Source organism: Cynocephalus volans, chromosome 17, assembly GCF_027409185.1.
Source record: "Cynocephalus volans isolate mCynVol1 chromosome 17, mCynVol1.pri, whole genome shotgun sequence".
NCBI classification, from domain to species: domain Eukaryota; kingdom Metazoa; phylum Chordata; class Mammalia; order Dermoptera; family Cynocephalidae; genus Cynocephalus; species Cynocephalus volans.
Window position 1 is genome coordinate 34,405,940 of NC_084476.1, and position 288,358 is coordinate 34,694,297.

The 288,358-nt window shown below is 39.0% G+C and overlaps 1 protein-coding gene and 1 pseudogene across 1 annotated transcript; both read right to left on the minus strand.

The window, feature by feature from the left end:
• Positions 1–6,642: 6,642 nt before the first annotated feature.
• On the minus strand, positions 6,643–133,022 carry PLPPR1 (phospholipid phosphatase related 1). Its single transcript, XM_063082599.1, has 7 exons — positions 132,960–133,022; positions 53,043–53,231; positions 35,563–35,695; positions 19,570–19,820; positions 15,202–15,378; positions 11,662–11,793; positions 6,643–6,692 (listed from the first exon to the last, which is right to left on the minus strand). The coding sequence occupies exons 1-7, from the start codon at positions 133,020–133,022 to the stop codon at positions 6,660–6,662; spliced, it is 978 nt and encodes a 325-aa protein (XP_062938669.1). The 3' UTR covers positions 6,643–6,659.
• A 27,589-nt stretch (positions 133,023–160,611) lies between these two features.
• LOC134366036 (14-3-3 protein zeta/delta-like) lies at positions 160,612–161,406 on the minus strand (annotated as a pseudogene).
• Between the last annotated feature and the right edge of the window lie 126,952 nt (positions 161,407–288,358).

The following is a 288,358-nucleotide window of genomic DNA, read 5'->3' on the forward strand; positions in this document are numbered from 1 at the left end:
AGCATTTGGCTCTCCCTCCCTTCTGCCTTGTGAGGATGCAGCAACACGCAAGGTCTTGGAAGCAAAGAGTGCAGCCCTCACAGACACCAAACCTGCAGGGGCCTTGATGTTGGACTTCCCAGACACCGTAACTGTGAGAAAGGCATCTCTGTTCTTTATAAATTATCCATTCTCAGGTTTTCAGTTGTGACAACACAGATGAACTAAGACAGTCTATTTTCAGCTTTAGGACTTTTGCTTCTTTTAATTACCTGACCATGTATTTCACCCTTTCCATTTTTTCTTTTCCTTCCTCTGGAACATCTGTTCAGAGGATTTTGGAGATTCTGGATGTATCCTTCATGAATATGAATTTTTTTTCGTACTTTTTTCCCCCTGCATTTTTGGAGAACTCCACAGTTTAGCTTGTTTTCCAGCTGTGTTCAATCTGCTATTTAGCTCATCTCTTGGGTTTTATTTTGATGATTTTTAATTTCTATGATCTTTAATTGGATCTGTTTCCTTAAGATGTTCTCAGTTTATAGACAGATCATCCCTTTCTTATTTCTCCACCTGTAGCTTTCATGAACACATCCAGATTCTGTGCAGAACACTGTCATAGTATTAGGGAAAACAAAACAACAAAAAATCAGCATCCCTTCATTAGGATTCAAAAAATCCACTTATCTCAGCATCAACCAGATCATACTTTTCAGGGATCTGATTTCAGCAAAAAAAAAAAAAAAAAAAAAAAAAAAAAAAAAAAAAACGGGTCTTCTTCACAAGTCTTTCCTGAGATCTCAGCTCCCAGTGCCACCACTTAGTCTGTGCTTGATTCTACCAATGCACAAAAACCTGGTTTTAAGGTTGTTATGCTTAATTCAAATCCCCCAAGTGCTGAATTAATTCGCAGCTGGTGACTATTTGGTTAATTAGCCATATGTGTGGACCTCACTGGGCTCAAGGCTCCAAACAGAGCCTCAGCAGACGACAGGCAGCTGGAATGGAACTGCGCTTGCCTGCCTTCATACTTAAACCCTGAGGCTAGTGTAGAACAGATTAGAAGAAAAGCCCAAATAAGAAAATACCTGAGTGCATGGCCCCTACAAAGGCAGAAACTGTTGTCTGGAAAGAGAGAGAATGAGAAGGGGACATAAATACTTTATACAGAATTGTATGATAAGTATGTGTAACTTCAGTGAGCTTGGATCTACCTAATTCTGAAATACAAAAGACCATCATTTGAAATCTAAAAATTGATTTGTAGGACAATTTAATGGAGAGATGACCTTATGTAACAGTACTAAACATTATTATATCAAGGGAAGAATTATTCTCTGTTCCAAAGTATTTGAGATAAATTGACAGATGGAAGTTCTATTACATTTATAGGGGAAAGTAAGTACATCTTTCCTTTAAAGAGAAAGTCTCTGAGGAAAAGAGTTTCACCTTCACCCTCCCCTCCCCTCTTCACACAGATTTACTTGGCCTGGTGAGAAGACCATAGAATATAACCTTTTATATTAATATAACCTTTATATTAGATGCTGACACACAGGATGCCAAAATGAATAAGCCAGGCTGAGCATAGAGGAACCAACCTTAGGTGCTGTAAAAGCTGATTTTCCTGGCAAAGTCCTTTCTAACCTTAGAAGTGTGTATGGAATTCCCTGGGTTCCCTTGAGAAGTGGAGCTGTTAGGGACCAGTGGGCTCAAGAGTAGATCCAAACTTGATTTCTTTTTCTTTTCAGCTTTTTGTCCATCACCAGGCTCCTGTGAGTCAGGGGAGTTAGATTTGGAGAAGTGTTGTCTAGGAAAATGTGACTGAAAGATGTCCACATCCAGCTCCAAACACTGAGTCTACCTCCTCGTGATTTTTCATATCTTTCCAACCTGCTTTGTCTTTATCATTACTCCCACAACTCTAGTTCACATCATAACCATGTTTTGTGCAACACAATAGCCTCTTAACTGATCATCTCACTTCTGTTCTTGATTCCTCTCAACCCATTGTATACACATTGCAGCCCAGAAGGATTCTTTAAAAATACTCATCCAACTGTGCCATTCTTCTGCTTACTGAGGGTTTCCTGTCTACTGAGGTCTTCCTTTCAGATCAGGATAAATTCTAAAGTCTATAACAAGGCCTCCAAAATGTCTGGCATGCTCTCTAGCATCATCAAATGTCTCACTACCATTCACTCACTGTGCTCCAGCCACACTGGCCTTCTTTCAGTTCTTTACATGTATAAAGCTCTTTCCTGCCCCAGGGCCTTTGCACATGCTGCTCCTTTGGCCTCATATGGTTTTCCTCCTGCTTCCTGTCTAGTCACCTCCTACTCATTCTAAATAGCTCAACATATGTGTCTCTTCTTATAGAAGCCATTCCTGATAACTCTGTTTTCCCCATCTAAATCAGGTTTCCCTTCACACCACTAATTATATATTAAATGTTTATGGTTGGTTTTCCTTTTCTTTCACTTAACTCTTAGTTCCATGAGGGTAAGAAGCAGGTCTATTTATTTTGCTGCATATCCCCACTTCTTAGCATGATTCTTAGCACATAATAGATGCTCATTAAATACTTATTAAATGAATGTAGCAATCCTGGGACATTCTGGATTAACCATTAGGATGTGAAGTTGTTTGGTGTTTATTACAAAATCTCCACAGTAGTACATGGGATGATAGTAAGTGACACTCTGCAAGAGCTCTTCAAAAAGTTCATAGAAGGATTGGTATTATCTTTTAACTCCATTTGTTCCATGAACTTTTTGAAGTACCCTTGAAGTTCCTTTTTTCTCTTTATTTTTATAGCAGATTTTAGTTTTACAGTGAAATTGAGCAGAAAGTAAATATAGTTTTCATACCCTCCTCCCACCCACAAATAGTTTCTCCTATTACTGACATGTTACATTAGTGTGGTACATTTGTTACAATTATGAATCAATATTGATATATTGTTAATTTTATATTAGGGTTCCTTCTTTGTATTGTACAGTTCAATGGGTTTTGCCTAATGCATAATATCATGTATTAACCATTATAGTTTCATACAGAACAGTTTTGCTGCTCTAAAAATCCTCTTGCTCCACATATTCCTCCTTTCCTCCTTCTCTTATCCCCTGCAATCCTGGCAACTACTGATTTTCTTTTCATTCCCTCAAACATTTCACATTTCTTTGTGTTGGAAACATTCAAAATCCTCTTCTAGCTAATTGAAATTTTACAGTGAGTTATTAATCATAGTCACCCTACAGTGCAGTAGAACACTGGGTATTATTCCTCCTGTCTAGCTGTAGTACATATCTTGAATTCAGCAGGGCAGGAAAAGTATTGCAGTCTTAATCTACTCCTTAAAACAAAGTTGGGCAATCTGGTATTTGATGTGTCTTCCTCCAAGATATTTAACACCCTTGAGAGGTCCTGGTAGTTGCATATAATAGGGAGTCAAGCCAATTTTTTTGAAACAAAAATACAGCTCATGGTTCCTCTACTCTTTAAATCATCCCAATCATACCCACTCCCTCTCCTTTTGAGTATAAGATTATGCCTGTTTGCATTCTCTGATTCCCTAGAGCTGAATGGCCCTTCTGTCTATCACAACCTAGTAGGGAGATCTTTAGAATCCATTAAATGAAGCACGCACATGTTGATGACTGCCAAGTGCAGTTTCTTCACCATTATCATTCCTGTATCTCAATGTATTCATCTTTCAGTTACCATCAGGCCCTATTAAAAGTCTCTCTATTTCCACATGAGTCAGTCTCCATCCAAATTAGAAAGAAGTCTTGTGTTCACCTGTTGGACAAACTTTAAGTATTTCCTCTGTGTCAGACCCTGTTCTGGGCAGGAAATCAAAGAAATGAGAGATGGCATAGATAATCACAGAGGTAACAGCTCATGAGGTTGCTTATGCCAACACACTTTATCAGCCTTTCTTTTGTTTCTTCCTACTTCTCTGTCATGGTGAGTCACACTTCAGGCTCCTCTGGGCTCTCCTTAAAAAGAAGAAAAGTTCACTGCAAAATTCATTCTGTCTGAGGCTACAGTGACCACTTTTCCTATTTGGACAGGAGATTCATCCTTGGCAGAAGAAGACTCAAGTAGAAGGGTCTCTAGCCCAGAGAAATAAATCTCAAATGGCAGACTTAAAAGATCAGTGTGAGGCCTGTGATGTGTCTTGGAGCTAGATAGCAGATAATGCTAAGGTGGCCATGGCATAATGGAATGGAATCAGACTAGCTCAGGGATCCAAGGAGTGTCAGCCCAGAGACAGCCCTTAGTTCCAAGTGGGCCACGATAGTGTCCTCTGGTGCATGGCTCAGACATGCAACAATACCTCCCAAGTCCAAGGCTAAGAAAATGAAATCTGCAGCCAGAGTTCTTGGAACACTACAGATATGTCCTTCCAGAATCAAAACCAGAAGGAAGCATAGAAAGATAACATGACTCACTTTGTCAGCTTGACTTACATTCTTATAAAAACATCTGGTGGCCAGATATTTAAATGACTTCTCACAGGGAATAATTGCAGTTTGTGTTATGGGCATGCAGATAGTATTGACCTGGGCATCACATCTTGGGCACAAGTTGTGACGGTCAGCTTTGTACCTCATGAATGTGCATAATCAATCAATAAAAAAAAAGTCATTTAGCCTGCCAACATTTTCAGAATGTCTTATGAACAATGAAATAAAATTTGAGCATTCATTGCTTTTTAAAAAATTCTAAAATATGTTTAGAAAAAGAAAATGAATTATTATGAAATTGGGTAACATTACACTTAGGTAGCTTATACAAGATGGGCGAGCTCAGAGCTTGCAAATAATTCCTTCTCATAATTTCCTTTTTTCTCCAGCACCATCTGCTGAACCACCCAAGTAAGTACATTACACTGAAAAACACATGAAAAGATGTGGATTTGATTCAAAGACATCTTGATGTAGTGGAAAGTGTAAAATTTGTATTACAAAACAAAACAAACAAACTCTAGCTTCTGATATTGATGCTGACATGTATAGTGTTACATTAGGATTGTCACAGCTTCCTTGGGCTCATTGTTTGGAGAACAACCAGATTATGTATGGGAAAACACATGGGTTAGCATCTGGGATGAATAGAGCCTCAAATACTCTTTCATTCCTTGTTTCTCTCCCCAACTTTAGTCAGACATCACTCAGAAGATGTATGTATGTGTGTGTAGGTGAATTTAGACCAGAATGAGATGGTGGATTAGGGAAAGTTTTAGCAGAGGTAATTTTTGTTCCAAAAACAACTGTCTGACTTTTTATTGACAATTCAGAAGTATATATGGGCAGGCTGAAGACAGAGGTAGCATGCTAGGCATCCAGAATGTATTCCTGAGTAACAGTAATTAAAAGAATTTTATTTTGCGCACGCGCACACACACACACACACACACACACACACACACACACACACACACACACACACACGTGACCTCTCAGTCAGTCATGCTCCGATTAGGATTCATCTCAGCAAATGTGGAACTGAAAAGTATACAAACATTAGTTGAGGTCACTCCATCAAATAACTTTGCCCAGTGGATGAAACTTAAAACAAAGGACATGAGTCATAATACATTTTGTGATAACTTTTTCTTCTCTTTAGAAAAAAAAATATGTACAAAAAAAGCGGAGAGAGCCAACATGGAAGTGTCAAGAAAACATACAGACAAAGGAGCTCCTCTCAAAGGAGTTACACATCAGTTATCACCATGCTAGAAAAATGAGATGCGATTAAAATTCTAGAACAATTAAAAGCCGCAAAGTGAAGCTGTTGCTCTGGGGCTCTACGCTGTAGATGCTCTGATTCCCTTTCTGTAAAATAATACTGTGCAAACTGTAAAATATTCATTTTCATATAAAGTCCATACAATATGATATACAAAACTGTTGAGTTGACAGGGGAGGCTGGTGTTGGCTGTCTTTGAAAGGAAGACTGCAGTGTCACGTGTATGCCCAGAAACATCTTGAGCTTCTTAGGTGGGCAATGCCATTATCTAAGAAAAAATCATATAACCTCAACTTCCCACCCCCACTCCGATCCAGGATTCCCTGACAATTGTTTGTGTAACTCGGTGACTTCACTAATATATTTAATTTCAAATGGAACAACCTGTTAAGAAATCAGAACGCAAAGTTCTTTTCAAAGGTAATATTTTTTTTCCCACAATTGATTTTGAGATTTATCATTAACCAACATTATCCTTCCTGTAACTCAAAAGTTTAACTTTCATTAAAATTCAAAAATTCTGGAGAAGGCAGCAACTGTGGTAATAAAAGTTTGAAGTGAATTTTTATATTTATTTCTGTGTCTATAAAACTGAGAAAAGAAGGTTTGTGTACAAATATCACAAAACAACATCAACCATTGAATAAATGTGGTTCTTAAATGCACACTTGAACAAGAAGAAACTTTTGTTGGTTTTAAAATTCTGGCATAAATATTTTAAAGCTGACCCCCCTTCCACCCCCCCCCAAAAAAAAAATCAGGGCAAGCTACATCACTTCCTTATACAAAAAATGTACAAAACATTAGCCTCTAACTAGATAAACATAATACTTGTCTTCACAGTTTGAAATTGAGTAACTGTGTGTTTTGAAGTATCGAATTGGAAGGTGATTTAAAAAACAGCTTGTGATGCATCAGCAGTTTCAGGTAACTTCGGTCATGGAGGCTGAGTGATTCTGCAGAGCAAACACAGCAGATAAAATCTTAGAGGTGGCTCACTCTCACCTGTCCCTGTATGTTCCCAGGCTTTTCATCTCGAGCTTACACAGGCTGTTCTTCCTCTCAATTGTGCTCTTCCCAAGTTCCTCAAATCCCATAACCTCTTCTGTTCAATCTTCCCTGACTTTTCAACCAAAATAGGATCATCTCTTCATCTAAATTTGTTCTCTATAATTCTGTCTTATACTGAACTATTTTCTAATATGAGCATTTAAGGATCTCCAAGTAACTTTAGCAGCATCCTACATATTTTTTAAACGTACTGCTTGTGATATTGAACAGTTCTGATTGTTAAACATTTTCCATATGATTTATTTTTTGTCACGAGTTATGTAGGAGTTCAATATTTTCAAATGTATAGGGTTTTTTTTATGATTTGTGTTGACTTTTATATTTTTTTTCTAGAAAACGTGATCTGCATGATACAGATCCACTAAAATGTCCTGAGACTGACTTTATGGTCTTGGACATGATCTATTTTCATGTTTCATGTGTTTAAAGAAAGATTATATGTAATACATATTAGACCAACCTTATCGATCATGTATAATCTTACCATATTTTGTTTACTTATTAATTACTGAAATGTGTTAAGACTAGTGTGATTGAGGGTTCATCCATTTCCCTTGTAATTATATCAATTAAAAGAAATATATATATATAAACCCCCACCTCTTGCAGGCCCAAGGCTTTGTCTTTTATTTGAATTTAAAACCCAATGTTCTGGGTCCATGGAATTGGCAAATACTTTAAGAAACTGTGGCTTTAATCTAATTGATTATTATGGGTTTCCTAAATTTTAGGACACTGGGAATTTGCATTATATTCTTAAAAGCTCAGCTATGTATTCTAGAAACTGAGAATTTTGTATATTTCAAGTAGTTTGTCTGCCGTCTTTGTGAAAACTGAGGTTTGATGCATTTTCTTTAATGCTTTTACCTTTATAATATACTTTCCTTTTATAATTTTTTTTGGTCAATAGTATGGTCATTTATGTAAGTTCCCATCTAAGAGTAAGTGGTTAAGATAGAGCAATTCAATGTACTAAGATAATTAGATGGGTGACTTTGGGCAGGTATATTTAACTCTCCAAATTTTTTTTTAAATTTATAATATGAAGTCAATAATATCACTAGTTCTGAATAAGGGACCATCAGAATCCTCTGGGAGTACTTTGTTAGATTTAATTTTTTTTCATCCCACACCTGCTGAAACAGAACCTTCTGGGGTGAGGGTCAAGACATCGGTGGTCTCATCACAGATTAGATTCTTCTTTTGTGTTAAGGAAAAAATATCTTCTTTTCTTCCAAGTGGGAGACACGGGAGACTATACCACATCCAGGGTCAGTTAATACAATTGCTTCACTTCTAATTTAATGTCTTTGTTAATAGAAACTGACCTTGTTGACAAGCACACAATTGCTCAACACTAAACCTGATTGCTTAGGTGAATATAAACACTGGGGTATAGAAGGCACAAAGCTAAAAGCTGATCTCTTTGCGATCACAATAACTCTATAGGACAATAAAATGATGCTTTAGAAACTTGACTTGATTGAATGTTTTGATTATTTACTTTTTGGTAAATTATTTACTCTTTAGTACTTGGGAAAGGTTTCAGAAAACGCACCCTGTCTCAATCAACTATACTAAGGAGAATCACAGAAGGCAAACATTAAAATTTGAGTTAATGTTTGACAGAGAAAGAACATGGTAGCTGTGGGGGCTCCATGTGGCAAAGAGAAAATGTCTCAGGAGGAAGAAAAGGAGGGGGACTGGGTCCCTCCTCATCCAGACAATCTTCTCTTCAGGTATTTTGAATGCTGGGATGAATTTCATGTGTTTGAATGGATGCTCAGAAGAGAGGTTCAAATCTCTCAGATCCCAAAAGTTTCTCTTCCTAGGGAGATGATTTTATTCCAGAAATCACAAAGAGGTAATTTCTGATAGCAACCATGGCTACTGGAGTTGCACAAGAAGTTATTGCCTACAGGGGAAAACACGGGGGATATTTATTCCGAGAGAACTGTAACTCAGGTCGAACACCAGCCCCTGTACCGTATTCCCATATTTGATGGGGAGAGTTGGAGATTTCAAAAATTTTTCTTGAATAAAATCTCAGCCTGTATGTTGTAGTAGAAAGGCACAAGCAGTGCCTTTCGAATTAGGTGGGTCTGTGTTTAATTTTGACTGGCTGACCTTGGACATGTTACCTAAACTGCTTGTGCCTTACATTCCTCGTAGATAAAAGACAATAGTAATACCAGCTGCAGGATTACTGTGAGGATTAGATGAGTTGGCTGTCAATAAGTGCTAGTTGTCTTCACCAAAAAATAAAGGATGCATCTTCCTCTCTCTGTGGAAACATTTGACACTAAAAGCAGACGCTGGGTTGCTTGAATCTTCCACACTCGGGACGGATAGCACCACTTGTGAGGCGGTACTTCCTGTTGAGAAGCCTGCAGACGTCCTGCTCATCAGACATCTGTTTCCATGGAGATTTAGACAGTGACCGTGGTCCCGCTGGAGGTTCTTTGTTTTGGCTAAAGTGTCTAATTCAGGTTTTGGTTCCAGTTTGGATCCATCCATCCATCTACCCATCCAACGCTTATATCACACCCAGTGAATGCTAAGAAATATTGGGAGTAAGTCATAGTTTATGGGGTCTTAACTTTCAAAAATCCCTATCTCCTTGAGGGGGGGCAGATATGAGGGGACACTATGGCTTTAATTGAGAGAGGAAACCACATGAGATGGGGCCCTGAGGGTCCTTTGGCCCAAGCCTGGTATTCACGAAAGGCCTCAAATTGTATCCAGATGAGGGGACATCCATAGTGACAAATATACATTGACAAGTTTGAAAGAAGTTCAGCTACTGCCTGTAGTTGGAAACTATGAATTAATATCTATATGTATTTTAAAGAATGCTTCATCTATCTTGTGGATGGCCACTTTTGAACCCCTGTTTGGCACCTCATTTTTCAATATATGTAGAATCCCCCCAGATATGGCCAGGATGCTTCTAGGCTTGGTCAACTGCTACTGTTCCTAAGGGAAAGGAGAGAAAGAAGTCTGGGGAAGGCTTCGGAGAGGGTAGTGCTTGAGCAGTGTTGGGCAGGAGGAGGGGGTGCAGAGGGGGCATTCTTAGTCCAGGTGATTGAGAGGACAACATTCACGAGGACACAGCTTGGTTAGAGTGTGGTGCTGTAACACTAAAGTCAACAGTTTAGATCCCCGTAACGGCCAGCTGCCAAAAACAAAACAAAACAAAACACAGACTGCTATGTTTGTGGAACTCAGCAAATATTTTCAATTTCCTCTTTAAATTCACCTTTGCCTTCAGTTACTATACCTCAAAAATAGTTAACCATGCTGATCTCACTAGGCACGAAAACATAATTAGATCGGTAAGAAAAGCTGGAGATTCTATTTCACCATTTCATTATGAGGTATTGTTATTTGGCTAATTTGTCATTCAACCTGCAACAACAGGCTGTATATAAATAAACCAGAAATAATTTTTTCAGTATTTTTTTTTATCTAATTAGACCAAGTCAAAATGTTCACCTTAATACAAGTTAAGGGAAAACATACAAACAAAAATACTTGGCACTGGGTGTCATGGAGAACCTGAAGTATTTTTCCCCATATGGAAATAGCTTTATTGTTGTCTTTTCTCTGGTTCATTAGTAAAATTAGAAAAACCTCATTAAAGAGGAAAAGACATAGGGTAGCTTATCTCTAACATTTTATATATATTTTATATATTTTATAACATTTTATATATAATTAAGTGAAAAAATATTATACTGCACTGAAATGAAGTGCATGATAGTACAAATCACCTCCCACTGGATTTATAAAAAATGGTTTAGTAAGAAAATGCCAAAAACAAACAAGATTAAGATAAACAAACTATTACAAAAAATAAACATTTTAGCAGGACTCAGCTACCTGAAAAAAGCGACATGCTACTTAAAAACACTTTTATTTGTTGTCCTTTTCACTTAAAGATCTCCTACCCATTCCAGTTGCCCACTTGCTAGCTGTGCAACGTTGGGCAAATAATTCATTGCTGTTTTCAGTATTCTTTATCTGTGAAGTGGGAATTATAGTGTGTATTCAATAGGGTGGTTTCTCAAATGATATGTTTGTAAAACATGTAGCAATTGTCCTAGGCAAAAGTAAGTGCTTGATAGGGTCTTTCCAGGTGCCTTTCAGTTGGCAGGTCTTCTCTGTGGCTTTCCCTGTCTTCTCAACCAGAGGGTTTTTTAATTTTGTTTTGATTTGTTTTGTGTCCCTTCACTAGTATTCACACAGCACTTTGTGGACCTCTGATTTAGCCCGGCATATTACAGTTACTCATTCATATCCACTTTCCTGGTCATCTGTGAGTTCCTGAGAGCAAGGACTGTGTGTCTAATTATTTCTCATATTCTTGGCATGATACAAGGTCTTATTGTGGAATAACTGATCAGGAAGTATTGTTGCATTAGATTTTTGGCACCAAAAGAAATCCAAAGGACATTTAGTTAGTGGCCTTTATAATATGCCTCTAGCTTACATTACCAGATGTAAAAAAATCTTTTTATTTCTAAATATTGTCCTAGTTACTAAGTCAAATTGGCCTCCCACATGATTAGTCCAAATTTCCTAAATGCGGTATTGAAGCAGCTGTGGTTTAAGTTAGACATTACTAAGAACTTCCTGAGGATGCATGATTGACAACCCCCACAATGAATACAGGACTAATTGAGGGAAGCTGTGATGACTCCTTTCTTGAGGGCCTTACAATGAGGGAATCAGATTTTTATTGATGCTGGGTAGATTCAGTGGTGTCTTATCTCCAGTAGGGGAATAAATTGACCTTCCAAGGTAACGGGTTTGAGCCTGTTGGTTTCATTTGCTAAAACCACTTTACTATACCTGTGCACTTAAGGTTTCCAAAGGGCTTTCTATCCTTGGGAAAGCCATTAGGGGTACTCCACGGGGATCCTCGGGTTTGGGTTTGGAAGGAGATCCTTGCGTTCCTTTAAAGTTATGGACCACACACATTCCCTGCAGGATGAGGGGAAAAAAAGACTGTGGTCAGACTGCAGCCATCAATTCCTGTCCCTCTGGAATGTGCAGGCTGTTCCCCTTGAATATCATCACAGAGTGACTTTTTTCCTTTGAAGGAGGGGATAAGGACCATAGGAAGACCTGAGGCATGGCCCAGGGTGTCTGCTGATCATGGCAGTGATAATCAATTCACCCTCTTGGGCCTGTTTTCTCACCTGCGAAATGGGAATAATGATACCTACTTCATAGATTTGTGATGAGTAAAGACAGACACAATGAACGTAAATCATCTCATAATAACAGCTAACATTTATCAAGGTGTGTCTGGCACTGTTCTGAGGATTTTGCCTTGTTTAACCCACCCAACAATTATATAAGGGAAGTGCTCTTATCTGCAGCTTAGATAAGGAGGCACAGAGAAGTTAGATAACTTGCCTAAGGTTACATAGAGATTTAAACTCCAGATTTCCTCAATCACACCACTATGCTATTTTACCTCTTAACAAGTGCCAAACATGTAGCAAGTACTGTCAATGTTAGCTAGTCTTTAACTCCTACCTTAGATGATCATCCTCAAATTACGTGACTACTCTTTGCTTGAGATTAAATAACTCATTAGTAGCAGTTTTATTGCTTCCATTTATTGCTTAAAAACTTTCCCTATAAATTACTACCCACTTTTCTTTATTACTGAGGCTCCTTCACAACTGACTCTGTTTTTACCATCACCTCTTGCTCCTTTTGCCCAGGTAGAGTTTTTCTGCTTCCTGTACTTTTTCTTTCATTATTCTGCATCTTTGATTCTACATCCAGTGTCTGTCAATCCTTCCTGCCACTCTTCAAACCCTGCAGGACACTTACATAAATAATCTCTACCTGGCTCACCTCCGTCTCTCTCTCCAGTTCTGCTTACATTTCCTCCATTCAGAAAATGGGAGAAGGGGAGGGTGTAGGAGCTCTGGGGTTGAGAGACTGAGAACAGATCCATGACTTATTGGTCAGGTGGCTACTGGGCAAGTTACTCATCTTTGAGCCTCACTTTCCCCATCTATATAATGAGGATATAAGTATTGTTAGGATTGCCCTAGGAACACATGATTTGATGTATGTAAAGTATAGGGCATGTAGTAAATGCTCAACTAATGATCTCCTTTTCCCTTCCCCCACCTTTTTCCTCATGGGAAACACAAACATGTAAAACGATGTTGAACATAAGCAGCAAGTATGCTGTCGATCCGTTTTTGCTCTTCTCTCCCTGTCTGTCTCCTCTCCAACTCTCTGCTTGGGAATGCCTCCAGTCTCCTCCATGGCATTCTTCCCTTCCCATGTCCCAGATTCATCTGTGTCCATGAAGTGTGTACACGTGCTTGTGCACATGTCAACAGTGTTCTCTCTCATGCCAGAGCAATTCAGCAGCAGATCTGGGTCTTTGATAAAGGGATTTGTGGAAAACAAATTTTGACATCAATTGGGAAATCACTTTAAAGCAACAGCGGATCAAATAGTAACTGAGCAGTATGAAACAGGGCTGCATGTTATGGAAAGAAAACAAGTTTAATGTTACAGCAGAATGTGTATATGGGGCTTCAGCAAACACCAGAGCTATCATAGATATCACCCACGAAAGCACCATGAAATTGCTGGGGACAGGCAGAATTCCTCTTCTAACTGGGGGTGGCTGGCCCTAGGACCAAGGGACAGCAAAACTTTGGCTTTTCTTTGGAGCTCAAGCCTTCATTTATGTCACTGATCCCTCTTTGACACCCCTCTCTTCTCTCCAAGCCACCTGTATTCTTTCCCTCTTTCCAAAAGCATTCCTCAGGAAATATCCCTTATGAGATATCAACATCCCAGGATCATCTCAGCGCTACTTTTCCTGCGACTTCATCCAGAGAATTTGCATCTCAGTTCTTCATCTTTCACTATAGACAAAAAAGCCCAGGTCTATTCAAAATAATTTTGAATTAGAATGGAGGTTCCCAGTCAGTGTTCCGAGTGAACATGAGCATTTTTGTGTGTGTATCTTGGAAGGTAAAAAAGTTGGGAAACTGAGGTACAGGTAGGAGAGGCATATATGTATTTTGTATGTTGAGGGCAGGGAGGACAGAGAGGAAAAGGAGTTAAGTCATATGACTGAAATCCATCTCTGTGCAACACCAGTCTTAACAGTCTTGGACCAGAAAGGGTGGAATAGGAGAGGTCCTTTGAGACTGTGATGACTTCTTTCTCCTTGTGGAGCCTTCCTGAATATTGCTGGAGGATTTATTTGATGCACAATATATGAGTCTCCAGGCCTGGTGACTCACTGTAAATCCTTCTGGGCTTATTTTAAATCCTTGAAGATAGTAAATGTCTGCACCTCTGTGGTATGCCCACAGAATGGAATATTATACAGCAATAAAAAGGGAAGGAATTATTCATTCTATAACATGAATGCATCTCAAAATAATTATGCTGGTTGAAAGACATGAGGAAAAAAATACATACTATATGAATTCATTTATATGAACTCCTAGAAAAGGCAAACTAATATGAAATGATAGAAGACTAGTGTTTGGGGATGAGGGGAAAGAAAGAGTGGAAGAGAAGGCTGTATTTCAAAACCTATTAAATTGTACACTTCATGTGCTATTTACTGTATGCCTGATATACCCCAAAACTAAAAAAATAAAAACCTCTTATTTTCCAACCCAACTCAGATTAAGGGATTTTCTAGCTGAGCAGGTGGCCAGGCCCCCATCTGTTTGAGAAACTAAAACATCAGAAATGTAAAGATGTGGAAACATTGTATTAACCAAAACTCTGCTCCAGGATGGTGATATGTGATTGAGAAGCCAGTTGTCATGGAAATAAGATGCCCAAGTGGCATGTTCAGATAATAACAAGAGGCCTTCCGAAAGGCGGGTGTGTGGTTAGCTGCAGGGTTCTCGTACTTCTGAGCAGAAAGTGCAGCATTTCTTGGGATGCTTGAGCAGAGGCTGCCTGCTGCTACCAGTGCTCTTCATTCTCTCTTCTTCACCAGGCAACACTTAGCCTCTGCTCCCAATACATTGAGAACAAATATTTTAAAGACATTTGTTTGAAGGTAAGCCAAATTATTATTCTGCCTGGCCCCAATCCCAAGCCCAGCATTGAAAGAAATAGAGCAAGCTGTCCTTCTTGGGGCATTCCTCTTCCTGACCCCCAGAAGGAATATGGCCAATCATATTACTGAAAGAAAGGGTGCTTTGAAATCATTCTTGCAGGAAAAGGATGCATAGTACCTGGAGAATAACTGCAACTCACAAGGTTAGGACAAGGGAAAACGGACTTAGATTGTGATGTCTGAGAAACTTGACTTGCCATGATCTTAAGCAGCCATTCAGAGGGCACAAGAGGAAAAAAGGCAGAGGGGAGTTAACCTACCAGAAACAGGGCCACAGCAGTGCCCAGGATGAAGCCTGCAATCACGTCTGAGCAGTGGTTCCGATACTCAGAGACCCGGTTGAGGCCCGTCAGGAAGGCTGTGCAGAGGGTCCCGAGGCACAGCACCGGCTTGGCCAGTCGACTGCTCTTCGTTTTGATTGTGCTTGTGATGTACATCTGGAATAGGACAGAGGCCAGGGCATGGCCAGGCAGCCTCCTTGCACTGGCACATACACACCCATGGGCACACCAGCACACACACAGAGGGGCCTGTCCAAAGTAACCACACCGACTAGTTTTCCTTGAACAACTCCACTAGTAAAAAAAATTTAGGTAGAAAACTAATGCAGCAAGAACAGTGAACAGATGCACATTAATCGGTCTTTTGTATTCTAGTGGGCACACGTACAGAAGTTATAGTGATGTAAAGAATGACTGAATGATAATGATCAGATTCAGAACATGTAGTTTTTATGCAACAAATTAGAGAATCATTTTGGGTATTAGGAAACCCATTAAAAAAAAACTCAGATACTAAACAAATCTTCTGAGAATGAATCTTCTGGTGGAGAAGACCAGGTAGGGGAGCAACTGTACACTTGTGTCCCCTGTAGTCCTGGCTGCTTCCTCACACTTTCAGGTAATCGGTACAAACATGTTGACTGATTTGTTGATTGATTAGGAATTTCCCAGCCACTGTGTCACACAAATATTGTGCTGGGAAACTGATTCTCACATTCCTTGGGAACACTGCGATCAGCCTTATCCATTCATTGACTCCAGTGTATTCTAAAATATTAAACTTATTGTATGCCACAGCATATAAAGGTTGGGAAGACCTGAATTAAAGGATGTGCAGGATAATGCAACTTATGACACCTGAGATAAGGGCTGTTATTTCATTGCAAATAGCTGGGTAAGACTCTTAAGTTTCATAAGCTTAGTTATCAAATGTGTGCTTTCTGGTCTGGAGTTAGGAAGACATGGCTCTGAAATAAGTAAACACTTTATATTAGAGCACCTTTGATAATGCTTACAAGAAACCACTAGAGGGCACTACTGATCTATCATTTCTCAACAAATGGGCTGAATGAATTTAGCAAACTTAAACGATATGCTGCTATTTAAATTAGTCTGTAATATATTGTATGCTCTGAGTACATATAAGATCAAATAGATGTATTTTGTAATATTATAATGTAAATTGTTCATTTCTTAGAATGATGCTTCAACACTAGTGTGAATACCAAAAGACGGGAACCTCTAGTCTATGTAACAGATGCCCTACAAAACTGTGGTTAGATCAAAGTTACATAAACTATAGCATATTATTACACTATTCTGAGGCTGTGTGGAAAATTTTACTTAATCTGTACTGTATATATTTAGTTTTCTAATGTGTCTATATTGTTTTCTAATTACATTCTTTATAAATCTTTCCTATAAGACTCTGAAGTATTAAGAGCAAGTGCCTATGGTTAGTATTCTTCATGATATTAACTAGTACTTAGGAAATACTTGAGTAATTTCTGAAAGCAGTTAACATGTAATAGAAACATTAGTACAATTGGAATCTTATATCAGGGTTTATCTGATTTTAGTCTGAGGTATGATTTTAATTAGATTATATCTGAATCCTTGAAAACATGTGCTTATAGCAGTGTCTATTCTTTGTGAGCTGACTAGATTTACTTCTTTCTCCCCAAAAGAAGTTTACATCTCATCTAATGGTGAGACAGTAGCTTATTACGAGTAACAGGTTTATTTTTATTATGGTATTATCAAAATTTCACACAGCAGTACCATGAGTCTGAAAACACAGGAAAAAGCACAAGAGGACATTGCTTTATACAACTTTCTGAAAATTGGAAAATATGCTGAATGCCTCAGAAGGCTTTCTTTGTTCAATAAATACTTGGCATAGATTTTTAAGTTTTTCTTTTTCTTTTTTTTTTTTTTTTTTTGGTAAAGCAAAATTGATCTGTTTTGTAAATTGAGGCTCCTGTATTATTTGCTTTCATGTTCCCTTAGTGTGTGGGGGGGCAGTTGAAATCACTTGTATCACATATTAAAGAATAGATCCATTTGTATGTCTTCCTTTGAGAAATGTCTATTTAGTTCTTTTGCCCATTTTTTAATCGGATTATTTGTTTTTGCACTGTAAGATGTTTGTATTCCTTGTATATTCTGCCTATTAATCCCTTGTCAGATGTATAGTTTGTAAATATTTTCTCCCATTCTGTAGGTTGTCTTTTTACTCAACAGGTACATGAAGAAATACTCAACATCATCAACATCAGGGAAATACAAATCAAAACCACACTGAGATATTCTCGCCCCAGTTAGACTGGCTATTATCAGAAAGACAGACTAACAAATGCTGGCAAGGATGCAGATAAGAGAACCCTTCCACATTTGTTGGTGGGAGTGTAAATTAGTACACTCACTATGAAAAACAGTGTGGAGGTTTCTCAAACAACTACAGATAGAACTACTATACAATCTGGCAATCCTTCTACTGGGTATATACCCAAAGGAATGGAAGGCACCATGTCAAGTGGATCCCTGCACCCCCATTTTCATCGCAGCTCTATTTACAATAGCCAAGATATGGAATTAATCTAAATGTCCATCAACAAATGACTGGAAAAGGAAAATGCACAATGGAATACTATTCAGCCATAAGAAAGAATGAAATTCTGCCATTCACAGTAACATGGATGAGCTTGGAGAAAATAATGTTAAGTGAAATCAGCCAGGCACAGGAAGAGAAATACCACACGTCCTCATTCATAAGTGGGAGCTAAAAAATAAATTTAAAAAGATATAACAATCACAATACACTGAACCTTTAAAAAGAGAGCAGAACTGTGGTTACTAGAGGTAGGAAAAAAGGGAAATTGGATGTGAAATTAGCAAAAAATTGGCTAATGGACACAAAGAATGATTTCATTTTGTAATGATAAGTATACTAATTATCTTGATTCGATCATATATTGTACACAGGCATTGATATTCAACTCTTTACCCCCACAAATATGTATAATCAATTGTTTCAATAAAAAAATTAAAAAGTAAGTCTAAAAGAAATAACTAGGAAGACATATTGGATAGTTGATAGTTGATGAATTTGTCTACAGATGCAATCCTGTAAATGGAATGCAAAGGCACTATCTGCTCTTGGTTAAAGAGTATTCAGCAAATTGTTTTAAACCCTACTAAACAGACCAGACCTGTAGTCAGAGACTGTTTTCCACCCTGGGGGCGAGGGCAAGGACACTCTTCCCTCAGAGGCAGAAGGTGCCTCCTGCAGTGACTCAGTGGGGGATGGGAGCATGCGGGGTGGAAAGCGGGTGCAGCTGAGGTGCAGTCGGAATATCTGGGACAAATGGAGCGGACAATTGGAAAGGGTTCTTTCCTCTGCCTTCTCCCTTTCCCACCTTTCTTTAAGGCTCACTAGACAGTCCCATCCTGAATATACAATAAGTTAAAATAAGGAAAAGGGGTGTCTCTGACCAACAGTCACACCTCCGCTGGTATGTGCATGCTGTCCAGCAGTGACATTGTCAGCATGTGGAGCCTTGGAGCAGATCCCTGTACTTCTGTGTTCTGGTTCTAAGGAAGCATAGGCCAGAGAAAGGTGAGAGGTGGTCATTTCCTAAATGGATGTAGTTAGAGGGACACCACTGTTTCTTCTTCAAGATGTGGTATACACTTTGGATTTTCTCTGTGATGATTGAAAGAGAACATTTTACCCTAGTGGGACAGTGGAAGGCTGTGTGATTTGGGGAGCAGTGAGAAGTGAACTTTTGGGTGCTGGGGTTCTCTAGATGGCCCATCTCTGCCAGCAAAGTGATGGAGCATCAAAAGAGCAAAGGAGAGCTGTGTATTTATCATGGGCCTGCACATAGTGGGGGCAGTCATTCACATGAGGCTCACACCAGAAAATTTGTAGGCAGGTATGAGAAAAGTGTGCTGTTTGGGAGCTAACCAAAACTTTGGCAAATGGTGCTGTTGTGAGCAGAGAGAGAATCCCAGACATGGTGCCAGGAGCGTGAGTCCCAGCTCTGTGTCCTTAACTATTCTCTGGGCCCCAGTTGCTGCATCTGTAAAATCAGAGTATGTAACTAGGTGATTATCAAAGTTCTTTCCAGAAGTAATACCCTATGGCAGGTCAGGATATTATACTGGGAGGCTGGGAGTGAGGTGGAGTGGGCGTGCTATTATATCAACAGCATGAAGGAGAAACATGTTGTACAAGCCTTTAAAAATCACTGTAAGTGACAGCGATGAAAGAACGGGAGTGGCGAGGGCAGAAAGGCAACCGTCCCAGCAAAAACTCGACATGAGACAGGAAGACTCACTCACCGTGGCATATAAGGCGGAGTAAATGCTCAGAGCAGCGTGTTTGGAGGGAAAAGATCGCCGAGCCTTTTCTATCACTTCCAGGTCTCCAGTGCAAATGTTCCCGTTGTTTATGAACTGGTGGTGGGCTCGGCAGTCTGCACTGGTGTAATTCGGCTTGCACACGGTCAGGAAGTATGGCGTTAGGTGCCCAGTGACCACTTGTCCGGCGTTTACAAAAATATCAGTAGCAAAAAGTCCAAATGCAAACACTCCTGTAAGGAGATTTACAATAATCAGGGATGGTGACATACCATGTTGTTTGGTTTTACCCCAAGAGGAAACAGATCAGTGAGAGTCCACAGTGACCTCTCAAAAAGATCCTAAATACTCCCAGAGTCAAATTGTCCCCTCACCTTTATCTGTCCAGGGAGTGGTGACTGTTTCCCAAATCACCATTTCTTCCAAACTGATGCAGACATCCTACTGTTAGTAGAAAATACATTTTCTTGTTGTGTATGAGGAATTAGAAGCAGCATAGTCCAATGAAAAGAATTTGAATTTTGGAGTCACGTAGACCTGAGCTCCAGCCTCACTGTTGGTGACTCATTCAAAGCATAAGTTATTTACCTTCTTTGAACCTTGGTACTCTCAGTAGCCAAATGGAGGGGGGCGTAGTTTGGAAAGATAAAATAAGATGTACAAAATACCCACTATGGTGTCCAGCTTTCAGTAATTACTCAACATCAGTTCTCTTTACTTCTACAGAAAACATGTTTTCTCTGGTCCTATTTGGAAATAGAAATACTAGGAGGAGTTAGCTATAGTATAATGACAGGTGAGAAGTCTCTTTTAAAAAAGAAAAGATCATTCCAGAAACCATGATTGAATTGGACGTTTCATTTGACATTGGAAACAGAAAATGAGAATAAAGGGTGTCAAGGACAAATGTTATTGACTGTATTAGTTTCCTATTGCTGCTGTAACAAAGTGCCAGAAACTGAGCAGTTTAAAGCAACACAAATGCATCCTCTTAAAGTTCTACTCTTCAGAAATCCAAAATAGGTTTCATTAGGCAAAACTCAAGGTGGTTACAGGGCTGTGTTCCTCCTGAAAGCTCCAGGGTAGAATTCATTCCTTGCCTTTCCCAGCTTCTAGAAGCTGTCTTCATTCCCTGTTTTATGGTTCCTTTCTTCAGCAATTGCATCATTCCGACTTGTACTTCCATTGTCACATCTCTTTCCCTGACTCTGATCTTCCTGTCTGTCTCTTATAAAGACCCTTGTGATTTTATTTAGTACATCTGAATAATCCAGAACAATCGCCATCTCCCCATCTTAAGATCTTTAATTTAATCATAACTGCAATTCTCTTTTGTTATGTAAGGCAACATATTCACAGTTTCAAGGGACATGGCCACCTTTTTGTTGGGGAGTAGGGACATTATTCTGACTGCTGTTTGGCTGAGAACCCTGAGGGTAGGCTATACTTCCTGGATCTTATCTGTTTAATGGTAAATTCCACGGGATTAGCCCCAACAAGCTTAAATGTGGATAGGCAGAATTCATTATAGGAAGCTTTGCTGTGAATTATTTCAAAGTCTGTACATTGCATCTATAGATTATCTTTTAGATATATTAAGAGAGGATATACAGAGCCCAAAGTACAAGTCATTGAAAGGATGAAGATGACTTTTCAAATGCAACTCAAGGAGAGGTTGGCAAGTGTGAGAGGCTTCCTATAATGCTTTAACCCTTATAAATGCCAAGGGTTAGTTTCAATTAAATTTCTACCAATTTTGACTCTCATATTCAAAGTCCTAAATCTGCAAATTGTGCTGATTTCAGCACCCAATATTTAATCCATTATATGAGAAGTAAAGACAAGTTTGGCTGAAACCTTCATTCAATTTTCATTTTGATCTGTATTGATTGCTATAATTTTCCTTTTTGTGGCTTTGCCAGAATGTGTTTTGTCACATGAGAACTGGCTCTTTTAATAGTGTCAGCCTACTCACACAGTGTCTGACCTCTGAAAGCAGGCATTCATTGATCATTCACAGCAGTTCTTACCCCAGGTTCTAGATGTCTGAATGATTTGAAATTTTTTTTACATCTTCAAGCAAGATTCCCAAAGACCAGGTCTCTGGCTTTTTCAAGGGGCAATGTCTGTCTAGATATGCTTTTCCAGGAAACTAGGGTAATTTATGATTTGAAACAGGAAAAGTGACAGCCCTTTCCTCTGGCATTTTATTTTAGTGCTTCCGACGTGGGCGGGTTTGTTCTTTCTGAGGATTTCTAGGCTCCTCAGATCAGTGTCTGTAAGTGCCAGCTCTGTGGACACAGTGATTCTGTAACTGTCAGCTCTCCACTTTTGTGTCCTGTATGTCATTGCTAAAAGTTGCTTTTCCCTCTGCCTCCTCTGGGTTATTTCTGCTTCTCCTGATGGCTTAACAAGCATCTGCTTTCCAAACACACTTTCCAAATGCACAGATCATTCTGGTGCATGTGATCTAGCTTTGAAGGGTACCGTGTCAGCCTGGGGAGTCCACCTGCCTGGTGCAGGCCACACGAAGAAAGGGCGGTAGAACCTGCAGCAGTGATTCACAGACAACATCAGATCTCACAGGGCTTTCGTAAAGAAACTCAAGCCATCCCTCTGTTACTTAACCCCGAGCTCCTAGTGTGTATTTTTACAAGCCTCAGAAGCTAAAAGTAGCTACTTTTTGCCCTTAGAATGGGGTGAAGCACCATTTATGGTCTCCTGTATTTCAAGGTATAATTTGAAGGAGATGTTTCAAAAGTATACTATGTATCCTAACTTGGTGTCTAAAATTCTTCAAATGAGATATTTTTGAAATTTTAATAGACACATCTTTCATTTCTGTAACCTCCCAAGCTGGAGGTTCTTTTTATCTTATTGCTCTGTTCCATCAATAGTGTTTTTTGCTTCAGGGGAGCTGATTACATTTCTGAATGAGTTTTTGAATTTACAGTGGAAACAAAAGTCTAAAAAGTACTTTTGACTTGCCAGAGCTATGCGCTCAAGTCATTTGTTGTTATTGTTGCATTGTTCAGAATTCTGAAAAGTCTTGGTTTGGAAGATCAAGATCCACCAGCCATGCTTGGAGGATGAGACAACTGAGTTTCTAAAATCAACCATAGAGCAATAGAGGATGCGGATGTCACACAACGAGCAGATGAAACCCTGCTCGGTCTGGCTGAAGGACTGAAGGGGCACCTTGCCTCTTGCAGGTGTCAAACCTCAGAGGCTGGGCAAGAGAAATCTCCAGAATGATTTTTTGGAAAAAAAAATCACCTGTGCCTCTCAGGGTGTAGCTCAGGAACCATGCAAACCTCTAAGAAGTTTCATATCCCTCTTGGCACAAGAATGACAAGGCAACTGCATTAGCAATGGCTGAGGGAGGGTCAAACTGGTTGAAAAGAGCCCTGGAATTAAAACAAAGAGGTTGGCAGCTGCTGCTGATGTCCATGGTCTTGTCATGGTGACATGAGTTGTCTAAGGAAACTGGAACCTGCCTCCTCTTTGTGGCTGCAAACAATTTAACTGATACATGCTGAGCAAGCCAAAGGATGAAGAAAGAAGAAGATGAAAGTATTAAAGTCCCTCATTTTTTTTTTCCCTCAGGATTTTGCCTGGAACCCATCTAATCTCAGATGTCTTTGGACAAGTTAGGATCTTTGATTACTAGTAGTTTAGGACATGGAGTAAAATTCTATGACCTGGTTCCTGTTATGAAATCCATGCAGGGCTCCAGCCCTTTTACTCTACCAAGAATGCAGTAGAAACAGTGATATCACCCGGAGATGGGCATGACGAGGGTCTTTGAGGTCACAGGTAATGGTCTCCTGGCAAACATAATGGGTTTCAAACGGGATACCCTCAAAATTTGGCAAAATACATAACCAGATGGCTCAGTGCTGAGGACTCTGTTGCTTTCCACACAGCAGACCAAACCTTCATTGGGAAGCCTAGGCCCAGGTAATAGAGTAATAATTCACAGGGGCTGGTGCGGTGAGCGAAGGAAAGAGCAACTTCCTTTTAAGTCCAAAGAGCCTGTGACCTGAGATAGAGCCTTCACACTGAAGGCCACATTTTTTTTTAACCAAATTATAAATGTAATTTTCCAGTTAAAAATAGCACCTTGCTGACAGCCTCTGATGGAACACTTCTCAATTGTCCACTAAAGTATACATGACAGCAGCAAAAAAGATGGAAACTTGTAATGACACTGAGAGCTAGGACTGATGCCAACTCATGGAATCAGTGAGAGGTTTCCACTGTCGATAACCTACATATGGAGTATGTTTAATCTGTCTCTCTCTCACACACACATATAGTCTCACCTCATGGAAAACTCAAGCTCTTCTTCAGAAGACAGAGACCACAGCAGAAAATCTAGGGAAAGATTGCCTTTCTCCCCTACTGCCTGGCCCCTGATGCTGAGATCCAGGTTTTAGACTTTTCAGAGAGTAGGATGAGTTCCACTCTTTGAATTTGCCCACGATGGTCTCTTCTCCTACCTCAATTTTCTGAATGTATTTAGAGACACACTCCTGGACAAGAAAGAGGCAGGGGAACAGACATCTGCATCCTGCACCCCAAGAGCACGAGAGCCGTGTGCTCTGGAGAGCAGCTCATGCTGGGTTCTGCGTCTTTGGGTGCACTTTGTCCTGAGAGAGCATCAGAGAACCAAGCAGTGAGGACAGAAGATGCCGTTCTGGAAGCTGAGGGGCTCAGTAGAAAGCCTGCTAACTAGGCACTGGACTCTGTGCTGTGCACACCAACCTCCTCTCAAGCTATAACTCTGAAGAGTGGGCCAAGAGCAAATCTCAGTTCTATCTGTTGGTGAACACTGAGTGTGTATTGATTTTGCCCCACTTAAGAGTGAATAGGGAGAAATAAACAATCACATAGCACATGGGGGTTTTGGAAAAATACTCTTGTTTTAGATTTGTATGTTACCATTATTCTGTTTCATATTCCTTGCTCAGTAGGAATTTTACATCGATGTGAATTAGTCAATAGTGTCCATCTCTCACAGTAGGACTGTAGAATATATGAGCTTTATAAGAGCAAGGAACACATTTACTTTTGTTCATCATTATATTCCCAGCACCTAATATCAAACTTGGCACAAAGTAAACATTTAATAGATATTTGTGGAATCAATGAATTGAAGAGACTTGAGAGAAGATTAACAGAGAATCAGCAGCCTGATTCTATAGAACACAGGGTTGACATCAAACTATATAGCATGTCCCTTTTTCATAAACTTTTCATAAACCATGTCTCTTTTTCATAAACTTAAAAAAATCCAGTATAGTGCTGCACACCTAGGAAATGAAGAGGATAATTGAAAACTGAGACTTTTAAAGTGTTCTATGAATCATAATTTGGAAATCAAAGCATCTTTTATTTTCAATGCAGCAAGAATTGAAAAAAGAACCTTAAATTGAAGTATGAAGATCCATGCCATACACAGGAAAGATGACTTATTGAAGACATTTGTAAAGCACAAGGAACCTAGAAGTCATGATGAACTTAGGAAGGACTCATGGATACGTTTTACTTAGGTGTGCGCATCTTAGAAATGTCCTCATTTCTAATTCTGAGAAGCTGCAGTGGCTGTCAGCTTAAATATTAATACACAGTTACATGACAGCAGAGCTCCTACACTTTTTCACTTGGGGAAACACATGGAACTTAAGAAAAGAATAGTGAAAAAGACATAAAAGCAAGTTACTGGGTTAAGCTGGTAACAATACTCTGCATCTATATGGAAAGGGCAGGGAGTGGATGTTCCCACACTGGGTGGCCTCAGCTGCTCTGTGGATAGCTGCTCAGTCTGACCTGCAGTTTTGCCACCCCCACCCCACTCCTTCCTCAACATTCGTTCTCAACCTCTTATCAAAAATTGTTAAGAGGATTGTTCTTTTGTCTCTGTGTAGTAAAATGATGCAGTGAAAAAGAATTAAAGCATTATGTTCTGTGATACTGAGAACATTTTGTCATTCTCAAAATTTAACCAGCTTTGTGAATCTTTTTGTAGTAGCTTTTCTACCATGATGTTCATAAAACAAGGAAACTTGCCCTCAAATAAGTTTCCAGCCTTTGCTTTTGTGGGAAAAAGGATGGAAAATCTTATTCCACACAAACAGGTACAAGCAAGTGCATGGATTTGCCAGTGCAGTTTTCAACAGTGGAAAGGAAACACATAAGGAGTTCTTAGGCTCGGTTTCCTCAACTACACTCTGATCCAACCATGATCGTATCTAGATCGTATCTTTCATGAAATTACTGTTATAAATAGAATACTGGATATGAAGAAATGAGTACAGTTCCTTCTTGCTTTTTCTTTTTCCACATCAAGATTCTCAGGAGGAAAATCTCAATGGAAAAAAGTTATTCAGTTCTTGCCCATGTGTCCTTAATTCAGCTGTGAAGACCATTCCTTCAGGAAACAACTCTTTCTTTAGGAAAAGAAAAGATGGAGAAATGTTTTCTCCTTAACATGCTTTATTCAAACAAAGTTTTCTAATGAGGATAATTTACCTTCAGTCATCCTGTATATCTCATTTCTTTGTAAGGATGTACTGAGCTGATGAGATGTTTTAATTAGACTGCCATAGATAGTAGGTAATAATAATCATCCCAGTAAAGATAATTATAACTAATGTGCTTAACATGTACTAGTATTTCTCAACCTTAGTTCACCTAATCTTCACCACAACTCCATAAAGGAGACACTATTATTATCTCCACATTGCACAGAAAAGGAAACTGAGGCACAGAGAGGTCAACTAACTTGACCAAGGTCACACAGCTAGTAAGTAAGGAAGTGTGGGTTAGAAACTAAACAATACAGCTCCAGAGTCCATCCTCTTTATCATAATCCTCTAAGCTCATTTTTCATGTACTTTAAAAATTATACAGGTAGGCATCAGGCAATGAAAAAAGCACATTAGCTGTGTATGCTTGGTGGCATTCACACACACATGCATGCATGCACACATGCACAAGCACTGAGAAAAGGTGAGGATTTATAGCATGTTCCCCAATGAGATAGTATTGCACTTGCCTTGACAGAACAAGATTTCCTCAATTTTGTAGTCGATTTTCCAACAAGAACATGATGGAATATCTATAACACGTCGTCATTGCATAAGGCACTTTTCTCATCACCTTGGCAATGAATCTGACTCTTTTTCTAATACATGATACAATCACTTGATGTAAGTTGATACATGTACATTAAATACCTTCTTAGGCTTCAAAAAAAATTTCTGACAAAATTGAATACCAGGTCCTTGATGGTAAATTTCAGGTGTTTACAGAACAAGAATTCTTGTGGTCTCTGCAAACACCAAAGACTGACAACAGTCTTGTCTTGATGTGGTTTTAATCATAAACATAGATTGTTTAAATCAATTAATCCAAACCTCATTTACTTCATCTGTAAAATAGGCTTTAAATAGTCCCTACATCATGAGGTAGTTATTCAAATAATAGAAAATAATTGTAAAAATTCTTTATAAATTGTGAGCTTTGTAAATATGAGTTATTATAATTGAGGGAAGTAATTATAAATTGATTATAAAATTATTTTTTAAACAGAAGAAAGTGATAAGAAGGCTATAATTCTAACAATCTAAAACAAAAAGTATTCAACTCTATGTGTATTCATCCTTTGCATTAACAGAGCACCTTTCACAATGCGATGAGCTCACCAGCTCAGGGTTTTTTAAAAACACCCTGCCTTTGTCATTATTGTGACTACTCATGATAAGTAAAGATGAAGGACAGTTACTTAATAAAGATGATGAGTAATCAACTAGGAACCCACCCCATATATTTTTACAAATAGAAGAAAAAACTAGAAAATGCATTTCTACCTCCCCAAAGCATAAATTTCATGACTTCTTGACAACATGGTTTTATCTCAACAAGAGTGTCTTTCTCAGGACAGCTCCTCAGTGCTTCATCTCTCACATGTCTGCCCCCTTTCTCACCCTGCTAACCTCTAACTATCTGCTACTCAGCCCCGCTAGGCAGTGTGGATCCAAATCCTGATTGATAGAGACTAAAACTCCCAAAGTTTGCCAGAGGCAATAATTTTAAAATGAAATGGATGGAAGATGTGGACACAGATAAGGCTAGAGAGTATGCCTCAGATACAAACTCATGTGAGAGGGGGATGTGTGTCTACCGAGGTGACCAAACACAGGGATGGCGAAGCCTGAGTTTTCAGAGGACTATCAGAATTCAAATTCTGCCCTTTGTGTTATAAGTTTCTAAAGCTGGAGCTGATGACCTGAATCCACTCGCACTCCCACCACCGCACCAGCATCAAGCCCCCATGCGCAGCTGCCAGCCCGGGGGGATGAACAGATGCTGATGCGGTGCTGCTGCCCTCTGATGGATGCACTCCCTACTCACTTTTATTGTGTTCGAACGTGATAATTCAGATTGTTTCCATAACACACCTTACTTTCTTTTTTATTATAGAAAGCTTTCAAAGAGTTCTTTACTAAGTGTTGGGAGTCATTTTATATGTCCAGATAATATTTTTCTACCTCACTGTGCCTAACTTTGCTATGCGATATCTTACATAGCAAAAATATATTACTTTTAAAAAGTCTGTGAAATATGCTTCCTCCCCCCCAACTGAGGGTGATCCTGCCCCAGGGGACATTGGACAATGTTTGGGGACATTTTTAATTGTCACTAATGGAGGAAAGGGTGCTACTGGCATCTAATGGGGAGAGGCTAGGGGTGCTACTAAATATCCCACAATGCATACAGTACATAGAGTACCCTATTTCTATACAAAAAATAATTATCTGGCCCAAAATCTTAACAGTTCTGAGGGTCAGAAACACTGCTTTACAGTTTACTGAAAAGTCACGAATTTGCATTGGCTAACCTGAAAAGTGCTAGAGAAAGCAGTTCTCTGCTCAGTCCTTTTATTGGAGTCCAGACTCTAAACACTGGTGCTGGGGAGGCCCTCAGAGGACAATTGCTAGAGTCTCATATGACTCAATAACTTTTGATAATTAGGGTAACCTATAGAGCTCTGGGCTAACAGTCTTGTTCAGGTCTATAATATTCTGATGACATTGAAAGGGAAGTAGATTCATTTTCCGTACTGAGAATAGCAACCCAAAGCAACCTCATCACAAGTTCTTGAGACCTGGGCAGAGTTTGCTCCCCAGCTGTGTCTTTTAGGTGAACCATGGTCCCAGCTTCAGCATCCTTCCTCCCCCTGCCTCCTTGAACTCCACCCATGGGGCCAATCCTGATCCCTACTAGAAGTACCAGACATCTTAGTCTCAAGGTTTGGTGGCTTGGCTGCTCATGGGGTCCAGAAACAGGGGTTCCATTTTTTTTCTTAATATCCATCCGGGTTCTCTTCTTCTGACCAATGTACTTGAGCCTCAACTCTGGTTCCTCTTGTGTTCTAGAAATTTCTTCATTTGCTTATAGGCTCATGTCCTGCCTTACTCTTGACGTTTTTTGTGTCAAGACTGATGACTCAGAAATAAAGTTGGGTGCCTGAGCACCATGACTTCTTGCTAGACTACCTGGGCAGGTTGAACCTCCTTGGTTAGCACATGGAGCTGGTTCCCTGGGATTGTACCTGTCTTGATTGCTTTGTCCTGTGATGAAGTTATTACCAACTCTAGACAATTCTCACTCTATGACAGCCTCTCCTCTCCATTTAAAATTGCATGCCTGACTTGTCAAACTCTGTATTTCCTTTCCTTAGTTATTTTTCTCTGTAGCACTTATCTTACAACAAACACTATAATGTACTTATTTTGTTTAATGTTTGGCTTCCCTCATTAGAATATAAACTCAATGAGGGCATATTTCTTTCTATTTGGTTCACTAATATGTCCTCAACACCTTAATTAGAGCCTAGTATATAGTAGGTACTCAATAAATTATTTGTTTAAGGTTGAATGAACATGACCAACCCCCCACCTATAATTTAATTATAAATACTGAATGCTACTAGAAATGGACTGATTGAATGAAATAAAGTCTCTTCAGATACAGCACATTTACATAACTTTCAAAATTGAGAAGGATTTTCTAGTTCTTGAAAAGGCTGACATTAAGCTCGTCTCAGGGTATCAACTCCTACAACCGTAAAACACCATGACCTTTGAAACTGCATTTAAAATATTCATGCTTCATTTAGCTCACACTTAATTTATGGCAATTAATGTTACATGAATAACTGTTTACCATGGCACTTTCTATTCTGTCCAGTGCTACCTAATCCTTGGATCTGACCTAAATGGCAGAAGGCCTGCTTGGTATTTAATTAAATTTTTATTAGAAATAATAATGGAACAACTATGTGATCTCAAATGAAAGACTGTAATAAATAGCTTCTGGATGACAGGCTTTTTTAGGTGCTAATAGGCAGTCTAATCTTAGCATATTTGGATCAGTTATTTTTATTTTTTATTTTTTTTAAAAGATGACTGGTAAGGGGATCTTAACCCTTGAGTTGGTGTTATTAGCACCACGCTCACCCAGTGAGCCAACCAGCCATCCCTATATGGGATCCGAACCCGTGGCCTTGGTGTTCTCAGCACCACACTCTCCCGAGTGAGCCACGGGCCGGCCCCTGGATCAGTTATTTTTATTAACTCAAAAGAAAGTAGATATCCAGGAAGGCAAAGTTAAATTAGTTTTCCTTCCATACAGCAAATAAACCAAAAACCCTCATCAAATTCTAATACCTTTACTTTTCAGTATTAAATTAAAAAGTTCCTATTGAATAATTGATATTTACCAGAATATTTACTCAAGCATATTTGTGAATGAAATTTAGTTGAACTTATCTTTATGAATTTTGGGGAAAATGTGACTTTATTTAGTCTTTTTTTGCTGAGAAAGGAATGTGGGGGTTTATCTCTCTTGAGAACTTAAATCTGTGTATTGTTGCAATGCAATGTAATGTAACACCAAAGGAAATGCAACAAGAAGGGAAAGGTATAGAGAGAGGAAAAGAATAAGAAAAGGGAGAAGTTTAAATACGTGTTACTAATTTGACTACATTTGTTTTTATGAAATGTTGCTTAAATTTGTTAGCCAGTTCCTTTCCTCCCTTCCCATATCATGTAAATAGAACTTGAGAAATTGAACAATGGCTCAGAAACAGGTAGTATTAATATTTAACTCTGTACCCCACAGATATGTAAAATCAACTGTTAAAATAAAAAATAAATAAAAAGAAAGGGGTAGAGGAGGTTAGTTATGAAGGTTTATACTTAAAACCTGGGAGATTAGGCATCCTTTTTATAATGAGAACCTGGGGAAAAATATTTATTGTTGGACTGGTGAATCAGAGGAATTCAGTTCCCTCTGTCAAGGTCAACACAATTAGCATTTACTAAATGAAGAGATTAATTTGAGTGTTTTTCTCTTTGACTTCACTATTTCAGCCATTTTCTCATTTAAAATTTAATTTGGGTCTGTGGGGTGGGACTGGGAATTATCCCTCCAAGTCTATGCCACTCAGACTGGAGAAGGCAAAGAATCAGAGAGCCAAGGTGCCACTTTCAGCTCTCCTTTCTACATTGAGACCATGATCTGGATAGCCTTCATTTTGCCGCCCACCCTTTAAAAAAAAATTTTTTTTAAAAAAGGTCTTTACCTCTTTCTCATTTCAAAATTATACATATTCATAATAAAAAAACCCTAGAAATTACAGAATAGAAAGCAAAAGAAAGTAAAATTATTCACCTGTAATCTTATAACTCAGAAGTGACAAAATTAACTTCTATTGTATCTCCCTTCAGTGTCTTTTCAATGGTTCACACACAAACATCTACATTTATTTAATATATCCTTTTTATTAAAAAGATCTTTCGCTCTTTTCCCGATTTTAAAATTATGCATATTCATGATAAAAAACTAGAAATTACAGAACAATTGAAAGCAGAAGAAAATAAAGTTATTCACCCATCATCCTACAACTCAGTGACAACAGCTAATTTTCAGAGTATTTCCCTTTAGTGTCTTTTCAATGGGTTACACATACATGTATGTTTATATAATATATACTTTTTATTTAGAAATAATTATAGATTCATATGTTTAACCTTTTTATGTAACATCGTGAATATTCTCCCTTCATTAAAAATTTTTACAAATAACATTTTCTGTGGTTGCAACTTACAGTGGCAGCATTATTTAAAAAAGAAAATTACTAAATACCTCTATATTATAAAGTAATTTTAGTTCCTAAAATTAATTTATATCTCTGATCATTTTCTTAGGATAGACTCTTTGATGTAAAATTTTGGGTTAAAAAGAACACTTATTTTTGAAATAAATATATGTTTTTTATATATAGCACTGAAATAAATACTGTCAAATTTCAGTGCAGAAAGAGCATATAAATTTAATCTCACCAGAAATGTATAAGAATCCCAAGTTTTTCTCATCCTTAACAGCATAAAGCATTATTTTCTTAAAAAAATTTTTGCGACTTCATTGGCCTTTTCTGCACTGTGAAGCTGATGGTATTTGTTAGGAAATACTATCTGTAATGGGTTCTAGAATAATTACATAAACTGCAAAAGAAAAATTATGCCATTTCAGCTTAATTAGAATAGTTAGCTGAAACAGCTGCCATTTTCCAATGCCAATTGCATATTACTTAGGTGGCTACTGGGCTAGAAAAAAAGACTTAAGCTCCTCACAATGACGTTTCTAATACATTTTCATCACTACTTTATTTCACTTTAATTTTTTTTTCAAAGGAAACATTTCCGTTTAAACGGTTTTTATTCCAAGCAGTACGTCTTCTTTCTCTTATGAAAAAAATTAATTTACAGATGCTCAGAAAAAGTTAGTCACCCTTCTCAAGATAGACTCCTCCCTCCTATATAAAATGTCAGAATAGACTTCTCCAGCTTTCTCTTAAAAATTGCATTATTTATGCTCTTTAATTTCCTAGAACTAAACTGAAGAGTGGTAATAAAGTTAATTATATAAGAGGCAAATGACTTTATGAAAATAGTTTGAGGCAAATCTGTGATTTAACAAAGTTTATTTTGCTCTTATCAAAAAACAAAGTAAAAAAGCAACCATTTATTGAAAACCCATGTGCCAGGCAGTTTGCAATATGCTATTGACATAGAATGAAAAAGATAGTCTCTACTCTCCAAGGGATCACAAATTGGTAGGCATAACAGACTTAAGAAATCATAGTAATACGGTAAGTGCTTATAAAAGATGTAGGTGCAAGGCTCAGGAAGACAAGGCAGCTAATTGTCTAGATTGGTAAACAGGTAATGTTTAACAGCATTGGGAAGAATGAGTAGGATCTGGCCAGCTTTTACGGTGAAGGGATTGGCAATGGAATATTCTGGGCAGAAGGAGCAGCGCATAAACAGGAACTGAGGTGAGGCATTGCACCGTCCTTCTGAGGGCTTGTAAAGCAGTTTAGCGTAGTGGGAGAAGAGGTTCTCAGGTGGGCTTGGCATTGGGGAATGCACCTCCGACTGTAAGGGGCTCTGGAAGCTATGTATTAAGAACGCTAGGACGCTATTGAAAGTTTTTAAGCAGAGAAATAACTTGTTCGTATTTTTGCTTCAGAAAGATCAATGACTGCAAAATGGTTAGTAGATGGTATTTTCATGGGGCTGGAATGAATGAAACTAAGTTGCAAGACAGGATGTTGGGAGACCACTTAAAGGGGCACAGAATTTTAAGGGCCTTAAGCCAGTGGTTCCCAAACAGCGTGCATCAGAATCACCTGGATGACTTGTTAAAACACAGATTATTAGGCTTGATCCCCAGACTTTCCAATTGGAAATGAGGCCTATGAATTTGCATTTCTAACAAGTTCTCAGATGGCTTAGGGTATCTCCCAGGGTTTTGACTCGAGCACCTGGGAAGATTCTGGTGTCATGAAACTGAAGAGGGAAAACATGAAGTGCTTTTTTTACCCAGCAATTCCCCTTGCCTTTCAATGCTGTTTCCTCTAATTCTCCAAGGTTTACCTGTCAACTGCTGGTTGTCTCTTTACTCAAGCATCTCTTCCTTATAAGCAGCATCCCATGAGGCTGAATTCTAACTGGCCTCATTTGAATGTCTCTGGCTTATGCTACCAGGACCCAGCTCTCTTATTAGCTTACAATAAACCCAAATAGACTAATGTGTCATTGATTATGAATGTGGGGATTTGATGCTTCTCCGGGGTGACAAATTTCTTCTTTAACAGTAGTCTTCCTGAAACCATGACTCAGCCCCACTGTATGTCTCAAGTGAGAAGTTCAGACTCTACAACAGGCAACGGGGAGGATTTGTTCCTAGATGGTGGGGGTTTTCTGACATCCCTCAATGATCAAAGACTGGCTCTGCCAATGCGTAGAGGCCTATATAAGTCACAAATTCCTGTTAAAATTTCTGTTCTTGAATCCTACCCCAGCTGGGGTGGGCCACAAATTGGTATGACTTAATTTTGCCAAGGAAAAATAACAGTGACTTTTAAAGATTTTTCTATTTACTTGTAATATAATAATCCTCTGCTCTGAATAACTGATTTTAATTATATGTACAGGAAGCAGATTAGATGGTGGCCATAAAATCTCCCTGAATCAAATTATGTACATGAATGTGCATATATGCACATATATACTCCTTAAGAAAAGTTACTTTACCCCTCTTTCCATCGGATTTTCATCTGTACAATTAGGACTGCAAAAAGCCTTGCAAAAGTGGGGTGAATTGAATGAAATAATGTATGTAAAGTGTCTAGTTCTGTGTTCTGTATAGTAAATATTCTCTCTGTCCTTCTCTTTTCCCCTTGATGATTTGTTATCTAGCCACTCTGGTGGAAAATGATCAAACTCTGGACATCTTTGAAAGGACCATTGTTTGGAATGAATGAAGTAGACGGTGATATCATATTGATCAGTGTATACCCAATGATCCAACTGCAGATGTCCATAGTCTGTAAACTTTTATTTTGCAAATACCATCAGTAAATGTGTAAGACTATTTTAATGTTAAGGGTTGCTTCATTTAAATTAGATTTTCTTAGGCTTCTCACTCTACTACTTCCCACATTCCCCCTCCAATCATAGAAGTTACTGTATATTTGATTTTGATGTGGTTATGTTCTCACGGCTTGAGGAAATTTAACCCTTTCCTACAACAGGGGAAAAAAAGTATTAAGCATTACCAAAAAGGTTGAGACATGCTGTGTTCTGGTCCTTACTTTCTCAGTTATAAGTTTTATATGTTCTAAATGGCAACATGGCTTGTTTTAATACTAGCCATGTTCACACTTTGGGAGTTTTATCATGGCTCCCATGAAGATTCGATCAGTAGGTATTTGCAGGATCTCATTAGAATGCTTTAGATCTCCCATTCTTTGTTAAATTCTTTGCATAAAAAATACTGGAAGAGAAATCTTTTGTCAGGAAATTTGATTATTTCTAAATTCATTTTATCGATGTCCCCAGTTGCCCCCAACCCTTGGCTGACTCAGCTAAAGGGTATATGGCAATATCCAATCAATACTAAAATATATGTCCGGGGCAAATCTCTGATAAATGTTGCATAGGGAAAAAAATCAAAGTTACAATCATAAGACAATAAGTACCACTTCACTTCAAGGGTCAAAAAGTTGACTTGGGGCCCAGCCCATGGCGCACTCGGAAGAGTGCAGCGCTGGGAGTGCAGCGACGCTCCCGCTGCAGGTTCGGATCCTATATAGGAATGGCCGGTACACTCACTGGCTGAGTACCGGTCACGAAAAAGACAAAAAAAAAAAAAAAAATGTTGACTTGGCCCTAAGATCAGGCTCAATTTCTGTTCTTCCTAGAAACTTTCCAAAGCAGCCCTTGCTTTTAAAGTTGATAGTTCCATAGCTTAGTTTATTTTATCAAGTGTGTTTACCTTGAGTAAGTTTAATAAGTTTTATCTTTGTGAGGGCTTAGTTCAGCATGCTCTTGTACTCACCTATGAATCTTATGATCCTTCGGAGTAAGGGGTTCAGGTAACAGCATTCTCCAGTCAGAATTGTTTTCTCCTGGGCAATCAGGGATTCTCTTGTTGATTTTATGAAATACATGGATATCTCACCAATAAAAATCTGGGGAAGAAATGTTTTTAAAATGTCACGTTGAAGAGTTGTTTGATAAGAGACCAGTGGCTTTAAAAGAACCCCCCCTCAAAAAAAAACCCCAAAAACAAACTTTTGAAGATCCACAATCCTTTTAAAACATATCATGTTGGAGATATGGAGAGTTATATAGTAGCTTTCATTGAACACTTCAAAAGAATTAGAGAGAGCAATAATTGATAATTTCAGATAGCATTCAGGCTGTAATATTAAATTTTTTATTTTATTTTAACTTCTCAGTATACATTGTAGTTGATTTTCGTGTCCCTTTACCCATTCCTCTTTCCCCCCTCCCTCTCTCGCCAACCCCCCCACTACATCATATCTGTTCACTTGTCTTAACAAGTTCAAGGAATTGTTGTAATTGTTGTGTCTTCTTCCCCCCGCCTACCCTTTGTTTGTTGTAATACTAAATTCTAAAGTCATATAAAACATAACTTGAAATACTAATAGAATTTATGATAAAGCTCACGCTGGGACTGAAGTTTTTTTTTAAGTCAGAGTTCAATGATAAAGAATGATTCAGACAGCCAATGTGCCCAAGAAGGCATTATAAATACACATTACAATAAATTATTACTTTATTATGCAGCAACATTTCCCCAGAAAAATGTGATTTTATAGATGGTCTTTTTACTATACATAGATCTATGATTTTAGAAAAATTTTATCAATGGTTTAAGAATTCTCATACCTTATATTCCTCCTGTCATTGTGGAATATCTGTTTAGATGGATAAAGATGATAATATCATGAAAGGCACATGGGTAATGGAAATTAAAGTATAAAATTTTAAAACTGGAATCACTTATAACTGTTTTTTTATTCCCTTTATGGGTAAGAAAAGTAAGAATCTCAGGAACTTGGCGACCCACAGCCACAGAGTCTAAAGCAGCTCTAGAATGTAGCCTGTAGTTCTATTTCCACTACATCATTCTATCTCATACTTTAACATCATAAGCATCTTTCAGTGTTTAAAACAGATTGCATTTAACCCGGTTTGTTTCCTGGGTCCTCAATATTAAGTACAAATTCAACAGATTTTTTTTTTTGAGTCACTGCTATGAACAAGTGTAGTGGTTAAAAGAGGAAGGACAGTGAAGCCAGGTTTTCTCGGCTTCAGAGCAGGTGTTGGTAACTTATTATCTCTAATGACCTTGAACAAATTATTTAACCCTTCCATGCCTCAGTTGTCTTATCTGTACAATCAGGATAACGGTGTCTATTTGTAGGTTTAATCAAATATATACATGCACATATGCACGCACGTGTGTATATATGTATCTGTGTGTGTTTATATATGAATTGCTTAGAACATATTATATAGCAACATAATATGTGCTATATAAGAGGCTGAAGTTGTTATCATTGATGATTTAACAAGAATAACTACATCAATATTTTCATCATCATTATTACTTCTATTATATTATCATGAAGCACTTTGCTAGATCACTAGGGAGGCAGATTCTGAGATGAATAAAATGCCTCTATCCTCTGTGAGAACATAATCTATTAAGGAACACACACACAGAGATCCTGTAAAACTAAACAGGTTGTGTCTTATATACACTACAAGAGAAAAGTGCTAAGAAGCCAAGGTTCCTGGGTAGATTAAGGGGATTTCTCTCCTCTAGGCAAGCTGGGTTTGCTGTAGTCAGTTTTCATTCTTAATGCCAAATGTACCTCATGGCTAGGAGACTCTGCTGCTTGTTGTATATTTATAATCTGTCATCTTTATTTACAGGAGGGCCTTTTGCCTCCTCTGCCAAGAGCACTTGATCCAGACCACTATTATGGTTCTTACCCCATCACATGGAAAATGTCAATCTATCCCTCAAGACTCTGAGCTCCTCCAGTTGAGGGCCATTAATGTTTCTGTTATTGCTCATACTCCCTGCCCAGAACCTGGAGCGTGATTAGTTCTTTAAAAAAAAAAAAAAAAAAAGCTTTAATTTGAATTTTATTTAAAAGGAAGGAAGACTGAACATTTTATGTAGCCTGGAGGAGGCTTGCTGTCTTACAGGCAACCAGGCCCCTGAAATCCCCGTAGCTCAGCAAAGCCTTAGAGTTCTCTCCTTGATTCATGACCCACCTCCCTGGAGACATCCTAAATCTGGATAGTGTGATCTTGAAATAAACAGCTCTGGTTCGCATTGACATTAGAGAAAATATGGGGAAGGGAGAGAAAGAACCATTTGAAAGTAGAAAAGTCATTATTACAGGCTAAGATGATTGTAATAGTCACAACCCAGTTTAATTATTTTGAGAAAATGCTACTTTAAAAATTTTAGTAGTCACATTTAGTCTAACAAACTTATTATGACTACATCTTAGCCAGAATGTTTTTAACAGCACAAAATTATCCTTAGCCTTTAGATCTGAAGACCCTGCTTTACAGCTCGGTCACACTCTAAAAAGTGATGAAACTCCCTTGAGGTTGGAGGACGCTGTTCAGCTCCAGCAGAGATGGGGCAGATGTGTAGAATGACATGGTACCGTGGGGGCTAAATGATAGAGAAATCCACCAGGAAGAGCCAGTGAGGTCCACCTAGAGGTGTGGCCTAGGTGCGTTGCAGGTGGGATAGTGGCTCAGTATTGGTACCAAGGGATCTGAACAAGTCAGAACCAGGGTGGGAAGTAGATGGAAATAGAATTCGGGGTAAGAGAAATGATGACCCAGCATAGATCACCTTGGCAGGCAATGTCCAGGTGTGGTTGTGTAGATTTACAAATATTTTGTACCTACCATCCCTTGGAATTAATGATGAATTGATGCTCTGCCATGTGAACATATTTGAATAGCTTCAAGAACTCAGCCCTCTCTTTTTCCTCAAAAGTCCTATCTGTGCCAAAATAAAGTGCCAACAAGCTTTGTTTTTCTCTAATGTGTATAATGGAACTTCATTACTATTCTTTATCTTAGTGAACAGATGAGGATAAATTCATGCATGCTTGGATAAATGAAATAGTATCATTTGATACTACTGAAAGCTTAACGCTTGAGGGAGCTTTTCCTATAGACTAGATTAGGTATTCCTATTGTACATGAATCTGTTCTATTATTTCTCTTTTCTAGTTCTTATCACAAATATTTTTATTGGTTTTCTTAGTTATGGGATGTCCTGCTTATCTTATTCTAAGTTGTACTCCTAGAACCTAGCCCCGTGAAAGATATATAGCAGTTTCTCATTGTTGAATGAATTAAGCATATCAGATTAATGAGGGTCCTTTAGAATACAAGTTTAACAAAGCAGACTAAAAGAAGAAAAAATGATTTCTTTCATGTGTCTTTCAAGATGCAGTGAAAATGTCACTGCCTTAGGTGAAGCATTTCCATGTCCCCTCAAGAAAATGGAGACCCTCTTATTGTTGCTGCCACAGCACAATATACAGATTTCTACCCATACCTACCTAATTAATTGCAATTATTGTCTATATGTCCCCCTCCATTTGAGTCCTTGAGGGAATAACATTTGACTTTCCTTGTACAGTGCCTAGGGCAGAGCCTGGAATATAGTAGGCTCAATTAATATTTGTTAAATGAATAAGAGATTGAATCCTTGAAGGACTTACTAACGGATAGAACTCTCCAAGTGTAATTTCCCTGAAGATGAACATTTGAGGAAATCCCCAATATGTACCAGAAGTCACAGAATTCTTGTTGTATTGCTTAAGAATAAATAAAGCCAGAAATTAAATAATGTAAAGTGAACTATCTCTTTTATTCTAAATTTACTTATTTACTCATTTAGCACTCAACAGCTCTTGGGAGGAGAGGACACTCTCTGTGCCTGGTGTTGTTCTAGCAGTGCAGACACAGAAGTGAACAGATATATAGTGGGGGAATATAAACCAATAAATGAATATCTCATATAATGTGTGATTGTGATACAATAAGAAATACAATGGCCTCTGGATCATATGGTAGTTCTATTTTTAACTTTTTGAGGAACCTCCATACTCTTTTCTATAATAGCTGTACTGATTTCCACTCCCACCAACAGTGTGCAAAGGTGCCCTTTACACCATATTCTCAGCAATACTTATGTTTTGTCTGTTTGATAATAGCCATTCTAACAGGTGTGAGGTGATACTTCATTGTGATTTTTAATTCGCATTTTCCTGATGATTAGCGATGATGAGCATTTTTTTGATATACCTGTTGGCCGTTTTTATGTCATCATAGGAAATGTCTATTCAGGTAGTTTGTCCATTTGTTAAATTGAGTTGTTTTCTTGGTATTGAGCTGAGTTCCTTATATATTTTGGATATTAACCCCTTATCAGATATATGATTTGCAAATATTTTCTTTCATACTATAGGTTGTCTCTTCACTCTATTGTTTTCTTTGCTATGCACAAGATTTTTAGTTTGATGTAATCCCATTTGCTTATTTTTGTAGCCTATGCTTTTGGGGTCACAACCATTGCCCAGTCCTAGGTCATGAAGGTTTTCCCCTATGCTTTCTTCTGGTAGTTACATAGTTTTAGGTCTTAGATTTGAGTTGGTTTTTGTATACAATGTGAGATAAGGGTCTAATTTCATATTTCTGCTTGTGGATATCCAGTTTTCCCAACACCATTTATTGAAAAGAGACTGTTCTTTCTCCATTGTGTATTCTTGGAAACTTGGTCAAAAATAGGTTGGTTGAAAAATGTGTGAATTTATTTCTGGGCTCTCTACACTGTTCCATTGGTCTCTGTGTCTGTTTTTATGCTAGTGCCCTGCTGTTTGGTTTACTATAGCTTTATTGTATATTTTGAGGTCAGATAGTGTCATACCTCCAGCTGTACTCTTTTTGTTCAAGATTTCTTTGGCCATCTGGGGTCATTTGTAGTTCCATACAAATTTTAAAATTGTTTTTTCTATTTCTGTGAAGAATGTCATTGGTGTCTTGAATAGAGATTGTATTGATCTGTAGATTGCTTTGGGTAGTATGGACATTTTAACATCATTAATTCTTTCAATCCATAAACATGGGAAATCTTTCCATTTAATTGTGTCTTCTGCAATTTCTTTCATCAATGTTTTACAGTTTTCATTGTGCAGGTCTTGTACCTCCTTGGTTAAATTTATTCTTTAAAAAAATTTTTTGTTTAGTTACTGTATATTATTGGGATTGTTTTCTTGATTTCTTTCAGATAGTTTGTTGTTAATGTACAGAAATACTACTGATTTTTATACATAGATTTTGTATCCTGCAACTTTACTGAATTATTAGCTTTAACAGTTTTTTGGTGGAATGTCTAGGGTTTTCTACATATAAGATAATGTCATTTGTAAGCAGGGACAATTTAACTTCTTCCTATACAATTTGGACGCCTTTTATTTCTTTCTCTTGCCTATTTGCTCTGGCTAGGACTTCTAGTACTATGTTGAATAGAAGTGAGAGAGTGGGTGGGCAACCTTGTCTTGTTACAAATCTTAGAGGGAAAACTTTCAAGTTTCCCCTGTTGAGTATGACGTTAGCTGTGGGTTTGTCATATATGGCCTTTATTGTGTTGAGATACATTCCTTCCATACCTAATTTATTGAGTTTTTTTTTTAATCATGAAAGGATGTTGAGCCATCCTGTATCCCTGGGATTAATCCCACTTGATTATGATTAATGATCTTTTCAAGGTGCTATTGAATTTGGTTTACTAGAATTATGTTGAGGATTTTTGCATCTATGTTCACCAGGGATATTGTTTAGTTTCTTTTTCTTTTTCTTTCTTTTTATTTTTTTATTATTTTTTTTTTTTTTGTGGTGTCCTTGTCTGGCTTTGGTATCAGAGTAATGCTGGCAAAATGAGTTTGGAAGTATTCCCTGCTCTTTGATTTATCGAAAGAATTTGAGAATAACTGATATTAGTTCTTCTTTTAACGGTTTGGTAGAATTTAGCAATGAAGCTATCAACTTCTGGGATTTTTGTGTGTGTGTGTGTGTGGTGATTTTTTTCAACCTTGTCTATAATTTCCATAGTGCTTGAATTATTTTTATGAAAGCATAATCAGTTAAAAAATAAATCTATGTTTTTCATTTTGGGGGAAAATAATGTACTCAGTTACTTTTCCTTTTTTCCAGAAAAAAGTTCCATTTTATACCCAGTAGGAAGACTGAATTATAAAAAACAAATTTTTTTATTGGTTATGAATATTCATGTGATACAAAGCTGATTGTCACCCCTCGTGCCCAAGATGTGGTAATGGGCATCCTGCCAGTATGGATCTGGCTTTCACATCCTGGCCTTTTATTTGATGGCAGAGTTTTTATTACTGATTCAATCTTTCTTTTTGTTATTGGTCTGTTCAAATTTTCTGTTTCTTCATAATGCAGTCTTGGTGCATTGTATATATCAAAGAATTTATCCATTTCTTTTGGGTTATCCAATTCATTGGCATATAATCGTTTATGACAGTCTCTTAGAATCCTTTATATTTCTGTTGTATCAGTTATAATGTTTCCTTTTCATTTCTGATTTTATTTGAGTCTTCTATTTTCTTAGTCTAGCTAAAGGTTTATTGATTTTGGTTATCTTTTCTAGTGATTTTGTAGTCCTTATTTCATTTATTTATGCTCTGATCTTTATTATTTCCTTCCTTATACTAACTTTGGGCTTAGTTTGTTCTTTTTCTAGTTCCTTGAGGTGCAACATTAGGTGGTTTGAGATCTTTGTTTTTTGATGTAGACATTTATTGCTACAAATTTCTCTCTTTGAAATGCTTTTGTTGTATTCCATAAGTTTTGGTATGTTGTGTTTCCATTAATTTCCCTTTTAATTTCTACATTGACCTGTTGGTTGTTCAGGATAATGTTTCCATGTGTCTGTGAATTTTCCAAAGTTCCTCTGGTTATTGATATCTAGTGTTATACCATTGTGGTCAGAGAAGATACTTGATATGATTTAAATCTTCTTTAAATTTTTTAAGACTTTTTTGTAGCCCAATGTATAATCTATCCCTGTTCCATATATATTTGAAAAGAATGTGTATTTTCCAGCTCTTAAATGTAATGTTCTGAATATATCTGTTAGGCCCATTTATCTAGGATATAGTTGAAGTTTGTTTCCTTACGGATTTTCTGTCTGGATGATCTGTCCATTTCTGAAAGTGGGGTTTTAGCGTCTCCTATTATTATTGTATTGCATTCTATCTCTCCCTTCAGATCTACTAATATTTGCTTTATGTATTTAGGTGCTCTGATGTGGGGTGCATATATATTTTCAGTTATGTCCTCTTGATGAATTAAGCCCTTTATCATTAAATAAGGGCCTTCTTTGTCTCTTGAGACAGTTTTTGCTTAAAGTCTATTTTATCAGTTTCCATTTGCATAAAGTACTTGTTTTCCTTTCCTTCACGTTCAGTCTATGTATGTTTTTACAGGTGAAGTGAGTCTGTCAAAGGCAGCATATAGTTGGGTCTTGCTTTCTTATTCATTCAGCCACTCTATGTCTTTTGACTGGAGGATTTAATCCATATATATTCAATGTAATTATTGATAGGTAAGGACTTACTACTGTCTTTTTGTTAATTGTTCTCTGGTTGTTTTGTAGATCCTTTCTTCCTTTCCTCCTCTCTTGCTGTCTTCCTTGGTGTTTAATTGATTTTCTCTTTGGGTATGTTTTCCTTGCTTTTTACTTTTGGTGCATCTATTAGAGCTTTTTATTTTGTGCTTACTATGAGGTTTACAATAAACATCTTATAGTTATAACAGGTTGCTTTAAGCTGATAACAACTTAACTTTGATCACAAAACAAAATAAAACTCTATACTTTTACTTCACCTCCCCTCTACATTTTGAATTTTTGATTGCACAATTTACATCCTTTTATACTGCATATTTCTTAAGTTATTGTAGCTATTATTTTTAATAGTTTTGTCTTTTAACTTTTATACTAAAGCTATAAGTGATTTACATACTACCATTACAATATTAGAATATTCTGAATTTGTGCAGTTATTTTATTATTGAGTTTTATACTTTCAGATGTTTTTGTGTTACTCATTAGCATCCTTTTCTTTCAGCTTGAAGAACTCCCTCTAGCATTTCTTGTAAGCCAGTTGTGGTGATGAACTTCCTCAGCTGGGAACATCTTCATCTCTCCATTTCTTAAGGAAAGTTTGTTGGGTACCATGTTCCTGATTGGTAGTTTTTTCCTTCAGCACTTTATCATCCCACTCTCTCCTGGTCTGTAAGGTTTCTGTTGAGAAATATGCTGCTAGTCATATTGGAACTCCTTTATATGCTGTTCACTTCTTTTTTCTTGCATCTTTCAGGATCCTCTCTTTGTCTTAGATTTTTGACCGTTTGATAAATATGTCTTGGGGTAGTCTTATTTAGATGGAATCTGATTAGAGACGTTTTACCTTCCTATGCCTGGATATTTACATCTTTCTCCAGATTTGAAAAGCTTTATGCTGTTATTTCTTTAAATAAGATTTTTACTCCTTTCTCTTCTTCTTCTTAAAACTGTATGACTCAAATTTGCTCTGTTGTTGCTGTCCCATAAATCTTGTAAGCTTTCTTCATTTCTTTTTATTCTTTTTTCTTCCCTGACAGTATATTTTCAAGTAATCTGTTATAACTTCACAGATTCTTTCTTGTGCTTGATCAATTCTACTGTAAATGGTCTCTATTGCATTTTTTAAAATTTTATTCAATATATTTTTCAGGTCCAAAACTCTGTTTGATGTGTTTTTGTTATTTTAATATCTCTGTTAAATGTCTTGTTCTGGTCACTTATTGTTTTCTTCATTTCATTGAATTGTTCCTCTGTATTTTCATGAAGTTTGCTGACCTTCCTTAAAACAGTTATTTTGAATACTTTGTCAGGCAGTTCATGCATCTCTGTTTCTTTAGGATTTGTCACTGGCACTTTATTTTATCCCTTTGTTTCTCTTATTGTTCTTGATCCTTAATGTCTGTGCATTTGAAGCATAGGAATTTGTTTCAGTTTTCTGAGATTGGCTTTGTTTGGGAAATCCCTTTGACAGTCAGCCTGTCCAGAGATTTTGGGAAGGTTGTCTGGCATAGTTCTGAAGCCAAAAACCACCGCAGCTGATATGTGGCTGGGGTGTGCCTTAAGCTCAGAGCCACTGAGGCCTGTCTGGATCCCAGGGTTGCTGACGTCAACCTGGTGGTGGTGCAAACCAGAGATCAAGTCTGCCTCACAGGCCTGAAGTCTGGGGCTATGGGGTCCTACCTGGAACTGGGGTGGGTCTAGAGGCTTAGTCTATGGGGGTCTGTGCCTGGTGCTGGGTTTTACTATAGCAGGTCCAGTGTTAGGATCCAAGGCAATGTTCTGTCTCACTTCCATATCTTTTTCCCAAGTGGCTGATGTCTCTCTCCTTGTTTTGCTGCCTGGAGTTGGGGAAGAGTTGATATGGGTAATGAAAAACTGTTCTTCCTGTACTCTTCAATGTGTCTTTTCTTATTATTGTACTACAACCACATACTGTCATCTCTCAGCTGATTTCCTCAGCTCTTGTGAAAGGTATTCTTGTGCATGGATAGTTGTTCAAACTGATGTTTATGTGGGGGAAGGATCACTGGAGAATCTTATTCTGCCATCTTGTGCCACCCCTCCCCTTCACAAATGTTTTACAGGAGATATGGTAAATGATAAATAACTGATATAAATGCAAAAAACTTAGGGGACCGATTTTAGGTTTCAAAATATAAACAGATTGTGTAAAAAAAAAAAAAACAACGTAGTCACTGGAAGATGTATTATAATTTCATATTGTAAGGGGATTTCACTGCATGTTATATGTAGTTGCCATTGAAAACGACATCTAGAATTCCTGCAATATATATTTTGAGTTCATCCATATGCTAGTGTGGCTATGGTACTTGACAATATCAAAATTGTTCCTATTTCCTGAATGCAGGCTTTGGAGTTGAAATCTCAGCTCTCTCATTTCTTGATCTGTGACTTTGGGCAAGTAATTAGAACTTTTTGAGCTTCAGGCTTTTTGTTGTTGTTGTTGTTACTTGAACATAAGGTAATGACTACATTAGAAATTTGTTTAGAAGATTAAAAATATACATAAAAGCATCTATAGATGTTCAATAAATGTTTGATATCTTCAGTTCCTGGTCTATCTAGGCAGGAGTTTGTGTTGAAATAGATGAAAAAAATCATTGTGCCTAGTCTCAGAGTAAGAAAACATGGTGTGATTCTAGCTCAACTCTGCCCCTAACCAGGTGTTTAATCTTGGAATAATTACTTGACCCCTTTTGGCATCATTTTCTCATCTTTCAATTGAAGAAGTTGGACTAGAAGACCCCTAAGGTGATTTCTCAGCTTCAACATCTTTGCCTTTTTGATAGAAGCTGACAAGAGAAGGCTTATTAAGGGAAACTGAAATCACATAATTGGGCTTCAATCTCAGTTCAGTCAGTTAAGCTCTCCCAGGGCTAGTGTGATTTCTTGCAGTGCTTCTTCCTTCAGCCGTCATTCACTTCTGTAATCTCATGGGACCTCACCATGTAACCTACCTGAAAGCAAAGTGGATATAACCTACCCCAGAGTCATCACATCTGTTGATATCTCTGCCACTTCGCGTTCGTAAAGGACAGGAGAGGCTAGTGACCCGATCTTGCCCACTCTCTGGGTATTTTATTTCTGACAGTCTGAGAAAAAGGAGAGAGTTCTTTATATACCCACCAACATGAGTGTCTAAGTAGTTTCAGAGTTCTCAGCCTCAAGGATTTTTAGATGCTTACAAGATCCTCTTTGGGAGGCTTCTGTAGTCATGAGTATTTCCAAGAAAGTCAGATGTGGTTTTTGTTGCAGATTTTGTTTGAAAGTAATGCAGGAGATTCTAAACATAAAGATTCTGCTGCCAGCCCTGACTGCCAATGTCTTCATGCTTTTCTTTTATCTTTCTTAATGAGTACCCTTGGCATCCCATATCTGCAGAGAGGTTCTGGTCCCCTTAGTTCCTGAGCTTTTGTTGGTTCAAGAGTTCTTGATTTCTGCTCTATTATACATAGATGTAAATAACAGATTTTATAGCTCTAGACATGTCCTGTGCCTGTCAAAGCTCAAGGCTTAAATCAAACTGATGCCATTTGGATGATGACATTTTGAAAATCACTCAGTAACTGGGATAATAAGTATTTTGTAAACTGAAGCCTCCCTACTGGTCTTACTCCAGAGGCCACATCCACCCCACTCAGAAGGCTCTCTTTAGTTGAGATTTGATATAAAAGCACCAAAGTGGCACTGTACTTTTCCAAAGCATAGTGTTCTCTTATGCATTTTTTTTCTTTTCCTCTGGACAGTGGGTATAACAGAAATGGAAATTTTAAATAAGTTTGCTAAAATATCAGTCTTGGTAAAAAGTAAAATGTATTGTGATCATCAAGTAAATTAATCATCACATATTTGTAGGCAAACAGTATTCTTTTCAAGAAACAAATGATCAAGCTCCTTAACACAATCATCTAGTCACCAATGACTGAAAGACACATCTCCAAGGTGTGATGCACGTCTCTCTGTGGAACAGTGTCCGGGGAAGCAACCTCTAAAGGAGATTTGGGGCACTCATTTGAAGTACAGGCAGAAAATGAGCAATTGGATTTTTTCTTCAAGTTTTTTCTCTACTCAACAACAATGAATGGGGGTATGTATAAATCTTTGCCAGAAAATGTAAATTGTAAAGAGTATATTAGCAATGAAAAAAATGTGCTCATGGTAAAAAAAAATTTTTTTTTAAAAGGAAGCCATGTAACAATGTACAAAAGAGAAAAAGATGTGAATTATAAAACGTAAAAAAGGAGTTGCAACAGATGAGATTGTTCAGAGCCTGCAAGAGGCAGATGAGGGAGTACAAGGCCGTATAATGTCTCCTTTGCTTTAGCAGCTGCGTCCCTCGTCAGCTAGCCAACAGACTTGCATTATTGAGAGCCCACTTTGTGATATGTACTGTGCTCCAGGCTTTTACATTTGCTCTAAGAGCTTATAGCCCAGAAACCCCAAAATGAAGATTCACAATTTCTTTCAAATTGTGTTTGTCCCTTCCCTTCCTAGGAAATTTTAGATGAATCTTATACATATGCAAGCATGCATTCTTGCATGCAAACTACAAGCTATTTCAATTCTCTTGGGCTGGGAGTCAGATGTTCCGTTGATTCAGTACTAAATGCTCCCCTGTCACTTCATTGGGAGGCCAAGAAAAAGGGTTTAATAGCCATTTTCTCATGCCTTGTACCACTGGGGCTGAGATAAAATAAGGGTAAATCAGATTCTCTGCCGAACAAATCCTTTTATCCAAACAGACTCTCTTCCTTTGACTCTGGTTATATGAGTTTATTCAGAAGGCCTGAGGCAATAGTTACCCAGGGTCTTCAGGTGGTCAGAATACACCTGAAGATTATTTGAAGCAAGGGCCCCTACTTTTGGCTAAATGGTTCTCCCATGGTCCAACCTTTCCTAAAGATCTAGGACAGCCATGGCCTTGGCCCTGTGCAGTTTATCCCATGTGGCCTTATCTCAATATGATGCTGATATTTTTTGACAGCAAAGAACAAAAGAAGAAATAGAAAATGACAGGTCAAACACGCAGCACAGTCTTTTCCTGTGCGACCCTGGAGTTGTGAAGGGTTATTAATGCGCATCTGCAGAGACACGGACAACAGTGTAGGGTGCTATGTTCTTCCATGATTAATGTGCTTGAGGATGCAAAGAAAGCCAAGGACAAGTCCAGGTTGCACTACATTTTTGAAACTTGCCATTAGTTAGTGTCACACAAATCACTCAAGAGGAGTCCTGCCTTCATTATACTCCAGAGAGCATAGGAAATGGTTTTAAGGAAGAATTTTTAAATCTGTGCGGTTCTGTAGGACACTTGACCAGGCACAGAGGTACAAAATTGAACTCCCAAAAGGAAGTTGGGAGTTGGGTGTCTAACATTTGGAGCCTTCCAATCAGAATGTTCCCTTTTTCGGTTCTCGTGGAATCTGAAAATTGGAAGGATTTTGGAAATCATTTAGCCTAACCTTTTCTTTTATGTACAGATGAGAAACTTACGACGAAACTTACGACAAGTCACACAATTACTGGGGGCAGAGTGATGACTGAGCCCCTGCCTTTCTTGGCAGGCCAACCCTGAGGAAAGATGAGTACATTGTGAGGAGAATGAAGGATGCACACTCAGCAGGGTTGTGCTTAGGTAGGCACTTGGGGTCTGTGACTCAGTGGCTCAACAAAGGCTGCTCTTGGACAAGCCATACCTCACTAAGATGGGGCAGAAGTGAACACAGCTCCTATGACATTCCCTTGAGCATCAGAATAGTCGTTCTTTCTGTGCTGCACCTACTCACTTATTTTTAGTTCTTGAGGAAAGATCAAACACCATCAGCAGGGTTGCAAGGGCATACTACTTTCTGCCATCAGACAGTCAGCTGTAATCAGCCCTGGTCCCCAGCAATGTCCCTCATTTGGAGGAATATAAAAATAGAACCAAATGGGTGGCTGGTTGTCCAATCATATACAGAACTAGCTGGAACCTTCAGCAAATCATTTAACCTAGTCGAGTATCAATGTGGGACCACGCACTTTCTCTGTGTTCTTTTGGGTGTCCCTTTTCTATTTCACTGGGCTGTTGTGAGGATTGGAAAGGCTGAATCAGAATTTCATAATACACAGCTGAGTAGAGCTGCAGATTCTTAATGCTTGGATCACTGTCCTCTGACCATATCGCCTTGACTTCCCACTGGGGCATTTGACCCACATTTCAATTTGTGTCATTTCGGGGAAATGAATCAATGGAAAAGAGATGGTTAAAATCCATAGCCTGGAGAAGAGTTTCTGATGTAAATCTTAGAATGAAAGAGCTACTATCATTTTTTCCGAAGAGAAAGTTCTGTTTTTTAGCTGTGTTTTTGTTTATTAGAATTGCCATTTTCAAGTCTTATTAAAGTTTGGTAATTTCATGATTATTGCCAGAAGAATCAAAGTATACAATTGGTTTTAAAAACACATCTTTTGATATCACAATAATATACATTCATGTAGAATGGGGAAGAAATGTATAAAAATATAAAAAGAAAAAAATAACACTAGCATTCAGAGATAATAGCTGAAAACATTTAGTTTCTTTCTAGTCTTCTTATGTAAGTATAAATTTGGATTATACTTGTAACACCTGCAAGGTATCTTCTTAGGATCTATTAAATATTCAGGTCCACAGAAACTACATACACATCAGAGGATGCAGAAGTCACCCTGGCTTCAAAGCCACATGCCCTATAGGAGTCAATATGTGGTGTAGCCACTCCATAGCCATAGTTTCCAGGGTCCCTGCAGTTGCAAGTCATCTTATGGCACTCCCTGAGTAATAATAGTTCGGAGAACAGACACAGTTCACCAATCGGGTCAATTTTCCCTAGTGATATAGTAAATACATATCATTTTTTGGCTTAAAAAAAATCTTAACATTAATCACAAGCACATTACATCACTATTAAAATTATTGCTGAGATGACCATCCCTATACACAAGTCTTGGTATTTGTATAAAACTCTAACACATTCCTTAACATAAATCCCAGGAAAGAAACTGAGTGGGTCTGAAGTTTATAAAGCTCTTTGACAAATTGCCCTTCAGGAAGAAAATATCAGTTTACACTTTGACTTGAATTGTATGAATGTACTTTCAACAACATGGACTATGTTCCTTTAAAACATTTGCCAGTTCTATAGAGGGGAACATGCTGTATCTTTTAAAATTATTTTTCTTTGATTACTGAAGTTTAGAAATGTTTAGTACACAGTCTTTATTGTTTTGTTAATTGTCTATTCTCTCATTCTTATTTTAGGAAGCTCATCTTTTTAAGTATTAAGAATATGCTGCAGACTTTTTTTGCAGTCTTTGTTTTTCGTACGCATTAAAAACCACCATGAGATATCAGCTCACTCCAATTAGAATTGCTATTGTCAACAAGACAGAAAATAGCAAAATGCTGATGAGGATGTGGAAAAAAAGGAATTGTCCTACACTGGTGGAGGGAGGATAAATTGGTACAGCCATTGTGGAAAACAGATCTATTTTTAGTTCTCTGAGGACCCTCCATACTACCTTTCAACCCAGCTATACCACTACTGGGTATATACCCAAAGGAAATGAAATCAATATATCAAAGACACCTGCATTCCCACATTCATTGCAATACAATAGCCAAGACATGGCTAAATGCCCAACAACAGAAGAATGGGTGCAGCAATTGGGGTATACATACACAATGGAATACTATTCAGCTATAAAAAGAAATGATATCTTTTCATTTGCAGCAAAATGGATGAAACTGGAAACCATCATGTTAACTGAAGTCAGGCACAAAAAGACAAATACCACATGATCTCACTCACTCTTAAAAAAAAAAAAAAGTGGCTGTCATAGAAGTAGAGAGTAGAATAATGGTTTCCAGAGTATGGGAGGGAGAAGGAAGAAAAGTGGTGGACTAATAGCTACAAAACTATGCTATTTACCATGAATGAATCATTGTGCAGTATACGCATGTATTGAAACAGCATACTGTACTCCACAAATATGTACAAGTAAATGTTAAGATACATTTTTATTTTTAGACAAATCTACCAATTTTTTTTATATGCTCATATTAACACTCCTAAGTGAAATTGTTGTTCTTATTGAGGGTGCTTTTGTGGGTACTTATACGAATTTTCTTTCCAAGTCTTTGAAATCCATATTTTTCTTGTTTTATAATATGCATTGAAATGTTTTTCATTTATTTGTAGGTGCTGGAATATTTTATATACTTGGGGATTTTTTATTCCTTGAACGTTTGAAGAACCTTATTCTATAGCTGTATGTCCCCAATACTCTAGGTAAATTTTAGACATGTTGAAAATTTTATTCTGTTAATGTCTTCAGCTTTGTTCATCTTTAAGGTATTGTTAGTAAATTATCTTTTCATAGACTTATCAATTTTATTGAAATGTAAGCAGACTTTTAATGGTTTATGTATTTTTGCTTACATTCTTTTTAAGGAATCAAAAAACTTCTGTTTTATATTAGACTAACATTTTAGTTTTCAAAAACTAACTCCATATTTTATTTACCAATTCTATTGTTCTAATTTTATGTTCATAACTTCTGTTAATCTGTTTCAATGGGAAAATCTCTATAATTACAAAAAGCAGTTATAGGAGAACCTAGACAATGATAAATATTTCCTGGGACTGTGAAGAAGAGAGGAAAATATGTTAGTCAATGGATTGCTCAGAGATGCATGTCTGAAAACATATGAAGATTTTTTGCTTAGAGAGAGGAAGAAACCAGGATCTGAGTCCAGACTGAGCCCACTGCCTCCTGATTTTATCTGGGGAGTAGAGGCACACAGGAGTGTATCTTTTGTGCTTTATTTTATTCCCCAGGCTGGAAAGAACAGGTAAAGGGAAAGGTAAGTGGGATGCAGAGATCAGCCTTCCTCTGGGGGTGGGCACACCTAGAACCCAGCTGCCAGTTATCCTCATTTTGTGTGAGAGGGAACAGTAAGGTGATTTGCCCAAAGTCACACTGCCAGGATGTGAATCCAGGGGTATCGGGCTGCATAGTCTTAAGGGGGAGCTTTGTACTAACTCATTATGTCCATATCGTTTCTCCTCACAATTCTATTCCATTTCTCATCTTAAAGCAAGCAAAACATTGGCATAGAAACATTTGAACTGAATACCTGACCAATCAGTATATTCCTCAGCGTGCTAGACAGTATTTTTATTACTGTCCAAAAAAGTAGAGGGCAGGTAATGGGGAGGAAGAGTTGGAGAGGCAGCTACTAGAAGAGAAAGGTGGGAAGGAAACTGACTCTGTAGTATGTTTAGACACAGAAAAGTTGCGATTTAATTGAATGTGATGGAACGTGAACGGAGCCAGAGCCAACAAGAATGAATCACAGAAATCTTTGGGTCAAGTGATTTCTCTCATTTCTGTCCTCTCTGGAAGTTCAATCAGAACAGCAGGAGATACCGGCCCTGGGGAATCTATTCTACTCTGATCTGAGTCTTTATGTCGATGCCAGCACTTACATTCAGGTTATTTTTTTTCTAGAGCATAGTTGCTGTTCTTAATACATTAGCCAATTGTGACTGTTGATTTCAGACATTCATCCACACTTCAAAAGATAAGACCTATTTTAATGAGCTTTTAGGCAGCATTCCACTTACACTGTCTTGGCTGAAACAGGATACCACTGAGAAGGCTGCTGGTGAGTGCCCAGGAAGAGAGGAAGGAGGAAAAAAATGCAGACAGGAAATATTATTTACTATCTGACAATAAAGAAGGAAGTCTATTTCTGTACTTACAATAGCAGTCGGGGTGGCAGCCAGCACACAGTAGAGCACCAGAGGCGTGATGAAGCTTTCCTCCTCTGTCCCCGGGTAAGGCTTCATCAAGTCTCCATCCTGACAGAAGAATCCTTGGATATGCACCTGAAAAGTGTCAGTGCATTCGAAGTAGTAGGCAAGCAGCACTGTCCCAGCCATGATGACAAGCTGAAAATACAGCATGGCCACACAGAGACATTAGCAGGGCTTCGGAGCAGAGCTCGCCCCACAGAGCACACTCCCTCCATCACCCCAGCCTGTGGCTCTCCTGGTATTGGCGTGTGTGTGCGTGCCTGGCTCAGCGTGCTCTGGCTCTGGGAGCGTGTGCTTGTTTGTCTGCCTCGTAACATCTGTTATAAAATCTTCCAGCAAATAATGAACAGCTCTCATCTGAAAGGCAGACTACAGCCAGGCTTGGAGAGAGCCCCAACTCCTGCTGCCACCCTCTGAGTAAGCATGGGAACCAAGGCAGTATTCCCAGTCAGGACAGAGGTGTCCTGGGAAAAGTCAAAGGACCATGGCATAAGAGTTGGCTAGATGTGAGTTCTGTTCATGAGAAAGTTCATAAAATGTTAGAGGTAGGTGAATCGTGAATGAATGAATGAACTCAAAGGAAAGCTAAAGCCTAGTTTTCAGAACGACATCCTAAATTTCTGTCAGGTATTCTACATGAGTCAGAACTTTTACCCTTTTCCAAAATGGTTTTGCCTGTATTCCCAAATGCTTTCCACCAGTAAAGCAAGGAATTTGCTGATCACCATATCTTATTATAGACATATATCTTTCATAAGATTTAGATGTAAAAAGAGACACAATAATCCTTTCATTTTGACTCAGAAATGTCCTAGGTGCTCACCACGGTTTAAGATACAGCTTTCAATAGGTATGTGGAATTGAAGGGATATGGAAATGTACCATCATCTTTCTCATTTATATTTGGTAAATACCAAAATACCAAGATAAGAGGGTCATTAAGGTTATGAACTTATAGAAACAGGCTGGAAGAGATCTTAAAGTTCTTCCAGTCTAACACCTTTATTTCACAAATGAGAAAACTGAGGCCCAGAAAGGGGAACTGACCACTGTTTGATTATTCAACAGGTAAACTAAACGTGTGCTTAGAATGCACATTAACAACTCAGGGAAACTTAAATGGAGAAAAAATATCTTTAAAGAAATCAACATTTAAAAATATCAAAGTATACACTTATGGCTTAAAGTTGTTTTTATTTGGAAGTGCATAAAAGTCAGTAAGGGGGAAATCCTCTTTTCAGAGCTTAGGAAGTCTAAAGTTCTTATTACGGCCCTGTCGTGACTAACTCAAGGTCATATAGCTGGTTAGTGTGAAAGCCAGGATTAGAAATCTGATCTCTAGGAAAAAAACCAGAAAACAGTCTGTATCAGGGTATCAAAAGGGTGGAGGACTGTGGGGGAGGCACCATAGCTCAACTTCAGCGCAGAGAGGCACTGTTTGGCATTCTTATCCATTTTCCTATCTGTCACGTTAGCCACAACAATGAAGCTTTACACCCTGACTCACTCCAACCCACTCTGGAACCAGCACAGCCGCCTCACCATAGCAGAAGGCACCATTTTCTTTATAGTCATTTGGATTTAGGAATACTCCCCGTCCTTCCAATCTTCCCTCTTTCAACATCTTTCCATCTCCCAGTTGTAGTGTGTCTCAAGTACAAACTCCTAACCATCTGCTATAAAGGTCTTTACCTTTTGGTCACATCCATCCCCACCTTTCTTTTTATTCCAAGTAGGTCACAAATCATACTCTTCATTCTCTACCCCTTATGCATGATTTGTTCCTGGATCTACAAGGATTATATTCTAGCATTTGGCATTTTCTACCCAGTGGATCTCCTGTCACAGCTTCTGGCCATCCAGTAATCTCTGAACACTCCCGTGTATTTCTCCACACCTGAAGTTGTGAAGTACTATGGGTAAGGCGCCAGCCTTCATACTAGCCATATCTGCTGATTCAGGCATTTGGTTTTTTCTTATAGCAACAGAGAAGAGACCTGGATAAGAATGCTTCCTATAAGACTGAGAGATAGGTACTACAAAGCTGTTCCTGCTAGTGGGCACTCTTGTCTGCAGCTAGTTTACAAAGTCAAAGCCATGAAGTTTCTATTTCTTTGTGCTTGACTGATCAACTGAGTTGACCTGATGGGAAGGAGCTTATCCAGCTGACTTCAATGTTTTGAAGGATTCTGTTGGAATCCTGGTGGTATTATACCTAGGCTCTGCCTCTGCAGCTTTCTCTGTCTCCTGCACAGGGCTCATCTGGAATTTTTGTGTATCTCGTCCATGTGGCTGAAAACATCTCTCTCGGCTTGCTCTACCGAGAAAGAGTGTTGTATTTTACTGGGTGCTTTTGTGCTACCACTCCTTTGAGAAAAGGGAAAGGTGAAAGTGAAGTAAACAAAAGCAAGAATATAGATGTAGGAAAAGGACTCCATGTATAATCAAATAATACAAACTTTTTAAACATAGAACTGTTTTAACAAATACATCAAAATCAACAACAGAACAGTCAACATCATATACATAAATTTGAAATCTACAGAACAAATCTTGAATAGTTGCCTGATTGGCTTAATCCTAGAAGCAGCATTCAGAGAACCAAATCAATCAGTAAATTGCAGGACATACAATAAAGAAGAGAGAATCTTGGAGACTCAAAGGGTAGTGGAGGTAGGTGGAAGCTTCAGCAGTTTATGCCACAGAACTGACCCACCAGCGTGAATCATCCTGCTGTGGCTCTTCCCCTGAGCAGCCAGAAACTCCTCCCTGTCATTTTCAAGCAATCCTCAAACTCCCTGGAGAGTTCCCCAATAATGCCATTTAGAGAAGCAGAGCAAAAATAGAATAATTCAGATCTTGATTTCTTGTTTTCTTTTCTATTGCACCTTCTCTTGTGACCACATATTAAAAAGAAGCTGATGCATTTGCTGCAGGAACAGAAACTCCACCCGTTGATTCTGCTTCCACAAGCAGAGGTCCGCTTGCTGCATGATTAGCCATTGGCACACTCCCTTGTTCCTCCCTGTCTGGGGCCATGATTCATCAGTCTAGGCTTGTGTCACTGATGCCAGCTGGCACACTTGCCATCCCCATCACCTTCTCCAACCCCATTTAGGGATGCATGGAGGGAGGCCATAATGTTGGTGTCACATAAGCAGATGGCGAGGCCATATGGGCCCAAGAACTGGTGGAAGGGTTGAAGATGTCAGTGTGAAGGAAGCAATTATGCCTGTGGGAAGATAACAAGGTGTGAGGAGCTCACATGCCAGGGACTTTCCTCACTGGTCACTTCCCAAGAACGACCATTTAATACAAGAAAATGCATTAAATGCTGATCATTCCGCAAGCTTATCTAAAATCCAGCCTCTCATTGAGAACACTGTGCTTCTAACCAGGCTCTCTGCTGATTAGAGAAAAGCAAATATCACAAAGAGTGATAACTGAGAAGGTCACCAAGCTGAGAGAAGAGGCTGAAAGGACAAGAGCACTTTTCTGCAGGTTGTAATGTCTGGAGCAATTGTGGAACACTAATTTATAGGACCTGCTACAAGCTGGGGGAACAGAGGACCAGGTAATGATGGTATGAGTCGTGTGTGTGTCAAGGGGGCTAGGGCAGAGACATGAGGCTGGACTAAGAGGACTGATATCTGGTCTGGAGTGTAAGGGGCATATTTCAAACTGGAGAATCTCAGTGCTAGGTGATCTCCCTCCCAGTTTTCCCAGGACTGAGTGGCTGCCTGAGGGAATGGGACTCTTAGTGCTGAAATCAGGACGATCCTGAACAAACTGGGGTACTCGGTCATTCAACCTGAGACAATGAATGTTTCCCTCCTCAGATTTCTTATTCTGATTTATCCATGATAAATGGATAGCAATGCTAATTAATAATTTGTGCTCCAGTTGGGGAGAGTTCACCAGCACAGGGAACAGACAGTGATCTGTAGGAGGTCGTCAGCTGACCTCAAGTGGGATTCACCCATTGTTGTAATGTGTCTGGTGAGCTGGTAGGGAGGGGAGGTTGACAGGAGAACAAGGGAAGGTGGGGGATGGGATGGAGAGTGCAGCCCCATGGAGGTATGTCTAATTTCACAGAGCTAGGGGACAAAGGCACCTCAGATTAGAAGGAGCACCAGGTCAGAGTGTAGGTGATAAGAACTGTCATTGTTGTGACGCAAAAGCAACTTCTTAGTGAGGACTCCAGGGCATAGCACACCTTGAGGACCTATGTTTTTCAGTATTGAGAAAGAGCATCCAAGTCACAAGTGTCAGTGGCTGCACATAGAAGGGCTGAGGTGGGAAACCAGTGCAGTAGGCCAGAGGGGGAGCACATGAGAAAACTGATAGTGAACCCTCTAAGCCTTTACTTGGGATGTGTAGAAATAAGTCTGACCCTTTGAGAGGGGCTGGACGAGGGTCTCCATAAACCACACAGGCAAGAGCCTGGGGAGGAGATGGTAATGGCATACTATGCCTGTGTCTCAGCAACTGTTCTCATTTCACATAAATTAACTCTTAATCTTCCCAGTGAGAAGTTAGAACAGAAGGAAAAAGGAAATAAATACGGTGACAGAAAATGGAGATAGGAATTACACCTTTGAGTATGTATTGTCTAACAGTCAACACAATAAAATGCTGGTCAGTTACATATTTCACAGTTTCTATAAGATGAAAAACTAACCACTGGCTAAGGATAAGTAATCAGACAGGAGTTCTTCCTTTGGGTTCTTACAGAGGGAATGACAGAATAGACAATGATTCAGTGGCAAGTACGATGGTGCTATTCTTTATGAGACCTCATTTCAACTCAATATAGGCTTAGTATAAGCAAAATTCATAAAAACAACACTGCGGAATAGAATGGAGGCAGTGGGCACTCTGATTCAGTCGAGGTGGAACTTGAGAACACAATGAAAGGGTAAGAGTGTAGGCCAAACTGCCTCAGTTGGACACCAGTTCTGCTGCTTATTAAGTGTTGTGACCTAAATTCTTGTGTTTTAGTTTCTTCATGTGTAAAATGGGGCAATAATACTGTAGTACTTGCCTCTATAGGTTATCATGAAGATTAAATGAAGATTGGGTATCAAGTACTTAGAACACTGTCTGCCTCATAACACTAAGCATTTTCAGGAAGGAGGGAGTGGACGATGTGTCTTTCAAGACTCCTCGTATGGTCTGAATGTTCATCCTCTCCAAAGCTTCTGTGGGAGCTTGATTCCCAATGTGGCAGTGTTTTAAGGTGGGGCCTTTAAGAGATGATTGGATCATGACTATATTCTCTTGAATGGATTAATCCATTCATGGAATAATGAAGGATGTGGAAAAAATGCTCTTACTTAGCCCTCACTATGGGATACCCTGTATTGCCCCAGGACTCTGTTGAAAGTCCCCACCAGGAAATCCCTCACCAGATGTGGCCACTGGATCTTGCAGTTCCCAGCCTTCAAAACTGTAAGAAAGAAATTTCATGTCTTTATAAATTACCCAGTGTGTTAGTCTGTTTCTGTTGCTTATAACCTCAGTTTTGGGTATTCTGTTATAAGCAACAGAAACAGACTAACACACTGAGAATGGGCTAAGCAAGAGTGAGCCATCCCTCTCACTTGCTCTCCCTTTAAAGCCATCAGAACCATGCCCATTACTCCATGAAAAGGGCACAGTCCTCACAATGTAATCACCTCTGAAAGGCCCCACCTTTCAAACACTGTAATTGGATTTCCCACTCTCTTAACATTCTTACAATGGAAACCAAGTTTCTAATACATAAACTTTTGGGGGCCAGATTTGATCCATAACACTCGGTTTCAAGTATTTTATTTCATTATAAACAGAAAACTGACTAATACAACTCCCTCCTACTTATGGTTTCTCTTGGCTTAGGTTTTGAAAACTATTGGACATCAGTGAATTAGAGACTGTCTTCTAGCAAGCACCTGGCTAGTTAAATACTGATCTGTATCTTTTGATTAACAGGTAATTAAGCTGTGGTTAAGAATGACTCCTCTTGTGAAACTTGGAAACCTAAAATGGTCCGGTGTGTGTATCAGAATTTAACCTCTCTTCCTTAAGGAGAACAAAAGGGTACACACAGGCAAGGATATATGGGTGGAATGAGATCTTTTGGTCATTATACTAATATTAATTGAGAGCCTACTACATATTCAGTTATTAACAAAACTGTTAAAACAGACCCATGGGAGCATTCTGTGGGTGAGACAGATATAAAAGCAAGCCCAAAGAAATGATTATAATGATTCTCATTGATTGGCCATATAACCACTGTAACTTTAAATGCATTATCTTATATGATGCTTACATTGCCCTGTGAGGTGTAATGAGTTACCTTAATCTCAAAAAGAGAAAACTTATCCAAGTTTACAGAACTAGTGGGTAGCAGAGCCAGGATTTGAACCTCTAGTGCCATATAACTAGTCTTTTATACTTAAAACCTGCAGTTAGCATAATGAAATGATATATACAAAATGCGTAGTGCATGCCTGGTACTTGGTAAGTGCTGAGTTCTTTCTCTTCCTTTTTAATTGGTATTTGCTTTTCCCTTTCATTGCTTTTTTTTAAAAACATAACTTCGGGGTGCAAGTAGAGGTTGACCGAGGTACCCCCTCCCTTCTTAGCTACTTAAACTATTTTCTCCTATGACCATTTTTTCCTCAGCCTGGTCTGTAAATGTTGGTGCTGTCTAAGGGTCTATCCTCAACCCCCTTTTCTTTCTGTGGCTTCCATCATTATATTGATGCTCCTATCACCATTCTCAGCTCTGTGCTCTCTCCTGACCACCCATGCAGTGTTCCATACACACCCCAACTGCCACATTTCTTGAGTTTTCTATCCTAGTAAATCCAACCAACATCCTCTTAGAGTCTTCCTCCGGCTTTCTCACTGCTCTTCAGGTCATACCTGGTCAGTTGCCATGCTTTCCTTACTGCAGTGCCCCCTTGTATTTGTCTCATGTTTCTTATGTCAGCTGCCACTGCCTTGTTCAGACCTTCACCTTCTCTCACCTACACCTTTGTAATTTTGTCCTACCTGCTCTTGCTGCCTCTGGGATCTCAACCCCTCCACGCACCACTTACCCTGCTGCTAAAGAGTTACCATCCTAAGGCATAGCCATGATTATCCTCTTTATACTCCTCCAAAACCGTCAGTGTTTGCTTGCTATGGACTGAATGTTTGTGTTCCCCCAAAATTCATATGTTGAAGCCTAAATCCCCAATGGGATTTGGAGGGGGGGGCCTTCGGGAGGTAATTAGGTTATGAGGATGAAACCCTCATGGATAGCATTAGTGCCCTTATAAGAAGAGACAGGAGAGAGAATCTCTCTCTGCCATGTGAGGATATAGCAAGAGGGTCCTCACAAGACACCGAATCTGTGGGCAACTAGATCTTGGACTTCCCAGCCTCTAGAACACTGAGAAATAAACGTTTGTTGTTTAAGCACCCAGGCTATTGTAATTTGTAATAGCAGCCCAAACTAAGACATAGCTATTTCAGGTAAATCAAGCAATTTTCTCAGTTGTGAACACATTGGGCTTTGTCCTTCCCATATTTTTGGTAATGGAGAGAACAAGCCAGGAGATTCCACCAGGCACCACTCTTGTAGCTCTCTGTCCAGGCTGCCTACATTTTCCTACTCAGCCACTCCTCAAAGAACAAATGCAAACACCACATCGTTGTCTTTATTTAGCATTTCCTTCCTCCAGCATCATGTAGAAATGTAGACTGTATAATACTATTAGGTAGACTTACAACTCCATCAAGAAAGGGATAAATATTGGGTATGTTACATCCAGTTGGGCCACAAGTTTTTTTTAAAGATTCAATGACATGCATGAATACATAGAAGGGATGTTAAATGTATAGTGACATAAAACTGGCAGGCATAGCTAATATCAGAGAAAGCAGAATAAAAATTCAAAATGATTTTGACATTTGGGAATTTTCCTTAGGGACAATGTAATGTCCTACAGCAAGGCTCAATAGTCAATAATTGCAGGAGCTAGCAGAGCAAAAGGCATAGCACTCTGGTCACAGAGGCTCACAGCTCTGCTCTTCCCCAGGGCTGCCTCAGGCACAGAGCTGGGAAAGGCCAGAGCTCAATACACATTACATGCATGAGAAAATAAGAGCGGTGAGAGGATAAGTCAGGAGAAGTCTGAAAACAAGGTCCTAGGTGACTTGATGTGCATTTTACCCACTTACTGGAGATAGGTAAGGAAGAGGGGAAAGGGGTGGAAGCAATCCATCAAGGATCTCTGTCTAAAACGCCATCATCCTACCACATCTTTTGCTAAACAAATTATGTTGATTTAGGTGCTAACCTGAGATCTCTCAGGAGAAGCATTAGAAGTCATCAAACTACTGCTAAAAACTGTGCCAAGCCCCTCAGCTGGTTGGTAGAAATATAAAGATGAAGGAGCTCTTAGTTTTTCAAGGACGTGAGCATGTGACCAAACTGGTGTCATAACACAATTGGTTGTTATAATTGGAAAGATGGATGTATAAATGAGTAAATGGAAAGAAGGACAGATATTGTGATGACATCAAGAAGAGAGTATTAACTATAAGAGACACATGAGAGACAGAAGGGTTGTGTTGGCAGTGACACTTAAGCTGGATTTCATGGTGTAATGGAAATTTACGGCCTTTGGAGCTTAAAGACCCAGATGCAGTAATAGATGGACCGTTTACTACCTGTACAGTCTTAGGCACTTTACAAAATCTTTCTGAATCTTAGCTTCTTCAAATATAAAAAGGGAATAATATCCACAGCACTGACTTTTGAAAATTCCGTGTGAGATAAATTTTTATAGTTTTAAGTTATTAAATTTGTGACAATTTGTTACCTAGCATAGAAAACTAATACACTATGTAAGGGGAGAAGCTCTCATGATTTTTACAAATAGGGCAGTAGAATCACAGATTTTGTGCTTTCGTTAAATCTTCCTCCTATGCAGCAGGACCTGGAGATGTCTTTCCTCTGCTGAGACTGAGGTTCCTGAGCTTTTCAGCACTGAGGTCCCCTTTTATTATTTTCCTTCTACTGTCCCCAAACTTTGAAACCTATTGTTTACTTAACAGCATCTACTTACTTTGGAATAATTAATTTGATTTTGTATTTTGTTAAATAACTACTTTAAAATTAATTATAGATACAGAGATTCTGACTGGCACGGGATAAGAGTAATCAAACCAACTTATGATTTTTTTTTTTTTTTTTTTTTTTTTTACCTCAAATCAGTCAAAGAAATCTGATATTTTCCTTATTCTTTGTGGGTCTAACGTGAATATTTTGCTTCTAATCACACTTTTTGAAAGATAGAAAATAGCCCATTGATCTTAGTAGTTGACTCACTTGAGATGTTCACCCAGACCTTGATTGCCCTTCTCTGAGAACTGCACACTTAAACCCATAGTCAAGCTTTTACTGCAAGTTGTTTCCCCTGGCTGCAGCCAACTTGACTAAGGGTAGATACCCGGCCTAAGTTAGGCCCATGAGATACTCTCTGTCAGAAATTTGAAGCAAGATTCACAGACCTCATGTGTCTTTGTTGATCATTTGAACTCAGGACATATAAACCCTGGAGCTACAGAGCTGCCTTGAGTTGCATCTGAACCTGTAAGAAAAAGCTGTGAGAACTAATGGATGGGCACATGGAAAGAAAAATGAAATAGACATACAAAGTGAAGAGATCATAAGGCCTGGAGAGAAAAAAATAATTTTGATTCCGATGATGTTTCAGTTTCTCATTTCACTTTATGGTGAGGCCAGTCTGTGCTTCGTGGATTTTATGAAATTCACTTTTATCCTTATTGAGAAAATATTTTTGGCTTCACATAATGCAATTGATTTTTTGTACATTTATTCAAAGAGCCATGGCCAAAACAACTCATCCTACACTTAGAGGAGTTAGAGCATTTAGGGATCTGGACTGAAACTTCTGCTCTAAACCCAAAAGCACTCTTGAATTTGACTGAGAAAGAAGCTTTTGATGGTCCATCTACTGCAGCCAAAAACACTGAAGAAAAAAAAAAAATCCTTGAAAATGTGATGGTCCAGACATCCAGAATAGTTTACCCTATTCAAAGGATTTAAGACTTGTGCCATTTCTGACAAGATATATGCAACAGATTTATTAAGTAAATAAGTAGGACCAAGGAGGTTTGGGTGGGAGTAGGGGATGATAAAGTTTGGATGTGTTGTCTCCACCAAAACTCATATGGAAATTTGATCTCCAATGTGGCAGTGTTGGAAACTGATTGAGTCCTGGGGGCGGATCCCTCATGAATGGATTAATCCTCTCTCTGGGGGAGGAGGGATTAATAAGAGAGTTCTCACTCTATTAGTTCCCACAAGAGCTTGTTGTTTAAAAAGGCCCCGGCACCTTCTCTCTCTCTTGCTTCCTCTCACCACATGATCTGCTTGTACCCGCTGGCTGGCTGGCTGCCTGTCACTTTTCTGCCATGAGTAGAAGCAGTCTGAGGCTCATGCCAGATGCAGCTGTCCCAGAATCGTAAGCCAAATAAACCTCTGTTCTTTATAAATTACCCAGTCTCAGGTATTTGTTATAGCAACACAAAACGGACTAACACAGGGGCAAAGTCTCATCAATGAGGAAGAAGCCTTCTCAATTTTTAAAGAGCTAGTTGGAAAAATACTACACTTATAATTTCTAAAGGAAATGTAGTTTTCTTGCCATCTTTAAAATTTCTTTCATTAATAATTGAAAGAAGTTTTCAGTAAAAGAGATATGGACTTAATCAGCAGGCACAGCCACTGTGTGAGCAAAACCTGACATCACAGGTGAATGCACGAGCCCAGTATTTGAATCATTAGAATCATTATTACTGCAGAATTTGCTTCCTAACCATGCACTAGATTGGCTTTGGGAAGACTGGTTTGACTTTCTGCCTAAAGTATGGCTTTCTAGCCTCCCACTCATCCTAACAAATCATTGTGAGTCTTGTGCTTAGATGGAAAAAAAAAAAAAGAGAGAGACTTTATTATTACTTCTTTTAGCCTGTTAATGCTTCAGTAATATTCACATTAAAATCCTAATGTGTGATGTTGCAAGTCCCAACTAAAGGTAACCTACTAAAGGACTTAAACATCATCAACTTAATCTAAGGAAAATATAATAGAAAAGGATTTTAGCCCATCAAAAGAAATTTGCCTAGTCATATGGGTTGGCTATAGTGGGATTAAGCTGTATGGGGCTTCATGGTATATTTGATTCTGTACTTCTCTTTACTTGGGGGTGGGAGTATGTAATGTGTTTTCCATCATTAGGAATATTCTAGTATAGAACACTAGGTGTTAAAAACCCAGAAGTATGAACACTGGCCTCGATAAACACTAAAGCTCCAGAAATTGCTGCAAAGTTCTCCTTGACCAACTTCACAGTGTGATGTTGTAGTAGTCTGTTTCCTATTGCTTATCATAAAATATCCAAAACTGGGTAATTTATAAGAAAACAAAGTTTGTTTCTTACAGTTTGGGATGCTGGGATGCCCAAGACCAGGGAAGACATCTGGTCTTCCAGAGGGCCTTCTTTGGGGTGGGAACTCTACAGAGTCCCGTGGTGACACAGACTATCACATGGTGAGGATGGCATAAACCAGACAAACCTCACTTGCTCATCTTATAAAGCCATCAGAACCATGTCCATAATAACCCATTAAAGCATCAACCCATTACTCCATGAAAGGATCCGTGCATTCATGAGGGCACAGTACTCGCAATCCAGTCATCTCTTCAAAGGCCCCACCTTTCATCCTTGTTACAATGGGAATCAAGCTTCAATGAGTTTTGGGGGGACTTTCCCTCCACAGCAGATGTGATGGCTCACTCTGTGCTCTCCTAACATGATCTCTGCCCTTATGGCGTTAGGTAGCAATCCCCAGTTTGTCCATCTCTCTCCACAATGCTGTGAGGCCCTGAGGAAAATGACCCCTCAAATCTCTAACTCCAGCTTAGCACAGGTACATAGCAAGCATTCAAAAGATATCGATTGAATAAATGGATGAGATTCTATGTTTGTGTTTACTAATAGCAACTCTACCATCTGTTCAAGGAATATGACCTGAAACTAATTGGGGCATCTTATTATATTGGTTAGAACTAAACTATTGGTTTAATATAAACTAGCACGTTCTGAACAGTATTCTCCAATATGCAAGATGTTAATAAGTACTTTTTGGGGGGAGGTGGGGGAGAGGGGAAATATCTGTGGCCAAAAATAGTTTATAAAATTCTGTGTTAAATTTAACAGGTTTGTTACTGGAAGATTCTCGGGGCATATTGGTACTATGGAATTCCCAGAAGCGCATAGTCCACAGAGTCTTTTAAAACTTATTTGAACATGAAAGCACCCTTTCCCCCTTTCTTCCCATGGTGCACTTATCACGGAACTGAGAAATGCAGGCACAGTTTCTGAATAAGGAGGGCAAGGGAGAGAGGAGAAAAAGAATAACATATGAATGTTTAGTTGTATGGGGGGGAAGTGTTAGTGACAATCTGCTTCAAAGTGCCAAATAAAGAAATAAAGGCTTTATATCGCTAAAGTCTTCAACTCTACCAAGATGAATATATACGAGAGTACTTCAAATAGTTCACGGAAAGATTCATGTTATCTTTTCATTCTATTCTTCCACAACCTTTTTGAAGTACCCTTGTACTGTCAGTTCTTAAACACTGAACCATTGCCCACAATCGTGGTTACAAAACAGGAATATTTTGCTTGCACCAATTTGAGGATCTCAGATACAGATGCCATTTCACAGTTCAGGAATACGGACCCTGAATTGGATTCTTTGGTACACTATCATCCATATGTCATGCCAGTCCAAGAGAGGAGAGTTAAAAAATGTGATAAACAATAACAGCGGCCACAATAACATGTTAGGCACTGAGCACCACCCATGGAATTTTGGTGATTACAACTATCCCTCTGGGGTCTCTGGACAGCTGATGAGCGATTCTGGTGAAGCCACCAGCACTGCAGTGGAAGTTCGCTCATGAAACACCCCTCTTCCCTCCAGAATAGCATGGAGCTCCTTCACTCCTCCAAGGCTAACCTGGGTGCAGTTATGTGTGATCACACTATTCAATGAAATTGTGAGCAAGGATCTGCATAATCTTTAAGTTTCTATAAATTATATAAAGTGTGTATCCTATTTTGAACCTAACAAAGCTATATGGAGGAATAGTTTTAAGAGACGACATTAATTTTGGATGGGGTTCAAACAGTTGGGTCAGAGAAGAATGATGGGGGTTGGAGGGCATTTCTAAAGAAGCACAAGGAGAAACAGGAGAGGAAATAAAGGTGTGCATGGTCAGGTGAATGGTTTAGCAATAGAACACAGGACCTGGATCCACCACTGCTATAACATAACCTCAAGTTATCTGATCTTTGGGCAGCTTTCTCAAACAGACCAGACAAAATTCCTAAGATGCTAGTATGCTTTGTGATGTTACAAGGAATTATTAATTTACCTCTTCTAGCTTGTATAGTTCAAAACTATGAAATCACAAAGAAAATGCCATATTGCTCTCTGAGGGCAATTCAAATCTTTTATCATTTGCATAGACGCAATGTTGGGAAAAATTGTTTTGCTCTGTAAAGACATCTAAATAGTTGAAAATGTAGCAGCGAAAAGCACATTCTGTATTGTATTGCCATTATTGTATGTCTTTTTTCTTGCCACTAAACTGCAAGTTACTCAGGAATTCGTCTTTGAATCCCATGTAGCAAGAATGGAACCGGATGGTTGTTCAATAAATATGGATAAACACACTTGGAGTGTGATGCATTTCTTACATGAGGCCCCAAAAGCAAAAGAAAACAAAGGAAAAATGTAGAAAGATTTGATTACATCCAAATTCAAGGCATTCTGTTCACTGAAATAACCCTTCAACAAACTTAACAGAAGGGTGACAGACTGGGAGAAATTATTTGCAATACTCAAAACATGGATATGGTTAACATCTAGTATATATGAGAAACTTCTGTAAACCAACAAGATAAAGTCAGGAAACCAAATAGAAACATGGGCAAAAGTTATAAATAGGCAATTTACAGAAGGGGAAATACAACGGTGTGCTGGAGCAGGGCTGTACCATCTGTAAGAGCTAATTGTTAAATTTTCAGGAATTTTGTGAGCTAGGTGCTAAACAGTTGGTAGCTTGAAATTGGCCACACTGCAGCATTTATGACATGGAGATCAGCAAATGCTATACACATCAGCCTCTCTTCTCTGTCACTACTCTCCTCTCCCCACAAAGCCAGGGGAGTTAAACATGTACCAGCCTAACACTAGGGAAATCCAAATGACTAACATTCATATACATAAGCTCATTAATAGAGAAATACAAGTCAAAACAATAGTGGCATGTCATATTTATGTCTATCAAATTGGCTAAAATGTGAAAGTTGGATAATATCAAGTGTTGATGAGAATATAGGAAAATAGAAATACCATGCACTGCCAAGAGTTTAAATTGGTGCAGATTTTTTGGAGTGCAATCTGGCAGTGCATGCAAAAATCAAGTGTGCTTATGCCCTATAATCCAGTAATCCCACTTATGAGTATATATCCTATAGATCTATGCAAGGAAATACATAAGGATGTCAATACAATATCATTTTTGGTTAAAAATAAGAGTTGGAGGTAACATGGGAAAATAAATAAAATGAGATATGCAATAGAAATAGCAGTAGATTTTCATAAATAAAAAACACTTTGTGGCTCTTATTGTCAAATACTTTTCTAAGTGCTTTGCATATGTTGATTCATTTAATCCTCACAATTCCACAAAGTGAACATTATTACTGACTCTGTTTAGCAGATAAGGAACACGAGGATCAGAGAGTTTAAGTGGTGAGCTTAAGGTCACACAGCATGTAAGTGGAAGAGCAAGCGTTCATCCATGTAGTCTGGTCCAGATTCTTCACATTTAATCACTATGTTCTACTGATTAAAGCTTAAAAGCATTAAGTTAAAAACAGAAAAGAAACAGAAAGATCTATAGTACAATAACATTTATCTAAATTAAAAACACACACCAAAAATGCTATATATTTTTCAGGATATACACACACGTTTAAGGACATATAATAAATTCATTAGAATCGGGATTTGGCATGGTGAGGACAAATAATCAAATAACTATTCCACACAACCCGGTAAGCCCAAAGGCCAGATACAAACAAGAGCCAATGAATGAATGAGTATTTAGCTTCCTAGACTTAGGAGTTGTCTGTTTTGAATGGAATACTGCATTTGATAATTGACCTAAAATACTGTCTTTTTCAATTTGTGGTTGTAATAAATCTGACTTGTTGAAAGAGAAACAGAATGAATAGAAAGTAAGGGCCATGCTTCATGCTAGTGCATTCTTGGTCCTTTATTAAAAAACAAAAAGACATTTGACTGCTGTGACTCTTGTACAAAAATTCACAACCATCAAATAAACTCCTGCTCTCCACTGTAATTAATAACAGGTATCAATGTAATTATTTTGCTCTAAAAAATAAGGAATTTTTTATGGACCAACTGTTTCATCGTTTTAAAAGATCAGAAATGTAACAGTTCTATTTAAACCATACCTATATCTTTAAAAAATGAGAGTTTTTTACAATAGGAATTATTTTCCCATCATGAGCTTTTAAATTACGGATCTATTTAGAAAAAAAGGCACTGAAAAATAATTTTATGACTCCACATTAGAATGAAAACATAAAACACTGAATATTTTGTATGCCACGTGGAGCAAAATGTTAAAGATTACAACTGAAAAAGAAAGGTGAGAAACCAAAGTAGAGCTTCCTATGTTTGCATTAAGATAGTTTTAAATAGAAGTACTTATGATACCATTTTAATTTCCCTGCCAGGAGGGAACATGATTCTTCTTTCTCCATATGCATTGCTAAGTTACTTGGGAATTAAACAAATGAGAAAGAAAAACGTTCTCTCTCCAAATCAACCAGTTTGTTTTTCTAATTAAAACAGGTAAATCTCAACAAACATTGCACAAAACTTAGATGTTGTAATTTTCCTTTAAAAATTACTAGGTAAGGATTTTTCTTATTTCCCTTTACAGTTACTCAGTATTTTGCCTCTAAAATAGTACCTCTCCCAAACACATTAGAAGATCCTGCATAAATGAACATAGATTGGGACCTCACTCAAACTCTTGGTGGCTGTCAGATCACAGGTGCTCAGGCCTGCACCTGTGTCATTCTGGCTGCATCTAAATGAAGCCAATTATCCTAGAAAAAGCAATCAGGTGAACATCCAGGTTTATCTAGCTCAACAGGTGTTTTGCATTGTGGGAATAATACTTTGCATTAATGGAAATGTTTTATATCTGTGCTCTCAATGTGGCAGCCACTAGCGACAGGTAACTATCAAGCACTTGACATGTGGCTAGTGCAACTTAGGAACAGAATTTTTATTTCATTTTAATTGATTTAAACTGAAATGACCAATGGGGCTGGTGGCTACATACTGGACAGTATGTGATGGCCTTGCATCAGCAGGTACCATGAACTAAGCATAAATGTGAAACTTTTCAAATTTTAAAATATTCAAATACATAGCATATAAGTTGAAAATAAACCATAAGAATTTTACTCACTAAAGGTTAATAATAATCACTGTTATTAACATTTGTTGTACATTTATTCTTCCAGAAATTTTTTTCTCACCAGGCTTATAAACACACAACCATAGGTAGATTTTAAGATCTACAAGATGAATATAGATGCAAAAATCCTCACTAAAATACTAGCAAACAGAATACAGCAACACATACGAAAAATTATTCATCACGATCAAATGGGATTCATCCCAGGGATGCAAGGTTGGTTCAACATACGCAAATCAATAAATGTGATACACCATATTAATAAACTCAAACACAAGGACCATATGATCATCTCTACAGATGGTAAAAAAGCATTTGATAAAGTTCAGCACTCATTCATGACAAAGACCCTCTATAAGTTAGGTAGAGAGGGAAAGTATCTCAACATAATTAAAGCCATATATGCCAAACCCACTGCCAATATCATCCTGAATGGGGAAAAGCTGAAAGCTTTTCCTTTAAGAACAGGAACTAGACAAGGATGCCCACTCTCACCACTCCTATTCAACATAGTGTTGGAAGTACTAGCCAGAGCAATCAGAGAAGAGAAGGAAATAAAGGGCATCCAGATCGGAAAAGATGAAGTCAAACTGTCCCTGTTTGCAGATGACATGATCCTATATATCGAAGAGCCTAAAACCTCTACAAAAAAACTGTTGGAATTGATAAATGATTTCAGCACAGTAGCAGGATACAAAATCAACACACAAAAATCAGTAGCATTTCTTTTCTCCAATAATGAACATGCAGAAGGAGAAATCAAGAAAGCCTGCCCATTTACAATAGCCACCAAAAAAATAAAATACTTAGGAATTGAGTTAACCAAGGAGGTGAAAAATCTCTATAATGAGAACTACAAACCACTGCTGAGAGAAATTAGAGAGGATACAAGAAGACGGAAAGATATTCCATGCTCTTGGATTGGAAGAATCAACATAGTGAAAATGTCCATACTACCCAAAGTGATATACAAATTCAATGCAATCCTCATCAAAATTCCAAAGACATTTTTCTCAGAAATGGAAAAAACTATTCAGACATTTATATGGAACAATAAAAGACCACACATAGCCAAAGCAATGCTGAGCAAAAAAAATAAAGCTGGAGGCATAACACTACCTGACTTTAAGCTATACTACAAAGCTATAATAACCAAAACAGTATGGTACTGGCATAAAAACAGACACACTGACCAATGGAATAGAATAGAGAATCCAGAAATCAACCCACACACTTACTGCCATCTGATCTTTGACAAAGGCACCAAGCCTATTCACTGGGGAAGGGACTGCCTCTTCAGCAAATGGTGCTGGGATAATTGGATATCCATATGCAGGAGAATGAAACTAGATCCATACCTCTCACCGTATACTAAAATCAACTCAAAATGGATTAAGGATTTAAATATACACCCTGAAACAATAAAACTTCTTAAAGAAAACATAGGAGAAACACTTCAGGAAATAGGACTGGGCACAGACTTCATGAATACGACACCAAAAGCACGGGCAACCAAAGGAAAAATAAACAAATGGGATTATATCAAACTAAAAAGCTTCTGCACAGCAAAAGAAACAATAAAAGAGTTAAAAGACAACCAACAGAGTGGGAGAAAATATTTGCAAAATATACATCTGACAAAGGATTAATATCCAGAATATATAAGGAACTCAAACAACTTTACAAGAAGAAAACAAGCAACCCAATTAAAAAATGGGCAAAAGAGCTAAGTAGGCATTTCTCTAAGGAAGATATACAAATGGCCAACAGACATATGAAAAAATGCTCAACATCACTCAGCATCCGGGAAATGCAAATCAAAACCACATTGAGATACCATCTAACCCCAGTTAGGATGGCTAAAATCCAAAAGACTCTGAACGATAAATGCTGGCGAGGCTGCGGAGAAAAAGGAACTCTCATACATTGTTGGTGGGACTGCAAAATGGTGCAGCCTCTATGGAAAATGGTATGGAGGTTCCTCAAACAATTGCAGATAGATCTACCATACGACCCAGCTATCCCACTGTTGGGAATATACCCAGAGGAATGGAAATCATCAAGTCGAAGGTATACCTGTTCCCCAATGTTTATCGCAGCACTCTTTACAATAGCCAAGAGTTGGAACCAGCCCAAATGCCCATCATCAGATGAGTGGATATGGAAAATGTGGTACATCTACACAATGGAATACTACTCAGCTATAAAAACGAATGAAATACTGCCATTTGCAACAACATGGATGGACCTTGAGAGAATTATATTAAGTGAAACAAGTCAGGCACAGAAAGAGAAATACCACATGTTCTCACTGATTGGTGGGAGCTAAAAATTAATATATAAATTCACACACACACACACACACACACACACACACACACACACACACACACACAAAACCGGGGGAGGGGGGAAGAAGATATAACAACCACAATTATTTGAAGTTGATACGACAAGCAAACAGAAAGGACATTGTTGGGGGGGAGGGGGGGAGGGAGAAGGGAGGGAGGTCTTGGTGATGGGGAGCAATAATCAGCTACAATGTATATCGACAAAATAAAATTTAAGAAAAATAAAATAATTTTAAAAAATAATTTAAAAAAAAAATAGAACCACACTATACATGCTGTTTTACAGCTAGTTTTTCTCTTAACAATACATTCTCACTGTCTGTGTTAGCACAGAGAGAAATTAACAGCTACTTGAGCCAATACGGTCCCCCCTTTGTGCTAAGCCAATTTCATTTCTGTCATTTCCATCTAAGGAGTTCCGATGAACACAAGTGTGTTCAGGAACCAGCATCACCATCAGGGTTACTATGTTGCATGTATTGAGGGCTCTATCTCAGGGTGAAGGAAGAGGAGTAGGTGAAAACTCAAAAGAGGAGCACTTTGGATGTAGGTAGAGCAAGTTACATTTATATACTCCAAAGGAAACCAACAAAGGATTTTGAGCAGGTATGTGGCACAATGAGACCTGTCACTGAAAAGGATGGCCCTGGCAGTAATCAGGTGAACATCCAGGCTTATCTAGCTTGACAGCTGCTATACTGTAGCAAAGACCCAAGGCAGAGAAATCAGATTTGGTACAAAGGTTAGTTTATAGATCAGTTACCAATTACTCAGAATACCTCTAATACTGCTGTGCTAGTACATTTCCAGAACAAGCTCACAAAATCCTATTTTTGAAAAATGCTACTCTCTCACCACAGAGAAATAAAATATTGTGCTTTGTAACAGTTTAGCGTTCAAGTATTATTGTAAAAATACAAAATATTGTATAAAATATTGCAAAGATATAAAATCATTCATTAAACTTTTATTTTACCACATGCCAGGCAGTAGGAAAATAATAATGCATAAAATGAAGTCTCTGTCCACATGGGAGAGGCTGTAAAAGTAGATTTGGTGGCTGGGGAAAATAAGAAGTTTATTTTTTAACACAAATTTTGAGATGTGTTAAAGACATCCAAGCAAGATGTCAAGGAGGCAGATGTGTGAGTTGAAAAAAGTTTTGGGTTAGAGATATATTTGGAGAATCATCAGAGTATGTGATCACCGAGTTAGTGAACATATATAGAATAAAGAGGGATCCGGCAGATAAGACTGAAGAAGGTGATGACAAGAACAGAGTTGGAGAGAAAGTTACAAGGGGCCACAGACTAAAATCTCTGAAGAATGGGGCAGTGGTGGTCTAGGATGGAGTGTAAGTGCACCAAGGAGGCGGACTGAGTGGCACTGACTGACGGCCCGAGTTTCCAAGTTGAGTGATTTTAAGGAGGAGAGTATGGGAGAAGCAATGAGGAGCAAGGACAACACCTTCCTGTCTCCAATTTCAGCAGCATAAGAGGTGGGAGAAAGAACACATGGCCACTTGGGAGGGCTCCAGGGAAGCAACATGACAAAGAAGTGCCAAGTTCATAGTAAGAAGGGGAAGGGACTGTTCAGACAATGTTAAGAAGACAGACAGACAAGTGAGTCTGGAGTACACAGGGCAGCAATTCAGGAGTTGAGGAGAGTGGGAGATAAAATCAATTAGAGGTGCACAGAGCTGTGCGGGCACAAGAGACCACAGTGCGAGAGAAGACCTTCAGTGTTGTGATTAATACAGATAGGGGCAAAAGAATTTGTCGCAATGTTCTTCAAGGCAGATTGGTGGGGCTGTATTGAGAAGGGAGGAAGACAGAGCTCTTCTTTGTTGTGCTATTAATTAAAATAATAATAATAATAAATAATAATAATAATAAAGGCTTTGGGTACTAATGTAGGAATGCAACAATTTAAGAAATGTTATGGTGAAATGTTTCCTACATTGTGGTAATCTAGCATGAGGCAGCATGTATTCAACACTTATCACACAAAAAATTTTACTGCACACCTATTTCAGTAGGTACAGATAGTGATGTAGAGAAAGGAAAGCAGACAACTCCAGAAAGCATAAGTTCTCAAATACAGCTGTACCTATTGTCCAGGAAGTGATGAGAAGAGACTTGGCAGCTTCAAAACTTTTTCTTGCTCTTTGGGATTCCAGGAGGTGCATCTTCTCCTCTGTCTCCAGAGCAGAAGGGGCCAGCTGTCCACTTCTCCTAGTGCTCCTGTCTTGGATATTGATAGCTCAGAAATGCCTGTACCATTTTATAACAAGCACCTAATAAACTATCAGAGAATGACACAGATGTTAGAGCATCTTCACTGTTGAAAATGTGGAGGACCTAAGCCTACCTCCAACACCCAACCAGGTTTCCTTTCCCCCTGCATTTTTAAAGAAGTGTGAAAATGTGAGAAAAAACAGTAGTTTGATATCAACAGAACTAGAAATGACAAAAACATGCCAGCTATGCCCTCTTCTCCATCCATAATTATGGCAGATGCACCAATAATTCTTGGGACTCTTTCCTGTTGATAATTTTCCAGTTGCTATTCCAGGCAGTTATTACCAATTGATTCGAATTGGGCCACCCCTGATGACACAAGTGATACCACTTTTTCAAGTGTATGAAGTGGGTTCTGAAATGGGATAGACTATCAAGGAGTTTTAGATACATGCCTGAATGATTTCTGTGCTCATTCAAAGTACTCCAAGTTCCTGAGGCAAGAATACTCTGGTTCCAAAGTATCTTCTCCAGAGAAGAGGCACAGAAGAGACAATCTAGCAAGGGGTCTTGCCAGACATTTGCTCATCAATGGCTTGTTTTAATTTTGGAGGAAGCCAGGTGGGCTTCAGTGAAGAGGGGTACCTCTTCCCACAGGTCAGTCTCCAAATCAGTCAGCTGACAGTGCTGGTGTTTGGCATGGAAACTAGTGCAATCATGATGATTCCACTAAATTTGAGTATTGAAGGGAGCAAAGGTTGTGAAGTTTGTTTGTTCTGTTTTTTTAATCTCTAATCTTAGGTTAAGTTGTCCCCAAATATGTGCTGTTAGGAAGATGCTTATTATAACCTCCCCCTCCCTGCCCAGCTCTTTGGTCAACCACATAAGTTCAGAGCTTGGAGTCATTTGAACAGTTTCACTTAGAGAAATATACACTGAGGATATACAGCGTTTTTGTTGTTATGTTCTTTCTAAATTGAAATAACATAAAAACAGGCATTAAACTGCTTAGAGATTTGAATTAGAGAAACAATTATTCTAATGCACTTGATAGGGGAAAGGCTGCCAGAGCCCATAATCTCCTGATTCTTATGAAAAACTGTCTCTCTGGATGTCCATGCTTCACTGGAGGTTATGCAAAGTAATCTAAGCCTTCTTTTCTCACTTTTATCCTCTTAGATTGATTTTTGTTCCTTTTGAAAGTGTTTTACTTTAAAACTTTTGGAACGTGGCACAATGCATAATCTGTATCGTTTGGCACTCTAAATGCTCTGCCATTCTACTAGGGTTCTTAGGACTGAGCATTCCTTGTCAATGGAAACTTATCCAATGAAATGTGAAATTACTTGAGAAGACACATTTAGAGCATTTGGCTTAGGCCTAGCATGTTGAGCTGAATAGGTTCAGGAAGTAATGTTCTTGGGTAGTTAATAATTGTTTATCATGGGGTAACTTTTTGTTGACTGCTGCTTCTGCCTTCTGACCTCTCCCAGCAGCCACCAGAGGGTAGGGAACTCAGTGTGTGAAAGATCATTTCAATGCTGTCTTCAAATGTTCCTGACATCCTTAACATCAGAACTGTCATACTAGGGTATGCGGTCAGGGTGCTGGTCCGAGTGCTGCACCTGACACCTTACACCTCACATCATCACCCTGTACAGTCTCTAGAAAGGGATCCTAAGAACTGTTAGTACTGCTGTATGAGCTCACCCAGGCTTGGGCCACAGTCTGTTTCATTTTCTGTGAAAGAGGATAGGTACTCTGTTCCCTGAGAATCCAAAAAAAATGCTTTTCGTTGCAATATTAAGAGGAGGTTATAGTCACTCAGCATGTTTGGAGACTGAGGAGCCTTAGGAGACAGAACAGCTATAATCAGGCCACTTTAATCTCTACAGATATTCTGAGGAGCACCCTGGGCCTGGAAGACACATCCTTCTTACCTGGGAGCCAGTGAAAAATCAGTGCTCCGGACTGAGCGGTCCCCAGGGATTGCCAACCCAGCACAGTTGTGTTTCCAGGGCCTGGTATGTGGGAGCTGCTCCACGAGTGCTTGTTCAGTAAATAAATGGAGGTCAGAGAATTGCAAGATCTAGACATGGGTGGCGAGGTGGGTGCCAATATACAGACCACCACACCTACAGCCAGTGTTCTCTAAAGACGCCCGTTAACAAAAAGGAATACTCTGCTCTGTAGGTTGCCATGGGGTAAATCTAAACCCCATTAGAAACTGAAAACACTTTTCCTTGCAAATATCTCTTTGGACTCCTTTCCTTTCCCTGTGATGGCTGTAAAAATCCTCCTCTTAAAGGTTAAAGGTGAAGTTGATGCCAGTACATTTAGGTAATCTAGAAGCCTCAGGAGGGGAGGCACCGGAGAGAGCCCGAGTTGCCTTTGTGTTGCCTCTCCTCTGTGTGTTTCTCTTCTCTGGAGTCCACATTTCTGAATCCAGTGTCTTAAGGGCCTGGTTCCAGATGACATGTTGTTGGGCCTCACTCCTTCCAGGAGCTGCTGCCCATGGCTTCAGGGAAGAGACTTGTCACTGCAGCAAAATCTCCTTTGGGCACCTCTTAGCATGGATATTGGGGTAAATTAATGGTGTTCAAGGCCCTCCCTGCACATGTGCCCTTTAACTTGTAGTTTCTCTCACAAAAGAAGAAGAGTGACTTATTTTGGTCCACGGGGTATACACTGATGTGACACAAGCAGAGGCATTGGCATTTGTGTGTTTACATTTGTTCTTGCAGCTCCACCTTCGCAGGAGAACATGCATGGGCTAGCCCGCTAGGGGGATGCAAAAGATACACGAGGAAAGCCATGTCACCCCAGGTGACAACAACCTAACTCCCAGATGTGTAGCTGGGCAACTCTCAGACCTACAAGTGAGTGCAGCCAAGACCAGAACTGCCCAGTCTAAACAGCCAACTCACAAACTTGTAAGCTAAATATATGCTCACTATTATATGCCACTGAGATTTGGAGTGGTTTGTTATGCAGTATTATTGCAGCAGTAGACAGGTGATACAGCTACTTTCAATTACTATGGAGGGGTCGTACAGTTTGGTGATTAAGAGACCAGACCCTGGAAGCAGAGAGCTGGGTTCAAATCCTGCCTCTGCCACTCACTAACTGTAACCAGGGAAAGTCACTTAAACTCTCTATACCTCAGTTTTTCATCTATAAAATGGAGATAATAGTATTTACCAGCAGGGGTTAATGTGAGATTAAGTAGGCTAATTGTATCTGAAGAACTTAGAACAGTCTCTGGCAGACAGTAAGCACCATAAATGTGCTGTTATTATTTGCTGTTATGTTGATTTGCATTGGTGAAAAGCGGGTCCAGTGGTTTGGTCCTGTATGTCCCACACCCTGACCCTGTTCTCCTAATAGGGAATGTTAGTGAGGTTTTCTCAAGGACTTTTTTTATTTCAGAGCTACTACTGCCTTTCTCAGGGTGGGCAAGAAGTTTAGTTGGCCTCAGTGTCTTCTATTTATGAGTTGATCTGTGCCATATCTGTGGATATTTGTTGAGACTTTTTCATCATTTGAATATCATTTTCCCCTAGTTTTCAGTGTTCATGCAAACTTTTCCTTATTTTTACATTGTTTTTAAAATATTGAAAAGGATATAAGAGAGGTAATTAGGAGGCTTGTGGTCAAATAGCTATTTGACCCAGAGGTTAAATGATATAGTTTTGATTAATCTAATACAACCTTGTTTACTTAGTCTTTCCTTATTTGTATTTTCCGTTTGTGTAGAATAACTTGGCAGATAATGTTCTTTGCCCATTCCCCCATATTTTGAGTCTTTGTCAATGTGTTATTTGAAAGGTAATTGGGGAAGTTATTTGATTTACATACTGTGATATTTCTCTGCATCGTGGGATTACAGACTCTTGGAACTGGAAGGCACTTTATTTATTTATTTATTTTTTTGACCGTTAAGGGGATCGCAACCCTCGGCACGGTGTCATCCGTACCACGCTCAGCCAGTGAGCGCACCGGCCACCCCTATGTAGGATCCGAACCCGCAGCCTCGGCGCTACCAGCACCGCACTCTTCCGAGAGAGCCACCGGGCCGGCCCTGGAAGGCACTTTAGAGAATATCTAGTCTTCCCTGTTACAGATAAGGGAACTGAGGCTCAGACAAGGAACTTGAGGTTCCAGAAAAAGCTAGCAAAAGAACCAGGATAAGAATACAGAGCTCTCCCAAGTCCAGTGGGTTATTTTTTTACTATTTAATATTTGATATGCATAAAAAATGTAAGTAGTGTATGTGTAAGTTAGACACATAATAATAAAATAAAATAAATACCTAGACACATCACCCAGTTTTAGAAGTAGGACATCATCCACAGCATAGAAGCTTCTTGTGTATGTAGCTCTAATCTTAGCCTCCTGTATTCTGATGCATCCCCCAAAGTCACCATTTTCCTGAATTTTATATTTATCTTTCTTTGCACATTATATGTTTACCTAATTATACTTTTTAAAAATAAAAATTGTATCATATTACAGTCTTGCTTTTTACCTCAACATTATGTTTCAATATTCATCCACATTTTTGTGTAACCGAGGTTCATTTATTTTCACTGTTTGACTTTTTTTTCTTTTTTCTTTTGCTATAAGGTAAGATGCTATTAATAATCTTAATATGTCTTAATGTCTACTAAGGCATGTATAAAGTTCATAAAGTATCTCTAGGGTAAGTGCTTATGAGTGGAATGTCCAGGTCATAGGATAACATGCACGTTCAAATTTTTAAGATAATACCAAATTGTTTCCAAAGTGGATTTTCCATTTTCCATGCTTATCATCAGTGTTTGAGGATTCTCTCTTCTCACAGGATCATCAGTGCTTGGTGTAGTTAGACTTTCAGTCTAGTAAATATACCACTAGTAGGTATATTCAGTCTTAACTTACTCTTCCCTAATGACTAATAAGGTTGAACATCTTTTCATATATTTACTTATCCTTTGTGTTTCTTCTTCTATGACTTCTATTTATGTCTATTTTGTATTTTTTTCTATATTTTTCTTTTAATTGACTTGAAATAGTTTTTAATAAATTCTGGACACTAATCTTTTATCAAATACATAGATGGCAAATAAATTTTCCTAGGTATTAACTGACAACTTTTTACTTTCTTTATAGCATCTTTTAATGAATACAAATTCTCGGTTTTAAGATTGTCTTTCAGTATGATTTTTACTACATCAAAGATGTATTTTATCGTATGTCAACACAGAAAAGAGACTATCTCCAAAGTATAGGGATTTGATATGTGCAAATAAGGTACTATTCTAGTCAATTTTACTCATATATCTGGAATAAAAGACTAAATTTAAAGAAATTTCATAGAGATAAAAATAAAAAAATTTTAAAAAAAACAGAAACCCTAACATTTGGGTCTAAAAGAATCAGTTGCTCAGATACCTGGTGCTGGTGATGAGAGGGGCCTACATGTAATCTATGGAGCAGCAGTACCTAAGGAAATAGGACTCAGGGATAAACATCTGTTCATTCTAAGCTGTTAACTACTTTATCTTTCTTGGAATCTCTCTCCATTCATTATTTTCCCTCTCTCTGAATCTTGAACCTCTCCATTTTCACCACTTCTGAACATGTCTCAAACGTTTAAACCAAAATAAAACACAAAATATAAACTAAACCCTCCCTTTACTTAATTACTGCCTTTAGCTACCACCCAAACTGTGTACTTTCCTACACTGCAAAGACACTCAGGGGTTAACTTCATTTGCTCCCTCCACTCTTCTCAAATTGGTTTCATTAAAGTCATCATTGACCTTCTAATTGAAAAATTCATTAAGCACTTTTCAGTCCTAAGCTTATTTGACGTCCCTGCAGCATTTGACACTCCTGGCTGCTCCTGCTCTCTTGAATTTCTTTCTTCCCTTGGCACCCTTTCTTGTGTGGCTGTTTTCCTAGCTCTCAGAATTCCATCTCAAGTCTCTTTTGTCAACTCTCCTCATGTGCACACTTCAAGTGCTGGTGTTTTCCAGGGTCCTACCATCAACTCTGTACTCCTTCCCACTGTTCGTGCTGGGAGGATCTCATGGACTCGCAGGGTTTCAAGTGTCCCTTATATGCTGAAGCCTTCATTTCTTATATATGCCCCCTTTCTAAGTTCTACCCCTCACTTTCTACTGAGTTTCTCCATTGGCTTCAACTACCACCATACTTTGATGATTTGCAGATCAATAACTCTAGCCCAGACCCCGCTCTTGAAATCCAAACCCTTATGTCTAGATTCACACTCACCACCTGCCCCTAGAAGTGTCTTAGAAACCTCATACTCAAGATTTTCCAGTCTGATTCATAGCATCCCCTCCCTCCCTCCATCTCTGGAAACTTCCTCCTGCAGTACTTCCTTCGCTGAAAATTGCACCAACACCAATACAATTATTTAACCCAGAAAATGAAGGGTCATCCTTGAGTCCTTCTTTTTTCTTTTTTCTACCCCACATTCAGCCAGACTCCAAGTCTGAATGATTCCATCTCCTTAACATTACTCAAAGCTGTTCCTCTTCATATCTGCCGCTCTTTAATCCAGCTCCTCATCGCTTCTTTCCAGCACTAGCCTCTTAGCTAAATTCCTAACTTTTGGTCTTACTCTTAGCAAAAGATTCCATTTTCCACACTGCCACTAAAGCACCTTTAAAAAAAAAAACACACATCCATCGATGTCCTTTTTCTAGAGGATAAAAATTCCAGTTCCCTAGTAAGCATCCAAGATCCTGATGAGCTGGGTTCTACCTTTATAACCTTATCTTGTAGCTCACCCCTGCAAATATTCAACTGACAAATCACACATTTCTGTTTAGGATAATGTTACCTACATGTGGCTTGCTTTGTTATACCTCTATGCCTATTCGTATACTCTTCCTTCTGCTTCCATTGTTCTTCCATTTCTTTGCCTGATGAATTTCCTTAAGTCTTAATTCAGGTGTTTACTGGCACTGTGAAGCCTCCTTATTGTCTCAAGCAACATTAGAAACTTTCTCTTATGTATTTACCTAGAGCCTTATTTTCCTATTTAGTGCATAACACAGAGCAGTAATTACTTGTTTGCATGACAATCTTCACCACAAACTGTAAGCTCCTCAAGGAAAGTGACCAAGTTTTATTTATCTTTGCAGCCCTAGTACTTACAGCTCCTGGCACACAGTGAGCACTTAATTAATGTTCATAGAATAGATGAACTCAATGTGCATGAATACTGCAGCATCGCTTTCACAAAAGCATGTGTTTCCCTGGCTCTACAAGCAGTGCTACAACCTATAGAAAGTGATAGTTCTATTTATTTTCTGGGATGATCAGTCCACATTTAGAATATTCTGCTCTGATATGATGCTGCTTTAGATTAAGGCAAATATAAACTGGAAAACTTTAAAGGGGAAGCAATCATGACCCCAAAATCATGTCAAAGAGCAATGACTGAAGAAATGGGAATTATTTTCATGAAGCACCATGTATCAAAACTGAAATTAACAGTATCAATTGTAATAGTATTGAGAGCAAGCTCTTTTTCTAATAAAACACAATGATGCTAGATTAAAGATGATAAAAATTCTTTGTTGCTTCTCCCACTGGGAAGTGGAGTCTATTTCTTCTCCCCTTGAAGGTGGTTTGCTTGACTGTAGCATGGGATTAAAGGGATACTGCAAGACTTCTAAGACTAGGTCAGAAAAAACCTTCCGGCTTCTGCCTTGTTTTCTTTGAATGATTCTTCTTGGGGTGCCCACACTCCAAACCAAGTCACCGTACTGTGAGGAGCCCAAGGTTCACAAAGAAGCCACATGTAGGTGCCCCATTAGATGATGCCAGTGAACTCCTGGCTGACAGCCAGCCTCAACTGCCAGTGACTTGTGAACCATTCTGGATACCTAGCCTAGTAAAGCCTTCAGATAACTGCAGTCCCTACCAACATCTAAGTGCAACCACATAAAAATCCTAAGCAAGAGCCAGACAGCCAGATACTTTTTGAATTCCTGATTCATAAATTTGAGTGCAAAATAAAACGTTAAAAAAATAATAAAATAAAAAGCTTCCAGGAAGAAAAAGAAAAAAAAACCCTTTAATTTGGAGGTTTGCAATGATTAAAATGGGGTGGTTTTTATCCAGCAATAGATAGCTAAAACAACTACAAATGTTGATTGATTGAAGAGTGATTTAGTAATAATAAACCATTGTGGCAAAAACTGAGATGTACTGCTCAGTTCTACCTTCAAGAATGGTTTTGCTGCCTGGTTGCAAGGAATATAGTTAGCTGGCAGCCTCAAACTGTTAGCTCCTTCCGGGTTAACCTCATATCCAAGCTGTGAGCTTGCTCTTTTCCGGTAAGGCTCCAGCCAATGACCTGAGAAAGATAATGGTAGCCAAAGCCACATGCTTCTTGGAATATTCCACGTCAATGACTAAACAAGATGGGATACGAAGTTCTAGCCATTTGTGTACAACTAAGGACTCCTTGAACGAGCAGTCTTTGCTCTAGAGATTCCCATCAGACTGCCAAGACATTATCAGTCTACATGACAGGCTGCTGTCTCCACCTGCTCAATACTGCCCCTTTCTCTTTTCACAGGTGATACTCCCCAGTAAACCATTTACACACCTATTCCATCTCAGTGTCTGCTTCCTAGAGAATACAACACGTACAATCATTTTACATTATCTTAAGAAAATTATAATAGCAAAGAGCAACTTTCAAGACGTGGCGGCCAAACAAGCCCATCAATACGAATGTGGCTATTGGTTCTAGTTACTAATAATGGCTTAAAGTCATTGATTGTTTTACAATGGTTAAAGTAAAGAATTGGAATGGCCTTTGTTATTGGTTACCTAGACACTCAGCAAAACTAGAACTGCAGATAAAAGGAGGGGATGAGCAGGTCACACAGAGAGCATCGGGATCTTGATTTCTAGATCTGCCTGAGAAGGCAGGACTCTCAACGGAATGCTGAGCATCTCACAAAGATCCCATTGGCCACTTGCTGATTTTAAGAAGACCTCAGTCCACTAGTTTTCAGCCTTGTCAGAAATCCTCATCTGACACTGCTTAATTAAGAAAATGTGAGCTAAGCAGGAAGGTCTAATAACAATTTCCAGGCATTTATGAGACAGTCCTGAGATTGGATCTTTTGGGGAACATTACAATATCCCAGAAGCTGAATTTGACTACTGCTTCCTTTACTAAGTTCAAAGATGGTAATTTTGTGATAACCATGGAGACAGAGAGAGAGAGAGAGAGAGAGAGAGAGTGTGTGTGTGTGTGTGTGTGTGTGTGTGTGTGAGAGAGAGAGAGTGTGTGTGTGTGAGAGAGAGTGTGTGTGTGTGTGAGAGAGAGAGTGTGTGTGTGTGTGTGAGAGTGAGAGAGAGAGTGTGTGTGTGTGTGTGAGAGAGAGAGAGAGAGACAGACAGACAGACAGACAGACAGAAACTAACAATTAGTCCATCATTTGAAAATAGGAATTTTATAACCTACTGGTGTTCTGTCCTTTGGTCTCCCATTCATAGAAATATTTGTATTTTCTCTGACAGTTGACATTACTCTTCCTGGGGTAGAGAAGAATACTAGGAGAAGGGTATGATTCCTCTGTTCAAATATTTGAAGAATTAAGAGGAATTAGATTTGTTATAGCAAAAGTTGTTATAACAGCCAAAGAGTAGAAATTGACCCGATTTCTAAAGCTAATTGGAAAAAATTTTGCATGAACTTTTTTTGGCATTGTTCCAAGATGCACTGGGTTGCTCTGATAGGCGGTGTGTTCTGCATTGCTAGGGAAACCAAGCACAGTCCTGACAATTACCTGACAGAGGTGGCATTAGAGGGGATTCAAGTAAAACTGGAACAACAGGCTTTAAGGGCTCTATACCGAAAATTCTATAAATACTGAAGAAACAGGAAGACAAATATGAAAGTATTTTGAGGGACTTTTCCCCCTTAAGTATAAATATAATGTAACAGAAATTACATTACCATAATCAAATGTTAGTTCTGGTTCCTATTTTGTCAGGTATAAAACTCTGCTGATACCTTTAAAATTATTTTTCTAATAAAGCCAGCCAAGCATGAAATAACTTCATTTCTGCTTTACTAAAGACTAATAGAAGAAATTACACTAATGAGAGGCTAATAAGGCAGACTAAGTTGACCCTAGAAGCCCATGTCTTCTTTAGATGAGGCTGGTGAATACTGTGCCTGTTGTGAGGGGTTTTATTTTCTCATTTTCTAAGGAAAGGTTTCGGGAAATTTATCAGTAGGGGGCATTGGTGTTCTATCAGCAGGAAAAGCCGACCCAGTGAATAAGTGTTTTTAATAATTCTGAGCATTTAAAAATGATCAACAAGTCAAAGCAGACAGAAAACTATTTTTCTTAGAAAAATCCACAAAGAAATGTCATCTCTTCTAAATGAAACTTTAGGAAATGAAAGTACAGCATGTACATATTTGGTTTTCCCAAAATAAATAAAAGATGCTAGAGGCTTTAAAAACACTTTCTTTGAGAGAGAGACTAATATTGCAGCAGCTGTAGATTCAGCACTTCCCATCCTAGGGACTGAAAAGAGAGCAGAGTTTGCATCGTGGTGAACTAGCTTCACTAATGCTTACAGCTCCCATTTAACTGTAATGAGAGTGCAATTAAACAGTTCTCTCTGCATTAGGAACTTCTCCAATACAAAAAATACTGTCTGTTTTTTCTTTCTCCCCTTCTACCCACATAGGCAAAGTCATGCAATCATAAAAGGAATGGGGAAAAAAGGAAAATACGCAGATTTGGAATATATGGTGTATGAGATAAAGAGCTACATTTCTTCATCTTAAAACACATGCAAGCCCTGCAATTTGTCATGGGTAGAAAGGTTATTAAACAGCAATAAAAATAAGTGTAATATTTTCCACATCTACCATGACGTAAATAATAGATATAATTACTCATGAATTATTACACTTTGTAGAAACCCCAGCTTTCTTGATCTCTATCATCAAGAATATTTTAGTTATACATCTGAGAAGTTAGAATTCTGAGACTTCATAAAATTTAGAATCTTAAGGAAGAGCAGAAAAGAAGGAAGACATTAAAACACATCCACACATGTATAGGTTTCTCTAATTCAAATGTATTTGAAGCACGAGAAGGCCAAGTAATTTCTACCCACTTTTAAGACTCATCCAAATTTTTACGCTCATTCATTTAACACACATCAGTGAAGCCCCTTCTAAGTAAGTAGCAGACATAGTCTAGGTCCTTCTCTCTAAAATTTGCCTCAACCTCTGGGGCTGAACTCTGAACTCCTGGAACAGAAGTTTCTAGTTGAGTTTTATATATGTACGTATAAACATACCTCAACTTAGTATGTCCTTATAGTATTTATCTATAGGTAAAGAACTTTCATTTGTCTTTAAAGAAAAATACACTTGGAGAGACGGTGAAACTCCAAGGGCATGGTAGTAACCAAGGTAATAAAAGAGAGGGCTAAGGGGCTCTGCATTTTTAATAAATTATAAATTTGGAAATAGGGGGAAAGAGGAAGAGAAGAGGTGGGAAGCCAATGAGATGTTTCCTTGGGGATGAAGTAACCAGTAAAAACTTTCCAGACAATGGGAAGACTACTTAGAACTGGAATGTCTAATATTAAATTTGAAATTATTTGCATTATTGCAAGGTAAACTTGCTCCCTTCTCCCCATGCTTTCTACAAACAACTGCCTTGTGAGTAGGTATGTATATGTATAAAACGGTGAAAAACAAACCAACCCAGGTTCCATGTTGGTGTTATAAGGAAAAGAATGAGAACTTGAATGACAGACGTAAAGAGAATTCACACACAAACTAAGCTGAATATGCAGAAACAGGAGCATGAAACTAGAGGAGACCATGAGAATGTAAATCTCCTCCCAATCACTGCCTGCCGCCACTCACCACCTCCAAGAATATACAGAAATCTTGAGTAGGGCTCTGAACTTCTGCAGGTATGGAATGGAGAGTTCAGTCAATATTATAATGATTTTAAGGGGTGAAATAGCCTTAGCTGACTTTGGAATCACATGTGGGGAAGCCCAAAAATGATCTCCAAGCCACTTTTACATGGTAGTCTTGTCTCCCTCACACCCTCCAATGCAAAGTTGTTCTGGCCCATACCTGAATAACTGAGGTCCCGAGATTCTGGTCTCTACTCCTGTCTTAGGCTGTTTTGTGCTGCTATAACAGAATACTTGAAAATGGGCAACTTATAATGAACAGAAGTTCATTGGCTTGTAGTTCTGAAGGCTGGGGAAATCCAGTATTAAGGTGCCAGCATCTGGAGAGGGCATTCCTGTTATGTCATCACATGGTGGAAGTCGAGATGGCAGGCGTAGCAAGAGGAGGCAGACTTGCCCTTCCATAATGGCACCAATCCCACCCATGAGCGTGGAAGCCTCAGGGCCTAATTACCTCTTAAAGATCTCATTTCTTAATACTGTTACAATGGCAATTAAATTTCAACAAGAGTTTTGGATGGACAAACATGCCAATCATAGCAACTCCCATCCATGTCTGGTCATTCTGGCAGGACCCAAGGTGCAAAGTACCATCACTACCACCATCAACCCTCCTAATGTGATCATGTGATCATTTTTAAGTTTATCATTCAAACCTTTTTTATCCCATTAATTCATTTCCCCCAATTACAAAGTAATCTTTTAATCATTATAAATGAAAAAGGGCCCTAAAATCACACACTTACATCCAGTTTGGCATGTCTACGTTTAGAGAATCAAGCCATAGTAATAAAATTTAGTGCAGCCACCTGTTGGTAAATGAAATATTTGATTGAGTTGCAGTTGCATTTCAGCTCAGAGAAAGATTCTGGGCTTAATCTAAATGTGCTTTGAAAGCTACTTCGGGTCTATTTGGAAAGATTAGTCATATACATGAGATGTATCTTCCAATACAGGGTAGATTCTAACTGTTTGGATGCTGATCAGAATAGGGAGGCTCCGTGGTTGAATCAGGTAAGGAAGCTGCTCAGTATAGGATCAGACACATGTATATTTCAGCTGGGGTCAAATAAACTAATAGAAAGTAAACGAGATAAGGGGAAATCTCTAGGTTCCTATGAACAACTGGGCATTTTCTTTATAACCACCTTATAAGGTTAGGTGCCTTTATCATTTAAGATTGAGAAAATTGAGGCCCAAAGAGAAAAGACAACTTGCCCAAGACCTCACAACTAGGATGAGATGGTGATGGGGTTGAAATGCTGGTGTAATTCTAATCTCTACATGAAACCACAGATGCAGTTCAGCAGCCAGACAATTAGCTAAGTGAGTATATAGGCCCAAGACTACTTTGATACCCAGAACAGCTCTGAGCAGTGTAAAGAGCACAGCTCTGTAATCAGACCAAGGTCCAAGGTTTGCTACTCATTAGATCTATGACCCTGGGCAAATTATTCAAGTTACTCTACAACCTCAGTTTCTTCATTCTTTTTTTTTTTTTTTTTTTTTTTTTTTAAAGGAAAGGGAAGAGGAAAAAATTATTTACTCAGCATGAAGAGAGCTTCCAAAACAGAACATTTTTAGGGGCAGTAAAAGGTGGCCCTTCTATGTTATCAGGCACCCAGTGACACAGGCCCCACAGTGAGAACAGACAACAGCAAAGCCCCTGGTCCACTTGGCTGCATCCTAGAATTTCTCAGTGGAGGCTCAGACACCTGCACAGAAAGTCTTTAGACAGCCAGTTGTTTACTTTCAAAGATATTTTTTAAAAAGAAAAAAAAAATAAAGAAAAATACACCACCACAAAAATTGGGCTCTCACAAATCAGTTCAACTTCCTGTAACTAACTGTACACAAATATTTAGTTTATATACTTGTGGCTACACTTATACCTCTTCTTCCATGACAATATGCTTCTGTAAACATAAAAATGCTAAAATATGAGTTTATGTGTGATTCTTTTTTTATTTACCTCTAAATGTGTAATGCTTTGAAAATTACATTTTAACTAGGGCACAAATAGTTTGAGGCATAAGATCGAAAAGGTAGAAATGTATAAGGAAGATAATAAAGGAAGTTCAGAATACTGCGTCATTACGGATTGGAATAAATTTGTTATTTTCCCTGATTCTACCTACAGTAACAGGGAGGAAAATATTACTACTGTAGTTACAACAAATGAATCAACACTGAGCAAAGTTCATTAAAATAAAATAGGATGCACTTGGGTGTTTCTCTAAAACATGAGTTTTATTATGGTGGTGACAAATGAATCCTAACTTTCTCATGGGTAAGAATTCTCTGAGTTACAAACTCAAGAAATTTTGACTTTTGTAGTGACATTTTCAAGACAATTAAACAAATCTGGAAGAAAAACTCGTCAGAATTGTTTTGCAATTACAATGAGTCTTGGTTAGACCAAAACAATCAAAAGCATAATCAAATAACACATTTTAAAATTCAATGTGGAATCTTTCTCAAGAGAGTGAAATAAGCCAGGCACAGAAAGAGAAATACCTAGTGTTCTCACTCAAATGTGGAAGCTAAAAGAGTTGATCTTTTTAAAGAGTAGGATAGTAGTTAGTAGAGACTGGTGAGGGGAGGGGTGAGGGGTATTGAGAGAGGGTGATCAGTGGATACAAAATTGCAGTCAGATAGGAAGAATTAAGTTCTAGGGTTCTATAGCACTACAGGGAGACTACAGCTAACAACAATTTAGTGTAATTTCAAATAGCTAATAGAGGATTTAGAATGTTCCCAACACAAAAAAGAAATGGCAAATGTTTGTGGTGATGGATATGCTAATGACCCCAAACTGATCATTGCACGTTGTACGTATATACCCAAATATCACAATGTACCCTATAATATGTACAATTATTATTATGTGTAAATTGAGAAAAAAAATTTTTTAAAAACTACCTGGGAAAATTAAACTCTTGCAATAGGAAAAATTTTGCTAATACCTGTTTTATACATATGGCTTAACCTGTTTAGGGGTAGATAGAAACCAAAACTTTAAAAATGGCCTGATTTATAGCCAGGAGACTTCAGGCTATAGATGGCTCCCACTTCCCTCTTCCAAACAGAATTCTTTATGGGGGCACAATTTTCCGTTCCCTTATTCCCTCCTTCTCATCCCTTATGACAGTGAAAGGACAGGACATCAGAGTAGGGGCTTTAGGGAGAGATGTAATGAAAGTTTTCCTGAAGAAAATCTCTGGCCTGGAGCTGGACAGTTTAAACCCCTTCTCTGGTGCTAACTGGCTGTATGAGCTTGGGCATGTCACTTAACCTCAGCAAGTCTCAGTAAAATAGGGGAAATACTTCTTAATATGATCAAAGAAAAATGTCAATGCATAAGGACTAACATCCACCCGCCAAGGAAAATTCTGGCCACTGACAGCCTGGTCTCTTCCTCATCCCTCCTTTTAATTCAAAAGATTCAGAACTAAACACTAAAAGGCAGAGTATAGCAGAATTTACACTGAAAATAACTGGAAATTCAGAACAGAGAGTGACTAATAAAAAAAAAAAAAAGGCTCCTTAAAAAACACGCCTAAAAAAATGTGGTGTTTTTGTTTTGCTTTGTTTGCAATTACTAGTCTTTGTGTCTGGTGGTGTTGACTTTTAACAGAGCCTGTAAATAGCACCCCTTTTCACCCACGAAGTGTTTTGAATCAACTAAGAGAGAAAGAAGGTGTAAGAGAGATCCAAATATTATGTCACTACCTCTAAAGGCTGAGGTTAGGGGATGTGGCTTAGGTGGAATTTGTAATACCAAACCCCTTAATTAGGTAGACTTCACTACTCAGTCATAAGCAGAACTAGAAAACCACAGTCCTTCCCCATACAGAGGAAACAGACTAGAACATGGTTCCTGTGGTGTTTGTCTCCCAGTGAGATAGAGGGAGGAAGATGTTGAACCATGCATGCCTAATTCTTCTTTCAAACTTGCCAATCATGTGATTTATTCCATCCCAGGAAAGGAGCAACTGAAGATGTGGAGAGAGGCCAGGGTTTATGCCCTTATACGTGTCTCTCCAGATGAAGAGAAATACTAGGAACTGGAAATGCGCTTCGGTGAGCATACATCGTCTCAGTTCATTTTTGGTTGATGGAATGAATTGGCTTTTAGAACAATTTATTGTAAGCAACTGAACTCTGCATCAATGTCCTTAATGTTTAAACAGACCACATTTCAGCATCCTGATGAATAATACATCCTGGTTTTATTCTGAAATGGCTTGAAATGAGATGATATTCTGGGTTTTCCTTTCCTTTATTAAACTTTTTAATGCATTTAATTTCCAGAGATGAATGGATTGGTTCCAGGAGAGGGAGGGAAGAAGCCTGTATGCATCCGTAATGATCTCTGACAGTGTGACACGGAGCACAGATTTTTACAGTGGTAGTCAAAATTACAGTAATTAGAGAAAATACGCACATCTTTATAAACAGAGCGTTAACTGATTCAAAAGGAACTTAATGAGAACTTACAAGAGGAAGTGCACTTTTGCCACTGAGTATTAAACATTAATTAAAGTCAGAAGGCAGTAGTCAAATTGCATCTCACTGCAGTCACTTGGCAAGACACAGAAACTGGAGAGACTTTAGAATCTGCTGACTTTGCTGGCTGTGACCCTCCAAATGGGATCTCTAAATTTATGATCAGTTTTGACGCTGAATTTTACTTCCTGTAAAAGACCTTGTTAAGATCTTATTGGAGAAACTCAGAGATGAAAGCTTTCAAATGCACAGCATTCCTGAATTAGGCCCCTTTTTAAAAAAGGTATTTTTAAATGCTCTTTTTATATAAAAGTAAAAGAAGCCCTATATGAAATATAGCATGATCCCAACAATGAAATGTACAGAAGATACTAGAAGGAAATACATCAAATTATTAGAAATGGATTTCTTTAAATGATAACACTGGATGATTGTTTTCTTTTTCTTTTCTACATTTTATACATTGATTTTGTACATAGAAAAATAAAGTAAGTTTTAATTTCTAAAGGCTTGCATGGAAAAGCTGAGAATCAGTGCCCCCCAAATTGGCTATAGGGTACTTAGGAGAACTAGCTTTTATTTCTGTTTCTAAGATCGTGGGGATGTAGCAAATTGATGAACTGAAAAATAATAAACACAGCTAACATTTGAACTCAACTCCACACTTTTTTTTTTAACTGAACGACTGCAGATATACTTTGTTGTCATTCGATATAAAATTATGCTTAATAATTAATGTGTCATTGTGGCTTTGATCCAATATCAAATCTCTGATAAAATAACAAGCAAGACAAATTTCTATAAGCAGACCTACAATTTTTTCATTCTAAGTTTAGAACTGGCTAGTTTTGACAAGGCAAGTCATAGAAATGTCCAAATTGGTCAGATGAATCCCCCTGGTGGCTGCAGCTCCAAACATTATACAGATTCCTCAGTAAATAATACAGTGACTTGATGGTTGGGGCAGGGGCATCTTTCCTCATTCAGTTCTTTCAGCTCACTTATTTTGTATTTCTCCCCTGCAAGTTTCCATAACTTCCTGTTGGTCTTCTCCAGCCAACTCACTCGCCTCCAAATTTAGCTGCTACCTTGTCCAACCACCTTCTACGTCTACACTGAATTCATTATTTTACTCTTGTAGATTATGACCTCCCTTTTCCTGTTTAGCATTTATGGTGAACACAATTGTTTCTGCTTTGAAACAATCTCATCTCCCCAATGTATTAAATTCTCAATAGTCCCCACAGGGACCACTACTGTCAATTTCAACCTCTGATTTCTCTTATGTTTAAATTTATAGATTACATAGACTTTATTTATCCTTCCTACTTTAATTTCTACCCTCTATACTTAATACTTTATTACTTGTTTTATATACTTATTCTTCCTTTAATGGTGTCTATTCTTTAAAATATTTTTAAAACTTTTTTTCTTTTTTACACTGCACTTTTAAGTATGATATATTCTGACCAACCTTTCGAGGCAAGTATTAATCTATTAATAGACGAAGAAATTGAAGAAACTGAGATCCAAATAAAGGACTTGAACCTAACTTCTTGCTTTCAAAATCAAGTGTTTGTACCACTGTACCCCTACCATGTGTGACTGGCATCAGTGGGCATTTGTACCAGAGCTTCAATCAGGTGGGTTTATGTTAGGCCTGGAAGAGGACACTTACAGTGGGCATATGGGTAAGGGAATTTGCAGCATTATTTTTCTCACCATTTAGATTGGTTTTGTTTGCTCTCCCCAATAGGCTAGGACTTCCTTGATGGAGTGTGTGTGTGTGTGTGTGTGTGTGTGTTTTCCTTCATAACACATAGTAACTGCTTCAAACATACTAGGTACTTACCTTGAGTTGGTCAAATTGAGCTGAATTAAAAGCGAAAGCAGCAACAAAATCAAAAAAACAAGAAACCTCACACCTTCTAAAATAACTTTGGTTGTCCTGTTTTCACTAGCTCAAATGAAGAATGCACAGATTTAGAGGTATTGTTTGTGTTTTAACCTCGAAATGAAACTATGTGTAGCCTAAGCTGCTGACCTACAATTTTCTCTGAAACTCTCCTGAGAGAAAATATTACAGGAAATTCACAGCTCAAACTACAGCAATATGTAGATTCACTGATGGCCTCTGTTTCGGCTGGTTTGTGGGAATACACTGTAGAATAAGCACAGACTCTACTTTTGTATGTGTGTGTGTTTGTATTTTATTAACATTTATTTGTGGGGAACAGTGTTGTTTCAATACGTGCACATACTACATATTGATTCAATTAGAATAGATAGCACAGCTTTGCACTTGTTAATCCACCACTCGCCCTGTCCCCCCACTCAGCCCCACCCCCAGCCTCTAGTAACCACTATTCTACTTCTTCATTTGACCTAATGTCAATGCAGAGGGTCAAGTGCAATTAGCGATGCATTTACAAGATACAGCAACAGCCTAGAGGAAGGTGTGTCTGGCCAGGAAAGGCTTCACAGAACAGACAAAAACTCCACCTCATCATAAACAAACACCACCAGGGGCACATCATTAGTTTTGAAGCTGGGCCTTTTAACACACTTAAATGTTGCTAGGATTCCAGTTGCAGAGGCATATAATACCCATGCTTGCTCAACGATAAATTTTTTAATACAAATATACCAGGTATAAATTTTGCCTATAAAGTAGGGTGTTAAAATTATATCTAATGTTGAGCTACCATCACACTGGGCCACAGGAAATATATTCTCAGTCGCAATTATTGAGAGTCCCCTGCAGGATCTCAGTGCAGCAAAGAGGCCCTCAGGTGCTGGTCTATGTCAGTCAGATCTGCAGCCCTCAGTGCTCAGCTCTCACGGTTCCTTTAAGTTCCAGTGACTGCTGCTTCTCTACCACAGTTAGAGCACAGGTATCTTTGCTGGGGCTTAGAGCCCCAGTGTCCAAAGTCAAGCCTCCTTTGGTGCCCCATGTGATCATCACCTTTGAGGTCTTGCCACCACAGAGATCTGCCACCCAGGAAAACATGTCCCCATTGATTAAAAGACCCACCAATTTTGTTTTTTGTTAGTTTGGGGGAATATGCTCCTTCTCTCTCTCCCTCCTGGCCCTCAAAGATGCCTCCCTTCTTTCTCTGCTTTCCAGGTCACTGCTATAATCATCTTAAGGAATATAAGCTTTGATGAAAGACAAGTGCTATGGTGTGAATGTTTGTGTCCTTCCTGAAGTTTATATGTTGAAATCCTAGCCCCCAAGGGATGGTATTGGGAGGTGGGGCCTTTGGGAGGTGATTAGGTTAAGTGGTGGAGCCCTCATGAATGGGATTAGTGCCCTTATAAAAGAGGCCTGAGGGAGCTCTCCTTGCCCCTTCTGCTGTATAAGGACATAGCAAGAAGATGGCCATCTATGAACCAGGAAGCAGGCCCAGCTAAATGCCAATCTGCTGAATCCTTGGTCTTAGACTTGCCAGCCTCCAGAGCTGTGAGAAATAAGTTTCCATTGTTCATAAACCACCCAGTCTATGGTAGTTTGTTATAGTAGCCTAAATGGACTAAGACAATAAGAAAAGTCAGTAACATTAAGTAGCTTCAGCTGTTTTCCTTGGCATATATCCCTGAGATTAAAAAAGCACACTGAGGCCCTGGCTACTTGCTTGGTGTTTAAATGAAATGGGGTGGGTGGGTAAGGGAGGGAGGACACACACACACACCCACACACACACACACACAGTGTGCACCCATTAACATCGCAAAATATTGTCCTGCCACATAAGCAACAGAATTGCGGGAAATTCACCTTTAGAAAAAGCTACCATGACACTTGCTCATAGTGCAAGCAGCTGACTCATCACATCAGAGGGTAAGCTCAGGAACTGAGATGGAAGAGAGAGGAAAATAAGCCACAAGCTTCTTGGTTCTGTAGAAAGAACACTGAATTGGAATTCAGGAGACACAAGATCAGGTCTTAGTATCTCACTAAACTTACTGTGTGACCTGGAACAAGTGACCTCAATCTCTCTGGGCCTCAGTTTTCCCATATGCAAAATAAGTGGAATCAATGGGTTGATCCTAAAGGTTGTGCAAGCCCCTGTGTTGGTGATTGGTTGGCATAACAGGAGTGGATCTATCCTTTCTACAAAGCATCTTAATAACTACCAAATCATTGTCTCTGATATTTGACACTTTAAAGTCATATTGCTTGGCTAGACAGGTACAGGGGACAGCAGGGAGTAATGCTAACTGTGGGTGTAGGCACGGGTGTGGCGGATATGTTATGTCAAAAGCACTTCACTCTTACTGAGAGCTGTGGCCTCTGCTGTCCTTGTTTCCAGCCGTCCTCACTGCCTGCTCCTTCTTCCTTCCTGTTCAGCTACACAGCTGGTTTTGGCAATTGGGATAACAAGTTGTGGAAATCAGGAGTTCATGGGGCAAATCCTCGTATGGTGGTGGTCAGGCTCCTGCTTTGGGTGAGCTGCGTAGAACTGGAGCGAGTCCACAGCCTTGCTCAGACGGGAGGAACAGCCCTCGTTAAATCTGCCTGCGGTGCCTCCTATTTTAGGGAAGCTCCACAGTGTGAGCAGTGACAATATTTCACTCCGCAAACAGCCCATAAGAAATATTAAAGATGTCATGTACTGCAAAGGAATTGACTTAATGATTCTTTTCACTTAAGGAGGAATTGCTGGTAAATTCATTCCTTAAATGACTCCGTATGACAGATTCCTGAATAGGCACATATTGAAGGCAAACACGATCAGCTTATATGGCCTGTGTGTGTGTGTGTGTGTGTGTGTGTGTGTGTGTGGCTGGTGGGTAAGGGGATCCCAACCCTTGACCTTAGTGTTAGCAGCACTATGCTCTCCCAAGTGAGCTAACCGGCCAGCTCTACTAATATAGCCTTTTGACACCCAAAGATCTCCCTTTTGTCTATAAACCGCAGCCATAGACCCTATGTGGCCACTCAGAAAAGCCTAAAGTGTGTTTTCTTTCCAAGGAAAAAGCCCCAGGTTGCCCTCTTTATAAGTAAGAAATAATACACTTCAGGTTCAGTGAGAAGGAAACCAATTCAAAGTCATCAACATGGAAGCTTTTTATTATGTTCCCCACCATGAACCGAAATGAATATTTGAAGTTGAATACTGGATTGTATCTTATTGGTTATGGCCCTGGAATCCTACCTGTTTTCCTGGCACAACATTTTTAACCACTGTTAGTGTGTAACCATCAACAAAAGCAAAGACCTTCAGCCCCTGATTTGTGGAGAAAATCCTTTTTGCAGAATCTTTCCATTTTATTCAGCTTCTTACATTGTCAATTGCCAGAGGCTAAGGCACCATGGAATCTTCTTATTTATTCTGCACAATAGCTCTTCTAGGGAGGCTGGAGAGTTTGTTATTCCACCTTCATAAGATGGGGGAGATTTAGACCCAGACACTAAGCCACAGGTTACAATGCATTATTAATAGAAACAGGAGAGGAACTCCAGCAGTTATTATATAACTTGTTGAAAACTTTTAAAAATACAATCTAAAAATGGACTACTTGTTTTCTACAATGACGAAGTACTGGCTTGATTATATATACTTACATGTATGTATTTCATATATATATTCACACATAACTTTCTTTAAATTAATGCATTTAAACTGACTGGGCATTTCTTTCTACCCTAGAATTGTTATTTTATCACTTCCCAGGGGAGCTCAAGTCATCTCAAAATATAGCATAATTTTCCCAATCCACATCTTAAATGCACTTCTTCATACTGTTAGGTGGCAGGTCAGAAGGAAAATAGTCTGTAGACTCCTTTAGCCGCCACTTGTTGGAATGGACAATTCAAAGCCTTAATTAAAGTCCTACTGCTTTACTTAGAATCTATCATTATAGGTACTTGTTGGCTACGAGTGAAAGGATTTAATTCTCATTGTGTGTGGGGGCTGGGGAGGGGAGAGGTGGTCTCAGATTATGATGAATGGTCTCACACAAATTCTGGAAATTCTATTTTTCAGATATTGTGACCAGTGCCATTATATACCAACAAACACATTCCTGTGCAAATTCAGGAGAGACTTGCCACCAGTAAATAGCTAGTGTCCTCCACAGATGTTAACTTCTACATTGTATTAGGACCTATCATTCTGAAAATAGCTCAGACATATCAGAGGCAGATAGGCACTTTCTTCTAGGATTACAGCTTTCAAATCTTTGTTAGTAGTGAAACGTTATTTGCAGATACATTCTCACATAGAGCTCCAATATTAGAAGCATGCTGAAGTAGAGCTGCCTCGGCAGAAGAGGCAGAGGGAGGAAACAAAAAGGTGTCCCCTGGGCCTCACCTCTTATCATCTTTGAGACTCTCTCAAAGAAGCCTAGTCCTCTGCAGAACCTAATTTGAGGGTTCCTACTCAAGGCTATCTGCAGAACAAGCCAAATTGTTTACAATTGCCCATATTTTCTGAAATGTACAGTGGAAAATATGGCTTTCTTTTGGTGCCACCCTACCTGTATATTATGGATCATGGGCAAAAGAATGAACATCAGAGTTTAACTTATAGGTCACAACCCTTCGAAGGTTTAAGTGGGTTTGGATGGCAGGCATATAGAGACTCATTTGGGTGGGGGTTGTTTTATTGTGTTTTAGTGTAGCTGAAAGCCATATTCTTGCCAGAGCTGAAAGAAATCTACATAACACCCTATCAGATGAAAAGTATGCAGAAATGTTAAGATGACATTGGCTATTTAAGGTAGCCTAGGAATGAGCAAACACTCCCTGTTTGTTTTTCTCCAGACAGCAGAGTTTGGATTGTAGCAAAAATCATTCATGTGGATTGGTAAACCATCTTTCTCTAACAGAAATTCCCCTAGGGCCCACTCATCTTGGGGCAGAGCTGAGATACCTTATAAGGGACTGTCATACATACAAGGGTACTTCAAAAAGGTCGTGGAAAAATAGAATTGAAAGATAATACAAATCCTTCCATGAACTTTTTGAAGTACCCTCATACTGCTGGCTTCCCTGATTTCTCAGAGGCTGCTTCAATTCCCAAGTCGCTGCAGGGCTGCCCCAGATGTAACTAATTTCTCTGGGATGTGGTATTGCTACCCAAGGAAGTCACGCACTGCACTCCCACTGAGGAAATCGCTTGACCATGGCTACAGAGGCTGTTGTTATTACATGTTGATGCTGACTTTCTATGTAGTCTCTGTAGCACTAGGATGGCTAAGGATCCCCTCAGGACACAAGGGTTTCAACATTCCCATTTTCTTTCCCTCTTCCATTTGTTTATTCCTAGGAAAAAGGGGAAAAGGCCTTGTATTTTCTCCTACCCAAATACTGTTGATCATATTGTTTGATAAATAATAGAGTCTCAGTAAATGTATATTCTCAGTAAATACATATTCTTCTAAGGTGTTCACTTTGGGGAACAAGAAGCACAGGCTCTGGAGTGAGAGAGCCATCGGTTTTAATCCATGTTCTGCTTCTTACAGGTGGTATGATTCTGGGCAAGTTACTTCACCTCTCTGAGCTTCCACTTCCTCATCTTTAAAGTGGGATAACAACACATACCTCACAGGGAGGTTGTAGAAAGAAATGATATTGTGTATGTAACTGGCATGGTATACAGTAAGCACTCAAAGAAGCTAAGTCCCTTTCCTTTCCCCTTGAAGAATGAAATGCTGTGCTACTTGCAGTGGGGGTCAGTCGGGCTCTGCCCTTCAGGGAGTCCCTATGATCCAGAGAGGTTCTCTCATTTCATGGGACCCACTGGAGAGTCCTCTCCAAGCATAAGTGGGCAGTCCATGGATCTTGGTCCACCACACTGGTCTACTGACTACTTGGTTATACCTGGGCACTTCTCAAGGAGTTTCCAGTATTGCCAAGCAAAGGAAAGAGGTCTATGGTAAAGTCTCAGCGATAGATGGGGAGAGGCATTAAATAACGAAAACTACCAACTGTAGGAGGCACATGAACAAAATTGGTGAAGAAGCATGTTATTTGCCTCCTCGCCCCAGAATTCATTCCTCCATCTTCTGGGATCATACCCCTGACTACCTTTGAGAAGCCACTTCGCATTTTTGGCTATATAATTTGAGGGGGACTGACCCTCTCCACAGCCCCAGGGCAGAGCCTTGACCAGCTAAAGCCAATCACATAGCCAACCTTCTGACCACAATGATTGGTTCAGAGATGGGGATATGACGCAATGAGAGCCAGTGAAATATGTCCTGGGGCTTAAGATAAAAAGGAATTGACTTTCTCTTCTGTGGAGCTACCACGCAAGAGTGTCTCCACTTTTCTGATGGTGTATTGTGAAGTTGTAAGGCCTAAACTACTACCATAAAGGAAAAGCCTAGAGCTTCTGGGTCATGGTGTAAACAAGAATCAAGAAAGGGAATTAAGAGATTAAGAAACGAAGCAGTGATGAGGGGGATAAAGTCCTTTATGTCATCAGTTTTCTGGATCAAGCCTTACCTGAAGCCTGTGTCCATTTCAAACCAATCAGTTTGAAATCTGTTTCCCTTTTATTGCCACTTATTAACTGTGTAACATTTGGCAAACAGACCTCAATTTCCTCACCTGAATAAAGGAGTTTAATAACACCCTTTTATAAATGAGGTGATAAATATTTAGATATTGTATTTAAACTCCTGTGCTCAATTAAATGCTGATTTAAACATAAAAGTGGTCTGGAGGTTATACTGAAGTATTATCTAGAAGAGTGGTTCTCAGTTGGGGGCAATTTTGTTCCCCAGTGGACATGAGGCAGTGTCTGAAAATATTTTTGGTTGTCACAACTGGAGGAGAGCTATTACTGGCGTTTAGTGGGTAGAGGCTAGGAATGCTGCTATGCATATCCTATGATTCACAACACTGTCCCCACCACAACCTCCCACAATGAAGAATTATTCAGTCCAAAATGTCACTAGTGCTGAAGTTAAGAAACCCAGATCTAGGAGATGCATCTATTGATGTCAGTGAAACACTCAAATTAGGGGCTGTATTATTTCTGCCCAAACGCTACTGGGAAATGAAGGAGGAAAAATGGCACAATGAGCAAGTGCGTGAGATGGTAGCACCAAGATGCAAAACAGTGGGATTCCCTGCCCCTCTGCCAAGGCAGTTGGAGTTCTACCTGCGACCTGTGGATATCAGAGTAAACGAGAGAGAGAGAGCCCCACTGAGGAAGTGTAGAGATTATGGAGCTCTAGAAAGTGCAAACCTGAGTACCCAGTTAGGACTTACGGCAAGGCAGCAACAAGAAAATGAATGCTATCCATATGGACATTTTAAAGCATTTTTAAATTCTTTTCTCTTTTCTATTGGTGAAATCTTTAATCTAGTCTTTTTATTATCCCTGTTTTAATAGTTTTAGCATGCTACCTGCTAAGATTGCTTTAGTTTAAATCATTACATTGTAAAAAGCAGCTGCTGGAACTTTCTTTAAGTGCAAAAATAATATCCTAACAACTGAACTAAAAATGAAATTAACTGTCTTACTTTCTCATGTTTTGCTAATAAAAGTAATAATAACAATAGCTAATATTCGAAAGCTTATCATGTGCAAAGCATTGTGCTATGCTGAGTATATATTTTTTCATTTAAGTGCCACAACGTCTTTATGAGATAAGTAGTATAATGTTTTTAACATCAACATTGTAGAAAAGGAAACTGAGTCTTAGATTAAGAACTTGCCTGGGATCATGCCAAATGGTGCTCTGTAGGGCAGGGCCAGGCCTCCAGCTCAGATGCTAGAGCTGGAACTCAAAGACTGTATTCTGGTTCTTTTCAGTATTTATTATTATGTACAAATTCTTCTTATGTTTTTGCAAACATAACATTGATGGACTTTATTGTCCACTCTTTCCACTTAACAACATGCCAAAAACACTTTCCAAATTGCTGTATTGTATTCGCAAGGTGGATAATTTTTATTGATATATATTCTTTTATAAAATTGATAGATCATATTTGACTTAAGCCTGCTTTTGTTGTGGTATATTTATTTGGTTTTTAGTTTTTTATCTTTTAAAAATAAATCTCTAGTGAATATCTTTACACATGCAGTATTTTCTAATTTTGACTTATTTTCATGGATAAATTCCTAGAAGTGAAGTTACTGAGTCAAAGGGTAGGTACCTTTTTATAATTCTTCTAATGTATTCTTCAAGAAGTTTTCCAAGTTATGCTTGTAATGAGTACTTCTTGATGACACTAGGTTTACCAGGATTTCATTAGTATGAAAATTCATCATTACTTTAAGTTTGTATTAATAGTCATCTTCTGTTAACAGGCATTTCTTTAAAGATTATTGAGGATGGACAATTCATTAATATGGTTCTTTTTTATCAATTTCTATTAACATTCTCTATAGTACAAAGAATCAGCAATCTATGGCTCATGGGCCAAATCTGGCCCATGGCCTGTTTTTATAAATAAAGTTTTATTGAAACACAGACACATTCATTTATGTATTGTCTATGGCTGTTTTTGCAGACTATAACTGCAGAGCTGAATAGTTACAACAGAGATTGCACGGCCTGCGAATAAAACTGACTACATAATTTGCAGGGTCCAGTTAAAAATAAAAACATGAAGCCCCTTGTTAAACTATTATTAAGAATTTTAAGACACTGACAGCAGACATTAAATCAGTGCATCTCACGTGCCCAATAAGCTGTCCCTGCCCACAAAGCCTAAAGCTGTTATTATCCAGCATTCTGAAAAAGTTTGCTAATCCCTGCTATACTTATTAGTCCTAAATTTATTACAGGTCATAATAGGTTCAAACATTTTTTGTTGTCTATAATTTCCTTTTTATTTTAATTATACTATTTGTGTCAAAACATGTTTGTTTTTTGTATGTATAGAATCTTTAGATAGTTTCTTATAATGATCACCACCACAAAGATCACACAGTTAAATTTATTTTTCTGCTAGCTTCTTTTAACGATATGAATTTTTATATTTGATTATATTATCATAACATTAATTTTAATGTGTAGTATTAACTACAGTTATATGTAAATGGTTGTATGGCTACTGTAAAATAGATAGTAAATCCAATTGAAAGCATTTTCCTTATTCGTTGTTTAGTGATGCCTACCTTATCATAAATAAATTTCTTACATATAATTAGTCAATTTGAGCAATTCAATCTATTCCACCAATATTTTTTTTATAGTAAAGACACCTTTATTTATTACAAAACCTAAATAATGAAACCTATTAAACCTATTAAATAACAAAAACTACTATCCCCGAAAAGTTTTCAACAACTTAAACATTTTTTAATGTGTAAATTAAATCTTCTATTTAAGTGATATTTGATGAAATATGTTATATATTAGTTTGCTAACATATATTACTAAGGCTTTGATCTGTAGTTGAATAAATGAAAATATTACCGATATAAATCTTTTGAAAATCCTATTTCAAATATAAGTTGTATTATTGTTTTCCTGGTAGATCACATGGTCATTTCTTTCACTGTTTTGTTTGTTTGTTTGTTAACATTTACTTGTACATCTTTGTGGGATACAGTAACACACTGTTTCAATACATTCATATACTGCATAATGGTTCACCAATAATTCGTCCATTTCTGAGCAATTCAATCTATCTTATTAATTTATGATTCTATTTTTTTTGTTCTTTAGCTCAGTGGTTCTCAACCAGGAGTAATTTTGCTCCCCAGGGAAATTTTTGGTTATCACAACTGAAGGAGGAGGTGCTATAGGCATCTAATGAGTAGAGGCCAGGAATGACACTAACCATCTTACATTGCACAGGACAGCGCAACGATAAATTGTGTGGCCCAAAATGTCCACAGTGCCCATGTTGACAAACCTGTTTTAGCTTTGTATTTTATTTACTGATATTTTAAAACATCCTTAAGTGCCTTAAATGTCATTTAAAGCCAGCTACCTCCCTCATTTCAGCTGCTTTTTAAAATATCAGTAAGTTATCATAAATGTTTATTTTTACAAATGAATTTTAGAATAGCTTCTGTCAAAAAAATTCTTTTGAGATTTTGAACAGAATTAACTTGTACTACAAATTAACTTTTATTCTCAGTAATCTTTCTATTATAGTTCTCATTTTTATCCAAGTCTTTACCAGGTAAAATTTCCAGTCAAATATTCTAGGTTTGTTAGTTATTTTATAAGGTTCTTGCTCTAAAATTGTATTTCTTTGTTATTAAGTGGCTATTTCTGAATACTACTTTTTATTTCTGTTAAATTAAATTAAATTTGGCCTAAAGTTGCCTTCAAAAAACTTATAATGAAAAATTTAAGCTCCAGATCTTTGATTTAAAATAGTTACTATTGGCCTATTGATTTTATTACATACAGTATGTATGTGTGTAAATATGTGTACACATGTGTACATATATATACGCACACATACACATATAATAGACATCTAAAAATTATTGTGACATGGCAAAGTGCTGGATGTGCTTAGGTTATGTTGACAGTGCAATGATGTACTTAAGCTCTTTGAAGTACAAGGAGCTATTCCCAAGTTACCAAGGGTAAAAGGTATCTCTGTAATAGGTCAAATTGTAATTTCCCTCAACATCCCTGCAGAACAACGTAATTGATTCTTGAATGGACTTGAACAAAAACATTTCTGACTTAATCTTTAGTCTTTAGTAGTAGTAGTTCCTAAGCCCCCTTTCACCAGAATCTATTTTGTCACCTCATCCATCTCTTACAGATTTTTCTAGAGGCCTTACTAGGCAGTCAAGAGTGACTGAACTGCATTCTCTTCAGAGATCAAAACTGTAGACAGACACTTCTCTCCAAACTGATCCACGTTTCTTGTTCTCTTTATGAATATAAGGAGTCATAGAAGTTTGCAGTATAAGATACAACACTGATGAAATAAATTATTTAACTCAAATTATCACACTTTTTTCTTTCAGTATTTAGCATTCTGTAAATAATATTAAAACAATGGTACATTTGCATTTGAAGTGCATATGATTAAACTAACTCTTCCTCTGTTTTTACACAGTGTATTTCCCTACTTAGGTACAGAGCATTAGCCTCAGGATCTGATTGGCAACATGGAGCAATGGAGGGCCTGTGAAAATTGCTCTCTAAACAATAAGTTCTCTATATAAAATAAGGTACCTCCTCAAGGCTCAGTTAGCTATAGGTTTTCCCATGACTGTTCCAGATAATGGATATAAAAACATGTAATAATCATGTTAAACCATGCCTTCTAATTTATAAAGTTGACATTGAAAAGTGACATGAAGGTAATGTTTGTTTATAAATTTTTTGTTTTTGCATATTTACTATTTTAATATTAATCTTAGAATTTTTGCTATATATACATACATATGTATAAAATTTAAACACATCCCTTATTTTGAATCTTGTATAGTGATTTTAAAAAGTATTTGTAAGGATTCTATCTCTTTCTGGGTGCTTATTTAATCAAAATATTTCATGCATTTTGGGATATTCAAACAAGCTCTTAGTTTATTAACTCACATTAATCGAAGGTTTAAAGGTTTGAAGAGATGTAAAAATGGCTAACCCATTATAAAAATTCTGATGAAGGGTGTAAGGATGGTAAGTTAGCATTAAAGGAATGATCAAGTCAAATATGAGATGGTTACAAAACTCACTGTGATGAGATGGACAGAGAACAGTGCAGGTTGAGAAGAATGACTGGATAAGAGAAAACAAGTAAAACACCCTAGGAAAATCAAAAGCACTTCCAGGTATAAATACTCAACAAGCTGTTATCAATGAGGAAGAGAAGGACATGGGAAACATGTTACAGCTGACAACGCCATAATACGCTTATACTCAATCCTCACGTTACACATCTCTCTCATTCCTTCTGCTACAAATCTGTCTATCATATTTAAAGAAGATAGTTTATTACATATTTATACTTTACAATGATCCCTGATAGCAAAATATACTTTTGACAATATTTGCTTATACAATCCTAACCTGCAGTTACAGACTGATGATAGTATATGGTTTTCTCAAGAGTTTGATTGCTGGACTCTAACTACTGTAACTAAGAAGAATGAGGTTGGTAATTACATTCATCATAAAGTAAGACATGTAAATATTTTAATAGTTATTATTATGATCTCCTAGAACAATGCATATTACTTCAGGCATAGTCGGCATTCTGAATTACTACTATTAAATTTCAGGAAATAGAGGAGGCATCTCTATTGAATAGAGTTAACTTGTACTACAAATTATTCTCAGTAATCTTTTCTATTATAGCTCTCATTTTTGAGAAAAAGCAGCAGAATGTGAAAGTTAAGAGTGAAGAATGTGGTGTTGGACAATCTGAATTTGAACCCTAGCTTCACCATTCGCTGTGTAATCTTGGGTAACTTAGCTCACTTCTCTCTCTTTCAGTTTCCTCATCTGTAAAATTGAGATACTAATAGTATCCACCTCACAGGCTTGTTGCAAGGATTAAGACAACTTAATTTATGCAAAACACTTAGCACAGTGCCTAACACAGAGTAAATATTAGCTGTTAGCTATTACCATGTATAAACGAAAGATCCATTTTCAGTTTGGATTCTAAGAAGGAAGTGACTCTTTCTGTCCAAAGGACTAAAATCTTTTCAGCTTATGAATCCATTAATAACAAATCTCCTAGAAGAATTGAAGCTCTGAGGGACAGGGTGTGTATCCAGCAAGCCAGGCTCAGAGTTAGGAAGGTGGGCCTAATTAGCAGAATTCAGATTTGTATTCCAGAATGGACATAACCAAGTAATCAGCCCATTTATAGAATATTCTCTGTTCAAAGACTATCAGGAATACCCTCGTAGTTGAACAAGTTGGGTTTATTACTTGTTTCAGCAAGGGACAATGCACACCGTGGGTCACTGTGTGGTGTCTCAGTGAGAGGGTGTTAGAAAGAACTTACAGGTTTGAGCTGTGATTGAGTGACTTGAGGAAGGTCCAAGGAAGTGAGCTCCCCTCTAGATTAGGTACTTTCAGAAAGCAGGGATAATTTTATGATTGGGTATTTCAATAAATCTTATCAAAGCGCAAGCAGCAGGCTAGAGGGAGACTAAAGCTGTAACTGGTAAAGAAACAGCAATCACTTCCATTAGCTGAGAGAGAGGGGAATGCTTGGTATTTTGCGGCTCAGACAATGTTCACGTTTTATCTGTGTTCAGATGTGAATTCAGAGTGGTCTTGTTTTTGTCTAGATCCACTGTGGTCACAGAATGGCCTTGCCTGATGATGAAGTCTATGAAATTGTCTGTGTTCAACAGAAGAACACCAAGGCCTAGTTGAGAGTACTAGGCCAGCTCCTAGGTATCAGCGGCTACCTTTCTTTTTCTTACTATCTTAATGAATCTGATTTCTGACTGGGAGGGTGGCCCCTTGTGAAATCCCCAGTCCTCTCTTTTCTGAATGTTACTTTTAGCATCAATGTCTGAATTCTGAAATTAATGAGGGGCTCATAAAACCATAATTATAATTATAGAATGAATATAAAATTAAATTTAATTAAGATTAAAAATGAAAGGATGCCCAACTTCCATTGTAAAGAAAAATAAAGTAGACTACATCCTTCTTCTAAATTCTAGCTTTTAAATACCTCTCTATTTTTAACACAAAATTCATCAACAGAAATGTGTAAATGTCATCATGTTGATATAATGCAAAGCCAAATTTGGGGGGAAAATTTATCGGAGGCTATAAATGCTCTCATACTCAAAGTTTATTATAAAGAATTAAGAAATAAGGCAATTGAAGCACCCCCTGCAGAGGACTCAGAGGTCTGTTCTTAACCACTAGTTACCTCCCATACAAACCTCACAGAGCTCAGGGAGTCCCTGAGGCCCTCGTTTAGGGACCTAAGGCCTCCAAGTGGCTTATGTAATCATCTACAAGTGCCCTTGTCCTTCTGCCAGATGATCCCTGCCATGCTCCAAAGAAGAAGCACGGATTACATTAAGTTCTGTGAGGTGCATACAATTCATACCTCACTGCCCCAAAGCCAGAGGTCATTTACTTATGATAGAATGCCACTGTATATTTTACTGTAGCACTGACCACTATTTGTGGTGTTAGCAAAGCACAGCTGATGATCACAACTTATAGCAATTTTCAGGACATAGCAAATATATATAACATTTGGTTTTATAATTCTAAAAATAATTCTACATCTGAAGGAAACTTATGTGGTTAGAAAAGTAATCCACACATTTTCATACTTCCAGGAAGTACCGCTCATTTTTCACATCTAAGGCACTATCATTCCTGGGCTCATACCTGGGTTAACAGTCACTGCACAATCAAACTGTCTGCCAGAATCAATGTCAATCTTGAAGACAGAGCAAATGATTAGATCAGTGAGGCTGTGACCCAGAAGATCGCTGATGTGTTATTTTTAAAACTTCCTATTGCAAAAATTATCCACACATTTGCAGAAATTCCTTAGAGTGACTATCTCAGTCGCTGAAAACTGGACAAACCTGAAATGGTCAGATTCCCTGACATTCACTTGATGTAGAAATCAAATACTTCAGCTTAGCAAGGAAATTGTATAGCCAACTGCTTAAAGTATGTTGCAGATTTTCCCCTGCGCATTTTCATGGTTTGAACCAAACGCCAGCCCCTCATTGTGAATGGTAGATGCTGTCCTTCTGATGACTAGACAATGGAAAGGAGGGGGACTGAACATGCCAACGAAACCTGAGAAAGGATCTTAAATGGAGTCAAGAAGCAAAGATATTTCTTCCACTCCACAATCACCTTAAAAGCTGGTCCTGTGTATAACATATCTGTGCTGAAATACCCACACAGCACATACATCAACTAGACAGGAAAAATCCACAGAAGAAAAAAGCCTGCCTCTTTGAAAACCACAGATCTCACACCTTTGCTTATTTCATTTCAGAGGAAGCTTTGTGGAGAAACCCAGAGTAGAGTTTCTGTAAATGGAACACAGAACACTCAGGTTCTCAAAATTTGTGTGTCAAAATCACCTGGAGGGCTTATGACACTGGTTACTGGGCCCTACCCTTCAGACTTTCTGATTTATTAGGTCTGGAGTGGGCGTTGAGAATTTGCTTTTCTAACAAGTTCCCAGGTGATGCTGATGCTACTGGCTAGGGACCCCCTTTGAGAACCACAGGTTTAATTCTTTCACTTTATTAGTCTCTGAGCTCTCTGAGGACAAGCCTCTTTTCTTGTCCAGTGTTCTCCACATGTGCTCAATAAATGATTGAGTGCATGAATGAGAAAACCAAGGCGCGTGGAGACTAACTGGCATGCCAAAATTTGATGCTTCTCTTCTTTTATCCTGGCCAAAGGAGGAACCACTAAAGGAGGTGGTAGTGGCCAGAGAAATCTATCTTTGTAAATGTGAAAGGTACCAGATTACAGTTTGCAACTAATTAGAATTTGTGTGGGTTTTTTAGAAAACGACTCCAAAAGCTTCATTAGAATTTTTCTATTTTCTTTTTCTGACTGCTATGGAAAAAAAATACTTAATGGAATTACTTTTACAAATGTATTATTCTACCCTGAGGATGTTATACTCAGTGATTTGACAAAACTAATCTGACCTAATAACGGGCACACATTTACTGAGACTAAGCAAATTTTCCAGTAGAGAGGCACTTAGCCATATGGAACAAATGAAGGTTGAGGTATAAAGATTAAAGAATAGCTGTAATGTCCAAAAGAGGTAAGAATGTTTACAGAGAGAGCAGCATGGATTAACTAAAATGCAAGGCTAAGGGTACTGACAAAGAAAACTGTCACAAGAGAGTGGAAAATCTGCCACTACCACCACCAGGAAATTCTCAACCACTGACAAATGCTCAGGTTCAAGAGACATTCTCCACGTGTGTCTCCTAAGGATTATTAATCACTGTGTGAGAATCACACCTTTTCAGAGCCTTTGTTTTTTTCCAGTGAAGTCAGGCCAAGGGTGACTGCCCATTCAGTTCCATCCTGCCAACAAAATATCCAGTGCATATACTGTCCCTTTAAAAATCCTAAATCTATTCCACAGACCAGAGTTGAAATATCACAGCCTACTGGTACCAATATAAGTGAGTGAAATTGGGAGAACATAAGGTAATAGGGTAGTAGTGGGACATGGTTAACTGAAAAACATATGCTCCACCTAAAAGGGAAGCCGCACCCCAGCTTCAGGAGATTTTTGCTGTATAGGATGTGATCCCAGTGTTACCAGATCTTCCAGTTATTCCAAGAAGCATCAGAATGCAGATTTTCATATAAAGTTTCCTGATTTAAACACTATGTGACCCAGTCTAAATATGTCTGTAGGTAGGACAGGCCTCTAGCTTTCCATTTGGGACCTCTTCTTAAACTCTAGGAAGTCCTCTGGTCCTGTTTTCCTGGTTGTCTCACAACCTCTCCTCCCACCTTGAAAAGCACTCCATCTGTTCTCAAACTTATAGATTCAGGTTTTTTTCTTCCCTTAATTCCTGAAGGACCAGGCAGGTAGTTCATGGTTCCATCGGGAATAGTCCTTGACCACTTCATATGCTGTGACACAGTCCATTAGGATGAATTTGTTGTCCATGGTGAATGGAGTGGTCCAATGCCACGAGCCTGGTAAGCGGAGCTGACTTAAGCAGAAGCAGCTTGGGTTCCATTTCCCACAGCCAGCCCCACTTACTCCTCACACACCAACCCCAGCTCAGCCCCCTGGAATGACTTTCTAAAAATGCATGTGGGTTCCAAGAAAGACACTATTTTACCCAACTGCCCAGAGCATGAAGACTAGCAATCCCCAGCTGGGCTTTGAGAAAAACTGAACCAAAGAATAAATGGTTTGAAGACAGCTCTGGATATTTCTTCCAATCAAGCTACAACTGAAGAAGTATAATAAAATGCCTATGGTTTTGATGTATTAACCTGAGACTCCATTTGTTCTGCCGTACAGAGTCCCATCCAGAGGGCAAAGCTTGCAATCATTGTGCAAGTCAATCTGGTTAATGCTTCTAGTTTCTTCTCTCTCTCCTTCTCCTTCATTTCTGATAAGGGGAATAAGTGAGAAGGAGGAAGAGGGTTGGATATTTAGATTTTTCTTTAAGGATTTATCCATTTACTGGACCAGTATTTATTCAGTATCCTACATTTGTCAGACATGGAGCTTATAGTCTGTCGACAGAGACACGATAAAAAAGCAAACAAATGAAAAATTAAGATAATTATGATTGTAAAAAGGACAATCTGGAAAATAATCAGAATAATGTGATCCACACAGGAAAAAGGTCTTAGCATTTATTGCATGTCCATACTTCCAACCCGGGGAGGAAGGAGTAGGTGATGTCCCTTTTTGCAGAGATTCCAATGGCAGAGAACTATACTCACTATAAGTCCTGGGATGGCAATGGAGGAGTTGCTTTGGTGGTCCACTCTATGTCCTTACAGAGGATGTCAAACCCCTAGTAATGGTTGGCCCCTTTTCTGCCCTGGTGGGTTCCTGAAGCAGCTCTGAGTTGTGGAGGAAAGAGTACCTCCAGGTATAGATGGTAGTTACAGGAAAGATATAATTAGCCCATATGTGGTTAGACATTCAACAGTTTAGCATGAAAACTTAGGTGTTGCAGTTGGAAGCAGAATCAATTTCCATTTCCAACTCCTTTCGAGAAGAAACTCTGCCGGCAATGGAACCAAGTTTAAAACAATCCTTTTCCCTAGCCCACCTCTGCCCCCTTGCTGTGGAACAAGAGAACTTTCGGCAATGTGCTTTCAACATGAAAGCACAAAACAAAAAAGGCACCTAAACAGGGAGCAGAGAGCTGTAGAGAGACACCTGGAGAAAACTCAGGTTATGGAATAGAACAAATGGAGTCTTGGGTTAATACATCAAAGCAGTAGGCATTTTACTACACATCTTCAAATATAATTCCTTGAGAATCATTTGATACAAAGGACTGAACTTCCAGAAAGTAATCAGAACTTTTGCGTGTGCGTGCGCACGTGTGTGCGTAACCAAACTTGATCCTGAATATCTTCCTTTTTTTTTTTTTTTTTGAGACCGGTAAGGGGATCAGAACCCTTGGCTTGCTGTCGTCCGCGCACCGCGCTCAGCCAGTGAGAGCACCGGCCATCCCTATATAGAATCCGAACCCGCGGCCTTGGCGCTCCCAGCGCCACGAGAGCGCGGCACTCACCCAAGTGAGCCACGGGGTAGGCCGGGAATATCTTCCTTTTCTGACTTTGGATTCAGACATTCACAGATAGGTTATAGTGTTTACAATGTCCTAAGTTTAAAAAAGGCCTCCATAAATCATAAGTCAGTAGTTTTCAAACTTTTTGCAATCCCATCACTTTTGAGGAATAGTCTAGCTCTCATAAATCCTGTGTTCAGCAAGACCTTCTCACATTTGCCAGAATCATTGGGGAAGCATGCTGGTTTAATTTGTGCCCCCCACCCCCGACCCCATGACTATCTTACGGTCTTCCAACCATCGGTTGAGATTTCCTATGAGGCACCTAAATGGAGTTAAACTAAGTACGCAGCACCTCTTTGCTTTAGCAAAACTTATTTTTATCTGAGCCTGTGTACAGGGTACTTCAAAAAGTTCATGAAAAGTTTTGCATTATCTTTCAATTCTATCTTTCTATGAATTTTTTGAAGTACCCTAGTGTTTTACACAAGCTCCAAAGTACAGGACACTTATATAACATGTACGGGAGAGTTCAAATGTGGCCTGACATAGGGTCCAGCACAAAGAAAAATTTCAATAAATATGTACTTAATAAACGTTGGTTAGATAAAATCTCTGATTGGACATTTTTAAGGTCACAGGCTATTATATGACATGATAGACCTTTTAAGTGGCTATATTTGTCATGTCCAGAGAAAATTGTCAATGTGAAATTAATAAACATCGAAAAACCAAGATGAACATATGAAACAAAATGCTTAAATGCATGTATGTTCCCAAATAACAACAATGACTTTCAGATGAGCATCTCAAACTATAGGTTATTTTCCTGTAAATAACAAAACATTACTTACACATGATTTACTCTGTCTCAGAAACAGCATCCAATTTCTGGCATTAACAAGACTTCTTCTTGGTAAAAATATTTTTCAAAAACATTTATCATATGAACTTCTCCAAAATAAGATTCACCTGGCAACCGCATTTAGCATCGAGTGGGGTAATTATTTAAAACATAGATTGCTAATCAATGACTTTTCCCAAATCCAGTCTTTGAGAATCATAAACATTTTTTAACCCTTCTAGTGACTCTCATGCATATTGAAATTTTAGAAACAGTACTCTAAGACCTTTAGGGAAAGATAACCTTCAAAAAGAAACAAAAGCATGCACTGAATTTATGAAACCTCCTTGTAGATACAGAAGCATTTTGCAAACATTAATGACTCCATTCTTTCTTCGCACAGGGATTTAAAACTACGAGAAACATGGGTACATTAAAGGTTACAAAATTGGCTTTGTGATTATTAAAATAAAATCCACAAGGAACTGTAGAATGAGCTCATTACCACACTTCTCCCCACCTCATTCACATACATATACAAACCTTCCCTTCAAAGATAGAACCTAACTTCTTTTAGGGAACCTGGTAAAAGCATTACCCATGTAATGATTTGTGCTAGACCAGACTGGGTAGGGTGAGCACAGACTCCTATACCTAGATGTCCCCAGTTATTAAAAAGTTCCAGAGTTGAATTTTACTGAAAGGTCTTTTGGGCTCTCAGGCATTCCTATCAGCCCTATAATAAAATATCAACCCCCTAGAGAAACCAGAAAAGCTTAGAAGCCCTTTCACTGCTTCCAGGGCCCTGGAGACCCAGTTTGGAGTGGGGCTGATCTCCAGGGAGAGAAACAGGTATACACAGTGGCCAGATCCTAATGAAAGGACCCACCTGTGGCTTTGCTTTCTGAATACATGGGGGCAGCAGCTGCCGAGTGCTCATCAACTTGGCTAGAACTCAAAACCAGAGCTCTGGTAATAATACTCTGCATCTTCAACTAATTATATGCCAAGCCTACGCCCTCCCTTAAAGGATCCAGAGGGGAAGGTCAAAGCCAGGGATGATTGAGGGTAGTGCTGGCATAGAATGTGAATCCTCCTTCTCTTTGACATCTCCACCACAATATGAATTTCATCCTTATCTTGAAATACCTGATATTCATTATTCACAGTGTGAGGCGAAGTCCTCAAGGGGACAGAGGTTAGGGCAGGTGAGTTCTACAAATCCCCATCAGGCTTAAGCTGGTTGCTGCCACCCCTTATGCACCACTTGACATCTTGGGAGTGAATAGGATAAAATCTTACATTTATTAGGTTATGAGACCAACATGGAGGCTAAAGCAACAAATTGCAAGGTTTCATTTTTTAAATATTAAGACAAAATTTTCTCATACTAGTACAAGTGTAATCCTACTGAGCTTCTGAAGACAAATGAGAAATTAGGAGAAACTCGCACCACATGAGGAAGAAGCCTTAGGTTATTTTCACACAAAGCTTTAACTGACATTCATCTTTACAGACCACTTAATCATACCAGTCATAAGAAAAACAAAGATACAACTCTCTGTCTCAAATTTCTTTCCCTGTTCTGGTCCTACATGGAAAATATATTCTCATTTGTAAGTGGTAGAGGATATTTGCTTTCAGCAAAAAAAGAAATCATTTGAAAAGCACATATTCTGGATGCCATAAAAATTTCTTATTTATTTTTGGAGTAAAAATAACTACAGAATACATAGATATATACACGTTACAGAAATATGTATGCGTATTTACACAGATGAGGGGTCTTCAAAAATTTATGGAAATTTTCATATATTTTAATTCTATTTTTCCACAAATTTTGAAGTATAGTAATATAGCTATGTGTAAGTCTACATATTATCTCCCCATCCCTACTTGATTCCCATAACATAAGTCCCTTTGCCTTATTTTATAGGATAATTATATGCTTGAATCTGGGAGAAACCTTAGTGTTCAATCTGTATATTTTGCAGATGAGCAAAATGAATTCTAGACAGTCAAAGTGATTTCATGGCCACATGGCTACCAAATCACACAATAATGTAGATAAAACCCCAATTCCCTGACTCCTGGCCCAGCACTGTTTCCAAAGGACCATGAAGTCTTTTTTTCCTAGGGTCTCTGCTGAGATTCCACATAGCTTGTAAAAAAAAGCATAAATAGTACTTTTATTGCTCCATCTGGAAGACATACCAATAAAATGATGGAATAGTGTGTTAGAAGAAAAACTGCCTCACTGCTGCTTTTAGAAGTGGCACTGCCCCCAAATCATTTAGAACTGACAGAGTTGGTACTGTTGAAAACAGGTATCTGCAGGAGGTGAGTTAAAAAATCAATGATTTGAGGTCTTAGGGTCATTTGACATTTCTTATAGCTCTTGGCAAATTCTGTTCAATTCTGTGCAATAAGAGTTTACTGAGCGTTACAGCAGAAGCAGCTAGTGCCCTGCCATAGTCCCTTGGCACTTGTTTTCTTACACGAGTGACTCTCTGCCCGAGGGTTTTCTGAGGTTCAAGGATACACCGGCTTCGTGCACGGCTGGCCAAAGTGCCCAGGAATCAATGCCCCTAAGAGTAAACCTCACGCAACAATGCAGCTACTATATAATAAGTATTCAGCTTCCTTGTCCCTCAGTTGGGATAACTCTGAGGCATATTCTACGCAGCCTCCCAGAAGTCTCCAGCATACACTGAGCCCCAGTTTTCCACAAGGAGAACCTGCTCTTTAATGCACCCTATATTAGCTTTATTCCTTTCCCATTTCCCTGCTCTCTCCAGTATTTTCTAGGATTACCACTCAGATAAACTATTTGCATCCAATTCTTATTTGCAATAAACTATTTGCAATCCTTATTTTAGGATCTGCTTCTAGAGGAATCCAACCTAAGACGAGCATATACTCTGCAAATCGCTGGTCAATAGTAGGTGTCAAGAGAGATGAAGATGAAAATTATTCCAGTCCTCAAAAGGTTAAGGCCAGGGAGGGAGGATAAAACTTCTACATATTTAACCATATAGGTGAGACAAGAGAAGACAATATTTGAGGAGGAGAAGGGATAGATGCAATAAAACATTTTCACAAGTGAAGGATTCTTACTGTGAAAAGTGGAATTTGCCTTTAGGAACTCAGCATGAAATTCTCTATGGAAGGAGTCAAATAGTCTTAGTAACCTCACATGCATTAAATAACCAACCAAGTCCTGATTTCCCTTAAAACACATGCTGAAAATTTGTCATTGCTTATACAATGCATACTTGGATGATCAATCCAAAGGGAAAAATTTCAGAGAACTAATGCTTTTTTTTAAGTGGCAAGAGTAGGTCCAAACTGATTGGATAAGATTGAGTATTTTGCATCTTACGTTTGAAGAGTGTCAAAACTATCTTTTTTTCATTCAGTTCTGTCAAAATAGACAATATTTCTGTAGAAAGCAAACAAATTAAACAGTTAAATTCTGTGTCTGTCATTAGGTTGACAAGTCAGCCAGCTCAGTTTTCACTTGAGCTAGTGGCCATGCCAAAGTCAGTCCCACGTTTGTGGGTTGCAGACATTGACTACACAGAAGCACGTAAATAATTCTCTCTCAGCCCAAGAAGAACTACTGAATAAAAATAACAAACAGAGCAAGTTGAATAAAACTATTTGATAAGAAACTTCAAGGGCATCCCTGAGCTGATAAAATGCTGGCTTTTTCATGGTGTGTGGTTCTAGCTAGATTGTCTTGAGCTAATGATTATTGTGCATCTCTCTGTCATGTGCTAGGCAACTTCAAAAGTCTTTTCTTTAACCCTCAAAACAACCTAGTAAAGCAAGTACTATAATTATTATTACCCTTTCACAGAGGTAACAAACTCAGAAATGCTCAATAACCTGCTGTTTGTTTCATGAGGAAACAAACTCAGAGATGCCCAATAACCTGCTGAAGGTCATGTAGCTATTTTGTCAAATCCTCAAATACAAACTTTCCCCAAAATATCATGCTGTCTTTCTTCAGAGCTGAAAGTAAAGCACACTAACATGTTGGTTTCAAAGTGTTTTATCTTAGGAGATGCCAAAGAAGAGTTTGAAGAAGTATCAGCTGAGAGGAACTTATATTTTAATAACAAAGTTAAAATTATTTGGTGCTATGGTTTGAATGTGTCCCCTCTAAAATTCAGGTGTTGAAGCGTAATGGCCAGTGTGATAGTATTAAGAGGTGGGGCCTTTAAGAGGTGATTAGGCTGTGAGGGATCCTCCCTTCTGAATGAGGTTAAGCCCCTTACAAAGGAGGCTTCACGCAGCATTCGGCTCTCTGTCCCTTCGGTCCCTTCTGTGTGTAAGGATGCAGCATTCTTCCCCTGGAGGACTAGAGGATGCAGCAACAGGCGCCATCTTGGAAACGGAGAGTGCAGCCCTCACAGACACCAAACCTGCAGGTGCCTTGATCTTGAACTTCCCAGATGCCATAACTGTGAGAAATGCATCTCTGTTCTTTATAAATTGCCCAGTCTCAGGTATTTTGTTATAGCAGTAGCGATGGACTAAGATATTAGGTCATATAACAGGTAGTTCCAGGGAAGAAGAGTCTCTAAAATGTTTTTTAGAAAATTTGGTCTAAGCTTTCTTTTGTCTACTATCAAAAGAAAATTAATTTCTAAGTTATCTAAGTTGCATGTAGTATATACAAGGTTAACATTGACCCCAGAAAATCTGAAGATTTTCTCAAGGAAAAGCTACAGGATGTAAAATCAAATGGCTAGAATACATTGGTTGGGAAGGATGTTAAGCCTCTTGAAGGCTTCTCCTCACATCATGTTACATATATTAAGATATACCATATTGCATATTATGTAATCTATAGACATTTTGAAATAATTTTTACAGGTATGCTTCTGAAATTTGACTATGAATAACTAACTTAATTTGCCATTGATTATGACAGGGTCAGGAGTGACAGGCTGGTTGCAAACTCAGTTAATGACCAGCTGTATGATCTTGGACAAGTTATTTAACCTCTCTGAATCTCAGTTACCTTATCTGAAACAAGAGGAATTTGCATAAATGATCTAAGGCCCCGCTTACCACTAGGAGTCTTTGCTTTTATCATTAACTGTGGAGAGAGATGTTTTTGGTGGTAATAAGAGCATGGGAGTGGGAGTGGGGCACAGATTCTTTACTCTGATGTAACATTGCTATGGATTGAATTGTGTCCTCCAAAGTTCCAGGTATTAGAAACTTAACCCCACTGTGACAGTGTTAAGAGGGTGGGAATCCTATTAGGATAATTGAAAGGTTGGGCCTTGAAGTGGTGATTAGATTGTGAGGACCATGCCCTAGTGAATGGATTAATCCATTGGTGGTTTAATGGTGGTCATGGGCATGGTTCTGATGGCTTTAAAAGGAGAGCGCATGAGGAGCTCTCTCTACTTCTGCCATTTTTGCCATTTGATACCCTGCATCGCCGTAGAGTTACCACCAAGAACAAGGCCCTCACCAGATGTATTCCTTGGAATGGACTTCCCATCCTCTTAAACAGTAAGAAATAAATTTTATTTCTTTGTAAATTATCCAGTTTTAGATATTTTGTTATAAGCAACAGAAATGGACTAATATAAACATGCACCAAGGAGATTGAAAACCTCTGGTGGGTACTCTGGCTAGACCTGCTGATTGAGCAGAAAAAGTTTCACAAATATGTGTAAGAAATACAGTTCTAAAACTGAAAATAAGGACATTCATTTATTTTATGTAATAAACAATTTACTATATTAACCTATAATCAGAGAAAAAATTTCAGAGCACTCAAATATATTTTACTAAACAAGACCAACAAGTGAAGCATGATTATAATTACTTATAGTAATGCCCGCTAAGGCGTGGCATTGGTGAAAACCACATAGAATGTGTTGTACAAATAATTAAGTGTTAGAAAGAGCAACTTTTACTACTGTTTCTATTAATTCTGCTCTGAAAAATGATGTGAGATTTTGGATTTTTTTGTGAATATAATTAGTTTTCAAATTGCAAAAGTAAGACATAATTGGTTTCTACTTTTATATAAAGAATTCTGTACTTCATACTACACACCTGGTATCTTAAAAAGTAGTTACTCAAGTTTTTATGATAAAAAAGTAATACAAGTTCAGTGTATAAAAAGGTACTTTTAATCTAAGCACTTGGAGACAAACACTGATTTTTCTTTCTTTCTTTCTTGCCTACCTTTTCTTTCTAGGTATACAGTTGTATAGCATATGTACATATTTATAAAAAGTCATCACATTTTACATCTGTCCTGCCCAGTTTGAAAGGAAAAGTTATCTGGATTGGTGCCTACAATATCTACTGCTGGCATGTTTGAGAAATTAGTGAGGCTGATGGTTCACAAAAAACACTTTCCATATATTAATGTGCATGGAGAACATGGAAGGAAAAATGAGGGTAAGAGAGAAAAGGGTGTCTGCCTTAGATATTGGTACTTCCACACGTACGTGGATTCACATCTGAATCCTATGGAAAGAAGGGCTGTTGGCAGACACTTAAGACACAGCAAGCACCCCATTGATGCTCGGGTGATAAAGTGACACATCACACTTGGGAGCAGGGTTTCTTCCCACCTCTGTGTAGAGAAAGTACTAGTGGTTCAATACTAGTGTCCCTCCCGTGAGCAATGCTAACAATGGCAGGGCAAGGTAACTTGATGTGGTTTCTTTGCTTGAGGAAATGGTTATGCATGGCTAGAGTGGATGAAGAAAAAGGTGGCTAATTCTCTGGGTAAGGGGAGCCCAGAGATGGCTTCCTGAGCCCAGGTGGAAATCCCAGGCTTACTCATGGAAGTCTGTGGGGCTGTTGGAATCCTCTGTGAGCAACAGACAGTGACATGTTGGTTGTTACTGATACTGTGACTGCCACCTAAATGCACAGGCTGGTAAAGCCTGGAGACACTCAGATTACATACTGGGTTTTATACTTATTTATACTGGTTTTGAACCCATTCCCTCCCCCATTCACTTAATTATCTAATTTGAATATTTCCTCATGGGATTAAACATTTTTCTACACTATTTTATGGATGCATAGAGTTCCAATGTATGAATAGACAAGAATTTTAAAATCAATTCCATGTAGTTTAATATTGGGGCTTTTATTTTGCATCATTAACAATTTTATGATAAATCATCTTGCAGCAAAATCTGTCACATTCATGATTGTTTATGTAAGATAGATTATTAGTTTCCTTTTCAGATTAAAGGGAAATACAAAGTCTTGAAAATTTTGCCACACATTGCCAAGCTGCTCTCCTTACAGACTGCTATTTTATATGTCCTTTTTCTTAAAAGTGAGTCTATCTTTACAGGCTGTGAGACAGACTACAGTGTTAGTTTTTGGTGTTTAGTTTGTTTAGAGTAAATGATCACAGTATTGCACTGACTTAAAAATTAGGTTCCACATAATTTGAGGATTAAGATTCGAAAGAAATACAAAGTTTGGCCAGCCACACATACTAATCACAACCTAGATTGGTTCATATTATATTTAAAGAAGGACGAACTATATGAAAGAAAAATGGATCACAAGGCAAAGATCACCTGCCACCTGTGCAAATAATACACTGCACCAGATGATATCTTTTATAATTCTTGAAAAATAACATGTTCACTTCAGGATCTGTCATTATCTTGGTGTCCTTGTCTGGACTCATGCCCCACTGAGGAAGACTGTAAAATTCCATAAGGATCAAATATCAGTGTATCCACTCAACATTATGAAGATGCTTAGTTTAAGATAATATAATGCTAATTCTCAGGGAAACTGACAGAGAGCATGTTATCAAATGTTATACAGCATGGGAACAAGGTGGTCTGGGAAATGACAGAAAGAAGGTGGTGCTTGAGGAAAGTATTCTAGAGTAGAATCTGGGAGATGCCACTAGGGTATATATGGTTCTTGTTAGGATTGTCATCTTTGGAATGGCAGGTACTCAGAGTCATAAGGGAATGTTACTGGTCTTCTAATCCAGTCACTCATGAAGTGCTAGAGTCTCCTCCTATCACTTACAAACTGGTCTCTGCTTGAACTCTCCAGAGATGGGAAACTATCAGTGCCATTTACTACATAAATCACTTGTTGAATAAAAAAGTTAGCAAACATATGCAAACATCTTTATTAATTGGAACATGGCTAAACAAAACCTTCTATTATCTGGATGGTTTGGTTCTTAATTTGTTAAGGGTGCCAGGGTAATCATTTAGGTTATAAAGAATCTCTCTCCCCTTGATACAGTTGTAGGATGTAACTCCCTACTCACTTTGAAGTGGGGCATGGCCACATTTCTGCTCCTTTGGCTAATGAAATGTGAGTGGAAGTTACCTATATCAATTAAGCATACATTTTTAAAAGCCTATGTTGTGAATCACCATGTTTGCTTCCCTTTACCAAAGTGGCCATGGAAATGTGTTGAGATGGAGACTCCAACAGGATGGGTCCCCTGAGTGATTTTGATCAACAGAGTCTCCCTCTTTCCCTCCCCACCCCCCAACACACGTGACTTGCAGTGTGAAAAATCAGCCTGTGTTATGTTAAGCCACGGAGATGCAGGCACAGTTGTTATTATGGCAAAACCTATCTCACACTGACTTTTACAATATGAGATAACTGCTGCTAAAATTCAGGAATTATTTAAAAATGCCCGGGTGATATGGATACTTCAAAAAGCTCATGGAAAGATTCATATTATGTTTTAATTCCATCTTTCCACAAACTTTTTGAGGTACCTTCGAATGTATTTGGTCCAATCTCCTATACATCTACAGCTATGGTAGCATGTGCTCACGACCCATATTCAGATACCTTAAAATTATAAAAGGAAATATAATTGTTTTCAACAGTTTGAACTTATTACGGCACAAAATAAACTAACGTTTTAGAAAATTCAAATCTCAGAAAACTATGTGCACCGAATTTAGCTTAGTGGTTACCTCTAAGGCTAAGGCAAAGACAAAAATGAGATCCTGCAAGGAAAAGTGGTACATGAGAGCTTCAACTATATTTTAAATCTGAATCAAAAATGTTAAAATGTTAAGATTTTATATAGCTGGACTGTAAGTACTTGAGTGATTATGAAATTATTTTCTATTACATAGAGTATCTTTGGAATCACTCAAAATACAAATTTAAAAGACTGTTATTTAATAACAACTACAGAAGTCAAAAGTGTTTTCTGATGATCATGAGTATAACCTAAAACTTCATCAAACAAAATGACCATTTCCCAAGGAGTTCCGGATAAAGTCATGCACCACTTAACAATAGGGACACGTTCTGAGAAATGTATCGTTAGGTGATTTGGTCACTGTGTGAACATCAGAGTGCACTCACACAAACTTAGACGGTGTAGCCTAGTCCACATCTAGGATATACACTATAGCCTATTGCTCTGACCACTATCATACCACGGCCCATCTTTGAACAAAACATAGTTATGTGGTGCATAATTGTAGTTGAAATTTACATGGATTAAAATACAACAATATGCTTTAAGCTTTTAAAGGAAGGATTGTAGAAAAGGAAGTTCACATTTCACCATTTCTGTACGTCTGAATTCTGGCCTCTGAACATGTCAGAAGGGACTTCTTTGCTCTGTCAGTTCACTGGAGAAAGTTCACTTCTTCGATGTGCCTATGAGATCAATAATTATGCCTACAGATACACAGTAGAAGAAACATAAGATTTGAATTTATGTTAAGTTAAAATTTCACCTTTGACATCTATTGGCTGTGTAGCCTTGAGCGATTCCATTAACTTCCCTGTATCTCAGTTTTTCATTTAAAATTTAAAAAGTGAAGACAAATTTCTATTACATAGGGTCAATATTATCCTACCGAAGTTTTTCAGTACTGCAGTTTTATAATAGAATATCATACACATGTCAAATACAGTGTAGTTAACAATATAATGCCATTATTTGGGGGGGTTTTAAAAATCTGAAATCTGAACTTACATGTTCAGATGTGTGCAGGAAGTTATATTTCATTTAAGTGTTCGGAAAAGCAAAGGTGCTCTCCTGCTGACCTCAACCCTTCCCATTCAAAATCCTTCCATGGTATTTTATAGTTATTCTCATTGCCATTTTCTAGATTACTACTTCAAGTAAAGAGCAAAAAGGCTGCACGTCTTTTCTTATACTTATTAACAGAGATCTGTATTTCCCCCTGGAGTTAGATTGGGTCTTTATTTTCTTTGAAATGGCAGGTTGGGGGTAGGAGGACAAACCATTAAGGAAACAGCAGAAGGGTGTGGAAGGAGGATTATAGAAAGTTGGAGAGTGGGAGGTTCCCAGCCCAACTCCCAATCCTTCCCCTTGGAGTCTAACCAGCTGATTTCTCTCAGCCATATTTCCTCTGCTGTTCCCTTGTCCTCCATGGCCAGATCCAAACTTCCCTTCCCCTTGCAATATTTTCTTTTTTATTTTTTTTTTAACTGGGACTGATACAATTTGGATATGTTGTCCCCCCCCACACCTTCTGAGCTTATTTTGAAAAGTTATCCCTGGGGCTGGCCAGTTTGCTCAGTTGATTAGAGCACAGCCTTATAACACCAAGGTCACAGGTTCGAATCCCCTTACTGGCCAGCTGCCTCCCTCCCAAAAAAAGAAAAAAAAATAGTTATCCCCAATGCGGTAGTGTTGGGAGGTATTTGGGTCATGGGGCAGATCCCTCATGAATAGATTAATGCCTTGGCTAGCAGTGGTGGGGGTGGGGGGGAGAGAATAGTGAGTTCTCACCCTATTAGTTCCTGTGAGACCTGGCACCTCCGCTCCCTCTGTCCCCCTTCCTCTCACCATGTGATGTCCTTGCACGTGCTGGCTGCCCTATAGTTTTCTGCCACGAATAGAAGCAGCCTGAGGCCCATGCGAGATGAAGTTGTCCCAGAATCATGAGCCAAATAAAACTCGAATAAGTTACCCGATTTCAGGTATTCTGTTATAGCAACACAAAAATGGACTAACACGGGGACCTTGAACCCAAAACATCAAACTTGGAGGGTCTCAATGCTGAAGAACAGAGGAACCCTCACTCAGTTGGAAAAGCATCATAGTGATTTTTTTAAATTAACATTGGTAATTCAATACTATGATAAATAGATACCGGAATATTAGTATTGTTCTTTAGTTCTAGTATCGCAAACACTAGCCAAATAATGCTCAGATAAGAAAATGCACGCAAAAGTACTTTATAATTTTTATTTGTGATTGCAATTTAAAAGACTCATATTTTTCATTGCTTTGTTTGAATTCCTATCCAGTAATACCTAAATGTATATTCTAAAAGCATTCAAGTCCAGCAATGTCACATATCTGGGGACTAAACTTCCTGGAGTCTCTTTCTCAGTATCAGGGTTTTGGCATTCTAGAGTGTGAGAGTGTGTGTGCATGTGTGCGTGTGTGTGAGTGTGTGGCTGGTTTATTTTTCATCTTTGTTATCTGTTTTATATTGGGTAGGAGCTGTTATTTTTAATTATTTCCCTGCTCACTTTTATTAAGCACTTACTACTTGGCAAGCACTTTCAGGTACATTACCTCGTTTATTTTTCAGAAGTACCCACAAGGAAGTTACTTTTACTTCCATTTAACAGATAAAACAACTAAGTTACTTTTATTTCCATTTAACAGATGAAACAACTGAGGGCCAAAGAACTTACCCAAGTTTATACTGTCAGCAAATGGCAGAGCCAGGACTCAAACCCAGTACTTCTGATATCAACTTACTTTCTCTTTCCACTTCATTATAAATGAGGATAAGATTTTGATACTTTCTCCTTAGCAGGAATCAGCAGAGTTTTTTAAAAAATTAAAGGAGAAAAAGTTCTCAGTGTGACTTATAGAAATTTAAGAGTCACAATCTAAGTCTCAGCAACAAGGCAGTCAATGCGGTTAAATCTATGCACCTTCAAGTAAAGAGCAAAAAGGCAGAAAGCAAGGCCAAGAGACATTCTTCTGTCAAAACCTGAGCCACACAAAACAAGGGAAGCATTGAAGTGACACTCAGTGTCCACAAGTGATGATATAGAATTCCTTATCTGATGGCCCCAGCGAAAGACACTCAGAATCATCAAATTCTTGCTGAACTTCATGCTATTATTTATCTTCAGGCTGCAATTTATAACAATCACCTGGCCGGTATGAGCTGAGAAAAATGAGTTGTCAAAAAACAGGCAATAAAACTTGAAAGTACAAGCAACTATCAAAATGATAAAACTGTCACATCTGTAGACATCAAACAACAATTGCATTCATTATGTCCAAACTCCTGGTACTTAATATTGTCTGCTGAAGAAGCAAAGATCCATTGAGAGTGTTGCTGTTAGCACAAGTGGATTTGAAAGAGACTTGACTATGTTATTCACAATTTCACAGAGAATACAGTAAAATTGTCTTAAGAAGAATCCACGGGTATCTGTGAAGATTTGTCAAAAGGGACACCTCAGTCTTATACATTTTGGAAAACTAACTCTGCTATTGGTTGTGGGGCAGGGGGGCCTCAGACAGTTCACGTTCTTATTTTTAGCATGCTTCAATCGCCAATTTGAGTGTGTTTTCCCTTGAGGAAGTACTCTTTGTTGTAGCTCCTCAAGAATGAGGGTGTCACTGACACACAGAAATAGAGTGAGAGAGACAGTGAGAAAGGGAGAGGGAGGCAGAGAAGGCAGAGGGAGGGAAAAGGGAAAAAGGACTAAGGACGAAAACCACACAGATTAGATTTTCTTTATCACTTTTTTTTTTAAGTTTAGCTTTTTTGTTGTAAGTACCTTTATCCTAATGAAAAATCGGTATTACTGCGTTCAAGGAACAACATGAGGATGAGAAAGCAAATGTCCTTCTGCTCATTTAAAGGTGGCTAGTTTTCCCCTTTTCCTACTCCCTCTACTTCCCTGGCTTTTGTCTAGTTCAACATTTGCTGTTTTTCACTTGCTCTAGTATAACCAGAACAGCAGAGAGCTAAAAGCTGTTGGTCAGAAATATTGTCTCAGAATTTTAGTGGTTCTGGATTTCCCTCTCATTGGTAGTAGAAAAGTTTATATTCTGGCCTTTAAAATCAATATCCTCTTATCAAGGGCATTCAGTTTAAGAGGCTCTGGCCAGGATGACAAGGTACATTTAAAGATGAGCCAACACTAGGAGATGTACAAAACAGACATTTTTCTGAATGTCTAACATTCAGAGTCAAGGTTGCCAGAACCACCTGCCTTGTCAATTGCATATCACACCTCTCAATCCATTCTCTCTCCTCCCACTGTTAATCCTTCCTCTTCCAGCCCATTACCTTCTCTGTGTGCCCTCATAATCTACAAACATTGCTCTCCCTCCAGTGACATTTTAGCCTTTCATTTTGGTCTGTAACATTCAAGGGTTACCCAGGGCAATGCTGCTGCTGACTTGTTACCACCAAGAGACCTTTTATGTTGCTTGCTGCTTTGGTAAACAGCTTCTCCACCACTGTTTCAGCCTTCTGGGTGGGTTCTAGGCAGACTCCTACTTCATCAGCAACTTTGAATTGTACAGGCTGGTTGGCATCTATTCTCCTTGCCAACAAACAAGACATCCCCCAGTCAAAACTCTGTGCTCAAACAATTAAAATTACCAAGACAGTGCACATTAATAATCTACTATGGGCAGCATGTGTCTCTCGTTCCTCACCCTGTATTCCCCACATGCATTTTAAGCATGGCCCAATGATCCTGGCTCTGTGAAGAACTTGGTGAGATCCAAGTTACAGAAGCATAGTTACTATATCATGTATCCCAAAAGGGCAAAACACAAAATGCCTTGGGGGTAAAAGTAGGTACTGAATTGGTGTTTGTGGAATGAATGAATTCATTCATAGAACAGAAATCACATGACAACATTCCACTGCAAACATCTATGAACAATGGTTAGGGGTATCCTTCTTTTTTTCCCAATTCACAGGTCAGCTGAAGTAAAGAGTCAGAATGATAACTGAATAAACTGATACCATAGTGGACCCAGGTGGGGGTACAGAAAGGGATACATGTCTATTCACCACGATCAAGTGGGATTCATCCCAGGGATGCAAGGTTGGTTCAACATACGCAAATCAATAAATGTGATACACCATATTAATAAAGTCAAACACAAGGACCATATGATCATCTCTATAGATGCTGAAAAAGCATTTGATAAAGTTCAGCACTCATTCATGACAAAGACCCTCTATAAGTTAGGTATAGAGGGAAAGTATCTCAACATAATTAAAGCCATATATGCCAAACCCACAGCCAATATCATCCTGAATGGGGAAAAGCTGAAAGCTTTTCCTTTAAGAACAGGAACTAGACAAGGATGCCCACTCTCACCACTCTTATTCAACATAGTGTTGGAAGTACTAGCCAGAGCAATCAGAGAAGAGAAGGAAATAAAGGGCATCCAGATTGGAAAAGATGAAGTCAAACTGTCCCTGTTTGCAGATGACATGATCCTATATATTGAACAGCCTAAAACCTCTACAAAAAAACTCTTGGAATTGATAAATGATTTCAGTACAGTAGCAGGATACCAAATCAACACAAAAAAATCAGTAGCATTTCTTTTCTCCAATAGTGAACATGCAGAACGAGAAATCAAGAAAGCCTGCCCATTTACAATAGCCACCAAAAAAATAAAATACTTAGGAATTGAGTTAACCAAGGAGGTGAAAAATCTCTATAATGAGAACTACAAACCACTGCTGAGAGAAATTAGAGAGGATACAAGAAGATGGAAAGATATCCCATGCTCTTGGATTGGAAGAATCAACGTAGTGAAAATGTCCATACTATCCAAAGTGATATACAAATTCAATGCAATCCCCATCAAAGTTCCAAAGACAGTGTTCTTAGAAATGGAAAGAACTATCCAGACATTTATATGGAATAATAAAAGACCACGCGTAGCCAAAGCAATGCTGAGCAAAAAAAATAAAGCTGGAGGCATAACACTACCTGACTTTAAGCTATACTACAAAGCTATAATAACCAAAACAGTATGGTACTGGCATAAAAACAGACACACTGACCAATGGAATAGAATAGAGAATCCAGAAATCAACCCACACACTTAACTTCCATCTGATCTTTGACAAAGGCACCAAGCCTATTCACTGGGGAAGGGACTGCCTCTTCAGCAAATGGTGCTGGGATAACTGGATATCCATATGCAGGAGAATGAAACTAGATCCATACCTCTCACCGTATACCAAAATCAACTCAAAATGGATTAAGGATTTAAATATACACCCTGAAACAATAAAACTTCTTAAAGAAAACATAGGAGAAACACTTCAGGAAATAGGACTGGACACAGACTTCATGAATACGACCCCAAAAGCACGGGCAACCAAAGGAAAAATAAACAAATGGGATTATATCAAACTAAAAAGCTTCTGCACAGCAAAAGAAACAATTAACAGAGTTAAAAGACAACCAACAGAGTGGGAGAAAATATTTGCAAAATATACATCTGACAAAGGATTAATATCCAGAATATATAAGGAACTCAAACAACTGTACAAGAAGAAAACAAGCAACCCAATTAAAAAATGGGCAAAAGAGCTAAGTAGGCATTTCTCTAAGGAAGATATCCAAATGGCCAACAGACATATGAAAAATTGCTCAACATCACTCAGCATCCGGGAAATGCAAATCAAAACCACATTGAGATACCATCTAACCCCAGTTAGGATGGCTAAAATCCAAAAGACTCTGAACGATAAATGCTGGCGAGGTTGCGGAGAAAAAGGAACTCTCATACATTGTTGGTGGGACTGCAAAATGGTGCAGCCTCTATGGAAAATGGTATGGAGGTTCCTCAAACAATTGCAGATAGATCTACCATACGACCCAGCTATCCCACGGTTGGGAATATACCCAGAGGAATGGAAATCATCAAGTCGAAGGTATACCTGTTCCCCAATGTTTATCACAGCACTCTTTACAATAGCCAAGAGTTGGAACCAGCCCAAATGTCCATCATCAGATGAGTGGATACAGAAAATGTGGTACATCTACACAATGGAATACTACTCAGCTATCAAAACGAATGAAATACTGCCATTTGCAACAACATGGATGGACCTTGAGAGAATTATATTAAGTGAAACTAGTCAGGCACAGAAAAAGAAATACCACATGTTCTCACTTATTGGTGGGGGGGGGGGAAGAAGATATAACAACTACAATTACTTGAAGTTGATACGACAAGCAAACAGAAAGGACATTGTTGGGGGGGAGGGAGGAGAGGGAGGAGGGAGGGAGGTTTTGGTAAAGGGCAACAATAATCAACCACAATGTATATTGACAAAATAAAATTTAAGAAAAAAAAAAAAGAAAGGGATACGTGTCAATGTCAGTAACAGGGTTTGGGTTTTAATGTCCCTAGGGATAGGGAAATGAGGACTTGAGCTGGACCTGAGACTCCTGTGTAAAAGACAGGATTCCGGAAAGATTGCTTTTCTTTTCACTTCAGAGAAATAATGTTCTGTATCAATCCACCTGCTGGCATAGTAAGATGAGAAGGAAGGTAAACTTTGAGTATATTCTGGGGTTGTACAAGTTTGAATTCTGAATATAGAAGTTAAGTTCAAGGGAACCATATATGCAAAATCCCTCCAAAGTGATACTCTCAAAACCTAAGGGTAAGCTCTGCTAAAAATGGGCAAAATAAATAAATAAATAAATAAGTAAGGAAAGAATCCATCATGAGCTAGAGACAGCAGACACAAGAAACAGGAGGGACAGAGTGCCAATAATTTTAGATAATAGGACAATCTGGAAAAAATACAAAATAAATACACTTAATATAATTAAAGACAGAAAAGAAATAAAACCATAAGCACAGAAAATGGTACTATAAGATGAAGCAGATATATTGGTTAATGGACACAAAGAATGAGTATGTTTTGTAATGATGAATATGCCAACTATCCTGCTTTGTTTATCACATATACACAAATACTGATAGTCAACTCTGTACCGCAGAGATATGTATAATCAATTATGTTTTAATAAAAAATAATAATAAACACACAGAACTTCAGGAAATTAAAACAAACAACAAGATGGGTTAGGAGACATGGAATATAGAAAGAAAGAGAAGATCCAATATGTATCAAATAGATGTTGAAGAAAAAAGAGAATCGCAAAAATATTTGGTGAGGTGATGACTGGGAGCTTTACAGAATTGGTGACAAACATGATGTCTCCTATTTGAGATGTAACACAAGTCCTAGCCACTATAGATTCACATTTAGACACATTATACTAAAACTGCAGGGCATCAATGAAAAAGAGAAACATTTAAAAGCAATTAGAGGGGAAAAGCTGACCACTTATTAGTTATGAGAAGTGTTTAACAGCAACTATAAAGGCCAGGGGTGGGGGTGGGGAGAACAGAATAACACAGTGGAAGTTCTGATGGTAGAGAATAAACCCCTCATTAGAACTCAATGCCAAGCTAGATCACCATTCCAGATTAATTGCAATATAAAGACAACTTCAAATAGATATTAAGAATGTTTACAGTTTACTAGACCCTTGCTGATAGAATGCTAAAGGATAAACTTCACAAGGAAATTAGAGGAGGACAGGAATTAAAGAAGTAATAGTAACCAAAGAAACTTATGAACATGGGGTAAATTCAAAGAAGCCCTGACTGAAATAAAGAGTGAAAAATTTAAGGGAGATATAAAAATCAAGAAGAACTCAATGTGGTTGAAGAACAATCACTGATTGTTTAAGAGAATCATAGAGCTATTGATTAACCTCAGTTTAAGTATGTATATATTTAAAGTTTAAAGGTAATTCTTAGAAAAGTAGAAATATAATCTACGATTTACAACCAAAAGGGAAGAAAACAGGGGATTAAAACAAATTAAGTAATTTAACCTAGAAGGCAGAGAACAAGGAAAAAAGAAAAGTCCACATTTATTCATAATTTAATGGTAAAACACCTGAAGGACTTCCTTTAAAGTCAGCAACAAGGTAAGGATGTTCTCAGCCACGTCTTCTATCCAATATTACATGGGAGGTCTTAACCAAAGCAACAAGATAGGGGAAAAAAAAAATCAAAGGCATAACAGAAAAGAAGTAATACAGATCATATAATTGTCTTAAAAAAAAAATCTAAGAAATATATAACATATTCATAAAACTAATAATACAGGTTTTAAAAGTTTCTTCTAGGAATCCGATATACAAATATCAATGTTGTTCCTATAATGCAGCAGCAAACAACTAGAAAATGTAATTATCCCCTAGCAATTCTACTGCTAGGTTTTAACTCAAGGGAGCTCTTGCATACATGCACACAGAGACAGATATAAGAATATATTCTGCAAAAAAATTTGTAAGATTACAAAAACATATCAAGAAAACAAAAGAATCAAACTATTCTTCAGTAGAAATATTTGCACAATAGGATGAAATGTAGCAATTAAAATAAATGAATGGCCAATCTGGATAAATTTCAGAAATATGATGTGAATGAAAAGTCAAGTTACAATAGGAAGGTTTAGTATGGTATCATTTATGTAAAATTTCCCTAAAATATTTTTAGACATGTGCATATGTAAGAAAAATATGAAAACATGCATGGGAATCATGTAGATGGAGAAAATCTCTAACTTACCGTATACAGGAGGTATTCAGAAAGTTCATAGAAATACTCATATTATCATTTAGTTCCATTTTCCATGAACTTTCTGAAGTACCCTCATATAGTGACTTTTGAATCCAGGACAGTAGAACATCAGCCATATCTATAACATTTTATTTTCCTTGAAAAAAATATTTTGAAGCAAATATGGCAAAATTTTAAGATTTGGTCTTGATGGTCTGTTATATCATTTTCTGTGCTTGAATTCTTTCATAATTAAAAACCAATAGTGAAAAGATATTCATGATCAAACTGACATCTTAACAAGTGATTTGGGGCCAAGTTTTCTTGATACCCCTGTTACAGTACCTGGAGTAATGCAGGTACACAACGAGTGATGAATGAAATACGTGAGAACCACGAGAGCCACTTTGAGACCATCTCATCACCTCTCAATTTCTGCTGTATTCTACTTCACTTCCTCTTTTTATTTGGCCTGCCTGGTTCTGAGAGAAGTCACTGATGTATCTTAAACTTTCGTGTAAAATAAGAACAATGCAGCAAGAAAAAGAATAATCCATCTTTCTTCTCCCAGATTTTTAGACATATTTATGTTCGTGTCAGGGTGAGCTACAGAAGGACTAGTTTATCTCTCTTGTTGCTGATCTACCAGCCAAGCTCATCATTCACACATTAGAGAGCTGAAAACCTTCAGAGACTACAGCTTCCAGCAATAAATTAAACCTTTTACTTTGAGGCTTGGTTCCTGTTTGATTTTTAAGAAATTTTAAAGTAAAATTGCTTCTGGGAGGATAAAGATGATGACAGATGACTTATTCACCAGTTGCCCCCAGGTTACTTTAAAAATTTATTTTTCTTATAACAAAAGAGAAAGAAAACATTGAAAAAGGTGCTATACATTCTATGCTTTTTGCATGAGCAGCAGGAAGAAAATGACCCCTTTTCCTTCATCAGGATTTCAATAAGAACAATAGTAACTAGGAACCACAATATACATAATGGATAGTTATTGTCTGAATGGAGTTACCTTGGCATTGTATAGCAAGTTAAAGGCAGAGTATTAAGAATAATGTTTATTGTTGAAAGATGAGTCCTTTGTTTACCCTTTCAGAGATTCAGCTTAGACTGAATCTATATGTACCTTGACTTATATTAACATCCCTGTCCCAACCTTCTCTCCTCTCTCTCTCTGATTCTGCAATACAAATTGGTTCTCAAATATCATCAGAGAATAAATCATGGAGTAATAGTTGTTCATCTAAATTTCCAAGCAATGTCTATAAGATAAAACTCAATGATCAGTCAAACATACATACATTTGGCCCAAAATCAGAATGCTCAAAATTATCTGTCTGTGTAGACAGGTAAAGTTATTTCAAGGGAGAGAACATAAAAATACTTGTCAAAATGATTCATAGGGTCTGTTTAAACAATACATGTACTGAAAGTGTATTTGTGTTAATATAAGTAGTGATTTAACCCAAGATCTGTTCTCACGTAGATAATAAAATGGATTAACATGCACGTCCCTCCCATACTCAGCCAAAAGGATGCCATAACACTAATGGTGACCCTTGAGATGGGGAGGTTACCCAGGCAGTTACCCAGACAGAATGCTCGGGACACTTACTTTTCAGCTCTTTACACTGTCATATTTTAAACCTGACCTTTAGGATGAAAAACAATCCATTAGATGCCCTATCCACTTGAGAAGACAGAAACACAATAATCTCCAGCAAACTAAGGTCTTATTTTGAAATAACCTGAAGAATAGCTTTTTCATTTTTTGCATCATAAGATTCCAAATTTCCTAAGATTTCCATATCTTTGTCTTCTCTATAGCAAACATTATAGAGAGGGAGGTACAGTGGGAAAGCAGTGTAGGAAGTTTAAACAAAAAGATGCTGGAGAAACTGCTGGCACAAAGGTGGAACAACTCAAAGTAATTCGTGACCAAAAGAAATCATACATTACACAAGCTCCCAATACCCTACTAAAGAAAAAATGCCCAGTGGAGATGGTCAACTCTTATTTTTCTTTCTTTGGGCTCCAAGGCAAAAGACCATGTAATATGATCTATAAAATTCCTGGTTTATTGAATTCCTGAAAGAGAATATTGATTTTTAAAAAACAATTTTACTAAAATGCCATATTCTCTTTTGCAGTTAATACATTTACATCACCATTGAAAATAAATATAATAAAACACAATTATTTTGTACCCCAAAGATGAAGTTTAGAAACCTTCTTGCTCTATGGTTTCCTATTTTAAAAACATTTTGCATAATTTATTAATTCTTTACCAATACCTGTGCTATCAAAATTTAATTATCAATCATAAGATTAAATTTTATAAAATAATAATTCTATAAAATAAGTTTTCAGCATAAAAATTGCTACTATTATTACAATTTGTTCTTAAAGCTTAAAAAATACACATACCTCAACAAATATAAAGCACGGGATGATGGAATAACTTCGTTGAGTGTTGTTTCCTACAGCCATTTCTCACACCATGCATCAAGACTGCACCGTCTAAAACTGTCCAGGCTGAAACAGAAATAGGTTGCATGGTGTAAGAACCATATATTGAGAATTCCCTTAGGTATTTACATAAAAATATCAGCTGTCCTCTAGATAAGCAGGATGTAAACAAACACTGCAAAATAGTGTATAAAACATTTGTTATTTGTTTTTGTCCATCCTGCATGGATCTCCCCTACCTATACCTAATCCTCCCAGTTTGCAATCTAGGGACTTATTTACTTATGCCCTTGCTCTCTGTTTGGAGCTGACATTTAGAATGAAGGAACTAATCCCTGACTTCGTTCCTTGACCTTATTTGTCCTTGCTCCCTTGACTACCTAGCCCTCAACTGCTTTGGGTTAATACATCACTGATCCGTCTCACTATGTTCGCTCAGCCCCATGTGTGTTACCCCTACACTTAACATTGAAGCAATAACACATTGTTTTAACTTACAAGAATGGAATAACTGAGTACCAGCAAATTACCGTTAAATATTTTATTAGAACATCTCTGTCCTGCTTTGAACTGAAAATATGCTTGTATTAAGAGATGGGTTAATTTTAGTTCTTCTTAATAAAAGCAATGAAGTGGAGATTTTAAGCTTTTATAAAGTTTCCAGGCCAGATAAAAATACTTTTTTCCACTACAACTTTTAGTCTCTATCCAAAACAATACTGAATATTTTTCAGATATCTAATCTTGATAATAATTATTTTTCATTTGTTCTGTTTCTACGTCATCCCTGCTAACAGTTCTTGTGGACTGTGGTACGTAACGTGACACAGGGACTACTAGTCTACTGGAATGTCCAACTATACTTTTTTAAAAAGGTCATGAATTAATGCCAATGTCTTTAATTTATATGTCTACTAAGTCCTTCCTCACCCTTTCCCAGAGTGAAACGTTAGAATACATTTCTCCTTTTGCTTTTGAGATACCAACTTCTCCCTTGATTAAGACTTTCTCTGTACTGCATGTCTTTACTCATAAGTGGGAGGAAAGAAAGGAATGAGGGAAAGGAAGGGGGAAGGAAGACAGGCTGACCACAATAATACACTGGACTTTCTGAAGGAGAGAACAGACCTATGGTTACTAGGGGTGAGAAAGGGAAAGGGGATTAAGGAGAAATTGGGTAAAGGACACAAAAAATAATTACGTTTTGTAACAATGAACATGCAAATAATATTGATTTGATCATCACATACTATACACAAATACTGATAGTCAACTCTGTGTCCCATAAATATGCATAAGCAATTATGCTTCAATTAAAAAATTTTTAAAAACATGAATCACGGTATAAAGTAAAGAAATAAATAAATATTAAAAATAAAACTTTCTGTGATAAATTTAATAGTATATGCTTTATAAGTCCATTCCAATGACAGTATTTAAATGAAGTTTTAGGCAACTAATTTTTTCAGGTAAAATTGGATATAATCTGTTATAAAATAATAACCAGAATACATCTGTTATTCACTATTCTATTTTGGGATTTGGGAAGTACTAGTATTTTCTGCAATAAGAAAGAAACCCATATGTAGAACACACATTGAACTGATTTGACAACCATGGATTGTCTTCATTTTACCCTTAATTAATCCAAATATCTTAGAATTTACTTTTCAGTATTAATGATTCAGATGAATTCTCCTATTAGCATCAACTAAATATAGTATCCTATATCTGAAAAGAAAACTAAATTTTAATCATGTCCAAGTAGGCAGGGGCACCAAAAAAAAGCAAAGGCACCAAACACCTAGTATTTTAGATGGCTTCTCTATACAATTAATAAAGAATAGCAATAAAATGGATAGTACAATACAAGCTTTGGGGTATCGTATAAAATTCTCCTTTGTCTTTATTCTTCTGGTCTAAAATGCAACCTAGCTTTTATGGATATATGTACACACACACACATATATACATATAATACAGATAACTGTATAGAGGCATGTTTTATATTTCACTAATTTCAAGTGTGCAATTCACTGATACTTTAGTAAACTTACCAAGTTGTGCCACTGTCACATAAAACAGTTTTAGCATTTTTAAAACCCTGAAGAGAGCTCTCATGCCTACTTAGTGTTAAACCCCACCGTCATCTCCTTCACCATCTCCCAATCCCACGCAACCATGATTAAACTCTTTTTTTCAGCAGCTGGCCAGTACAGGGATCTGAACCCGTGACCCTGGTGTTATGAGGCTGTGCTCTAACCAATTGAGCTAACCAGCCAGCCCCACGAATATAGTTTCTGACTCTACAGACTTGCCTTTTTAATATTTCAAATACATAGAATCATACAATATGTGGAATCTTGTGTCTGGATTCTTTCACTTAACATGATGTTTTTGAGATTCATTCATGTTGTAGCACACATCAGCAATTTCTTTTTATTACCAAATAGTATTCCATTGTATGGAATACAGCACTTTCACCAGTTGATGGAAATTTAGCTCAAATTTTTAGCTTTATCTAATATCAGGTTGTAGCCGATATCATGGATAATGATACTAATAACATCTGTGTACAAATCTTTGTGTGCATTAATATTTTCACTTTTCATGGGTAGATACCTAAGGGAATGTCTGAGTCATATGTTAACTTGTTTTGTTTTGTTTTAAGAGAACTGCCAAAATATTTTCCAAAGTGATAATTATGCCATTTTACAATCCTACCAGCAATGTATGAGGATTTCCATTTCTCCCCATCCTAACATTTTTATTGTCTGTGTTTTTTATTATAGCCATTTCACTATGTGTGAAATGATATCCTGTGGTTTTAATTTTCATTTTGCTAATAACAAATGGTGTTGAGCATCTTTGCATATATTTATTAGTCATTATTATATCTTCTTTTGTGAAATGTCTGTTCATATCTTGACTTTTTGTGATTGGGTTGCTCATCTTATTATTTTCAAGGTGTAAGGGTTCTTTGCATATTCTGGATACAAGTCATTTATCAGATAGGTATTTTGCAATAGTTTTCTTCCAGTCTCTTGCTTGTTTTTTAATTATCTTTTCCCCCACTTTTTTTCTTTGAGGCGAGACTCATAAAACACAAATTTAGCTATCTAGAAGTGTACAATTCACTGACATTTAGTACCTTCACAATGCTGCACAACCACCACCTCTATCAAGTTCCAAAACGTTTTTATCACCCCAAAAGAAAGCCCTGTTAACATTGGCTGCCTCTTACTTTTTTCAATTGAGAAAACTTTAATTTACAAATAATAATTGTATACATTTATGGAATACAATGTGCTGTTTAGATATGTTTATAATGTGGAATGATTAAATCAAGGTAAAAAATCCATCATCTTACATACTTTTTTTGGTGAACACATTTAAAATTACTCTGTTAGCAATTTTGAAACATGCATAATGTATTACTTATTATAGTCGATTTTTACATTATACACCATCTGGTAACCATCATTTTACTCTTTTTTGTTTTGTTTTGTTTTTTGAGCAATACATGATGCTCAAATCAGGATAATTAGTATATTCAACATTATACAATGTAATTGTTTTGAGTCCCTTTACCTATTCCTCCCTTACATTCTCTCTGCCTCCCCTTTTCTCACCTCTGGTAAACTCAGTTCTGTTCTCTCATTTTGAAAGTTCAATGTGATATTGTGATTATTATATCATTTTAAAATTTTAGTTATTTGCTTATATTTTACCTCCCATTTCTGAGTGAAGACATACAGTATCTCTCTGTGTGCCAACTTATTTCATTTAACGTGATTTTTCTCTAAGTTTATCCATGTTGCTGTGAATGACAGATTTTTTTTTTAAACAGCAGAGTAGTGTTCCATCATGTATATATCACATTTTCCTTATCCAGTCATCCAACGATGAACATCTAGGTGGTTCCAACTCTTGGCTGCTGTAATAAACATAAATAAAATAAAATAAATAAAATAAAATGAAATAAATAAAATAGCTGTGGTAAACATGGGAGTGCAAGTGCAGGTATCCCTTTGACATGATGATTTCCATTCCTTTGGGATTATACCCAGGAGTGGGATTACTGGATTGTATGGTAGATCTATCTGTAGTTGTTTGGGGAAGCTCCATACTGTTTTCCATAATGGCTGCACTAATGTACAGTGCCACCAACAGTATAGGAGGGTTCCACTTTCTCCACATCTTTGTCAGCATTTGTTATTCTCTGTCTTTTTGATAATAGCCAGTCTAACTGGGGTGAGATGATAGCTCAATTGGTTTTGATCTGCATTTCCCTGATGCTGAGTGATGTTGAGCATTTATTCATGTGTTTGTTGGCCATTCGTATATCTTCCTTTGAGAAATGCTCCATTGCCCATTTTTTAATTGGGTTATTTGTGTTTTTACTGTTAAGTTGTTTGAGTTTCTTTTAATATTCTAGATATTAATCCTTTGTCAGTTGCATAGCTTGCAAATATTTTCTCCCAGTCAGTAGGTTTTCTTTTCATTCTGTTTCTTTTGCTCTGCAGAAACTTTTTAGTTTGATATATCCCCATTTGTTTATTTTTCCTTTTGTTGCCTGTGCTTTTGGGGTCATATTCATAAAATATTTGCCCATTCCTACTTCCTGAAGTGATTCCCTTATGTTTTCTTTTAAGAGTTTTTCCTTTAATCCATTTTGAGTTGATTTTGGTATATGGCAAGAGGTACAGTTCTAGTTTCATTCTTCTACATATGGATGTCAGGTTTTCCCAGCACCACTTAAAGCTATAAAACATTAATGAAAGAAGTTGAAGACACACACATGCACCGAAGGAACAGCATCCCATATTCACAGGTTGGAAGAATTAATAGTATTAAAATGTCCATACTACCCAAAGTGATCTACAAATTTGACACAATCTCTGTCAAAATTCTAATGGCTTTTTTTTTTCCAATGGCATTTTTTTTTTTTTTTTTTTTTTTTGCAGAAATAGAAGAAACCATTTTAAAATTCCTATGGAACCAGACAAGATCCCAAACATTCAAAGCAATCTTGAGTAAAAAGAACAAAGCTAGAGGCATGACACTTCCAGATTACAAAATATATTACAAAGTTATAGTAATTGAAACTGTTTCTTTGCTGAGATTATTTTTTATTTCTAGCATATTCATAATGGTTCATTGAAGCATTTGTATGATGGCTGCTTTAAAATTCTTGCCAGATAATTCTAACGTGTACATCATCTTGGCTTTGGCATCTGTTGACTGTCTCTTATTCAGTTTGAGATTTTCATGATTCTTGGTATGAAGAGTGATTTTCAATTGAAATGTTGGTTTATTATAAGGCTCAGGATTTTATTTAAATCTTATGTTTTATCATACTTCCTCAGACACAGCACCAGCGGATGAAGGGGCAATGTGCTTTGTTATTGCCACATGAAGGTGGAAGTTCAGGTTCTCTACTTGGCCTTCTGGGATACCTGGTTGGGGAGATGCCCCTGTTAGCTGGGAAGAGGTGGAGTTCAGTCTTCCTACATGGCACTGTGGTAAGGTGGCCTTGTTGTTGGTGAGTGGTAGCAAAACCCCTGACTTTCCACTAGGCTTCCTCAGACACTACCCCAGAGAAGTGGGGTGGGGAGCTCATTACTGCTTGTTGGGAGTCTCGGCTCCCCACTTGCTTTCCTCTGTCACTGTGGGAGGGAAGATACTCATTGCCCAGCATGAACTGGAGTCTTGGTTCCCTGTTCTCCTCACTGGGCTTTCTCTGCCATGGCCCCAGCAAGAGTTTGAAGAGCCTCCTTACTGCCTGGCAATGGCGGAAGTCTAGGCTCTCAACTCAGCCCTGGCTAGCAGGGGTGGAGGTGGGCCTTAGTTTTTTCTGTGGTGTTTGGCTGGAGTCAAAGGGCTATTATCTAAAAGTTTTCTGTCTTATTAGGCTATCCTTTTTCTGGCCCTTTTGCTGGAATGAACAGGTTTTTCTTGGGTTTTTTTTTTTTTTTTTGGCTCTTCCTATTGATGCTCACGGTTGCGAGCTTCTCCAGGTCTAAGAGATAAGAGGCAAAGAGAAAATCCTGGGAACTCACTACTGTGTTGTTCCTTGTGTTTTGAGGTCCGAAGCCAGTCTGTCTTTTCTCCCTCGCTTAGTCTTCTTTCATTTGTTTTACATAAAATGTCTAATGTTTTTAGTTGTACTTAGTGAGAAGAGGGAAAAGAATGTCTTACTCTCTCTTCTCAGAAGTCATCAGTCATCAGAAATCCTTTTGACAAAGTGTCATATATGGTGGCCACCAAGAGTCTTACATAGCCCAGGCCTGCTGTGTTCTCATAAATTTAAGTTTCTAGTTGTCCCAGGTTTCAGAATACCAGAACAAACCACATCATTCATTCGTTCATTCTTTGTGAGACCCTGATTCATGCCAGGTATCCCATTAGACATGACTAGAAGCAATAAACTATTCAAATACCTTGTATTCTAGGAGCTACAGATACCAAGAAGAGAATGAAAAACAAATATACAAACAAGTATAACAATGTGTTCTGGGTCCTAACATAGAAGTAAGTAAGAGGGATAGTGGCAGCATAAAAGAACGATCGATTTTAACTCTTGGGGTTAGGCACAGTAGACACAGCGTGTAGGACCCACAATACTGTTTAGGGGCCTATAAAAATGTTTTAATTTCCTTTAAAATCAGAAGAGAATATTAACTTTTAGGTAAAAAATTTTAATGTATAATATTAATTTATTCTGTTTATACCAATTCAATTGTAAAACATAAATTTTAATTTTTTTCATGGAGAAAGGGGCCCATGAAGCAGAACTGGTTAGGCCCCATGAAATAATAATGCAGCTCTAGTTGGGAGAAAGGTATGGTAAGTTTTGTTAGAGAAGACAGCTATTTTAGTTGATTAAAATAGGGTAGATGCTCCCCTATCAGAAAACGGGGAGAGAAGCATTTCAGCTAAAGGGAACAGCAGGAGCAAAGGTTCCAAAGATATGAATCAGCCTAACATGCTTGGGAAACTCTGAAACACAACACCAGGTCGACTTTATGAAACCCAAGAATGAGCTATAGATGCTACCAAAATATGTACACGCAGCTCTTTATTCGCAAACTGTCATAATCAAAATACCTCAAGGATAAGAAATACAAGATTGGTTATTTCCATTAGATAGGATCATAAAAAAAAATCAGTATCCACAGACATGGCTGTTTCTTGCTAATTAACTCAGATAAAGCTCTTCATTTCTAGGCAGGTCAGTATTATGAATCAGACTTCACTGGGGGTTATAGTTTAATAATGTAGGCTGGTAACTTTCAGTGAAACAAGCCAGATGACATTCCAGTAAGGATATCAACAAAAGCTTTGATCTTAGCAAACATTCCTTCTTACAGCAACTTCTCAGTATCTTTAAATAACAATCAGTAACTAGTCTGTCTTTGAGCCAGCAACCTGCTGTTCCACAATTCTTATCTTGCAACAAAGACTCACTAGCCTAGGGAAAATTTCCTGTCCTTGCAAGGTCAATATTTGAAACTGCAAGGCTTTGGAAAACCAGACCCTGTGAAGTACATATGCTTTTTAGTATATTCCACACAACATATTATGGCCAGTCTTTGGGCCATGGAGTGGTGTGCTTTTCCCAGGTGATGGTGCCACTGGAAGCAAGTATGTGTGACAGCATAAACCAAGGCCCAGGTCATGCATGTGCAAGGCATCTCTGGTGTGACTTTTACAACATTTAACGTGGTAAAATTTCCTAGGCGTTCCTCAAAATTAGGTTGGTTTAAGATTAAAATGAAATTATGGCTGGAATTAGAAGGGGGAAAACTTAGAGCTTATTTCTATATAATGCCAAATCTTAATTAGAGGTGAGGGGGTTTGGGGTAGTAGAAAAGGGAACAATTAAAAGGTTAAGAAAAAAATGAGTTGTGAGAGTTACATTTCACTTTATTCCCCAGTGCTAGGGTGAGCCACCCTCCCAAATTCAGCTCATCTTTGACATCTGCTAAATAGGCATTGACTTTCTGGGTGGTACTGATATTCCCCTCCCTATTTTGGATCGTTTCTATTCAGCACATGATCTCCAATCAGTATCACAGTTTGCATTTAATTTCCCAAAGCTGGAAAAACCTGACTTTTTTTTTTAAAGCAAAAACATTAAGGGATAAGAATGAGCCAAATGAGATTGTAGGTGAGGGCAAAATAGATTTCGTCACTAGAGGGTGTGGGATGTAGGAATGCATTACTTAAGCTTTCAAGAGAAACACTTTACTCTGTTCAATTTTAGAAATGCTTTTGAAAGCCTGTAAAGGACAGCAGCATGAAGACCTACACACAATAGGAGGGTAGCAGTATCCCTTCCTTTTCTCTGTAGTCTTTCCCCTCCAGTTTCTCATGGATAGATCCATAGCCCAGCCCGTGGCCTAGCCCACGCTAAGGCAGAGAGATACAAAGAATGTAAAACCTGAAATCCAGGTAAACCTAGAATTGAGTCCAATCTTTGCACAATACCCAGATTCAGGAGCCCTGTGAGGATTCCTGGGCCCAACATTGTTCTTGGGTGGCTTTTCAGACCCAGAGATGGTTCCCTCAGGGCTCCCATAGCACATTGGCCTGGTCCATAAGACCAGTCTTCAGCTTTGTTCCTATTGCTTAAATCTGATGAATTACTCTCACATACCTCAGTCTCTCTCCCAGCCTGAATCCCTGCCTGGACCTCAAATGAGAGACCTGGACTCAGCTGCCCAATTTCCCATATGAATCCTTTGAGTTTATACAAGTATAACTGGTTCACACTTCAGTCCTATGCCTGAATGGACAGTCTGCAAGACAGCCACTGCCCCTTGCCACCAGAGTATTACTTGACAACTAGGACCCCTCCTGCTGGGCCCTTCACAACTGAGTGGGCCTCCCAGGGCAGAAGTGTGTGTGTGGCTAATAGCAGAGCTTGTGATAACTCTTTGACACTGTCAAACCTCTCCACCCCATGCCCACCCCTAGTCTTCCTGCACTCCAGCCAGTCCCTGAGTTTCTGCAATGTGCCAAGCTCTTTCTCACCTCTAGGCCCTCACACAAGATGTTCCTATGGCCTACAGCAGTCTTCCCTCCTCCATATTTGCCTAGGAAATATCTGCCCATCCTTCAGATGTGCAATTAAATGCCATTCTCAATGAGAAAGTCTTGTTGCCCTCCCAGACTGGTTCAGGCCTCTCTATCACACACTTATAACACACTCCTTCATAGTATCTATTGTGTAATTGTTTAGTGTCTGTTTCTTTTCTGGATTCCCAGCTTTGCTCCATGAGGCTAGGACCACGTTTGTTTTGCTCAGTGCTATAACCTTAGCACCTACGCAGAGCCCAGCACTTAGTAGGTACATAGTAAATGTTGACATATATAATATGCCTCAGCTAATTGGCTCCATTATTTGATTCCACATTTGCCCTGGATCAGTTCCTTACGTTCCAGTCTTAGGTCTTGCATTAGTCCTCTCAAGGTCTTGAATGAACTCAACAATATGGTCCTAATCTAGGTCATGGGCCAATCCTTTCTGCCTGCTCCAACTAGCTAAGACCCACTATACCTTGGACCCAAAGCAAAAAAAATGTTTGGAGGTCCTAGAAATCAAAATGTAAACCAGAATACGTTCCAAAATGTAAAATTGAAAGAAGGGATTATTCCACTAAATTCTACCTCTAAGTCCTTTATTATTAAAAAAAGATCACTTTAGATTACTGCTTTAAAAGATGTATGCCTCAATTAAATGTAAAAAAAAAAAAAAAAGTTGAATTAAAAAAAATGTCTTAGCCATCTCAACATAAGTTATCTCCGTGAGAGTAGTCCTTTCCACAACGAGCATGAGGATGGTACCAACCACAAAACTAAGCAGGTGACCTGAAGCAGTTGGGAAGAAAGCAGAGAGCACGAGCATGTCAAAATAACTGATGGAAAGGGGCACCCTGGATCATCTTGGGGCCCACCCCCAGGAGAACTGCTAAGTAGGGAAAGCAGGGCATTGCCCTAATTTCCTTTATAAATTGTCGGTATTGTTTACCTCTAATTTTCCACTAGGAGAAAAAAACAGCTGTGAAAAATAGAAGGGCACAAAGAGGTCTTCTTAACTATAAAGTAGTGAGTTAATGTTTCCTTCAATAAAATCAAAGGCTGGAAGGAAATGAGATTTTGATGCTCAGTTAAACTGAAACCTTGAAGCACTGGAGCAAGAACCAAAAGCGCACGTACGTGTACACACACACACACACACACACACACACACACACACACGTACACACACACACGTACACACACACGTACACACACACACACACACATACACGTACACACACACGTACACACACACGTACACACACACACACACATACACGTACACACACACGTACACACACACACACATGTACACACACACGTACACACACACACGTACACACACACACACACGTACACACGTACACACACACGTACACACACACGTACACACACACACGTACACACACACACACACGTACACACGTACACACACACGTACACACACACGTACACACACACGTACACACACACACACATACACACACACACACCCAGAAGGGCTGAGACTTTGGTAAAGTTCCAGGGAAAGTTGTGCTCAACTTAAAGTCTGGGGAGAAAATAGAGAATATGTTGTAATTGCTCTTAACTGAAAAGGAATGAATGTGATTCTTAAACATACTTCTGTATTTGTATTCTCTTGCATCTTGGTTTGGCGATAAAATTTTAAGTATAAGAAAAGAGATTGTAGTTATCAACCACAAAACGTATAATTAAACACTGTCATGTAGTCATCAAGTTCCATGTAGTAGGACTGATTATACTAAAGGTAAAGATTTGTTTTATTGTGGTCTCTTATGCTCTTCCAATGAAAAATGTCCATTGGTAAGCTTTAAGATGAACTTGTACTGTGTTAAAGTCTATTCTAAAATGGGACATATTTCAGAAAGGCTCTGGTGTTCCTAGTGTCATGATGCCTGCTTACTAAATGATTTTAAAGACAGGCATTGAGAAGGTTCCGTTTTATCCATTCACCTATCAGTCCAATAAGGCTTTATTAAGTACCTAGCAGGTACAAGACCTATGTTAGGCTTTGAGTGACCTAAATATGAGTCAAGCAGTCATTGACAGCACGTAGCTTTTCTACCTAGCAAGAAAGCACCTACAGATGGAAATGCAGACTCTTTTTAAAAATGTAGGCAATGAGGATTCATAGGAAGGAGAAATTATTTCCATGGATGATAGCTGAGCTGGGCTTGTGAGGACAGGTAAGTTATGAAGAGGCCCAGCAGAAGGAAGAAAGATTTCTAGGCATGAGGAATGGAATGAGCAAAGTATGGAAGAGAACATCACACACTACATCTGTGTATGAAATGATGATTAGGCAAGTTGGGCCAGCACATAAGAGATACCAAGGAAAACAGCACTGGGCATAGCTAGGGGGGAACTAGGGGTTGGGTGTTGAATGCCAAGCTAAGGATTTTAGATTCCAGACATTAACTTTGGCTGAGCTAATGCAAGACTGATAATGGTGGGTGACCACTGGTTTTAAGAAGTCTCACTAGGGGCTACTATCATGTAGGTGAGAAGTAATTAGAACCACACAAGTACTGGCTTCAATCCAGTTCTCATATTTTTGAGATGAGCATGGAGGAGAGGTAGATTGGACACCCTGTTTGAATCTGGGCCTCTGAACTGACTTAGAAGGGGCATTTGTTATGTTATCAAGGTCTAAAGACCAAAGCATCCTTTCAGAACTCTTGTCACTGGTTCCTCTCCATTGCCCTTTGCATCCTGTTCTAGTTCTCATTACCAGGGTCACAGTCATTTCTAATGATCTAAGAGATGGGGATCATTAATTAAGCAGAGAGAAGAGAAGCAAAAGATCAAGTCCAGGGTGAGAAACAGCTTGAGAAGAAATGCCCCCATAGACTAGAATTCTAAAGAAGCTGCACAGCAAAGTCCTTCTGGAGGTGGTGGTTCCAGGATATCAGACAACCCTTTATGGTCTCGCCTGCAGGGATGTATGTCACAAGCTGTTCTGAGCAGTGGGGAGACTGTGGTGGTGTTGTTCTGCCAAGCAAGGCTGCATTTTCCAATTTAAAGCTATGCTGCCCAGGAGCCAAGATGTTTGTTTTTCAGAGGGGAAACAGGAAGGGGTAGAGAGAGAGAGAGAGAGAGAGAGAGAGAGAGAGAGAGAGAGAGAGAGAGAGAGAGAGTGTGTGTGTGTGTGTGTGTGTGTGTGTGTGTGTGTGTGTGTGTGTGTGTGTGTGTGTGTGTGTGTGAGTGTGTGTGTGTGTGTGTGTGTGTGTGTGTGTGTGTGTTCGTTCGTTCTCTGGAACAAAGTGGTTTTGGTTTTGACAGTAGATCCTCTGGCACCCTCAGAAATCACTGCCAGGAAGTCCCTGTGCTCTCATGACAGGGCAATTAGTTAGCTCTTTTGGACTCTGTTGGGATCTCACAGGAGAAAGGAAAAAGAAGTGAGAGGAATTCCCTTTCACCAGGGGAGATTTCAGAGAGGGATTCAGACAACGCTGGGAATGCCATGGTTTGCCTGCACCACTACACAATCGGGGGAGCATTGTGTTATTCTGTGACTGAACCAACTTCAGAATTTTGAATGAGTATAATAATAATTTTGCTCATTAGTCTCCTTGACAAACATTTATTGAGCACTTACAGTTCCATGCCAGGCTTCATACAAGGATATAGCTTTATAGTTTTAGTTTTTACCTTTAAAACTGTTTCTTGAGTTAATTTTTATATGGTATGGAGGTCTGCTGACCATTCTTTTTAATATTGCAACTCCTGCTTCCCTTGTCTAGCATTCTTGATTTTCCTTACCTATATCTACTTTCTTTTTTACATAAGCCACTTATCATTTGATGTACTATATAATTTATCAGGTTTATTTGTTTTTCTCCAACTGCCAGAATGTAAGTTTCACAACTCTGTGCTTATTTCATTCACCAGTTGTACCCAAGTGTCTCTTGGAAAGATGACATTAAACAAATAATTACAAGTGAGATAAAAACAATGTCTCTCCGGGGCCTGTAATGGGCTGCTTCACATAGTCTAGGTGGCAGGAAAGTCTCCCTTGAAGAACTGATCTTTGAATGCATAGGAGTTAAGGGTGGGAGTGAGTAATGTGTTCGTGTCAAAGGGAATCACATATGGGAAGCTCCTGCGATGAAGGAAAGCACAGCTGTATGATTGAAACACATAGAGCACAGGTAATGGGGATAATGTAAGGAGGCTGGAGAAGAGATGGAGCCAGGTAGGCCATGCTAAAAATTTTGGAATTAATTCTAAGAACAAGAGTAAATTATTGAAAGGTCTTAAGGAAGAAAACTTTCATGGCGTGATTGCTTTCGGGAGAGAGGGACAGGAATGAATATGGTGAAGTGGCCAGTTGAAGTCTCCTGCAATCATCTAGACAAGGGAAGTTGGGGCTTGGATTAGGATAAGGCAGTTGAGACAGGTAGGTGAGTGAATCAAAAGATAATTTGAAGAGCAAATAGATAAGATTTAGTAACTGATTAAAGTGGGAGTAGTGGGGATGTCAAAAATGCTTTTCCTTATTTATTTAAATCCTTCACACTAAAACATACATCTTTTTTATCTCCAGTAATGATGAACTGGCGATGAACTTTGCACTTACTCTCCTATTAAATTACCTGCAATGTCCAATTCTTTCTCCCAGCCTTCATCTGGCCCAGAATCAGGCACAGCGTGGAACTGACTATTCTTGGGAATCAACTTACAATATCTTCTTAAAAAACCATGCTTAAAGAAAAAGTGACAATACATTACTGTAAATTTATCCCCCAAATAAGTCCCTAAATATATGTAAATGCCCTTCCTTATTTTCTCTTTGCCTTTCCAACTCTTGTGTATCCTTCAAAGCACAGTTCAATTTCTTCCTCTGCCATGAAGACTTCACAGATGACAGTATTCAATTCAGTCACTCATAACAATCCTGCTTTGATTCACCAATAAGCCACGCATAGGGCTTTATATTCTACCATGCAAGATCCTCATCCTATACAGTGCTCATCTACAATAGCCAGGCTATTGATACTTTAGAAGAAGAAAATATTAAAATATTTACCCTAAATAAATACTATGAATCAAATACTTAAAATAATGGAGTCTTGGGGTACAAAGATATCCCATGAGTCATCTAGTTCAAGAACCCAATATTTGCTTAGTTTCAGAAAAGGACTTTTACATAGTTTGAAAAGGTAATAATTTTCCAGAGAGACAAATAGTCTTAAGGTCTGGGAAACTCCCTATATAAGATACTCTTTTATCCTTACTTTAATAAATACTTTATATTTTGAAAGCTTCCTGTGAGCTAGGCAGAGCTAACCTCTCCAGAATTGCCTTAATGAATCTCTATAATTTTATAAGGCAGGCACTATTATCAATAACCCTATTTTATAGATAAGGAAACCGAGGTTTAGAGTAGTTGCATAACTTGTCCAAGGTCAGACAATGAGTAAACCTTAGTGCAAAGAAACAAATCCAGTTTATTAACGTGGTTTTCAAGTATATGGAGATACACAGCAAAATAAAAGTAAACCTAATGAGTTCCTACTACTCTCTGGCTTGACGTCAGTGGACAGTGTGCTTATTTGCAAGTTTGTAGAGAGGTGTCTAATAACCTAATCATTTCCTCAATCTAACTCACATCGAAACTCTTCTCTTCCTCTTTCCTAGAGTCAGAACATCTTGGGGTAACTGAAACAACGTGCCTCATGTATTAAGCCTGCAGTGAGTGAAACACTCTTACAGCTTGTCTCCTTTGCAGTCAGCTGTGATGATCAGAAAATAATACTGATACTCAGCTGACAATGCAATTCATTTAGGAACCTCCCACTTGTATCTCTTGTAGGTCAAAGCGGGGGGGAAAAACATGCTGATAAAGTGTCATTACCAAAGGCAAAAAGGTTTAATGCTATTCACTGAAGCACAAGTGATCTCGAAGGAAATTGAGAGAGATTCTTTTTCAAGGACAGCTTTAATAGCTGAAGGAGTATAATGTTTTATCCAGTCAACCGTTTAGCTACAGATAACATGTCACACTCAAGTGGTTAAAAAAATTTTTTTAAGTATTTCAATGACATTTTAAATGTTTATAAGAGGTTAGAGTGAAGGAGGAAGTTAAGGACTTTTTAAAAACTACATTTGCATTTAACTTGAAATTCTTTCCAGTCCTATAATTTTTGCATAAATATTTTTGGAATTCTGATGGCTAATTAGATTATAAGCCTTTTACCCAGGAATTTGTCCAATTTTATGCTCTCCATCAAACCTGAGCTCTTTGCTGCTCTTCGGTCCATGTTAAACAAGCAGTCATTTCAACAGCCTTAAAGGCTACGTTTTGAATCCTCACGTTTGTTATGCATACTACATCATGGAATTTTTAATCCTTATATTTGGACAAAAGTTTGGACATAAATTCCATGAAAAAATGGATTTCCTACGTGAAAGCATTCATTTTGACCAAAGAAAAATAAAGTACCAAATGCCCCAAAAGAGAGCAAAAATGGGCACTTTCCATCATCAGCCAGGCAGCCTTTTACACAGGCGTCTTCATGTGGTGCCCCCAAAACCCTTAGAAGTGGAGATTACAGTCCTATTTTACTGTGAAAGAAACTAAGCAGTAGAAAGGCTAAGTAACCTGTTCAGAATCACACAGCAACTAAGTAAAAACTGTTCTCAAACCAGGTCCCTCAGATATAAGCCCACTTCTCCCATTAGAGGAAGGCTAGCTTGCAATTACCCAGAGGGGAATAAAACCACTCTCCTCTTGTGCTTCCCACTTCAAGCAGGCTCCAGCTCTCCTGAGGTATGTGCATTAGGAACCCGAATGAGTACCAAGGAGGCCGTTTCACTTGCACTTAGAACCCTCACTCCACGTTCTTATTTCTTGTATCTTAAGCTAATGCTCTCACTAACCACCAGTTTTTTCTTAGTACATGTTGTTCTGCCACCATCATGTCACAATAAGCATAATAATTCCTCTTTGTGGAAGAATCTTAAATTACAGTGTTAAGGATCCAGCTCCTGGAAAATGAGACACAAAGATTAAACTATCAGTACACAGCTTGGCACAGTGGATTGCTCATCTCAACCAGCTCAGTCCCTATCCATGCCCTCTCTCCTCATGGATGTATTTTGCATGACTTCCTTTTTGCTTGTTTGTGGGAGTGACCATTCATCACCCCTTTGTCCCTGGACTCTTTGTTCCTTTGCACTTCAGTCTTGATACACCACCTCTTCCCTCTTGTCTCTCTTAGCCTTTCTCTTTTGTTCCACAAACCATTAATTCTTTATAGAAACTTTGAAAATACATAAAGTAATATATGTGCTGAGTTTACAAGGTCAAGTAAAACTACAAGGTTAGAACCCCATAGTGATCTCTCCTTCCACCTCTCCTCGGCTCTGTATCCCACTTTTCAGAGGCAATTACTTTGAAATATTTTAATTGTTGCTACTGATATTTAGTAACTAGATCCACACATTAAAGAGAAAGTGATGTGATTAGTATCATTATGCAGGAGAAAATCATTTTGACCCAAACCCCAGAGAAGAAGGTCCAGAAGAACCACAGCCTAAACTACCACACAAATCTTTCACATTAAAACAACTCAAAATAGGATGAATTTGAGCCTAATGCCTATATTTAAATCTTGATAATAACGGAGACCAAATATAGCATGATTTATCTTAAATATAAATTCTGTGTTTGTTTTTATTCACTTCAATTCCTAAATACCTAATTTATTGATTATTTTGAATTTCTATGTACTTAGTCACATAAACTTGATTTTTCACAGTGAAATTCCATTTCCAGGTGTTCTTGCAAGGTCAATTGTGAGAAATCAAATAAGACCTTCTACTGCAAATGGAGTCAGGCATCATCAAGATTATATTACCAATTATATATGGAAAATGGGGGGGAAAGAGGTTTTTATCCTATAGATTTCTATTTAGATTTTTTTTACTCTTAAAATTGAGGTTATTTGACAAAGATACCAACTAAATTTAGCATGAACAAACTTATCACATAAAAAGGAATGCAGGGTGCATTCAATCCCGTGCTTCTATTTACTCAGCTGAAGAATCCATCTTCCAAGCTGTAGGAGAAGCTGTTGGTGCCCAGCACATACCCTGTGAGCCTTACTACTTCTTAATCTGGCCCAACTCCCAACTGTGAAGTCTGCAACTTAGCTGAGGCCAATTTCACCTGAAGCAAAGGCCATTTTATAATTGCTCAGCCACCTGCAATGCAGGCAGGAAATGCCAGGAAATTTAAGCTCCTGGGAGCATCCCACTACCAATGTCTAATGATAGTTGGAGCAAAAATGCTCCAGCTCCCCCATCCCTTGAATGGGAAAACTCTGAGGCATGCATTTTATACTGTTTATCAGACTTTCCCCACAGGGTTAAGCTCTAGTCACTCACAGTGGTAGCAGGCTTGAGAGTTTATTCTTTGGTGGCTGTCTTCCTTCCTGTCTCACTTTCCTACTACACTACTAGTATTTCCTGTGCTTCCCAAAGAAAATACTTTTACTTGTTGTCTTGTCTCGCAGGATGTTTCTAGAGAGATCCAAACTAAGATGAAGGTCAGCCCCTTCATCTGAATTCTGGTCCTGTCTTCTCCCATCTCACCCTCTCCTCCATCGATCTCTTGTTTCTAGGAGCCAATCTTCTCTAACTCTATGAGGAAACCCTTTCTAGCTATCTTCCTTTCTCTTCCCCTTTCCTTTTCATGCAATGGAAAGAGTTCTCTATTTGTTGTAATTTTCCCATTTTTACCAATTGCAATCAGGATTCTTTAGCCATCTCTCTGTTGAAGTTCTTTTCACTGAATGTCAACAACCTTCTAAATGCTAAACCCAACTAACTTTTCTGCTCCTAATTTACTTGATTTCTATATGGCATTGCAGAAACCATCTTCTTTAAGATTCACTCACCTTGACTTTTGTGACACTACTTTCTTGATTTTCCTCCAATATTTCTGATTATTCCTTTGCAGCCTGCTTTGCTGGATTCTGTTTTTCTACAAACTATTTAAATTTTGATGTTCTCTTCTCAGATTTCTCTTTTCACCCTTCATTCTCTTCCAAGGTAATTTCATTTATCCCCATGGTTTTAACTGTCACGATCTACTAACAATGCTGAAATCCATATATTCAGGATTCATGAGTACTAGACCTAGACACACAGAGCCACCACCTCACTGGACATATTTACTTGAATGTTTACAGGCACCTAAATTTCAGATATCCAAGAACAAACTCATAAATTTTTAGCCCAAATGTACTAGAATCTTCATCTACTTAGTGAAACCTCCATATGCCCAATCACTCTCTCTCTCCCTCTCTCAGGGATGATGACCAACCAATTTAAAATTTAGGAATTTTACCTCCTAGAGGTTTTTCAGATATGCTCTTCTTTCCATCTCCATTATCACAGAAAAATACAGTAGGGATCAAAAAGTATAAATCAGATTAGGTATTTAGAATCTGGCATTTTCACATTTGCCATTATAATAACTCATAATTCCTCATTAGCTGCTTCCCATGGTACAATAACCTCCTATTTGTGTTTTTTATCTCCAGGCCTCACCTCATTCCACCCACTAATCCATCCTCAATACTACCACCAAATGATCCTGTAATAAGTGGGATCACATCAATGTCAGGCTCACCAGTATGTAACAAATAGAGTTAATATGTCATACAGGGGCCTTTATTATCTTAACCTAAACTCCAGCTACTTCCTCTGGACAGCCTCTCTCTCTCCTCTGTGCCCACTGACATCCTATACATATATCAAAACCTCCCTTGGGTGTTCCTTTCTGTGCTTCCCTGACCCTCCCTACAAGACAGAATTAATCATATGTCTTTGGTGCTACTTCTGTTTATTGTATATAACTTTTACTGTATGTATCGTATTAAGTTCTATTTGTTCGCTTCTGTGGCTATTTCTAACCTTAGATGGCAAACCCCTCCACCCACAAAGAACTCAGAACCCTCTGTAAATGCTAGTAGTGCACAGTCTACTACTTTGAAGCATTTTATGTACTTGTTAACCATTATGTTTTGAATTCCCATCTTCTCTTCTAGACAGTACGTTCCATGAGGACAAGGTGTCTGTTTAATTTACTGCAATAACCCCAGTGGCAAGCACTATGTCTGCCAAAGAAAATGTTCAATAAATATTTGTTGACTAATCAGCTAACTCCTTGAACACAAGGCCTATATTTCATTCATCTCTTTACTTTAGTTCAACAGACCTAGACCAGAGTGGGCATCAATAAATGTTTTTTTAATTGATCATCAGTCGCCCTATTCAAATGGCATGGGCAACAAGAAAATAGAATGTTTTCTGACAGTTAGGAAATCTCATTTTCTTTGCATAATTTTTTACCTTTCTGCATGCTCATCATCATTTTTGCAATATCGTCAATTCAAGAAGCCCAATGGTGAGTTAGACCAAGAGTGGCAGACAGATTGCCTTTATCATGCCAACTTGAAAGGACTGATAGGAGCTGCTTTAAGTTTCATATTGGAGAAGATTTGGAGCCATGTTTGATCTTAGTGTAAAGTGTACAACGATGAATTAGCGCTCACTTATGGACTCAATGAGAGGGAAGTAGCAGCATAGGCATTACATAGTTGCCAGGGGACAAGGGAGTGACCAGTAATTCTGCCACACACAAGGCTTCACTGGTATGTGCTCAAGCATTCAGCCAGAATGTCAGAGAACCCGCAATTAGCTCATTACTTATTAGAATGTTGCTCTGCTATTTAGTGTGACTATAGAATTTTTTTCCATTCATAAAACCTTTTTTCCACTTACATGAACTTAATACATGTGTTCTTAACAATTATGCTTGGATTGTTCATGAAAATTCCATAAGATATTAAACAAAGCTAGCCATCATCTCAAGTTATTTCCCTGTTAATTATTTTTACAGCACATGCATGTTAGGCAAGTATCAAAATATATTTATCACAAAAGCAAAAAACCTAAAAAAATGTTAAATACATGGGTTTTTGGTTTTACTGCTGTGCTTGATAACATGAAGTAATGGATATCAAGCAATTCATTTTTACTGCATCTTTACTTTTACATTTGTTCTTAGGTTGCCTAAAACATTTAAATACAAATAAAATGAGTGTAGCAAAAATAATGAAAGCAAACAGCAGGTAACTTTACAAATAATCGAGTGTGAACCATTTCTGCCCTTATCCAGAGTAAGCTGGGTCACAACTTTGTCTACAGGAACACTTCTGCAGCTGTAGTCAAAGCTGTGTGCACCGAGATTGAGTATTCCACCAATACACATGGCTTGACGTGTAGCATCCAAGGGATATCTGTTCTACCACAGCCTTCTAAGTGCTCCAGACCTTAAAGTGCCCACGATAACTACACCTGTGACTGGAACCAATTATCCCTTTTATTCCCCACCACGACAAGACAATACGTAGGCAGATTTCTTTGCTTAGAACATGGAAGCAGTTTTAACACTGGCCCTTGTGAAGCCACAATGCACCAAAAGCACTATGCCAAACATTTTTAACTTGTGTAAGAGTTTTCAAGATGGCGGTGGCTGCGGCGGTTGGCGCGGAGTAGCTGAGGTGGAAAAGGTGGCCACTGGGCCTCAGGCAGCCGGGAAACTTGTGGACCTTCCTCTGGCCATCTCTTAAGGGAGGACTGCTGCTGCTGGCCGGTCGTGGGGGCTCAACGCCACTTTGCCCCCGGCAGGAGAGGCTGCCTCATTTACAGGCAACAGCTTTGAAGTGTGGAGCAGGAAAAGAACTGATTCTTAGCTGCAAAAGCGAGTCTTGAAACAGGGAACACGGCGCCAGGGCTGCTGTGGATGCAGCCAGGATCCCGGAGGCCGGGGCCGCGCTGAAGGCGGCCAGCTGCCCTATTCAGGATTCGAGGTTTCAGGCCGGCATTAAAGAAGACTCCTGGGAGCGCCCGAGCGGCGCCGCGACTGAACAGCCCGAGGCGGCAGCGCCGAGAACACGGAAGGCAACAAACCAGAGACAGAGCGAGCGCCCGACCTGGCACAGCACTGTGAGTGATCCCTGGCACAGCTCTGTTCGGGGGATGGATGCCCACGCGGCTTCCGCCTGCACCACCAGGCCACTCACTGCCCCGGTGCTGCCTCCATTTTCCCAGGTGCGGGCAGCTCCGCCCTGCTCGGCCATCACTGAGCCCATTTGCTTGGCCTGGCGCGGGGCTTTCCGGACCCTGCGGGCCGGCCTCCTCTCCCACTCCCTCCACGGTTCTCTGGCGGGGCTGGGGGTGTGGGGCGTCCCGACCAGTGTTGGGAGGGCTAGGAAGTACGGGCGGGCCGACTGTCACCCCACCACACCCTGGACTCCGGCCCCGGTAAACTTCCTGTTACTGGGAGGCAGATACCATCTCTGCGACCACCAGTTTGGAAAAAAGCCTAACGAATTTCTGGTTGGGAATAGTGTGGTAGGAGAGTTCCCAGGTCCGCTTGAACCTGCCGGAGAGCAGGCTGCAGGCGGGCACTAGACTCGGTTTATACCGGGGGGATACAAAGGTGAACAAGACCCGAGAAAGATCTACACAGTGCTACAAAGGCACCCAGAGAGACCGGTCGTCTGTGCCTAGCAGAAACCTGGTAGACTTCCTGGGCGAGGCGGTGCTGAGCAGGGTCTTGAAGGCCCAGCTGATAGACGAGGGGTGCAGAAGACACACCCCAGCCCAGCACAGTGTGCACAGAGGGGGGAGACGTGCGGCCAGGGAGGCGGAGACTCGACAGAAACCACACACCCGGTGGGGTCGCCACTGCACGATCTAACAGCCTGGGCCAGAGCACACGGAACAGGGAGAAGTCCTGTACAGAAAGTGAAAGCTCAACAGAGATCACACACCCTGTGGTACGTGATCCACCAGCCCAGCAGAGTCCAAGCTGACCAGAAAGGTGGATCCCCGGAGAAGCCCAAGACCCGAGGCAACCACACACACAAGACACTAGAGGCCAACTGAGCAGTCACGGTGGGAGCCATACCAAATTGGCAACCACAGCAACATCCTAGTTAGTCATTAGTCTCAAACCGGTGGACTGTGAAACCCCCTGCCACAATGAATAAACACCAAAAAAAAGACACCAGAAATACAAAAAATCAAGAAAGTACACCACCAAAAGTTAATAAATCTCATACTCTAGATCCTATAGAACAAGAAGCCCTTGAAATAACTGACAAGGAATTTCGAGTGATAATTCTAAGGAAACTGAATGAGATACAAGAAAACTCAGCTAGACATCATGATGAAATGAGGAAAAGTATACAGGATCTGAAAGAGGAAATATACAAGGAAATCAATGTCCTGAAAAAAAATGTAGCAGAACTTGCTGAACTGAAGAAGTTATTCAGCGAAATAAAAAACACAACGGAGAGTTTAACCAGCAGGCTTGTCGAAGTTGAAGAGAGAACCTCTGAACTTGAAGATGGGCTGTTTGAAATAATACAAGCAGACAAAAAGAAAGAAAAAAGAATCAAGGACATGGAAGAAAATCTGAGAGAGATATCAGACAACCTCAAGCGCTCAAATATCCGAGTCATGGGTATTCCAGAAGGGGAGGAAAATGGAGATTCCATTGAAAACATATTCAACAAAATAGTGGCAGAAAACTTCCCAGGTATAGGAAAAATCACAGATCTTCAGATCCAGGAAGCTCAACGATCTCCAAACGTATTCAACCCAAAAAGGCCTTCTCCAAGACATGTCATAGTCAAATTGGCAAAACTCAGAGACAAAGAGAGAATCTTAAAAGCTGCAAGAGAGAAGCGTCAAATCACCTATAAGGGAGCCCCAATCAGGTTAACATCAGACTTTTCATCACAAACCCTAAAAGCTAGAAAGGAATGGGATGATATTTTCAAAATACTAAAAGACAAAGATTGCCAGCCAAGAATACTCTACCCTGCAAGGCTATCCTTCCGAAATGAGGGGCAAATAGTATATTTCTCAGACAAACAAAAACTGCGGGAGTTCACTACCACAAGACCACCCTTACAAGAAATCCTCAAGGGAGTACTGGGTTTGGTTCCTGAAAAATAACTACCACTGCCATAAAAACCTAAGAAAAATCTAAACCCGCTAGTGCAATAAAAATGGCATTCATGAAGAGAAAACAAGCTAACAAAAACACTATCTACAACCTAAGGAACCAACAAACAAAGAAACCAAACAGTAAATCAGAAAGCAAGGAACAAAAGACACCTAAGACAACCAAACAACCAATAAAATGCTAGGAATAAATCAACACCTTTCAATAACAACTCTTAATGTTAAAGGCTTAAATTCCCCAATTAAAAGACACAGACTGGCTGACTGGATCAAAAAGCAGGACCCAACTATATGCTGCCTACAAGAGACCCACCTCACCCATAAAGATTCACACAGACTAAGAGTGAAAGGATGGAAAAAGATTTACCATGCAAACAGAAAAGAAAAACGAGCTGGAGTGGCTATTCTTATATCTGACAAAATAGACTTTAAACTAAAAACCATAAAAAGAGACAATGAGGGACACTACTTAATGATAAAAGGACTGATCCATCAAGAAGACATAACAATCATAAATATGTATGCACCCAATGTTGGAGCAGCCAGATTTATAAAACAAACTCTATTAGACCTAAAGAAGGAAATAGACACTAATACCATAATAGCAGGGGACCTGAACACTCCACTGTCAATATTAGACAGATCATCTAGGCAAAGAATCAGTAGAGAAACACAAGATCTAAACAAGACTCTAGACCAATTGGAATTGGCAGATATGTACAGAACATTCCACCCAACAACCTCTGAATATTCATTCTTCTCATCAGCACATGGATCATTCTCCAGGATAGATCACATATTAGGTCACAAATCAAGTCTCAAATTCAAAAAAATTGGAATTATCCCATGTATCTTCTCAGACCACAATGGATTAAAACTAGAAATTAATAACAAACAAAACTCTGGAAACTATACAAACACATGGAAATTAAACAGCATTCTACTTAATGACATATGGGTCCAAGAAGAAATCAAGCAGGAAATCAAAAAGTTTATTGAAACTAATGAAAACAATGATACATCATACCAAAACCTGTGGGATACTGCAAAAGCAGTATTGAGGGGAAAATTTATTGCATTAAATGCTCACTTCAGAAGAATGGAAAGATGGCAAGTGAACAACCTAACACTTCACCTTAAAGAACTAGAAAAACAAGAACAATCCAATCCTAAAGTTAGCAGACGGAAAGAAATCATTAAGATCAGAGCAGAACTGAATGAAATTGAAAACCAAAAAACAATTCAAAAGATCAACGAATCAAAAAGTTGGTTTTTTGAAAAGATAAATAAAATTGACAAACCATTAGCATGGCTAACAAAAAAAAGAAGAGAGAAGACTCAAATAACAAAAATTAGAAATGAAAAAGGCGATATTACAACTGATTCATCTGAAATACAAGGAATCATTCGAGACTACTATAAACAACTATACGCCAACAAATTTGAAAATCTGGAGGAAATGGATAAATTTCTGGACACACACAAGCTCCCAAAACTGAACCGTGAAGACGTAGAAAATTTGAACAGACCAATAACAATAAAGGAGATTGAAGCTGTTATCAGAAGGCTCCCAACAAAGAAAAGCCCAGGACCAGATGGATTCACAGCAGAATTTTACCAAACATTCAAAGAGGAATTGACACCGATTCTTTACAAACTATTCCAAAAGATTGAAACGGACGCAAATCTCCCAAACTCATTCTATGAAGCAAACATCATCCTGATACCAAAACCAGGTAAAGATATAACCAAAAAAGAAAACTACAGGCCGATATCCTTGATGAATATAGATGCAAAAATCCTCACTAAAATACTAGCAAACAGAATACAGCAACACATACGAAAAATTATTCATCACGATCAAGTGGGATTCATCCCAGGGATGCAAGGTTGGTTCAACATACGCAAATCAATAAATGTCATACACCATATTAATAAACTCAAACACAAGGACCATATGATCATCTCTATAGATGCTGAAAAAGCATTTGATAAAGTTCAGCACTCATTCATAACAAAGACCCTCTATAAGTTAGGTATAGAGGGAAAGTATCTCAACATAATTAAAGCCATATATGACAAACCCACTGCCAATATCATCCTGAATGGGGAAAAGCTGAAAGCTTTTCCTTTAAGAACAGGCACTAGACAAGGATGCCCACTCTCACCACTCCTATTCAACATAGTGTTGGAAGTACTAGCCAGAGCAATCAGAGAAGAGAAGGAAATAAAGGGCATCCAGATTGGAAAAGATGAAGTCAAACTGTCCCTGTTTGCAGATGACATGATCCTATATATCGAACAGCCTAAAACCTCTACAAAAAAACTGTTGGAATTGATCAATGATTTCAGCACAGTAGCAGGATACAAAATCAACACACAAAAATCAGTAGCATTTCTTTTCTCCAATAGTGAACATGCAGAAGGAGAAATCAAGAAAGCTTGCCCATTTACAATAGCCACCAAAAAAATAAAATACTTAGGAATTGAGTTAACCAAGGAGGTGAAAAATCTCTATAATGAGAACTACAAACCACTGCTGAGAGAAATTAGAGAGGATACAAGAAGATGGAAAGATATTCCATGCTCTTGGATTGGAAGAATCAACATAGTGAAAATGTCCATACTACCCAAAGTGATATACAAATTCAATGCAATCCCCATCAAAATTCCAAAGACATTTTTCTCAGAAATGGAAAAAACTATTCAGACATTTATATGGAACAATAAAAGACCACGAATAGCCAAAGCAATGCTCAGCAAAAAAAATAAAGCTGGAGGCATAACACTACCTGACTTTAAGCTATACTACAAAGCTATAATAACCAAAACAGTATGGTACTGGCATAAAAACAGACACACTGACCAATGGAATAGAATAGAGAATCCAGAAATCAACCCACACACTTACTTCCATCTGATCTTTGACAAAGGCACCAAGCCTATTCACTGGGGAAGGGACTGCCTCTTCAGCAAGTGGTGCTGGGATAACTGGATATCGATATGCAGGAGAATGAAACTAGATCCATACCTCTCACCGTATACTAAAATCAACTCAAAATGGATTAAGGATTTAAATATACACCCTGAGACAATAAAACTTCTTAAAGAAAACATAGGAGAAACACTTCAGGAAATAGGACTGGGCACAGACTTCATGAATACGACCCCAAAAGCACGGGCAACCAAAGGAAAAATAAACAAATGGGATTATATCAAACTAAAAAGCTTCTGCACAGCAAAAGAAACAATTAACAGAGTTAAAAGACAACCAACAGAGTGGGAGAAAATATTTGCAAAATATACATCTGACAAAGGATTAATATCCAGAATATATAAGGAACTCAAACAACTTTACAAGAAGAAAACAAGCAACCCAATTAAAAAATGGGCAAAAGAGCTAAGTAGGCATTTCTCTAAGGAAGATATCCAAATGGCCAACAGACATATGAAAAAATGCTCAACATCACTCAGCATCCGGGAAATGCAAATCAAAACCACATTGAGATACCATCTAACCCCAGTTAGGATGGCTAAAATCCAAAAGACTATGAACGATAAATGCTGGCGAGGCTGCGGAGAAAAAGGAACTCTCATACATTGTTGGTGGGACTGCAAAATGGTGCAGCCTCTATGGAAAATGGTATGGAGGTTCCTTAAACAATTGCAAATAGATCTACCATACGACCCAGCCATCCCACTGTTGGGAATATACCCAGAGGAATGGAAATCATCAAGTCGAAGGTATACCTGTTCCCCAATGTTCATCGCAGCACTCTTTACAATAGCCAAGAGTTGGAACCAGCCCAAATGCCCATCCTCAGATGAGTGGATACGGAAAATGTGGTACATCTACATAATGGAATACTACTCAGCTATAAAAACGAATGAAATACTGCCATTTGCAACAACATGGATGGACCTTGAGAGAATTATATTAAGTGAAACAAGTCAGGCACAGAAAGAGAAATACCACATGTTCTCACTTATTGGAGGGAGCTAAAAATTAATATATAAATTCACACACACACATACACACACACACACAAACCGGGGGGGGGGGGGAAGAAGATATAACAACCACAATTATTTGAAGTTGATACAACAAGCAAACAGAAAGGACATTGTTGGGGGGGAGGGGGGGAGGGAGAAGGGAGGGAGGTTTTGGTGATGGGGAGCAATAATCAGCTACAATGTATATCGACAAAATAAAATTTAAAAAAAATAAAATAAAATAAAATAAAAAAAAAAAAAAACTTGTGTAAAAACTCCACATCCCCATATTGGCCACCTCAAGATGAAAACAGAGAACTCCCTAAATGTTAACTGGCTCTACTCCCCTAAGATTAAACATAAAAACCACATGGGAAATATAGAAATTCAAATAGAAGTAACAAACCTGTTACTTGTCATAAATCGTAAACAAAAAATTATTTGTGGGACAGCATGGATGACAAATGGTCTACTGTGTAAATTTTAGAATGAGGCAGACAAAAGTTGGAAGGCTGGTTAACTTTCCCCTCTTTCTCCTGCTTCAGCTTCGTCCCCTTGGGTATCCGAGGTCCATAATGTTAAGCTGTCTCACAGTAGTTGCATTATGAGTGTGCTGTCTTTGAATGACTCTTCACTTAATGTATCAAGTTCAGCAATGGCTTCATCAAAAGCTGTCTTTGCAAGGGAGCAGCCCTTCTCTGGGGAGTTCAGAATCTCATAATAGAACACAGAGAAGTTAAGAGCCAGACCCAATCTGATAGGATGCGTTGGCTGCATTTCCTTTTTGCTGATTTCAAAAGCTTCTTGGTATGCTTGTGGTGACTGATCCACGATCCCTTTCTTGTCATCACTAGCAGCAACCTCAGCCAAGTAACAGCAGTAGTCTCCTTTCATTTTCAAATAGAAGACTTCGCTCTCTGCTTGCGAAGTGCTGGGGATCAAGAACCTTTCCAAAAGAGATGGTACATCATTGCAGATACCTCTTAGCTCGGTCTCAATTTTCTCCCTGTATTCTCGAGCCATTTGCTGTTTTTTCTCAGCACCTTCTGTCTTTTGCTCAATATTTGAGACAACCCTCCAAGACGACCTATGGGCTCCTATGACATTTTTATAAGCAGCTGGGAGAAGATTCCTCTCCTCATTGGATAATTCAGCTCCTTGCTCCGTTAGACTTCATGCAGGCTGCCATATCACCATATCTCTCAGCCTGCTGGGGAAGTTTGGCCTTCTGCACCAGCTCACTTTTATCCATGACTGGGTGTTCTGTGTCTGGAGTGGGTGGCAGTGGATGAACAGGGCTCAGCAGTCTCTGGGCAGCAGCAGCGGCGAGGCTGAGACTCTCTATAGAATATTTTAAAGCAGCAATTCCTCAACTCTCATTTCTGCAATAGCTGGTACCTTCCTCTGCTTAGAGAACATTAACATATCTTCCTTTGAAAATAAGTACAAATATTTGAAGCCAAATAAAAAGGCCTTTGATCCTCCAGCAAGTAAGTTTCTTAGGATGGCCCAGATTTAAATAAATTCTATTTTATAGTGAATATTATCACCTTATACCTAAATATTGTCCTACATTTTTAAGTGGCTTCTCCTCCATTATTCCACCTGAGAGGGATCCAAAGAATTTCACTGCCAATTCATAATGGTAACAAATACCCATTAACTTGCTGTTATCTAGTTCATAGAATATTTTCTATCAGCCACATTAGGACTTTCTTTCCATCTGACTTGACCTTTAAAAACACACCATCTGGACACTTGCTTAAAGATGTAAAGGTGTTTCCATGTTACTCTGTGCTCTCAAATACTACCTTTCAAAAAGGCTATTAGGAAAAAATTCCATTTAATTGGAAATGGCAACACTGCCCCAACATGAAGCACAGAATAATGTGAAGTGTATACACGCGAGAGCAAACACATACCCCTCAGAACTCAAGCAGGAAGGAGACTGCCCTTAAAAGCCTGTTGAAATGTCATTTTGTTTGAGGCAATGAGATCTGGGGGCACAGGTGGGTCATATTCCAACAGAGGAGCAGGGAGGTGGAGCCGAAGAGGAACCACAGCTGAGCGGCTTTTTCTGTGGTCCACAGAATAACCACCGAGTCGACAGAGACTGTCAGAAGAGAACAGTGATGGATGGACAAGAGGCAGCCATGCCCAGAGCATGACATTGATAAACTGTGACTTAGAAGTTTTGCTGAAAACCACAACAGAGTTTTGAATGACAAAAATTGAAGTCAAGTGCCCAGGAGTAAAATAAATAAACATAAAACAACAGAGTTTGTGAGAAGGCATTGGAGACAAGAAGGTTCAACCAAACTGTGAAGTGCTCCAACGTAATTGTTCTCTTTCACTTCACTCTGATGATATTCTTCTGAACTTAGTGGCTCAAATTAAGGATAACTGATAATCAGAAAGGCACCAACTTAGGAATTACGCACAAAAGCTACAAAACTAAAGCACGCAAAATTAAATCAACAATACAAAAACTAAAACCCTTCAACAATGACAAAAGAAGATTTAAAAAAAAAATAGATTAAGACCATTCAATAGAAAAAGAACCGCCCAATAAAAAAGGGAGGGTTCTACAAGTAAATCTCAATAAACACAAAAATATTACAGATAGCTGTAGAAAGAGGTCAAGGAAGAGATACAGGATTTTAAACAGTGATTATTATAAAATTATAGAAGAGTGAGTTGGCAGAGTTCAAGAAAGAAACAGAAAATAAAAATAAAAGCATGATAAATGAAAGCCCCATTAAAAGCACAGATATAAACACAACTGAAAACAGAGCCAAGGATACGGAAAAGAGGCTCAGAGAAATGACACAGAATAAGGTAAGACAGAGCAAAGATATTAATATGATTATAAAGAAAATGATAGATATACAAGGCAGAGGAAATCTGACATACCTATCATTGGTGTTCTTAAAAACAGAACAGAAAAAAAATGGAATAAAAATATTCAAATTATGATGTAAAAGAAGAAAATTCTGGAATAAATATTTGAAACCAAAGATAAAAAAAGGCGTCCCTTTCCTTAAGAAAGCCTGATATAGTACTGATAAAGTTGCTGGATCCCAAAGATAAAAACAATTCTACAGATATCCACTTTAAAAAAGCAAGGAGAGTAAAAAAAAAATTATATTGGCCTCTGATTTCTTTCTAGTAACATTAAATATGGGATATAGTGAAGAAATATAGACAAAATTCCAAAGAAAAGAATGTGACCCAAGAATTTCATAACCAGCCAAACTGTTCTCATTTTTTAGCCACCTCTGGTGCAAGCCAGGTATGGGGCTCATTGTGGGCGAGATGAGGCCACCATGCATCCCAAATGGAATACCACTTAGTGCACACAGAGGTACCCCAGATGACCAGAAGACTGTGTAGCCTTATAGATTCTGGAGTTCTCATAGATGAGCCCAGGAAGTGTATGAAGTGGTAATGGTTGTAAAGTCAGGGATTTATAAAGGCTGAGCTCTTGAGGAATTTCTATTTGCTTATTTATCCATTCATTCATTCAATAAATATTTGTCAAGTCCCTTTTATATTAAAGTGTCTATGTTTTACACAATTTTGGATATATGATCTATAGTATTTTACGGTAATTACTTCTTTTAAACATAACTGATAAGAGTGTTTTCCCAGTATCTCAAAAGTGTGGGGAAAACAACAAGAACATGTCAACAGGTTATAATTCTGTGAAGCAAATTCCTGGAAGAATACATAACACCGGTACTAATTATTACCTAAATATTTCTAATACAAGTTTAAAAATACAAAGATCCTTTAAAAAGTTTTCAATAAAATGCAGTGGGAGTTTAGTGATGGGAGATAATCACTTCAGGCAGAATGGGAAGGAGAGCTCTAATGGAAGGTTTTAGTGGTGATGGCATCTGAGTTAAAGGTAGATTTGGACATCTGGTATGAAGGGAGTATGACTTCCAAGCAGAGGGAACTGTGGGAATAAAGGCACAGAAGTGGGAAAAGTTCTGGATATGTCCTGGAATAGAGAATATTGCGATGGGAGCCCTAGAAAGTAAGGCAAGATGAGTCTCTGATGGAGAGCCTTGAAGGCCAGAGTAAGGAGTCAAAGTTTCATTCTACAATTGGTGAGGAGCTCTTGAGTTAACATGTAGCAAGAACAACACTGTGTTTGGGGAACATTAAACTGGCAGAAAATCTTTAGGATGAATAACAGAGAGACGATAGGCAGGGGACTACCAGGGGTCTTCAAAAAGTTCATAAAAAGATTGGTATTATCTTTTCATTCTATTTTTCCACAAAGTTTGTGTAGTACCCTGTATTTACAAGGATAGGAGAGGCTTAGCAAAAGACGGGGCAGGGCTTGGCCTGACCTAATGGAAGGAGGAAAGGGGAGTTGGAAAAAAATGTTATTCATTCCATGGGGGCAGAAGCAACAGAATTTGGAGAATGGCTGAAAATGAGGAACAAGAGAAGGGTGGGGTGGGTCCAAATCCCAGGCTGGGTTATCTGGAGCTGCTAGAAATCTCCTTACTCTTTAAGGGCTTTTGGCAGGAGCTGTGTATGTAAACAGTTTGACCGCTGAGGCAAATGAACCCAGGACAGGGCTTAAAGTCAGACAAAAAAGAGCACCTGAGATTCCTCTGAACTAGAACAGGGTCCCCAGGCAACAAAATATGGGAGTGGAGAAAAGGAGATCAAGGACACAGGGACATTTACTGTATGAGGGTCCAAGGGAGGTAGGTTCCTATTATGGATTGAATTGTGTCCTCCCAAAGTTTAATGTGTTGGAGGCTTGGTCCCCAACATGACAGTGTTAAAAGGGTGGGAAATCCTTTTGTGGTAGCTGGAAGGTGGGGCCTTGGGGAGGTCATTGGATTGTGAGGATTGACTGATCCATTGATTGGTCCATTCTTGGGATAATGGGAGTGGTTCTGATGGCTTTAAAAAGAGAGAAAATGAGGCGCTTAGTCTCTCTCTGCTCCGTCATTTTGCAATGTGATAGATACCCTGCATCACTGAAGTCACCTAAAGAATGCTCTCATCAGATGTGTTCCCTGGACTTTGCCTCTGAAACTGTAAGCAATAAATTTCATTTTCTTACAAAGTACCAAGTTCCATGTATTTTGTTATAAGCAACAGAAACAGACTAATACAGTTCCTAAGGACAGAGTATGGAGGACACCACCCACTTCGTATTTATACCAAGGTGAGGGACCCCAGGCACCTTGGACTCCATGCAGTGCACTTCAGAGAAACAGGTCAGTGCTAGCCTAAGTACACATTTGTAGGGCCCTCTCCTAATACCTACTCTCAGAGACTGGGCATCCAGATTTGACTTCAGTTATGACCATGGTTTGCAGAACACCCTGAACAGGAAAGAAGACCACCTGGATTTGACCATAAGAATAAGCTTTGAGGTCGAAACAAATCTGGGCTAAAATTCCATTTCTGCCACTTACTGAGTGACGTTAGACAAGTGACTTCACTTCATTCAGTAAATGGGTACCCATTGCCCCTCACCCCACACTCCCCAGGTACCTGCTATTCCAGCTGCTGGTTTCCTGCAAAATCACCTCCAATTCCTGAAGCTACATCTTCTCTCCTACATGTATGTCCCCTTCTCTCCTTCCCTGGAATTCCTTTCTCTTTGTCCTGTTTCCTGGGCCTCTTTTCCTCCTTCTAAATTTTGCTCTCCATTCTTCTTAATTGGCAACTGTCTGTTTCTTCTATATTTATTGCTATTCGGCTCCTCCTGTTAAAAGTTATGATTAAAAAGGCTTAGGAGGAGCCAACTTAGGAGTTTTAGTACAAAAGCTCACCTCCTTCATTTCCAGAGAAGTTCTGAATATCATTCCCTAGTATTACGGAGAAACAGATGCCTTCAGGGACCCAAAGTGACTATTTTTCTAAAGCCCACCCAAAGACAGAAAACTGGTGATTCCTACAGAAAGCCTTCACTGTGGATGAATACAAGACATCCCTTACAGTTATAAATGTAGAGACATTGGAAATATACTAGACCACCCGGCACTGGGCAGTACTCTCCTCTGAGCCACAGAAAGCAACCTGGGAGAGAAGTTCACTTAAGGCCAAGCACAGCGCCTCTTTCTGTGGGTTGAGGATGGAATTCACTCTCAGCCTGCACACGCAGCTCCTATTTAGTTCTAAAGTTATCAGGCTGCTGGGCTGTGACCCCACTGTGTCAGAACTGTCAAAGTAACGTTTACCCAACAATATGGTCTTAACGACATCCTAGTCCTTTTAAGAATCATAAATCAGAAATAGAAGTAAGTCTCTTTTAGAGTTCTTAATGCCACATGAAGTCAGAACAAGGCTTGAAACTGCAAACTATCAATATCACTACACAAAGCATCTCTGGCTCTTTCACATGCCCATGCCGTGTGTTACTGGCAGCATCTTAAGCTTCTTTTTCACTAACCCTAGGATAGTTATCTATCATCACTGGGAGCTCAGTCAATGTACTCTGCCCTAGTTGGGGGAAAGAGGGAGATTAGAGAAAGAACATTTTGTTAATTGCTCCTTGGGCGCCTGATGGGAAGAAAGGAAACTCATTCCTTCTGAGCCTCATGTTTGGAACCTGTTTGTAAAGCCAGTTGGTTAAGCTGTATTTTCAATATGCTTTATTACCTTCTGAAATTCCTAGGCAATTGAAGAGAAGGACAGGACATGGAACACCTGATTTTGAAACATTCTCCCTTTCTTTCTGCAAAGTTAACAGATCTCTGCTCTTAAATTGAACTGATTGGTAGCAGGTGCGGTCTTCTGGGGAACTATACTTTCTACCCCACATGCTCCTGTCCAGTGAGGCTTAATATTGGTATATTATCAGGTATTGTTCCCACTCCTTCACTCAAGACTCTGCTCTATGGGCCTTTCTCCAACCACAATAAGAATCCATCAACCTAAACAGTCACTTATTCAACAATTATTAAGAATCTACTATTTGCCAGATCCTGTGCTGGTCACTGGAGGTACAGAGATTTATGAACTGTAGTTCCTCAAAGCAAGAGACATACAAAGAATTATGTTATGCTGTGAGAAATACCAAGAGATATAAAGAAAGTGCTATGGGAGCCCAGAGGAAGAAGTAATTAATTTTACCCAAATAGTGAGATGAGGAAAGGATCCCCAGAGGAGGTTATATTTAGGCTAGGACTTTACTTTTTTTTTTTTTTTTTTTTTTTTTTTTGGTAATTTGTGGGCATTTTTTCTTATTTTTTTAACTGACAAAAATTATATATATTTATCAGGTACAACATGATGTTTTGAAATATGTATACCTTATAGAATGGCTAAATCAAGGTAATTAACATATGCATTACCTTACATACTTATTTATTTGTGGTGAGAACACTTAAAATCTACTCTTAGTGATTTTCAAGTACATTGTTATTAACTACAGTCACCATGTTGTGCAACAGACCTTTTGGACTTATTCTTCCTGTCTGAGATTTTGTATATATACTTTTTTAATGAAGTGTATTGATTATACATTCTTGTGCGATACAGTTATATTTCAATACATGCATACGATGTGTGACGATCAAATCAGGGTAATTAGCATATTCATCATTGCAAAATTTAATCATTTCATTGTTATGAGATTTTGTATCTTTTGACCAATATCTCTCCAATCCCCCATCCCCTGGTAACCAAAATTTTACTCTTTGCTTCTATAAGCTGCAACAATATGAATGAATCTGGAAGACATTTTATTAAGTGAAATAAGCCAGGCACAGAAAGACAGATACTGCATGATAGGTGGGGACTTTCTCATCATAGAGAGAAAAAGGAAAGAGTATTCAGGCAAAAGAAACAGAATGAGCAGCCATAACAGATGAGAAAGTGTTTGGCATACTGAAAATGGTGCATGTAGTCTGGTTGGCTAGAACGTTATTTATAAAAATGAATGAGAGGGTGGGTACAGTGGATTGAATTGTGTCCCCCAATCTCATTCCCCACTGTAAATGTCGAGGGTGGGAAGCCCTATTATGATAATTGGAAGATGGAGCCTTGAAGAGGTGATTAGATTGTAGGACTATGCCATAGTGAATGGATTAATAATGGTAGCTGGGGCATGGTTCTGAGGACTTTAAAAGGAGAACACATGACAGTCTCTCTGTCTCTCTGTCTCTCTCTGTTCCACCATTTTCTGCCATGTGAGACCCCTGCATTACTGTAGAACCACCCACCAAAGGATACCTTCGCCAGATGTTTTCCCTGGACTTTCAACTTCCCAGCATCTGAAACTGTATGCAATAAATTTCATTTTCTTACAAATCACCCAGTTCCATGTATTTTTGTTATAAGCAGCAAAAACCGACTAATACAGTGGGGAAATGAAATTGAAAATAGGCTAGCTTAGTTTATGAAGGAGTTAGCAAACTGTTCTTCAGGTCTAGTACTTTTCAAAGTGTGGCCTCCAGACCATCAGCATCAACTGAGAACTTGTTAGAATTGCAAATTCTCAGACTCCACCTCTATTAGTTTGCTAGGGCTGCTATAACAAGATACTATGGGTGGGCTTTACAACAGAAGGATTCTAGGACTATTCTTGGATTGTTATCTAGGAGAATGTCCTTAAGTGAAATAGAGAATGTAGGAGAAGAGCCAGCTGAAGCAGAAGGAGGCTAGATAGAGCATTCTAGGCACATGGTATGCTGGGACAAAGGAAGGCTAAATCACAGAGGAGTTTCCCGGTTGGCGTCTCTCTGGTCCCTGAGGAAAGGGACTACCTAGTATAAACCAAGTCCAGACAGGCATGTGGAGTCACGCCCCATTGAAATACAAGCCTAGTTTCAGAAGTGCAGGCACAGCTGACCTGGCTTCTATGGGTCAGAAGCAGCTCAGGCTTCAAGTTCTGATCATTCTTTAACCTATGCACTCATTGATTAATTAACTCATTCAAAACATACAACCAGAGAGAAGCAGTATGCTATAGTAGTTAACAGGGCAAAGTCTACAGTCAGATTGACAAAGTTTGAATCCCAGCTCTACCATTATTAGCAGTGAGACTTCAGGCAAGTTACTTAAACTTTCTGTACTTCGGTTTACTTAGATACAAGATAAACTCTAATGAGATTTTTTTTTTTTTTTTGGTGAAGGAGGAAGCTTGGATCACCTAGTGAGAGGGATAATCAGGTGTATTTGGCTTGAGAAATTTGTAAAGGTTTGGAATAGCTACTAGGAGGTAGAGCGTAGAATTGCTGAATAACAGGGAGAAACAAATTGGGGCTGGGGGTGATAAATCTGCAGGGATGTGGCCAATAGCAGCTTATACTTTTTATTTTCTATACTGTTAGGCGACAAAGGAGCAGCAACACAAAAGTCAACAATGGGGTTGATCTGGGGTAGGGAATCAGTGGATGAGTATAGGGACTGAAATTCCAAGATGAGAATAAAAGGTGCCAATGACAGAAGCTCCAAAATCAGGTGACGTTATGTGCCCTAGTGCAGAATTTCCTATTCCAGTTATTTACATACTTACTCATGGCTTTCTCATATCCATACTATTGCTAGATAATTAGCTTCAAATCTACTGTTTTTACTTAGTCGCATTCTAAGAGCAACTGTGAAATCATGGATTAGAGTCTTTCTTAATCCTCATTCAATAAATACATGTTTTTAAATGCTCATCTATATACAACCTAGAATTTTCCTTCATCCTGTGTTCAGGAAAGCCATCGTTATTGTTAAGAACTTGGGCTATGGCCTCAGTTCAGTTCCATCTAACAGAGAGTAGTGAGATTTGCTGCTTCCAGTGTGATTTTTGGCAACATACTTCATCTCTCTAATCCTCAACTGATAATGATAATATCTACTTCACAGATCATAGCAAGAATGACGTGAGGTAATTCACAAAAATATTTTCCCCAGTGATTAGCATAGAGTAGATGCTCAATAAATTATAGCCATGTCTGTTACATCAGCTTTCATAGTCCCTAAGAATTATGACACTAATAATTAAATAACATGCAACATTGTCAATACTTTCACAGTCCGGAATCTTCTCTTTTGCCAGAGGAGATTCCCATAGGCTCTCTTAGGAGACCCATCTCTCCTCACATCTAACAGAATGCTTTGTCCTCTGTAGTTAGTTGGTAACTAATACTTTTCTTTTCAAGGAATTCTTATTGAATGAATATGACACTCCTACATAGGGATAAGTTATACAGAAGTGTCATATCTTCTTCCAGACAAAAACTTCCATATTTGAATCCTTTTCTCATGGGATTCCTGGCAGGTGTCATTGTCATGACACCTCCAAGCAGAGGGTGTTACCTCCTGACAGACTTTGGGGTCACCCATCTCATGAAGCACACTCTTCACTTCTCACGTTTGCCTCGTGTCTTGCTACTCTACTTATTTTAGGCTATCATCCTAGCACTATGTTATTCCCCCTATTTGGCTAGACAGAATACACACATATCCAATCGTGGGAGTTCGATAACTCTTATTATACATTTCACCAAAACAATCCTCTCTGCAATGCACTGGCCAAATTATATTATAATTGATTGCTATCTTCTCACCCCTATTCTTCACCACGGCTTCTAAGGGTATAACAATCTTGTTGGCTTCTGTTATGTTAGGTTATTTTGTGTCATTAAATAGCTGCCACACTGTACCTTCCAGAATGGGCCATCTATCCTTCCACAACAGAAGAGATGATGGGGAGATATTTAAATGGGGGAAATTCCCTGGGGAAAGAGGCTGTTCTGTAAATATATAAGGCACCCTCTCCCGCCTTTTAGCCACTTGCCAACGCATGTGAAAATACCAAGAACATTTTGCCAATTTCCACCCTAACAGTTTCAATGATGTTTCATTTTTGCTGGCCTTTCAAATACCAGCATCTCCTATAAGTATGTGCAGTAACAACCAAAGTCCGATAAGGATAGACCTCAGCAAACACTTGCTGAATGAATGAAACTTTAACTGAACTTCAGTACATTTGAGGAATCTATTTTCTCTGCGTATTAACCTTGTTTTTTGTTTCTTTAGGAAAAACCAAATCCATTCTTCAAAAGTAATTTTTATGAGAACATTTAAAGTCTTAGCCCTTTAGGTGACAAAAAGAGGGGACTTGGGAGGGGTGGGGAGGGGCAGGTGGGCAATGACGATTTTCTGGCTCCTTTTGTACTCACACTATCCCTCTCATTTGAACGGCAAATGTGTGGCTGATGTTTATTCCTCTTGTTCAGGTGAGCCATTGAGGCACAGAGCAGAGAGAGTCTCTCCAGCCGATTCAGATCTGGATCTAGATTCCAGATCCTCAGCCCTTGTCTCTGGACCCACATCCACCTTCATCTTTTACTCCAAAATGGCCAATCTAGGGAGACTGTGGGAGGGTATATGGAAACCCTCTCTACTTTCCATTCAGTTTTGCTGTGAACTTAAGACTGCTCTAAAAATTAAAGTTTAATGCATGAGGTGATGGTTACATTAACCACCCTAACCCAATTATTTACAACATATATATGTATCAAAACATCAGATTGTACCTATAAGCATGGACAATTACAATGTGACAATTTAATACTTTTTTAAAGTTTATTAACTTCTAAAAAGTGGTCATTCTGTTGGCCGATTATAATTACATGTAACTTTCATTTTACATTTCCATGCCTACGAAAGTTGATATAATGACAGCACTCCCAATTGCGTGCAACACATTGATCCATCCCTCTCTTGCAGTCACCCCTGCATCTTCTCTGATCTCCTCCTCACCACCTGTCAATCCCAGAGGGGGAAGGAGCTCATCTTCCCAGAGCTCTCTTGGTGCTAGGCCCTCTGCTAGGTGTGCTTGCATCTATCTGTTGCCCACTTCACTGCTCAAAAAAGGCCTGTGATGCTTTAATTATCACCCGCAAATGAGAGGTTGGCTAAGTCTCAGAGAAGACAATACCTCACCCAGGATGGCAAAGTTAACAGGTAGCAGAGTAGGATCTGCACCCATGTATTTCTGTTTCAAAGTTGATGTTTCTTCCCCAGGCTATCTCTGTAAATGGGGCTTGGTAGGATTGGAGCTGACTCTTTTTATGAACTGTGGCCACTTCTGCATGCCTATCCTGGTACACAGTTTTCTTCCCTTCATGTTAAGGGTAGGGGGACTCTAGCAACTCTGTCTTTATCATTAGAATTCATTATAACTATTTACTTAATGTTTTCTAAGTATCATTTTTCCTGTTTCCAAAAGGTGAAGAATATAGATTATTTCACAACACAGAGATGAAAAAAACTACCAATTGCAAAATTAATTGTCTTGCCATGAGGCCTCTCGGGATGAATACATTATAATAGCAGAGAACTGTGTTCACCACCATATGGGATGTTAGTCACTTTGAGCTGCTCTTCTCCATGCTTGGAAAGACGCCAGCATCATTGTCTCCCTTGCTGTGAGAGCACGCATTGCCAGAGCTAATGAGGGGCGTGTGCTTAAAGGAGAAAAAGTCACCACGTGGTACCCCAAGAAATCTTCATTGCTGAAAACATGATGGGGAGAATCTGACTAGTCAGACTTCAGAAATTGGACCTACAGTTCTTTACCAATGAAAACTTTGCTTGTTTGTTCTAGAGACATTTAATAAGCTATTAAGATTTTTGGATTTAGATTAGAAGAGAAATTCTCATTAATTGAGTATCTCTGTGTTATACACTGTGCTAGGTCCAGTACCTGATTTTATTTAATCCTTACCACAATTCCAGTAGCTAAGAGCATAAGCTTTAGGACCAGACAGTCTTCTCGTGTTTAAATCCCAGTCCTGCCTCCCGCAAGCTGTGTGACCTCTGGTGAGTTACTTGACTCTCTGTGGACTGATTCCCTCATTTACAAAATGCAGGTTATTTTACCTAGCCTGCAGCTCTGTGATGAGGGTCAAGTGAAATATTTGTCATTTAGCTCAGCACCCAATATGCAGTAAACATTCAAATTCATTAATTCTTTCAGTATATGTATATTGAGCACCTATTTGTGTAAGGTAGTATTGCAGTCTTCGGGAATACGGCAGTAAATGAAACACAGCCTCTGCTTTTGGATTCTAACATTCAGAAATATGATTTTTAACAACCCAGTGAGTTATGAGGTAGATATTACTGGTCTCAGCTTACAAAGGAGGAAATTGAGGCACAGGAATTCATTTCTTCCAGTCACCTCAGTGGAAGGAACCCTGATTGGTACTGATCCATAGATGACTTTCCATGATACCATTATACTGGTGGATAAGATGACAGAGCTGTCCTAATGATTACATATGCATTGCTCAATTATGCATATGCATGAGGGGTGGTAATGAAATTCATACACCCAGCCTCATTTATTCTATCTCTGTGCTGCGTGGGTAGCCTGGTACAGCCGAAAAGCTCAGGATTTACAGTCATCTGGATTTACATCCTGACTCTGCCACTTACTTGCTAGCATGTACCACCTGTGAGTATTTCTTGAACCTGTCTGACTGTCTACACACTAGGAAAAGCAGTGCACTCACAGGGCTTTTTGGTGATAAAATGAGGCACAGATGTTCAGGAGCTTTGTAAACCCTCATACATTATGGAAAGGAATATTATAATATAACTATTTCGGGGCAGATTGTTTTCCCTCATTGTATTTTAGCCTCTAGTTATTTTCTAGAGGTAACACATCCAAAGCTATACCACCGCTCTTCAGAGCATATTCTTGAACTCCCACCTGGGGCTGCCATGTATGGTATGCAGGCTATGTTTTGCACAAGGGCACCCAACCAAGGGTGCAAACAACAACTGAAATACAGCCCACTCTCTGCTCACCAAGCTGTATACCCCAGCACAAGATCACCTCCACCCAGGGGAACTGGCCACCATTTTCTAATTTGCCCAAAGGCAGAGTATGGGCTAGCAGTGTCCCTGATTATACTTCACATTCCCCTTCTTTAATCTTGCCTTCTTCCATTTATTTCTGTCCAACTACTTATTTCTTGTATCTCCAACTTCCATTCCTTCTGACCTCTGCTGTTCTCGCTGACTTTCTTTTTCACTTGCCAGTTCTTCAAACCAACATGGTGGCTCTCCCCACCGGTTGCTTCTCTTCTTGCCTGTATGTATTTCCCAAGACCAAATGTGCAGAGCATCCTTCAATCCAGATCTGCCCCCGAGTCTGCCAAAGCACTTCGCCTCTCCGACTTCCCTTAAGACCTAAAGGAATGAGCTCATTGAGAAGAGCATCTTGACTAAGTCAGAAGAATGAGATGCTAAGAAACCAGGCAACCACATTCAAGTTCTCATCATGCAATTATGCAATGACTTATAATTACAAAAAATACTTCCACATGTAAGAATACATAAAGTTCTTAAAAGCAAAGCAGAATGCAATTTGTAAGGAAACGCACGTTTATCTTGTTGAACAAAAACTGAATAGGGAGGAAGGGATTTACGAGTGAAAGGTAATAACTAGGTAAGTAAAGGTAGAGAAATTGGAAGCTTCACTAGGGTGGTAAAAGGAGCTTAAAGACAGAGGAAAAGAGGGCATTGTCATGCAAATCACGTGTCCAATGGCATCAAATAGGACCAGCAAAAGAGAATCCCCAATTCTTTTCCTGTTCGCAACTTTAACATATCCCCTGTAGAATGGGTCTCTGATTTGATGAACATACATGAACTTATTCTTCCAGCTCTAATGCTGACAGCATAAGCTGTTCATATGAACATCACATGTTTCTTCGGGACACTCCGGAACAATTTGCAACATGCAAGCAGTATCTCATATTTTAGAGGAAGGAGGCTGGTTATAAACGGTGAAAGAGAAGAAGATGGGATAATTTTTCTCTACTAATTCTGACTCACCTTCCACTAAGGGCTGTGAAGGGAAATGGAAAGAAGGAAGAAAAAGGAGGAGGGAATGGAAGGAAGAAGAGGAGGAGGAGGAGGGTGAGAAAGAAGCTGAAGTAATTTACACCCACTCGGAGGTGAAGGAGAGGAATTAAAGCAGATGGAAAAAAAAATAGAGCAACTTGCTTAAGTCCCTGTAACTTGAATCACAGCACATACTATCTGCTTTCGCATTTTGTCTGCACCGTTCGGTTTCTGGCTTGCCTCCTCTTCCCAGCATCAGCATCTAAATCAAACCATAGGTGTGTTGATGTTCAGGATTTAACTGACTCCCCTGATGCTCCTTTTCTCATTGAGAACCTGCTGGGCTAACAGGGAAGTGAGGGGAAAACTGAAAAATGTGAAGGAGGAAACACCTGCACAAGAAAGCAACTGCAAACAGGGATCTCCAAAGGATGCGAGTCTCGACTTTCATCAAGAAAGGACTCCCACAGCAGTCGGAGCTGCAACCTTTAAGCCAGAGGTGACTCAGAGTAGGAGAGAAACATCTTTCTAATCTAATGACCTACATGATTCAGGAACCACCCAACAGAATATAAACTCCAGATCAGCAGATCTTAGGCAGTAACAGGGACAGCAATCCTGGAAGCCCCTTTTAAGTAGAATATGATAACATTTCATTGATCTTGAGGTAGTTGGTAAAAGAGAAAAAACGGAACACACTCTGTAGGAGAAAACACACACATATACATAGAACTGGGTTATTTAGCCTGGCAGGGACAGAAATAAGAAAGCCCTTATGGGAGGAGTTTGAAGTCACAGTAAGTAAGTGCAAGTGATGTGGTACAGTGAAAAGCACTTTGCCCTGGGGAGTCAGAACTTGGGTGTAAGCCAATGGCCTGCTTAGGGCTGGGTGTTCCCAAATAGGGACTGAGGAAGCCTTTATTTGGGTGGCTTATGAACTGACATTTGCTTTTTCCACTAGGAAATATGGATAGAACAAAGGGTAGCTATTTCTTCCTAGCTAATCATTCTTGTCATCTGCATTTCATTCCAGAGTATGAAAATATTTTTCAATGAATAAATTGGTATCTTTGAATTTAAAGAAAAAAAGGGCAGTAATTAATCTACAAAATTAGAAACATGAGCATTGTGGGGTAGCATCAAGAAATTTGCCCAGTACAGGTTCTTTGTAATCTGATCGCACACGGTTGCAAGTCCACTAGCAGGGAGTTGGGGATGATGGGTGGGTCTAACACCAGCTCTGACTCTAATTAATAAGCATAACTTGATGCCTTAATCGCCTCATCTGTAAAATTGGGAAGGGTGTGAGTTGAGCCAGAAACTTGACTCTTTGAAGATCCTCTGTTTCCTCAAGTGCCATATCCAGCCTCTGTTCCCACTACTTGCTCACAGATACCCTCTGATGAGCCCCAGGGGTTTAATCACTCATCTGCTGCCCCTCTCCATAAACACCATGCCAGTCCCAACACCTCCTATTTGCTCTTACTGTTCTCTTGAACTAGAACTTGAATCCATCACTACTGCCTTCCAAACTATCTTAGTCTCAGTAAGTCATTCCTAGCTGCTCTGATCCGTTGAAATTGATTTTTTTTTTTATTTTTCCTGTACTCACAGGCCACAACATATCACTTAGCACTTAGACTACATTATCTGATGGTGTTCTCAAATTATTTTCTATGACTTAGGCTTCTCTCTTTAACTAGATAGCAAATCCCTTAAGTCTTAAACTTCGATATTCTCTAGGATGCAAAGGCTGAATACATAGAAATAGTCAATTTGGTCTGATGACCAGTAGAAGCTATTAGTAGATGCCAACTTTATCTTTACACAATAGGACAAAACTCCACATTTCTTAGAACTCCAAACCTAAACTTGAGTTTAGTTAGGTTGTTTATGATCTGTGATTTTCTCAACTATCCTTGAATATTAGTAATTCAAGTATTTGAATGCTCTCAATGTGCCAGTTCTATTTCCAAATGCCTTATGTGTATCATCTCAATTAATTCTCACAGCTACCCAATAGACAGTATTATTGATCCAATTTTATAGATGGAGAAAATGAGACAAAGCAAGGTTAAGCAACATGCTGAAACTCACAAATTAGTAAAGGGTGGAGCTGGGACTTGAACCCAGGTTGTCTAAATGCATAGCCTCGGTTTATAACCCCCATACTATACTACTATATGGCTTAAGTGTGTTTTTACTTGGCTCTAGTTTTCTTCATTTCCTTACAGGAATAAACGCAAGAATAGTAGGCAAGCAATAGAGTCACCACTCTTCTAGTATGGAACTTTCATGTTCTTTAAGCTGAGAACACCAGATGACAGTGATATTTATTCTTTACTTAGAGCTCACTCTATGCCAGACACTACACCAAGCATTTACATGTCATATCATTTAATCCTCATGATTGGCTAAAACTAGTCATGTAAATTTTATGTATAATAGATACAATTATTATTCCTTTCTTACAGATGAAGTAGTTGGAGCCTTAGTTCAATAATTTATTCAATGACAAAAGGTTTTAGATGGTGAAGCTAGGATTCAAATTTAGTTCCATATGATATTGGAGGCCAAACTCAGCCTGTTTACTTTCCTGCTTTCTCATATTACTATAAATTATATTGCCTAGATGATTTAATTACAGCAAACTTTATTTTATAATGGACATAAAATCAGGGGGAAATAATTAAATTTATGTTCTTCCCAGCAGTTGAACACTACACTTATTAAAAGGAAAATGATATTAAAGTATAAGATAGCCCATTAAAAGGAAAATGATTAAAGTATAAGATAGCTTCCTAAAGCATGTGTTATATAAGGAGACAGACACCACGTGCAGTAAAGCGAATTCAGGAATGGATCAAAATGGGTATTGATGAGGAAAAATCTACATACAGGAAAAGAAAGAAAAATTCATGTTAGTCCTAAGAACTTACTTAACCGTTTTTTTGTTTGTTTGTTTGTTTGTTTTTTTCTTTTTCTTTTTTTGGTGGTATGGCGAATCTGAACCCTGACCTTGGTGTTATAAGGCTGCACTCTAACCAACTGAGCTAACCAGCCAACACAAACTTATCTTTCTAAAACAGTTTCCCAGTGGGAGCCTGTTTCCCAAGGGATTTCTATCACAGCTAAACACTAATTCAGTTGCACAGTTTTGTAGCATGATTGAACCTATCTAGTGGCCATACTTAGACATGAGAAAGCATAAATCATAATCCTCACTTAATCACTGAAGACACAGGAAAGTTCCAGAGACTGAGGGGGAAAAGGAGTGAAAAAACTCACCTAAGTACTAGAATTTCCCAGTACATTTTTTTTCCCTTAAGACTTTATTTTTTTTTAAAGCAGTTTTAGGTTTACTGCAAAGTTGGGAGGAAGGTATAGAGATTTCCAATATATTCCTTGCCCACCACACATGCCTAGACTTCCCAATAACCAACATCCCCTACCAGAGTAGTGCATTTGTTACAACTGAAGAACCTACACTGACATATCATAATCATCCAAAGTCCATAGTTTACATCAGGGTTCACTCTTAGTGCTGTACATTCTGTAGGTTTGGACATATAATGACATGTATCTATAATTATAGTATCATACAGAGTATTTTCACTGCCCTAAAAATCCTCTTTGCTGTGTCTAGTTATTCCTTTCCCCACCTCCAACTCCTAAACACCACTTTTTTTTTTTTAACCATCTCCTTAGTTTTGGCTTTTCCAGAATGTCATATAGTTGGAATCGTACAGTATGTAACCTTTTCAGATTGGCTTCTTTCACTTATTAACATGCATTTAAGTTTAATCCATGCCTTATCATGTTTTGACAGCTCATTTCTTTTTAGTACTGAATAATATTCTATTGTCTGGATGTACCACAGTTCATTTATTTATTCACTTGAAGAGGTGATTGCATTCTGAGGACTGTACCCTCATGAATAGATTGATCCATTCTTGGAATAATGGGCACAGTTCTGAGGACTTTAAAAGGAGAGTACATGAGGAACTCTCTCTCTCTGCTGCCATTTTCTGCCATGTAAGACCCTTGCACTATTGTAGAGTCACCACCAAAGAAGACCTTCACCAGATGTGTTCCCTGGACTTTGGACTTCCCAGCCTCTGAAACTGTAAGCAATAAATTTTGTTTTCTTACAAATTACCCAGTTCCAGTATTTTGTTATAAGCAACAGAAATGGACTAGTCTACCTACTGAAGAACATCTTGGTTGTTCCCAAGTTTGGGCAATTATGAATAAAGCTGCTATAAACATCCATGTGCAGGTTTTTTTGTGCACATAAATTTACAACTCCTTTGGTTAAATACCAAGGAGTGTGATTGCTGGATCGTATGGTAAGAGCATGTTTAGTTTTGTCATAAACTGCCAAACTGTCTTCCAAAGTGGGTGTACCATTTTGCATTCCCACCAGCAATGAATGAGAGCTCCTGTTGCTCTACAACCCCACCGGCATTTGGGGCTGTCAGTGTCCCAGACTTCACCCATTTTAATAGGTGTATAGCCCCCATGCATTCTTTAGGGATTTGTACCTTGCTCATTTCTAGAGAGTTAGTAGTAAGCCTTTCAAAAATTCTGTGTACAGCCCCGTTCCAAACTACCTGTTTTTAAAGCCACTACAATGCCATTAAACACTATTAAACAAATAGCCTAAAAGTAGTAATGGAAAGCCAGCATAATCCCAATACACCAAAGTTTCATATAACCTCCTCTAGCAAAGATTCAAAAAACAAAATCCAACACAGATGCAGCATGTACAACAAGCCAGGTACTATTCTGAGCAATTTGCTTTAACTCATGTCATTCCGTCAACAACGCTATGAGGCAGGTAACTATTATCATTACCATTTTACAGATCGTGAAACCAAGACAAAGTGAGGCTAAGTAACTGGTACCAGATCACACAGCTAATAAGTGGCAAAGCTAAAAACTGAACCCAGGTAATCTGAGTACAGAGTCTATGGTTTTCATCATTTTGCTGACAATTTCTTTCAAAGCAAAATTCTGCACTACCTGTTTCTCTAGGACTCAGTTCCCATTTGCAAAATTAGGTTACAATGTGTCCCTTTCTCAAACAGACTCTGAAGAAAGTTAGCTAAGACAAAGAAAATCTTGCTTGAGACCCTCGCTGAGCTGGTCAAGTGGACCTCACCTCGGGAAGAGTCCTGCACATCCGTGCTCCATCTGGCCTGCTTTCCTTCTCCACTTCCCCAGCTGAACTTCTGAGTCCTAGAAGTTCTCCTCAGGGCCCTTTTAAACCTGATGATCCCACAACAGATGCAGCCAGGGCAAAGGAACTTGGGATTGCCTTAGGAATTAGGGGCTTAGTTTTTGGCACCTGTCTTCACTACTTTTAAACAAAAATACTGCTTTACACTTGCACTTAGAATTTTCAGATGTGGCAGAGATTCTCCCCTTAAAAGAAATACTAATAGGAAGATTTAAGAGATCAAGTAATCTCACTTCCAAACACAAACATGTGATTATTTCAGAATGCGTTTACTAGGGTATCATAATAGGTAATTTAAAAAATATATCATTGGGGCCAACCCCGTGGCGCACTCGGGAGAGGGCGGCGCTGGGAGCGCAGCAGTGCTCCCGCCGCGGGTTCGGATCCTATATAAGGATGGCCCGTGCGCTCACTGGCTGAGCGTGGTGCGGCCGGTCACAAAAAGGATAAAAAATATATCATTAAGGTCAAGTTAAATCACATGTTTATCACTGTCAACTATGCCGTTGGCCTTATCCAGAAAAAGAAAAAAGGGGCCATTACACACATATTTACCCTTGAAATTATTTCTAGTATTAATATAGTTATTATGCATTCTCACAACAAATTTGTGATGTGTGTGCTGTTGACTAAACTCAAGCTCACAAAAGTTCAATAACCTGTCCAGGGCTTCACATATAAATAGAAAGTGGCTGAGCTAATAAAGTCAACCTGTCAAAACCAAAACCTGTACCCTTTCAAGTACTTCTTGACTGCTCAGTTTACCAATTCCCACTTTGGCTCTGATACACATTCTCTGTATTGTCCCACTCTCCACTTAGAACATCTGAACACACACATATGCTGCCACGCAGCTTAATACAATGATGGAGAATAAAGTGGATAGGTGCCCAGAAGTTATTTGGTATTATTTATATTTTCAGGCACATTCTGCTCTTTGTATATTACTTGCTTTATTCTCAGAAGTTGAGTGGGAATGAGCAAGAATTAAAATCAAGCTGAGAAAGTTTTCAGTAAATGTGTGTCAGTCTCATAAAACCATAGGTTTTTAGCAATATATAATAATATGTGCAGTAATAGCTACTAATATGGGTTGAATGTGTCCCCCAAAGTTTCATGTACTAGAAGATTAATCCACACTATGACAGTGTTAAGTAGGTGGGAAATCCAATCATGGTAATTGAAAGGTGGGACCTTGAAGAGGCGATTAGATTCTGAGGACTGCACCCTTGTGAATGGATTGATCTGTTCGTAGAGTAATGGGCAAGGTTCTGATGGCTTTAAAAGAACAAGTGAGGAGGTTACTCTCTCTCTTGCTCAAGCCATTCTCACCATGTGACACCCTGCTCACCACAGGACTCTGTAGGGAGTCCCACCTAAAAAGGCCCTCACCAGATATGTTACCTGGACTTTGGATTTCTAAGCCTCCAAAACTGTAAGAAAGAAATTATATTTCTTTATAAATTACTCAGTTTCAAGTATTCTGTTATAAGCAACAGAAATGGACTAATGCAGCTACCATTCATAATGTTTCAGACTTTTAATCTAATTTTTGAAACATCCCTCTGAGGTTGGTATATTATGAGTTTCATTTTTTCCATTTCTGTGAAGAATGTCATTGGTATTTTGATGGGGATTGCATTGAATCTGTAGATCACTTTGGGTAGTATGGACAATTTCACAATGTTAATTCTTCCAATCCAAGAGTATGGAGTATCTTTCCGTCTTCTTGTTTCATCTTTAATTTCTCTCAACAGGGATTTGTAGTTCTCGTCATAGAGACCTTTCATATCCTTGGTTAACTTTATTCCTAGGTATTTTATTTTTTTGGTGACTATTATAAATGCGCTAGCTTTCTTGATTTCTTTTTCTGCTAGTTCATTGTTGGAGTATAAAAATGCTGATACACCACAGTAACAAAATCAAAGACAACAATAGATGCTGAAAAAGCATTTGACAAAATTCAACATCCCTTCATGATAAAGACTCAACAAATCAGGTATAGAAGGAAAGTATCTCAACACAATTAAAGCCACATATGATGAACCCACTGTCAATATCATCTGGAATGGGGAAAAGTTGAAAGCCTTTCCCTTAAGAACAGGAACAAGACAAGGATGCCCACTCTCACCACTCCTATTTAGCATAGTATTGGAAGTGCTAGCCAGAGCAATAAGGGGAGAGAAAGAAAGGGCATCCAGATTGGAAAAGACAAAGTCAAATTGTCCCTGTTTTCAGATGACATGGTCCTGTATATAAAACAGTCTAAAGACTCTACAAAAAAACTCTTAGAGTTGGTAAACAATTTCAGTAAAGTTTCAGAATACAAAATCAACTTACCAACTATTTTTTAAAGTGGTGGTACCACTTCATTCTCAGCAACACTAAATGAGAGATCCAGTTGCTCCATATTTTTGTCAACTTTTGATATAGCCAGTCCTTTAAACTTTCAACAAGGATTTCTTGGGCCCCTACAGTGTGCTCTGTACTGTGCAAGAGGACATGGGCGCACTAAAGAATTAGAGGACAAGAAACTCTACCCCATAGGGAGATACTAAAGTATTTAGAGCACCTTAGTATAGATGTATATGATCTATGTCTATGATCTATGATCTGTGTAAGAAGGATTAATATGGTATGATATGATATGTACATAATATATCTATTAATAGTTAGGCATTATTAGTTGGTCAGGTTTAGCTTCTGGAACAGATAATCTTTGTACCAGCCTTGAGAGAACATGTGCATAATATAATTTATGTATATAATAGTTAGGCATTATTAGTTGGTCAAGTTTAGCTTCTGGAACAGCTAAGCTTTGTACCAGCTTTGAAAGAATAAGAGGATTTATATTGTTAGAAGAAAAAGATGGTATTTCAGAATCCTCTATTGACTAGGTTAACTTGGGTCAGTTTTTTAACTTCTTTATTCCTCATCACAGAGGGTTATCTTGTGAATGAACTTCATCAAACTATAAGACAGAGTATTATGAAATCATTTCCTTCCAAAGTTCTCATCAGAGAAATTTGTCAACCCTACAGTTTATGTGAATTTAGGCAAAGAAATGGATAATTACCTACATATTTGGTGAGAGACCACATATTTACTTGGGCACATCAACAGAACAAATGCCACCCTCTTGTCATGTTAAAGCTATACCCTGCTGAGTGCCAAGTGTAGTATCCAACTGCTGCTTTGAAGGGAGTGCAGGACAAAGAAGTAATTAGACATTGAGTTTGGTACTCAGTAAACTGTCTGTCATAGATTAATTCAAATGATAAAAAGGTTTGGCAAGAATAGATAAGATCATCATTAAATCTAAAAAAAAAGAAAGAAAGAAAAAAATTCTATTCACTTTAAGAAAAACCATTCATCCTTTTAAGGACAGAACTTCTCTGAATTTAAACAAAAAGCTTATAAGGACAGGTTTGGAAGAATCATGATCCCAGTGAGGTTTTTCTTTCTCAGAATTTCTCTACAACTGGATGTTCTGGTTGGTGTTCCAATGTAAGCCACAGACCTCTTGGTTCTTCAATATTAGAGGTCTCGGTTTTTCTTTAAATCTTGAGATTTTTTTCTTTGTATCTCTAGACACAATACCCAGGTTCTCCAAGAAACTTCTAAATATACCAACGTGCTTATTCTTTCCTAGATTCCACAAAAATCCCTAAGCTACTCTTTCTAGAAATCTGTTAATCTTAATCCCCACCTACACTCCAGCCCAATATCTCCTACACCATGTCTGATATGATTTAATTCTTCCCTCTCTCCTTCTCTACTTCTCACCCCCTCATCCTCTTGAAATGGTTCTCCAACTACCTAATTGCTCTCACTCCCCACATGCAGCCCACCCATCCCCATGGACTCCCTACTATCCTACAAGAACCCACCCATCACTGGGCACATCACATTTATGGTAACCCACATTTGCCCTTATTGGCAGAACCAGAGCCAGGCAATCTGTTTTCAAAGCACAGAAGCTTAACCATAAAGACGTTCTAGTTCTTGATGTCTTGAAGGCCTTGGGACCAACACAGACAGAGTACTCAACGTTCTTAATTTTGGGGGACTTTCAGATTTATAACGTTTGGTCTCAATTTTACAGCATGGAACCCTATTTAGGATTTTGGAAATATACATATATATTGATTTGGATTATAGGGGGAATCATCTGTAGCAAAGTCCTTGAGAAGCTTCAAGAACACTAACTCCATGCATCAAGCCAGGTGAATCTACCATATTGAAACTAAATTCAGGTCTAATGGGAAAAAATGAAGTCCCAAAACACTGAACTTAAGACAAAGCCATTTATATTAAATGTCACTATTTGCAATTCTGAAAATAGATGTAGAGCAATATGGATCTAGTTCCTCTGGACAAAACTGAAAGACAGCAGTCTTTGAGTGTAACCAGTTGCTAGCTAGGTACCATAAAGAAGATTTGATAGGTGTTGATAGAGATGGAAGTAGTATACAAAAGTCAATGACTCCAATTCAGAGTTTACACAGGGTCAATTTCAGAACAGGCTATTTTTCAGAGGGACCTCAACTGTTTCACAATAAATTTAGTTAAGTGGGTGTATTGATTCTGATTAGCTACAGAAATTGTTAAAGATGGAACACTATGGTAAACAGTAAATATGACTCTACAAATAACTTCTAGAGCACACTTCCTCAAAACTATTTTTGTCTGGTTTGTTTTCAATTAAATATCCACTTGAAAGCTTGCAGGATTTTTATTCATTTTTTCCTAGTCTATTAAGGAAAAAAAAATAAGCTTGTTGTGGTTTCCACCTCTAGAAAATGAGAATCCTCATAGAGTTCTTGTGAGAACAGTGCCAAGCATATAGCAAGGACAACTGGCTGTTTGCTGGTAATATTACTAAAACCAACAGTTGCAGATAACGTCAGTGTTTGTAAAACAAAGGAAAGAAGAACAGGTTTTAAAATGCCTGAAAGGGTATGTATCTTTATGATGTATGACAGTGCTCCTGTGGAGAGATTAGCCTTCAGTGACAGATCAGGGAAGGCTGCCAGATAAGATTCCTTGTTATGGCTCAGATGCTACTGCTGCAAAATCCCTCTATGCACATTCAAAACAAATTGCAAGAGCTAACCTGGAAAACAAATGAATGCAAAGCAAGTTTCAATGTCTGTTTTCATATAAAGGAAATAAATACCAAATGGTTGGCCATTTGGATGTGCTCCAGCTTTCAGGTCGCACAGGGAAACGCTACCTCCATGTTCCTTGGGGTGACTCTGACCTCTTAGTTCTTCAAACCACAAATTAATGGAATCACTTAGCCACATGATCATGGCCACGTTTGTAGTCAGTCCTCAAATGGATTGCCTAGTCCATATCCTATATGTAAAGAAGATAGATTCAGCCAGTTTAACAGCAAGGGTAAAAGCTGCTACCTTCTGGAAGAATTCATCATTCTCACTTGATCACACTCACAATTCTCACAGTAGAGCTGGTTATAAGATCCTTGCAGCTCTTGTAAATCTAAGACGGACAATTATTTTTCGTCTTCTTTGAGCACCATGTCTGCTGCATTTGCTGACATGGAGTGTGAGGACAGACCGGCCGCACCCATGTTCCGAGAGGAATGTAGAATGAGGCTGAGCCAGGTTCACCCTGCAGCCATTGATGAAACATTACAAATTGCTCCTTGATCACAAACTATTATTGTAAATGTTACTTGTGACCAAGATGCAGGGTAAGACTAAGAAGGATGGAGCTTTGGTAAGCATAGACTTTCTTTATAGAAAGGTGGCCTGGTGCATTGAGAAGACAGACCTTCCAGCAGATCTGGGCTCTGTTATGATGTGGACTTGGACAAGTGACTTAAACCCTCTGAGTCTGTTTCTTTACTTGTGAGGTGAAAGGGATAAACCTTGCCTAGCAGGGTGATCGTGAGCATTAAAGGATATAAAGTACTTGGCACAGTAGCTGGTACATAGGAGCTCAATGAATGCTAATTTATTCTTTGTCTTTGAAAAAGAAGTTAGATACTGTTTTTTAAATGCATTGCATTATTTCTCTGGCTAAGGTTTCAGGTATCAATAGGAACTTGTTAGAAATCCATTCTAGAAGCTTATAACCATTATGCATTATGAATGCTATAAAAGACTTTGAAAACAAAGAACCTGTCCATCAGAGAGAATCGATGGTGACAAGCAGTCCTACAGCCTCTACCTAAACCCCCAGTAATTACAGTTCACCTCCATGTGACTCAGTCCCATCTATCTTCGGGCAGGTTTAACTGTTAGAAAATGCTTCTTTAAATTGAATCCAAACTTATTTCCCTGTAATAACCACCCACTGATGGGTTCTATTCTATCCTCTAAGCCATCAAGAATATCAATATGCCCAATAAAAGGATGTGATTGTGGTGATAAGATGGCAGAGCCACTAAATCCTGAATATAACAGAATATGAAGGGCCTCTTAGAGTCATACTCTCTCCAAAGGTAGAGATTCTTAAGCCAAATGGGATGAGTAGCTGAGCTAACTGGTCCTCAAACCCTTCCTTTGGTGATGACCTCACATCTATTGAAGGAGGGAAGAGTATGATGGTAACCACTGTCTTTGTGCAGTTGAAGAAATGGAAAGCTCTAGGATAAAAGCGGGAGATGGTGCTTATTATATAATAGGCATTCACCCAGCCATTCATTCAATGGCACCTGTTCCTAATCAACTATGGAAAGAAGGGCAAGGATAAGTCATTTAGAAATTTCCCTAACCAGCCAATAAGGATATTCATGATGCTTCCTTGAGGGATCATAAATGTAATGATAAAAGCATAAAGACATTGATATGGTACAATTGGCCATAAACTTGAAAAAAAAGTGAACATTCTAAAGTTTTCTCTGTTTTAAATGAGTCATAAGGATTAATGTCAGTAATGTCAATAACTCTAACCATCAAGGCCAATGATAAAAACACAACCATTGAGTCCCTTGGCCATTACAGCTTGAGTAAAGGCACCAATGGGTGAAAAAAATGACAAGTTGTATTGCTACGTGACTATGCCAACTGTCTTGCTATAGCAATTCATAACTAAGGCCAAAACCTTTCATTATTTTAGTTATACTAAGTTTCCATTTGTATTGTCAGGGCTAGGGCTCAGACCCTTCAAACCAATTGTAGAGACTGGGTCATCAGACCTTTCAAATACTAGGCTGGGTCACAGACCCCTCACACGCAGGTCCATGCTAGGTAATTGGGAAAGATCCTGGGAGCCATTGGCCGATGACATGAGCTCAGTCCTCAGCAGTAGCAGCAGAAGCAGCAGCGATGATGGCCTCTTGGGGCATCCAGGGGCACTGGCAGCAACAGCCTCCAGCAGTAGTAGTGGCCTTCCCATGCCCCTCCCCCAGGGCATCCCAGGGCAGGGGGGCACTGTGGATCAGAGCCACTCATCCTTTATACTTAAGTCCATAACCCAGGGCACCCATGGGTGCCCACGCACATCTACATCAGACAATAACCAAGGAACACCTGGGTGCATGTGCATATTTATGTCAAATGTTTGGCAAGATTCTGAACATCTGCAGGGCCCTGACCATTTTCCTGTATTTTTCCTACACAATTTACAGAGACATTCATATTCTCTTTCTCACACTTGGCAGATGATTGTTTTTATTATTTTGATGTGTAAAGATATTTTCTCCTGGGAACTCATAGTAAAAGGAAGCTGTAACATCACTTTAGGCATGAAGATGTGGAGCTTAAATTAGCTGTCAGAAAGAATCTAGAGACCTCTCTTAGAAAGCAAAAATTCAAAGCACAGGCTAAAATTAGGGAGAAACATCTCCTAACTTCTGCTAGTCATAGCACTACTGAGGCTGTTGAGTAGCCAATGAAAACCCACATTCTCACCTAAGTATAGGGCAGCTGACTATAGAATAACAGATGAGACAGGAGAGGAGGGAATTGGGAAAGAAGAATGGAGAGGGGATTATTCCAGAGCCCAGAGCCACTGCATTCTCTAAGCAAGATAAAGGGCCTGAAGACTAATTGAGGTCATCTGGAAAGTGTCTCATCCAGCTCACCAAGGCCTTTGGTAGTCTGCAGAAGGTAAAAGGATTGTGTTCCGGTGCTAGGCTGGTCCTTTCTCCACATGCTCAGCCAAAGTTTCTAGCTTCCTGTTGGTATTCCCAAATCTATTTCAGGGTTTTCAAGGTGTCAGATTCTCAGTTTCTCCACTGCCTCACCTTTCTCCTAAGAGGCTATTGGCTCTTGTTTTCCTGTGGGCATTTCCCTGTCAATTCTGTACCCTGACACAGAGGCATCTCCTGGCAGTTCAATGGCCTGCAGAAGGAAGCTGGACCATGCTCTGCAGCCCTCTGCTTCTCTCTGCTGGCCATGTCTGATGGCCAGGGTTTGCTCTTCAGCTCCAGTGTGAAATGGCTTACTCTCTAAGCATCTACCAGGAGACCACGTGGGTTTCCACATTGCCAAAACAGCTTACAAGAATACCATGACACAAAGGAAAGCACTATTCTGAAGGCCATCCAAGGTTGTCCTTCAAAGAAGGAGTACCAGCCTTTTGTCTACTAAACACATGTTGAGTGCTATGTGCCAAGAATATGGTTAGACTATGGAGACAGAGATGAAACGGACATAGAAAAGAACTCTCAGAAAGTTTTCAGTGCTGCATTACCTGTTATGATTGACCCATTCCTAGGGCATGATTGTAGACATGAGAGAAGCAACTCACTACCTGAGCCCCAAGTCCAAGCCCAAGTCAAAGAAAGAGGGAGAGAGGAAGGATGGAAGGCTCTTCATTGTCTATAGGCTAAAATAGATACCCCTTAGAGCACGATCTAGAAGAGTCGTCATAACCTTCCCCCTACCTTCCTTAACATTCATTCCCGTCACTCTAACATCTACTGGTCCAGCATCTTTATCTCAAACAATGTGCAGCCAGAACCCAAAGAAAGAGTTCTAGGCATCTCTTCCCGGTTCAGAGACCAGTCCTAGATCTTCTGTGCTTTACTTCCTCCTTAATTCTCTTCATCTCTAATTCCATTCTGCTCTCTGTTATTTACTCAGCTCTCTCTTTTAGACTGTTTCCAGAAAGGCAAACTTGGTCTCAGAAACATTCAAACTCTTGGATAGTATATGCTTTCTCTTTGGCTCCCTCAGATCAGCCCCATTAAACCTCGATCCCCAGAACCCAACCAGGCAACGTCTCTGTCCCATCTGTGAACTGGCATTTAAGATCCTTCAACATTATTGGCCACAGCAGGTCAGTGCTTGCCTGTGTCAGCTTCCTGCCCATCTGTGTCCTAGGATATTAGTAACAAATCAGAGTTATTACAGCTACTCTATATCTTGGTTAATTTCTCTGGGCTAAGCCTCTACCTTCTCCTCTGAACATTTGATTTTATCTTAGTTCACCCATTGTCTACCATCTGTGTTATTCCTTTATGCTTTCCCCTTGAAATCATTGCTAGACTTGCCAATTTTGTCTTTGTTGACAGTGTCTAACAAAGCAACCCCTGGACAGGGTTAAGGCAGTCTCCTAGAGCATCACCTAATTCAAGAAGAGGGAATTAGACAAAACTGTAGTGATTTGAGAACACTGAAGGATTGGATAATGCTTACTGGTGCTTACGATATGCCAGGCTCTGCATTAGGTATATTACATCATGATCCTCACAACTACCTTTCCTTACTGCAACATAATTGATTATACATATTTGTGGGGTACAGCGTTGAATACCAATACCTGTGTACAATGTGTAATGATCAGATCAGGAAAAGATGGCTGACTGGAGGCGACCAGCCCTCACTTCTAATGCAAAAAAAGTCCAAAACAACTACCTTTGGAAGGAGGTGCTATCTCCATTCAAAATGAAGGAAACTGAGACTTTGGAGATTCAACTATTTGCCTAGGGTTTTTACACATCAGATTTCAGAGTGTGCACTCTTAACCACATGTTTTTTTCCTGGTTGCCTGCCTTACAGATAGTAAGTACTCCAGAGCTATTTATTGGATTGTCTAGATGACATTGACATTGGCCACAGAGCCCCATTTGTATTTGTAGCAACTACTAGAGATCATTAAACTTTTTTTGCTTCTACAGAAACCTTTTTATTCTTTGGAATACTGGAAGGACTTTAATAGTGTCCAAGATCCGCTGTTAAGTAGTGAAAGTGACATGGAACTCAGCATAAAGTGATTATCCTTGATGAAGTGGCTTACTATTATTGTTGCTATTATTATCTATCCTAGCTGAATCAGGGAATTCTATGCATATCAAGACAGCAAGAAATCCCTTTTATTAAAATGGGATGCAGCTAAGTGTACATTCAAGTTATATGATTAAAAACACAATGCATACATACCACATGGTACGTACACACATTTCACTGTCAGGTTTTAAGTAATGGTTGCTAAGAAGGCTATTATACAATATGGCTGTTAATGTCTCTTACATCTATGATTTTTTTTTTCTTAAGCTCAATTCTTCGTCCTCTCTTATGTTCTCTAAAGGAGGAAAAGACACATCCTTCAATCTCAACTAGCAATTTGTACTTTTGAAAGTAAAACTGAAATATGATGAGATCACATCTGTTGTGTTCATCATTGTAGCCCCAGCATGTGGCCTATGGTAGGCACTCAATAAATAATTGCGTAATTGAAATCAGTCCCCATTTCCACAACTATCACAACTGCTCTCTCTAGTAAGCTAAATTTATGCAGGTTGCTGATGCTCTGTGTGAATCAGCCTGGGAGCACAGATATATGTAAATGTTTAGGCTGCCTCTTTTTCCATACATTCCTGAAGTTCCACTTGGAAAGTAGAAAGCCATCTTCCTGGAGGGGGCAGGGCACTTCGTTTCAGTGGAGCTTTGATGTGGAAATGGAATGAGGTGTTGTAAATTAATGTCCTTCCTGTACTACAGAGATTGGGCAAAACGTGACAAGGCAGCGGAATCAAATGCCAGCTGGCCCCAGGGTGTGATGCTGGGTTACTGGAGAGTCATCTCCAGCAGCTGCAGGGCTCAGACTATTCTGAGATACATTATTAGCTACAAGAGGTAACAAAATGAAAAGGAGACTTCTCTGCCACCTCTTAAAAGTACTAAGTAAGTTAATCAAACCAGACCACTAACACATGATCCTTAGCTCTCCTCTACAGAGAAGCATGTTTAGCAGCATCCACCTACTCTGCTTTCCAATGGGTTCAGGAAAAACAGTAACCCCTCACTGACTATTCAGGTCTTCATTAAATTGGGACCAGCCCTAGTTAAGCACTTTGTAGTTAGAGAGGCAGACGTGTGTGATTGTTGAGAGCATCCGTCCCAGAACCAGATTAAGTTCAAGTCCCTGTTCCACGGCTGCTTGCTTCCACATGTATCTGTTCTGTGTCCTTAGGGGCTGTGTCCACACTCCCAAGTGTGGATCACTGTGGGCTGCCTCACCTTCCTGCTTCCCTGTGGGGAGCACTAGCAGGAGATTGAGGGGAAAAAGAGAGTGAGGTCTGGTACCCCCCATCCTTTGCCTCCCTTCCTGCAGGATCATGTTAGGCCGGCTACATTCCTTACCCAAAGGTCTCAGTCTTTTGCAGGAGATGCTCTCCACACAGCCCTGTCTGTTTCCTGGATCTTTAGGCTTAAGGTCTCAAATCGGGCAAGTCCGAGCATACTCTGTCGCCTGCTGGGATACTGCCTGATACACCATTTACCAATTGTGATTTTGGCAAGGTACTCAACCTCTCTGGGTCTCTGACTGCTCATTGCTGTTGGGGATGATATTAACACCTACGTCACACGTACTAGGCCACAACACATGGGTGTTGTGAGGATGAAATAATAACACGTTCAGCAGCTAGAACAATGCTTTAGGAGATATTGACTACTGCTATTACAGCAGCTCGTTGAGGAAGATTCCTCTTTCTTAGCCTCAGGTTGGTCTCACCCTTTCTCTCATCCTTATTCTTTTTCTGACTTCTTTACAAAGGAAAATAACTGTGCAGATACTTCTTACGCTTCATCTTACTGATCTTCAGCACATTATGTGAGGCAAGTATAGCTTTTTTTCAGATTCCTAAATGAAAACTGAACTATTAAAGTGGTCCCTTTGGTCTAACCCAAAGTCACATGGAGATCAGTTCCAAAGACTAAATGTGAAGTCAGGCCCTCTGGTGTCCAAGATTTTAATCTAGAGAAGTCAACAACTTGGTTTCCTTCCTCTTCTACAACAGTGCTGATGGATCAGTAGTAACCACCAGAACACTGTTCAGAAGGAATCAGGAAGGAGGGATGCTGCGATGGATTAATAATGTCTGCCAGGTACACCCAGGAGACAGTGATGACATCAATATCCCTGTTCTTTTCTGTCTAGTAGTCCATCGTCCCTTCCCAATCAATCAATCAATCAATCAATCAATCAAGTAACCAGTCAACAGATACTGATGAAGCATGTCCTCTATCTGGATACTTTCCTAGGCAAGGTGGAAGACACAAAGATAGGTCAGACATAATCATTCCTGCCCCCTAGGAGTCTGCACTGTAGCCAGAAAGACAAAGCAAAAAGGATAAAACAATAAGATCAGGCTGCTACTAACTATAAATGAAATAGTAATTGAAAAAGGGAGAGTCCACTGTTTATTTTTTACATAAGCATTTGCTAGGCACTGGAGATGTCAAAATGAATAGAGCTTCTTTGACAGGTGTATTCTATGGGGAGAGGGATGATTTTTAATATGATGTTTAATAAAATGAGATTCTAGAAAAGCATGATGGAGGAGAGTGTAGCCCATGGTCAAAGGAAGGACAGGGATCATAAAAAGCTTCCTGGAGAGGAGACAGTCAAATAGAGTGCTCGGAGGAAGATTTCATAATAACCTGCTTGGTTCCCCTCAATGTCCAAGGCTATAGCCACATGGTCCTCACCCCTAACTCACTGACTTCTGGTCTCTGAGATCAGTTATATCTTTACTCAAAACTGGAACAACCAATTCAATGTTTAGGGAGCTGGGCATCAAATATGTTTTGATGATATTAATGCTGACCTGATGCCTTAAAAACCAGGAATTCTTAAGGCCAAATCATTACCCTGTTCCCCAATTCCAGTTATAGTTTATTTGTCTTGCTACCAAGTACTAAATTGCTGTCTTAATCATATAGGTGTTCTGGACATCAATTTTGTTTTTATCTGTACTCTTTTTATCTTCATTCATTTATAAATATTGATTAACTCAGTATATATTGAGTATCTGCAGGTAATATGCTGGGCACTGACTATTTGGTGATAAAACAAGACACACAGTTCTTGCATCTTATGGAACCTACAGTCTAAAGGAGAATAGAAACATCACAAACAAATAATTTCATATTGTAATAAGCATTGTAAAGAACAGGTACTGGGTTCAATAAGACTGTAACAGAGTGTAACTTGCCGGGAGTTAAACTCCTATAATTTAGGGAGTCAGGAAAGTCCTCTCTGGGGAAGTTTACACGGGAATTGAAACTTGGAGGAGAAGTAGGAGTCAGTGAAATGAGGGGGCAATGCATGGGAAGTAGGGAAAGAAACAGAATTCTAGGCAGAGCAAACATGTGGAGATACACGGAGGCAGGAAAAGCTTGACGTTTCGGAGGAGCCGTAGGCAGGTGGATGTGCTGGAGCGCAGTGAGCAACGGGGAGTGTAGAGAGAGACAAGGCTAAAGCGGAAATCGGGCATGTGATTTCGTGGGACCTTGTAGACCCTGGTAAGAATTTTGGATTTTATCGTATGTGCAATGGGAAGCCATTGCCAGACCCTGAACTCTACGTCTTGATGCTGTTGTTTGTCTTCCTGACTTCTTTCAGTATTACGCATTTTCACACTACTGTGTGCCTCTCAGGACACCTCCATTGCTCCTCACCTGGTCTCCTGTGGGGCCACCTAACTGCCCCAATGACCGGCCATGGTTCCCCTGCTGCTGCCGCCCCCTCCCTAGCTGTGCTTCCTCCCATTATGTCCTAAGAGGTCGGCTTCCAGGTTTCAGAACTTCCTCTCCGCCCACAGCCTCTGAGCTGACGCTTCCACACCTGCCTCCACTTACTGCTGGACACAGACCTCTCCACAATTCTGCCACAAAACCGAATGAGCCATCGAGGCTCATGTTTCTGAAGTAATATGTAAATTATTTTTTTACGTTTTTTTGTGTTGAAAAACGCATTTGTCTATCCACAGTGCAGGAGTTTGGTTGTTTCGTTTTGGGTTTTTTTGCATGTGAAAAATATACAGTGATGGCATAAAATGGAGTCTGATTTTTTTTCTGTTCTTTCTTAACACCACTACATTTCCCCTCAAGCATATTCAATACTGAAATATTCTAGACGTTGTAAAAATTCCCATCAGGAATGCAAATTATGGTTCCACGAGTCCATTTGAATTTTGATTTATAACGATCTTGGGATGATAAATTTTCTAGTTCATCTTATGAGAGATCCAATTCCTGCAGAAAAATTAAAAACATAAATAATAGTCATGTGTCCCTTACTCATATCACTTTCTTTTTGCTCTTCTAAGAGCAAACAGCACTTACAAAGAATGAAGGCATAAATGTTTTAAAACGGTGACCTAATTTCTTAATGTTTTGTTTGGGTTTGGTTTGGCTTTGGTTTAAGTAAATCAGAGCCAGTATTTGGGGTTCATACTGGAGGCTACTAAAACATCCTCCAGGGTAAGAAAGGATTAAAATGCTTAAGAATTCTAACAAGGAAATAAAATTCTTCTTATCAATTCACCCATCTCTGATTATCACTCTAGCACCTCCTGAATGTCAATATCTATATATTAAAGAACAAGACAGCCATGGTTGGAGTTCCAGGGATATACAATTGTCAAAAAACAGTTCAGGATTTTTCAGCTCCCAAAAAGAGAAGTAAAAAACTGGAGGCAATAATCCTTTCAATCTCCAAACCACGTTCACTGCAAATATTCAAATATCTGAGATGGACAACTAAATAGTGAGCTCAGCTTCTGCTCCATTCCATGTAAATTGATACGAACTGATTTCTGCTGGGTTTCTTTCAACATGAATGAAAAACCAACACAGAAGCAAGCACCAACCACGTGGCGTCCGACAGCGTGAAGATGAAGCGCTGACACACCTGCTCAATGTCCCACAGTGAGCTGCCAGCACCTCCTCCTCTCTCAATGTGGAGCGAGGACTCTCAGGATTCCTCATCTCCACATTTCCCCCAAAGTGTGAAGCACGCACGGAAACTGTCAAGCTCCGCTCTACGCTGCTTGGGGGTCACCAAGAACGATGCACAGGTTCTGTGTGCCAGAGGATTTAACAATGATTAAATGCAGGAAGAGAGAGCTTCTGCACTAAAGCATCCAAAACACTGCGTTTGAAGCTATTAATCTGGGACATTTTTAGACAAGAACAGAGGCCAAACTTCTAAAATCCAAAGCTGCATCCTATTAGAACATGAACCCCATCATAATTGGATAAGGACAGCATATACAGGCAATCTCAGCTAAATGCTATTCAGGAATGTGTGCTCACTTTTTAATTCCATCTGTGGAGTACCTGCTGTGTGTATGTGTAAATATAAATGCATATATGCATATGCTTCACCATACAATATAGAAATGACAGTATTTTCCACCCTGGATGCATTTGTGATACAAAAGTGTCTGAGTGATGAACTAGGCATTAAACTAATGTGCAGGTAGGGTGCTTAAATAGGATTGTAAAACTACATTGTCTTTAAATATGATTATCAGTTGACGTGTACGCCTGCTGATGAAGTATGCATATGAGGGCTGGGAAATGTCAAATGATCCTCTGAGATTCAATTTGTTTAAAGCACATTACAGGGCTGGGGAAGGAGAGGTAAGGTTGAAGCAATGTAGTATCTACTGTAAAATAATGGCATTTAAAAGTACAAATTCTATTCAGTTCTTCTACAAAGACTTTCTAATATTTAGGTGCCCTTCTAAATGTCTCATTATCGGTGGTGGGTTAGGTTGGTGGGTGCCTAAAAATAATACGGCTCAATCTGCTTGACCTCAAGCAGAGAGAAATTCAAGCATCTGCACTGCTCTGTAGTCAGGGAGACTAAGAAAATAATAATATATAGTTTTTACAACTGTGCCATTAAGGTTTCACCACCTGGTACCTGACGTTTTTACAAAGTAACTGACAGTGCTTCATAGTCTGTCTGTTTTACCCAAATAAATAAAATCTATTTATAAAATGCCAGACTAGCACCAACAGAACATTGACAAATCATATAGAATTGCATTGATTATTTAACGTTGTTTAGATACACAAAAATAGGTATAACAGAAAAATATCGTCCCCCAAATATTTCACTATACAATCTCCAAAATATTTTTATTAAAGGATTGACTGCTAAATAATACACAGGGTCTTATGAATGTATCAGTTATATAGGAATTCTATTTCATGTCAGCAAAGCAGCATCAGCATTACTGAACTATGAAATGAATTGGGCTATAAAAATATACCATCAAATGTTCTAATGACGTTAAGAGGAGATTGATTTATGCTTATCAGGAATATCTTCTTGGGTTTTATTTTTATTTTCTGAAAATGACTTGTATGGCTTTTTTCTTTCTTACCTTTTTTAACAGCAGCAATACCTGTTCTTTGGAGAGCACTTAGGAAATAGACTTTTTTTTTAAAAGAGAAACTACAAAATCACCCATTATCTCACCATTAGTCGTGTTTTGATATGTCTCATTCCAGATATTTGAGTTATACTGTACATACTTTTTCAAGGGCTGTCATCTAAAAATATATCATGCATGTTCTTTAATGACATTTTTTTAAATAACAAATTATAATTTGTTTAACCCATCTTCTGTGGTTGATCACTTATATTGCTCCTAATTCTTCACAATTTTTAACAATGCAAAGAGAACATTTTAGGACCAGGGCTTTGTATACATACCTGATTATTTCTATAAGATTAATTCCTAAATGCTGTGTATTGCTGGATCAAAAGGCATACAAATTTTAGGGCTTTTATATTAAAACATTTTTAATTATAGAAGTAACACATGAACATAATTTCTCAAAAAGCAAAAGCCTATTTTCGCTTCTTACCCTTCCCCAACCTACAGTTCACTCTTCAGGTATAACTACTCTTAACGATTTCTTGTTTATTCTTCCAGAAATTACACGAATGGAAGCATGCTATATCTTAGCAATTTATGTTCAGGAATATTCTGTATCAGTGCCCACATCTCTACTTCAACACTTTTTAATACTTTTATTAGATTTAGTTGTCTAGATATGTCATAGATTATAAAAATAGTCCACTGTTGATGGATAATAGGTTTTATTCAATTTTCGCTACTACAAACAACAATATAACATTGTTATATGTGTATTTTGCAAATTTGCATTAAAATATCAATATAAAAGGAATTTGCAAAGTAACTGGACATATGCCTTTTAATTTTGCTAGATATTACCATTTTGCCTTCTAAATAGTTGTATATTTACTCACATTTCTACTATCCTCAGCAACACCAAATATTATGCAATTTTTTAATCCTTGGCACTCTGAAAGTTAAGAAATTGTATTATTTTTGTTGTTATTTTCACTTGTATTTCTTTAATTATGAGTGAGATCAATCACTTCAGTTTGGACCTCAAATTCAAAAACTCAATTAAATCATTATATGGCTTCTGAAGCCTGGGGAAAATCTTGTCCCTGTTATTCTTCAACTAATTGATTTGTTAGCTAAAAAAATTGTTTTGTGATTTATATCCTTCATTTCACAGGCATATTATATTGCTTTTATAAACTATAATTTAAAACAATAACAAGAATTTTTTTTGTTTTAGTGCTGTTAAAAATGGCCAAGCTATTTACATGTTTGGGATACTTTGCTTGGAATTATTGAATATAAAGTCTTTCCAGCTTTCCCGCCCCAAAGCAGAGTCACTCAGAGTCACACAATGACCATTTGTATTTGCCAAGAATTTAAAGTAACTTTGAAAGTGCCGAATCACAAATAAACCACCCAGTGACGATATCACATATGACCAGTTAATTATGATTAAAATTCGTTAAAATAAAAGGTAGTACTCAAATACTCAAAACCGTATTTTAAAAAAACAAGATATAAGAATACACTCAAAACTGTTAACAGTGATTATTGCAGATTACTCAATTATTCTTGATCTTTCTGTAAGAATGCTAAAAAACAAACACCAAGTGCTTTGTGCATGAACCTGTTACCTGTACCCCTTGAAGGATTTTTTTAAAAAATTAATATTAGAAGGATCTTTTTAATTAATGATAATAGTAACTTATTCAGTGAGTACATTTTGAATACTTTCTGTGTAGCTATTATTCTGCTACAAGCCAGAAATATATGGCATAGTCCTGGCTCTCTACGAGCCCACAGTATTACATCCACACAAGAAATGATTAGCAGCAGTGTCAAAGAGAAAAGAGAATAAAATGCTGATTTAAATGCATCAACTACACCCTTGGGGAAGTCTAAGTCTCAGTTTCCTCTTGCAAAATGATGGTGTTTAACTACAGTTGATTACAGATTCTCAAACTTTTTGGTCTTAGAACCTCTTTATATTCTTAAAAATTACTGAGAAGTGAAAGGGCTTTTGTTTATGTGGGTTATATCAATCTTTACTAGAAAACAATACTGATAAATTTAAAAATATTTATTAATTCATTTAAGAGTAATATTAACAAACTCATTGCCTGTTAACATCAAAAAAACATATTTTATGAAAAAGTAGCTATATTTTCTAAAATAGAAAACAATGAGAAAATTAGCCCTCTTGATTTTTGCAGATCTTTTTCTTGTCTAATATATAGAAGACAGTTGGACTCTCTTGTCTACTTCTACATTCAATTTGTTGTGATATCACATGCCATGTAACCTCTGGTAAACTCACTGTACGCTCATGTGAAGCTTAATTCTAGATGCCAACTTTGTTACAGGAAGGAATGCTGAGAAACCTGGTAAAGCTATCCTTTTAGGTGTGTCCGTGAGGGTGTTTCCAGCAGAGATCAGTATGAGAGTCTGAGTGGCCTGGGTGGGAAAGACCCACCCTCAGTGTGGGTGGGAACCATCCATCTGGGGGTCCAGAGAGAACAAAAGACAGAGGAAAAAGGTGAAGCTCTGCTTTCTGTGCTTCCACCATCTTGCAATATGAGACCACTGGGTCACTGTCGCCACCACCAGATGGACTTTGGACTTCCCAGCCTCAGAAACTGTAAGCAATAAATTTCATTTTCTTTATAAATTACCCAGTTCCAAGTGTTTTGTTATAAGCAACAGAAACGGACTAATAAAACTCATGAGAGAATAAGAGTTAAAAGGTAGAAAACATCTTAGTATTATGAAAATAATTTTGACCTTGTGGACCCCCACAAAAGGTCTTGTGGATCTGTGAATTGCAACTGAGAATCTCTGAACTAGATGATTTCTAATGTCTCATTCAGTTCTGTGATGTTCTAAATATATGAGTGTACCGTTTTTAAAAATGCCAGAATGCAGGAATAAAAAGGAACACAGCAAACTAAGGTCTAATAGGGAAGACACAGCAAAGACAAGAAAATTTTCTCTGAGTTTTGTTCTCCTAAAAAAAAATTTTTTTTTCCAGAGTTGAGACTGGCCTTCCAGAAAAGAAATAAATAAAATTCAGGCAAAATGTTTAAGAATTTAAGAAATTTCTAACCAGAAGTGCATTTCTGTCATTAGACTGCATAGAAAACTTCACTTTGGGAATTTTAAGGACTCATGAATTTCTCAGATAATTATTTACTTGTTTTAAATTTATCAGATAGATATTATTGTATATATTTTCAGATATGTTGCAAATCTCCAGTTTAATGGGCAATTAAGATTTCATTTTATCCCATGTGCTTTTGTGGGTGGGGTAGGGGTGTAAAAGGTAGAAGAAAATGTTAATTAGCCCTAATAACTGCATCAGGGGTACGACTTGTGTGTATATGTGTGTGTGTGTATACAAAAGCATTACTATATTGAGATTTATGTGTAGTGCACACTTTTCTCATTCCATAAAGAGGTGAGATCTCTGACTAGAAGACAGTCCTAGTGATCAGGCATTTCCTCTACAGATGGAAGTTTCATAATAACCAAAGAAATTCTTGCATCCAGTGGGGTTTCCAGACATAGATTAAATTTAATACTACAGCCATTTCATTTCTAATTTCAACCCAAATCAAAAATAATAGGAAGGCCCTGTGAAGCTGACTGGAAAACCCAAATACAGACATTAAGAAACACATTCGCTTTATGTATCTGCTATTAATAATAAGTAGTTTTGCTTCATTCCTTACATGAATTTACATCGGAGAACTGCTTCTGTTTATACAATTCAATTAATTCATTAATTCTTATTAATGGTGTATGTTCTGTAAAATACTCCATTAAAGGTGGGAAAGGGGGAGACAGCGGGGGTTTAGCAAGAAATGGGTTAAGGGTCACAAAGAATGATTACATTTTGTAATGATGAATACACTAATTATCCTGATTTGATCATCATATATTGTACACAGGTATAGATATTCAACTCTGTACCCAACAAATGTGTATAATCAATTATGTTTCAATTAAAAAAATGAACCCATAGTTACTGTACTTCATTGACATTGTTAACCATTTTCTAAAGAGAAGGACAAACGGTGGCTAGACCCTGGCAGCATCTTAACATTACCCATCATTAATCATGCTCAGAGCCCCTATGAGAAGCTTATCTGTTCAAGTCTTTACAGTTTCTCTACTGTCTCTTACTGTCTACTGCCTCTGTCACCTTCTCATGTGATTGTCACAACATCCATGTTATGAGGCATTGTACCTCTTTACAGATGGATAAAAAGAGGCTCAGAATTTCTCAGGTTCATACAGCCATCTGAGTGGTGAAGTACAACTTCAGACCCAGTCTTCTAACCCTAAAGGACACCGTCTTACACTGTCTGAAAGCTAGCTCGACCAGAGGATTACGCAATTCACAAACAGGAGATGAGGCCCATAAACTGGAATGCAGGAGCTACAGTTCCCTCCCAGCACCACTGACCCTGGAGATGAGCTAGTTCTAGTGTGAGCTAAGGAAGGGCACCTAGCCCTGTGGATAAAGGTGAAGGCTGCACTGTAATCCAGAGAAGGCCTAGGGAGAATCTTTAGACCAAAGCAGACTGGGAAATTTTTTAGGAAGCAAGAATGTTAGGGCAGCATTTCCAGGAGGTATTTATTTCCTTCTCCGTATCAAAGAAACAAAAATGCAAATACGTACAATTCACCCCTCAGACCACCAGGCAAATGCTCGATTGCTCTCTGGGATGTTTTGAGCCCACTTCCCAGTCTTGAGGACTTCTTGGAGATGGGAAGAATCATGGAATTTCCAAAGTAGATAATAGGTGTAGCTTAATTGTTTAAAGTTAATTTATGGAATGGGGTGGTAATTTTTTAAAAAGGTTATGGGAGCTGCATTACAATGCTACTGCCTTTTATTTTCCCTAAACAAAAATTCACCTTTGTTTGGTATCACCTTTAGCCATAGGGTGACCAAATTTCTCATGTAATATACTTGGGCATTTCTTATCTATGCCTGTTACCCTCGCATAATTGCAAATGGTGCCTGCCTTCACAAACAAAGGGTCCCAAATTGGACAAATTATCTAATCATACTCCTTATCCAGAACTATCCCTTATGCATGTATTTATTTCATTCAACAAACATCGACTGAGTACCTACTACAAGTGTGTGCCAGATTCTGTGCTATAAGTCAGGAATACAAAGTAGAATAAGCTTTTGCAAGATGTTTACAGTCTAAGACAACCCCTGGTCCATGAATGGATCAACTGACTAATTTAATCCATTTATTGATACAAGTGTACTTTAACAAATATCTATTGAGTAACTCCATCTAAAACCTGGAAATACATGATATAAGAAAAAAGTGGTTCCTACTCTCACAGAGTTTACAAGCTTATAATCTAGGGGAAAAGATAGACAATTACATAAAAATAACTAGAAACATGATATGTGAGAAAAAGCAGTATTCTACAAATAGCATGGAAGAGGTGATGGCAGAATTCTCTTTTGGGAAAATAATACTGCTCTTGTATTTGGAAATATCCTTTAAAGGGCTTCTCACCTGGCTTTAAAGGAAGAAGTTTAAACAAAAGGAGCTAATCTGCTTTGTACTAAGTCATTGTAAAAGGGTTGTCTTGGGTACATGGATTTATTCTTTAAATATATTCAACAAATAGTTCTTGAGCATCCGCTTCTAGGTAGAATGGTAAAGAATGAAGAAAAAAAATCTTTAGCCTGGAGTTTACAGTTTTGTGCAAGAGTTTGAACAACTAGTCCATTAATATCTAAAAGATCTTTTTTTTTATATCTAAAAGATCTTTATGTTTATTCTTTCACTTATCCTTTTATTCCATTTATTCAATAGGATGACCATATATTGGGTAAAGTGTCCAATAAGAAATTTGGGAAAGCAGTTATGTCTGATGCCCGATTGTTAGTTTTTCCTTTTGCATTATCTCCAGTTATCTTCAGGTCCTCACTAAATGTGTTAACCAGCTTCTCAGAGCTGGTTCTAGAACTGCAGCTGGACCAAGAGGTGACATATGACAACAAAGATTGAAAAGTATTGACAGCAAACACTCCAACGTTTTCGGGAGGGGACTGGGTTTCCCTTACAAAGTATTTAATATTAAGATTCTAAATAAAAGAGTGATCCCATAAGGCTGGAAAATCCAAACACTGAAATTATATTTTGATGGGGGAAATATATAATGTTATATAAGTAATCACTGAAGACTTAACCCAGTCTAAATGCATGCATATTTTTCTTGAGAGAAGCCCTAACTTTGACAAATCCTCAAAAGGATTTTAGTGTCGTGACTGACACTACCATCCTACCACATAAAAAAGTCAAGAACCACTGATAAAGAATAAAAGAAATATAAATTAATTATAACACAAAGCAATGTGTTATAATGAAAGGATGCACAAAGTTCCCTTAGCAAGCTCAGCAAAACACAAGCAGCCATGGGTGTGTATTTATTAAGGTTTAATTTACTTGCATATACCTTTGGTACATACAAATATTGCATAATGGCTCAAAGCATGGATTTTGAGATCAGTCAAACCCTGCATTCCAATCTGACTGCATCACTGTTTATGTGACTTCAGGTGAACTACTTTGCATTACTCACCACATTTCTCTCAACTACGGAATGGAGAAGTAATAGTCCTAATTGAGTGTTCTAATGATGTCCTAATAGTCCTAACTGTGGGGTCCTAACTAAGAGGATAAAATGATAAAGAACTTGGGAAAACACCTGGTGTTTAATAAATGTGAGCTACAATCACAACACACACACACATACACACAAACATGGAACAAAGAGCAAATGATTTCTAACAAACTGTCTTTAACTTTATCCCATGTATTATCCGAAAATTATTCCTTAAACTTTCTTAAATGCTAGCATATAAAAACATGTGTTCCAAAATACCTTTCTGTAATAATAAGAGGGAAGTGTTAGGAGCTGGGATGGAAGACTTACACAGAGACAGGGAGCTCAAATAATACCTAGCAACTGCAATCCTAGGTTTTTCCACAAATAAAAAACTAATTGATTAGAGGGTAAAAACCTAACTCTTATTCTTTTCCCACATCCAGCCTTTAATCCTCTTGGTCTCCTTAGCCCACCTTTGCAAATATAGATGAGAATAGTTTTGCATTGCAAAGTAGTCACTGTCACCCCAAAGGTGAGATCTCATCGTCTCACTTTCCATGTGTAACATGCTTTAAATCAGACCCTTTTATCGTTCCACATTGCTGGCTCTTAAATCTAGTCAGGGATACATGTTCATAACCCACTTTTTGTAGATTTTGTGTTTTTAGACGTTGTATGTATGAAAAAATACCTACAATGTGACTCTTGTAAAGGAAGCAACGAGTCCCTCTGATCAGGTGTGATAAAAGGAAAAGGAAAAATCAGCCACCACATTTTCCCCAAATCTGTAACTCTTTCTCATTTTATGGCAATATACTGAGAAACAAATAATCATCAGTCCCAGTGACTGGATCTATGAAACAATTTATTATGGGTCATTAATGGAAGATTCTCTTTCAATTCCATGCAACACAGGTTCTGTCACTGCCTCAAGAGGAGAGGAGGAGGAGGGACACTTTCTGGTGAGCCACTTTTTGTCAGCGTACTTGCACCTTATGGTAGGTTTTTTTTTTTTAATATGAATTATTTTCTCTGGACTATGCAACATATGTTTGTTTGTTTGTTTGGACACTTATTCTGTACCAAGCATTTTACTAAACACTTAACATGGGTTGTCTCTTTAAATATTCACCAAAAAAAAAAAAAAAAAAAAAAAAAACCACCCACAAGTCTACTATTAGACTTATTTTACAGGAAACTGAGACTAGAAAGAGTAAGCAACATTGCAAGGGTCAAAGAGCTGGTAAATGATGCCTTCAGGCTTTGAACATGGAACTGAGCAACTCCAGAGCCTGCCCTTGTAACAAGCGTGCAAGGACAGCCTTTAAACCCTCACCAACAGGCAAAACAGAAGTTACCAGGCTCTTATCCTCTTATATCCATGACTGCCTTCTTATTGTTCATATTTGAAAATGGAGGCCCAGAAACTCATATTAATGATCTAAGGCTACAAAAGTACCCAGAGGCATGGCCAGGATAGAACTCAGGACTTCCTGTTCCCAGACGGTTCCTCTTGAACCACACACTCTATCCAGGACCATCTATCTCTCCTACACATCTCTCCTACCTTTCTGACGCTTCCACCTCTTTTCTCTTTGCTTAGTCTCTTCTTTTACCCACTCTTCAAATGTTGATGACTCCTGGGGTTCCCCCTCTTCAGCCTCTTTTTTTGCCCTTTCATCTCACCAATCAGCCCCATTTCCATGAGTTTACTTATCACTGACAAATCATCTCCAAATTTTTATCTTTGGCCTCAACTATCCCTGAACTCCAGATTCAAGTATACAACGTTCCCTTCTGACCGGCACAGAAGAACCTAAACTGACTGTGTCTAACACCAAATGTATTATCCCTTCCAATCCATATTCCCTCTTTTCCTATCTCTCCCATTCATTTTACCTGATACTCATGACCCACCAATGCACATGTCCACAAGTCCTGTTGACATTTACCTCCTAAAATAGCTCCTAATTTTTTGTCTCTTATTTTCTACTGCTTTTGGTATAATTTGAGACCTCATCATCTGTCGCAAACAGATTTGGCAGTATATGTCCTGCTCCATTGCTAATCTGTCTTCCACTCAGCATCCAGAGTGATATTTCTAACTCTAAACCAATCACATTACTTCCCTGCTTAAAATCATTCATTGATTTCCTATCACTTACTGGGAGTGAAACAAAAACCTGCCACATTCTGTATCATGGCCCACAAGGACTTCCACGGCCTGATCGCTCATGAACATTTTAGCCTTAGTCCCTGCTCCTATCTCGTATTTTATATACTAGAAATCCCAGATTCTGGGAGGTGTCCCACACATGCCAAGCTATTCTACGCCTCTGCCTATGCTGGGCCCTCTTACAGAAATACCTCCCTCACCTACCCCTTCCTGTCATCCTGATGAATTCCTGATCAGCTTTGAAAACAGACCTCACATGTCATCTCTTCCACCCACACATCCTCCTCTGGGTGGCTTCTGCTCCTCATGTAGATATTGTTTCTCATGCATCTTTGTTCCTTTGACACCCATTGCTGCATTTCCCACTATGTGTGGTAATTATTTGTACATACATCTTTTTAGTCCTATAGACAATGAGTGCCTTCAGGTATAAAACATAAACACACTTTCTAGATGTTAAATTTACTCAGACGGTACTAGAACACGTTCAGATATTTCATGTACCCTCAGATTTTACACATGCTTGTTCAGATGTTTCACAGACATATTGAGAAACACATACACATCGTTCAAATGTTCCATGTGTTTGTGTAGATGGCACAATGCTTATTCAGGTGATAATATGTCCCTTGTCCCTTAAATGCTACATGCATTTGCTTAGATCTGACATATACTCACTTCTATGTTAATCAGCTCACTTAGATGTTACATGTTGGTGTTGCACATATTTAGAAAAGTGGTTCTCCCTGGACTACCACCAGCAGCATCACATGGAAACTTGTTAGAAATGCGAATTCTTGAGCCTGCCCCCAATTGGCTAAATCAGAATTCTAGGGTTGAGGTCCCAGAACTTGTGCTTTAAAAGTCCTGCAGGTGATTTTGGTGTAAGCTCAAGTTTGAGACCCACCGACTTAGATGCTACTTACCTTCATTCAGGTGTTCTCCCTGCCTGTTCAGATCATATCCTTACTCCTGCAGGTGATACACATGTTCACTAAAATATTACACACGTTAGCTTTTTAAAAAAACATAGTCACTTAGATGGTAAACAGCTCCAACATTACACACTGATATTCAGAAAGAGCATGTACTTATTCAGATGTCATGTCTGAGATAGCACAAACCCTCATTAGATAGCACACATGCATAGAAATCATGCAAATGTTCACTGTGTTGTCAATAATGCTTACTTAAATCTTACACATGTTAAACTATTCACTTCAATCTTTGACATTCATGTGCTTATTTAGATGGTACCCACCTTTTACAGATGATACACATGTTCACTCGGATCTTACACATGTTGGTACATTTATTTCACAAACCCATCCTGGTATTGAATGTGCCTATTCAGATCACACTTGCACATTTATATGTCCATGGGGTCACTCAGGTGTATGCTCACTCACTCAGATCCTGCTTCTGTACCAAGTATGCATTGTTAACCAACCTATGCTAGAGATCACCAAGGGGCAGCTACTACTCTGGACACTTTCTGTTTGGTTATGGTATTCTTCTTCAGAAAGGCCAACTTGGTCTTCTCTGGCACCCAGCCCCTCTCCTGATGCCATTGGCACGTCACTGCTTTTGCAGAATGTGCTGCCCACTGGCTGTCTTATTGCTTCTCGTGATCTTCAGGATAGCACAAGCACACCATTGTTTACACAGAATTTATACCAGTTTGCCACACTCAAATACTCTCATCTACTTGAGGAAAATTGTTTCAGCAACTGTAAGCCTTTTGCTGGGTTTGAATGTGCTTTTAACCACGTCTGCTGTCATCTTGGGCAACCCACAGTCATATAACTACAAGGCATTCCATGTTCATTCATTTCAGGGAAGCTTTTGATTGGTTCTACTTCATAATTTTACAATTGCCTTTACCACAATCAATAAGAAAAGCTTGTGCAGCAATACTAGGTCAACATCTAAAGCAAGGAATATTGATTGATCTCTTACTATGAACTCAGCCTCCTCCAGTGGCCCAGAAATACTTCTCTGCTTGTCCCAAGTCTTTCCTCTTCCAATTTTCAGAGAAAGAGCTTGGTGTTTGGAGTCAGACTGGTACTAATTTAAATCTTGGCTCCACCACTTACTATGTGACCTTGACAAAATCATTTAATATTTCAGGCATAGTTTCCTTATCTATGTAAGGGGAATAATGCAGCTTTTATGTGAGGTTTTATGTCTAGCATATGGCATGTGGTCAAGGAAAGTCAGCTTTTAAAAAAGATTGTGTTATAAGCCAAATAAAGGCAAGAAGTATGCTTTCCCATATTGAAAGTACCTTGACACACACAGGCAAGGCTGGGACTGAGAGGCAAGCTCCACTTATACAGACAAAGCCATCACTGTCTCAGGAAAGATCCAGACAAGGGAGCTCCAAGGCAGTAGTCAGACAATGCTCAGAAGTCCGGCAGTCAAGCAAACAACCAGCTACTATGATTCTATCTGGAGGTATCGGGGTACTCCCCAGCAGGAACACAGAAGTCCCAATTATCTCAAGTGGTGATGAAATAAAACCTTGAATAGGGATTAAGTCAGAAGTCCCATCCTATTGATTGAGGCACATGAGGACAGGAGAAGAGGAGATATTGAACTTGGAAAACTGGGTATAAGTGGACAATTCCAGGATGGACAATTTCAAGGTCTGAGGAAGGACAAGAGAGTTAAATAAATGCTGACTATAGGGTCACTGTTCAGACACCTTACTTTGGGTCGCATTAGCTACAAGGCCACTGACAACACAGCCTGGAGCCCATGGCCAGCACTTTGACTTGATGATACCACTCACGAGGGAAGTGGGTGGGGACTTCTTGAAAATTCCTATCTTAATATCAGATTGTTTTTAGAACTGAGATACACTGAAGCCTACAGGCAGGTCATTAGTGAGCTGAAAAAGGTAGGAGTAAGGGGGTGGGGGTGTGGGTTGGTGACAGAGTCCTGCTAGAGTGGGTTTCATATTTATGCAACATTTAAGTCACGATTCAGTGCCTATTGACCAAAAGGGTCCCCTGGATGTACGCATTCACTGTTTAAATGAGGCAACACATATGGAGTGCTTATGACAGTACCTGACATAGACTAAGGACCATGTAAGCATTTTCTAGTAGGATGGCATTTATGAATTAATTAATTCAATGACTATGTAATGTGTACCTGCTGTATTTTAGTTGTTGGGGATATAGAAAAGTAAAACATAGGCACTTGCCTCAAAAGATCAGTAATCTATTAATTTGAATGTTTAAAACATAAAAATATAAGGGAAAGAATGGCCAATTCTGCCTGGGTTTGATGAGTTGAGCATATCCCAGAGAGCTTCTCTGATGTGTTCGAGCAAATGCTTGAGTATTCAGCAAGAGGGAGAAAGTAGGGTATTCAGAGAGAACACTAGCAAATGTGAAGGCACAGCAGAGGGATACATTCAGAGAAAAGGAGGGAGCCAGAGATACTACACAGATAATGGGGACAAGGCAAGCTGCAGAAGATTAGAACCAAATCATAAAAAGCCTTGAACATCTTAATAGGAGATTGGACCTAAGTCTGTAGGTAACAGGGAGCCATGGAAGGTCTTTAAGTAGGAGAGTGGCTTGAGTTGACTTGTCTTTAAGGAACATCACTCTGGCTACAATGTGAACAATATCTGTAGGAAGGCAAGGCAAGAAGAAAGGAGCCTGCTAGAACATTCTGGCTGCAATTCAGATGGAAGATGATGAAGGCCTGGGTAAAGAAGGAGCAGGAGAGATGCAAATGGGAATTGAGAAGTAGAAATGACAGGATTTGGTGGTCACATGAACAAAACAGAGGGAGAGGTGTGTCCTGTCACACTTTCAGAAAAACTTCCAAGTTGTAAGTCATATATTGTGGTGGGGCTGGCTGGGAACAATGATCTGCTCCCTTTGTGAAGGATGCAGGCACACTGGAAATGATTTGCAGATTCCTGGTCAGTTACACGTTCTGGGCCTTGACTGATTCTATCTGGGATGATTAGCAGCACAGCTGATCTAATGAAAAGAGAGATAGTCATGGTCTCCATTCCATTTAAGTAAAGAAGATGGAAGTAGCTGCCAGAGTAATGCACTTAGATGTCAGTTGAGTCAATGAATGGAAATTCTAAAGCTAAAGTAGAATAATCTGGGGTTGAATGAAAAATTGGTCAGTGGTTATGGTATGTTTGCTGGGTGCATCAAAACAGACAGGAAACTAATTACTTGACTTCTAAGCAGGCAGCAGGCTGACACTCTGAGATTTCACAGCTCTATTATACCTGCCACAACCAAAATATTCAGTTAATAATGTCACACTGCATGTTAAATGGGCATTCAATTGAGTGAGTAAATGAATGAATGGATTTATATGAAATATTAAATCTAGCTTTCAAGACTCTCTTGTGATTACATTTTTGTTCACATTTTCCACATGGGCTTGGTGATGGCATATTAATAGCTGAGAGTGTTGATTAATGGATCATTATTAACTTGGAGGGAAGTTTTAGTAACATTCTCTGGTTTCTGTATTTAGCTCAATCCTGTCCAACATTTTTGTCTGCAATTTGGATGAAAGCGCAATTGTCATTCTTAACCAAATTTGAAAATGACTCAGAGTTGGTGACTTCCCTCTCTCCTTCCTTCCCTGCCCTCTGTGAGGATCAGGGCAGGTCTGATCTTTAAGAGGAAAAGGAGAGCTAGAGATCTTCTAGTTGCTTTACAGCCTTTGAGGAACTAAGTAAGGAAAGGGGAGGGAGCAGAGGAGGGAAAGGCAAGGGAGGAAGAAAGGAAAGGATGGAAGGAACAAAAAGGGTGAAGGGAATAGGAAATGAGAGAAAGGAAAGGGGAAAATAGAGAATGAGGGGAGAGAAGAAAGGAGGGAAGAAGGCAGGAAGAAAGGAAAAGTGGGAAGATGAAAGGTAGCAGAAAAAAAGAAAGAAGATAGGCAGAAAAGCAAGAGAACAGCCTCAAAACACACACGGGATAGTGATTATTGAAAAGAATGGAATCAAGAAAAGAGCCCTGGGCAAGGGAGAGGGCCCCTAATGACTGTCATATTTGAAGGGAGCCATGGGGAAGAGAGAAGAACTTTATCCTGTATTGCTACAGAGGGCTGAGACGGGATACGAGGAAGGAATCGAAGACAGCTGTTCAACTGGTAAATGAAGAGCCTTCAAATAATCATAACTACTGAAAAGCATAACAAATGGACATGTCGTGAGCTACCAGTGACTAAAAAGGTACGTAAGAAGTTATCCATGCAAGCCTCAGGGCTGGTGAATGAGCTTCTGCCTGGTATGGAGATTGGCCCAGGTGATCTCATGATGATTACCACAGCTGTCCTAATGCAGGCAAAGAAACATTTTCTGTGCTCATGCATTTATGAAAAGCTGCCTTTGCTGGTACAGTGACTGAAAATTCAGAGAAGAGTGGAAGAAAAGGGAAAACAAGACAAAGAGAGAAACCTAGAGGACAAAAGGAGAGGGATTCATTCATTCAGTCATTCACTTTTTTCATAACACAAATATTTATTTGTAGCTGAATTGGAGATACAATGATGCGTCAAAAGAGGTACTTCCTGTTTTCATGGCACTTACAGTCTAGGAGTGAGATAAACATTAATTAAATAGTCCCTCTAATGAATACATAAATACTAACTGAGAAAACAGCTCTAGTAAAAGTGTTTTTGCAGAATATATAGCAAGAGAGCTTAACTGGGAAAGCAAATGAGGGTATGTCTTAGCTAGGGCTACGCTAAGGATTGAATGTCCCCCCAAAGCTCATTGAAACATAATCCCCACCATAACAGTTTTAAAAAGGGTGGGAAAACCTATCATGGTAATTGAAAAGTGGGGCTTTTCGGAGGTGATTAGCTTGTGAAGACTGTGCCCTAGTGGATGGATTAATCCATTGATGGTTTGATGGTGGTCATGGGCGTGGCTATGATGGCTTTAAAAGGAGAGAAACTGAGAGGCTTAGCTCTCTCTTGTTCAAGCCATTCACTGTGTTAATACACTGCATTGCTGTAGGGACATCCCCAAGAACAAGGCCCTCTCCAGATGTGTTCCCTGAACTTTGGACTTCCCAGCCTCCAAAACTGTAAGCATAAATATTGTTTCTTTACAAATTATCCAGTTTCAGATATTCCTGTTATAAGCAACAGAAACAGACTAATACAAGCTACCACACAAAATACCACAGACCTGGTGGCTTAAACAACATTTATTTCTCACAGTTCTGGAGGCTGAGAAGTCCAAGATCAAGGTGCTGGTGGTCTGGTGTCTGGTGAGGACCCTCTTCCTGGTTTGTAGATGGTAGCCTCCTCACTGTGCCTTCACATGGCAGAAAGGGAGAGCTCTAGTCCTCTCTTTTTATAAGGACACATCATGGGGCCCCATCCTCATGACCTCATCTAACCCTAATTACCTCTCAAAGGCCCCACTTCCTAATACCATTACATTGGGAGTTAGGGCTTCAACATGTGAATTTTGAAGGGACACAAACATTCAATCCATAATAGGATGGGAGCCAAGGAAGATTTTCTGAAGAGGTGAGCCCTGAGCTGAGATCCAGAGAATAAGTACAGGCATGGGAATTCATGGCAGAGGGAGGGCGCAGATGGGCAGTGTTCCTGTGGCATGAGGGAGCAAGGGGCCTGTCAATACTGGGAGGTCAGTGTGCATGGGGCACAGAGAGGTATGACGAGGCTCAAGAGGTAGGCAGGGTTGGACGGAGCAGAGCTATTTTATTTGAAAAAGAATTGAAATCATAATAATTCTTTTTTCCCTTATTCAACAAATTTATACTGAGAATTTGCTAAAAACACATCAGGCAGGGTAAACAAGACAGGTATGACTGCTTCCTGGTCATCATGGAGCTTAGAGTCAAGAGGAGCAGACATAGAGTTAAAAAAACAACAATAAGTCACAATGCAGAAATAGTAAATGCTAATATAGGAAAGTAGGAACATCTAACATATTCTGCAGGACGGGGACAAGCAGAGGCTTTGTAAAGAAAGTGACATTTAAACTGAGACCTGAAAGAGATATAGACTTTAGCAAGGTAAAGATAGAAACAAAATGTATTCTAGTTCGAAGGAGCAGGTGTGCAGACCCAGAGGTGAGAGAGAGCACACTGTGCTGGAGGAAGATGAAGTGCAGAAGTAGCTGAAATAAAGGGTGTAAGGAGACAGTGTCAGGAGAAGCTGGTGATGTAAGCAATGGAGACATCATGAAGGGACCTGACTCCGTGTGAAGAAGCACAGGCTGCATCCTGAGGGAAGAGGGTCTTTAGAATGCACTGGAAAGGAGAAAGCAAAAGCTGGGAGGCCAGTTTGGAGACTGTCAGCATATTTCAGGTGAGAGTTGATAAGACCTGAATTATATTCTAGACAATAGAGGAAAATGAATTGGATGAAGTCGAGACATATTTAGGAAGTGTCAACCCATTATCATGAGTGACTGATTAGCTAAGAAAGGTGTGGTAGGCAGGTAGGCAGAATAGCCACCCAAAGACGTCCATGTCCTATGTCCTGGAACCTATGAAAATGCTAACCTATATGGCAAAAGGGAATTGAGGTTGCAGATGGAATTAGGTTGCTGATCAGATGACCTTAAATATGAAGATTATCTTAAATTGTCTGAGTGGGTTCAACGTAACTACATGGACCTTTAAGTGTGGAAGAGGAAGGCAGAAGAGTGACAGCCAGCCTGACCTGGCTGGGCCAGAAGACGGAGGAAGGAGGGCATGAGCCAAGGAGCACTGGGGCCTCGAGAAGCTGGAAAAAGCACGAAAGCAGATTCTCCCCTAAAGCCTCTGGAAGACACGCAGCCCTGCCGACGTCCTGATGTTAATCCAGTGAGACTCGTTACAGACTTGTGGCCTACACAACTGTAAGCTACTAAATGTGTATGTTCAACTCATTATATGAAACTAATACAGTGAGAGGAGGGATTGAGTATGATTCTAAGATTCTGTCGTGGGCAGTTGTATGGGATGGTGCCTCCCATACAGGAAGAGGAGGAACAGGTTAAGGAGACAGATGCTGATTCACTTTTGAACACGCTGATTTAGGGATTCTGCAATACCAATGTCAGGTAAATGTACAGGTCTGGAGATGAGAAAAGAGCTCTGGACTGGAGATGTAGATTTGAGAGTCATCAACACGGATGGCAATTTAGGCTACCTAGTAGATGTAGTCATCTAGAGGAATGGTTGGAGGGAGGGTGGGAGAGAGGGAGGGAGAGAGAGAAAAAAAAAAGAAGGAAAAAGAAAGAACAGACCTAGTACAGAACCATGAAGAGCACCAGAATTTACAGGATGGGGAAAGAAAGAGAAGCATACACAATTGAGAAGGAGCAACCAGGGCCGAGCCCGTGGCGCACTTGGTAGAGTGCTGCGCTGGGAGCGCGGCGACGCTCCCACCGCGGGTTCGGATCCTATATAGGACTGACCGGTGCACTCACGGGCTGAGTGCCGGTCACGAAAAAACGACAAAAAAAAAAAAAAAAAAAAAAAAAAAAAAAAGAGAAGGAGCAACCAGCAAGAAAGGAAGAAAACCAGAAAGGCACAGCCATGCAAGAACTGTTTGAAGAAGGAAGAGGGGGGTCATAAGTATGCATTACTATTGAAGGGCTCAAGGAAGTTAAAAACTGAGAAGTGAACACTGGACTCAGTGGGAAGGAGGCCACTGGCACTCTGGAAAGAGCAGGTGCAGAGGAGTGGGCAGAGTGGAAGCCAGATTGGGGTAGGTAGAGGAAGAGTGTAATAATCCGTAAGAAAAAGCACAATCTCACTCAAAAACAAACACCCACATGTGTGTGCACACACACAATTTTTCCCCTTTTAAACTGGAAAACATGATATATTTTTCATTTATTAGATTTTGCCTAGTCCTGGTGAAGCTTGCAGGAAATAAGAACTCTTATACATTAATGAAGACTGTACACCTTGTGTTGCAGGTTAAATTGTACTCATCACCCCCCCCCAAAAAATACATTGAAGTCCTTACCCCTCGTACCTCAGAATGTGACCTTATTTGGAAACAGGATCTTTGCAGATTTTACCAAGTTAAGATGAGGTCATTAGGATGGACCCTAACTACTATGGCTAGTGTCATTATAAAAAGAGCAAATTTGGACATAGACACAGAAGGGAGACAAATGAAAAGAGCTATAAGGGACAGCCATGTGAAAATGTTGCCACAAGTCGAGGAATGTCTGGGGCTACCAGAGGATGGAAGAGGCAAGGAAGGATCCTTTTCCTACAGGTTTCAGAGGGAGCATGAACCTGCCAACACCTTGTTTTCGGACTTCTAGCCTCCAGAACTGTGAGACAATAAATTTCTGTTGTTATAAACCACCCAATTTGTGGTATTTTGTTATCACAGCCCTAGAAAACTAATATACCCTGCAACAACCTGCTTCAGTACAGTGTAGAAATGTGTATTTTTAAATGGTAGCTTGTGTCAATTTCTGTTAATTTACACTAATAAAATAACAGGAGACTTTAACAAGAAGGTTCACTGGAATAGACTTATAATAATGGAAAATTAAGAATAACTTAAACCAAAAATAAGAAATCAGCTGATTAAATTATATATTCATAACCTAGAAGGATATGATATGGGGAAAAATGTTCATACTACACTTCTTTGTGAAAAAGCAGGTAATGTTTAGTCCAATATTATTCCAACTTTGTACTTCATGTGTTTATATTAGTAGGTGGAAAAAAATAATACCAGAGCAGAAGTAAATGAAATAGAGACCCAAAAAAGGAAACAAAAATCAATGAAACAAAAAGTTGTTTTCTTGAGAAGATAAACAAAACAGACAAACCGTTAGCTAGGCTAACTAAAAAAAGAAGAGAGAAGACCCAAATAACAAAAATCAGAAATGAAAAAGGAGACATTACAACTGATACTACAGAAATACAAAGAATTATTAGAAACTATTATAAGCAACTGTACACCAACAAATTGAAAACCTGGAGGAAATGGATAAATTTCTGGACATGTACAAACTACCAAGACTGAACCAAGAAGACATAGAAAACCCGAACAGACCAATAACAAGCAATGAGATTAAAGCAGGTATCAGCAGTTTCCCAACAAAGAAAAGCCCAGGGCCGCGTGGCTTTACTGCTGAATTCTACCAGACCTTTAAAGAGAAAATGATCCCAATTCTCTTCAAACAATTACAAAAAATCGAAACAGAGGCCATGCTCCTAAACTCAACCTATGAAGCCAGCATCACACTGATACCTATATCATGTGTTTATATAAATAATAACGGTAAGCATTAGAGGAGAGAATGGGTAATTTTATTTTCATCTTAACACTTTTCTGATCATTCCACAGTGAAGATAATCATGAAAATACTAGTAATACCTTTCAAAACATATTTAAGCTAATTTAGTTAACTTTAGTGACTAGATTAACAACAATTAACAACTTTCTATCTAATTATCTGTCTCATTATCTATCTATATTACAGCTCCATTACTTATGTATTCTAGGCAAGTCCCTTAACTTTTTAAGCATCAGTTTAATCATTGGTAAAATGGGAATGAAAACTTTCTCATTTGGTTGTAGGAGGACTGAATGAGATAATCAATCTAATGCATATTAGCACAACGTCATAGCACAAATACTAAGTAGTCAATAAATGCTATTCATTATTATATGCCTGTCTCCTAGAATTAGTTTATTAAGAATTAGAGATTCATGCCAGCTTGCCAGGAAAGGAAGATCCCTGTGAGTTTTTAATGTTCACCATTTGGAATTGCTTTAAGGTGTCAAAATATTTGTTTCATTAGCTGAGTTTTAACATTCAGGGATCAGTAATCCAGTGCAGCAAATTTGAGCAGCTATTTTGTGTTCATGCTCTGACTTTCCTATAAAAGTTATAATTTCAATATAAAGAAAATGTCTAGAAAGGGAATAATAAATGGCTAAGCAGGTTTAAAATATTTGATTATTGTAAGATAAATGACAGCTGAAATACCATTGCCAACCATTTCCCATTGTAATCCTTGCTGTAATTTCCTCAAAGCACTTTACAGGGTGAGAGCAATGAAAAATGTATTTTTGCTCATATTGATCTCAACAATGAAAAATTTCATTGCTGGTTATTTAAGAGGATCTGATACAGTCATCATGAAAATTAGCAGGTGCTCAATGTTATAGAACAAAATGCTGTGATTTCTAGAAAAAAGGGAAGAAAACACAATGTGAGGATATTTGTTTTCAACTTTTACTCCGTCCATCTGGTCATTTTATTTGCCTCCATATGGCCTATTTGACTCCTGTAAGTGGATACTAGGCTAATTTTACAAGCAAATAAATTATTTTTTAAATTAAAATTTTATTTATTTAAAAAAATTTTTTAGAATTTATTTGCTTTTTTATTGTAAGTAGTTATAACATGATGCTTTGAGAGATATGTACATATATATGTAGGTATGCATGTATGTATAGAAGTGATTACTACTGTCAAGTAAATTAACACATCTGTTATGTCACGTAGTTGGAAATTTGCTAGGAGAGTAGATTTTTGGTACTCTTATCACAAATTCTTTGTCAGTCTTCAAATTCACCTTCTTGATGTGGATCGACCTGCACTATTCCAGCAAAAATATCTTGAAGTTCCTTGCTATCTTTAAATTCAGTTAGTCATTTCCATGGAGATTGGGAGGGTAGGATTGACCGCAGGAGAGATTTAGATGCTTCTGCTCATATTTCAAATTTTATCAGTCAGGATCCTCTTCTAATTCATACCTGAAAAAGCTTAAGCAAGTTTATTCAAACAGTGTTGACAATGTCTCCATCATGCACTACTCTCTCTGCTTAGTGCTGGCACTTATCAGAGAGACAGAGATGAATCAGGCACCTGTGACTGATGAGTCAAACCTCACATTAAAGGAATAATCAGTTATTGCATTTGTGAAAGAACCATTTGCCTCAGAGAACAGTAACAACACAATTATGAAGAAAATAATACCAAATAGTCACTCCCACTTGCAGAGTAGATGAGGGTCAATGTTTAGGAACATGGAATGGCTTAACTTCTCCCTCCCCAGTTCCCAGATAATCTAGTATGTAATACTTTAGAGAATCATTTACATAAAATGTATTGACACTTCATATTAGTGTAAATGTGGTTTCCTGTTCATCACACTACATTTTCTTAGAACAAAGAACAAGTAAATTTAACCCAGTCTATGTTGGTTTATGAGGACCACTAAAGTGAGACCTAGAGCAACAAAGCCAAAATTTTTTCACTAAAAAAAAATAGTAAACATAAAGTAAGCCAAATATTTATCCAAGATTTACAAAAACTTATTTTGATAGGAATGGATTTGACTTTTTAATCCTTTTCTTTTTTTCTCTTGGTTTCTGTGGGTATCTGAAATACATGTATGGAGATTTTTAGTAGAAAAAAATGAAGTTAGGAGCAACTATTCTTGAATGTGCTTTGATTTGGGGCTGCCCTGCTTCTCATGAGATAATATAGCCTTGGAACACTATGGGTATAGAGTTTTGCGTGCTGCCAAGAAGTCCAAGAAGGAAGGGCTGGCTGGTTAGCTGAGTTGGTTCGAGCACACTGTTGTAACACAAAGGTCAAGGGTTCAGATCCCCAAACATGCCAGCTGCCAAAAAAAAAAAAAAAAAACAAGTCCAAGAAGGAGTATGGGGACCTGCTTATGAATTTGTGGTCACTGGCCTTCTGTGCGTGACTCTGACCAAAGGGTATGAAGATTTTCCATACACTTCTGTTCTACTTTGTGTCTCAAACCTCGAACACTAGCAACAAACCTTGGACCGGATTCTCAGGTTTCTATGAGTGGTTGTGTGATCAATGTAGAGAAGCACAGCCCAGATCCCTGTTCAAGGAAGGACTTACTGCCCAGGTTGTCTGCAGACAGCCTCCAGACGTCAGCACCTTTAGGGTCACTTCAGCAGCAGAGAGCTGCCTGGCCCTGGGGCACACCTTTCATGGGGTAGCCTACATCTGAGGAAGATGGGGCAAAAGGCCTGGCCATTCTGACCCACCATAGGACAACTCCAATGGGAAATATCTGTTCCAGAGCTCCTGACAGATTGGCTGAGACTTTGTCAGCCATGTATCACAGTTCACCTTCTTTCTCTGCCCAATCTGGTTACCTCCCACTTCTTCCATGGGTGTCAATCCCTAATAAACCTCTCACACCCCAAATTCTATCTTAACATCTGCCTCCAGAGAACTTAAGTGGTGATGTGGTTTGAATATGCAAAGGTAAATGTTCTCAGGTGTTCAAGAAACTACCTCAAAAATAGTAAACAAATGAGTAGAATACACCATATCAATAAATTAAAAGACAAAAATCACAACTGGCTTTTCAAAAAATCTTTCATTTATAATAGAAACACTCAACAATAAGGAATAGAAGGGAACTTCTTCAAACGGATAAGAGGCACCTACAAAATACTCACAGCTAACCTCATATTTAATGATGACAGGCTAAAAGTTTTCCCCCTAAGATTAGAAACAAAGTAAAGGTATCCTTGGAGTTCAAGTCTAGATGAAGCCAGTAGAGTCACCCTGGGTCACCTACAATAAGGGAAGAAGAACTTCAAGAAACCAGAGTAAGTGCTGGGGACAATCTAAAGAAGTGAGTCACCTTTATGGACTGCCCCTAGTACCACCTCCTCCTTCTGAAAACTAATCTCAGCCTACCCTCATTAAAGGGCCTGTCTTTGACCAACTGAGAAATACCAGAATTTATTTTCCAACAAATTTATGGCAAATGTTCATCACTTATGGTTTCAATTTCAAGTAAGAACCGAATTTCTTTACTATCAATTTTTCCCCCAATTCCCATAGTCTTTTTTGTCTTCTAATGTTGACCCCAACTGCTTGTTTCTGAGACCCCACGTCTCAATGTTTAGGATTATGAGTACAGATGGCCCCATCTGGCCCTGTGCTCTGTGGATGGATTCCATCCTGTCATTCTTGACTCTCCTCCACCCCCTTCATCTTCCTTACTGCACAGGCAGCCCAGTGAGTTAGTTAAGTCACTTTTAGCTGCAAGTGGAAGAAACTCAACTTAAACTAGCTTTGGCCAAAAGAGAAAGAGAAATATCTTAGAAAGATATTCTAGAGTATCACTTTCTGTAACTGAAAAAATAGTTGAACAACCAAGTTGCAGGAAGTGTCTCACCAGGACTTAGAGACAACTGGGGCCAGGGATGTGAATGTCCCCGGGATTGTTCACCCCTCCTCTTGTCTGCTTCTCTCTGGGAGCCTGCTCCATCCTTATTGCAGTGGTGTCCTTCAAAGCAGGAGATCATGGCCATTAGTAGTGCCTAAGCCGCCATATCAAAACTTCCATATCAAAAATGTACACATACTATGTCTTAATTTTAATATAAAAAAATCATCTCCACTGGCCAAGAAATTTAAAAAATATCTAGCTCATGAGTTGCAAAGGAATGGCCAGGCCTAATCCAGCCCAGAAAGGGGTTCTGCCTATGTGGCAGGAATTTTTGTTGTCAATGCTATTTATTTTAATTAGAACACTTTCAGACAGAATATGCACTGTCTGGTCATCCTCAGGCCCTCTCCTACTCATCAAGGTCATGCCCATGGCTTTCCCTGAAACGATCAGTTTTTAGCCCAATCTAGACTGAATTTCTTAATGACAGGCACCAGGCCGTTTCCTTTTCTCTGTGCTCAGTACCCAGCCCACTACCTGCATCCTATGTCCCAGTTCAAATGCTCTCATTACAGAGAAATGATAAATGTTGGTGGTGATGGATATGTTAATTAGCCTGATTTCATCATCACACACTGTGTACATGCATAGAAACTTTACTCTGTACCTATAAATACATACAATTATTACACATCAATTAAAAAATAAAATTAAAAACAAAAGAAAATAAACCAAAAAAAACCCCTGAATTTTAAAAGGCTAAAGAAGCACTGCAAAGTGAATTGCCATATCCTGCATCGGGAAAGCGTGACTCCCTCTATGAAGTTTTGCTTTTTCACTTTTTTCTTTTCTAACGCTGGCCCAGGGCCTTTATTTCATCCTCTGTAAACTGGGTATAATAATAGTACCTCACAGAGTATTGTGTTGATTAAAGAAGATAAAGCAAATAGAACACTTGGCTCTGGGCCTACCAATGGAGCATTCAATATGAGTAAGTCATCATTGTCATTGTCATCAGGAATACCATCTCCACATTGCTTTTAATCTTAATATATCCCTTTTAGTCCTTCTCTCCCCATTGATAGGAACTTTCACCACGTACCTTCCTGGGCACAGCATCTCTAACCTATCCAGACACTGGAATTTAGAAGAGAGAGTGGGCCCTAGCAAATCCCAAAGGCATAGCATAGAATGTGTTGCTCCCTGAAGAACTGGGACCACCTGAATATTTCTAACAGATTTCCCTCTTTAAACAGCCTTCCAGGAATCCCATACAGGAAGCTTCTGAGACAAAGTCCCCTTGTATACAAAGCTTAGAATAGGCTTCATTATTGTGACTGTAGAGAACTTCTCTAAAACCAGCTATTCAGGGAAAACACAATTTATCATCTATGATCCTTAGTTATTAGATCTACAGATGAGGCACATGAAAACTGTGTCCTCCTTATAGATGAACTGTAAAGATTAATTAGGTGGTATCAGTCAAGTGGAGTTCTCTTGAGAATTACACATAAATATACTCACTCTTATTATTATGAGGATCGGAAATATTTTCTTTTCTCAGTTACTTTCATTAAAGAATCTGATTGTTAATAAGTAAACGGATGAAAAAATAGACTTTTGTATTCAACACAGCACTCCTCAAACAAACCTCAAGGAACCCATGAAGATGCTCCATGATGGGCCATCTACCTTTTAAGGGGCCACTTCTTTATGGCATGTATGCAATTTTCAATACCATGTTGATTCAATCTTTTGTTAAAGATCTACCTCAAGTTGCCTATTGATTTTTGTCAGTCCCTGGAGCAAATGCTAAAGGAGGCTTCATTGCATTTATTTATGATGTTCCTACTCCTTTATGAAACACATTTGATTTGATATACAGGAAAAAGAAAAAGTCTTCATTTACTAAGTGCTATTCTTCTCAGTTGCATTACTTTTTTTTTTAAACACTGGAAATACAGTTCTGAATCATAGATCTTTGAGGTCTGTTTATTTCCCTAGCTTTTTTCCTTTTCCTTTTCTTTTTTTTTTTTTAAACTCTCTCCAGATCTAAAAATGTATCACTAAGAGGTTTGAAAATTCTGATAACTTTCCATGTGCTTATTACTTTGTACAATAACTGCTCATGTGAATATTTGGACATTTAAAAATATTTTAGTTAAAAATTATATATTTAGGGCTTTTCGTGTTTCTATTGGGTTCTTTCAATACTAATAATGTTCACTGTCTCTTTAGTCTGGACACAGACAAGGGAGAAGGATTCTTGTGAATGAGACTTTGAAATAGTCAGTGATATTCCAGTGAGCTTCTTCTTGAGGTCTAACAAGGATGTGTGGTGTGCAATAGGATAAATTCTATGGAGAACCAGCAGACGTTCCATAAGGCAGGATTCATTTGCTAGTCTGTGCTGTGGAACCAAGTTTACACAGGTCTGAAACTAGATTCTACAGGAGAAGGCAGAGCCTTACCTTTGCTCACTGCCATGCCACTTCTGAAATTCCTTTTCCCCCTTTCTCCCTTCTGACAATCTCTTCCTTTGAATAGTATGCCAGTAGTAATAATCATGGTGACAACAGTAGCTGTCCCTCTTTGGTATGTGCTGGGCAGCTTACTTGTTTTTGCTCACTTAATCTTCATGGCAACCTTAAGGGGAACACCAACATTGTCCCTGTTTTACAAATAAGGAGGCTGAGATGTAGAGATTTAGCTTGATCAAAGTTACACACATTTGGACCCAGGTCTGTCTCACTCCAAAACTCATACTCTTTACTCCTGTGTCACAATGCTTCTAGAAATGTGAGGTTAGAAAATCATGGCCAAATAATCATGATGTCAGAGTGCTATCCTTACAAATTCGGAACTCAGAAAAGGCAAAGAGTGGCCAGATTCTAGTGCAAAGTAATAAATGACAACTTGTTTTCATGAGTTTGACTTTGCAGTTAAACATAAACCCAATGCAGTTTCATGCATGGTAAGGACAGCTTTCTCCCCGCAGCACTGGCTGCACAATAGAGTGACACCCAAACACCTAAAGGGAACTTCTCATAGGCAGGCCATACTGGCAGATCGTAGTCCCCTCCTCCAAAAAAACAAAACCTTTCCTGCTCACCCCAGCAACATTTCCTTCACCATAAAAAAGAAAAAAATTACCCCAAAAATCTAGGTGAAATTATATTATGAGTAATATGAAGGATAACAGAGAAGAAAAAATGCAGGGCAGGTAAACCTAGGGGCTCTGTGAAAGTAGAAGGGTCCTCAGACACCACTTTTCCAACAAGAAGTTGGAAGATATATTATTAATAAGTGCATTGTTTGGAGTAAGTGTTTTTCATACCAGCTGCTAGACCCCATTCCTTTTCTCCACAATCCTCACTGAGTTAGTCTGTGCATCTGGCAGAAGCTACATCCACCACTCTTAAAAATGAAGCCCAGGCACTAATTGGATATAAATGGCTTGATCTCAGGGACAACGGTGCAATTCCTAAACATGCATCAATGAGAGCGCTGCATGTGTTTAAAGTTGCAGACATCTCTTAATCTAGACAAAGAGAAGAGTGTGCTTGTTCCTGCACTAATTGCTGTGCCTTACAAAGGCAGCCAAGTTAAGATCCATGCTTATGCTCCTTGCTCTTTGTCAATTCAGCGACTCGCAAGCTTCAGCAGATTCCCCTGATAACACATTTCAACATCCCACACACTCAGGAGATTTCTGTTATTATCTAATCTCCATTCCTCTTTCTGAGATTTAAATCCATCTCTGCTCATCTTATTAACATAAGCAGAAACAGAATTGTACTGTGTCGATACGTAACACAGGAGGGAAAAAAAACCCTGTAATCTAAACTTACTGCAGTTATTTCTGATTTCTAATGGGAAAGTATAGGGATAGAGATGCCATAATTCATATAATTCCTTAATTCTTCTAACCCAATTCAGAGACTGGAGGGGAGGAAATAAGTTTGAAGGCAATTCTGATTTAAAATGGTGAATTAAACACATGCATTTAGTTCTGCTCCCTCCCAAACCCCATTAAATACCAAGTAAAGTACTATTTTAATGCATGAACTCACAAAGGAAAAAGGAAGAGGAGATAATAAACTAAGATGTTCGGGGCTAGAAAGTAGATGGATGGGTGGTAACTGACTGGGCAGACTGGGGAAAGCAGAATTCTAAATCAGCAGCAAGGGAGGCAAGAAGCAGTCTGCTTTACACTGCAGAACTCCCTGTAGGCTCAGGCACCAGCTACTTTTGAAAGAGGGAAAGATGAGGCTAAAAACAGGAAGATTTGTTAGGAGAAGGTTGAAGAAGCAGTTGGCTCCCAAAGTCTTTTTCCATTGTTCTTTCTCCATCTTGGTATGGCCCTAAGATTTATTCTCAAGAGAGGGGAGAAACGGTTCTGTACTGGGCACAGGCATAGTTGAGAGCAGGCCCTATACTGAAACCAACAGAATTATAGATCATTTATGGACTGAATATTCAGACCTCAGCCCTCTTCCATCTCAGCCCCCAGAGGCTGGCAGCCATGCAGGGGATTACAAGAGACTTCTCTAGGGATTTTTATGAGCCAAAGAGAAAAACTAAAGATATTGATATCAGAAGTTCTCTAAGAAAACATTCCATCCAATCATCCTACAGTAAAGACCAGTAACAACAAGCCTTTCCCTAGTGCACAGAGCTTCCAAATATCTTCACATTTAAAAAGCTAAATCACCAGATGGAAGAGAGAAAACAAAGAGGAAATTATCAGTAAAATAATTTAAAGAAATGTCCTACACGTGAAAGACATATATCTCAGATTTAAAGCTCTGACCAGAATAATGGTCCAGTGTAATAGATGAAAATAGACACATACTGAGGCATTTCACAGTGAAATTTCAGAATTCTAGGGAGAAAGAAAAGATGGCAGAAACTCCTAGAGAGAGGAAAAAAACACATTTTCATAAAAAGAATGAAGAATCTTGGCACTGGAAATGAGAAAACAATATAGGAATGCCTTTGAAATCAATATAGGAAAACAACACATGAATGTCTTCGAAATGCCTTTTAAGGAGAAAGTGATTTTTAATCTGGAAGGCTTTATATGCCCAACTACAGTCTAAGTATCCTTTATTCAAAATACTTGGGACTAGAAGTATTTCAGATTTTGGATTTTTTTTTTTTTTTTTTTTTGTGGAAATTTGAAGAATGCATACTGGTTGAGCATCCATAATCCAAAATTCAAATCTGAGATGCTCCAGTGAGCATTTTCTTTGAGCATCATGTTGGCACTCAAAAAGGTTTGGATTTTGGAGCATTTCAGATTTCAGATTTTTGGAATAGGGATGCTCAACCTGTATCATTATTTGCTGTGAGGATAAAAGAAACGATTTCAGACATAAAAATTCTAAAGCAAAACAAACAAAAACAACAACAAAAAACTTGCCTCTCATGTACTCTTTCTTGGGAAGTTACTGAGGAATGGGCTCCAGCAAAACAAAGGAGTAATGTAAGAAAGTGAAAAATTATGAAGTTCAGGAAACAGAGGGTACTACACAGGAAAGCAGAGAATAGAATCCCCAACACGACAGTGAAGAGAGATGGCAGAATAAAATGTGAACAGCCTGCCAAGAAAGTCACTAGACCAGACTGGGGTAGACCAGAAGTTCCTAGGACAGATTTCTACAAAAACATGGAAAACATGGCAAATAAAAAGGAAAATGCTGAGAGAAAATTTACTCCAAAGCATGAAAAGCTGATGTTTCTAGGGAGATGGAAGTGGCAGGGAAGATGTTAAAAATATTTGACTCTTAAAACCATCTACATAAGTTATAAGTTTAAAAAATATATTTAAAAAATCCTAAACTTAAGGGCTGCATATATGAAAGTGGAAGACCCTAAAAATCTAGTACATTGTTAGAAGAAAACATTAATTAAACTTTAAATGTACAAAAGGAGGTCAGAACTAAGCTTGGGGGGCCAGGAAGAGGGCTGAGTTTATATAAGAAACTGGAATACTTTTTTTTCTACTAGGAAAGGAACAAGAATTGAGAGAAAAGAGAAAGAAGATAGAGGAAAGCAAAAAGGAAATAGATTGAAGCAGGTATTAGCAAAAATAGCCAAGGGATTTGCTTTTAAGAACAAGCATATATTATATTCCATTTTCAGTTGTCTGTGTTGCTATGAGGTCAAGCCTTGTTCGTCCCCAAACTTTTGAAGTCTGCCTCTTACAAAAATTCACACACATGGATAGCTTTCTTTTTAAAAAATTTATTGAAACATAATTGATTGTACATATCTATGGGGTACAGCATTGAATATCAACACCTGTGTGCTATATGTGATGCTCAATTCAGGATAAGTACTATATTCAGCATTATACAATGTAATAATTTTTTGTGGCCCTTTACCAATTTCTCACTACACCCCTCCCACCCTTTCTCACCTCTGATGGCCTCAGTTACATGAATGGCTTTCTTGGCAAAACTCATGTTTCATGTCTGGGTCAAGGCAGGATGGACCATATGCAATAAGCATTGTACAGGGAGATGATACATGCACTGATTGCGGGATCATGAAGCCAGAGGAGCTTAGGGAAAATATAGGCCACCCACCCCTGCCATTAAATCCCCAGAGAGCCTGGGAGGGACACTGCCCTCCTATTACACAGCAATGGATTTTGAGCCTGTTTCACTTGAATCTTAAGGACAGAGAGCGGTAGCTGTCAGCTGGACTTAATGTGTTAACTTGATGTACCTGAGCCATCTCACATCTTTATTCTCTAACCTTAAGGCCAACTTCAACATGTTAAAAAAAAAATCTAGAAATACACACAAATCTGATTCCAAAAGAGCTAAGAACCTCTACTAAAGGTTTCTCAAGGAGATGAGGAAAGAGGTTATAATTTACTTCACACAGATTTTCTAAAACACCTTTCTAAACATCTTGATCTGTCCCCAGAGTTTTCTACATTCGAACAGGGCCTGCTCACATCTACCTCTTCTCTGCAGCCACCTCTCAGAACTCAGCTTTGCTGGCACCCCTCACGCCCCCTCTAGACCTTCCACAGCCTCCTTCTCCCCCTTCTCCATTCCAGACGCTGTCTTTTCCCAGGTAAAGCCACTGGATGGTCCCCTGGCTCCTCCAGGTCTGCTTTGCACCTATCAAAGGCATGAAAGGGAATGATTCTAAGTATTTACAAATTATTTTTCCCTTCACACATAAAAGTGAAAGCTCTTTCTGTAACTGTAGTGAATGCACAACCCATATCCCCTCCCCCACCCTTCAGGACTGAGGCACTTGTTTCCACACCTGAGTTCCTCTTAGGAATTGCTCTTTCTAAGGGAGCTGCCTTGCTCTAGTTTAGGCCCTCTCCTAGGCGCAGCCCCCTTGCCTCAATCTGGGATAAGTTGGAAGGTCCGTCCAGCTCCAGGGGTCCTCGGGGGACTGTCGAAGTCCTCCGTGGCTGCACACTGCAGTTGCACCTCTCCCCTGTCAGTTAGCTTCCTGCTCCCTCACGGGTGCAGTTCTGAGCACATTCTCCAATAAGCTTCCTGCAGCAAACCTCTGTCTCAGAGCAACTGGCCTAAGACAGCCAGTTACAGGCTTAAGGTAAGTTAATTGACATACATAACTATTTGAATGCACATATACCTATTCATATGCATTCATGTGTCTTTCATACATGAAAAGCAAATTAAGAAAACAAGTGTAGAGAGTTTCAAGATGGCGGCGGCTGCGGCGGCTGGCGCGGAGTAGCTGAGGTGGAAAAGGTGGCCACTGGGCCTCAGGCAGCCGGGAAACTTGTGGACCTTTCTCTGGCCATCTCTTAAGGGAGGACTGCTGCTGCTGGCCGGTCGTGGGGGCTCAACGCCACTTTGCCCCTGGCAGGAGAGGCTGCCTCATTTGCAGGCAACAGCTTTGAAGTGTGGAGCAGGAAAAGAACTGATTCTTAGCTGCAAAAGTGAGTCTTGAAACAGGGAACACGGCGCCAGGGCTGCTGTGGATGCAGCCAGGATCCCGGAGGCTGGGGCCGCACTGAAGGCGGCCACCTGCCCTATCCAGGATTCGAGGTTTCAGGCCGGCATTAAAGAAGACTCCTGGGAGCGCCCGAGCGGCGCCGCGACTGAACAGCCCGAGGCGGCAGCGCCGAGAACACGGAAGGCAACAAACCAGAGACAGAGCGAGCGCCCGACCTGGCACAGCACTGTGAGTGATCCCTGGCACAGCTCTGTTCGGGGGGTGGATGCACACGCGGCTCCCCGCCTGCACCACCAGGCCACTCACTACCCCGGTGCTGCCTCCATTTTCCCAGGTGCGGGCAGCTCCGCCCTGCTCGGCCATCACTGAGCCCATTTGCTTGGCCTGGCGCGGGGCTTTCCGGACCCTGCGGGCCGACCTCCTCTCCCACTCCCTCCACGGTTCTCTGGCAGGGCTGGGGGTGTGGGGCGTCCCGACCAGTTTTGGGAGGGCTAGGAAGTACGGGCAGGCCGACTGTCACTCCACCACACCCTGGACTCCGGCCCCGGTAAACTTCCTGTTACTGGGAGGCAGATACCATCTCTGCAACCACCAGTTTGGAAAAAAGCCTAACGAATTTCTGGTTGGGAATAGTGTGGTAGGAGAGTTCCCAGGTCCGCTTGAACCTGCCGGAGAGCAGGCTGCAGGCGGGCACTAGACTCGGTTTATACCGGGGGGATACAAAGGTGAACAAGACCCGAGAAAGATCTACACAGTGCTACAAAGGCACCCAGAGAGACCGGTCGTCTGTGCCTAGCAGAAACCTGGTAGACTTCCTGGGCGAGGCGGTGCTGAGCAGGGTCTTGAAGGCCCAGCTGATAGACGAGGGGTGCAGAAGACACGCCCCAACCCAGCACAGTGTGCACAGAGGGGGGAGACGTGCGGCCAGGGAGGCGGAGACTCGACAGAAACCACACACCCGGTGGGGTCGCCACTGCACGATCTAACAGCCTGGGCCAGAGCACACGGAACGGGGAGAAGTCCTGTACAGAAAGTGAAAGCTCAACAGAGATCACACACCCTGTGGTACGTGATCCACCAGCCCAGCAAAGTACAAGCTGACCAGAAAGGTGGATCCCCGGAGAAGCCCAAGACCCGAGGCAACCACACACACAAGACACTAGAGGCCAACTGAGCAGTCAAGGTGGGAGCCATACCAAATTGGCAACCACAGCAACATCCTAGTTAGTCATTAGTCTTAAACCGGTGGACTGTGAAACCCCCTGCCACAATGAATAAACACCAAAAAAAAGACACCAGAAATACAAAAAATCAAGAAAGTACACCACCAAAAGTTAATAAATCTCATACTCTAGATCCTATAGAACAAGAAGCCCTTGAAATAACTGACAAGGAATTTCGAGTGATAATTCTAAGGAAACTGAATGAGATACAAGAAAACTCAGCTAGACATCATGATGAAATGAGGAAAAGTATACAGGATCTGAAAGAGGAAATATACAAGGAAATCAATGTCCTGAAAAAAAATGTAGCAGAACTTGCTGAACTGAAGAAGTTATTCAGCGAAATAAAAAACACAACGGAGAGTTTAACCAGCAGGCTTGTCGAAGTTGAAGAGAGAACCTCTGAACTTGAAGATGGGCTGTTTGAAATAACACAAGCAGACAAAAAGAAAGAAAAAAGAATCAAGGACATGGAAGAAAATCTGAGAGAGATATCAGACAACCTCAAGCGCTCAAATATCCGAGTCATGGGTATTCCAGAAGGGGAGGAAAATGGAGATTCCATTGAAAACATATTCAACAAAATAGTGGCAGAAAACTTCCCAGGTATAGGAAAAATCACAGATCTTCAGATCCAGGAAGCTCAACGATCTCCAAACGTATTCAACCCAAAAAGGCCTTCTCCAAGACATGTCATAGTCAAATTGGCAAAACTCAGAGACAAAGAGAGAATCTTAAAAGCTGCAAGAGAGAAGCGTCAAATCACCTATAAGGGAGCCCCAATCAGGTTAACATCAGACTTTTCATCACAAACCCTAAAAGCTAGAAAGGAATGGGATGATATTTTCAAAATACGAAAAGACAAAGATTGCCAGCCAAGAATACTCTACCCTGCAAGGCTATCCTTCCGAAATGAGGGGCAAATAGTATATTTCTCAGACAAACAAAAACTGCGGGAGTTCACTACCACAAGACCACCCTTACAAGAAATCCTCAAGGGAGTACTGGGTTTGGTTCCTGAAAAATAACTACCACTGCCATAAAAACCTAAGAAAAATCTAAACCCGCTAGTACAATAAAAATGGCATTCATGAAGAGAAAACAAGCTAACAAAAACACTATCTACAACCTAAGGAACCAACAAACAAAGAAACCAAACAGTAAATCAGAAAGCAAGGAACAAAAGACACCTAAGACAACCAAACAACCAATAAAATGCTAAGAATAAATCAACACCTTTCAATAACAACTCTTAATGTTAAAGGCTTAAATTCCCCAATTAAAAGACACAGACTGGCTGACTGGATCAAAAAGCAGGACCCAACTATATGCTGCCTACAAGAGACCCACCTCACCCATAAAGATTCACACAGACTAAGAGTGAAAGGATGGAAAAAGATTTACCATGCAAACAGAAAAGAAAAACGAGCTGGAGTGGCTATTCTTATATCTGACAAAATAGACTTTAAACTAAAAACCATAAAAAGAGACAATGAGGGACACTACTTAATGATAAAAGGACTGATCCATCAAGAAGACATAACAATCATAAATATGTACGCACCCAATGTTGGAGCAGCCAGATTTATAAAACAAACTCTATTAGACCTAAAGAAGGAAATAGACACTAATACCATAATAGCAGGGGACCTGAACACTCCACTGTCAATATTAGACAGATCATCTAGGCAAAGAATCAGTAGAGAAACACAAGATCTAAACAAGACTCTAGACCAATTGGAATTGGCAGATATCTACAGAACATTCCACCCAACAACCTCAGAATATTCATTCTTCTCATCAGCACATGGATCATTCTCCAAGATAGATCACATATTAGGTCACAAATCAAGTCTCAATAAATTCAAAAAAATTGGAATTATCCCATGTATCTTCTCAGACCACAATGGATTAAAACTAGAAATTAATAACAAACAAAACTCTGGAAACTATACAAACACATGGAAATTAAACAGCATTCTACTTAATGACATATGGGTCCAAGAAGAAATCAAGCAGGAAATCAAAAAGTTTATTGAAACTAATGAAAACAATGATACATCATACCAAAACCTGTGGGATACTGCAAAAGCAGTATTGAGGGGAAAATTTATTGCATTAAATGCTCACTTCAGAAGAATGGAAAGATGGCAAGTGAACAACCTAACACTTCACCTTAAAGAACTAGAAAAACAAGAACAATCCAATCCTAAAGTTAGCAGACGGAAAGAAATCATTAAGATCAGAGCAGAACTGAATGAAATTGAAAACCAAAAAACAATTCAAAAGATCAACGAATCAAAAAGTTGGTTTTTTGAAAAGATAAATAAAATTGACAAACCATTAGCATGGCTAACAAAAAAAAGAAGAGAGAAGACTCAAATAACAAAAATTAGAAATGAAAAAGGCGATATTACAACTGATTCATCTGAAATACAAGGAATCATTCGAGACTACTATAAACAACTATACGCCAACAAATTTGAAAATCTGGAGGAAATGGATAAATTTCTGGACACACACAAGCTCCCAAAACTGAACCGTGAAGACGTAGAAAATTTGAACAGACCAATAACAATAAAGGAGATTGAAGCTGTTATCAGAAGGCTCCCAACAAAGAAAAGCCCAGGACCAGATGGATTCACAGCAGAATTTTACCAAACATTCAAAGAGGAATTGACACCGATTCTTTACAAACTATTCCAAAAGATTGAAACGGACGCAAATCTCCCAAACTCATTCTATGAAGCAAACATCATCCTGATACCAAAACCAGGTAAAGATATAACCAAAAAAGAAAACTACAGGCCGATATCCTTGATGAATATAGATGCAAAAATCCTTACTAAAATACTAGCAAACAGAATACAGCAACACATACGAAAAATTATTCATCACGATCAAGTGGGATTCATCCCAGGGATGCAAGGTTGGTTCAACATACGCAAATCAATAAATGTGATACACCATATTAATAAACTCAAACACAAGGACCATATGATCATCTCTATAGATGCTGAAAAAGCATTTGATAAAGTTCAGCACTCATTCATGACAAAGACCCTCTATAAGTTAGGTATAGAGGGAAAGTATCTCAACATAATTAAAGCCATATATGCCAAACCCACTGCCAATATCATCCTGAACGGAGAAAAGCTGAAAGCTTTTCCTTTAAGAACAGGCACTAGACAAGGATGCCCACTCTCACCACTCCTATTCAACATAGTGTTGGAAGTACTAGCCAGAGCAATCAGAGAAGAGAAGGAAATAAAGGGCATCCAGATTGGAAAAGATGAAGTCAAACTGTCCCTGTTTGCAGATGACATGATCCTATATATCGAACAGCCTAAAACCTCTACAAAAAAACTGTTGGAATTGATAAATGATTTCAGCACAGTAGCAGGATACAAAATCAACACACAAAAATCAGTAGCATTTCTTTTCTCCAATAGTGAACATGCAGAAGGAGAAATCAAGAAAGCCTGCCCATTTACAATAGCCACCAAAAAAATAAAATACTTAGGAATTGAGTTAACCAAGGAGGTGAAAAATCTCTATAATGAGAACTACAAACCACTGCTGAGAGAAATTAGAGAGGATACAAGAAGATGGAAAGATATTCCATGCTCTTGGATTGGAAGAATCAACATAGTGAAAATGTCCATACTACCCAAAGTGATATACAAATTCAATGCAATCCCCATCAAAATTCCAAAGACATTTTTCTCAGAAATGGAAAAAACTATCCAGACATTTATATGGAACAATAAAAGACCACGAATAGCCAAAGCAATGCTCAGCAAAAAAAATAAAGCTGGAGGCATAACACTACCTGACTTTAAGCTATACTACAAAGCTATAATAACCAAAACAGTATGGTACTGGCATAAAAACAGACACACTGACCAATGGAATAGAATAGAGAATCCAGAAATCAACCCTCACACTTACTGCCATCTGATCTTTGACAAAGGCACCAAGCCTATTCACTGGGGAAGGGACTGCCTCTTCAGCAAGTGGTGCTGGGATAACTGGATATCGATATGCAGGAGAATGAAACTAGATCCATACCTCTCACCGTATACTAAAATCAACTCAAAATGGATTAAGGATTTAAATATACACCCTGAGACAATAAAACTTCTTAAAGAAAACATAGGGGAAACACTTCAGGAAATAGGACTGGGCACAGACTTCATGAATACGACCCCAAAAGCACGGGCAACCAAAGGAAAAATAAACAAATGGGATTATATCAAACTAAAAAGCTTCTGCACAGCAAAAGAAACAATTAAAAGAGTTAAAAGACAACCAACAGAGTGGGAGAAAATATTTGCAAAATATACATCTGACAAAGGATTAATATCCAGAATATATAAGGAACTCAAACAACTTTACAAGAAGAAAACAAGCAACCCAATTAAAAAATGGGCAAAAGAGCTAAGTAGGCATTTCTCTAAGGAAGATATCCAAATGGCCAACAGACATATGAAAAAATGCTCAACATCACTCAGCATCCGGGAAATGCAAATCAAAACCACATTGAGATACCATCTAACCCCAGTTAGGATGGCTAAAATCCAAAAGACTATGAACGATAAATGCTGGCGAGGCTGCGGAGAAAAAGGAACTCTCATACATTGTTGGTGGGACTGCAAAATGGTGCAGCCTCTATGGAAAATGGTATGGAGGTTCCTTAAACAATTGCAAATAGATCTACCATACGACCCAGCCATCCCACTGTTGGGAATATACCCAGAGGAATGGAAATCATCAAGTCGAAGGTATACCTGTTCCCCAATGTTCATCGCAGCACTCTTTACAATAGCCAAGAGTTGGAACCAGCCCAAATGCCCATCATCAGATGAGTGGATACGGAAAATGTGGTACATCTACACAATGGAATACTACTCAGCTATAAAAACGAATGAAATACTGCCATTTGCAACAACATGGATGGACCTTGAGAGAATTATATTAAGTGAAACAAGTCAGGCACAGAAAGAGAAATACCACATGTTCTCACTTATTGGTGGGAGCTAAAAATTAATATATAAATTCACACACACACATACACACATACACACACAAACCGGGGGGGGGGGGAAGAAGATATAACAACCACAATTATTTGAAGTTGATACAACAAACAAACAGAAAGGACATGGTTGGGGGGGATGGGGGGAGGGAGAAGGGAGGGAGGTTTTGGTGATGGGGAGCATTAATCAGCTACAATGTATATCGACAAAATAAAATTTAAAAAAAAAAAAAAAAAAAAAGAAAACAAGTGTAGCAAACTTTCAAAGTGAAACAGAAATGCTTGAGTAAGACAGGTGGCTGGAGAGATGGGGTGGCTGGTAGCAAAAGAGAACACATGGAAAGGAAGGGAAACTCAGAGTCAGTCTTGGAGAATTAGCCGAGGTCTGGCCCTAAGCATCCTGTTCAAGTCCCAAGGAGGGAGGACCCATATGCGGGAATGGAAAGAGTGGCTTTTCCTTAAAGTATCTGTGAGATGTGGAGAAGTAGAGGCAGTACTGCTTTGGGCTTTGTCTAAGTGTGACATCAATAGGACGTGAGAGATTTGCCCCTTCAGCAATGCAGTGTTAGCACTAGCCCCCTGGGATGCTGGCACAGGGCCACAAGGACACATTACAAAAGGCAACACCTCCAGTAATGGGAGGTGGTGTAGATATACTTATGGTAGTTGTGGCACAGACAGGACACCCTCGTAACTCTACTAGCCATATCAGAGGAAGAGAGGGAAGTAAAAAAAAGTAAAGGAAAAATGGCAGAAGTAAGTAGCATCTGAGAAGACTTGTTCTAGAACATTCTTGGGTCATCCCTTAGATATTCTATAAATATCCAGAGGAATTTTATGGTAGGAAGGTTAAGTTCCCACTCTAGAAATATGTTTTACACACACATCCCAGCACCAAATCTGAGCTGATATCCAGAGTACAATAGAGAACTAATATTCATTTATAACTGTCCTAATTATATTCCATTACTAAAGCCAATTGTTTGTTTCAACTAGAAAATCTGCCCTACTGAAGACATTAGCACCCAAAGACAATTGATAATGGGTTTGCATTTCCACAAGTGTGTTTGAATTTCAGTTATCTGACATCTCGCAGTAGGGAATTACTATTTGCATTTTCAGGTACAGACATCTGGAATTCAGGCATGAGATTGAACACAATTATCTTTCACAATAAAAGTAAACAGAGCTCGGCATGAATCTGCTAATTGTTCTTTCCCACTGAGCTACAATTTTTAGTCAGAATAGATACATAAAAGAGTTAGCACCAATCTGTCCATTCTTCTCTTGAAGGCCAAAGTTATCTTTTCAAAGTCTAAGCTACATTATTTCACTCTCCTGTGTAAAAGCCTCCAATGGAGAATAAAATGCAAATTCCTTGTTATGGTAGCCAAGGCTCTAGATCAGTGGGTCTCAAACTTGAGCATGCATCAGAGTTACCTGGAAGGCTGGTTAAAACAGATTGCTGGGTCCCACCCCCCAGAGACTCTGAATCTGTAGGTGTGGGGTGGGGCCTGAGCATTTGCATTACTACAAACTCGCAGCTGATGCTGAGGCTGCTGGTCTGGGGACCACCTTCTGAGAACCTGTGGAATCTCCAGTTTCATCTCATACTCTCCCTCTTGCCCACTATGCTTCAGCCAGACTGGCTTTCCTTCTGGCCCTCAGCACCTCACACTTGTTCCAGTCTCCCTTGTTCCCTCTGCCTAAACTCGGTCTTCACTTCATCTTCAACTTCTCGGAAGGGCCTTCTTAACCACCCCAGCTAAAGGAACTCCCCACCCAACCACCCTCTACCCCATTGTCTTGTTTTCTTTTCTATCGCTGGCACTCATCTCTGTCTGAAGGCATGCTGTAATTATTTGCTTCTATGCTTGTTATTTGTCTCCCCTATGGAGAGAAAGCTCCATGTCTGCAGGAACTTCCTCCGGCTCTCTGGTTTATCTGTAGCACTTGGAAGTGAATGATAATTAATTTTTGGATGAATGAGTAAATAAATCTGTGTTGGAGACCATATCTGCCATTTGAGTTTTCTTGTTCCAAGAGAGCTTTCTTCACTAGACAGACAGGCACCTAACAACTCTACCTCTATTGGTATCTTTTCATTTCTCTCATCCAAGAACCTTTTGTTCTCTATGTCATCTGTAATTAGAAAATTCATTCCACATGTCATTTGCAATTAGAAAATTAGAACAGGAGGTATAATTTAGCATAAAGTTAGTAGAATGTTAGTTGTACTAGGAGGGAACGAATATAGTAGTATTAGCCTTATTCCAAAAACAAGCTATTTTATAAAAAGAGCAATGATGTTGTGAGCCAATTAAACATATTTTTAAATGAAGCTGAATTAAAATTTATTTTGATGGGAAGCTACTATCTACGGCCCCAGGCATATGACCCTTGACAAGCCACCAAACTACACATCTGTAAAAACAAATGCTGATTTTCAAGATTTCTTTTTTAATGTTGCTAGGGCCGTTTGAATTACTTAGTTTTCAACCCTAACAAAAACATAAAAGATAATTTCTCTTAGACACTGGATTATTTAATGACTGTTTGTCCTCAGCTCTTACAATAACCTTAATTTTTGTAGCACTTCTTTGAGCGGTTTCTCACAACTGTTGGCCATGACAGTTTATTTTCAAGAGAGGCTTAATGTTTGGTTCAAATTCTGTTGCTCACAGTAAGTGATCTCCCTTAATTTCTTTTGACTGGGAAGGGAAGTAAAGCACAGCACTTTAGGATAAGATCCTGCTGGGAGTTTTTAATGGCACTTCATAAACTTGTATCCTCCCCCTTGTAATCATTGTACCAAACATGCTTCTATTGCAAGGACTTTTTTCTGGGTAATCATGAGATAATTAGCACAATATTGTGCCCCACTCAGTACACAAATATACTCACCCTTCTTGTGCTGCCCTGCTAAACCTTGCAGGCAACTTACCACACAGTGATGTTCAGTGGGTATTATATGAATGAATGATTAATATGGCAATGAAATAGGAGCACAAAGTCATATTTAGAGAAAGGAAACGTGTTCCTACCATGGCATCTTCTGCCCCATGTTCTCAGAGAAAATATTTTTCTAAGAATAGACAGAGCCTTGATGCTTATTCAAAGACAGAAACATTTGTGGACCTGTTACTACAAATGAACTATCATATAAAGTGGTAAAACACAGTCATTAATTAATTGTGTTATTTTGGGCAGGCTGCTGCTTTACCTCTCTGGACCTTATTTTTCTTCTGGAGGAAAATTAGGGAGTTCAAATGGCTAATAAGATACAAATGTTCATGTTCAACAATTAGACCCATTTCTAATAACTCCTTTCAGCAAAAAGGAAAAATACTATATCCCAATGTCGCACTTGATCACCTAAACTGAAATACATGTGAGCATTCAAGCATTCACAAACCATCAAGTTAATGTCTTGCATTTTATTGATCTACGAAGACATTGGATGCCATGTTCCCTTTTCCTGACGCATCAATACACCACCCCCTAGGACTTCAGCACTGAACACATAACTGAAACTTCGGAGCCATAGTTTTTTAGTATGGGAAGGCCTGGAATCATACTTTGTTTCATGCTTTTTCCTGGCTTTTCTTTCTTTGGGACAAAGATTATATATCCTTTTCTTTCTCATTTTGTGATTTTTAATGATGTATGTGTTTGGAATATCATCACATGATAATAGGATATTAACATTCATGGTTTCATCTTCTTTCTTCTCTTTCCATAAAACAGATTCATATAGATTAACACCAGCTGCTTCTGTACAGATTCACAACATAAGCCAGGGCATGGAAATCCATGTAAGGAACAACTTCACTCAGAGTGAGTGAAACACATCAGTCTACTTTTATTCTTCAAGCTGAACACATTGTAAAAATTAAGCAAAACAAAAGTGAAGTGTGACAAGGATTTTAACTGGAGAATGTGGTAGATTGCCATCATCAAAGCCCATAGGAAAAGACAAGACTAATCTTATTAAGGTTATCTGGATACGCAGCAGCAACCAGCCCCAAGAAACCCACGGTGCTACAATCAATTTCTCCACCAAGGGAACTTAGTTTATTCAGGTTAATGAACTGAAGGAAGACCTGGGACTGAAAATAACATCAAAGCATTTTTTTTTAGCTGAAAATGTAAATGATCCAGGTTGTATACAAACCAATAGGTTGATTCATTCTTAATGAAACATGCAAAGTTTCCTATATATGTGGCCCTAAAAAGTTGCCAGTTGAAGAGAGCCTTTTTCCTGATGAGTGGCCCTTTGCGTAACACCTCTCACTGTACAGTCATCGAAATGAAACACATGCCATGCACAGCTGCCTAAATTTGTGCGACAGACTGGCTTTAAAACAAATTTCAATGGTGAATCCTATATTGGTGAGCTGCAATTGAATTGGAAGTTCCTTTGAGAAATAACCCAGCAAAAACTAGTTTTAAAGTATCACCATGCAATATACAAATATACCATGATTTGTTTCTTTGCACTCAGCTCACCTGACCTAGACCCATTCCTCCACAATTGTCTTTGTTATATCTACATAGTAATAGTAGCTACCTTGTATTTTCTAAATTTGTCAAGGTAGATACATCATGCAAAAGACCAGGTTCTTCCCATTGTGTTCATGGATTGTTACCCCTTAGGAAACCCATAAGAATTCCTACACCTCACAGTTTTGGACACATGCTTTCTTAAAGTTCTAATAGTACACATGAATGTTGAAATTATTTTTTTTTAACAAAACATGAGAGAATAAAAAGCTTTCATATCGATGCAACAGCTTCTAAGCTTCTCTGTGAATCTTCTCAGTGTGTTGCTATAATACTTTCTCTTGTCTCCTTAAATACAAAGCCCATGATGACAAACTAAGAGCTGGGAAATATTAACATATGATTTCAATGGCATATGATGTAAACATCTTTTCATTGATGGCAATTACATTTGGAAAATGTATTCTTTGCCTGCCCTCCATCCCAGGCCCCATCAGTAGCAAGTAGCAATTTTCCTGTGAATTCTACTTGCCCAATATCTACTGTATACTTCCTTCAGTTAATCTTTATTATCTCCCACCTTCATTACATGTGGCAGAGCCTGACTAGTTATACACCAAACCAGTTCCCGTCTCCTCCTGGGCAGTACCTAGACTACATTTACCAGACTCCCTTGCAGTTAGCTGAGGCCATGTGATTGCATTCTGGCTAATGGAACGCATGTGGAAGTGCTGTCTGCTCCTTCTTTTTTTTTTTTTTTTTTTTCTTTTTTTTTTGTCGTTTTTTCGTGACCGGCACTCAGCCAGTGAGTGCACCGGTCAGTCCTATATAGGATCCGAACCCGCGGCGGGAGCGTCGCCGCACTGCCAGCGCAGCACTCTACCAAGTGCGCCACGGGCTCGGCCCCTGTCTGCTCCTTCTGGTTGGTCCACAGAACCCTCTTTTCCAATCCATGAGTTGGATGGAGGAAACTCTAAAGACCTAGAAGATGGGTAAGTGAAAACAGATAAGAAGGCTTGAGTCATAATTTGTAGGAGAGCTGCTTGTGCAAATGAGTCACCCAACCTGAAACACCTGCAGTGGACTTGTGCAAAAATGAAAGGCAAACTGACATGGTATTGACACTCAAATGTGGGTATATTTGGTACAGTAGATAGAGTATATGACTAATACACTACTAAAATAGCCTCAGTTTCCATCTTCTCACCTCTCTATCCCATTGTCCATACTGAAATTATGTTTCTCTTCCCAAAATACCACTCTTTAACCATTACCCCTGCTATGGTTCGAATGTTTGTCACTTCCAAAACTCATTTGGAAACTTAATCCCCATTGTAAGACTATTAAGAGGGTAGGAAATCTAACTATGGTATTTGAAAGGTGGGGCCTTTAAGAGATGATTGGGTCATGAGGGCACTGCCCTCATTAATGAATTAATTCATTCATGGACTAATGAATTAATAGATTAATATATTATCATGGGAGTGGGAATGGTGGTTTTATAAGAAGAGGAAGAGAGACCCAAACTGGTACGCTTGCCCCCTTGCCTTGTGATGCCCTGTGCCAACAGGGGACTCTGCAGATGAGGACCAGCAAGATGGCCCTCACCAGATGCACCCTCTTGACCTTGGACTTCCCAGCCTTCAGAACTGTAAGAAATAAATTTTGTTTCTTTATAAATTACCTATTTCCAGGCATTCTGTTATAGGTAACAGAAAACAGGCATAGACAACCCCCATTAAAAAATTATTCATAGATGTATTGAATAGACAGTTGCTGAACATCTATTATGTCCCAAAGCTAATTTCTTACAGAATCATACAGCTGAAATCTCTTCACCTGGCTTTCTGGGATCTCCATTTGTGTTTACAAGTTTGCTTCTCATTACACACCCTACCCGCTCTGCATGTCTCTAATTCCTGACAATCCAAATTATTTGCTATTCTTGAGATATGATTTAGAATGTTTGCCTCCATGCTTCTGATTCCTTTGTCTTCTCTGTGTTTCTAAACCTTACATTTCCTTTAAGCTCCACTGTAAATGCTACCATTACCAGAAAGCTGCATTTCTCTGAACCCCTGGCTGGCTGAATTTCTCTCCTCTCCACCCCTCCACTCTCCCTCTGCCTCTCTCCTCTAACTTCCACGGAGTTTTATCTGTTTCTCTTCATAAGTTCTGCAAGTGCAGGGAGAATGGATCCACACCTGCCTTGTTCACCATTGCATCCCTTGGAACTAGCACTGTGTCTGGCACATAGCAGATACTTTGTTGAATGACTCCCACTTAGTTCATTCAGGCTTAGCATAGGGCCAGAAGTTAAATATACAATTATTTAATAAATGTGAAATCCACACTTCCACCAGTTTACATAAGTCTACAGTTTAATACTTTACGGTAGTTTTACTTTTCCCTCCAAATATCTGTTCTTTATTAGCACTCTCTATCTCAGTGGTGGCTTTCCATCCCTCTAGTTGCCTAAACCAGAAACCTAGAATGATTCTTCTTTCCCCCTCAATGCCTTAGCCAATCCCTACTGATGCTAATTCCTAAGCAGGACTTGAATGCATCCTGTCTTCTTCAGCCCCTGCTCCCTTAGTGCAGGCTGACATTGTCACCAAACTGGCCTTACTGCCTTTAGCCTGGCACTTAAACTCCCCACACCCAAAGTCCACTAGCTATACAGCAGCCAGTTGGTCTTTCTAAAATCAAATACAAATCTGATCTTATTCTACACCTGTTTAAAGTACTGAAAAGGCTCTTGACTTACTTCACAATTAAGCTCTAGGTAAAGTAAGCGTGGATTACCCAGAATTTTAAAAATTGATTGATTCATTAACTTGACCAATATATGGGAAGCACCATTTTTAAGTGCTAGATAATATTCTTGGTACTGGAGGATACCAAGAATATTGGTAAATGGTAAATAAAACAAAATCTGTGCACTTATCGAGCTTACATTCTAGTGTGGAGATATGCAATCTATAAAGAGAAAACAGGCATATTATTTAGCATGTTAGAAGGTTACAAGTGTTATGGAAAAAACAGGGCAAATAATGGAGTCTACGAGTACAGATTTGGGGGAAGATTACAATTTAAAGGGGGAGCTCAGGGTAGGCCTTTATTGAGAAGGTATGAAATGTGAGGTGAAAGAGTATGAACTATGCAGATAGAGGAAGCAGCCAGTGCTAAGCCCTGGGGCAGAGGCATGTATAGATTGTATAAAAAGGCTGATCATATAAGCCCTTGGTAATCTTTGTTTCAGCCACAAAGACCTACTTGTAGCTCCTATAAAGCCATTCTTTCTCTCCTGGACATGGCATTGTTATTCTGTCTGTTCAGAAGGCTCTTCTCTTTCCTCCTTCCCATCTAACTCCTCCTCATCCTTTAGGGTTCAGCAGGCACTGCCATTCTCTCACATCAATCACCTGAGGTGAGGCCTGGAGTCTGCATTTCTGACAAACTCCCGGGTGATGCCAATGCTGACAGTCTATGAGACACACGAGTAGCCAGTCACTGAGGGTTGGTCATTGGTTCTCAACCTTGGGTCATATCAGAACCACCTGGGGAACTTTTAAATACCTCCCTTACCCATCAACAGTGCCACCCCCAGATCAATCACACCCAAAGTTCTGAGAGTGGGATTCAGGTGTCAGTATATTGTCAAGCTCTCCAGGTAATTCCAATGTGCAGGCAGGTTGAGGACCTGTGGCGTATCTAAGGATCATTTCTCACTCAGAAACCTATCACTGGGATGGCCAGGTCTTCTAGAACAGGGCATCACTGATACCTACTGGGCATGACATGGTCTTTGCTATTCTAGACAGGTCTGTAGCACAGTGGTTCTGATCATGGGCTGTAGAAATAACAGGTGTAGCTTTGTTGCTTGATGGGCAAGTTGCTTCACTTCTCTCGGGCTCAATTTCTTCCGCTCTAAAATGAGTCATTATATCTAACATGTAAGTTGTTGGTCTATAGAAGGATTTAAAAGGTTATTATGCCCAGCACTTCAAGGTAGCAGAGGCCAGCAATTTAAGGATGCTGGCTGATATTAAATGTGAAATTTTGCAGCATTGCACATTTTATTTTTTTTTAAATTATGCTGGTTTGTTCTCTTGCTTTCCTTCTGAAGAGCAGCCGCATGGAAAATAACAACAGCCACTAGGGAAGCTTGGATCAGTTTAAGCGCCATCAGGGGAACTCTTTCCAATAGTTAATTTCCTCTTCTGTCCTCAGCTCCCAAAGCTATCATGGGAGGAAGCCACTACTTTATGAAACGTTTGCCCAAGATGATAGGCAGTAATTCCAAGTAGACTTTCAGCAAACAGACCCTTTCCTATCCGCTGTCACCCTCGTGCATTATAAGCAAAGCTGATATACTCACAAGAAGTAATGCTCTTCATTTCCTAGTGGTGGATTATAGTTTTGATGGCTTTACATGAATCACTCTCTTAGTGGAAGCTGCAAGAGCAATGAAATCACTAGATGTTTCCATCTAATTAGTAAATCGTGAGCACATTTGTCTTTTGGTGTTTGAGGAAGGGATCAGGGAGCCAACAAGTCCACGTTTCTACTTCAGCTAAGCCATGGCACCCTGAGAAGTAACAGCCATACCGAAACCTGTCTGTCCTGTTCATTTCCCCTCAGCTTTCCATTAATTCACTGATTTATGTATCTTCTCTACTCCTATGACTTCACTCACACTGAAGTGTTATCTTCTCTCCCACATTCAAAATTTGAGAAGTGTTTTCCCTGGAAATAATATTACAAAGACTGGTTGCATTCCATAATATTATTAGTACAGTTAATTCAGTTAATATATGTAAAATACTTTAAATAGTGGCTTGTACTTGGTGTGTGCACTATAAATCTTTGGCATTAATACAATTATTATTATTGCCATTATAATGGAGGATCAGCTACATTATACTTCCTATAGGCTTTTGTGGGCTGACCTGTATTTCTGACAACTTATAGTAATTATCTATAAAAAACCTTCCGAGCATTAAGCATTATGCTAAGGATGTACTCTATCTCAGTTAATTCTCACAACAGCCCTATAGGGAAGGTACTATTATTCCTCATTTAAACAATGAAGCACCTGAAGCTCAGGGAGGTTAAAGAGCCTATTCAAGGTTACACAGCTAGTGTGAGACCTAGGATTCAAACGCATGGCTATTCAGTGCTTAAGCCTGTTCTCTTAGCCACGATGCTCAACTTCCTAACAGAACAATGCTTGGGCTGCCCTCTCCATTTCTGCTGTTCTCAGCATCTATCTACAGAAAGTAAAGGACTCCAGGAGTGGCAAAGAGTTTGGAAGGTGGTGTCCTGGGTGGGATGGGATCCTGGAACAGAAAATAGACATTAGGTAAAAACTAAAGAAACCTGAATAAAGTATGAACTTTTTAATAACAGTGTATCAGTATTGGTTCATCAATTGTGACAAATGTACCATAGTAGTGTTAACAATAAGGGAAATTAGGTAAGAGTTACAAAAAAAACTCTATGTGATATTCTTGCAATGTTTCTGTAAATAATAAACTTTCCTAAAATAAAATGTTTTTTTAAGTCAGTGAATCCTTGCTCAAGGTCATACTTGGAACAGTATAATATTTCAAAGTATAAATAAAGTCTCATAGTAAAAATAAAAAGGGGGATTACATTACACATTTGCTTAAGGATTTCCTGTGCATTTTGGAGCTTGGAGCCATATAACAGTTTCTGAGTTTTTAAATCCAAATTATCCACTTTCTAAAACATCTCAATCAGTAAGTTTGGTGAAATGGTTATAAAGCAGCATCCTAGAATTCCATGGTAATTTCTTCCTCTGGAATTTTAACCAAGGTAAAGAACATTTGATCCATTGTTTAAAAAACAAACCCTATAATGAAAACAGAATTTGTTATGTAGAATATGAAGACTGGGAAGCCTAAACCAACTATTCTGAGAAAAGCCCTTTTCCTAAAATGTGCCAAAGCAATGTTAAGGATCAGTGCAGCCTAATTCCAAATGTATGAAAAGAAGTGAGTATTCAGTTCAATGTTGGTGTGCTCATAATATAACTATAATACTCTGTACTTTTCAAATAGGAAGCCCTGAATACATACATATCTTGGCTACCTAAAGAGGTCCATGCAGGGAGGAAGTTAAGTACCATGGAATTCCCTGGTGGCCTGTGAAAAAAAGTAGGGTGAGAGAGAAGGCCTAGTAATAACAATTCTTTAAGACACTCTGCAAAGTCCAGGGATTCAGTCCTTCCTAGTTAGTAGAACAATTTTAAAATGTTTATAATTTTTTTGACCCTTATCAAGATCGGGGTCTGTGTCCACTATGCTTGAACCCAGGGAGCTTTAGTGACTGTTTCAACCAATTACACACAGCAGAGGTGATGCAAAGCTTCCAAGTCTAGGTCATAAAAGTCAAAGTGCTTCTTCTGCCTTGCTCACAGGGAGATTTGTTCTTGAAACCTGTGACCTCTATGTCTGCTCTGGCCCTGCTGTTGTTCTAGCTCTAGCAACCATTTAACCATCACCACTTGAGAAACTCTGAGCCAAGATAACTTAGTTGAACTCTTCCTGAATTCTTGGCCCACAATATCTGTGAGAGATGATATAAATTATTGTTGCTGTTTTAGGCTGCTAAGTTTTGAGGTAACGTATTATGCAGCAATAGCTAACTGGAACAGTCCATTTATAATTATTCAAGAAAGAGTTGAGAAGTACAAGGTAATAATGATTCACTGTGTAGTGTCAAACCTGCCATAGAATCATATGTATAAATGGTAAGTAACAGTATTTTAGTTTAAAACTATAATTATTAACTCATTACCAAGAGCCTCTGCCTTAATTTAGAAAATATTTTCTAAGCATCTCCTATATGCCAGGCACTGACAGGCATTAGGAATTCAATGGTGTAAAAAAGAAACATATACCTAGTGTCATGAGTTTACACTCTAGTGGGAGAAATAGACAAAAAGTAAATAAATTGAATGATTACCAATTATAAGTTCTATGAAGGAAACCAACAAGGTGCCTGGGAAAATCCTACTTTAGACAGGTGTTAGGAATGGTCTCTTTGAGGAGATGATATTTAAGGTGAACCTGAAGGTAAAGAAGTGACTAGTCATTTTAAGAGCAGCAGTAATGTTCCTAGAAGAGAAACAGCATGGGCAAAGGCCCTGAGGAAGAAATATGGCAGGATCAGAGTAAAAGTCAGTGTATCTTGAGCTTAATGTGTAAGAAGAGTGTGGAAGAGACACCTACTATTCCACTTTCCACTGAAGAATGCTTACTGTGTGTTGAGTTGATTTAGGGAAATGGCTTTCCACGAAGAGATATCATTTCCCAACCCTTTCCCTTGCATGTAAGCATAGTCAGGTGACTGAATCCTGGCCAACAGAATGCAAGTGGACGTGCCATCACTAGAGCTGGCCTTTACAAACTCTTCAGTCTCTTTGCTTAAGTGCCAGCTGGACATTGATACCTACAGGGACCTTGAAAACCACATGTGAAGATGCTTTCACTATCAACCTGAGCCCCTGAATGACTGCATGGAGCAGAGTCTCATCTTCTCTCCCTACTTCTACCAACTGGATTTACATGAGCAAGAAATAATCCTCTACTGTTGTTAACCCTTGAGATTTCGGGGTTTAGCTGTTACAGCAGTTAGTATTACCCTAACTGAAACAACAGAGAGTGAAACAAGATTCAGCTGGAATTCATAATGAGAGGCCATTCGAAATGGTTAGGAATTTTTATCCTGTGAGCATTGAGAACCCATTACTGTATGCAGGGAAATGAGATGATCTGATTTATGATCACTCTGGTCTCTGAAGAGATTGGTTTGAAAAGCCAAAGAGGAAAAAGTATTGTGTTCGGTTTTTACAAAGGGTAAGCATGAAATGGAAAAGTCCGTTTTAAAGAAATGGAAGTCCCATGTTCTGTCAACTCAGAACCCTCAGCTTTGCCCAAAAGAGCAAAGTTCACAGAATCAGAATTTTTTTTAATGTAAAGCAATAATCATCTGGTTCAATGGAGAGATTTGTACATTACCTAGCAGCTTTTAGACTTTCTGGAACTTTTAAACACTTCATGTTTTAGAAAATGTAATCTGCTCAAATATCATCTCACCCTGGCTGTGTTAAAGAAAGTTATGTCAGTCTTCTCACCATTTGGGACATGTGAAAAACATTTGACTGAGCTCACACAAAGACAGTGTGATCTTTATCAAGCTGTGCCCACTCTCCAAAAACCAAAACTGCTCCAAAAACCAAACTCTGAGCATGACCTATAGCAAATTAAGATATCATCAAATATGAGGATTTAACAAATCTAGTGGATACAGTGATATATAAATGATCCAAAGTAAACCATACTTCCAAACACAAGCCCAATGGGATCACAGGAGACAGAACACCTTGGTTGGCAAGGAGGGTATGTAAGGAGGTAGGGGAAGAAGAGTCAAAGCACTTATATCATATGATAATATAGGGTCTGTTCTTTGCTTTACCTTACCATTGCTGTGTACTGGATCCAACTTTCATTTGAGAGTCTTTTCTGACAAAGAATCTTTAGCCAAGCACAAAGTTCAGGTGATGTTGGTTATCTTTCCACTCTACAAGATATTTTCATGAGTTATTACTCTCAATGCACCATAATAATTTGTCACAGGATATTCTAAATAGGATCCCCAAAATGTAACAGCTAAATCAGAGACTGAAACAAGAGTCTAAAATATGTAAGGATTGTGCTATAGTCTGGAACTACAAGAATGTTATTATTTATGTTAATTGTAGAGTGTACCAAAAGTCTTGCTTTTTCTGCAAAACTCTGGGATACCAATATTAGAGAAATATAAGCCTGTATGTGGCTGTACAAGTTCTAAACTGAAAAAATCTAGGCAATCAGCAAACCCCTTTTACACACTTATTTTCCCCAGCCTCTGGTAACTACCATTTTATTTTCTGTTTGTATGAGTTTAACTTTTTTACACTACATATCTATGTGAGATCATGGTATATTTGTCTTTCTGTGCCTGGCTTATTTCACTTAACATAATGTCATCCAGTTTCATCCATATTGTCACAAATGGCAGAATTTCATTCTTTTTTAAGGCTGACTATATACCATATTTTTATATACCGTTGTGTATATATACCATATTTTTTTCCTTCATTCATCCATTGATGGATGGACACGTAGGTTGATTCCATATCTCAGCTATTTTAAATAATGCTGCAATGAATGTGATACAAATGTGAATACAAATATCTCTTCAGAAAAATAATTTCATTTCCTTTGGATATATACCCAGATGTGGGATTGCTGAATCATATGGTAGTTCTATTTTTAATTGTTTGAGAAACCACCATACTGTTTTCCATAATGGCTGTACTAATTTACATTTCCATCAATAATGTGTAAGCATTCCCTTTTCTCCACATCCTTGCCAATACTTGTCATCTTTTGCCTTTTTGGTCAAAAAAATTATCCTAACAGGTGTGAGGTTATATCTCACTGTGCTTTTAATTTGCATTTCTCTGATGATTAGTAATGGTGAGCATTTTTTTCATATATCTGTCAGCCATTTGTATGTCTCCTTTTGAGAAATGTCTGGTTAGGTCCTTTGCCCATTTTTTAATCAGGTTATTTGTTGTTTTGCTATTGAGTTGAGTTCTTTATATATTTTGAATATTAACCCTTTACCAGATATATGGTTTGCAAATGTTCAAATTCTTGTATACTTTAAATTTCATTACTTTATAGCCATGATGCTTATTTCCTCCATGTGATTATAGGAAGCATTTTATATATGCTGAATTCAAAAGCCTTTTACAGACAGGTGGCTGATGAATAACCAGATCTTTAATTCATAAATTTAACTTGTTACACTTATTTGGTTTATTGTATGTAATGCACACAAACTCTGAATGATTTACACAAACTATTTTTTACTCATAAAAACATGCCAAAACCTTTCAGAGAGTTGCTTTTGTCTCCTTTTAGAGTGCTCATCCTTCAGTGTGTATAAACAAGCAAATGCTTTGATATTCAAATTAATGAAAGCAGTGGAAATGAGAAATGAATTCATCTGAAAATCATATGCTTCTTTTTGATACATATTAATGAAAAGCTCATGCACTAAAAAGTTCTTTCAAAGAGTGTCTACTTCTCATGCAATGAAAAACTCCCTTGTGGGTAAAAGCAGATAGAAAGGTTATTTTTACAGGTAATCACAAAATCAGAGTTCTAGTTCTTCCTTCCCCAGAATAATAAGTGGATGGAATTGTGAACCTTGAGGTGGGAGTGATATGGATTTAAGCCCTGAATTTTGTTAGCTGTGTGACATTGAACAAGTTAATTAACTTTTCTGAGCCTTAATTTATTCATCAATAATATGGAAATAACAACTACTCATTTCAAGAGTAATTTTAAGAATTGATTAATAGTGCATGTAACGTACTTAGCATAGTGCCTCGGGACTTAATTTGTTGTTCTTTTTATTAATATTATTATTACGTTGAGCAACTCTTTTTTTTTCTGTGTATCAGTTTTCTCTCCTATAAAATGGGGCTGTTACCTAATCGATCTGTGAGAAATAAATGAGATGACATAGAAAATGTAAATGCTATGCAATGATAGGTGTTCTTATGAAACATACAATGCCATTTTGCCTACATTGCAAAGAACAATAAAATGGCTTATTCTGTACTTTATTTCAGACTGAACATGCATTCTCAAGTAATTGTGTCTCTTCTGTTAGCAATGGGGAGTTAGGTAACTTTAGTCCAGGGTGATTGACTTTCTCCGGGCTTCACCAACAGATGGGATCACAAAAGCTGTAATAAATCAAATTTCACTGGTTCCTACCCCATCTATGTCGACAGGACCTGCAAGCAACCCTACTCTCCACCCACTTGGAGTCTGACTCAGACATGTCTGGTGGACCCCACAAGGTATCTTGTGTGCACTCACAAACAACTCTCTTAGTTCCTGTCATTGTGGGGCACTTGTCAGGTGCTTCCTCTCCCACTCCAGCTCTCTTGGTCAGTGTTCACAGACAGGAAAGCCATTTGAGGAGGTCCCCTTGCTGCTTCCACTGCTGCTGATGCCGCCACCACCACCCTGTCAACCACATAGAATATTCACACCAAGCATGGTATATCTCAGTGCTCACAAAGCTGTGAATCCTCTGGCTGCGTTCAGGGAAGAGACTCTGGTTCTACACTTTCCCCTTCAGCCCTGCCATAGTGTTGCTTAGAAATGGTGTTTTCCTTTGGGCTCAGATAGGGCAAATCATGAAGGCAAATGTTTCACAAAAACCATTATGTTGTACTCCCCTGACCTATTTTCTCTTCTGTCTCACCTCCAGTTTGACTCACACAAATATAAACTAACAGGCTGGCTAGCCTGTTATCTCCACTCAGGTAGCCAGAGACATGGTTGGTTATAAATAAAGGTAGAGACAATGTGGGCTCAACCAGACACTCCTTCCGACGGAAAAGAGTATAGTCCACTAGTTAAAGCATGTTCTGCAGAGTCAGATGGAAGATTTAACCTCCAGCCTTCTTGCTTACTAACATAACATCTCTGAATCTCAACATCCTTTTCTATGAAACGGGATACTGAGGATACCTTCTGTAGTGAGCTATGGAGAGAAGTGTCTATAAATGAGTAAAAGTATATATAACACTAAGCATAGTTCCTAGCCTATAATTAGCACTAAAAATGTCAGTAGTTTTAAAATGAGGTATCTTTTTACAGTATACCCTAATCTTCCTTATTGTGCATTTCCATAATGCCCAATAATATATATAAGTATAAAATTATTAAATTTTCAGTAGAATGATATAACTTGAAAATACAGGTGCTGGCTTATTCATTTTGGGGAAATAATCCACTTTTCTGATAATCAAAGTAAGTTTCAAATGGCATTGCTATTTCCAGTATGTTTTTGCAGAATATTAAAATAATTCCTTTTGACCAACAAAACATTTTATAAAATCACTTTTCTTGATCCTTATATATCTAACATTGCACTAAAAAACATCAGATTTCTGTTTGGAGGTAAGAGGAGGATTCATTCAAACATTTACTGATAATGTATTATTTCATTATGAATTTTGTATGTATTCATTTATTCAAAAGACACAGATTGATGCCAACGACATTCTAAGCATTGCATTAGGTGCTGGCCATGTAGGGTAAACAGGGGAGGAGACAGCCCTCAAGGTGGATAGATCAATATGAACAATGGTGACCTTGACATGTTAGATATGTTTAGTGGGCTGTCTTGGGCCTGAAAAGCTGAGTTAAGGGGACCAGGAGGGCAGAGGGTTGAGTAATGAATGAGAAGCCTGGCTTGACTGATGTGGTAGGAGTAGTGGAGAATCATAACCACCCAGACTTCAGGTTCCTCCCTCTCCACCACTCCTCTGTGACTAACTCTTCGGTCTACCCCACCTCCATCCAGAGACATGATCTCAACACTCTACAGACATGATCGTGATCTCCTTACCTGCATCTCCGGCTCTTCCTCACCTACTGAACTACCTCTTAGAATTTCTGAGTTAGAGTAATTGATTAATTCTTCCTCTTGGCTCTTGTATATAAACTCCCTTCTTACTTTCCCTAGTACATTTGCCCTGCTCAGAACAGATATTGTTACAGTCTCATTCTCATCTTGTTTAGTCTTGCATCCTTAAAATAATTCTGGGTCCACTGCCACTGCACCCATTCATCCCTCTAACTGGAATCACTCCAACAAGCATAAAATCTTGCTGGAGAAAGGCCTCTATCAGTTCAGGGTCCTCCTTTTCCCTGAGGTGTTGTCTATACTCGGGGAGGCTTCCATGGTGCAAAGGCACCAAGGTGAGGGCACTGATCCTGGAGCTGATTATAAATTAAACAGATAATCATAAATGACAGATGATCATTTCTGCTCGGTCTTCCAATATTGGTCCACTCAGGTTGTTGCTAATTGTCCCATAGCCCCAAGCACAGGGCCTCTGTGGCCCTCTATGCCACATCTATGCCACGCCTGGGTTCTCAGTAAACATATGACTGCTCTCCTGCCCATAGTCGGGGAAATCTGTGATGTTCTCTCAGCCCCATCTGCCTGGACACAACACCAGACGTTTTTCCTCTCCTGTAACAATCTGGCTGATGGGGTTCATAGGAGTGGAGGTCGTGGGTGGGAGAAGCAATTTAAATGACCAGGGCTAGTGGTCCAGAAGGAACAAGCCCTGCTGCTCTTGAATCCCCAAATCTATCTTCTCTTTATCACCCCCCACCCGGTCTCTGCTTGCGTAAGGTGTAGAGCTCGTCGTCAGATCCAGTCCTCAGCTGAGTTCTCCAGCTCTCTGCATCACAAGACATTTGTGGAATATAAAACAAAAACAAGGTTGGAAACAAAGAGTGTTATAACCTCGGACTGGTGGAGTGGCTCAGGCTTTTCTACTGTGAGACGTGGAGTCATTATTTCTTGGTAGTATATTGTAAATTTGTCTGAAATCTTTCTTATTCTCTTTCTTATTCTGGCTGACAGGAAATATCCCTTTCTTTTCTTCCTTGGTCAAATGAGCAGGGTGTGAGTGACCCAAAGGAGAAAAAAGAGGGAACTTGAGATCTGGGACTTTCAAATTTCTTTCTAAGTACTCCCAACATGTCACCAGGGAAGAAAGAGAGAACATGATTAAAGTCAACATTTCCCTTCAGGAGGATTTGAGCACAAGAGACAATATAAAAAGGCCTGTGTCCCAATAGCATTTATGAAAACTGTTTCTTCTTAGCTGACAACCAAACCCTGTGAGTAACTGAGTCAGAAAGTAATAAGGGTCACCACTGGTATTGGTGACTTCTGCAGCTGAGTACTGAGTCATACAGCCAAGAGCTGAATGACCACTCAGAGATGGGATTAAGACATTTTAAATAGCACCAAAACATCTGTCAAAATAAAATTTTACCAGCTTTATAAATAACCAAAATTAAAAGGAGACTAGAGACATGTGAGTATCTATCACAGAATGCTAAAAGTATATATGTGTGTGTGTGTATTATATATATATGTATATAAATAATTTATTTGATCATGGATTATACTCAGGTAGAACCCATGGCCAATACAAGGACTGAAAATATTTAACACTAGTTGGGAAGTTCAACTATATCTGGGTATGTATGAGATCTTGGGCCCACTTGGCAATGAAGGGACCAGATTTTCCAGATCACACTAGATTCCTAGACCCTCCACTGAGTTGTCCTAAACCCATGAGATGGCCTCAGAACATGCAGATGACCTGAGAATGACTGAAACTGGAAGGTACTCTTGTCTTAAATAAAGAGGATGCTATTGGTGCAGCCTGGTACAGATCTAATAGAAACACATGGCCAGAAAAAAAGAACTGGGGGACAGAAATAACCCAAGACAGTGTTAATGAAATATCAGAATGAAGGAGAGACATCAAAAAACATTCTCTGTAAAAGTTACATGTGGTCCTGAGGAACAAATAACACTTTCAGGGGAATATATGACACATAATCCTATGGGTCAAGTATCCAGTACATACTTCTAGAAGGAATTAGGGATGTTTCACCTGTAAAATATAATCCACAGAGAGAACTAAAAGCTGTTTCACCTCACCAAAATAATCAAAATAGGACCAATTAGTAAAAGCTACAGAAAGATTTCAAAGACACTTAAAATATAATGTTTTAACAACTGAAAGATGAACATATGCAATAAAATGATTAAGAACACAGGTTTAAGAGTCAAAAATCATGGATTTGAATCTTGAAGTTTAACATGTACGAATTGTATTTTTCAACATCTCTGGAATTCTTTTCCCATCTAAAAACTATGGATAATAGTAGTATGTACTTCCGCAGGATGAGTAAGGTAATACATAGAAAGCATTTACACAGAGTCTGGCACTTAAGAAGACTCGATAAACGGAAGCTGTCATTATTGGTGCTGTTGTCTTAATAACTTGTGTAAAGTAGAAGTTGTCAACTACACATAGAGTTAGCTTTGGGAAACATGATATAAATTCTAAACGTGTTATAAGTAAACAATGGCTTTAAACTTGACATCTCAAAAGAGATAAAGTTAATTGTGTCCACTGGCAAGAGAAGCCCCAGAACATGTACAGCTTAGCTGTTCACCGTATTTCTTAATTCTACCCATGTGGTGTGGAATCGTGTAGTCCAACACAATAAACCAGACAGATCAATAAAATTAAAACAAGAATTCCCAGATCAGGTAATGCAGGGGGGAAAAAACCTATCAAATTGGATTATGACATTAAGGGCTTCTGTGTGTGTGTTGAAAATATCTGTAAGTGATTTCATATGACCTAAAGCGGAATATAAAGAGCCAGTGATTACATAAATCATGGAGCAGGAAGACAGCACAGAGTATTTAAGGCTATTCAAGACAATGAGTAAGCATAAAGCTGCCATTTGAAATGAGAGTGTCTAATCCAATTCTGTAAGGAAATGATTATCTGATCTTTTGATTTACTTGAAACACTTGGCCAGACTGCTTTTAGAAAGATAAACACAACTGTCTCAGCTGGAGACTTAAAGGTAAGCTCTGTCTTGAATGAAATAAGAACTCACAATGCATTTCATAACCTATTACTTGGTTTTAAAGATTGTCTTTATTAGGTGGTTGTCAGAAGGATGCTTCCCAGATTAGCATGTGAGAGGAAAGACTAATACATTTAGATATTTTTTTGTTGTTAGCATAAAAACTCAAAAACAAATTAATGTTACAGATGATCCCAGACAGGATGCAAAAATCTGGCAAGGAAATCAGAACTTGATCTTATTCGAAGTGTGAGAACCTCAGTGATAACCTCTTTATGCAACCATTGATTCAACTAAAAGAGGCTCGAAATCCTAGAAAATGAACCAATGAACTCAGGTTAAGCAGTCTACGTGAAACCTTTTGTTTATGAAATGGCCATGTTGCTACTGAGGAGCACAGAAAAAGTGCCTCGCTCCACTCCCGCCACAGACCGTCAGCCTTCGTGCTCGCAGCAGGCCGGGCTCTCCTTGTCTGATTCCTGCTGGTTCAGCTCCTAATGGCCTTCCTCAAGTCTCATTCTGCCTTTTCACTTTTGGCTGACACAGCAGATGCACACGGGAGAGGTTTGCAGTTTAGCAGGAGTCAGAGACATGAAACAAAGAAGGATCCTTTATTATTTATTTATTTGTTTATTTATTTGCAGTTCTCTCCAACTGAAGGTCAAAAATTTCAGTGGCTGGCACCTAGGAAAGGCACTGGAACAAATCAATTTTCAATAACCTCAGAGATCACAGGGCACGGGATAATAAGCAAGAAATCTTTGTGACAACAAATCTTGACTAAAAGAAGGGTTTGTGCAAAGCACAGCTGAAGACAGGTAGGAAGGCCTAACAGAAATATTATACCTTGACTCCAGTTCACCGATTGCATTTTAGATTCTGTTCCAATTGACTGTATCATCAACATGCTTCAGAAATGTTGTTGGAACTATTTTACAATGCAGGTTAAAGGTGCCCAAAGAAGTGGATGGATGAGAGGAACTTGGGAAACTAACTTGGGAATCTAAAGCCTTTGTGAAAGTCAGGTTATAGAATTCAGGCTATTAGGGGGATTAAATTTCATTGCGAAATTGTGGTTCCAATATGGAGAAGACATTCACATTAATAATTTTTGACATTGAAGGACATGGTAAATAGAGTTTAATATTTCCCTTTCTAGAGATTATTTAAAGTACCAGAGGCCAGCATATGCTTCTAGTTTCTTACTGAATAAAATCTTGTCTTTTCAGCCTGATACACAAGGCAATTTATGATCAATCCCCAGACCACCCTTTAAACTGGCTTTTTTCCCTACCACCTCCAAATCCTTTACTTCAGCCGCACAAAAGTACTTCCTTTATATCTGTTGATTCATTTCTTGATTCATATACTCATTCATTTATTCAACATACAAACACCATCTCATTTATTTATCTAAAAAATCTTGTAAGGTGGACAGAGTGAAGGCTATCGTTACCCCCAGAGCAGGCACATGAATGCTCTGCGAAAGCATTTGAATTTAATTCCTGAAGTAAAAGGAGGTTACACAAAGAATATGAAAATTCAAGGGATTTTTGTCATGGAATTGACTTGTTCTGATTTTTATTTTGGAAGTATAACTTTGGAAGCACTAGAGCAGGTGGTGTGTGGCAGGAGAGTTAATAGTGGTCACAGAAGATATCATAAGGATCCAAGCAAGGAATTATAATAGTCTAAATGAATCTTTTGGTGATGGGCATGGGGAAATACGAAATTAATATGAGAGGCATTTAGGAGTCAAAGTAATGGGGGTTTGATGACTGATTTAAAAAAGAAACGAGAAAGAGGAAGATTCCAAGAGGAGACTTAGTGCTCTGTCAAGTAGTTAGATAATGGTGGTGTCATTATCTGAAATGGGAAGTGTTGGAAAAGCAGGTTCATGGGGGAAGGCAAATGCTTTTCCACATTCTGTTTTAGGAACTATGTGACATCCAAGCTGAGATGCTATCAGGCAGTTTAACATGTGAATCTGGGCTCTGCTGAGCAGAAATATAAAAAATGAATTAATGTAAAGTTTTTATTTTGTTCCATTTCTGTCCTGCCCTTTTATTTTTCCCTGGCTGATCAAAGATCTTAAGTGCTAATATTTTTCTTTTTAACACCAACTTAGAAGTATTTGTAAGATACTGGAATACGGGCAACTGTTGTTGAACAAGTAACTTGGCATAGCCTTCCTGGAGCACAGTTTAGCAGAATGAGTCTCAGTTAAAGTCATGCCCACCCTATGTGTGTATGCCCACACACACACAAACACACAATGGTTTGCAACTCCAATCAAAAAGTGGGGTCTATTTATTTATACTTTGAATCTAGGCTTGGCCGTAGAATTTGCTTTGGCCCACGGGATACTAGAAAATATGACCTAAACAGTGGATAGAAAAGTGTTTGTACATTTGGATTTGCACTTTCTTATGCTGGGAAACCTTCTGCCACTATGTGAACAAGCCCACACTAGCCTCCTACAGAAATAAAAGACATCTCAGCCATCTCATCTGTGCCTGGTAAAGCCCTGGACAGGCTAGATTGTGGTTTCTCCACCTTGCTACTATTGACATTTGAAGCCAGATGATCCTTTCTTGTGGGAGCTGTCCTGAGCTTTGCAAGATGTTCAGCTGCCGCTCTCCCCTCTACCCACTAGATGCCAGTAGCACTTCTCCTTCTCCCACGGTGACAGCCAAAAATGTCTCCAGTCAATGCCACAAGTCCACCAGACGCAAAATCACCACCAGTTGAAAACCATTGGTCTAGACTAAATTCATTGTCATGAAGAGATGTTCAGATATATTTTTTATAATAGTTGCAAGCAACATCTATTATGTGCTTATTGTGTCATGTGTACAATGGCATACTCATGTTTATGTGGATTATGTCATTTAATTCTTACTATAAGCATAAGAGGTAGGTATTATTATTATCTATATTTTACAGACTAGAAAACTGAAGTACAGAAAGGTTAAATATGATGTCCAAGTTTACCTAGGTAGTAAGTAGTAATGCGGGGATTTAAATTCAGGCAGTATGTTTCTGGTATAACTCACTTAAGTGACATTCAGTTCTGAGTTCTCATTACGTACTAAAATCGGGTTACAAAAAAATATGTATAATGTGATATTTTATTTTAAAATGAGGAGAACTGTATGTAGGCATCAAGAAAAGTCTATAAGGATATACATCAAAATGTGAACAGTGGTTATCACCATGGGTGTTGAAATTACTGTTAACATTCTTTCTGTGTCTTTAAGTTAAAAAAGAAACATCCAACTGCCGTTAAGGAGGTGCAGAGTAAGTGAAAGAGAGTAACACATGTACAAAATAGCTATAAAGCAAGAACAAAAATGAAATGAGCACAATAGAAGCACAAAATGTAACATGAAAATTAAGGAGAGAATGATTAATTCTGATTAGAAGCAACTGAAAAGGTGGGGGACGATTTTAGTAGGTTCTCAAGCAGAGTTAAAACTTTGACAAGTGCTCATGGGAGCAGGAATATGCAGGGCACGCTTGTAGGAAGGCATGAAGTCTGCTGCAGCTTGAGCAAGAAGGAGATAAGATGAGTCTGGGACTTCATACGGGGGGACACTGAATGCCAGGAGGAAGGGCTTAGGTTTCATGAACACTGTTGAGGAATGGGACGATAATCATTAGAGATGTGTTTAGATAGATAGATAGATAGATAGATAGATAGATAGATAGATAGATAGATAGATAGATAGATAGATAGATAGAGATAGTTCAATCTATCAGACAGTAGTAGTTACAAAGAATTGGAGGGAACAGAGATGAGAAAATTTAGGATATGAGTGAAAAAAACTTGGAAATATAGGAAAAACATCTAGCATTGTGGACAGCAGAGAATAGAAGCTCGTCCACATCAGCTGTTAAGGGAAGATGGAGTAAGATAAGCTAAAAAAGTAGACTGAAAATAAGAAGCCATAGAGGCAAAAGGAAAACTATGAACAGATGATGTCAGGGAAGACAAAGGAGGGGACAAAGTGAACCTACAGTGACAGTGGAGTCTGGAGGAAATATGACTGGCAAGGAGAAGGCTGAGGAGGCCAGGTGAGAGCAGGCAGATGGAAGGGGAGGTGTGGAGGCAGTGAGGTGAAAGGCCCAGAGGTTGGGGTCACACAAGGGTTTCAGAATTTCAGGTCCTGGAAGTGGAAACAGTTCTAGTTTGTCTTGGATCGATCGATACTCCCTTTAATTGGCATCGATTCGGGCTAATTTTGACTCCTATAATATTGTTTTTTATCAGCAAGACACTACTACTAGAGAGACCAGATCCATGGGGTACTCTCTCACCATCCCCTTCCATCTTCTGGGGTCCTTCTGTCCTACCCCACACTGCTCGTATGTATTCTTACACCATCCCCTCTCCCACGTGCTATCCCGGCTCTCTCCGCTTTGCAGGGAATAACTAAGTAGCTGAAACATTCATCTGGGAAATCTTCCTCATAGATGTCTGAATATAAAAAAATTAGACCCAAGCCCTTCTTGGAAAACTCTAATATATGTACTGTTTTCCTTGCTTTTGTGTCTCATACTCATGACTTCATATTTAAAACAACCTGCTCCACGACTCCCCTCTAACTTTCAGAATGGACAAAACATTTCCTCAATACATATCTATTTTTTTTTTTCAAAAAAAGACATTAAGAAAGATGAAAATTAGCTCAGAGATCATAGATCCTGGAATGTCCTGGAATTTTTAAGGAAGCTTCTGTTTTGGTTGTTTTGGTGTGATAAACTAAAAGGAGAATTGCTTTCGCCTATTACCTAACTTTTAAAAAAATAATCAAGGCTCTTAGAATCATCACTTTTTAACATATATATGCACATGACTATACATATATTAGTTATTTTTTTAGTTTGTTTTTATATAAAAATAGAATTTCATAATATCCATTACTCTATCACTTGAGAAGAAGTACACCACGATCATTAAGAGTGCCAACTTTGGAGGCAGCCCAGCAAAGTTTACATCCTAGTTCTACCCCAAAGCATTTATGTGATCTTAGACAAGTCACTTTACCTATATCTGCTTCAGTTTTTCTCAACTGTAAATTGATACTGCGAGAAATGAATGAAGTAATGCATGCAAAACACTTGGACTAGTGCCTGGCACATGGTAGGCAGTATATACTTTTTAGGTACTATTATTAATTTTCTTTTTCCATTTGCCAAAGGATAATGGACATCCTTCCAGGTGAATAGGCACAAAACCACATTTTTAAAAATGGCCTCAAATTCCAATTTATTTCTGGATTTTAGATACGAAATGCTGTACCCATGGATATGTATCCTTAAATACTCATGCCTTTATTTCCTTAGAATACCTTCCCCAAAATTGGACTACTGAATGAAAATGTATGTGCATTTTCAGTTTTGAAAATATTTGCCAATTAAGTTCCAAAACTGTTGTAGTAATTCACACTATCAGCAATGTTCAAGGTGTCTGTTTTCACACACACATACACATGCCAGCACTCAATGAAAACAATATTTTTAAATGTTTTACTAATCTTATAGTTGCAAAATGGTATCCTGAGTTTTTATTTCTTTATTCATTCATGAAATTCAGCTTCCCTTGATACAGTTATTGACTATTTGCATTTCTGTTTTATCATTTTCTTGTTCATACACTTTGCTCATTTTACTATTGTCTATTTCTTAACATTTTGTAGCACTTTTTGATCATATGTTTATTTACCCATTGGATGCCATATGTACTGCTAAAATTTCTTATATCTTAAGGCTTCATTGTCCCTACATAACTTGTGAATGGCCACCCTCCAGATGATGGCTCCGAATCAAGGTCTTTCCTCGTCTCAGAGGATTTGTGGGTATTGAAGTACAAGCATTCAATGCAAATGCATTAGGAGATGTGCATATTTTCTATTACAAAATCAATGCTTCTATGAATTTCCCTGAAATGAGACAGCATCACATTAATCTTCATACTTTACCTAAAGAAAAAGAAACCTTTTCCTGAAAAGGGATTTCTGGTTCATTGTGATTTACTATCTCACCATGAGCTCCATTTTTCTGGATAGCCTTATACCCTAAAGTGGTGTAATCTTCTCTAATACCTTGTAGGAATATATAAGAGACTCAGTAAGAAGTTTACACAGTTTTTGAGAGGACCAAGGGCTCTATCCCTGTGGCTTTTAATTAGCTCAGGGCAGGCCTGGTGCCTCCTACCTCTACCACTCACTAGACCAAAAATCATGCTGTCTCATGTCTACTCCTTTTGTCATCCCAATGAAACAATAAGCTCAGTTGTCATTTTTCATTTTGCTTTTCAGGAGCCCCAATGTTTTCTTGGACACAGAACAAGGCTATTTGGCATCTCTCCCTGTGAGTAATGATCTATTTATGGATCTGTTTCTCTGGCACATTTCTCCTGACATAGTTCTCAAGACACAGAAAAAGAAGAAATAAAGTTGGGCTAAATGGCACCTGAGCATGGCAAATGGGATGAAGAAGCAGGTGATTCACTCAATCAGTCAGTCGACAAATTTTTATTGAGTTTCTCCTATGAACTGGGGTCCACCTAACAGTATGGAGTAATTTGAGGAAAATCACAAGACTCACCTAAGCTAAAACACTTCCTTCAATAATAAAGATTTTGTTCCTAAAGATCTTAGTAATATCTTGGCTATGATCAGTAGCCTTAGGAAAAAAAAAAACATGGCAGTAATCAAAGGAGACAAGAAGAAAAAGAAATCGTAGAGGCTGCTCGAAGATAAGAGAGTGCTCAAGACAGACTACAGTCACAAACGTATTTGGAGACAGAGTTAACCCACAGCCTGAGCATTATAAATGTATGCTTTTTATTTTATTTTATTTTATTTTATTTTATTTATTTATTTTTTTTTTTTTTGTCTTTTTCGTGACCGGCACTCAGCCAGTGAGTGCACCGGCCATTCCTATATAGGATCCGAACCCGCGGCGGGAGCGTCGCCGCGCTCCCGCGCTCCCACGCTCCCGCCGCACTCTCCCAAGTGCGCCACGGGCTTGGCCCTAAATGTATGCTTTTTAGAAGCACAAGTTCTGAGCATCAAATGGTGGGGAAATCACATGGTTCAGAAATGAGGGTGGATTCATGCTAGCTACAATAGGAATGGAAAAGTGAGAGGGAAACTGAAATGATGCCATTGTAATGTAAGAGTTTAATGGAGACCGTGGGCTGATGAAGGAAAGGAATAGTGTGTTCTTGATACAAACCACAGAATGGCCACCACAGCGAGGCAGAGCAGGGATGCAAGACAAATATCCACAAACTGGCTAAAAGATAATTTGCTTGACACAGATACCCCTTGACATCCTTTATGCAATTTCATGTAGACTACTACTCTTTAACTAATTCTGATCAATAGTATTGTGGAAGTGAGGAAAATATCCTCAAAATAGGAACATGAGAGTTTGTAATATCCAAGGAGGAATACTGCAAAGACTTCATAGAGGAAAGGAGCAAAAGCCCCCTAATCTACAACTCTGTAAATGGTTAAAAGGACTAGGTGTATGTGTGTGTCAGGAGAGGAGTCTCAGAGGAAGAATATGACTCAAAAAACTATAAATGATTTTTCTAGGGAAGGAAAATGAGTTATCTAGAGAGACCAATGTAATTATAGAAGGAGGGGGTTTCAAAAAGTCCCACTTTAAAGACCATGTACTAAAAGGGACACACAACCAAAACAAATGCATTAAAATAAAATAGTTACAAGGATTTTTAAGATTAGTAACAGCAAGAATAAACAAGGGAACTAAGAGTTGAGAAAATGTTAGGAGAAAAAAAGTCGATTTCATTGAGTTTTGTAAGAATAAGAGAGAGAGATGAGAATTGGGGCATATGATGGAGAAGGAAAAATGGAATTGTCAATTCTCCTGTTTCCCTGGTGGGGGAAGGCCTGGAGATATGGACTGGCAAGTTGTCCAGGGGAGGGAGTGGGAGTCACGCATTAGGGATCACCAGCAAGGGCTGCCTAAAATGGGCAAGAGAGTAGACAAAGACAAATGCAAGAGAGAAGTGGCTCTGGAGAAAAGGGGCAGAAGACTGGGAAAATGTCAGAGAGAAACTATCCTGGGTGAAGTTCATACAGAGCAACTGATAAGGTGAAGTTTGTGTTTAGCAGACCCTCAGTGTGGCACACTTATAGACACATACATGCTTAAGAATGGATATGTTGGATTTTGGTTAGTTAATATGAATTTACGTAATGATGGAAGAAGCTGTGATTCTTTGTTGGTTTTTAACATATCTGTATCTGGAGGGTGTTGCTGATATTTTTGTATTTCAAGATTAAGGAAAGGAGACGGCAACTGATATTTATTGAGAATGAACAACGTGCCAGAAGATTTACAGAGAGCTCAGATACTTCTTAAAACAATCATAGATGGTAGGTGTTATGAGCCCATTTTAAGAGGAGGAAATTGAAGGTCAGAGAGGTTAAATATCTTATCTGCATCAAAGCTAGTAAACCAGAACTAAAAGTCATCTATTAGATCCCCAGCCCAAGATCTTCCCACTATTCTATACTATGTCCCTGGGGCAGTACAGGATATTGTAAACACTTCTAGCATCAGGCAGCATCATTGCTTGTGACTTGCACACACTTGGGGACAGCCTCTCATGCCATGCTAAAACATGCTTCTTCAGAGCAGTCATTTGGAATCTCTCATTCAGTGTATTTTTGGCTCACTTTCTCCCTAACTATTGCCCAACTAAGTTGCTCCAATTAGGCATCTAGCTTCCAACTCTCAGAAGCTCAGAATCATTCCATGTATTTATTGCTCTTTTGGTTCACTTACTCATTCACTTTCATTCACAAGTCCATTTATTAATCCAGTCAACAAATATTTACTGCATACTTAAACATGACTAATAAATCAAAGGATAGGACTATAGCCAGTTTCAGCTATTGCCTGATTGTCAAGACCTCAATCAGCCTGTTCAGGTTCTGTCTAGATGATTCATCCAGTTGAATTTTACTGGCGATTTTGGTCGAAATGGTTTTGGTTGCTCCAATTCTACAGAGATAGAGAGCATGGGACCCTTCCTTTGGCATTGGGTTTGATGCTTTCAAACCACACAGATATGTCTGGCAAGGCATTGGTGCTTCTATTTTAGGGTCACATGAAATAGCTGAACCCTTCTAGATGAACTCAGACCCCTGTCCCCTTTGCCCTTTCCATTTTCCTTCTTCACAAGCAGCTCCCCTCTTCACCCACGTAGGTTTTAAATTCAAGGCTGGGAGTGTTCTCAACTCCTCAGGGTAATCTCAGATATTCTATATTTAAATGGGAACATAGTCATCATAAAATTTAACAGCCTTAGGTAAGTAATTTGGGGCAAATTTGGTAAAGTGATTTCCTGTATGAATGCCAAACATATACTCTGTTTACCGTGGAACACTTCCTAGTCATTTAAAGGGAAACACATCTGATCCTAAGGTGATTTATATCCTCAGCCAGCACATGCATTTCCATCTCATTCAAACTACGTGCTTTGGTTTTCAATTGACAAATGAACAGTAAAAATTTGAGCTTCACACTGCTGGAAGAAATACTTCATCTCCCTTCATTTTTTATAAAATGATGATGCTGAATTAGTAATAATATGTTAAGGATGAGTACTTGTGCAGAATTTTAGGATTTACCTTCTAATACATTATCTCAAAACAATTCTTTTTGAGTTACCCTTGTCTTCATTTTATAAATGAGATAACAAAATCTCAGGGAGAAAATTCTCAGGATGCACAGTGTGTAAGTGATATAGGTGAGGCTAAAGCTCAGATCTTTTGATTGAAATCTCACACTCCATTACATTCCACCATTTCCAAATGATGTCTATGTTCTCTTCCAAGTGCACACCAAATCTGTCGAGGGGAGGGGTTGGAAGTCATGCATTAGAGGTCAGCATCAAGGGCTGTCTAAAACAGGCAAGAAAGTAGATAAAGACAAAAGCAAGGGAAGGTAGCTCTAAAGAAAAGGGGCAGAAGACTGGGAAATGTCAGAGGAGAAATTATCCTGGGTGAAGTCCATGCGAAGCAATTGATAAGGTGAAGTTGTATTTTATCTCCTATAATAATGGAACAATTATTTTTTATTCATATTTTTAAAAATTTAAATCACACTCATAAACCAAATATTACCCAGGGAATTATAATTCCATTAGACTTCCTTTTGGTCAAAAGCATAATATTTAAGTTATAGCCATTCCCTAAACTCAAATCGAGAAATAATTCATAATTACTTTTGAGGAGAAAGAAAAGTTCTCAAGTTTCTTGCTGTAGTTCTGAATGTTCAGTAGCAGGTTTATCTGAAAGCTGAATCTACCTTGAAGGTAAATCACCATTATTTTCATGATGGGGGGTGGGGTGAGGAATCTAGCATCTAGGAGAGAAAAATGAGGAAAAAGCTCTTGGTAAATGGATACTCACATTGCTACAGAAGGATGTGGTAGGCCAAAAAAATTCCTAGATAGAAAGTATCCTGGGGTGATCCATACATACCTTCTGAAGGAACAAGAGGAAAAAGCCCTAGTCTCACTCCTGAACTGTTCCCTTGGATCCACAACAAAGAATTTTAAATTCATGGGTTTTCCCATGGGTAGAGGAAGAAAGATTTGTAGCAAAGGTGAGGGTCTGGATGGAAGAGGGAAAAGATCTCTTGGATGAAGATTCACTCTTTTGTGAAAAACTATATGTGGAATTCTCTCATCTAGATGCCATATTTGGAAAAGCTACTAATTATCTGATAAATTCTGATTCATTCTCTAGTGACTTTAACCTTCTTATAATGTCAAGCAATCCATTCACCCAGTCCTGAATGATTATATTTCTCTTCTCTCAGTCCTTTTACTATAAATTCTATTTTCTCCAGAGGTGTAGAGTTTAGCTTTTCACCATTTGCCTCCAGACTTGCTTCTCCTGTGTCACATTTTAAGAGTATAGGTCATCATAGTCTCTCTTAATATGGTTAAAGTTTCCAAGAATTTTATATTTCCCTTTAATTAGTTCGGTAAATTTCCTCTACATAGTTGGTGTTTAAGTGAATGAAAATTTCCGAACCACAGAACACCCAATAATTGTTCTCCAAAAAAATCCACAGAGATCAAGCCCTGAACTTAGGATTTCCAGCAGTGTTGCCACAGTTTATACAGCTTCCCCAGGCACACCTTGGGGGTAGTCCACAGCTTCTTCATGGCCCCACAATCTTCCACAGAGCTGCCTCAGTCTGCTATACCTCAGAACACATGGACTGCAGCAAACCACACAGAACACCTGCAGGCATTTCACCCAGAACCAAACCTAGTCAGCAGGGGTAAACCCTATTTAAACATCTCAAGATGGCTAAATGTCCTATATAAATTTACATTTTCTCAATAATCAATTATATGAGAGATAAGAAGGTACATGTGCTAAATGCTTTTAGTTTTCCAAAGGTATTTTCTTGCCTTGATTTCTTAATGTTTCCAATTTGCTTATTTCTTAGAGCACTGCACAAATGAGTCCTCATATAATATGGAGTTTGATTTCTATGAGTACCACTTAATTTTATCTTCCTCCATATGAATTGCACCCTGAACCTGGCTATGTGCCCCTACGCAGCTAGAGGAGGGAGCATTCAGTTCAATCTGGAAGAATGTTTTAATGTTGCAAGTTTTCCACCAGAGTGAAATGGACTCTTTTATGCATACGTAAGCTCCCTGGCATGTGCTCCAACTACCAGAGTCCCATGTGCCTAAAAGCTAGCAGCTGCAGCTGAGACACCTCTGCTTCATTCATAGCAATCCTCTGCTACCAACCCCGTACTTTGGGCCCCCTTTCCCACCATGCATGTGCAGATCTGTGCCACTCTGGGTCTTGAGCCATCTCACATTTTTAGATGTTCTCTTGCTCTCCTGCCTTTTGGACCTGGTGATTGCTACTGGTTTCTTAGATCCACTCTCAAGATGTTAATTATTCTTTCCTCTAATTCATTAATTCAATAAATTTTAATTAAATTTGTAGAGTGTAATGGGCACTCCCATAGGTTCTGGGGTTGTAACAATGAACAAAATGTACAGAGTCCCTCATCTTGCGATGCTTACATTCTAGTAGGAAGGGACAGACCATAAATAGACAAACAAGTAAACATACATATGAACAGTAAGGTGTTTATCAGTGCTAGAGAAATATAAAGCCGAGTAAAGAGTCAAAGATTAATGGACTGGGGTTTTAGACAGAGATATCAGGGAAGGCCTGATGACACTTGAGCAGATATGTGAAGTGGTGGGAAAGGGAGACTTGCAGATTTTTACCAAGCAGACATTGCAGACTGAGCTAACAGCAAGTGCAAAGGCCCTGAGGTGAGTGTTTGATGAGATATTTGATGAACATCAATGTTACCTTCTCTGCCACAGCTCCCAGAATCCTAGCCAACCACAGCTCAGACCCAATCAGCTTCTATCTTGGGTACATCCATTATGGTCAGCAACAAGGGGAAAGGATTGAGCCCTAATGCTGAAAATGAGAGGCTGTACAGCTTCTTGTTATGTGGTGTGGAAGGAGAGACCCCAGCACTGAGTGGACAGATGGGATTCTTACTATCCACAGCTCAAGTTCTATGATTCTGTGCAAGCATGTGTGTGTGTGTGTGTCTACATCTAGGTAACCTACCAGTACAACTTAGGAAGATGGGATCCAACATACATATTTAACCAATAGTAATTAATAATTTTGAACTTGTGTTTGAGAAAGGTACACATTTTCAATTCCAAGCATTTCCATGAAAGTAGAATAATGCACAGAAAAAGGACAGAGATTTAATTTTTAAAGCAGAGTTTTGATGCATCCCTCCATTTTCCCACCTCTTGCTATGCTTCTTGAATTTTATAATTCAAAGTCAGCAGTGACTGAAGGTGACATTCTGACAAAGACCTGACAGTTTGGGGTTTACCAGCATAATGAGTCATGCATTCAACATCTGGTTTAAGTCATAATTTTTTTTCTTTAAAGGAGGTTAAAGCATTATGGAGGAAATTGTGACAACCCAGTTTTTAAAGCTTGACATCTAAGTGGTTCTGATGGCTACATCACCTGTATGTTATAGGTGTATCATAAATAATAAATGATAATAGTAACTACAGTTCTTTAGTACTTATTATGTTCTAGACTCTATGTTAAAGCAAGTAATTTATCTATTCCTTACAAAATCTCTGTGGGAGGAGAGGTACTTTTATTATCTCATCTCACAGATGAGAGATTTGAGATTTAGAAAGACTAAGGGATTAGCCTAACATCACGAAGCTAGTAAATCACAGAGCTGGGGCTAGAACCCAGATCCATCTGACTCCACAGTCCAAGCTTTTACCCACCACATGATTCTGCTTCCAGAGCAGGAAAGGACATTAGAGTATTTAAGAATCAGAGTTTGACTTATGTTCCCATCACAGAGGAAAAGTATCGGTTAGTATAAGGAAGAGTTCATGACTTGATTAAAATTGGCAGGTAAAATGCATTTATTTTGGAATTTATTCCTTAAGGTCAAGGTGGCAAGAAGCTAACCTAAAACAGAAATCTCTAATAGGTTTATTGATGAACACCCTTCCTAGGCAATGTGGGCACCATTTTATCTCAATATTATGATTAATTGTTGCCTAACTTCAAAGTGTTACTTTAATGTGAGTGTATCAGGCCACAGAGGAGGAGAAGATGGAGCATGAGTAGGAATTAGATGGGCAGATAAGGGTGGAAGGATAGGGGTGGGGAGGGTAGTCAGTGCAGCAGCTTGTGGGCAACAACATTTACATAAAGCATGAGTTTCAACTTGCTAAGGATTTTGCTTAAGCTAGTATTTGTGAAGAGAGTTCCCTAGTTCCCTCTTCCTGATAGGGAACTGTTTTGCAGTCAGGTGTAATGGAATCAGCACCAGCTTAATAAGCTGGAAACCAGCCTGTTATCCCAGCCTCTTCAATCACCATCATGAGACCCTGCACAAGTCCCTTAACCTCCATGGACCTCAACTTTCTCATCTGGGAAGATAAGATAATTAGAATAGACTATCCCTTCCAGAAATTCTGTGAATCAAGAATTTACAGCTGTTGCCATTCATTAAGATCAAATTAAGTTCCCTCATTATTTTATCTCTTGCTAGAATGTGAATTCTTCAAAAGCACATGGTACAGTAGGTGGCTCCTAGAAAGAGCTCAAAAAATATTTGTTCATTGACTGTACTTACAAAATATACATGAGGACAGATGGCCAAAGGACCCTAAGATATGTCAGCTGAGCTCTATTTTAAAATGGAAAGCAGCATTCATTCTTCCCATACAATTGTAATATTTTGCAAGTGTTTATTTAATCAAAAGAAATTGCTTCAGTTTGAAATTATAACTAACAGTAAATGGTAAAATAATATGTAAAGTATAATCTCATCTTTAAAAAAAAGAAAAATATAATATATGTAAGTGTTAATGAACCAAAAATGTTGAAGAAACATACACCAAACAATTGATAGTGGTTTTCTGGGAAAGAGGCAGAAATGTGACTGATATGTACTTTATACACCAAACACTTCATCATAGCTGTATTTTGTATGAGGGCATTTCAAAAAGTTCATGGAAAAATGAAATTCAAAGATAATATGAATCTTTCTATGAATTTTTGAAGTACTCTCATATATCGTTGTAGACATATATAACTGGTTTAATTTATTTTTTAAGTACTAATATATCCAGTTGTACCAACCTAGCTTAGTCAGGAACTGTTTGTTTCAAATGTTAATGTAAACTCATGTAAAAAACTAAACCCCAAAGATTTTCTCAAACCTAGAAATATTGCCTTGCTTTTACACAGCAGAAAAAAAAAAAAAACATAAAGGAGAGATAATGTTTTTTCCAGTTAATACAAATGTGAATGAAAAGGTCTTCCTTTTTTTTATTCCCATGACTCCAAGGAGAGAAGGCTGTGGGCTGATTATTAGAGCATTGGAGTGTGTGGGTTTGCCTGGAAGCGAGAGCCAGCGAGGCTGGAAGGTGGGAAGAATGATAAAGCAAGCTTGGTTTATAGAGCTCCTGAGCTGAACAGCAGTACTCTCAACCAGATATTATTCTTGTTAATTGTATCTGATTCCCCTTGATTATGTATTTCATTGAATTTAAATGTTGAGGGAGGGAGGTCACTGCTCCATGCTCCTCATGAGAAACCTCAATAAAAAGGGCACCCAGGAAACCCCTGGTGGTCAGCCGTGCGAATCCATTATTTCCCCTCATTGTGACAGACTTGCTCTAGTAAATATGATCACCTTTTCTTCAGTCTGTGTCTGTGAGCATTTTTAGAACCATAATACCCAAAGAAAGAGCCCTTTCTAACATAATGGAGGCAAAATAAAATATGTGCTTTCGTGTCATGTAAAAATTCATGACATTCACGCAAAGAGGGGTGTTTATTTCCTATGAGTATGAATCTCTTCTCTCTGTTGTTATTGATGAATGGGAAAAGATAAATGTGCCATATAAGGAGGAACTAACAGCAGGACATGGAGCTGACTGCTGACTTCCCATCCTGTTAATACTGACGAGCCACTGAAGCCCATCACTTTAGCCTTCACCTGTGGCAAGAAGGTTATGGGGTGATCCAAAATGCCAAGCCTTTGAGAATCAGAAGGACCAAGTCAATGAGCACAGGCTTTGGACTCAGACCTGGATTTGAATCCAGCTCTAGGTCTGAAAGCTTGGGTAAGCTAACTTAACTTTCTGTGACTTGCTTGCTCAGTTGTCAAATGGGAATATCAATACCTATTTTCCAGTGTGTTGTAGAAATTAATGAGATAATACATGTCAAGCCCATAGTAGATACCCACTCAGAATTTCCTTCCTTTATCTCTTTTACTCCTTTCCATCCATGTTCCTTTTCCCTACTTTTTTCCTCTTCTTCTTTTTTTTTTTCCCCCCCAGTGGAAGAAATGGCCAAGCTGTGCCATTCTACCTCCTGACCTCAAACATTCAAAACAGGCCAGCAGTGCCATAAGCCAAGGCCAGACAAGTTGATGGGTGAATAGTTTTCTCCTCTTTTTTATCTTGGGTCTTCAAAAAAACTCATTGGGTCTTGGGTCTTGGATCAGACCTGGGTTTTAGTTCCTGCCCTACATTTAGCTAGTTGTAGCTAAATGATGGGGCTTCCATATCCACTGGGATTCTATTTTAGAACACACTACAAATTTTTCCATGAAGAAGGGAGGCATTTAATTTCTTAAGGAATGTCATAAACCTCACTTCTGAGACATTTAGAGTTTATATCCCTCAGTACCAAAGAGGTGCTGTAATTAATACATGTAGTCACTTCCCTGGAAACAATTTGCCGAGCAGCTAAATCCCTATTGTGTGATGCCTATGAGCCTGAAGAATGCAAGGACTAGCCTAAAGGCAAGCAAACTTTCATCTTCCCCAGACAGGTGTGAGAAGAAGGCAACTAGGCAAATGTTACTGGCAGACACTCTCAGCACATGTCTGCTCCACCTAGGCTTATGACAGCCAGGCTGGTCTGCTCCTGCCATGTTTGTGTCTGCTGATTTAATTCCTGCACTTAGAAAGCCAGGATTAGAGCCAGCTATTTATAACCAACCAAAAAAATTTTTTCTACATGAACGCAAAAGCACACCATCTCTAGAATCCTGAGCATAAAGTCAAAGCTTTATATTATTAACCTCACTGTTGTCACACATAACACCTACCATTTATTGAGCACTTACTCCGTGTCAAGCTTTACAAATAATCAACTCAACTAATCCTCACAATCCTGTGTGATAGTTTCTACTGTTATCCCTACCTTAAGAGCAGGAGTAATCTGCAGCACAGAGAAGTAAACTGTGTGCCCGAAGTCGCACAGTTGATAAATAGCAGAGACAGAATTAAGAATTCAATTAACTCAGAATTCTGAATTAATTCAGGTTAACAGCCCGTCTAACTCTAGAATATGTGCTCTCGGCCACTGTGCTACATAAACACGTAAGGCTCATCAGCCTGCACGCCCAAGTGACATGATTGGGGTAGGGCACTCAGAGGCTCCTAATATTTCCAGGACTCTCAGGGATCTGGATTCTCAGGGCTTCGGTAAGCATCTCAGTCATTTAGTTGTGGGAGAGAAGAGCACACCCTGTATCTGTCCTCAAATCCATCTTTCCATGCTCTCGAGAAGAGGCATTCTTCATCTTCTCTGTCTCTCTTCTCCTGCTCTTTTCCCACACCTCTTGTTCTCCTTAGACACTTGCTCTTCCCATCTGCTCCCCTTTGATAAAAACTGCACTTGAGGGTCACTGCACCTTCTCCCTATGGCCCCATAACTCTTTCCCCACCAGACATCCTAAATGACTGAGAGGTAGGCGTAGCTTGGATTTTCTTACCTCCCACTTCCCAGTGAACTCTCAGAAATATGGCTTCTGGGTACACTGCTGTGCTAAAATTGCTTTTCGAATGGCCACCAGACAACTGCTTTTATTATCTTTTTTGTTGTTCCCTACTTTCAATCTTTTTAACCTCTCCTCATTTAAAATCATTCAAAATCATCCTGGTAATTTACACATTTGATGTAGGGAGATAGCTCGTCGGATTATAAAAATGGGCTTTGAGACCTGACTCTGACACTTGCTAGTTTGGTAACTATGGACGAGCTATTGAAACCTCTCTGTCTCCAGCAAAGTGGACGAAGAGTCCTGGGTGTTGTGTGGATTAAGTGAGATTCCACATGCAGCCACTTATGAGAAGCTTGGCACGGTTAGGACTGCTTCTAAGAAGTCGGACCACGCTCTTCTCAACATTCCCTGAAGATTTGCTTTCATGACAGTTCTTTCCTATCTCATCTGAATATTCCCTTCCTGTGCTCTTTACTGGTGCTTGTTTCTCTCTTTAATCCCTAAATTTTGCTGAACGCTAAAATTTAGTCTTTGGCTCTATGGGCTCCTGCTCTTTCCATCCTCTCCCTTAACAAAAACAATAGTTGGCATTTACTGTGAAATCAATATGCATTGGGAGCTGTACTAGTACTTTCCAAGAGTCTACAATGACACCCCAAAACTGATTCCTGACAAACAGCACTGAGACTTTCACCTTCCTGAGCTAACCTGCCTCCCCATTTATCCAGCTACCAATGGTCAAACCCAAAGTGCTATCTTTGATTCTTCATTTCCTTCATCCCGTATAGTCAGTCTGAAAACAAATTTTGACTATGTTTTTCTCCATTCTGACATCTCTAATTGGGAAGTTAAGATTGGAACTCAGTATGTTTGGGCTTGATTCAGCAAGGGACCTAGTTCCTACAGCTACACTGTTGGTGACTGCAGTATTGGGTGGTCTGGCCTTCATCCCAGGATGCCAAGATGCTGTGAGCTCTTTAAATAAAACCCTGTGGCTACAAACTCCCTTGTCTCAAATTATTTTAAAAGTTTTCCCAAAGTACATAAAATCAGGAAATTCTGACAAGTAAGGGGAAAGGAAAAGGGGATTCACATTTACTGCCAGCCTACCATGTGTCAGGAATTGCACTAAGTGCTATTGCTTCCAAGCTGTGGTGACACTACAGTTTTTAAATATAAAAATACGATGTCACAATGCTATTTCCTAGTAGCACTTCAGAGGACTGTTCTTCTCCATAGAGGTGGTTGAGAAAACGTGTTCTCGTTTCGATCTGTGATCTCCCTGGAACATTTTGTCACCGACCTCCCAAATGTTGATCGCCTTGGAGAAATGGAAATCATGACTTAGCTTCTAATGCAGAATCCATCACTTCATGACTGGATTTCTCACTCATTTATTTAATCATTCATTTAACATATATTTATTGAGTCCCTACTCTGTACCAGCCCTGTGCTGAATGCTGGAGATGCAGCTATGAATGTCTTGCCTTCACAATGCAGAAAAGACAGCTACACAGTGAATGCTGGGGACCTAGAGGGTGACACGGGAGCATGCAGGAGGAGGCCCTTCTTAGATTAGCAAGCTTTATTTTTCTCACTCATCTCCCAGATATATCTCCTCCTCTCCACCCCTCCTGCCACCACCCTCATCATTTCACACTAGTGTTTCCAAATAAGCGCTCTGCCTCCAGTCTCACCACCTCCACTTCATCCTCCATGCTGTGGTCACAGTCATTGTTCTCTAATAAGAACCTGATGATATCTGGAACACTCCTAGCCTTTCCCATAAAATTGAAGTTCTTTTGCTTGGGATAGTTCAACTCACACTTGATCCCCGCTTATTTCTCTGGCCTGAGGTTGTTCCACTCCAAGGAGGTAAGAACCCACATCTCTCACGGCAGCCACACAAAATACTTCCAGTTCTCACATGATTTCTTCTGCCTGGAAAGCCCTTCTCTTCTCTTTGTGCTTGTTCAAGACTCAGCTCACGTCAACTTCCCTAAGAAACCTTCTCAATCTTCTTACCCTCCTTGAGTTGAATGCCTTCCCTTCGTACTTTCACAGCATCCTGGGCCTATCTCTATCAAAACACTGTACAGCATTTGTGGTTAATTAGTGTCACCCAGGTGCTGTCCATCCCTGTATGGCTCTCGCTGCAGGGGATGGCTTACAGTTACCCTAATTTATTAGGCATACTCAAAAGTTTCTTCCACCTGGAATGTTTTTTCTGTCCTTCTTTACCTGCTAAAAGACTATTCATTTTTCAAAAATATCTCAAAGTTCACCTGCTCAAATCCCCCAAGAGAAGAAAAAAATTAATTACGTGTCTGTACTATTGGTATTTAGTTTATCTTACAATTATAACAGTTAATCAGATTGCATCATGGTTAGTTAAATACCTGTTCCCCCATCCTTGAGGACTGGGACCATTCTTAACTTTCTTAGGTTTTTTTCTCCAGGCTCTAGCACATAATAAGTGCTGATGCATGTTTCCTGAATGTCAAGAAAATCCAGAAGGAGGGGATGGAGTGTATAGCATACATGTTAAGAACTCATACTACAATACAGACCTATCCTATTTTCTGATTATTTCATGTGTGTTAATCTTATATTTACAACTAAATCATAAATACTTTGCGGGCCAGAAGTATGTAATACATCTTTATATGATCTCCAATGCTAAATACAGAATAGGTGATCAATAAATACTTGTTAATAGAATTTGAATATAATCAAAATAAATTGATCTTGCAGATGAAGAAAGAGGAAATATATTGTAACAGAGAAAATAAAGAGCTCTAGTAAAATAGCAAAAAATAATTTTGATCTTTTCTTGCCAAGATTTTCAAAGAAAATGATGAGAATATTCACCAAGGAATAAAAAGGACATATGCTGACAATTATATTTAAACCCCCTCTATGCCAATTTCAACTTGAAAATATTTCTGGAAAGGTTTTTACTTCACTAGTTATTTGGAGGGGAAAAAAAACACTTTCAGATTTTTGTCTTACTGAATGCCTTTTTAAAAAATCATAAAAGGCAAGCTGTTTTAATAAGTGTCACTTTCCCAATTCCCCCAAACCCCCTTCTTTATTTTTTCTTTCTTTTTTTCTCAAAAACCCCTTTACCTTGGGCTGTGCTGACTCTTTCCTATGAGAACTTTCTCAATTAATCTCACATATATCATGTTTTTTGCCGGCTTCAAAGTCACAAAATATGAAAAATAAAAAGGTCATTATCCCAGGGAGCTGCAGAGAGATAGCTTCCACCTGTCATCTCAAAGTGAAGACAACCTCCAGCTTCCAGTGTTTCCATCTGTCCACATCAGCTTGGCTTCCAGGTTCCCCGCACAAGTCTCCTACAAATGCAAGGCTCTGAGGAACAGAAGAGCCAAACATGTAGCTATCTGCCCATCCCACTTTACAGCATGTTACAGCATGTCAAGATGGAGAAACTTTCACATGTGGCACTTTCTGGACCTAATGAACTAATTTGCTATTAAGCTAAAGCTTAGCCAAGGAATAATCAAGTCTTTTATGCTTCTGACGTGACATTCCAGCCATCTCCAAACTAGAGTCCCACCCGATGGGTAGGAGCTGCCAACCGTTACAAGTAGGAGAAGGGGCATATGAATTTAGTGAAGGCTGCCGAGTACCCCCCTTGGCAGTCCAACCTCTTCCTGCGTTAATTGCCTAGTCACACCTCCCTTAAATGGCCATCATCTGTCCTTCCATTCCCCTTTGTCCCAGTCCTGGACTCCTCACACATTGACCCAGTCTCCACTGTTTCAGAGGGCCACTAGATTTGAAGCTTTTCCCAGGTGCCAGAGGGCGCTCTGCACTCTGAGATCCCATCCCAGTGGGGCTGGCATTTTAGGGAATCCTCTTCTCGGGACCTTTTCCCTTGGGCTGAAGGGATATTCAGAAAGATTCTTGTCCACCAGGTGGATACCAGGCTGCAGGCGGCAAAATCTCTCTCCCACGAAAGAGGTTGAAAAGGAAAACGATATCCTCACAAAGAAAATTAATAACCCAGAATCCCCCACATATTCCACACGTGTGTGTCATAAAACCCCAGGGCAAAGATAAAACCCCAGCTTTCCCCTTCCACCTTCGCGGCCACAGCAGCCCCAGTCCAGCTCCCAGCGCTGCAGCGGTGGCGCGCGTGCAGACAGCACCTTCCCCCGGGAGGAGAGATCCCGGCGCCCAGCGTTTCTAGGAGGTGATTATGGCAAGCCTTTCAGTAACTCATCTTTCATCCCCGCACTGACCCGAGCCTCACCCCGGCGCCTCTGGCACTGGCGCTGAATGGGAAAGCCGAAGGGTATCCCTCCAATTCTCCAGGTGACACCCCCCTCCCACTACTATGCGCCTGGGGCGCAGGGGAGTGGAAGGGAAGGATGGCAGGTGTCCACGCCTGAGGGAAAATCAATGACAACGCTTACAGCTAGAAGTGAGAAATCCCAACCCCCGCCCGGGTGGGAAGACTTGGCATCAGCTACCTGCAGGGCGCCCCGGCCCGCACGCCCCCGCACACGCGCCGGCTCACGTTGCAGCCCAGAATGCAGTCAGGAGGGTGGAACCGGACGGAGGGAGCGTCCACGCCCCCTTTGTCTCCACGTTTCCCAAATGACATGGGAGGAAAGTTTACGAGCAAGGAGGGGGTAGCTTTCTGCTGGGTCAATCTGCCACCGCGCAGAAGGCGACCCTCCCTGGGATCGCCCGTTCTCCCTGCACAGCCCCGGCGCCGCCTTCATCTGCACCTTGAAACCCACAAGGCAGGCATGGGTCACCTGCGCCGCCGAGTTCGGCCGGGAACCTGCCCCGGCCGCCCCGGCGCAGCGACGTCTCGGAGCGGCCCGCGGCTGCGGGCGCCTCACTCACCTCCCCTGGCGGAGCGTCCTCCCGTGCGCCCTACTGGGCCGTCCGCGTCCCGGCAGCGCGGTGCATTCAGGCAGCCGCCGAACACACGCTCCCCGGGCGCTGCTGCATTTCGCCTGCGTGGGAGAGCGAGCCGGCGAGCGCGCGGCGCGGGCGTGTACGAGTGTGTGTTTGTGCGAGTGAGTGTGTGTGTGTGTGTGTCGGGGTGTGCGCGCGCGCCCGGGGGCGGGGGTGCGGGCGGTCACAGATGCCCCTCGGCGCCCATCCCGAGCTCTGCCTCCTCCTCCTCCCGGAGCTGCCGCTTGCACAGGGTCCAGGTTTCAGAATCTCCTGTTTGTTTAATGAAAGGAAAGGAGCAAAAGGCTGGCGGGGAGGGGGCGGGGAGGGGGCGGAGGGGGACCGGGAGGTGGGGAGGGCGCCGAGTGCGCATGCTCAGAGAGGAACATTGAGCGCTCGATCAGGAGCGGAGGCAGAGCGAAGGGAGCGAACTGCGGAAGAGACGAGCAAGATCGCGCCCACCGGAGCAGCGGGGGCTCCGCGGAGTTCTCCGAAGGCAGCTGGGAAACCCTGCAGCAAAGGTTCGCCCTGCGTGGGGACTCCGCGGCGCTAGAAGCCGGCGGCGGCGGGATCCCCACCCGTGCTGGGAGACCGCTTCTGCTCCAGTCGTCGGTGACGCCGGGCTGTCCTCTCCCACTGTCTGTTCAGTGCTTGCACCGAGGTTCCTGCGGGCCACTGTCCTGCGTCTGCCGGCGGGGCCCCAAGATGCGTCTCCCCAGAGGTCCAGCAGGAACCAGAGGCTGCAGCTCGCACCTGAACTCAAATGAGTTTCTTGATGTGAGCTTCCTTCTTGCCCTCCCGACTTCCACTCTGAGAAGAGCAGGAAAAGGCAACTTCCACGGGGGTCCCAAAACAAGTCTGATGGGGCGAGGACGGGGAGGGGCACATAACCCTCTTCCAAAGATCAAAGGGAAAGTGGAAGGAAGGTGAGTCTCGGAGGACCCATACTCAGCCTCCTGTGGTGTCAGAGTTGGGGGAAAAGAGACATTTGCCCTATTCACGAAGGCAAAAAGAACAATGGATCTATTGTCCCCTTGCCTCCAATGCCAAAGCAATTCTAGGTCGTCATCAGTGGGCCTCCTGGCTACACGGTAAGGTGGAAGAACCGTCAGCTCAAAGCGTGTCCATAAGAGAAGCTGAGCCTGCCATGGCGCAGTAACCTGAGGCCAGGGGAGATGCAGGGTGAGAGTCTTTACCAGTGGTGTGGAAACTCTTCTGTGGTGAGATCGTTCTATGAGCAAAACAGGCAAATGGTGGCGAGGACCTATTTAAGAGCTTCCATTTCCAACTCCCCGTGTAATCACTCTGTCTTTTCGCTCATTTTCTCTCCTACAGAAGAAAAGGCATGCCAAGTAGGAAACTCCCTGTAGAGATATTCCTACCTCCTGTTTATTCATTTTCTGTCCCTTCAGAAAAGGAACACCTTTTGGTCTTCCCTGCTATGGCGGGATAGAGGACAGCTTGACCTGTGCAAATCTTTCCCAAGCTTTCATTAACGATCACCTCTGAGCACTTCCACTATACAGTGCAAGTGAGCAGATGCCTTCGTGCTGAACTCTGACCCACATCCCATTCATCTTCCCAATAATAATGCCGAGTGACACTCGAACAGCAGGACAATTAGATCAAATCCTAGAGCACACCCGGAGGAGAGAAGACAACATGTCTAAATACCACCAACAAAAGAAAAGTTTAGTAGAAAAGACAGAGGACTGGAAGAAGGAAGGGAAAGTTCTTAAAAAGAGAGAGTGCCCTGGGTGCTGTGGTAGGTTCCTACTCTCTCATAGCTCGTTGGAAATAGAATTGCAGCATCTTTGCTTAAAGGACAATGAGTGTGAGTCTCCATCCACTAGGTAGAGGAGATCAGATTCCCCTGAATAGCAGCAAAGCCTCTGTAGTGAACCATTCACAATATTTGGGGCTCCTACATCCATGCCTGTTTTTTACCAGAACTTCCCTTTTGTGTAGGGCTCCTGGAAGCCACATTCCCCTCAGAACAGCAAATAGTGTTCACTGGAATTTCAAGGTGTTAGCATTGGCGGGGCCAATCTGCTTCCTTGAGGCAGGAAAGCCATTCTCCCTGCCCTGGTGCTATATAAGCACTAGGTGAGCGAGAGCTCTGAATCTTAAGAATTAGGTGGGGCTGGGTTAGGTGCAGGTCTCAACCTTGCAGTTGTTTCAGTAGAAGATGGAACTAAGACACTTCCTCTACAATGATAAGTGTCCAGGGCTGCCTGGCCAAAAACCACACCTGCCTGAGCCTGGCCTTGGGTGAGAAGGGAAGGCCTACCACTTCCCTCGATGCTCAGAGACACCCTGTTCAACATCTCAAAGCAGAAAGTAGCTCCAACAAGGTGTTGGGTGAAGGAGACTTCTTATATTCAGAACTACAAATAAAGTGGAATCCCTTTATGGTGCTTCTGCTACCAGACGATGAATGAGCAGTTCTGGGAGAGAATTTTACTGTTTGGGGACAGTGGGGGAAGCGCAGAGGACATTAAATGAGATGATGTAATAAAACACTTAACATAGTGCCTACTGCATAACAAGCTCTCCTTAACTTGCAGCTATTATTTTGGTTATTAACATTTTCATTATTATGATATTTTTTTTAAGGCTAAAGAGATTTCATTTCCCCTAAGCTTAAACAAGTAAAACAGATGAAAGCCAAATGCCTTCCAATTTTCCTTCTGGCTTCGTTGCCCCCTCACCCATCATCCTGCTCACTGATGTATTCAAATCCATGTGATGAAAAGCATGCTATAAAAACGTGTGGTAGTGTGAATGTTGAATGACTCCAACTCTCACCCTTCCACACTCAAATCTAGACATAAGTGTGAGATAGCATTGTCTTTCAGTAACAAGCCTCAAGCACTTTTTGCCACTCACATCTCACAGTGATTAAGGACCCCTCCTGTCTGGCAAGGTCTCTTGCTGTAACATCTCACCCACACTGGCACACCAAGATTTGTATTTTTCACTTTTTTTTTTTTTTGGCCTTCCTTCTAATTTTAGCTATCAAATGTGTTACTCCCCCTAGGTAACAGAATGCCTGAAGACAATTAATATGCACACAACTGCAGATGGTTTTGAAAGAAATTAATGGTGAGAATTTCAGTGGCTGCAGGTATTTTCAAAGCTCCTTAAATTCAGATTTCAGACTCATCCTCTCTACCTAAAGGAAAATCCCTAAACTTTGCACCTCCTTCCACCAACAAACAAACACATCTCATAGCTTCACCTCCGTCAATAACCCAGCATTGTTGTCTGGCTATGTATGAAATTATATATTTTTAAAGAGAACTATTAAATCTTAAGTAGAACTAGCTGTTCAAAACAGTATCAAAAAATTCAAAAATTAATTAAAACAGGTAATAGATGAAGGGATTGATCATTAAACTCCTCAGAGTTATGGATGCTATAGAGATGTCTCAATTCTTAGAAAGTTATATGAAAATAATTTCACTAGGTTATGTATTGGTGAAGTAATATAACAATTCTATAGTGGTACAGTGTGTGCAGAAGTTCTGCTCTGGATATTTTCTAATAAATATGAAACACACCATTTCCATTTGAATTGTGTCCTACCTATAATTTCAGTTGTTTTCAAATACCACCCTAATGAGACAAATAGATATACAATTTTTTCTTCTTGTAGAAACTTTACATATATATATATTAAATTATATGGCAATCTCTTCTGGTCCAATAAAAATGTTAAGCCATGACTGTAAGGTCTAAATGAGTGATTTCTTATTGGAGAATCCATATTTCAGGGACTATCAAAAACTATTACAAAACTATCCCTCTGACCCTTTGCATATACTCTTATTGTAACTCCTAACACATCAAGTACTTTTTTTTTAATGTCTAGCTTGCCAAGTTGGTTGTGAGCCATTTAAGGGCAGAGTTGATTTCTTTTTTTTTTTAATACACCTGGTGCCTTGTGAAAGTAAGCAAGTGGTATATGTTCAGTAAATGTTTAAAGAGTGAATAAATAAATACATAGCCAATAAAGAATTTCTATTGATAACATGTTGACTTTGAAAAAGACTCCCAAGTACCATGATACTTGGCACTCCTTACAGATGACAACATCAGTAGACACTATTTTCTAAGATTTTGTGTGTGATTATCTAAAAATGAGAGTTTTTACATATAGTTTTTAACCCCCTGGAAACATAAGTCAAGCCCATTCTAATTTTACTGGTTCAGAAAGCAAACGAGTTTTGGCTCAAAGTGTGTTATTATTTAAAGGATAGCTTCATGCTGACCAAACTAATCTACCAGAATAATGTTCTAATTTACTAAACTTTCCCCCTAAGTAGCATGAAATAGTTGGGTCAATAGTATAGAACTTCTTTTGTTATCAACATAAATAATCCAAAAAGTGTAAAGGACCACCCCCAGGAGCTTACACCCAGCATTTCTACTACAACTGTCTTGAATGAAAGAGACTAGCAAGAAGTTGGTTCTGTTTTCATGGATGGGAATTTGGGTGATGAGGAGTGGGTGGGGAGGAGGAGGCTAACCTGTGAAAGGTCTTAGCTCCAGTCTAGCTATGCTGAGCCAGGGAGAAGAGCATGGGAGGACCAGGAGACTGGTGCCGTATTTATGTTTTCTCTTTCAATCATTCATGCATCCAGTAAGAGTTTCTTGAGAATGATCTGAGAGAGGAAGAAAGACTGATCCCAAGATAGAAGCTGCTGTCTTTTACAGCCTAATCTGAGAAGTAACATGCCATCACTTCTGCCATGTTCTATCAATTATACAGACCAACCCTGGTACTCTCCACAGATTATCTTATTTCTATCTTAATTTTAGGGTGACCTATATTTCTTTCTGGGACACTGACTGATGGACATTTTAAGAATATTTTTCTTATTCATAGACTCATCTCACCCACCTTGTATCTAATGCTTGTAGCTATTTCATATGCTCTGATTTCTGGGTTTCCCCATGTACCATGATTTATATTCTGGGTTAATACCTCATATGACCCACCCCTCAGGATCTATGCACATGTGTGTTGCTGGAATTCCCACCTACTACTCCACGTCTGCACAAATGGGACCCAGACACCTATTGTGAATTCTTCACTGTTTGGGTCCACTTCCTGGTGCCATCCCTGTTATCTCCTCTTGGAAACCTCATTGGGAATGGTGAGACTCATGACTCAACCTCTCCTGGGCATTGTAGACATCCCTTGGGATGTTGTAGACATCCCACTGTTAGCACTTCCTGTCTGTGGACTCTCCCCCAATCCAGGAGAAGCACATCTGCCAAAGCCCATCTACCCCTCTTTTCAATCTGTCCCAGTGAAGGACATTTCATTCCCAATGGCTGGTATATGACATTACTGTCTTCATTCTTATCATCGTTAAAGTGAGAGGGCTGGACTAAATTACTCAGTCATCACTTTTTAATAATTTAGTCCAGGGGTCAACAATCTAAATCTGTAAAGGACCAGATAATATATATTTTAGGCTTTGTGAGCCATATGGTCTCTCTCACAACTGCTCAACTCTACAGCCATAGACAATGCACACAAAAATGAGAATGGTTGTGTTCCATTTTTTTTTTTTTTCTTTTACAAAAACAGGTCGTGGGCTGGATTTAGCCAACAAGCTATAATTTGCCAGCCCTAAGTCTTAATCCTTTATTGGCCCTTCACCTCTGTCATTGGCAATGTGTTGGGTAGAAGAAACTTGAATATTGCTTTTTGTTCTGCCTGTAGAAAAAGAATAAATTCCATGAAATTGGTGGAGGAAATATTAGTCCATTGTCAGTTTAGGGTCTCCTAGACAGCAAGCATGACTTTCACACTATCTAAGAAAGCATTCAGAAAATTATTTGTTTTCTTTTTGTAAATCAGTTGGCTATGTTTTCCACATGGAACAGTGGCAGCAACGGTAACTATACTATTTTTAGACTAAAAATTCAGCCCTAGAAGAAGGCTATTTTAAAGGAAAATGAAAAGAAAAATGTGTGAACATGACATCCCTGCCTGATAAAACGGGGCAGGTAAATATATTCTAATTATGGCTAGCACCTTAGGAAAAACTGCCTAAAGATAAACTCAATCCCAGTAAAAAAGGATACATTCTTACATAGGTCCCACCACCTCTACTTTGTTGAACTCACACAAATTGAGCTGTTATCTGAACATTTTTACACATTCAGCCCAAGTTATGAAAAAACTAAAAAGTTTGCTCCTCCAAAGTGATCTACAGTTTCAATGCATTTCCTATCAAAATCCCAGCAACAGTTTTGCGGAAATAGAAAAATTCATCCTAAAATTCATATGGAATCTCAAGGGACCCAAAATAACCAAAAACTCTTTGAAGAAAAAGAACAAAATTGTTACCAATTATACTCCCTGATTTCAAAACCTACTACAAACCTAATCAGAACAGTGTGGTACTGGCATCAAGACAGAAATATAGGGCATTGAAATAGAATAGAGAGCCCGGAAGTAAACCATCTCATATAAGGTCAAAATGTTCTTGACAATGATATCAAGACTATTCAATGAGGAAAAGACAGTCTTTTCAATAAATGGTCCTGGGAGAACTGGTTACCCACTTGCAAAATAATGAAGTTGGATTCTTAACCTTACACTATCTATGGAATTAACTCAAAATGGATAAAAACCTAAACATAAGAGCTAAAACTATAAAACTCTTTGAAGAAAGCATAGGGGAAAAGCTTTATGACATTGGCTTTGGCAATGATTTCTTGGTATGACACAAAAGCAACAAAATAAAAAATAGATAAATTGAACTACATCAAAACTAAAAACTTCTGTGCATCAAAGGACACTATCCATAGAGTTAAAAGGCAACTTACAGAATGGAAGAAAATATTTGCAAATCACATATATCATATACCTGATAAGGTGTTATATAAAGAATATGTAAAGAACTCCTACAACTCATCAACAACAAAAAACAGCCCAATTAAAAAGTGGGCAAAAGAATTGAGTAGACATTTCTCCAAAAAAAAGATATAAATATGGCCAATAAGCACGTCAAAAGATGCCCAACATCTTAGGGATTAATCATTAGGGAAATGCAAATCAAAACCCTGAAATACTACTTCACACCCATTAGGATGGATGTTATCAAAAACCAAAACAAAACAAACAATAACAACAACAAAAAAAACAGGAAATAAGTTTTGGTGAGGATGTGGAGAAACTGGGACCCTTGTGCACTGCTGATTGGAATGTAAAGTGGTACGATCACTATGGCAGTTCTTCAAAAACTTAAACATAGAATGAGCATATGATTGAGCAATTTCACTTCTGGGTATACACCTCCAAAAAATGAAACAGGGATTTGGACAGATAGTTGTACAGCCATGTTTATAAGAGCATTAACTACAATAGCCAAAAGATGGAAGCAACTCTTGTCCATTGACCAATGAATGGATAAATGTAGCATATACAAGGGTACCTCAAAAAGTTGATGGAAAAATAGAATTAAAAAATATTATGTATCTTTCCATGAACTTTTTGAAGTATCCTTGAATGTACAGTGGAATATTATTCAGCCTTAAAAAAGAAGACAAATCTGGCACATGCTATAACATGGTTGAAACTTGAGGACTAAGTGGAGTAAACCAGTAACAAAAATCTAGACACTGTATGATTCCACTTGCTTGGCATCCCTAGAATAGTCAAATTCACGGAGACAGAAAGTAGAATGGTGGTTGCCAGGGGCTGTGGGCAATGGGGAATAGGGATTGATTACTTATGGCTACAGAGTTTCAGTTTTGGAAGATGAAAAAAGTTCTGGAGATTGATGATGGTGATGGTTACACTTAAAAATAGTTAAAATGGTCAATTTTATGTTGTGTATATTTTACCACAATTTTTTTAATTAAAGAAAAAGGTTAATTCACTCCCTCAATTACTCCCTTCCAACAAACTCCCCCTCTCAAACATTTCTATTAATGATACCCATAATTTAGGAAAAAGAAGTCATCAGGCTTACCTTGAGTTGAATCCTGGCCCTGCCAGGGATTGTTTTAATGCACATCCATAGCCTTAGTTTTATCATATGTAAAATATGGAGAATAATTTATCTTACCAAATCATGAGAAATCAGGTAACATAAAAAATGTCTGGCTAATAATTGACACTCAAACAGAAACTGTTGTCAGCATCATCATTCATCATGTTTCCCACCCAAAAGTTACCTTGAAAACTCAAAGTCATCCTTGGCCTGTGATTATAACCAGTTGCCATTTTGTCACTCTGACAGGGCAATTCTCTTTTCAAAATGTTTCATGACTTTTTCCTTCCTGTTTTCAAAGCTAACATCTCAGGTAAGACCCTTATCATCCCAGCCCTGGTTAATGCAATGATCTACTAATGGATTTTAGTATCTGTATATTATTTCACCTTCCTACTGGGATTAGGAATAGTCATTCATTCATTTTTCTTTTATTTAACAAATATTTATTAAATGTTTGGTGCCAATGTAATCAGAGAACATAAGGTCAGGAACTCGAGATGGTACTCTGAAGAAACCATGCCTTATATTCTGACTTTGTGTATTTATGTTATTTTCAAATTATAAATATATTTGCTAAAATAATTTCATGAAAGGTGTAAAGGAAAAGCCTGAAGACTTATCTAAAAACAATTTTACAGTGTTGCTGACATAATACAATACAGTCAATATGAAAATTTTATTTTAACCATCTAACTTTGATATAGATGTGAGTTATAGCTTAAAGGCATTTGACTGAAACTTAAGAGCTTGTCTCGTAGTCTTGGATAATCCCATAACCCTTATAACTGGTAAATAATACATTAACCCAGCAATTGCATAAATTGCTCTCCTGACTAGGAAAACTCTCAGGGAACTGTATACCATACTATACAAATCTCTCCAAAAAACAACAGTGATAATTAACATCATCAGCAGCAATAGTAGCAGCAGAAAATCTTCATCAGAATTAGTCACCTTTAGTCTACATAGCTTGGTAAGCCAAAGATTCAATGAAGTTGGGTACCTGTTGTTTTGGCTTGTAGTCTTCTCTTTTTGACCAGTAATGCTATCCAAATTTCCTCCAAGAAACCACCATTCTTCAACTCCTAATTCATTTTTTTTTTTTTTTAAGTTTTATTTTGTCAATATACATTGTGGCTGATTATTGCTCCCCATCACCAAAACCTCCCTCCCTTCTCACTCCCCCCCTCCCCCCAACAATGTCCTTTCTGTTTGCTTGTCATATCAACTTCAAGTATTCAACTCCTAATTCAAATGGTTTGGGTGGGGCTGAAAAACCCCTCCCACCTCCAAGCACAGGCATAGAACCCCAGCCTATTTAATCAGTCTCCCATCGCCCTAGGCATTGTGATGTCTCAGAGATGGCAAATGATCCAAACCAGGAAAATTAGATTAAAATCCAGAACTTTGGCTAATACAAAAGAAAATGTCTCTTTTTACTAGGATGATAAGCAAAATGCTCTAAGCCTGGGAATGCCGGGAGAGAAGTTTTAACATGATTTTGAATCTGTGATCCTACTATGCCTTAAAGTATCACTGGGCTCTTCAGTTACCTACCTGAACAGTTAATTCATTTTTTGATTAAGGCACTTTGAATTAGGTTTTCTTTCCCTGGGCCCACTGAAAATGTCTTTATGGATACATTAATTTCGGCATCTCTTTAAGACTAATAACGGCAAATAAAAGGAAAAGTAAACAAAGAGGAGAAATGGTGTATAAAGGATCCCTATGGCCACACTGTGACTGTTTTCTAGCCCTGCACATTTTAGACAGGCTTCACCCATAAGCATACATCTCACGTGTCCTCTTCCCCTTTTCTGAATTGCCAGATTTGAAGGCTGGCGCTCTTCAAGGCTGACACCCACCGTTAGACAGATGGAGCTTAGGGGAGCAAGGCAAAGGCCAGGCAGACCCTGCCAACTCATTTGGCCCCAGGCCCAGCCCTTCTCTACAACCTCCACTGCTGTCAGCTCCCAGTTAATGCTGGTCTGAGTTCTCCAAACTGTCAGCTTCTCTAAGCTTCTGAAGATGACAGTGGCATTGCTCCTCCCAGGCCTGATGGGTACATGTGCCAATGACAGCTTTGTATGGTTGGTAAGGTGTCCCTTGGCACTGAGGCAGGCTGAAGCTGCCTCCCATCCCAGAGGCTCCTACACCACAGGGGCTGTCAAGGAGAGTGCCTGGAACAGCTGTCACTGCTCTGATTGCCAGGCTGATGTGACTGGCTTTGCAGGTGTTTCTTCCTTCCCTGCAGCTCACAAAGTTGTTCAGTTCACCAACATTAACTTCCCAAAGAGAGGAACTTTTCTTGTTTCCTCCTCTTCACTAGATCCATCTTTTCTTTTGCAATCAGAAGTGATTTAAAATGTAACTTGACCCGTGTCACTCACTGGCTTAACCCTTCAATGGCTTTTCCTGACCTGATGCTCAAGTCCTTCAAGTTCTCGACCAAGAATATGTATCAGCCCTAAACCTCACCATTCACAACCCACCCATATCTTGTCACCTCCCAGCCACTCCACATGTGCCACATTTTCTGCCACCAGTACCTCTTACATGCTGTTCTGACTTTCCCCATCATGTCTGCCTGAGTCTTATTTTGTCCTTCAAGCATCAGCTCAGATACCACCTCATTCAGAAAGCCTTCTCTGAATCCCCCAAGGTAAGGGGAGGAAGTAAAGTACTTCTCCTCTGCACCCTCGTAACACTCTGACTTGACCTCTAGTTGAGCACTTCTCATACTATATTGTAATTACACATTTATATATGTGCTATGGTTTGAATGTTTTTGTTCCCTTGAAAATTCATGTTGAAACTTAATTGCCAATGTGACAGTATTAAGAGGTGGGGCTTGAAGAAGTAATTAAGTCATGAGGGTGGAGCCCTCATGGATGAGATTAGGGCCCTTATGAAAGAACTTGAGGGAGTGGGTTCGTTCTCTTCTGCTCTTGCACCAGGTGAGGACAAAGTGTTGGTCCCCTTTTGGCCCTTCTGCTTCCCACCACGTGAAGACACAGCATGAAGGCCCTCGCCAGATGCTGGTGACTTGATCTCAGACTTCTCAGCCTACAGAATTGTGAGAAATAAATTTCTGTTCTTTATAAATCACCCAGTCTCTGGTATTTTGTTTTAGCAGCACAAACAGACTAAGATAACATGTGAACAAATTTATAGCCTGTGAACAAATTGAAGAGATGAGTTATGTCTTTTACCTGGTATATAATAACTATTTAGCTTATGTTGGCTGAATGAATAAATTAATGGCCCATGAATGTGCCTCACTACTAGAATTAGGGCATAAAATGTGACAGTAAATGCCTAATGCTTAGCGGGGGTCTCACTTGTGGAAAAATGTTACTGATGTCTCAATAATCATTAGTGAGATGCAAATCAAAATGGCAATGAGATATCTCACCCCAATTAGACTGGCTATTATCAAAAAGACAAAAGATAACAAATGCTGGTGAGGATCTAGAGAAAGGACAACTGTTACGTACTGTTTGTAGGAACATAAATTAGTACAACCACTATGGAAAACAGTATGGAAGTTTCTAAAAAAAAAAAAAAAAAAAATTAAAAATAGGCTCCCTCCGCGGATCTCTGGCGGGGCTGGTGGCGGGGGGTGTCCCGGGCCAGTGTCGGGAGGGCAAGGAAATACGGGCGGGCCAACTGTCACTCCACCATACCCTGGACTCCGGCCCCAGGTAAACTCCCTGTTACTGGGAGGCAGATACCATCTCTGCGGCCACCAGTTTGGAAAAAAGCCTAACGAATTTCTGGTTGGGAATAGTGTGGTAGGAGAGTTCCCAGGTCCGCTTGAACCTGCTGGAGACCAGGCTGCAGGT

Bases quoted from the DNA above. Each gene is read 5' to 3' on its own strand.
- PLPPR1 (XM_063082599.1), bottom strand. From the start codon at position 133,022: ATGGCTGTAGGAAACAACACTCAACGAAGTTATTCCATCATCCCGTGC. The intron at 35,696-53,042 runs GTAAGTACAGAA...TTTCTTCCCCAG, and splicing joins CTGCCACCCCGACTGCTATT to ATTTTTATTGGTGAGATATC. The intron at 15,379-19,569 runs GTGAGTGAGTCT...GTCCTATTCCAG, and splicing joins ACTCCGCCTTATATGCCACG to ATGTACATCACAAGCACAAT.